The 282,253-nt window shown below is 50.5% G+C and overlaps 8 protein-coding genes, 1 long non-coding RNA gene and 2 pseudogenes across 13 annotated transcripts; 5 read left to right on the forward strand and 6 right to left on the reverse strand.

Annotated features, from left to right (window-relative positions):
- Window positions 1–14,531: 14,531 nt before the first annotated feature.
- On the forward strand, window positions 14,532–80,369 carry MYH16 (myosin heavy chain 16). The gene is given in 61 exon segments (XM_071211459.1): window positions 14,532–14,578; window positions 14,580–14,739; window positions 19,965–20,118; window positions 22,130–22,156; window positions 22,475–22,572; window positions 23,229–23,288; window positions 24,776–24,839; window positions 25,200–25,298; window positions 27,125–27,169; window positions 27,172–27,231; window positions 27,234–27,324; window positions 27,682–27,750; window positions 27,752–27,867; window positions 27,870–27,916; window positions 30,755–30,922; window positions 32,549–32,610; window positions 32,612–32,670; window positions 32,673–32,716; window positions 33,799–33,868; window positions 33,871–33,921; window positions 35,022–35,080; window positions 36,386–36,473; window positions 36,772–36,889; window positions 38,683–38,798; window positions 41,680–41,821; window positions 44,753–44,833; window positions 48,084–48,178; window positions 48,181–48,245; window positions 51,829–51,883; window positions 51,886–52,011; window positions 52,014–52,039; window positions 52,892–52,996; window positions 53,157–53,243; window positions 53,451–53,520; window positions 53,523–53,595; window positions 54,499–54,589; window positions 55,056–55,112; window positions 55,799–55,863; window positions 57,149–57,300; window positions 57,303–57,380; window positions 57,383–57,408; window positions 58,150–58,255; window positions 59,516–59,566; window positions 59,569–59,613; window positions 59,616–59,650; window positions 59,980–60,176; window positions 62,769–62,901; window positions 63,841–64,004; window positions 64,006–64,064; window positions 65,574–65,603; window positions 65,606–65,709; window positions 65,803–65,906; window positions 72,050–72,252; window positions 73,500–73,678; window positions 75,329–75,389; window positions 75,392–75,451; window positions 76,327–76,496; window positions 77,103–77,303; window positions 78,342–78,560; window positions 78,825–78,900; window positions 80,335–80,369. Coding segments are annotated over 61 exon segments (5,598 nt in total).
- A 19,862-nt stretch (window positions 80,370–100,231) lies between these two features.
- On the forward strand, window positions 100,232–134,530 carry ARPC1A (actin related protein 2/3 complex subunit 1A). The gene is made up of 10 exons (XM_004462659.4): window positions 100,232–100,370; window positions 104,826–104,918; window positions 109,182–109,286; window positions 114,707–114,929; window positions 118,158–118,265; window positions 122,075–122,287; window positions 129,194–129,269; window positions 129,492–129,685; window positions 132,264–132,354; window positions 134,146–134,530. Exons 2-10 carry the CDS (start codon window positions 104,855–104,857, stop codon window positions 134,182–134,184), a joined length of 1,113 nt encoding a protein of 370 aa, XP_004462716.1. The 5' UTR covers window positions 100,232–100,370; window positions 104,826–104,854; the 3' UTR covers window positions 134,185–134,530.
- Window positions 134,531–136,077: 1,547 nt separating this feature from the next.
- Window positions 136,078–139,403, reverse strand: LOC131275508 (uncharacterized). The gene is made up of 2 exons (XR_011647169.1): window positions 139,280–139,403; window positions 136,078–136,398 (listed from the first exon to the last, which is right to left on the reverse strand). It is a non-coding gene; the product is annotated as an uncharacterized lncRNA (long non-coding RNA).
- ARPC1B (actin related protein 2/3 complex subunit 1B) lies at window positions 139,327–153,941 on the forward strand. Its single transcript, XM_058285815.2, is given in 11 exon segments — window positions 139,327–139,589; window positions 146,958–147,034; window positions 147,659–147,763; window positions 148,115–148,128; window positions 148,130–148,338; window positions 148,822–148,929; window positions 151,318–151,524; window positions 151,616–151,691; window positions 152,376–152,581; window positions 153,232–153,322; window positions 153,644–153,941. Coding segments are annotated over 11 exon segments (1,395 nt in total). The 3' UTR covers window positions 153,683–153,941.
- A 3,379-nt stretch (window positions 153,942–157,320) lies between these two features.
- PDAP1 (PDGFA associated protein 1) lies at window positions 157,321–167,635 on the reverse strand. Its single transcript, XM_058285818.2, has 6 exons — window positions 167,492–167,635; window positions 164,493–164,584; window positions 163,026–163,133; window positions 161,319–161,440; window positions 159,267–159,418; window positions 157,321–158,055 (listed from the first exon to the last, which is right to left on the reverse strand). Exons 1-6 carry the CDS (start codon window positions 167,502–167,504, stop codon window positions 157,997–157,999), a joined length of 546 nt encoding a protein of 181 aa, XP_058141801.1. The 5' UTR covers window positions 167,505–167,635; the 3' UTR covers window positions 157,321–157,996.
- Window positions 167,636–167,728: 93 nt separating this feature from the next.
- Window positions 167,729–179,697, forward strand: BUD31 (BUD31 homolog). 2 transcript variants are annotated; one of them, XM_004462672.5, is made up of 5 exons: window positions 167,729–167,931; window positions 170,179–170,302; window positions 177,720–177,842; window positions 178,078–178,244; window positions 179,475–179,697. In XM_004462672.5, the coding sequence occupies exons 2-5, from the start codon at window positions 170,209–170,211 to the stop codon at window positions 179,523–179,525; spliced, it is 435 nt and encodes a 144-aa protein (XP_004462729.1). In that variant the 5' UTR covers window positions 167,729–167,931; window positions 170,179–170,208; the 3' UTR covers window positions 179,526–179,697. The 2 variants fall into 2 exon arrangements, with proteins under 2 accessions (XP_004462729.1, XP_023445773.1); XM_023590005.3 differs by lacking the exon at window positions 167,729–167,931 and adding an exon at window positions 168,022–168,041.
- A 230-nt stretch (window positions 179,698–179,927) lies between these two features.
- On the reverse strand, window positions 179,928–198,569 carry PTCD1 (pentatricopeptide repeat domain 1). 2 transcript variants are annotated; one of them, XM_058285816.1, is made up of 9 exons: window positions 198,338–198,569; window positions 196,097–196,585; window positions 194,006–194,146; window positions 191,381–191,599; window positions 188,662–188,763; window positions 186,558–187,259; window positions 185,222–185,338; window positions 184,230–184,412; window positions 179,928–180,219 (listed from the first exon to the last, which is right to left on the reverse strand). In XM_058285816.1, exons 2-9 carry the CDS (start codon window positions 196,571–196,573, stop codon window positions 180,037–180,039), a joined length of 2,124 nt encoding a protein of 707 aa, XP_058141799.1. In that variant the 5' UTR covers window positions 196,574–196,585; window positions 198,338–198,569; the 3' UTR covers window positions 179,928–180,036. The 2 variants fall into 2 exon arrangements, with proteins under 2 accessions (XP_058141799.1, XP_058141800.1); XM_058285817.1 differs by lacking the exon at window positions 185,222–185,338 and having other exon boundaries at window positions 198,338–198,510.
- A 106-nt stretch (window positions 198,570–198,675) lies between these two features.
- Window positions 198,676–212,380, forward strand: CPSF4 (cleavage and polyadenylation specific factor 4). 3 transcript variants are annotated; one of them, XM_004462669.5, is made up of 8 exons: window positions 198,676–198,891; window positions 201,746–201,796; window positions 203,650–203,802; window positions 205,779–205,874; window positions 206,178–206,271; window positions 207,251–207,323; window positions 208,861–209,031; window positions 211,433–212,380. In XM_004462669.5, exons 1-8 carry the CDS (start codon window positions 198,789–198,791, stop codon window positions 211,499–211,501), a joined length of 810 nt encoding a protein of 269 aa, XP_004462726.1. In that variant the 5' UTR covers window positions 198,676–198,788; the 3' UTR covers window positions 211,502–212,380. The 3 variants fall into 3 exon arrangements, with proteins under 3 accessions (XP_004462726.1, XP_004462727.1, XP_004462728.1); XM_004462670.5 differs by having other exon boundaries at window positions 208,936–209,031; XM_004462671.5 differs by having other exon boundaries at window positions 208,939–209,031; window positions 211,433–211,739.
- A 746-nt stretch (window positions 212,381–213,126) lies between these two features.
- ATP5MF (ATP synthase membrane subunit f) lies at window positions 213,127–217,675 on the reverse strand. Its single transcript, XM_004462663.4, has 4 exons — window positions 217,594–217,675; window positions 215,200–215,307; window positions 213,977–214,093; window positions 213,127–213,299 (listed from the first exon to the last, which is right to left on the reverse strand). Exons 1-4 carry the CDS (start codon window positions 217,604–217,606, stop codon window positions 213,271–213,273), a joined length of 267 nt encoding a protein of 88 aa, XP_004462720.1. The 5' UTR covers window positions 217,607–217,675; the 3' UTR covers window positions 213,127–213,270.
- Window positions 217,676–233,908: 16,233 nt separating this feature from the next.
- Window positions 233,909–235,359, reverse strand: LOC101411173 (UPF0688 protein C1orf174 pseudogene; annotated as a pseudogene).
- Window positions 235,360–248,396: 13,037 nt separating this feature from the next.
- Window positions 248,397–250,076, reverse strand: LOC101440593 (elongation factor 1-alpha 1 pseudogene; annotated as a pseudogene).
- Between the last annotated feature and the right edge of the window lie 32,177 nt (window positions 250,077–282,253).

The following is a 282,253-nucleotide window of genomic DNA, read 5'->3' on the forward strand; positions in this document are numbered from 1 at the left end:
GGGGAGATGAAGAAAAGGACGTGGATAAACGACGAGGTGAGAGAAAACCAGCAGCTGCTGATTTGTCAGGTCTGGGGGGTTTCTCCAGTAAAATCGCCGCGAAGTCCCGGAGTGTAGGAGTTATTTCCTAAAAACGAGCTCTTGCCCAGCTCCCAGGCCTCCCCTGGCTGCCCCTCCCTCACACCATCCCACCTGGGGAGCTTGGCCGTGGGCGGGGCTCCATCCCAGCAGGTACCCGGCAAGGTCAAGGTGAACCAGGCGCAGGGGCGAGCCAGGCTGCCGTGGAAGGCCCGAGAACCCTCGGCCGTCACTTCGTCAGGGCGTGGACTCTGCTGACCCGGGGGACTCTGCCCCCCCGCTGTGTAACAACCTGGGGAGAGAGAAGTTCTCCTCCTCCTGGAGAAGGAGGTGGCGCTCACGCAGGAGCTGTGACTGTCACGCCCCACCGGAGTAGCTAAGCCAGGTTTCTAGAACTCAGGGCTCTTGGCGACACCGAGCTGGTCATCCTTGGCCAGACACACCCCTCCGCCTGGGGGTGGCCCGCCTCTCCTTTCCCGGCCGTGAACTTTGCCTTCACCCCTCAAAGGATATCTTTCCTGGCTCCCCCCAAACCGCCGGCTCCTAATTTCTCGTCTTCCACGAGGGCATCCTCCGTGCCATTGGTGGCTTCCTTGTGTCCCAGATGCCGTGGCTGGTCCACGCCCGCACCACGCAGCCAGGCCCTGGGTAAGCCCCTGCGGGGGGCGGGGGGGGAGGCACTGAGCATCGCGGGGGTCCAGGAGAGCGTGAGAGGGCGGGAAGTGGGGCTGCGGGCCCTGGGGGGGGTGTCCATGGTCCCAGGGGGCAATGGACCAGGGTGGCCCGATGAAAGGAAAGCAGACAAAGAAGGGAGCACGCCTGAGGACCAGGGAGCCCTCCCTCTCGGCCAGGGTGGGAGGAGGCCTTGAACTTGAGCCTGAGCAGCCCCGGGCCCACCGCAGATGGCGGGGTGGGGGGAGCTGGAGGCGAACCTCGCACCTTGGGCAGCAGAGGCCGGGCCGCGCGGCCTTTCCTTCTCTCAGCTGCTCCCGCGCAGCCAAGCCCGCACGAGGGCCAAGTGTGGGGGGGTGAGGGCCAAGTGGGGGCGCAGCGCCACCTTCACGGAGCTTACGAGGCGTTGGGGTTCCCACCAGAAACCAGAGTGCCGTGGGGAGGGCCGCAGGGGCCCGGGGTCCCCAGAGCAGGGAGGGGACCGCCGCGGCAGAGGGAGGACAGGGATCGGGCCCCTCCCACGAAGCCCTCTAAGAAAGAGAAACGGGGGCGGGGAGGCCTTCCTGGGCCAGGTGACAGGGACAGGCCCTGGCTCGCGTCCCCTGGTACTGTCCCTATCCAGCTCCTCATCTGCGGAGGATGATGCATGAGCCCGAGAAGGCGGAGGGGGCGGAACTGACTTTCCGGTCCAAGCTGCTTTGTAGGCATCGCAGCAAAAGGCCCGGTACGACCCTGGCGGTCCTGGGGGCTTCTCGGCCTCCAAGAAGAACCTCATGCTTAGGGAGACCCTTCCAGGCTTGGGGACACCCTTCCAGGCTCCTGCTCTCCACCCCCGCGGCAGCCTACCTTGGGCGGGGGGAGGAGGGAAGGAGGAAAGGGGCACCCGGAAGATTGGTGGCCAGGCCTCACGTGACATCAGCGGGAGAGAGCACTTATTGAGCATTTGCTGTGTACCAGGTGAAGGCATTTCCTCGTTTAAAGCTCACACGGGAGATGGGAGAGTTTTTGGTTTTTTTTAAAGATTATTTATTTCTCTCCCCATCCCCATTGTCTGCTCTCTGTGTCCATTCGCTGTGTGTTCTTCTGTGTCTGCTTGGATTCTTGTCAGCGGCACCGGGACTCTGTGTCTCTTTTTGTTGCGTCATCTTGCTGCATCAGCTCTCCGTGTGTGCAGCGCCACTCCTGGTCGGGCTGCCTTTTTTTTTGCATGGGGTGGCTGTCCACGCGGGGCACACTCCTTGCGCGTGGGGCTCCCCTATGCGGGGGATACCCCTGCGTGGCATGGCACTTCTTGGGTGCATCAGCGCTATGCGTGGGCCAGCTCATCACACAGGTCAGGAGGCCCTTGTTTAGAACTCTGGACCTCTCATGTGGTAGGCCGATACTCTATCCAGTTGAGCCAAATCCGCTTCCTGGAGATGGGAGATTGTTGCGCCAGGTCAGCGATGGAGCTACCGAGGCCGAGGGAGGCCACGTGGCGACTCCGGGAGCTGCAGAGCTGGGGTCTGAGGACCCAGGCCTGGCCCTGACACCCATGCCACGTTGCTTCCCTGTTCTCCGGCCCCGTCTGTCTGGGGCAGCCATCGCTGGTGCCCTTTGCAACCCCTCCTGCGAAAGAGGAACTTAGAGGGAAACGGACTTTGGCCCAGTGGTTAGGGCGTCCGTCTACCATATGGGAGGTCCACGGTTCAAACCCCGGGCCTCCTCGACCTGTGTGGAGCTGGCCCATGCGCAGTGCTGATGCGCGCAAGGAGTGCCGTGCCATGCAGGGGTGTCCCCCGCGTGAGGGAGCCCCACGCGCAAGGAGTGCGCCCGTGAGGAAAGCCGCCCAGCGTGAAAAGAAAGAGCAGCCTGCCCAGGAATGGCGCCGCCCACACTTCCCGTGCCGCTGACGACAACAGAAGCGGACAAAAGAAACAAAAGCAGACAAAGAAACAAGACGCAACAAATAGACACCAAGAACAGACAACCAGGGGAGGGGGGGAAATTAAATAAATAAATAAATCTTTAAAAAAAAAAAAAAAAGAAAAAAAAAAGAAAGAGGAACTTAGAGGCTGCGCGTGTGCCCAGCACGCTGCTCCCACCCCAGAACAGTTCCATGGGGACTTGGGGTCCTCACCCAGTGTGGTCACCCGGTCCAGGCCCTGGCCCCAGAACGAGCGCCATAAACACGTGCTGGTTGGCTGGCTGGCTAGCCAGAGGGACAGATGAATGAATGAATGATGAATGGATGAATGAATGAGGTTACCTGGCCAAACTGGGGCTGGAATCCAACTGTGCTTCTCAGACACCAGATTTTCTTTGACCTTGGGGGATTTACAGAAAGTAAACAGACTTTCTTTGGAAAAATAAGAATAAATGCTTCCTGATGAGGACACTGGGAGGATGAAAAGTTGGAAGGATCTCTGAGATTTTTTTGAGATGAGAAAATGAAAATGACACTTGCATGCCAAATGTGATCGACTTGAGACGTGAGCCTAACTGAAAGGAGGAAAAGAAAGAAACGCAGCTGTACCGCTGGAGAAATCTGTCTCGGGCCGCCTTGACCACTATGTTTCTGGGACCCTATAAAATTCAAGATTAATTAGGACATCTCCAGTTGGCCTGAATCAGAGCATCTTCAAGCTGGCTTGACTCTGGAGACTCCTGTCCAGGCCCCTGGCCCGTCCTTGCCCCTGTTCAGGAGCATCGTGCTCAGGCCCCCTCTTCCACTCCAGAGCCGGCAAAGAAGGTTCTGGCAGTGGCCGGCTCAGGCTCGCCCCTGCCGGGATGACCCTGTGGAATTCCAAGGGTCTCTGGGACAAGGGGCTATTTCTGGGCCCAGCCTGTGTGTCCACGTCTGGTCTCCAAGGGGCACGCAGTGACCGTCCTCCATCTGCCAACGCTTCGTCCCACATCCTCCGGGAGGACATCGATCCCTCCCCCCCACGGTGGCCGACAACAGCTGGGAATGCGGCTTCCAGAACCAGCCAGGAAGGACCCTCGCTACAGCCTGCATCGGAAAACCAAAAGGGGCCTTTTGAGACACATGCTTCTGGCATTTGTTTCCTCGCCCCACTCCAAATAATTTCAGATTATTAAAATAGTCCTCATTGAAAAAAAATTTCAGGAAATCTGATAAATTTAGAGAAGGCTTAAAGAGAGAGCACCTGAAATCCCACCCTAGTGTTTTGCTGGGACTACCTGCTCCGCACCCTCCAGCTAGCTCTCTGTATATCTGTTCAGCCAAGAGGCCATTTTGCAAAAAATCAGGTCCAGCTGTTCTATAACCCTCCGCCCCGTGTTTGTTTGTTTTTAACCCAAAAGCATGTTTCAGGCCAGCAAATAGGAATTTACATCATCCGTTTCAAAATTATCCCATTGTATGGAGGTCCCACAATTTATTTACTTAATCCCCTAGTGATGGACACGTAGGTTGTTTCCAGCTTTTCATTCTTGTGTTGTGTGATTCGTCTTGGCCACCCCAGCAGGGGTTTCCGGCAGTTTCCCCTCTGGCGGCCCACTGCCTTCTACGGAAAACCGAGGGCTCTCCTGGCTCCTGCAGGGCGCCCCGGGAGGCAAGGATGCTCGAACCCGTGGTTGACAAGATCCCACCTGCCTGCTCTGCGGTCGAGCTGGGACTTGAACCCGCTGATTCGATTTCTAGAAACAGTGTTTTTCCCATCACAAGTGCCTCCAGACAGACAGATGGGCCGTGGCTCCTCGGGAAGAGAGCAGCAGGCCGGGAAGGCTTTTCTAATAATGATGATGCTAGGTGCCACTTACTGAGCACCACCCAGCCCCGCTCTCTAGAACTTAAACAAAGCAGATAACATCCCCTCACTGCAGGTGCCAAGGCTGAGGCGAGGCCATCGGGCATTTTGCAATGACTGCAGGAGCTCTGGGAACGTGCTAAACTGCAGATTCCTGGGCCCCCACCCCGGAAGAGTCTTAGTTGGCAGGTCTAGGGTGAGGCCTGGGAGTCTGCATTTTGACAAGCTCTGACAATGCCCAGACCACACACCCCAGGTGGAGAGCCCCTGCTCTCACGCAACCCTGACTGGAGTCTGGGGGTGACTTGCCACCTGCTGTCACACACACTAGACGTGTCTGCGGAGGATGTGGGGGAAAACTTGAGGTCAAAGGCCCCGGGGCGCTGGAATGAACTTTCTTAATTGAGGTGCCATCACGTGGGAGGATTTCTGACCGAGGCCCACGCTGGAAATAAGGAAGAGTTGGATGACACCACAGGATCTGTGGCCTTCTCACCGCCTCCCCCGGCTCCCTCAGCTGCAGGCACACCCAGCCACAGGGCCTTTGCACTGGCCACACAGCCAGCCGCAGGGCCTTTGCACTGGCCACGCAGCCAGCCGCAGGGCCTGTGCACTGGCCACGCAGCCAGCCTCAGGGCCTTTGCACTTGCCACGCAGCCAGCCGCAGGGCCTTTGCACCAGCCACTCCCTTGGCCTGCACTGCCTGTCCAGGTCCTCTCACGCCTCCCCCCGTGATTCCATTCCGTCTCTGTCCAAACGTCACCTTCCCCGAGAGCCCTGTTTCAAAGCACAGGCCTCTACCCGCACGCCCTGACCCACTTCCCTGCTTCGCTGCGCCCCAGCCCTCATCACCGTTAGACACGTTCCACATTTTGTTTATGGTCCATCTCCTTGTTCCAGAGTGGAAGCTCCTGAGGACAGGACTTCTGTCATCTCTGTTCAGCGCATAGAGTAGGCCCTTGTGGAAGTGGGGAAGGGGGAAAGGAAGCGGGGACATGAGGAGGGCAGACTCTGGGGGGCTGCTAAAGAGGTCTCCCAGAGAGCGCAGGCTTGAGCCAGGGGTGAGCAGTGACGGGACAGGGGCCGCGGCAGGCACAAGGCGGGGGGTGGAGCCGCAGCCCAGGCTGCCTCAGCCTGCCCTGAACGCCCCGAAGGCGTGGGTCCAGCTTGTCGGGGCCCCAGAAACCTAACAATAACCCTCACATCTAAACCCGGTGGAACGTGGGGCTGGGAGGGGAGGGAGGGTCTCAGGGGGCGTGGGGGAGGGGCCGCCTCGAGCCTCAGTGAGGCACAAGCCTGCAGACGCCACAGAAGCTGGCTGAGAACGCCCAGGGTGAGCAATGGGTTCCTGGCTTGGTCCCTGCCCCTCCCTCCGGCCTGGGGGAGAGTTCTGAGGACTCCCAGCAGCCACAGCACCAGCTCGTGAACCCGCCGCCCAGCAGAGGAGCGGACGTCACTGGAATGGGCATTTCTTGGGGTCTCCCTTCTGAGTCATTTGACGGGACCCTTAACACGCAGCAACACACTGCCGATTAAAAGGCATTTTCAAGGCAAACCACAGACCAGGAGAATATATTTACAAGTCACATAGCGTCAGCGAGCTTGTAACTACAATATATAAAAAACGTTCAAGACTCAATAATAAGGGAAGCGGACGTGGCTCAACTGATAGAGCATCCGTCTACCATATGGAGGGTCCAGGGTTCAATCCCCAGGGCCTCCTGACCCGTGTGGAGCTGGCCCACGTGCAGGGCTGCTACCGTGTGCAAGGAGTGCCGTGCCATGTAGGGGCATGCCCACGTAGGGGTGTCCCCGCATAGGGGTCCTCCCTGTGGAAGGAGTGCGCCCCGCAAAGGAGAGCTGCCCGTGTGAAAAAAGCGCAGCCCCCCACACACGGAGAACTGACGCAGCAAGATGACGCAGCAAAAAAGAGACACAGTTTCCCAGTGCTGCAGGACGATGCAAGTGGACGCAGAAGAACACACAGCGAATGGACACAGAGAGTGCACAACGGGAGTGAAGGGGAGAGGAATAAATAAAATAAATCTTCAAAAAAAAAAAGACTCAATAATAAGAAAATTAAAAAATGGGCAAAAGACTGAAACAGCCACTTCACCAAAGAAAATAGATGGGTTTCAAATGAAAAAAAATGAAAAGGGCGCTCAATATCATTAATCATCATGGAAATGAAAATTAAAAAGCATTCTCAAGTTCTTTCAAGTCCATAGCCCCACTTGATCATTTCATCAATTCTAGTGATTATTATTCTCCCCGTTTCTATTTTACAGTGAAGAAATAGAGGCTCACCCCTTAGGTGACTTGCTCAAGGTTAGACGCACAGCCAAGGAACAATTTCAACTTGAGAGGCTTTCAGGGCCTTGGAAGCTTCTAGAAGCCAACACTTAGCACCCAACAGGACAAGGACACCGCTGCCCATTTTAGGCAAGGAGAGAAGAGCACCGCCCCACACACCCTCCCCCATCGTCTGGAAGGACAGGCCACACTCGTGAGCAGCAGGATCCAGCTCAGGCCTCTGTGGGTACTCAGCAAACGTGTCGAGCAAATGACTTAAATGTCAAACCCCAGGGGCCCTGGCAGGCCACGGAGGGCCCAGCTGTGACCTCCCTCAGCTGGAGCTCGGCCTCACGCTCAGCGGGCCTGTCCCCGGGGCAGTGGGTGCCAGCCCAGGGCCCGGCACAGGGAACGAATCCTCCAGCGCCCACCTCTTGCTCTGCATCTGGGCAGGCGCCCACGTGTGTGGACAAACACTGCCGGCGAGCCCAGTTCCAGCTCAGGTTCCGGCCCTGGTCTTGGTGGGGGTGCGGTGGGCACTGGGTCCAGTGGCCCTCCCCCAACTCCCTCGTCCCCTCGCCCGTCCCCAGTTCCCCCCAGCCCCCTCTGCCGTGACAGTGCCCCCACCAGAGGCCAGGAGGCAGCCGCACAAACTCCTAGAAGGCAGTGCAAGTGCCTCTGCAGGGGCTGGGGCTCTGGGCACGGCTGCCAAGAGCAGTTCCCGTCTCCACCCATGGCGCAGGTCTGACGGTCATCCACTCGGTAAACCTGTACTGACCACCTCCTGTGTACTGGGCACTTTACATAGGTGGCCTTGTTTCATTCTCACAAGAACCCTTTTTGGTAAGTCCCACTGTGGTCCCCATTTTACAGACAAGAAGATGGAGGCCCAGAGAGGCCCCAGAGCTAGAAGGGGGAAAGCTGGGATTCAGACCAGGGACTCTGGTTTCAGAATCCAGGCTCTCGGCCACCCACCTCCACCGCCTCCCATCGAAGCGGCAGGGCCATACACCTGCCTCCAGTACGCTCACATTCCAGTGCGCAGAAGAGCCAAGAAGTCACCCCGCGGGTCGACAAAGCCTGGTTGGATATTGGTCAAGGTTGGAAAGAAAGCGAGTGCCAGGTCTTAGATGCTGACTCGCTGTGTGTCTTTGGGCAAATTGCTTCACTGCTCTGAGCCTCTGATTTCTCATCTGCTGAAAGGAGGTCAGAGCTCGCCTCGCCACCCACCTGCGCAGCTGCTGGAAGGATCAAAACGAGCTAATGGGCACAAGGAACCCTGGGCTTTTATTGTCTACCAAGACTGACCCATCACTCTGGGGAGATTTCCCCCTGGGATCTAAGCCCCCTTGCTTTCTATAAACTTTATTTTTTATTTTTATTTGTATTTTTTAAAGATTTATTTATTTATTACCCCCCCGCCCCCGCCGCCCCAGTTGTCTGTTCTCTGTGTCTATTCGCTGTGTCTTCTTCTTTGTCCGCTTCTGTTGTTGTCAGTGGCCGGGAATTTGTGTCTCTTTTTGTTGAGTCATCTTGTCATCTTGTGTCAGCTCTCCAAGTGTGTGGCGCCATTCCTGGGCAGGCTGCACTTTGTTTCGCGCTGGGCGGTTCTCCTTATGGGGTGCACTCCTTGTGCGTGGGGCTCCCCTACGCGGGGGACACCCCTACGTGGCACGGCACTCCTTGCGCGCATCAGCACTGCGCATGGGCCAGCTCCACACGGGTCAGGGAGGCCCGGGGTTTGAACCACGGACCGCCCATGTGGTAGACGGACGCCCTAACCACTGGGCCAAGTCTGCCACCCACTTACTGAGTTTTAAAGGGCAGAGAACGTCGCGTGCGCCCACATACACTTGGGAGCTAATAGTCATCTGACAATTACTCTGACAGCCTCTGACAGCAGGTCCCTAGGCCTTCCCCAGACCTCACCCAATCATTGGAATGGAACTTTCTAGAATGTTGACCATCAAAAGCCCTGGCTCCCCGCCACCATGAGAACCTCAAACCCCAGGAGATCAAGGAGCAGCTCTCGCCACCCCGGGCAGGCGGGGCGTGGAATGTCCCACATTGGTCCCACCACATCCATTTCCTGTCCTCTTTCCCCTCCTGTGCCCCCCAGCCCAGCCTCCAGTGGCTGCCTCCCCGGATCCTGCCCTCTGGTTTCCGGCTGTTTGGTCATAGCAGATGCCGGGGGAAGACAGGCCAGCAGGAGGGGAGGCAGCTCCTCCTCACCCTCTCCTGCTCCCGTTGGTCAGAGAGTGACAATCCTGCAGGGACAGGGTTTGGGTGGAGAGCCTGAGGACCGACTCCAGGCCCCAGCTGCTAGGGGAGGGGCCTGGGGACCCCATCCCAAAGGCCCCAGGGCAAGTGGGGCCGTGGGGAGGCCTCCTCCCCTGCCGTACTCAGAGCAGCTCCGCTCTTCTCCGTTTAGAAATCCGACTTCTGCAGCAGGCTCTGCCCACGACACAGTCCTGAGATCCCAGAGCCTAGAGCCTATGACAGTTGTGCTTGGGGGCCATCTCGTCTCACTTTACCTACGGGGAAACTGAGGCCCAGCAGGTGTGAAATTTTTAGAGTGGACAGAGCAGGTTCTCAGTGAAGGGTCCACGTCACAATTGCTTTTTTGGTTGGTTGGTTTGTTTTTAGGAGGTACTGGGGAACGAACCCGGGACCTCGTACATGGGAAGCAGGCGCTCAACCACTTGAGCTACATCCGCTCCCCACACAATCGCTGAGTAATATGGTTCTTCATTCCTGGATTCCAGTTGTCAGAACACAGTAACAGGCTTCGAAAGGATTTCTGGGAGTACCAGAGGATAACAGAAAACGTTGGAAAAGCAATTATGTGCACAGAAATAGTTTCTTTGGGTCTAAAGTAGCTGCTTCCTGGGTCCAAACACAGAGACAAGAAAAGAAATCAGTCCTGTGCTCTGAGATGTGATGTGGGGGTATTTTCGGGACTTGGAGTTGTCCTGAATGATATTGCAGGGACAGATGCTGGCCATTGTATAGCCTGCCATAACCCACTGCATGGACTAGGGGAGAACGTACACTACACTGTAAACTATCATCCATGCGGTGCAGCAGCGCTCCAAAATGTATTCACCAAATGAATGAATGGGCCACGACGATGAAAGAGGTTGTTGATGAGGGAGGAGTTGGGTGGGGTGGGAGGTGGAGTATATGAAAACCTCTTATATTTTTTAATGTAACACATTTTGTGATCTATGAATCTTCAAAAAAATACAATAAGGAAGGAAGGGAGGGAGGGAGAGAGGGAGGGAGGGAGGGAGGGAGGAAAGAAGGAAGGAAGGAAGGAAGGAAGGAAGGAAGGAAGGAAGGAAGGAAGGAAGGAAGGAAGGAAGGAAGGAAGGAAGGAAGGAAGGAAGGAAGGAAGGAAGGAAGGAAGGAAGGAAGGAAGGAAGGGAAGGAAGGAGGGAAGGAACTGGAGGGACTCAGACAGGCCCCAGTTCACTGATGCTCGCAGCCGCCCACAACAGCCAAAACGGGGAAGCAACCCGAGTGTCCGAGACAGACAATGAGCCGTGAGAAGGAATGGAGCTCTGATCCGCGCTACAACGTGGATGAGCCCCGAGACATGCTGTTGCAGGAAATAAGCCAGACCAAAGGACGGCTGTCGTAGGCCTCCGCTTACACGAGATACCTAGAACCTGCGACTTCAGAGGGACAGAGGGTAGGTGAGAGGTTTCCGGGGGGCTGGAGGCGGGGTGAGTGGGGAGTTAATGCTTAACGGGGACAGAGTTTGGCAGGGATGAAAATGTTTTGGTAAAGGGTGGTGGTGACAGGGGCACGACACTGCGAATGTAATTAATATCGCTGAATTTCAGACTTGGGACCGGTTCAGGCGGCAACTGCAGTTTATCTATGTTGCCATAATAAAAACTCTCTTTTTAAAAAAAGGGGTGAATTGGAGACCTGGGAGTGGAAATAGGGGTGAAGCATTCCACACCCCCCCCCCCAGGTTTCTCCCTCCAAAGCCAGGGGCCCTTCCCTGCTGGAGCCCAGCCCAGAGACCCCACAGGGCCACCCGTCCAGCCACCCCCTTTGGAGATGGACTTGCGAGGCGGGGAGGCGGACCCAGGGAGCTGCTGCGCCCTGACGGCGCTCGGCCTCCGCCGGCCAGGGTGGGCCAGAGGGGCCCGGCGGACCCAGGCTGAGCACGTGGCAGGGCAAAGCCATGCACCTGCCGGTCACCCGGGCCTCCTGGGCCCACGGCTTGGCGCGGTGGCCGGGACCTTCCTCCTCGCAAGCCAGCCGCCTCCAGGGGCGGTGGGAGCGGGAGGCGGAAGCGCCTTCGCCAGCTGTTCTGTTTCTGCCCACAGCCCGCACTGCTGGGAGGAAGGGGAATGCCCGCCCCGTGCCCTCCAGGGACCCGGGGACATCCAGCCAGGCCCTGGTGGGCCGGGCCAGCCAGGCCACCGCAGCCCCGAGGGACTCTCTGCTCTTCTAAGATTCGGCTGGCTCGGACCTGCCGGGCAGGTGTAAAAGAGCCGGCCAGGCTCTCCTGGGCCCCCAGGCTCTTCCGGAGTGGTCACAGGTAGGCACCGTGGGGGTACCAGGGGGTGGGCGAAGGGAGGGGGCTGCAGCTCGCTGCGGGGGACCCGGAGAGACTGGTGAGGGGAGTGAGGGCTGGCACGGGGGGCACCTGGCCCCTGCCTCCAAGGCCCCTGCGCCGTCCTGCCCACCTTCCAAGCGAGGAGGCGGGTCCAGAGAGCCGCAGGGGCCCAGCAGCTGGGGTGAGGGCCCAGCCCGGGCCCCTGGCGCCCCCCGCCTCTGCCCTCCAGATGGGGCGGTGGGGGCTGGATTCCCGGGGGGCTCAAATCCCAGCCCTGCCCTCCCCACTCGCCTCCTGAATCCCCGAGCTGGTCTCTGCCCCCTGAGGGTCCTTCGGGCTGTGCCACCTGCCGAACTGGCCGTATGCCTTAAATCACGAGTTTTGGCTCATGCTTTAAAAAGTGGGTCTTGCTTATCAGAGAGGCCTGGGAAGAGCTGTTCTTTGGGGGCACAGGCCTGGCGTGGAGGCAGAGGGGCCTGGGAGCCTTGGTAGGGGGGCACCCTGGCCTCGGGGGCAGCGCCCCGGGCCACCAGGCCAGGACAGCACCAAGACTCCTGAGCTGTCCCTGCAGAATCCCCATTACCAAAACGCAAACAGCCTCCCCGGAATAAGCAAGGAAGAATTTCTTGCCCACTCACTGCCATTAGAACAATTGGGAAAGGAGCCCGGCCCTCAGGCGTGGGCAGCGGTTTTCTTTCAAGCCTCAGGCATTGGAATGTGACTTTGCCGATACTTGCCGGGCCCTCTCGTGTGGATTGTGGTCTCAGCTCCCTGACCACTTCCACCGTGTTCGAGTGGGACAGCAAAACTAAACAGCAGCAAGATAATGGGGTGAGCCCTCAGGGGCAAGCAGGGATCCAAGGAAAGTTTATGTAGCTCAATCGTAGCTTCCAGAAGTGGGGGGCGGGGATGGGGGGGGGGGACTGAGCTGCCCCAGGTGACTCTTTTTTTTTATTATCTTTTTTTTTAAAGATACATAGATCACACAAAATGTTACATTAAAAAATATAGGAGGTTCCCATATGCCCCACTCCCCACCCCACTCCTTCCACGTCGACACCTCCCTTCGTTAGCGTGGTGCACTCACTGCATCTGGTGAGTACATTTTGGAGCGCTGCCGCACAGCAGGGATTACGGTTGATGTTGTAGTTTACACCGTCTCCCAAGGTGACTCTTGATAGCTGAGCAGGACAGAATCTCCGATTCGCAGGGCGAAGGTGACCCCCCGCGCTGGCAGAGGCTGAGGCTCCCAGCCCAGGGCTCCTTGATGGGCTGCCGGGCCGGGGAGGGCCCTTCACCTGGGGCTGAGGGACCTTGACGGGGACAGCAACTCCATGATCTTCGCTGCCTTTAGCTGAAGACTGTCGTTTCCTCCCCCTTTTAATGCAGGCAACAAGTCACCGTTGTTTCAGCTCTGTCGGCCGCTTTGTCGGCAGTGGAGATCGCTGCTGTTCTCTCATCGTGTTACACTGTGGCAGGCATCGCCAAACTGCCCGTTCTCATGGTCGCCTCCCAGCTACAGCCGTTGTTAGACCTGCTGCACGGTCCTGTTATTTAACGTGTTAGCACGGAAGCACATGTATTATCATCTCATGCATATTTAATATTTTGATCATTACATTTTAATGTCATTTGTTTCCTTGGTAATCCTGTGTATTTTAGGGCCTGAATTTAAAACATTTTTCCCCACGGGGACCGCAGGCATCAGCGGACTGCCGAAGGGGTCCCTGGTCCTCAGAGGCGCAGATGCCCTGCCCCGCATCTCCTCCTCTCATTCTTGCTTTGGGGCCGGGGAACCCCGTTTCCAACCAGAACTCTCAAAGCTGGACCCAGAGGGAGAGGGCAGCTGGAGGAGGGAGAGAAGGCTTTGCTTCCACCGCTTGTTGTGCAGGCTCGGCCTCTTTGGACAACACCAGGGGCCTTTGCAGCAGAGGCCGGAGCCCTCTGAGGGCTAGCACACGGGTGGGAGGGCAAGTCCTGCACCCCCACCAACCGGAAGGGTCCCCTCTCTCTTTGCTCCCTGGAGCCTTGGGTTCCTCTCCTTCTGGATGGTTCCGTGAAACTGTCTGGTTTGGGAGCCGCAGGTCTTGACCCCAGACCGGCCTCGTTGCATAAGAGGTATTCCTTTAACCCAAGCAGTCCTCCTCTACCAGGACGTTGTCGGGGTGGAAGGAAGCCTATGGACCCCCACTCAGATTGGTGTTTCTAAGTGCAGACATAAACTCCAGAGGGTTCCAGAGGAAACCAGCGGCACTGAAATAGCCGTCGACATATTGAAAAAGACCAGTTAGTGATATAGTAAGTTTACTTCTTCACGAAAACATTTCCATACCAAGAGCTGAGAGTCGAACAAGATCAGAACTTCAAAGTCGAGACGACGGTAAACAGTCCACTGAGACGTCTGGGACCTCCCTGAAGCCACCGAGCAGCGTGACTTCCGCTGGTACTCGTGGTTTGACACCTGCCGGCCAACCAAGTCTCCTGGACCCTGCCTTAAAGATTTTTATTTTTTATTTATTTCTCTCCCTTCCCCGCCCCCCCTCCCCCATTGTCTGCTCTCTCTGTCCATTCACTGTGTGTTCTTCTGTGTCCGCTTGCATTCTCATCAGCGGCACCGGGAATCTGTGTCTCTTTGTTGCATCATCTTGCTGCATCAGCTCTCCATGTGTGCGGCACGAATCCTGGGCAGGCAGCGTTTTTCTCGTGCAGGGCGGCTCTCCTTGCGGGGTGCACTCCTTGCACGTGGGGCTCCCCTATGCGGGGGACACCCCTGCGTGGCAGGGCACTCCTTGCGCACATCAGCACTGTGGGTGGGCCAGCTCACCCGGATCTGCCTTAAAACTCTTGCAGGGATCTCTCCTGGCCCTCGTGTTCGCCGCCGTACGTGGGCTTGGCATCCCTCCCTCCCAGCCTGGGGTGAGGAGCACATGGGGCGTCAGAGGCCAGAGCATGCTGTGACCGGCGTGGGGGGGCACCCGGGGGAGGAGTTCCTCGGTCGTCTCTCATTCCATCCAGCGTGACCCTGGTGGCCCCGGGACCCCCAGTCTCTTGCAGGGCACCGGCTCCCGCCTCTCCCCCTGCCGGGCAGCCTTTCCTTGCCTCTCCCCGCGACACCAAGGGAAGCCCTGGTCCCTTCCTTCTCCTCCCTTGGCCACGCCACCATGCCCGGTGGGTACAAAGGGGAATGTGGGGACGGGGTGGACCTGATGTCTCCCAGCATCTCCTGAGAAGGAGCTGATCGAGGCCATGAACAAGCCCTGCGACATCAACAGGTCCTGCTGGGTCAGAGACGAGAAGGAGGGCTTCGTGGCTGGGGAGATGCAGTCTCAACAGGGCGACCGAGTCACCGTGAGGACGGCCACCGACCAGGCAAGCGGGGAGTGAGCTCCAGGATGAAGCGGGGGACGGGCGAGGCACCCAGGCCTTGGTGGCTCGAGAGGCAGGCTGGCAAAAAGAGCAGGTGTTTCTGGGTCAGGTCCAGGCTCAGCTACACTCCAGCTGTGTGGCCCTGGGCAAGATGCTTCCCCTCTCTGAACTTAGGCTCCATCATAATAGAGATTGCAGCCAGAGAGGGCCCCTGGAAGCACTTTGCACACACAAAACCAGTACAAAACCAGTGTATGGGATTGTCTTAAATCCCAAACAGCTATCATGCGGAATCTAGTTCCTTCCTTTTGTGGTTTTTTAAGAAGATTTATTTATTTATTTATTTCTCTCCCCCCACCCCCAGTTATCTGCTCTGTGTGTCCATTTGCTGTGTGTTCTTCTGTGACCACTTCTATTCTTGTCAGTGGCACTGGGAATCTGTGTTTCTTTTTATTGTGTCATCTTGCTGTGTCAGCTCTCCGTGTGGGCGGCGCCATTCCTGGGCAGGCTGCGCTTTCTTTTGCGCTGGGCGGCTCTCCTTACGGGGCGCACTCCTTGTGCGTGGGGCTTCCCAACGCGGGGGACACCCCTGCGTGGCAGGGCACTCCTTGCGCGCATCAGCACTGCGCATGGGCCAGCTGCACACGGGTCAAGGAGGCCCGGGGTTTGAACCGCGGACCTCCCATGTGGTAGACGGACGCCCTAACCACTGGGCCAAGTCCGTTTCCCCATTCTTTTTTTAGTTTAAAAAATCCTTGTGGTGGCGTATCTATAACATAAATTTCTCCATTTTAACCATTTTTGAGTCAACAATTCGGTGGCATTAATTACATTCACCATGTCGTGCTGCCGTCACCACCCATCACCAAGACTTTTCCGTCACCCCGACAGAAGCTCTGCCCTCCTTAGCAACAGCTTCCCCTTCCCCACCCCGGGGAACCTCCGGTCTACTTTGTGTCTCTATGAATCGGCTTATTCTAGACAGTTCATATGCACGGAATCACGCGATATCTCTCCTCTCGTGTGTGTCTCTTCCACGCAGCATGATGTTTTCCAGGTTCATCGTGTTGTAGCGTGGATCAGCCCCTCCTTCCCTCTCGTGGCTAAGGAACGTTCCGTGGCAAGGAGAGACCACGTTTTGTGGATCCATTTGTCTGTTGATGGACACTTGGGTTGCTTCAGTTATCTCTTTTCTAAGAGTGAGTGTGAGCAACCCACTCCTTAGCAGACAGCCCGTGAAGGCATGAGGAATGTGAGAAGGTGGGGCCCCCTGGCCCCCCTGGGCAGGTTACTCAGCTGCAGGAGCCACAGACGGTGCCCCCTGAGCCCCCACGGGCAAGGCAGGGGGGAGCTGGAGCTGCCTTACCTTGGCTCACAAGAGCCCAAAAGAAATACTCAGGGGCTTTGCAGCCAGTTGTTAAGCTTTGGTAGCTTGACATCAACCACGCTGTGGGAACTGGCAAGTGCTGCAAACCCGAGTGGTTTACCAACACGCCGCTCTCTTTGCCGGTCTACACTGTGTCCAGCTGTGAGGTCTGACTTGATAAAGTGGGTAGAATTTTTTATTTATTAAGCCCCTGCCCTATGACAGACCCCTGATATTTTGTTTAATCCTTTCAACAACCTTAGGGAGTAGGATTTATTGACCCCGTTTACCAGAGGAGGGAAAATGAGGATCAAGGAGACGTTAGCTCACAAAGGTAACAAATGATGGACGGTCTTGGACTCAAACCCAGCTGTGTCTGGCTCCGACGCCCAAGCCCGCCCCACGTCACCACGCACCTCTTCCTGGAGGGCTGCCAAGGGGGAGTGAGAGCAAGTCATTGGTCAATTTCACTAGCCAGAAAAGCCATGACCTTCTAATGTTAGAACCTGCAGCAGCTCTGCTTTCCTTCTAGGGCAGGGGCAGGAGAGAGGAGGCTGTAGCTGGGTGAGAGTGAGTTTGCACATGAAAGTCAAGCTTCCTTCCCAGGAGAAACCCACTTTGAGAAGGGCAGAGCGCTGCAAGGAATGACGGGTGCTGGGAGCAAAGCTCCACAAGCCCCAGCTTGGTTGCAGGTTTCAGGCAGACGCTTAACTTCTTTGAGCGTCCATAGTGGACAAGCCAACCTGTTGGGTCTGAGAGAGAAGAGATTGAGTCTGAGGATCGGACTCACCTGGCACCTGAGAGAAAGTCAAAGGCTTCCCTTCCTCTACTCAAGCCGAGGGAGAAGTGTTTTCAGGCGGGAGAGGCCCAGAGAGCTGGAAACTCCTCGGAATCAAGCCCAGCTTGATTTAATCGGGGTGTGGCATCTACTGCTGGGTGGATTTTCCAGAACTGTCAAGATTCCAAACTATTTGCTTATTGTACTCATACATTATTAAAAGTCCCAGAAATCGCAGTATGTGTCCAAGCCTCACAATCTCAGGCTGCAGGGTTGCCCCAGGATATTGGTTTCCCGGATCCCACGTTCTCAGATGCGGACACTTGAAAGCTGGCACTGGTTTTTATTGACGGCTAAAGAGAAGGGGTGCGGGGAGAGGAAGCCCCTCGCCTTGCCCGGGACTGGAGCTCTGGGCTCTTCGTGCAGCACTGTTTTCACTCTAATGCATCTCCTGCTGAACACGCGTTTTGTTTTGTTGTTGTTGTTTTCTTTCTTGTTTGCCTGCTTGCTCTTTCAATTTTATCCTTCAAGATGGCTTGGAGGGAGCAGGGGAATGTCTTTTTAAAAATGGAGGAGTGCATTGCTGTTTAGAGACCGCCTGTGTTAGTTTTCTAGGGCTGTTTAACAAAGCACCACAAACTTGGTGATGAAAAACGACAGAGAGTTATTCTCTCCCAGTTTGGGAGGCTCAAGCCTGAAATAAAAGTGTCGACATGCCGGGCCCCGGCTCCTCAAGTCTTTAGGGTTCTGGCAGTGACTTGCTGGCGATCGGGGGCATTGTTTGGTTATGGCATAAATCAGTCTCTGCCCCTGTGGTCACCCGGTCATCCTCGCTCTGTCTCCTGGGTCCAATCGTCCCTTTATAGGGACATCAATCGTGTTGGATTAGGTCCCACCCTATCTCAGTCTGGCGCATCCGTGTTTTCGACAAGTTAGAACTTCCACCCAAAAGCGTTCAGCATCTCAATGCTGACACCATCCCTGGGCAGCGGAGCCGCCTTCCGTGGAGGCTGTCTCTAGAAGTCTTCTTATCCACCCCACCCCCCAAATTCTCGCATCAAAACATCACGTCCCCCTAATGACTTCATACGGCCTTAGAAGTCCCTCCCTGTTCACCCACCCACCCACCCATCCATCCATCCATCCACCCATCTACCCACCCATCCATCCATCCATTCAACAAACATTAGCACTGGGCTCGGCGTGGATGTCAAGTAATTGAGGCCCAACCATGAGGAAATGGGATTGAAATGCAGCGCGAGGGACTCAGGTTGGATGATAGGCTGCAGTCTTTAAGAAGTTCAGTTTCTGTTTGTTGGAGGTGATGAGAGAAGCTGGTACAAACCAGTCCCCTGACTGTCTTGGAAACCCTAAGTCGTAAGGACAGTTTCCTGAAGGTGCTGATGGTTAAACTCCAAAATGGGTTGTATAAGGAAGTTTTGGTGTTTGCATCTTTAGATGCTTTTATTAAAAAAGGTTAAGTGTCTCATTTGGCAGGAATAGGTGAGATGGAACCTGAGGTCAAGGTCAGGGACCACTGGGGAATTTGCCTTCCCTGTGTTTATGGTTAGAACTTGATGGTAGGCTTCCTGCCCTCATCCTACTTTAATGCTAGTATAGTTCTGGATTCAAGTGCACAGCTGAGCCATGGGCCTGGGCAGTGCTGGAAAGTCTCTAGAAAGCTTCTGGGGACATTTGCTAGACCCAGAAGCCTCACCGGACCTTGGGTTGGCCGAGAGCCATATCCATTACCACTGTCCTGGCGCCTGGGCTAAGAACGTGTGTGTGAACTTGATGGCCAAGCTGGGGCTTGCCTTGGCCACCCTGCACCAAGCCCTCATTCCCCGCAGGTGGGCTGAGAAGGGACTTCTGGGCTCTGTGGAGTTTGGCCTGAGGGACCAGGCAGCGGGGTCACTTCTTAAATTGAAGCACCTTTGGATGAACCACCGGTTGAACACCTCTGGCAGGTGGAGGCTGCTCCCTGGCCCCAACTTCTTCCCGTCAAAGCAGGGACTCAGCTGGCTTCCAGGATGCTGGCTGGCCTGCCCCACCCTCCTGCCGAGACAGGGCTGGAGGGGAAGAGTGAGTGGGAGCCGGAGTCCCGGGATGAGGCACCGTGTATCATACTCTCAACCCTCTGAGTGGGTTGTCTTGATCTTCTCTTTGTTTCTCTTTCTTTGGATTGCCTCATATTTAATGAGGCTCCCTTTGAAAACTCAACCTATTGTATCTTTGCTAAAGAAAAGCTGGTGTGTGTGTTCATTCCCACTTGGACCAAAGAGGAAGGTGTAAAGTTGCACTGAAGAGAGGCGTATGGTGGGAGCCTAAGGGGCGGGGAGTTGGACACCCATGCACTGGGCCCCACTGGTTCGGCCATTTCTTGTCCTCCCTTTTTCATGCCTCTCAGATCATTTATTTACCACGCATGAGTTTTTCTGACCGTTTTAAATTTTTTTTCATTTTGATGATTTCCTTTGAAAATTGCCTTGGGGTGAAAAGAGAAACTGGTTCTTTTTTTTAGTGGATCAAACCCAGCTACCACCCATAGGGGTCCGTGGTCTGTCCCCACAGCTGTTAAAACACCGTGGTGTCTCTCTGTGAACTCTTACGGGAAAATTCCCAGACAGCCAATGAAAATGCACAGCCTGGAACGCTATTGTGGAACATTATCTTTTGTTTTCAAAATGGAGGGGGGGTGTGTGACAATGCATCTCTGGATTTGCCTGTACCTGCTTCACAAAAGCATAGAAAAGTGTATAAGAAACTAACCACCGTGTTTACCTGGGGGAGGAGGGTTTGGGGACTGAGAGCAGGTGGGGAGACTTTTAACTGCGTATTCCCATATCTATGACTCTTATTACCTATTTAACTAGGTAAGGGGAAAGAAAATGAAACAAATGTATGCTAAAGAGAAAGTTAATTTTGCTTAATTCATAGAGACTCGGTCATCGGTTTTGCCCTCAAATGAACAAAGCTGTATCTTTCTGGGCTGCGCCGCGATAACACGCTGGGACCCCGAGGGGGCGGAGGGAAGAGGGCACCATGAGGAAGAGCCAGCTGGGCAGCTTCCTCCCCTCCCACCAGATCCACTCGGGCTTGTTCTGTGTGACCGTCAACCCCTACAGGTGGCTGCCCATCTACGGGGCCCACGGGGCCAACATGGACAAAGGCAGGAAGCGCACGGAGATGCTGCCCCACCTCTTCTCCATCTCCAACGCCTACCATGACATGCTCATGGGTGCATGGAGTTGGGGTCCATGGGCTTTGGTGACAGCATGCCTTCCTTTGCCCCGGTGACTCCAAACACACTAGGACCACGTGCTCCCCGATCCCAGCCCTGCCCCTGCCCCACCGACTAATGTTCTTTCCTAAAGGTTGGGCAGGAGCAGCAGGACGGAGTGTTAATTCCAGGAACCAGGGCTCGGTAAATGTACTGAACACTTGCTACGTGCCCGCCCTACCTCACACCGTTTCTAATTAAGCCTCGCAAAAACAGGCGATGCAGAGTTGAGGACCGAAATCTCTATTGGTTCTCGAGGGCTGTTGTGACAAAGCACCACAAACTGCGTGCCTCAAAACAACAGAAATCTTTTCTCTCCCAGTTCTGGAGGCTGCAGGTCTGAAACCGAGGTGTCAGCAGCTGGTTCCTTCGGGAACCGTGAGGGAGGGTCTGTTTGGGGGCTCTCTCCTTGCTTCTGGGGCTTGCTGGCATTCCTTGGCATTCCTTGGCTGGCAGAAGCATCCTTCCAAGTCCTGCCTCTGTCTTCATGTGCCTTTCTCCTCTGTGTGTGTATCTGTCCAAATTTCCTTCTTCTGATAAGAATGCCAGTCAGATTGGATATGCAGCCCTCTGTAGTCCAGCACGACCCTATCTCAACGTGAGGCATGTGCAAAAATCCTGTTTCCAAATAAGGCATGTTCGCAGGTTCTGGGTGGACATGGATTTTACGGGGGACAATATTTGACTGATCCCCGCCCCCCCAAAAAAATTCACATTCTTCCCATATGCAAAATATATATACCCTATCCTAACATCTCCCAAAGTTCTAACTCACTACAGCATTAACTCTAACTCCAAAATCTCATCTACAGATAGTCAATTCACTAAGTTCCAAATCTCAGACCCTACATCAGGTAGGGGGCGAGCCTCTAGGTATGGTCCATCCTGGGGCAAACTTCTTCTCCATCCCCAGACTTGTGAAATGAGAAAACAAATTATCTGCTTCCAAAATGCAATGGCTGGACAGGTGTAAGGTAGATATTCCCATTCTGAAAGGGAGAAAATGGAACGCAAAAGAAGGTTACTGGTCTAGAGAAAGTTTGTAACCAAGGTGGGAGAATTTCATTAGGTTTCAAGGCTTGAGAACCATCCTCTGGGGCTCAAATGAGCTTCAGAAAACATGTAATGCAGAGTTAAGTAACATGTCCAGACCGGAAAGCAGCCCCCTTAGCCGTTACCTATATCCTCCCGGCCGCACAGTATAGTGGTCCCATTATATAACTTTGATCACAATTATCTTTACGTTGTTTCTGACTGGCCAAAGGGGCCAGGCTGATAGAAATGGTGTGGCTGGCAATTCTTGGCCCTTCCTGCAAGGTTGTACCCCGTAGCACTGGGCACATGGCTGCTGATCCTACGGTGTATCAGTCAGCCAAAGGGGTGCTGGTGCAAAATACCAGAAACTGGTTGGTTACTATAAAGGGTATTTATTTGGGGTAGGAGCTTACAGATACCAGGCCATAAAGCATAAGTTACTTCCCTCACCAAAGTCTATTTGGAGCAAGATGGCTGCCGACATCTGCGAGGGTTCAGGTTTCCTGGGTTCCTACGTTCCCGGGGCTGGCGTTACTCTGGCTTCAAGGTTCCTTCCTTCCTGGGGCTGGCTTCTCTTCCCTCTGGATGCTGACTTCCTGGGTCTTCAGCATCAAACTTTAACATCAGAAATCCCCAACTCTGTCCTTTGCCATGCCTTTTATCTGTGAGTCCCCACCCAATAAGCGGTAGAGACTCAACGCCCTAATCATAACTCAGTCATGCCCAGGTACAGATCAGATCACAAGCATAATCCAATATTACTTTTTCAAAATCAAATCGCTACATCCGGGATCCTGGGTTTTCAGCCTCGGTGTGCGCCGCCAGCCAGTGGGAGGCAGGGGAGTGCTCGCGCGGTTGGGGCGGGCGCTGACAAATGCGTGTTTTCTAAGTGGTCCCTAATTACGGCTTCCTCTTGCTCTCTCCTTTCCTTCAGACCGTGAAAGTCAGTCTGTGCTAATCACGTAAGCATCTCTTGTCTCTCAGGCGGTATTCACATAATTAGCTAGTGTCTCCCACCTATAATTAAGCCTTCTCCTAACAAATTGGCGGTACTTCCCACGGAATTTTGCAGGCCCAGAGTGGGCTTGGCAGGACTCAGTCTGCACCTGCTAAATGGATGCAGAGGGCTTCATGCCCCCAAGTCGTGCCCCTGCCTGTCTGTCCAGGCTGGGAGGAGAAAGGTGGCCTCCTCTGGCTTGGGCCTCTCCCTCGCCTTGCTTCTCTGCGGCCAGCCTGCCTCTTCCTGCTTCGCACATCTGCCCCCATTGTTCCACCTGCGCTGGAGAATGCGGTGCTGGCGAGACTGAGAACACCAAGGAGCTCGTCCAGGACTTTGCCACTATCAGAGGAACTGGCCAACAGTCCTCCGATGGGAAGGTAGGGCAGCAGAGTAGGCTGGGGGTCTGTGACCCCAGCCTCTCGATGCCCAGGCCACGTCCCACTGCAGGCTTCTCGTGGCACATGCTGCAGAGTTCGATTTGTCCTCAACCGTTCCGGGTGTTAGGGCCGTTTTCAGGATGGTGCAACTGAGGCTTGGAGAGACATGACCCTTTTGGGGGTACAGGGGGAGAGGGTGGCCATGGAGGCCTGGGCTGTGGCTACAGAGTCTGCGACCCGGGCTATATCTGCTTCCGGAAGGTCAGGCCATAGAACTGCGTGTGCTTGGGCCAAGGAGATGCGGGACGGCGGTACCAGAGCAACGAGCATTAGCTGGGGCCTGCTGCAGTTGTGAGAAACCAACGAGGAGGAAAGGAGAGCTTGGAGGAGGGCCAAGGATGCACAGGGAAGGGTTTTTAGCCTGGCTCAGGGGTCTCTGAACCCATAACCATGTAAGAAAACAGTAGCTAAGAATTGGGGCCGAGGGTCCGCCAGCGTCCCTGGCTACCTCCTGTTGTTGCAGTTACAAGGGGCGGGCCCTCCTCCCAGGCCGCCGCCCGGGCCCCTCCAGCCCTGGCTCCTGGCGCACGAGCCACCGCTGTTTGGAATCCCCACCCAGCGAGCGCTCTCCCACCTGCCGTTTCCTCCTGGGCCAGGGGTCCTTGGAGGACCAGATCACCCAGGCCAGCCCCGTGCTCGAGGCCTTCGGGAACGCCAAGACCACTGGAACAAGGACTCCTTGTGCTTCGTAAGTGGGGGCGGCCCCTGGAAGTAGCACTCCACTTCCAGGTAGGGAAATTGAGGCTGATTCGACATCTCCCTCCCAGAGCTTTTTAAAGAGTATGGGCCAAACAACAGCCTCTTCCGTATTTAGACCAAGGGGCCTGAACACAGGCTCGGCAGCCCCGGGGCTGTGAGCCAGCCGAGTCAGCCCAGCAAGAAGCTGCGCCCACACCCGGGCTGGGGCACAGGAGGTGCCGGCCCGGGGCCCTGGTGGATTCTGAAGCCAGTGTGGACGGTCTGGGGGGAGCTGGCGTCAGCACCATCTCCTACCGGGGCCTCCCCTTGGCTGAGCCCAGATGGCTGACATGGGAGCCGGGAAAACAGAGCTGGAGATGGTGGGTCAGGAGGAGGCAGGGCAGGTGAGAAACAGGGGTCCAGGGCTGGCCTGGATAGAAACATAGTCCATAATCACGCGCGGTAGTTATAAAGTCCACTTGCACACAGAATCAGGGAAGACTGAACCACTGCACCCAGGGGAAATACAGGGCCAGCTTCCGTGAGCCTCTGGTCACACCATTTTCATCAACCAATCAATATGTAATCTTATTTTATGTGCGTTCCCATTTAAAGATGCCTTATTGAATATATATTGTCGATTCATCAACATGGAACTCACAGCCAACAACGCCATAACTCATGCCTGGACAAAGCTTATCTAACACATGGATTTTCTCTATAAGGTCCATCCCAGCCTTCTTGCTCTTAGGAATGCTAGACCGCACCTCGGCACTACACTTGGGGCCATTTTAAACAGCAGACTCACCCACGAAAAGCAAAAAGTGCGGAAAACATGGCACTCAATAGCCTGGGATAAGGACCCCTGTTTGGACTTGTTCAAGAAGGCAGAGTGATACCGCATTCCACCTCAGCCACTCCGCCCGTGTCCGCAAATGACCACAAAAGTGCCGGAGGCGTTGATTTGGGGGCCACAAAGAAATTTTAGCGAGTAGGTGAATTCTCAGCTAAGAATAATGAGGCTTGGCTGTGTAGGGATTCCTGTTTCCAGGAGAGTTTATTCGTGATTCTGCCAAAAAGTCCAGGAGAGGAACAAGATGTCTCTTGATAAGGAGACTTGGTAGGGTACCTACCCCCACCCCCCTACCCCACGCTAGCTGACCCAATTCCCAAAACACCTGGATGTGATGTGGAATTCCAGAGGGTCCCAGCCCCCCATGCTGAGCACTCCTCTCCCCTACAAATGCCCCAAACCTGTAGGCTACTCCGAACACCCTATGTTTAGCTCCGACACCGAGCAGTCCCCTTCTCTGCCGTCTGCATGGGAAATCCACAGCTCCACTATAGTCAAATATGCCTTAGAATTCAGGGGGCCTGGGAGTGAGCTGCAGCCAAATCTGGGGCATCTACTGCCCTAAAGGGACGTGCACCCTCCCTCACCACCTCCCCTCTCCCTGCTGCTCAGGGAAATTTCATCTGAATCCACTTCAGAACAAGAGGCAAACTGGCGGGAGCCGACATCGAGAGCTGTAAGTCAAGTCCCTCTCGAAGGATTCTCCATCACCTGGGGGGCCCAGCACAAAGTAAAAAAGCAGGACCCCTTGTTCAAAAAGACTTAAACAGGGAGCAGGTGTAGCTCAGTGGTTGAACTCCTGCTTCGCACGTACAAGGGCCTGGGCAAAAAGTCTTAAGCTCTTCAAAACGGCGGCGGCCAGACATTCGACCGAGCCCGGGGTCCTCGGGGGTCCTGAGCATGTCCCTCTGTGGACATCCCTGTGAGGCTGTGGCCTGGGCCCCCCGGTGCTGCACTGGGCTGACTAGAGAGGGGAGGCCCCCTCTGCATGGAGCGCAGCTGCAACACGTCGGCACCTTGGCCAGTTCCTTTTCAGATCTCTTGGCAAAATCCTGTGTCATCTCGCAGCAAGCCACCGAGAGGGGATGCCACATTTTCTACCAGATTCTCTCTAATGAGAAACCCGAACTTGCTGGTCAAGATCTCGATGCCCCTCTGCTGCCCCTTAACCGTCTTTGCCTCTCTTTTCAATGATGCCTCCAGAGTTCTCTGTCATTGTGCACAGATCCCTTTGGCCTAGAGGGATGGGGGCAGATGAGGGAACTTTCTCAGGCAGCCGTGAGGCTTACCGCTGTCGTTGGCCCATTTCACAGATGGGGCTTTGGGAGGGGTCGCTGGGTGCCTGAGATTCACGTCTGAGCCAGGGACCTGGGATATGGAGCTTTAAACCCCCTGTGCTGGGAAGTGGACTTGGCTCAGCTGATAGAGCATCCGCCTCCCACATGGGAGGTCCAGGGTTCAAGCCCCGGGCCTCCTGACCCATGTGCAGCTGGCCCACGTGCAGTGCTGATGCGTGCAAGGAGTGCCGTGCCACGCAGGGGAGTCCCCCGTGTAGGGGAGCCTCACGTGCAAGGAATGCACCCCACAAGGAGAGCCGCCCCATGGGAAAAAAGCGCAGCCCGCCCAGGAGTGGCACCGCACCCACGGAGAGATGACACAGCAAGATGATGCAACAAAAAAGAGATGCAGTTTCCCAGATAATGCAAGCAGACGCAGAAGAACATACAGTGACTGGACATAGAGCAGACAGTGGGGAGAAGGGGAGAGGGGGAAAAAAGCTTAAAAAAGATGGCTTAAATAATAAAAAATAAAAAAATAACGCCCCTGTGCCCTGGACCTGCTGCCTTGGACCCCTCGCTCAGACCACAGCGGGTTCTGCCCAGGCCCGGGTAGCTCTGCCGGTGCTCAGGTGGCAGGGCAATCTCACCCGCTCTGCTGGGGCCCTCATGTAGGATCCAACATGCTCGACTGTCCACGGCAGACCTGCTCAGGGCATGATCTGGGAGGAGGAGGGGTGAGGAACCAATCTTCCACACACACCCCTGCTGGCCCAGAGACGAGGACCTCGGTCACCAGCCCCCAGCCCCCAGGCGGGCGGGCTTTATTGTGTTGGGCACTGAGTATTTTTTTAATTAATGGATGACATTTGATAGGAGGTTTAAGATGCTTTGGAAGCATAAGATGCTTCACGTAAACATCCAATCTCCTGGTTTCTCTTAGAAGAAGAGAGCTGGGCTGACCCTCCCATGGGGGCACTAGTCCAGGCGGCTGAGTGGTGGCAGCCCCTTTGGATGGAGCTCAGGTGCCCCTGCTCACACACTCCCCACCCAGCTCTATTGCCTCCCTGACTCTGGAACAGAGTGGCAGCTGCCTTTTGTCTTCCTTCTCATGCCGTGGTTTTTCTCTATAGCAGAGATGGAATCAAAGGAAAAATATTTCTTGGATCCACCTCTTTCAAAAGTGAAGAAAAAACAAAGGTGGACCAAGAGGGGGCACCCATTTCAAGAAAAATAAGAGGGAATATATTTCTTTTTAGAAGTGACAATGTTCCCATGTGTATTGTAGGCAAGTGACTTCAATTGTAAGCAATTGCTTACAGTTGAAGTCACTGTGTTACTTTGTGTCCGGGAGTGTGACCCACTCTTTGTGGGAGAGAGGAAAGAGAGATAAGAATTCAGTTATTCCAAAAACATCCATGGGGTGCCTAGGAGGGCCAGGTACTGAGCCGAGTGACAGGGGACGTGGCTAAGTTCCTGTGACCCCCTTGCCACTCCCCCGCTCCTGGGGTGACCCCGTTTGAGTGCTTCCATGGCGGGCAGGGACCGCGTCTCATCCGGCTCTGTAGCCCCCATGGCGTGGGCCGGAGGGCCTCATGGGAAGCACTTAGAGACGTGGATGAAAAATGAAAGAGAAGGAGGCGCCTGTGGCCAAGCGGCTGACCTGCTGTCCTTCTCATGGCAGAGAGCTTGCTGCTGGTTCCCAACCCCAAGACATACCCCTGGGTGAGCCAGGTGTCACCGTGGTGGACAACGCCGACGACGGCGAGGAGCTGCAGATCACAGACGCGAGTGGGCGGGCGGGGCATCGTGCACTTTGGGAAACGTGAAGTTCAAGCAGAAGCCCCGAGAGGAGCAGGCCGAGGTGGACACCACCGGGGGTAGGTGTTTGGCTGGGGCTGTCCTGAGAGGGGACAGCAGGTGGCAGGGGCTCCCTGCCCTCTGGGGCTCCGTGGACGTTCAGAGACGGGCCAGGTGCGCCCAGGCTAACCCAGGGACGCTCAGACGCCGCCTTTCCCAGGGAGGCCCGACACAGCGTTGGAGACACGACCTCGGGGTCTGCGTCCTGCTTTGCCGCCTGACCTTGAGCCAGCGTGGAAATCCCTGAGATCCCCGTCCTCTCATTGGCAAGACGGGGGCTCCTCCACCCTGCCCCTTGCCCTCTCCCCCACCACCGTGGGTTTGCCCCGGGCACGGTGCCGTCCTGCTTCCACTCACCTGCTTCTTCCAGCCCTCCCCAAGGGCCGACAGAGTAGCCCCTCTCATGGGTCTCAGCTCCGGGGAGCTCCAGAGGGGCGTTGCCAGGCCCCGGGTTTGTGCAAAAGGCCCAGGGCACGGGGTAGCGCAACAACTCCATCAGCACCCCGGGCATCCCCGACGAGACGGTCAAGTGGCTGGAGGTCAGGAGCCCCAGAACCCCGGATCCCAAGACCCCATCTTCATCGGGGTGCTGGGCATCGCCGACTTTGAGATCGAGGTGCGCCTGGCTTCGGTGTGGTCTCTGCTTTGGGCCGGCCGGTCTCCGTTTGGCAGCTGCTTTCCCCGGGGCTCTGGTGTGTCCCACCGGGCACCCGATGCAGGCTGCTCCCAGCTCCCCAGGGGGCCCCTGACTTTCGGGTTCCGGGAAGATCCAGCTCTCGTTTCTGTGACGTCAAGTCATGAAGAATGGTGTGGCCTTTGTGGGCAGAACCAGGGGCGAGAGGGAGTGAGCCTGTTCTGGTTCACGAGGGCCAGTTGTGGCATTTACAGGACCTTTGGGAATTTCGGGAGCCAGTTGATGTCACGTTGATAGCTTCAAATTGCCATGGTGGGGAAGCGGACTTGGCCCAGTGGTTAGGGCGTCCGTCTATCACGTGGGAGGTCCGCGGTTCAAACCCTGGGCCTCCTGACCCGTGTGGAGCTGGCCCATGCACAGTGCTGATGCGCGCGGGGAGTGCCGTGCCACGCAGGGGTGTCCCCCGCGTAGGGGAGCCCCACGCGCAAGGAGTGCGCCCCGTAAGGAGAGCCGCCCAGCACAAAAGAAAGTGCAGCCTGCCCAGGAATGGTGCTGCACACACGGAGAGCTGACACAACGAGATGATGCAACAAAAAGAAACACAGATTCCCGTGCCGCTGACAACAACAGAAGCGGACAAAGAAGAAGAGGCAGCAAATAAGACACAGAGAACAGACAACTGGGGCAGGGGGGGAGGGGAGAGAAATAAATAAATAAATCTTAAAAAAAAAATTGCCATGGCGTGGGTATGGACACCATGGAAATGGGCAAGCTCTGCAAATTAGAGCTGTTTGGTTTTTGTTTTGTTTTTATCACCCCCCGCTTGTGGCTTTTTGCGTGCTGTCTGCTCTCTGTGTCCATTCACTGGGTGCTCTTCTGTGTTTTTGTTTGTCTCCCTTTTTCTGTTGTTGTTGCATTACCTTGCTGAGTCGGTACTCAGCGGCGCTTGCAGGTCAGCACTCTGTGGTGCCCGGGCTAGCTGTTCTCCGCAGTATGCGGGTGAGCCTGCCTCCACCAGGAGACCTGGGACGCGAACCCAGGGCCTCCCCTATGGTAGGCAGGAGCCCAACGGATTGAGCCACAGCTGCTTCCCTGCTTGGTTTTCTTTTCAAGAGAGAGAGAGCTGATTGGCCTCTCACTTCTTGCCCACAAAAATGAGACTCGGGGAGAAGGTGTAGCTCAGTGGTTGAGCATCTGCTTTGCATGTACAAGGTCCTGGGTTCAATCCCTAGTACCTCCTTTTAAGAAAAAAAATGAGACTCAGGTCTCATCACAAGACTAGCAATGTGGGTCATGAGGATTTTACCTTTGTAATTGGAGGCAGCAATGATGAGGAGTCAGTAGACCTGGTTCTGAACTCAGATTGGCTGCCAACAAGCTGTGTGACCTTGGGAAAGTGGCTGCCCCTTTCTGAGCCTCATTTTTCTCCAGTGTAAAATGAGCAGGTTATAAGAGAAGATCTCCAAGCCCCATTGCAGCTCTGCTGTCTTATTCTTCTAAGATTTCTACTAGCTCTGATCAACAGTTTCTTAAAAGACAGCCTAGCCTAATTTCTTTCAGGCTCTAAAAGGCTAATTTGGATGCTGTGCTGCACACAACAGAATCTTTAAATTTCATAGGTGGGAGAAGCCTTAGGGAGCATTTCCAAAATGTATTCCCCGGAGCCCATGGCCTTGGTCATTGAGAGCTAGCAAGAAGGGGGATAGGGAAGGAGTGATGCTTTGAGCCATCAGCAGAGCGAAGTAGAATAGAATACCAGGGTTCGAATCCCAGCTCAGCCACTTCCAAGCCACATGGCTCCATTTCCCTGTCATTCCTGCCTTTAGGGTTTTGAGTCGATTCAGGTCCATGCTTGGCCTAACCCACAGTGGGTGCTCAGCGAACGTTGCTGCTGTGATGACAGGGACAGCTCCACCTTGACCTGTTTTTCATAGGAGGCTCCAGCCTGGGATTTCACTCGGGGAAAGCATTCTCTGACTTAAAAAGAAAAACGCTTGTATGTCCTTCAGACACCTTCGTCCTACTAGAGGGTGTCTTAGTCTGCCAGGGCTGCTATGACAAACACCCCACAAGGGACTGGCTGCAACAACAGGAACGTGGATTCTCACGGTTGTGGAGGCTCGAGGTCCAGCATCGGGGTCTCGACAGGACGTGCCTTCTCCCGGAGCCTGCAGCGATCCAGCGGCAGCTTGCCAGCGGCTCAGCGCTCCCTGGCCTGTGAATGCGTCTCCCCGCCAGCTTCTCCGTCTCCTGCTCAGCCGTCTGTGCCCCTGCCTCCGTCTCCTCTCCGTAGGTGGATGAAGGCCCACCCGCATTCAACTTGGCCTCACCCAGGCAGGATCTTTGTAGATCCTGTTTACAAACAGACTCCCACCCACCGGACCGGGAAACACGTGTTCTGGGGGAGCGGGGCATGATCCCATCCCCAGGGGAAGAACTGCAGGCAGAGAGAGAAAATACTTACCCAACCTCAAGTGACTTACCTCCCGGGAGAGAAAACGGTTCTTTGCGCAAGGAATTTGGTTGGCTCACCCGGCAGGGCTGGAGTCCGGCTGCCTGGGTGGGGGGCCCAGCGCGGCACGGTGTTGCCAGAGGCATGGGGTGGCCGAAGGGGCCGGCGCCACCTCTTCTAGGACCGACGGGGCGGGCGCTGGTGAAGCGGTCCCCGCGCGGGCACTCGGGGCAGCGTCTGGCCCCGCTTGGCCCTCGGCTGGTCTCAGCGAGGCCCACGGCCCACTCCCCCCATCCCGGGAGCTCCTGGGTGGGGGTCTGGGTTGAGCCTTGCCTGCACACACCCCTTTTTCTCCCCCCCGGCCGCAGTTCCACAGCTTGGAGCAGCTGTGCCTCAACGTCACCGAGGAGAAGCCGCGGCAGTTAGTCCACCACCGCAGGCTGGCACTGGAGCAGGAGGGGTGCAAGAGGGAGGGCACCGAGGGGGTCTTCCTCGACTTTGGCCTTGACCTTCAGGCCTGCATCGACCTCCTGGAGGAGGGGAGCCGCTCGGGCAAATCCCCAGGAACAGCGACTGGGCCTGAGGTCCCCAGGGTCGGGGGCCGGCGGGGAGGGGACGCGGGGAGCCAGGGCTTCATGGGGACAGAGCTTCTGTGGGTCGTGGCTAAGTGTCGGCCGTGGACAGGGGTGAGGGTAGCACAGCCCTGCGTGTAATTAATGTCACCGAATGGGACACACGGAAGGGGTTCAAACGGGAAATTTTCTGCTGTTGCAATAAAGAAAAAAAGAAAGAAAAGTAACCTGATTCTCCAAAAAGGGACATGGAGAGAAGCCGGGGCCCTGACAGGCAGGGATTTCACTGAGGCCTGTGGGGAGGCAGCACCTGGCTTCCACGGCAGCGGGCGGCTCAGTGGGTGACCTTCACTGAGCTGACCTCTAACTCACTTTCTGCAAAATGGGTGCAACTGCAGGGCCCACTGTTTGTCAGGCGACTGTCTTAGCTTGTTAGACCATCACAGCCGACCTTCTGGGGGACGCGATGCTTTCATTACACTCATTTTGCAGATGTGCGCACAGAGGCACAGAGAAGGAAAGCCGCATGGCCGAGGTCACACAGCCAGGCGGGGGCAGAGCCAGGGTGTGGGCCGGGCAGTCCGCTGGTCTCACCTGTAATCACCCCATGGAGATTGTCCTGGCACATGGCTCTGTTCGAGAATATACATTGTCCAATAACTGCATAAAAAGAACTTTAACGGGGCAATGGACACAGTTTGAACAAAGTCTGTTCACAATATAGTATCAAGGTTATTTCCCTGGCTTTCACAATTGTGCAGTGGCTCTGCCAGACGTTAACGTGGGAGAAGCTGGGTAGAGCGTATAAAGCAGGGGCCTTTACTTTTTTTGTTCCACGGACCCCTTCTTAAGTCCACACTGTCCTGTGTCTTATTTAATAAATACATCACACCCACACCCACACGTCCCCACAAGAATACTGTTGTTTTTTTTAACTTAAATTCAAGCTCATTGCCCTCTTGTTAAGAACCCCCGGTATAAGGAAAATTTTTTGTACTGTTTTTGTAACGTTTTTGCAAACCTGAAACATTTTCAAAATGGAAAGTTAAAAACATCGAAGAAAGAAAGCGGCTCTGTTGTGCCTGAAGCCCACCCTCGGGCCGGCCACCGAGGACCCCCAGGAAAGCAGCGCCCCCTCCGCCCTCCGCGCCCGTCCCACCGCCGGGAGCCTCCTCTCGCCTGAGCTGCCCGTTCGGCACTGCCTCTGCCAGAGGTTTTCTTTTAAACCCCAGACCCCTCACGGGTCTGTTAAGTCCCTGGCGTCGTTTATGAGCACCCACCCCCCTTTGCGTGCGAGAAGAGACCTAGAACAGCGCCAGGGCCCCGGGCGAGGGGTGCGGGTGGGGAGAAGGAGCAGAAAACCAGAGAATCAAGGGCGGAAGGACAGAGGTCTTGGGCCGGCCGGGGCCCCTGTGGGTGGGATTGGCGGGGGGGCCGGCTTCTTGGCCCCTCAGCCTCAGTCTTCCCTGCTGAGAATCGGCGGGGCCTGCTGGACCCCCTGGGCCTGCCCCTCCTTCCCGTGTCCGTGGCCTCGGGCCCCCCCCCCCCCCCCCCCGCCGCCAGCGCCTCCTCCTCCTCTTTCCCCCACGCCAGCCCACGGGCAGCTTCAGCCTGGAGGAACAGTGCGTCTTCCCCAAGGCCACGGCCGCCACGGGCCGCCCTGCACGACCACCCCCTGGGCAAGTCCAGCCACCTCCTCGAGCCCAAGGGAGGCGGGGGCCCGACGCCCGCTTCGAGCGCGTCCACTGCGCAGGCGCGGTGAGCACCGGCGACGGGCCCTCCTCGGGCACCTGTGGGCCCCCGGCCGCTTCTGCTGGGGGGGGGGGCGGTGCTGCAGGGAGAAAGCAGCCTGAGGACAGGGCACTCAGGGCGCTGCCCATGCACCGGGCGTCGGCGCCAAGATTCTAGGACATTATCAACCGAAACAATACCAATCACTCACCGCAGGGACTGTGCTGCCTCCTGGGCCAACAACAAGCTCGCAGGCCAAGGCCAAATGCAGTGCTCCACCCCCACCCCCGCCCCACCCTGGAACGAGAAGAGCCCTGTATTGATAGCAACGGGATACTCAACATCGAATGGGACCTGCGCTTCCAAAAAGGTTCTGAAATGAGGCACAGAGATGACAATTGTCGCTATGCTGCAGAGGAGATGGAAAGCCCCACGGCGCTCTGTGCTCGGTTAGAAGGATCCGAAAGGCTCCTTCCTCTCGCCCCTCCAGCTGGGGCCATGTGGCAAAATGAAACAGGCATCAGTGGATGTCCAATTACCTGGGCCCCTGTAGACCCCGGTTCTGCGTGGATGGAGCCCCCCCTTCTACCAGGCAATGGTCCTATGGTGTGTAAGAGAGGCTGCATGCTCCTCCCCAAAGAGGCACAAGGCACCCCTTTAGGGAGTTCTTTTTACAGCTCAGGATTTCACAGACAACAAGGGCTGGGCCTGGAATAAGATTGGCCCAGCAGGGTAGAAGAAGATCCAGGGGTCAGGGAGGCTCCGTGTGGCCCATAAAGAAAGGTATCTAAGAGGTAACAAAGAGAAGGTCACAGCTCGGGAGAGAGTCGCCAGGGAGTCCTGGTTATGAGCAAAGCTCAGAGACGGGGGTCCTAGACAGGCAACCTGCAGGAAGAGTCTCAGAGCTCAGTCCCAAGCTGGGGTTCAAGGACCTCCAGGGCACCAGGCAGGTCATCATCAGGACAAGAACTGAAGCCTCAAGGGATGGAGCTGGGGGTTGGTCCTGGCAGCGCAGAGCAGGGGACAGCTGTCGGTGGAGGTTTGAGCTACGGGACCAGAAAGGGGGAGGCTGGGCCTGAAGCTCACCACCGTCGTTTGCCCCCCTGCAGGTGGGTGACATCACGGGCTGCCTGGAGAAGAGCGAAGACCCCTGGAATGAAACAGTAGTGGGCTTGTTCCAGCATCCACCGTGGGGCTCCTGGCCCTTCTCTTCAAAGAAGAGGAGGCTCCAGGCATAGCGGACGCCTTGTTGCATCCATTCGCCTTCTGCTGATGGCCCTTTAGGGCCAAGATGGAAAGAAGGAAACGAAACTCTCTCAGCCTTGAGAGAGGGCATTCCTTGTGCCTTGCTCTCTGCAGATGCTGCCCAAAGTTTATGTCTAAAACTGAACTCACTTCCCTTCCACCTCAATTCAACAAACGTCTATGACTTGAGTGTCCAAGAAAAATGTTGGGGGAAAGCAAGAAGTTTCCAGTTTGGCTGGAGAAACGTAGAGTATTTGATGAATAAATCGATACATATACCGAACCTGGTTCCAAAAATAAGTAAGATAACTTGAGATGACACCGATTAAGTCACCCCCAATGAGACCCCTAAGAGTTGAAGAAGAAATCAATTTCTGGCTGTTGGAGTAGCTGGATGGCTGGCCCTCAGTGAACTGAACAAAGTCTTGCCTAACAGAGGAATGAATGGATGAGTGAAGGAATGAATGGACGGCCAGTGGGCCATGGAGGATTTGAGCTAGAGGGGAGTCAGGGCACCCTGGGAGCGCCACCCTCTGCATGGATCTCTGGCCCACGTCACCGCCGAGTGGAGGATTCTGCTTTGGAAAAGTTGACGCCAACGTGCCCTGTGCTTATTTTCTGGCCCCCGCTCTCCTCTGAGGCAAACGCTAAGGCCAGCCCTGCCCGCTGCCCCGTGGGGGCCCACAGGGGAATGCCCAGGGTGGGAGCTGCCCAGGGGGAGCGGCTCGGCAGGGCAGGAACGGCCAGGCTCCCCGGGCTTAGGGCCTTTCCCCCCACTGACATGCACTTCCTACAGCTGCTCTGTGGCTCTCCCCCAGCCCAGGCAATGGAGCAGCTTATCACCAAGGGAGAGCCTTGCGCCAGCTCTAAGTCCCAAAAGGCTCCACGCTCTCTAGGGAGCACGGCACCCCCTTGACCACCATGTCCCAGTCGACCCATCTGCCCCCTCCGTGGCCAGGTCTCATTTTCCTGGGTGAGGGTCCTGCCTCATCTCATCCCAAGAAAGCCTCTTAAACCGGGGAACCCTGTCCCTTGGCGGGGCGCACTCACTGGGGCTGCCTGAGCCCTGCTTGGCTCTCTCCCTCAGCTGGAAGTAAGAAGCAGAAGAGAGGGTCCTCCTTCACGACGGTCCCCAACTTCTACAGGGTGAACCTGGCTGTCCCGGAGGCCACCTCGGGGCCAGCGGCGTGCGTGGGGTCTGGCTGCTGGGCTGGCCGGGGCAGGATGGTTCCCTCTCTCCTCCCTTGCTTGACCGCCTCTTCAGTCCGAGGAGGCTGCTTCCCTCTGAAGGGGCTGCAGAAGAACAGGCCTCTGGGGCAGGAGAGGACCTTCAACCCACCCCGTGGTTCCTCAGACCAAAACCCAGGGAGCGGAGGAACTTGGCCAACGTGACGAATGACTGACGCAGAAGGTCCTGTGCCCCAGGGCTGCCTGGCAGGTCTTCTGGGCTTGTCGAAACGTCCCCAAAGTTTGGTCACTACTGGGAATGCATTCCGAAGTGCAGACGTGCAGCCAGCGGGAAGGCGTTGCAAGAAGAAAGACTCCAAAGCATCCCAAGGGTCAGGCTGTCCCAAGGCAGAGCAAAGCCCCCTCGCTGGAGGTTTCCAAGCTGAGCAGGACCCGTCTCTTAGGGAGGTTAACAATAGGTGGGGGATGCAGACTTGGCCCAGTGGTTAGGGCGTCCGTCTACCACATGGGAGGTCCGCGGTTCAAACCCCGGGCCTCCTTGACCCGTGTGGAGCTGGCCCATGCGCAGTGCTGATGCGCTCAAGGAGTGCCGTGCCATGCAGGGGTGTCCCCCGCATAGGGGAGCCCCACATACAAGGAGGGCCTTCCTTAAGGAGAGCCGCCCAGTGTGAAAGAAAGTGCAGCCTGCCCAGGAGTGGCGCCGCACACATGGAGAGCTGACACAGCAAGATGATGCAACAAAAAGAAACACAGATTCTTGGTGCCGCTGACAAGAATAGAAGCGGACACAGAAGAACACACAGCGACTGGACCCAGAGACACAGAGAGCAGACAACCGGGGGGGGGGGGGGGGAAGGGGGAAGGAAGGGGAGAGAAATAAATAAAATAAATCTTTAAAAAAACAAAAACAAACAATAGGTGGGATGGTCCACTCAGAAATTCCTTCCAGGACTGAGAGTCCACGAGCAGCCCTAAGTCTGAAGGGGCCCCACTTCCACCACGGGCAAGTCACTGGACCGTGGGAGCGGCGCTGGCCAATAGAACTTTCCACTAGGATGGAATTGCTCTGTTCTGCACTGTCCAATATGGCACCACCAGCCACGTGCGGCAACTGGGCAGCAGAAAAGTGGCCGGTATAACTGAAGAACTGAGTTTTTCATTGTACTTAATGAGGTAAACTTGAAATAAGTCTCCCCTGAGTGTGGGGGTCCTGAAGGGCCGAGGCCGAGCTTTACGCCCTCTTTCTTTTTCCTCCACGCCCAGGAGCAGCTGAACAAGCTGGTGACCTCTCTCCACAGCACCGCCCCCCGTTTTGTCCGCTGTATCGTCCCCAACGAGATCAAGCAGTCAGGCCAGCGTGGGGACAGGAGCCCCTGCCGGAAGTCCCTGGGGGCCTGTGGAGTTCGTGTTTGCCCCAGGTGAAGTCTGCCTTTAATTGCCAGGGCTGACGGGGGCAAAAGAGGACACCATGAGAGTCCCCAGCCGTGGCATGTCCCCCGTGTGTAAAGCACAGTGGCGCCCGCCCAGCCAGAAGTCACGTTCCACAGAGCCTTTGGGTGGGCGCCCCGGGACCCCACTGGGCAGTGATGGGGGGAGCCTGGGGTCGACGAGGTGGACGTGGTGGGGACCTGGGCCCTCATCCTTGGCAGGCGCTGGGGACGCCCGCCTGATCACGTGACGGCTGGCTCGCAACGGCGCCCTCGAAGGCATCCGGATCTGTAGGCAGGGCTTCCCGGAAAGGCTGCAGTACCCGAAGTTCAAACAGAGGCGAGCCCCGTCTTCCTGGCGCCCCGAGTGCCTGGGATCGACTCGTTGATAAACAGACGCTTCTGGGCACCGTGGCACCCTCTCGGTACTGCCTCGCCCGTGCTTGTTTAGCACACGTCAGCCCCGGCGTGCCTTTGCTGGAGGGCTTTCTCCAGCCCTGGAGCCTGCTTTGCCCCCACCTGGCAGGCCGAAAGCGCCAGGAGTGAGTGTGTCCCCAGAACAGGAGAGCGACGTGGAAATCCTTCACTCGCTCGCCTCCTCGCCTGCTGACTCAGCACGTTCCATCCCGGCTCTCAGGTAGCCGCGCGCAGGTCAACGTTGAACAAGAGGCAACTCCAGTCAAAAAGGAGAAAAGGCCTGCATTTGTAGCATCTGCCACCCTCCCTTGGCTGACTTCAAGCCACCAAGGTGATGTCAACAGGGAGCTCCGGCACACCGCTGCTCCCCGTGCCCCCGGCAGGTGACGCTCCCACTGCCCTTCGTGACAACCGGTTGACAGCACACCTGGCAGGCTTCCCTGCCCCACTGTCCCACTCGGCCACCGACCAAACAAACTGCTTGCACTTGAACCCTTGTCTCAGGGTCCACTTCTGCAGGGACCCAAACAAGACCCCCACACGGGGACTGCCTTGCTTCTGCCCCTGGCTCCTGCCTGGGACTGACGAGCAGAGACTGTGCATCAGGGAGCTCAAGGGGGCGGTCCAAGGGCGCTGCCAGCAGGTTCTCCTGATCGTCGTACCTAACGTGGGTACCAGAGTGAATATCCTTGTGTTTAGGAAATGCACGTAGAACTGTTCAAGGGTAAAGGAGCGTGATTAAGCAACCTACTCTCAAAGGTTTGGAAGAGAAAGATGATGATGACGATGATGATGATAGGAAGATGCATAGGTAGATAGGTAGATAGAAGGCAGGTAGGTAGGTAGATAAAGATAGGTAGGTGGATGGATGGATGATAGATTTAGAAGATATAGCTATAGATGATGGATATAGAGAGATGCGATGAATAGATTAGATAGAACGATAGAACGATAGATAGGTAGATAAAAGACAGGTAGATGGATGGATGGATGGATGGATGGACAGATGATAGATTTAGAAGATATAGCTATAGATGATGGATATAGAGAGATGAGATGAATAGATTAGATAGAATGATAGAAAGATAGAAAGATAGAATGATAGATAAGTAGGTAGATAAAAGATAGGTAGATGGATGGATGGACGAATGGATGGATGGACGGACAGATGGATGGGTGATAAATTTAGACGATCTAGCTGTAGATGATGGATATAGATAGATGAGATGACTAGATTAGATAGGTAGGTAGGTAGTTGTGATAGACATAAACAGGATGATACAACAAATGGGGCAAAGCGTTAAAAGTTGGTAAATCTGGGTATCTGGGTGGGGGATATTGGAGTTCTCTGTATTATTTTTGTATTAGGTTGCATTTTTTTCCTGTAAGTTTTAAATTACTTCTAAATAAAATGTTTTCAAACACCAAAGATAAAAATAGAAGCAATTCTCCTGCCTGGCCAGTGCCCTTTCCTCCACCCCCACCCCACTGGGAAGGAAAGGAGCTGGTTTCTTCCTTTCGAGGAACACCCCCACCTCGAAGCCCCCAACCCCACCAACCTCCTCTCCCAGCTGCAGCCCCTGCCCCAGAGCCGCCTGCCGGCCCCTCCCTCTGCCTGCCTCCAGCCTCTGGGAGGTAAGTTAATTCCTGCCTGAAGGTCGTGAAGGCCGACAGGCAGCTGTACCAATGGGCTCCACCCGAGGTCTCCCCAGTCAGGTACCGGGTGCTGCTCCCCACCATCATTCCCCAGGGACTCGTGGGCAACAAGGAGGCCTCGGAGTTGCAACGCAGGGCAATCAACCTTGACGTGAACAGATACAAAATCAGACACATTGGGAAGCGGATGTGGCTCAACAGAGCGTCTGCCTACCATATCGAAGGTCCAGGTTCAAACCCAGGGCCTCCTGACCCATGTGGTGAGCTGGCCCATGCGCAGTGCTGATGCGCGCCAGGAGTGCCCTGCCACGCAGGGGTGTCCCCACATAAGGGTGCCTCCCGCACAAGGAGAGACCCCTGCACAAGGAGAGCCGCCCAGTGTGAAACTGCAGCCCACCCAGGAGCAGTGCTAAACACATGAGAGCTGACACAGCAAGACGACACAACAAAAAAGACAGAGATCCCCAGTGCTGCCTGATTAGAATGCAAGGGGACACAAGAACACCTCAAATGGACACAGAGAGCAGACAACGGGGGGAGGGGGAAAGGAGGAATAAAATAAATCTTAAAAAAAAAAATCGGACACACCAAGGCAGGGTCTTTTGGTGGGTGCTCCCTCTCTGCACCCAGGCAGGCAGGCTCCCCGAGGGGGGTGTTCCAACTTGGTCCCTGAGCGGGGGCCTGCCTTGGGTGGGTCGCTCAGCTGCTGAGTGCCTCGGTTTCCACCTCTGAAAAACTGGGAGTGAGACAGCTCATCCGATGGGACTTGGGGGTGATGCGCAGCAGCGCGCGCGAGGACCCCGCTCAGGACAGAGCGGGGGGACGAGAGGAGGTAGAACAGCTCCCAGGGCGGCAGGGGAGCCCCAGGTTTCTAAGAACAAAGAGACCAGATGGGAGTGAGGGTCCCTGATCTGGCCCCGGCACGGCGGGCTGGTGGGGGAAGGGCCCGCGGGGTCAAGCCTCCGGGACCCCGGCTCCCGGGCAGTGAGCCCCAAGCCTGAGCTGCAGGTGCGGCGGCGCTGACTCAGGCTCAGGACGGCCGGGCTGATTCACCATGCCGGGGCCACTCTGTGTCTGGCCCATTTCCTGACAGACCCAGCCCTGCTGGGGTGTCAGGGCCGGTCAGGTGGAGGGTGCACGTGTCCAGCCGCCCCCCGAGCAGCCTGCACCCCAACATGCCCAGAGCGTGGGAGGGGTTCTGGCCTCGCAGGGGGAGCGTGGGCTCCAAACCTGCCTCGGGGTGGGGGGCCCCAGACGGTCGCTGCCCTCTCCCAGGCTCGGGTGTGACCAGGCAGCCGCACCTCCTGCCCAAGCCTGCCGGAAGCTTCCTCGCACGCTCCGCGTCGTAGCTCATCACTCAGCAAACGCTTCGTGGGCGCCCACTGGGGGCCAGGCAGGGCCCTGGGCTCTGGGGGCACCGCAGGGGACAGAATGAGCCCCCAGTTCCCCGGAGCTTGCTTTGTGTGAGCAGGAATGGAACCTGCTGGAACTGTGCGCTGTGGTCTCCTATGCGACTGAGACGCGCTGTGCGTGGCTGGATTGCCTTTGGGGACCACCTCGGGGCCTGTCCCAGAATCACTGAATAGCGGAGCCGGGAAGAGGCCTGGAGACCAGCCAACCCCTCCTTTTGCCCCCCCCCGGAGAGGCAGCGGTGGTGACATGGCCAGTTTCTCAGAATGAGGCAGGACAGAGTGGGTGTGAGGCCCCACTGCCCGCTGGCCACGTGGCCTGGGCCGATGGGGCTCATGTCACCTGAATCTGTCACAGCTACTGCCTGGGGCAGACGAGCTGCGCCCTGCTATTGTCCAAGTTTGGGCACTGCGGGTCCAAGGCAAGGTCTAGGGCTGCCGGGGACAGCTTTGCCCACCGAGGACCAGGCGGGCTCTGGCTACAGGGGCAGAACAGACAACTGGACGGTTCTACCTGCAAACCCCTATCCCCAGGGCAGGCACATGTGCCCCCCACCCATGAGCCCACCTCCCTGCTCTTTCCCGGCCAAACCTAGACCCTGATTAATTTTGAAACATCAAGAAACATTTAATGAGATCGAGCCCAATCGCTGACTCCTGGGGCGGCTAGCTCCTTGCTGTTATGTTTTCTGGAAGGCACGTTCTTTTCCAGCCTCTGCCCATCGGTATCTGTAGCATGCCCGCCCCACTGAGGGACACAGTGGGGGGTTCTTCTCCCAGCCCCACAGGTGGACACAGACTCAGAGCAGGAGGATGCAGGTGTCCTCCAGTCTGCAGCTGGACACAAGGGGAAACTGAGGCCCCCCACAAAGAAGAGAGACTTGCTCAAGATCACACAGCTTGTGGGAGGCAGGCTGAGGCCTCCCAGCTCCTTCCAATCATCTATAAGCGTCTACCATGTATTACTGAAACATACAAAAGCATGTTACATTATGAAAGACAAAACTAGAGCTCACGCACCCACTTAAAAGTAGCCGCTGTGGCCGAGCGTACGCGCCGCTGTGGTAGGTGTCCAGGCCGAGACCGGCTGCTTCCGAGGAGCCGACTTTCAAGGCCCCCCCGGCCCTCTGCTTCTTTTATTTAAAATCCGCCCGGCCGGGAAGCAGACTTGGCCCAATAGTTAGGGCGTCCGTCTACCACATGGGAGGTCCGCGGTTCAAACCCCGGGCCTCCTTGACCCGTGTGGAGCTGGCCCATGCGCAGTGCTGATGCGCGCAAGGAGTGCCCTGCCACGCAGGGGTGTCCCCGCGTAGGGGAGCCCCACGCACAAGGAGTGCGCCCCGTAAGGAGAGCCGCCCAGCGCGAAAGAAAGTGCAGCCTGCCCAGGAGAGGTGCCACACACACGGAGAGCTGACACAAGATGACGCAACAAAAAGAAACACAGATTCACGTGCCGTTGACAACAACAGAAGCGGACAAAGAAGAACACACAGCAAATAGACACAGAAAACAGACAACCGGGGTGAGGGGGGAAGGGGAGAGAAATAAATAAAATGAATAAATCTTAAAAATAAAATAAAATAAATAAAATCCGCCAGGCAGTCACCCCTGGGTGAAGGTTGAACTTCCTTCAACGTGCGTCTCTTTCCCCAGGTGTTCTTCCCAGAGGGCGTCCTGCCCAAGCTGGAGGACATGCAGGACAAACGTCTGGCCAAGATCATGATGATGCTGCAGTGTGGGCTCTGAGGTTTCCTCACGAAAGTTGAGTTCAAGAAGAAGCTGGAAAGAAGGTATCTCTCGCAGACCCCAACAGGACCGGACCGGGAAGCCCCTGGGCCCACAGTGACCAGGGACACCCCTCCCCCTCGCGCAGGATGGCCACAGGATGAGGGCTGGACGTCAGCGTCTTTGGTAGCCCACGGGACTCGGCTTGGGAACCAACAATGACCCCTGCTCTTGACTGCTTACGAGCCACATTTCCAGCCTTCCTCTTACGTGAGCCGTGAGCTGTAGGATGATGGCGTGAGAGGATCATGGTGGGGCCAGCACTTCCATTTTACAGATGGGGAAACTGAGGTCAGGGGGGTGAAGGGGTGCCGGTTCCAGCAGCATGAGTCAGGATTAGAGCCCAGAGTCTGCACTCCAAATCCCCCCTTGGAATCACGCCTTTCAGCCATCTCCCTAACACGGCGCTCCAAGAGCCCTCGTCCGCCCCTGCGGGCGTGGGCAGGCTAGGTGTGGCGGTCAGCCACGGGTGCCTTGGCCCCAGCTCTAGAACGTTGGCCCCAGAAGGAGACTTAGAAAACATTAGCTCAAAACTCTCTCAAGTCAACTCAGCTTCCCTTCACTGAGTGGCTGTGAAGTGGCCCTGGATGTGGCATGGACGGAGTTCTCAGCCCAGGAGGGCCACCAGCTCTGGCCCGTGTGTAGCAGCTGCTACAACAGGGGCACAGGGGGTCTTGGGAAAATGGGAGGAAGGCAAGAGACTCCTTCTTAGAGCATCTGAGAACAGTCTTGGGGACGTGATGTTGACAGCAGAGGCGGGGCACGGGGAGGGACGTTCCAGGCAGAGGAAGCAGCTTGAGCCAAGGCTGCAGGTGGGAAAAGGCAAGGCTGTGACCATGCTGGGAGAGGACGCTTCGCTTCATAGCTCAGAGGGCAGTTCCCTGGAAAGGGCAGAAGGGGCCACGCCATGGACACTTCGACTGGCCAGTTTGGACACCGATGACCCTACGAGCCGCGGGGGCCTCTGGAAGCAGCTTCTGGAGCCGGGCAGGGAAGGCCGTGACAAGCAGGATGCAGGTTTCCTCCAGGGCAGGGGTACTCGGTGGGGGCGAGTGTGCCACCCAGGAGACACTTGACAATGTCTGGGGGCATCCTGGGCTGTCTCCACGAGGCAGGGGTGCTACCGGCATCTGGTGGCTAGAGCCGGGGCTGCTGCTCAACTTCCCACAGCACACGGGACAGCACCCACCACCACAAAGCACGAGCCAGCCCGGAGCGGGCAGTGCCACCCCTGAGAGACCTGCTCTGGGGACACCCTTGGTGGCAACAGGCTCCTGCGCCTTGCATCCTGCTGGCCAGCTCGGACCTGTCCCCTTGTTCTTGGTGTCAGAAGGGATTGCCTTAAGCATGACCTGACTTCCAGTTATAAGTTAAAAAGGCCAATCGGGGCGGCGGACTTGGCCCAGTGGTTAGGGCATCCGTCTACCACATGGGAGGTCTGCGGTTCAAACCCCGGGCCTCCCTGACCCATGTGGAGCTGGCCCATGCACAGTGCTGATGCGCACAAGGAGTGCCCTGCCACGCAGGGGTGCCCCCCGCCTGGGGGAGCCTCACGTGCAAGGAGTGTGCCCCTTAAGGAGAGCTGCCCAGGGTGAAAGAAAGTGCAGCCTGCCCAGGAATGGCGCCCCACACGTGGAGAGCTGACACAACAAGATGACACAACAAAAAGAAACATAGATTCCCGTGCTGCTGACAACAACAGAAGCGGACAAAGAAGACACAGCAAATAGACACAGAGAACAGACAACCGGGGTGGGGGCGGGGGAAGGGGAGAGAAAAAATAAATAAATATTTTAAAAAATAAAAAATAATAAAAAGGCCAATCACTCACAAGCTGGGAACTGAGGAGACGGCAGGGAGTTTCCTGTGTGCTGGGCACAGGGCACTAAGGCATTGGTTCCGCAAAGCAAGGCTCACAGATGGGGCTATAACGTGTACAGGGGGGAAACTGAGGCACGGGCTTTGTGGAGCTCCCCGAGCTCCCGCAGGCAGCAGGGGGCTGAGCAGGATCGGGCCAGGTGGCCCCTGTCTCCGTTTTTAAGCCTTCCCAGGGCTGACGTGTGGCCGGCTAGGACCCTCTGTGGTTGGCACATGAGGAGCGAAGTCCTTGTCACCTGCCAGCAGCAAGGGAGGGCCAGCCATTGGGGGCCGGGCGGAGGGGCTGGTGGCCCGGACTCCCCGGGGCCTCGGCACATGGGAGGCCCCCGGGAGACGACGAAGCGCAGGGTCGGGGCGCAGATTCCAGGGACTCGTGGATTAGAGAGTTAGGGACTGGTGGGGATTCCGGAGAGATTGGTCTTAGCTCCCTGGGGTTCCTGTGACAAAGCCCCACAAACGGGGTGACTCAAAACAACAGAGAAGGACTGTCTCCCAGGTCCGGGGGCCAGAAGGCTGGACGCAAGGTGTGGGCAGGGCCGCGCCCCCTCTGCGGCCGGGGGTTTCTGCCCCAGACCTGTCTCCTGGCCTGTCGAGGGGGCTTGCCGCCCACCCAGGACCCCCGCGGTCTCACGGGCCCCTCCCCTCTGGGTGTGGGGATCAGGTCCACCTGCTCCAGTTTGGCCTCATCTTTGCTAACCCGGTCTTCAAAGATCCTATTTCCAAGTAGGGCCCATGCCCAGGACTGGTGGTCAGGACTTGAGCACGTCTTCTTTATTTTGAAGGGGAGGGAGGAAGGCACAAGTCAGTATCCCCAAAGAGGGAAAGGCAGGTTCCACTAGGGGCCCTTAACGTGCCACCAGCAGCTCGGCGCCAACCCCAGGCTGGTCTCTGCCCAGACAACGTGGCCACGCTGGGTCTCAAGCAGGCACCTTTGTGTCTGGACAGAGTGGACCCGCTGGCTCCCATGCACGGCCAGCGGCCCACCACCAGGCCCCCTTCCCTGGGTGAGCCAGGGCTCAACTCCTTCTAATCCATGTCACCCCGGGTTCTTTCTGCAGAATTGGCCTGAAAGTCATTCAGCGGCACGTGCGCAAGTTCCTGCAGCTGCGTTTCTGGGGCTGGTGGAAGCGCTACAGTAGGGTGAGGGGCAGAGGGGACAGGGCACGGGGGCTGGGAAGTGCCGGAGGCCGCAGAGAAATTTGAGCATGACCTCCCAGACGGGGCTAATTCCTCCCTCAGAAAAGTTACGGTGCATCTTCCGGCCTTCCATCTCATCCTCAAATGGAATCCACTGAGATGTGGTCCAGCCACACAATGGAATATTATTCAGCCATGAAAAGGGATGGAATTCAGATGTAAGCTATGACATGGACAAACCTGGAAAACACACTGGGTGAAAGAAGCCAAACACCAAAGGACAAATACTGTACGATTGCATATACACAAAACATCCGGAATAGACAAAACCACAGAGACGGAAAGTAGAGTAGAAGTCACGGGGGGCTGGGGGGAGGGCAGGGAGAAGGGGGGCTGTTGATTGATGGTATGGAGTTTCTGATGAAAAAGTCTTGGAAATAGATAGTGGTGCTGGTTGCACAATATTGTGAATGGAATGAATTCCCCTGAATGGTACTCTTAAAGATGGTTGAAATGGCAAATTTTACGTAAGATATGTGAACCCAATAAAACCAAGTGAACTCACGTAGACGAGAGAGGGCTTGGCCCTGGCCGTGTGGAAGGGTTTTCAGCTCCTTCTGTGAGTCATCAGCCTCCAGGAATCACGGGACGTGGCCTCTCATCGCCCGGGTTCTCCCCAGACCCAGGAGTGAGGTCGATGTGAGTCACCCGGGCGGGGCCGCGGGCTCCCCGAGCACCTGGCTGGCGGGGGGGGGGGGGGGGCAGCGGCACCCGGCTCTGGGCCACCATCAAGAGGGGGTGCACCCTGGGCACGCAGAGGAGGGGGGCGGGGGGCAGTGCTGTGGCCAGGGGCCGGTGGTCTGGGAGAGCCACGGGAAAGTGGGGACAGGCATGGAGACCCCTCCAGTGCCCCTGAGCCCCCCACGGCTCCGGAGGCAGCTCCTTCCCACTCCCTGCAGGAAAGAACTTTCTAACCATCGGAGCTGATCAGAAGCGCAAAGCGAGGGCCCGTGAGTTCCGCTTCCCCTGTCGAAACCCAGGCCCGAGACTGAGCGCCACCCGGGTCAGCGTTTCTCAAATTTCTCTCCTTTGACCACCTGTTCCGGTACTAACCTTTCTTCTTCCCATCAGCTCAGTTTTGATTTTTTTAATTTAAAATTTTTTCACTTTTTAAAAGCTTTCATTGGGTTAACATACAGATAGCATAACATCTCCTGTTTCAACCACTTCTCAGCGGTGTTAAGTACAGTCACGATGTCGCGCTGCCATCACCACCGTCCTGTCGAGACGTTTCCATCATCCCGAACAGAAACTCCGTCCCCATTAAGCACCAGTTCCCCACTCCCCACCCTGAGACATGCCCCTGGTAAGCTGCAGTCTTCTGGCTCTACAGTTTGTCTCTTCTAGTTATTTCATACAAGTGAGATCATACAATATTTGTCCTTTTGTGTCTGGCTTGTTTCAATCAACGTGATGTGCTCGAGTGTCATCCAGGTTGGAGCACGCTTTACTTTATTCTTCTGAAAGTCTTGTTTTAAAGGGAAACTTTGTATCTTTAGCTACTTTGAACTCATTCTAAGCAAACACTATCCACAAAATTTCTGAGTTTGATGGGTTCCTTTTCCCTTTTTCAATGGCCCATTAAAGTAACTCTAGCAACTCTGGTGAGAAGGTTTCCATGAATGGACCTCACCTGCCCCCTTGGCGTACGCATTCCCTTCTGGGAAGCCCCAGACAATAGGCTTTTTAAATTCCTGCTGATTGAGGGCGGTACTTGCCCAGGAGAGTGACAACAGATGACAAAAGGGAGGTCCAGGTTCAAACCCCGGGCCTCCTTGACCCATGTGGAGCTGGCCCATGCGCAGTGCTGATGCACGCAAGGAGTGCCCTGCCACGCAGGGGTGTCCCCACGTAGGGGAACCCCACGCACAAGGAGTGCGCCCCCGTAAGGAGAGCCGCCCAGTGCGAAAGAAAGTGCAGCCTGCCCAGGAATGGCACCGCACACACTTCCAGTGCTGCTGACGACAACAGAAGCGGGCAAAAGAAACAAGGTGCAGCAAATAGACACAGAGAACAGACAACGGTGGTGGTGGGGGGATAAATAAATAAATAAATCTTAAAAAAAACAGATGACAACTTCCCTGCTCTTCACTGTAAAGTAAAATGTCACTAATTAAACATGCCACAGTAATGCCCTATTACAACTAGTTTTTTTAAAAAAAGGATTTTACTAGTAGGTGTGATAACTAAGTTCTGATCTTATTTAACTAAGCCAGATGGGGAAGTCCATGTAAAGAAAATGCACCCTGCGGTAGGCTTCCCCCCACTAAAAGTGTTCATCGTAAGTCAGGGTGTTTTCATAAAATTTTCATGCCAGCTCTGCGACTGAGTTATCCCAGATCCCAAAGACCAGTCTGACAGTGAATGAGGTTTGGCTGTCATCTTCAAGGAGAGGTGATCCTGCCTCCCCAATCCATTTCCACGGCGTCTGCCCTCCTGCAAAACACATCCATGGACTCAGGAGATATCCAGAGTCCGTCCCACCTGCTCGCTCGGTGCTGGAGGGACACAGGGGGCAGGAGGCAGAGCTTCGGGGCCTTGTGGCTAGCAAGGCAGAGGAGTCCAGGCTATGGGCCCTGATGGGCCCAGGTGCTTCCAAGCAGGGCGAGAAGTGCCAGGTGCATTGAGAGGTCCAGGTAGACACTGGGTGCAGCCCAGGCGACGGCTCCCGGCCAAGGTCAAGAAGGGCCCATTTCATGGAAAGGAGCTTCAGGACAAGGGCAGGGCTTGGGAAGGGGCCACACCATGGGAGGCCAGGCTGAGAGGACTTGGTGGTGCCGAAAAGATGAAAGAAGTAAAAGGGACAGCAAGAGGAGAAGGAACTGGTCAGGGAGAAGGGGGAGGCAAGGCGGGAGCTGGGCCAGGCTCCTCGCCTGTGCTCATCTTATGGAAGGGCGGGGAGCACGGGGTGCATGCAGACGCTCAGCTCCATCTAGGGGTCAAGGGCATCCTAAAAACTGGTCCTAAGGATGGGCCTTCTCTGTCGAGGCTGGGGAGGGTTTACAGAAAGGAGCTCGGCCTGAGAGCATCTGAGGAAAGGGGTGCCCCCTGCCCAGCGGCTGGAAGAGCTGCTCTGCACGGCATGCGGGGCCTGAAGTGGAGACCCAGGGGAGCCCAGGGGCTCACACCCCACCACCCGGCTCCCCAGAGAGCCCAGCCGCCCGACCCCTCCGCGCTGTTCCTCGCCACCCCGGTCAAGCCGCACCTGAATGTGGCTCGGCGAGAGGAGGAGACGAAGGGCAAGGAGGAGGAGCTGAGGAGTGCCGTGTCCAAGACGCAGGAGCTGATGGGCTGGACGAGAAAACGGCCACGCTCAGCCAGGAGAGGCATGACCTCAGCATCCAGCTGCAGGCGGTACAACGGGGTCCGCCGGGGCGGGCGGGCGCAGGCCAGGGGTGTTGGCAACAGCCCAGACCCCCACGATCACTTCCAGGCAGCCCGAGGGAGGAAGGGAGGGGCAGGCTCTGCTGAGAAGCCACGTCCTCCGGATCCGGGAGAAATCCCCAACCTCCTCTTTCCACTTCATTGCTGGGTGACCCTTGGCCCACCCACCAAAACAACCCCCCCTACCCCCGAATTCTTATTTGCCCGCGGCAGCAGGCCGGGCACCTGCCAGGGGATTGTCCATGGATGGCAGCTGGAAGAGCGCCCCCTGGAGCCGGGGCCCCGCTCTGCCAGCGACCTCAGCAACTTACTGCCCTGAACCCCTTTTCCTCACCCATCAGGTGGAAAAACAGGGGGGAGAAGAAACGAAACCGTTCCCACCCCCGTGCTCCAAGCTGGTGAATTGCTCTAGTTATAAAGGACTTTCTATGATTTCACCCCCCCATAAGACACTTGATGGTCACTAAACCTTGCAGAGTAGAAAACTCAGTTTGACAGGCATTTAGAGACTTGATCGAGGTCCCAAAACTGGCAGGTTTGTTGTTGTTGTTGTTTCTAAGATTATTTATTCTCCCCACCCCCCTCGTTGTTTGCATTTGCTGCGTCCATTCGTTGTCTGCTCATCTTCCTTTTAGGAGGCACCGGGGAACTGAACCCGGGACCTCCCACGTGGGAGGGAGGTACCCAGTCACGTGTACCACCTCCATTCTCTCTTTTTGTGTCTCTCATTATGTTTTACTTCTTGTGTCTCTTGTTGCATCAGCTTGCTGTGCCAGCCTGTTGCATCAGCCCGCTGTCTTGCTCGTCTTCTCCAGGAGGTACTGAAAGTTGAACCCAGGACCTCCCATGTGGTAGGCAGGAGCTCAATTGCTTGAGCCACATCCACTTCCTTAGCAGGGTTTTTTTGGTTTTGTTTTCATTTTTATTTATTTATCCGCCCCGCCCTGCCCCCATTGTCTGCTCTCTCTGTCCATTTGCTGTGTGTTCTGTTTACTTGTATTCTCACTAGGCACTAGGGATCTGAGTCTCTTTTCGTTGCGTCTTCTTGCTGGGTGAGCTCTCTGTGTGTGTGGCACTATTCCTGGGTGGGCTGCAGTTTTATGCAGGGGCAGCTCAGGGGCTACTTCTTGTGCGGGGGACACCTTTCCGCAGGACATCCCTGCGTGGGCCAGCACTCCTTGCGCGCTGCAACACTGCCCGTGGGCCAGCTCCCCACACAAGCCAGGAGGCCCGGGTATGAACCCTTGGACCTCCTATATGGTAGGCGGATGCTTTATTTGTTGAGCCACATCCGCTGCCCCTGGCAGGGGTTTCGATGCACCTTCAGTCCTTTCCACTCAGCAGTGGCCATCGTCCAGCACGTCTCACTTCCGTTTTCCCCAGTTCTCTCTCTTAGTTCTCTGTATCCTCTCGATACTTCTGAAATGTGGCTCGAGCTAATATCCCTACTTTCTATTTGGGGAGACTGAGGCCCAGCGAGACAACAGTAATCAAAGCATCTTCCCTTCACGGAAGCACCTGCATGTGTCCCGTCCCTCCCCCACCTCGCCATTATTTCCCTTATTTTTAAAAAAACACTGAGGGAAGCAGATTTGGCCTCCTTGACCCGTGCGCAGCTGGCCCATGCGCAGTGCTGATGTGCGCAAGGAGTACCCTGCCACGCAGGGGTGTCCCCCGCGTAGGGAGCCCCACGCGCAAAAGAGTGCGCCCCGTAAGGAGAGCCACCCATCGCGAAAGAAAGTGCAGCCTGCCCAGGAATGGCACCACACACACGGAGAGCTGACACAGCAAGATGACGCAACAAAAAGACACACAGATTCCCTATGCCACTGACAAGAATCCAAGTGGACACAGAACACACAGAGAATGGACACAGAGAGCAGACAACTGGTGGGGGGGGAGGTGGAGAAGGGGAGAGAAATAAAAAATAAATCTAAAAAAAAAACCCACTGAATTTCAGTAAAGGTATGCCATTTTCATGTCTGTCTCCTAACTCTGTGGTCAGTGTTTTTTGGTCTGGGGCTTTTTTAGGGGCCAGTGTTTTTTTACACCACTGACCCCCATCTTGGGGAGACCCCAGTGGACACCCCGCTGCAGAGAGGGTCAGATTCATAGCTGCAAGACCCAAATTGTCCCTCCCACTGCTTACTGCCCATGACCTTGGACGGGTCCCCACCTCCCTCTGGGTTTCGGTTCCCCTGTCCCTAACCTGTCACTTACAATAACCCCCACCTTGCTTGCTTCCCAGAGGTGCTGGGAGGCGGCACCGTGGAGCTGAAATGATGTGTTAACTCCAAAGTGCTGGGACAGGGCCGGGTGTCATCCAGGTGGGTCTGCGGTGACAGGTGGTGGCACGAGGCACACCTCGGGCTGGCGCACGAGAGGGCCGAGACCAAACTGACAGTGCGTCCTGGCCGAGGGCCCTGGTTTCTGGACCATGGCGGCTGGGGTCCGGCTCAAACACACATTTGGGTGCAGCAGGTCCGGGGCGGGGGCTGACGTCCTGGCTGACTCCCCGGAGGCTGCAGCTGCAGGTCCAGGGCAGCCTGAGTGGCGAGCCACGCGGCGTCGCACTCGCCACCGCAGGAGCTCGGGGAGGACGGCCGAGTCTCAAACAGAACAGGGAGGCCTGCGAGGATGGGCTCGGAGCCACCCGCATCCCAGATGCTACAGGACTTGGCGTCCCAGCGTATCCCGTGGAGCTGACCAAGCGGCTGGGACGTGCCTGTGGCCCACTGGCCCCGCCCGCAGCCCCTGGTCCTCTGTTACTAATGCATAGGCTGAGGAGGACTTAAGGGGGCTCGGGAGGGAGCGGAGGTGGCTTAAGCGATCAGGCGCCCCCCTCCCACATCAGAGGTCCTGGGTTCGGTTCCCGGCGCCTCCTAAAAAGAAGACGAGGGGAAGTGGACATGGCTCAATGGATAGAGTGCCCATCCATTATGTGGAGGGTTCAGGGTTCAAACCCAGGGCCCCCTGACTTGTGTGATGAGCTGGCCCATGCGCAGTGCTGATGTGCACAAGGAGTGCTATGCCACGCAGGGGTGTTCCCCACGTAGGGGAGCCCCACAGGCAAGGAGTGCACCCCGCATTGAGCCACCCAGCATGAAAAAAGCACAGCCCACCCAGGAGCGGCACCGCATACCCAGAGACCTGACACAGCAAGATGACACAACAAAGAGACACAGATTCCCAGTGCTGCTGGATAATGCAAACAGATGCAGAAGAACACACAGCGAGTGGACACAGAGAGCAGACAACAGGGGGGTGGTGGGTAGGGGAGAAAAACAAATGAAAAAGAAATCTTTTAAAAAAAGAGACGACCACACAGTAAACAAGGCACTGCAAATGCAAACAACGAGGGAGTGGGAGAAATAAATTCATCTTTAAAAAATAAAAAGGAAGTTCAGGGAAAAAGAGGGACCTCTCGTCCAGCCCCAGGGCACACTTGTTTGGGTATGAGCCCAAGCCGTGCCCACCGTCTCGGGGACGGTCACCGGGTTCCTTGCAGGGGCCTGGAGTCGGGGCTTGATGAACCGCCGCCTTCTTCCCACAGGAGCAAGAGAACCTGCTGGACGCGGAGGAGCGCCTGGCCCGGATGATGGAGACCAAGAGGAGCCGGAGAGCCCGAGCTCGCGCCTGCGGGAGCAGCTGGAGGAGGAGGGCCCCGCGGCCTCGCCCAGCGCTGCCCGGAGCAAGGTGGAGGGGACGCCGAGCGACCTGGCGGGCCTGGAGACCAGCAGGCCAAGAGGGAGAAGGGGAAGCAGGTGGGGGGGCGCCCTCCGGCCGCTCTGCCCGCGCACGCCGCCCCCAGAGCCCCCCAGCGCGGCCCTGGCCTGCACGGCAGCCCCTGGCCCCCCGGGGCCCTGATAACGCCATCGAAAGGGCAGCGCCGGCGTCCCACCAGCCACGTTCCAAGAACCCAGGGGCCACGCGTGGCTGGAGCTACAGTGGCCAGCGCGGACCGAGACTTGGTGGTCAATGCAGAAAGAGCTGTCAAGGGGAGCTGGGGGCTCTTCCCGTCTTGGGGACATCTGGACAAACCCGTGATGCCAGCCCTGGGCTCAGGCCCACTCCCGGCAGCCAGCACCCTCCCGCTGGCGGGCCCCTGCTGCCCGCTCAGCCTCGCACAGGACGTTCTGCCCTCGGCACCCTTCCCCCTTCTCCCAAGAGGCCCCCCTAGCAAGATGGTGGGTGCTCCTTAGATGTGGGGTTCTGCCCCAGCAAGTTGCTGCCCCTCGGAGCAGCTTCCGGGGTGCCCCTGGCTCCCGGGGCCCCCGCCCCCTTCCTGCCCACCCGGAGGCTGGAGTCACCCACAGGGTAAGGTAGACTCTGCTTCTCAAGGTCGAGCCTGCTTCTCCGACTTGGGCCGGGATCCTGCTAAGATGCAGCCTCTGGGAAGCTCCCAGCCGGGGGCCCCCGCTTCGAGGGGCAGAGCCTGGAGCGGGAGCTCTCGCTGCTCCCTGCCCCCAAGATGCCCACTCAGCTGGTCTGGGGCGCGGCCTGGGCATTGGGGTGTCCCCAGTGCGGCCATGTCAAAGGGCAAGTGCCCCCTCTCCTCCTCCCCGTGGGGGGTCTTTCCGGCCGTAAAGGACCCTGCCCCCCCACCCGGTCTCCAGGCCCTGGATCGCAGGGTCCGCGCCCTGACAGCGGACCTCTCCCTCCGGGAAGACCCCATCGCCAAGCTCCAGAGAGAGAAGAGGGCCCCGGAGGAGCCGAACCAGGTAGACGTGGCGCCCCTCGGTGGCGCGGGTGGAGCTGAGCACCACGGGGGTCTCAGGGGGAGCCCAAGTGCACCCCACGGCTCTGCGGCAGCACAGAGCAGGAGTGGCATCAACAGGCAGGCCCGTTCAGCTGGGACCCGCGGTGTCTCTGCCCCTCCAGAAAACCCTGGACGACCTGCCAGCCGAGGAGGACACAGCGAAGCCCCCCGCCCAGAACAACAGCAGGCTCAGCAGCCCGCCCCACGAGGCACGCCAGGTGCCGGGGTCGCTGCTCGCACTTGGGGCCCAGCTGAGCCGTGGGCACAGGGTGGTGGGGAGTGGGTCGACCCAGCCCCCAGAGCGCAAGGGCCTCTCTGACGTCACAGCAGAGGAACTGGGCTCCATCTGGCTCATCGCTGCCTTCTGGCCTCAGTTTCCCCTCCTCTACCTTCTCTTGCTTTTCCGGCCTCCATAGCCAAAGGATAACTGGGAGCAAAGAAAGGAAATCCAGGCAGAGGTGGAAACGGCGCGTCGGAAAGCTGAGAGCACCTGGAAATGACCATCGGCGACCTCAGCGAGATGGAGACGTCCAGGCTAGGCCGAGAGGAGGTGGTGAAAAGGTACGGCCAGGGCAGCGGACTTGGCCCAGTGGTGAGAGCGTCCGCCTACCACATGGGAGATCCACGGTTCAAACCCCGGGCCTCCTTGACCCGTGTGGAGCTGGCCCATGCGCAGTGCTGATGCGCGCAAGGAGTGCCGTTCCACGCAGGGGTGTCCCCGCGTAGAGGAATCCCACGTGCAAGGAATACACCCCGCGAGGATAGCTGCCCAGCGTGAAAGAAAGTGCAGCCTGCCCAGGAACGGCACCGCACACACGGAGAGCTGACACAGCAAGATGACGCAGCAAAAAGAAACACAGATTCCTGTGTCGCTGACAACAACAGAAGCGGACAAAGAAGATGCAGCAAATAGACACGAAGAACAGACAACCAGGGGCAGGGCAGGGAGGGGAGAGAAATAAATAAATAAATCTTTTTTTAAAAAAAAAGTCCGACCAAGGAGTCCTCCATTTCTTCCTTACCAGGAGCAAGGAACACGAGTGTTGCCTGGGTGTCATCAGGCGCCGGCGCCGTGCTGAGTGCTTCACGTACGTTCACGCCTGTCCCGAGCTCCTGCTGGGCACCAGGTGTGGTGCCTGGCTCTGGGGACACGGGGGGGGGGGGGGGAGAGTAGATGTTGTCCTGTTGCAAGATGCTCCCAACCTCACGCAGTGCGTTGTGGATGCTGGGATGGGACCTCATCCTGATGCTCTGGGAATGCGGAGGACCAAGCAGTGCACCTGCTCCAGGGGCCAGGAGGCTTCTAGAAGCCTGTGAGCTGGGGTCTCAGGGAAAACGTTGAGTCAAGAGGGTAGTTTATCAATATCACTCTGACAATGCCTCTTCTGAGACCGTCAGTTCCTACTCTGGCTTGCTGGTCTACCCTGCGAGCCTGTCCCCAGGAGATGGAACCTTCTCTTGCAGGTGAGATATGGAAACCAATTCTGCCAACTCTAAATACGAGGCCGCGCAGTCTCTTAACGCCACCCTGCAGTGGAAACCTAAGGAACACCAGGTATGTCTGGGCAAGAGGAGCCCACGCGCCTTTTGAAAAGCACCGCCCTGCACCCTCTGTTCACATCGGCAGACCAGCTGCTGTGGTTTCCTGAGGAGCAAGGCCAGGTGGGAAGTCGCAGAGGGTCAGAGCTGGCTGGGGCCTTGGAGATGGTCCCATGCTCACCTTCACAGGGTCAAATCCGAACTCCTTACAATGACCACAAGGCCCCTGCATGATCTACCCCTCCCTGACCTGGTCACCCACTGTGCCCCCTCCACTCTGGTTCCTTGCTGGGTCTCAGGTGTGCCAGGCTCCCTCCTGCCCCAGGGCCTTTGCACATGATCTCTGTGCCCTCTCCACTCTGCTCGTGACAGTGACCGTCATAGGCTTAGCTCCTTTCTCTCCTTTCCATTCTAAAAGGCCCAGTGGGTCCTTTCTACCTTCGCGCTGGAGATGCATCTCCCTTGGCTCATGTATTTGCTAGGCTGGAATCGAGGAGTTGGAGGAAGAACTGGAGGCAGAGAGGGCAATGAGAGCCGAGGTAAACAGAACGCTTATCCTGCTTGAGTCCAATACCCAGCGCCAGCCACGAATCCCGCCAGAAGCCACAAATCCAGCCTTAAGTTCTGCTTAGAAAATCAGGAGAACGAGTTTCCAGTTGGAAAGGTCTAGTTGTTTCGTGAGCACCTACTACGTGCCAGGTACACTGTGTCCCACAGCGCACGCCAATTATGATGTGGGACGTGAAGACGCTGTGAGCCCAGAGGAGGCAAGAGGTGCTCGGCCTGGGGCAGGCAAAGGGGCGGCACCCAGTGCGAACCTGACGATCGAAGTGAAACAGTCTGACAAGGGGGAGGAATTTCTAGACCAAGGGAATGACCTGGCACCTGCCCATCCAGGTACGAAGGTGTGCAAGTGAAGAGCGTGTTTTAGGAAGAGCAGAGAGGGGAGCGAGGCTGGAGGGTGGAGAGCCTGGAGAGGGGTGAGATCAGCAAGGCGGCAGGAGACAAACCCCAACGGCCTGAACTCCGCAGGCCGCTGCCCCGGCACGCGCTTGTGGGGCCCCAAATTCAGCCAAACTGGGCCGGGGCATCCTTCCCTGAGCACGTGGGGCATCAGAACTACCCACAGGTGGGCCCCGACCTGGCAGCCTTGCCTGGAGAAAGAGGGGTTCCTGGCTGGCCTAAGGCAATACGATTTTCTCTCCGCATCTCCCCCCCGGTGGAGAAACAACGCAGTGACCTTCCCCGGGACCTCGAAGCCCTGGGCAACAGGCTGGAAGAAACCAGGGGGCCACATCTGCTCAGGTACCCACCTTGGGGGGGCCGGGCACCCCAAGCCTGGCCTGTAAGGAGGAAAGATGCTGGATGACGAGCAGTGGGATAAAGGCCAGTTCTTTCTCACTGAATCCCTCCGAGGTCCCACGCGGGGAGAAACCAGGTAAAGGACGAGAGCCTCTCGTCCTGGGGCTCCTTGGATCCGTGGGGTTGGTGGAGGCAGGACAGTGTGTGGATGCAGAGGGTGGGGTGCTCCAGGCCTGCCAAGGGCACCCAGTGGAGAGGCGAGTGGGGCTGGCATCCCAGCCAAGAAGACGTCTTCCCTAATTCACACGAAGGGGCCACGGAGTCCCGCAGAAGCCCCTTCAGACTCACCCTCTGGGCTGGTGGCCGCGCTCCTACAAGCGCAGGTCTGTGGCCAGAGCAGGAAGCAGGGCCGGGGGTTTCGGAACTGATACAAGGCTGAGCATCCTTGGGCCTCCTGCCTCATGGGGGGCAGGCCCGGGTCAGGGTGCTGGCAGGAGACAGCCCCCCCACGTGGTCTGAAGAAGCATGAAAGCCGGGTGGGGGGGTTACGAGAGCCACAGGGTGTGCCAGGTGCTGAGGGACTAGCCACAGCTGGTGCCATGCCCACCCCCGAGCCGGAGGATGGGAGGAGCAGGCTTAGGGCCGGGGTGCTGGAGCCATGGGTGGGGGGGCTGCCCGATGGGAGCCAGAGTCATGCAGATGTCGAAGCAGGATGGAGCTGGCAGGAAAGGCCCCGGCCACCTCGTCTCCACCCCGTGACCACCTCCTCATGCCTCCCTTTGGCCAAGCCCAAGAGGGGACCAGAAAGCGGGGGGCCCGGAAGAGGTGGCCCCAGGGTCAGCCTCGCGGGGCACTGGGCGGGCAGGGACGGGAGACGGGGTGGGTCACGAGGCAGGTGGAGAGCAAGCAGTGTGCGCGATGGCAGGAACTCAGGGCCTCTGGGGCCTCCCCAACTCTGGGGTGCATGGACCGTCGGGATCTCCTTAGAAGGCAGATTCTAACTCGACGGGGCCTGGGGTGAGGACCGAAACCCCGCGAGGACCGAGACCAGCTCCTGGGGCTGCAGGCGGGCTGGCCCTCGGGACCCTCTGAGTGGAGGGGACCTCAAAGCCACCTTAAGGGGGCCGGCGGGTCCTATGGGCAGCCCATCGGGTTTAGGATTGATATTCCAATGGGGACGTTCTTTCAGCGGGGCGCGGGAACATCGGGGACCCCTGAGGGGTGGGCAGGGGTCACCCCACGGAGGCGGGGGCCACCCAGTGCCGCTGTGCGCTGCTTCCCCTGCCCAGATGGAGCAGAACCGCAGGCGCGGGGCGGAGCCGCTGGCGCTGCGGCGGGAGCTGGAGGAGGCGGCCCTGCAGGGCGAGGCCACGGCCGCGGCGCCGCGCAAGAAGCACAGGGACCCCACGGCCGAGCTGACGGAGCACGGGAGCACCCGCAGAGGGTCAAGTCCAAGCTGGAGAAGGACGAGCGGGTCACGAAGGCTGAGATCGGCGACCTCAACGCCCCACGGAAACCGTGCGGAAGTCCAAGGTGAGGGGGCCCCCGGGGAGCCAGAGGGCACCCGTCGCAGACCCGTGCTACCTTGTCCTGGTTGCAGAAGCCATCTGTGCCTCAGTTTCCTTGTCTGTAAAGGAGGGAGAATATCGAGTCCCCGGCGCATAAGAAGAGCGTAATAAATGTTCGCTCTTACCCATGTCGATACATTATTACGACTGTGTCCTCAAGGAGTTGGAGACAGCAGGAGAGAGAAGACAAAAGCATAAATTGCCACAATTCAAAGAAAAAGTGATACAGGACAAGGAGGAAAACCAGCCCACATCGACTGAGCACGTGCTAGGTGAAGAGCCCTCTCAGGACACACGGGGGGCTCCAGAGGGGAGCAGGGCACCCAAAGCCTCCCGGTCCCAGCCAACATGAGTCTCCCAACCTCCGACACCAGGAGGCACCTTGGCGGCCCCTGCTGGCTCCGCAGACCCCTGCGCTAGCGTCAGTGCCTTCCCCCAGGTGGGCCGCCACTGGTTCCCACGGGCCATGGCCCGCAGGGCGTGGAGTCCCCACGAAAGGGCCAGCCGGGGAGGGGCGGTGCCAAGCCAGGGGCTCGGGCTCTGGGGAGAGGTGGGCTTTGCCTTCCAGAGGGACCAGGCGCTGTGGACTGGGGAGGGGGTTGCGCCCTGGGAGGAGGGAAGTGAGGCAGGGCGAGGGCCCAGGCGGGAAGGGGGTGCTCGGCCTGGGCCTGCCCGTCTCCCCGCTGGCCTCCTCCTTCCCGCGCAGCTGAACGCCGAGGCCCAGGTTCAAAAGCTGGAGGAGAGCCCAGCGGAAGGCCGCGCCAAGGTGGCCGAGCTGGAGCGAAACCAGGCGGAAATCGACGCCCTCGGGACCCCACCCACCCACCCACAGAGCTGTGCACGGAAAGGAGAGAGGGGAAAGCGCCCAGGGCCCCCTCCCAGAGTTTTGTTGGCCTTGAGAAATTCGTATCCAATCCCCTTGCCAGGAGGCAAGGAGACTATTGCCCCCCGCTGAGGATTCAAAGTAAAATAGAGCCGGGAACTAATCAAAGCGTTTTCACATCTGCTCTCGGGCTCCCTGCGAAATCAGCGGGAGGCGCGTCAATACTGCCAAAATGCCATTTTCAAACATTTTAAGACATGACGTGCATAGGAATATAAAGTGAGTGTGGGCCAGAGATTTATTGAAGTCATGAATGAAGGAGCCTGGAGAACGGGAAAGCTGCCTTCCAAGAGCATTCGCGGGAAGCCCCTGGCGCAGGCAGGAGAGAAGCGGCTGGCGCAGGCAGGAGAGGAAGGCTAAGGGGACTTCCCTGAGTGAGATGGGGACCTGGTCACCGTCCTGCGGATGAGACGGAAACCTCTGGAGCTGGTGTTTCTGTTTTTGTTTTTGTCTTTTTCCCTACCAGAAGTCCTTTGCATCTCTAGGACAAAAATAATTTTCACTTATCCCTGTACCAGTGTATCGATTTATCAATAATTATCAATATACAAAGTTGACATCTAGCTTTGCAGGCAGGCAGACGGAGGGGCGTTCCCTTAGAGAAGCAGCTGCCCCTCGGATGGGCCTGTTGGACAATGACCGCCCCCGTGTGGCGTCCAGGGGAATTGCAGGCCTCGTTTTCCAAATTGAGGATCCTTTTGAAAAATCATGCCCCCATTTGGTGGATAGGAAAAGCAAGGCCCTAGGAAATGCAGGGACTGGCCAGAGGCTCACAGCTCACGACTTCAGAGTGGAGTTGGCACCCCTCGCTCTCCTCTCTGGCTCCTGGACTTCTCCCCGGCCTCCGGCTCCTGCAACCTTCCCTCAAATGAGAGTTTGGGGGCGTCACAAATGCCTTCTACAAGCAACCGGTCTCTTCCCGTTCTTCCTCCAAGCCCACTTGCTCTGTCTAGGATGGATCTGGGTAGAGGGCTTCGTTCCCTGAGGGTCCCTCCTCACGGCCGTGCTGGGTGCCAGCCACCCTGTGCTTGCTCCCCTCGGGGGCGTCCGGTTCGGCGGTTCGCTGTGCTGCCCCGTCCGGCTCCATGGGCCCGGCCGCCATGTTTATGGGGAACTTTGGGGGCGGTGGCCTGGGGGCCTGAGATCTGGCCAGGGAGCCCATTCTCCACCCAACCATCTTCCGCTCCTTCTCGCCTGTCTGAAAATGGTGAACTGGGCCAGGAGCGTGAAGAGTCCCGAGCTGGCTCCACCAGGTGCTGCGGATCAAGTTGTCCCCGACATCGCAAACGGTGACTGCAAGAGGCGGCTGGATGAAGAGTGGAAGGTTTTTCTGGGGAGGGCGGTGTGGCAGAGCTGCCTCCTTAAAGAAAGCGGTCGGCCGGGAAGATGACAGAGGATGGAGAAAAAGATTACTGTAACAGCAAGTAAAGAAAGTTAACTATGAAACCACAGCGTGCCGTGCATGCGGCCACATGGAATGACCTATCCTGTGGACACTTATCAGAACAAGGACAATGAGACCCCGGCGGCCTGGAGGTCAGAGCACAGGCCTCTCTCATGCCATCGGAGTTGCTGAAATGTTACTCGGGTCTCGGGACTGGCCCCGGGGCCCGTGGAGAGACCCCGGGACCCCTGACGGGCCCGTCCCCCCAGCCCCCCAGCACAGCCGTGGTGAGTCTCGCCAACACCAGGCACGACCTAGACTTGGTGAAGGAGCGGCTGGAGGAGGAGCAGGGAGGCAAGACGGAGCAGCAGCACCTGGTGTCCAAGCTCAACACCGAGGTGTCCACCTGGAGGGCCAAGGACGAGACCGATGCCATCCAGAGGACCGAGGAGCTGGGGGAGATCCAGTGAGCGTCCCCCTCGTGCTGGGAGGGCCGGGCGGGCCTCGCTGCCACCGTGAGAGCCGCTGCTGGGGCTGGAGAAGGAAGCTCCTGGGCTCCTCTTCAGTCTGGAAAAGGGAGCCCCTCTGTGGCCTCAGGGGGAACCCCCATGCGGTCCCACCGGCCTTAGAGCTCCTCCTTTAAGGACCCGTACCTGCCTCTGCCACCTTGATGTCTCAGGACACCTGCGGGAAGTCAGGAGCCAGGGCTCCGGGGCCAGGCAGGGCTGGGCTGACCCCCTGGTGCTCGGGAAGCCCCTCCAGGCTGAAAGGCAGGTCCCTGCAGGTGGGGCTGGGGCGGGCCTCCCCACGAGGCTGGGAGGACGGGGGCCGCTCTTGGGGCAAGAGGCCCGGCCCTGCCCGCTTACCAGCTCCGCCGACAGTGCCCATGGCTCCTCTGAGCTTTCTTCCTCATCCGCACACTAGAGGTGGGGACACCCCGTGGGCCCGAGGGGACAAGCCCGAGCACGTGCGCCCGGGGCTCTGAGCTGCTCTGGTGTAAAAGGAGGCTGGCTCGGGGGCTCAGGGACCCACGGGCCAGCGCCTCCACGACAGCCTGTGGTGAGCCACCCTGTGCCCAGACAGGGAGGGAACCCAGCTCGCCTGCCTGGCCCTTCTGTCTCCTGGTACTTTGGGTGACGAGATAACAATAAGCCTTCCAGCCGGTGCAGCTCCTTGATCTAAAGTTCTTTCTGGGAAGTGGATGTGACTCAACAGATAGGGCATCCACCCACCACACGGGAGGTCCAGGGTTCAGTGAGCAGTGCTAATGCGCGCAAGGAGTGCCGTGCCATTCAGAGGTGTCCACTGCGTAGGGGAGCCCCACGCACAGAAGTATGCCCTGTAAGGAGAGCTGCCCCGTGCCATCCTGCCCAGGAGTGGTGCTGCACACATGGAGAGCCAGTGCAGCAAGATGACGCAACAAAACAAGACACAGATTCCAGGTGCCGCTGATAAGAATACAAGCGGGCACAGAAGAACACACAGCAAATGGACACAGAGAGCAGACAACTGGGGGGGGGGGCGGGGGGAAGGGGAGAGAAATTTAAAAAAAATCTTTAAAAAAATTTAAAGCTCTTTATTACATTAGGCCTCGCTCTACCTTCTGGTAGCTTCCACCTCCTGCCCTCCAGCTCTTTCCTATGGAGGGTGGCTGGGGCAGCCTGGCCCTCAGCAAAGGCTCCCCTCCTCGGGGTAACCCCAGACCTCGGGCGCCTCTGCCTGGAAGGAGCTTCCCCTACACCCCAGGGCGCTTGCCCTCTCCCCACTCAGGTCTTTGCTCGAGTGTCACCTTCTCCAAAGCCTACTCGACCCCCACTTAAAACTGCAGTCCTCCCTCCCCCCTGACTCTCCATGCCCTTCCTTGTTTTTTTTTTTAATGGAAATCTCTCTCCTTACTTTTTTTTTAAGATTTATTTTATTTATTGTCTGCTCTCTTTGTCCATTGCTTTATGTTCTTCTGTGTCCACTTGCATTCTTGTCAGTAGCACCGGAATCTGTCTTTTTTTTTTTTATTGTTTAAATTTTTTAAAAAATTTATTTCTTTCCCCATCCCCATCCCTCTCCCCAGTTGTCTGTGCTCTGTTTCCATTCGCTGTGTGTTCTTCTGTGTCCACTTGTATTCTTGTCAGTGGCACCGGGAATCTGTGTCTCATTTTGTTGCATCGTCTTGCTATGTCATCTCTCCGTGTGTGCGGCCCCACTCCTGGGTAGGCTGCACATTTTTTGCACTGGGTGGCTCTCCTTACAGGGCGCACTCCTTGCATATGGGGCTCCCCTATGCAGGGGATACCCCTGCGTGGCAGAGTACTCCTTGCGTGCATCAGCACTGTGCGTGGGCCAGCTCCACACAGGTCAGGAGGCCCTGGGTTTGAACCCTGGACCTCCCATGTGGTAGGCGGACACCCTATCCGTTGGGCCAAATCCACTTCCCTGTATCTCTTTTTGTTGCGTCATCTTACTGCATCAGCTCTCCATGTGTGCAGCGCCACTCCTGGGCAGGCTGTGCTTTTTTTCATGCAGGGTGGCTTTCCTTATGGGGCACACTCCTTGCGCATGGGGCTCCCCAAGTGGGGGAAACCCCTGTGTGGCACGGCACTCCTTGTGCGCATCAGCACTGCTCGTGGGCCAGCTCACCACACAGGTCAGGAGGCCTGGGGTTTGAACCCTGGACCTTCCATATGGTAGGCAGATGCTCTATCAGTTGAGCCACAATCCCTTCCCCACTTTGTTTTTTTTCCTAGCATGTGCCACTATCTGACAGCCTCTAGGTTGGGTACACCTCCCACTAGAACGTGTCTCATGAGGACGGGGATGTGGTCTGTTTCACTCACTGCTGCATCCCCAGTGCCTGGAACAGAGTAGAAACACTATTCGTTGAATGAATGAATGAATGAATGAATGGACCTGCTCCTTTTTGTCCGAATCTTTTCAGCGCGACAACGGAGCTCTGGGCCTAGCCCGTGGCACCCTCCGTTCTGTGCAGAGGGCCCCCTGCTTGGTAACGTGGAGCCGTGATGGGGCCCCTACCTTGCCTCGACGGCCCCTCTGCCCTGTGCAGGAGGAAGCTGGCGGCCAGGCTCCAGGAAGCCGAAGAGCCCGCCAAGGCGGCCCCAGCCCGGGCCGCCTCCCTCAAGATGGACAAGCAGAGGCTCTAGGCCGAAGTCGAGGACCTCACGATTGACCTGGAGAAGGTCGGTGGTCCCCAGGCGCCAAGGCTGCTTCTTTCCTGGGGTCCGGGTGGGAGACGGCAGGGGCTGGGGGTCCTGGAAAGAAGCAGGTGGTCCCAGAAGGGTGAGCGCAGGGCTTCAATGGGAACTTGAGTTCATCAGCCCTCCTGAGACCTCCACGTGCAACAAGCTATTTTTTTATTGTAGTTTTAGTATATACATATGACATAAAAATGGCCATTTTAACCCTTTTAAATTGTATCATTCAGTACCAATCACATTTCCAATGTTATGCCACTACCACCATCCATTTGCCAAATGTTTTCATCGCCCCAAACAGCAACTCTGCACCGATGAAGCAGTAACTCCCCACTCCCCTAGCCCCTAGTTTGTCTAATCCACGTTTGTCTCTATGAATTCGCCTATTCTTGTTATTCATATCAGTGGGATCAGGCGATGTTTGTTCTTTGGTGTGTGGCTTCTTCCGCTCAGCATTGTTTGCAGGGTCCATCCACATGTGGCGTGTAACAGAACGTCATTCCTTCTTTTGGCCGAATAATAGGACTTCGTGGAGATAGTCCCCGTTTTGTTCACCCGTCCATCCACTGATGGACACTTGGGAACGAGCTGCTATTTAAGCAGGCCCGGGATAGAGATAAAACTGGCCCTGAGCAAATACGTCTACAACGCATCTTCCCTTTCCTTCTTCTCTTACACAAACCATGTGTCACTTTACGTGGCTAAGCACCCCCCTCTGTTCCCTGATTTGTCAGCCTCTAGCAGAATTAAATTAGATTTCTACCTGCACACACCTGCCTGGTCTTGGTCTAGTGAGCCATTGCTTCGTAAGGGGCCGGAGAGCAGCGGCACCCAGAGGCCCCACAGGCCAGGGGGTGGGGGCTACACCTGCCTGAGGATGGGAGGGCGGCTGCAGGGCAGGGCGGCAGAGCCGGGACGCCGCAGGCCCGTGCTGCAGCCGCCGCCCTGGACAAGCAGCAGCGGGTCCTGGACAAGCTGCTGGCCGAGGGGCAGCGGAAGTGCGTGGAGCTGCAGGTGGAGGTGGGCAACTCTCAGAAGGAGCGCCGCACGTACACGGCTGAGAGCTTCAAGATCAAGACGGCCTACGAGGTCCCGGGAGCACCTGGAGTCGGTGAAGAAGAACAAGACGCTGCAGGGGGAGTCTGCGGGCGGGAGGGCAAGGTGGGTCTGCCCCCGACCCCTGCAGACATCACTGCTTGAGCACCTGGTGTGTAGTAGGCGCTCAAGTAAACTGACTAGCAAGCACTTTGCAGAGGGTACTTCAGGGGAGTTTCTAACTTCTCTGTGCCTCAGTTTCCTCGTCTGTAAAAGGGGAAAATAACACTCCCTTCCTGGTGAGGCTGTTGCAACAAAGTAGGATAAAATGTGTGAAGTCTTCACTCAGTAGAGTCATTGGCACATAAGGGCTCAATAGATGTTCTATATTGAGCTCTTCAATATATTATATGCAAATAAGATACCTATACACATGGATTTGTTAAATATGGGGCTGAGGTTGGAAGTTCACGCTGTTCTTGAGAAATGCTGGCTACCAGCTGAAGGTCGTTTTGCCATCATTTGCTCTTGTGGTAGGCACAGCCTCCTAACCACACACTCGGCTGTGCCGGGAACGTCACTTTTTATCCGCGGCCCCCATTCTGCCGAGTGGCAGGCGAAATGGCAGTCAAGGCAGGGTTTCCGCGTTCAGCTCTGGGTCACCGCACCCAGTTTTCTCCCTCCAGTCTGTCTCAGTCCCAGGGGAGCTGATTTAGGGTCACTGCACTGGAGGCTGGAGGCAGATGGTCCCCAACGGTCCCCAAACCCACCTGAGCTCTTAGGACTCCCTCCAAGGGGAGCTGCCTGCTGAGAGAGGGCAATCGAGAGCCAAGGGCTTGAAGGATGAGCACTCGGCTTTCTCACTCTAAAAAGCACGTGCAATGAAGGATTTGAGCAAAAGAGTGGCGTGACTTAAAGACTGGAGAGGAAGAGCAGAGTCATGTAAAGAGCACCCAGATCGGGATGACGGAAAATAGGAGGGGGTGATCGGGCACTGGCGAGGGGCCCTGCCAAAGGGTCTGGGCCCTGCCTGCTTCCCACTGCCCTCCGCCCCACAAGTGCAGGTAAAGAAACTCCAGGTAACCAGGTTGTTAAGAGCAGAGTGGAACAACAGAGAATGTTCCGGACACAGCCACCGTGTCCATGGACAGATGTTGGGACGCCGAGTGGGCCATGGGCATGCCAGTAATGCCAGCCAGGTGGACAGGAACAGGCGAGGCCCAGATGGCTCTCCAATGCCCTCTGAGGACCCCCTGGAACTTGGAGCCCCTGGCAGGAGGACCCTGGACTCCATGAGATTTCTCTGACCTTGCCTACAGTAAGTCGCCAGCACTCTGTGGGACGTAGATTTGACCTAGAAATCGACTTTGGATTTGGTCATGGACAAACGAAAACAGTTGTATTTCTTGGTTGCCCATCATGGTGGCCTGAGATTTGCATCTGCTGTGAGGTGCTGCAGATGTCTGGAAGCTCCTCTGAGTGATCAGCAGAGGAGCTGGAATTCATTGTTCTCCAGTGTCCAAGTCCTGGTATTCCATGTCTATGTGAGGAATGTCTGTGCCATGGCCCTGGAGGGAGGGAGGTCCTCAGGGGCCTTATTGATAAGAATGTTCCTTTCTCAGAGGAGATAAAGGACCTGATAGATCAGCTGGGCGAGGGGGACGCTGTGTACAAGAGCTGCAGAAGTTGAAGAAGAAGCTGGAGATTGAGAAGAAAGAACTCCAGGTGGCTCTGGAAGAAGCTGAGTCTTCCCTGGAGGTAACTGCAAGGCCTCCATCTTGCGGGTTGGATGCCTGGCCAAGGACCTTTGACCTTCTTGGCCAGAAAGACTGATGTTGATGTTCCTGGCAGGTTGAAGAAAGCAAGGTGGTTTGAATGCAGCTGGAACTGGCGCAGGCGAAAGCTGATACAGACCGGAGAATCCAAGCGAAAGAAGAGAACTTTGAAGCTACCAGGTATGGGGCTGGTGGGATGGGAGGCGGACTTTTAGGCAGCGTGTTGGAGGAGAGTCAGAAAACCTGGGACCCTGCCCACCTACTAGTTATGAGACTTTGGGCAGTTAAGGTGAACCCCTCTGAACCTCAGTTTCCCTATCTGTAAAATGGTAATAATGATGGCACCTTATGCTGAAGTGACACTTGATGGTTTGTAAACACTTCAATTTTGCCAAGTTGTCATAAAACCATATGAGACAGGTGCCATTATCCCATAGGAACTATGACAACTTCCTCACCACCTGTCCCGGATGGAGTGATTAAATGAGACTGTCGAGATGAAAGGTTGCTCGACCCGGCAATGCAATTTAGATATAAGTTGCCACTGATATTAACGAGCTCTAGGAAAACATATGCACACGCCATGGAAAAGAAGTAATTTGCCAAGGATGGCTGGATGTGGAGCTTTCTCTTTAGTTCAGTCACCAGCGATGCTGGTTTTCAAGTTTCAAGGAAATTTTGGCCTCGTTCCTTGGTTTTAGTGTACAGAAATATGATTTGTTGTGATTCTGACGGGACTGACACATTTGGAAATGTCCACATTGGCGCCGTGCCTCAGCTGTCTGCCTGGCAGCCGAGGACCCTCCGGAAATCCTCCCACACTGTTGCTTCTTTGATTTTATAACATCCCCACCAAGCCTTCTTCTAAGTGGGCGATAGGCAGAGCCCCTGGGAAGAGGCTCCTCTGATCGCAGGCAGCGGGCTAAACCTGACCCCCCCCCCCAAATGTCTAACTATGGCAATACGCGGTGTGTGGGAGGTGTGTGTGTCTGTAATTCACATCCCACACCAATCACCTACTTTAAGGGTCCAATTATGCGGTTTTCAGTCTATTCACAGAGTTGTGCAATCATCACCACAATTTTAGAACATTTTAGAACACCCAGGCTCTTTAGCCGTCACTCCCCTGACCCATCATTTCCCCCCTAAGCAGCCATCAGCCATCTTTCGGTCTCTATGGACTTGCCTCTTCTGGACATTTCGTAGACACAGAATCACAGGACGTGTGGTCGTTAATGTCTGCCTTCTTTCACTCAGCATAATGTTTCCAAGGTCCATCCATGTTGTCGCATGGATCAGAATGCCATTCCTTCTCACTGGTGAGAACTCTGTCATTGTATGGTTATGCCACATTTTGGTTATCCATTCATCGGCTGAGGGACATTTAGGTTATTTCCACTTTTTTGGCTTTTATGAATAATGCTGCTATGAACATTCATGTACAAGTTTTAGCACAGACATGTATTTTCATTTGTCTTGGATACATACCTAGGAGTAAAATTCCTGGGTCATATGATAACACTCTTTTTGACTGAGGAACTGCTAAACTATTTTCCACAGCTGCTCTGTTTTACATTCCCACCAACAGCATATCAGGATTCCAAACTGCCCACATCCTTGCCAACATTTGTATTTGTCCATCTTTTTTCATTATAGCCATCCTAGTGGATGTGAGGTTGTTTTGATTTGCATTTCCCTGATGGCTAATGATGCTGAGCACCTTTTATGTCTTATTGGCCTCTTCTATGTCTATTCAAGTCCTTTGTTCATTTATAAATTGGCTTTTTTTGTCTTTTTGTTGTTGAGTTGTAAGAGATTTTTTTTTTCTGTTCTGCATATGTGACCCTTATCATGCATATTATCTGCAAATATTTTCTCCCATTTTGTGGATTGTCTTTTCCCTTTTTTTAAAAAAAAGATTTATTTTTCATTTCTTTATCTCCTCTTCCCCCGCCCCCCAGTTGTCTGCTCTCTGTGTCCATTCACTGTGTGTTCTTCTGTGACCACGTCTATCCTTATCAGTGGCACCGGGAATCTGTGTTTCTTTTTGTTGTTGTTGTTGTGTCATCTTGTTATGTCAACTCTCCGTGTGTGTGGCGCCATTCTTGGACAGGCTGCACTTTCTTTCGCACTGGGCGACTATCCTTACGGGGCGCACTCCTTGTGCGTGGGGCTCCTCTACGCAGGAGACACCCCTGCATGGCACGGCACTCCTTGCGCGCATCAGCACTGCGCATGGGCCAGCTCCACACGGGTCAAGGAGGCCCTGTGTTTGAACCGCGGACCTCCCATGTGGTAGGCAGACGCCCTATCCATTGGGCCAAGTCTGCTTCCCTTTTCCCTTTTTTAAAAGATTTATTTTTATTTATTTCTCTCCCCTTACCCCGCCCCATCCCAGTTGTCTGCACTCTCTGTCCATTCACTGTGTGTTCTTCTGTGTCCACTTGTATTCTTGTCAGTGACACTGGGAATCTGTGTCTCTTTTTGTTGCATCATCTTGCCGCATCAGCTCTCTACGTGTGTAGCCGCAACTCCTGCGCAGGCTGGACTTTCTTTTGTGCTAGGCGGCTTGCGCGTGGGCCTCCCCTATGCGAGGGACACCCCTGTGTGGCACGGCACTCCTTGCACACATCAGCACTATGCTTGGGCCAGCTCCACATGGGTCAAGGAGGCCCGAGGTTTGAACCCTGGACCTCCAATATGGTAGGCGGATGCTCTATTAGTTGAGCCAAGTCCACTTCCTTCTTTTCTCTTTCTTGATGGTGTCCTTCGGTGCACAAAACGTTTTAATTTTGATGAAGTCCACTTTACATTTTCTTTGTTTGCTTGTGCATTAGGTGTCCTGTCTAAGAAACCAATGCCAAATCCAAGATTACAAAGATGTTTGCCTGTGTCTCGTTCTATGAGTTTCATAGTTTTAGGTCTTACATTTAGATTTTTTATCTATTGGGGGTTAATTTTTTTATATGGTGTGAAGGAGAGGGTCCAACTTCGTTCTCATCCTTATGGGTATTCAGTTGTTTAAGCACCATTTGTTAGGAAAACTCTTCTTTCCCCTACTGAATTGTCTTGGCACCCTTGTTGAAAATCAATTGATTGTCACTGTAAAGGTTTACTTCTGGATCTCAGTTCTATTCCATTGACCCGTATGTCTGTCCCAATGCCAGGACCATGCTGTCTTGATTATTGTAGCTTTGTACTAAGCTTTAAAATCGAGAAGTGAGTCCTCCAACTTTGTTCTTCTTTTTCAAGGTTGTTTGGGTTATTCTGGGCTTCTTACATTTCTATAAGAATTTTAGGATCCACTTGTCTATTTCTGTGAAGAAGCTGGCTAAGATTTTGATAGAGAGCACCCTGAATCTGTAGATAAATTTGGAGAGTATTACCTTCTTTACAGTACCAAGTCTTCCAGTTCATGAGCATGAGATGTCTTTCCATTTATTTAGAGCCTCTTTAATTTCTTTCAACAACGTTTTGTAGCTTTTGTTTGCATTTATTCTTTAAATCAAAGTGAATCATGATTTTATTCATTTTTAAGGATGCTGTGACACCTCCCGTGTCTGGAGGTTGGACCCATCGCAAGGTCCTGCAAACCCAGCTAAGTGCCTGCAGGAGGTGGGCCTTCAGTGGGTGAGCTGAGGTGACGCCGCTGTGGAGTTGGGGGTTTCTGAAAGAGCAGGTGACAGGATCCTTACAATGCTAAACATTTATTTGCCTTGGTTCAACAAACATTTGTCAACACCAAAATTAACTCCTCGGGTTGCCTATGAAAGAAAGTTAATATAGCTGGGGATGTTTTAGTCAGCCAAAGGGGTGCTGATGCTAAGTACCAGAACTCTATTGGCTTTTATAAAGGGTATTTATTTGGGATAGAAGCTTACAGTCACCAGGCCCTAAAGAGTCCAACTCAAGGTACCACAAGAGGTACTTTCTCACCCAAAGTCATTGGTCACATGTTGAAGCAAGATGACTGGTGATTTCTGTGAAGGTTCTTCCTCTTAAGGCTCCACGGTCCCAGCTTCTTCTGATCTCAGCTGTGGGCTGGCATAAGGCGTATTTCTCTCCCTGGGGCTCGTTTCCTTCCAGGCTCAGCAGCTCTGGTCTCTTCACAAGGTCAGCTCTAGACTCTCAGGCTCACCTCTCTTTCCTCTGTGTTCTTCTACGTCTTTCTCCTTCATGTGAGAGTTTGTTTTATCAGCCCACCAAGTGGGAGGGGACTCAACCCTGCGTTCCCTAATGACCTCGTCAAATCAAAGCCCTAATCTTGATTTAATGAAGTAAATGCAAAGCCTTTGGATTTAAATCAAAGGGGATCGTGTCCAGAAGAACAGACCAGTTTACAAATGCGATCAATATCTCTTTTTGGAGTTCATAAACAATATCAAACTGCTACAGGGAATTTATGGGAATATTTATTTATTTTAAGGTGGTGCCGGGGATTCAATCCAGGACTTCACGCCCGGGAAGCAGGCATTCAACCACTGACCTCCACCTGCTCCCCTATGGAAATATGTATTATGCTGATTACAATATAATTATTAGATATTAAATGCACTCAGTTAATAAGGGTTGTTTTGAAGAGAGATACAAACCCAACTTATATGGCCTAAGCCTACATGGAAGAAACGGGACCTAGTGAATCCTGGCTCCCCTGTGGGCTAAATGGGTGGATTCTGGCATGGGTTTTTTTTTCGTTGTTTTTTTTTAAGTGAAGCAAATATTTCATTTAAATTGTTTGTCAAATCATAGTTTATCCAAATGAACATAATGCAACATTGTTCGTAAAAGAAGTGGGCATAATATGGCGCAGACACAATCCAGCATCTATCAAAATTCTATCTTATAAAGAACCTGCCTCGTTTCATGCTGTGTTTGTGAATGTGAGCCAGATTTCAGAGTGAACCGAAAAACTTACAACAGTCAGTTCTCTTCTCCAGAACATGAAAAACATCTCTGCTTCAAGATTAAGCCCTGCCGTCTGCCCAAACCACCGTGACAATCAGGAGGCGAAGGCTTAAGTTTGCCTGCTACTGAAAAAACTTCCTTTCAACCTCCATTGGGCTGAAAAGAAAAACTTAACTAACACCCAGACCTTCTGTACGTTTCAAAAATGCTTGATTTTAGCGCACTGTGCGTATTAGGAAAGTGACCAATTTCAGAGTAACGCTAAGTTGACCTGATCATTAGTGGATTTTAAAGGTGGCATGGTAGCTTCTGATCAGGAACGTCATTTCTTGGAAGCTCTGTGTTCTCAGGCTCTAGCTGAGGAGTGACGCTTCCTTGAGCTACCCCCATGGCTGTGTGCCCCATGATCAGCTGTGTAGTAAAAAGGCACGGACTGCACTGCACAATTCCTTACACATTAGGAAAAATAGACCGTCAGAGAAGAGGAGGCAGTAGCGCTCACCACGGCGGGCCAAACCCACGCTGGCATTTGCACAGGCGGGAGGGAGGCTTCTAAAAAAACGACGACTGCTGATGGAGAGCACGCCGGTGACCAGGTCAGCGATGAGCAGCCTGAACGGCCCGCCCCCCGCAGAGGAAAACGGAGATGCAGTTGGACCAGAGTCTGTGCCAGAAGATGGTGTGAGTACCACGGTAGGAGAAAGAAAAGAGGAGGCAGCCCTTGAACCCAAAGACGGTGAGCAAGGGGATCCCACTGATGAGCCTGAGCACCAACACTCAGCCCTGGAAGGTACTGAGGCCTCAGGAGCCTTCACCCAAGAGGCCCCAGATACCGGCGGACTGTGAGAGAAGGAAGACGTCCAGGCCGTGGAATTCCAGGAAGGAACCGTGCGTAGCAGTGAGTCCGAACCAGGAATTCAAATGCCCACACATGAGGAGATACCGAAACAAGAGGGAGGAGCAGCAAGAGCAGAGCTTACCGAATCCTAAAGCATCGTTTAAACTCCTTGTCCCTTTGTGAGACCAGAATGTGAAGACAAGTGGTAGAAGACGACAGATGCTGCTGATGAGACTCAAGCCCGAAGTTTCAGAACTTTGAGAACGAAGAGCAGGCCCACCTCTGACCTGTTTTTTTAACATCTCAGAGCCTCCGTTTCATGGCAGGGCTGTTCTGCATGCTAAGTTAATTGAGACCACATAAGACACGTGGTAGAAATTCAATAAATAGGAGTTTCCCTCTGTTTTGCCCAAGTGTGGTTGATGCTCACCCACTCAGATGCTTTAAGGAAAGATGCAGTGTGTTGAATTTCAGGGTGGCTGTGCCATGCTGATGCGCAGAGGCCTCTTACCCAGAGAGGGTTAGCGCAGACTGAACAGCATGCCCAGGGGCCTGGGGTCTTCTTTGCTTGAACTGGCAGGAAGAACCACCAGCAGGCCCTAGAGTCCTTGTAGGCCAGACTGGAGGTGGAGGCCAAGGGCCGGGCAGAGGTGCTTTGGCTCAAGAAGAAGATGGAGACAGACCTGAATGAGATGGAAATCCAACTGGACCATGCCAACCAGAACAACAGTGAACTCGTGAAGGCACTGCAGAGGCTGCAGCAGCAAGTCAAGGTAGCAGTCTGCAGGGGAGGAGGACCTAATCCCCAAGCCGGCTGTCCCCACAGGCTTAGGGGGCTGACTTCCCCCGTGTCTTCAGCCAGGATGAAGGAATGAGCACATGAACCTGCTGGCCGACTGTCCCAGGGAGCCGGCGACGTTGGATGGTATAAATGAGAGGCCCCTCTGCCAAAGTCCATATCCTGGACAACTGGAAACGGAAGAAAGGAGGAAAATAGGAAGTTGGACCTGCCTTGACTTTTCAAATCATTTTTTTTTTCACTCTCCTTCTCCCCCCCGCCCCAGTTGTCTCTTCTCTGTGTCTATTTGCTGCGTGTTCTTTGTCCGCTTCTGTTGTTGTCAGCAGCACGGGAATCTGTGTTTCTTTTTGTTGCGTCATCTTGCTGTGTCAGCTCTCCGTGTGTGCGGCACCATTCCTGGGCAGGCTGCACTTTCTTTCGCGCTGGGCGGCTCTCCTTATGGGGCGCACTCTTTGTGCGTGGAGCTCCCCTACGCAGGGACACCCCTGCGTGGCAGGGCACTCCTTGTGCACATCAGCACTGCGCGTGGGCCAGCTCCACACGGGTCAAGGAGGCCCGGGGTTTGAACCATGGACCTCCCATGTGGTAGACGGACGCCCTAACCACTGGGCCAAGTCCGCGTCCCTTAAATCATTTTTAATGTTTTATCAACTATTTCAGACATAGAAAAATAAGGAACATAACAAACATCCGTGTACCCGCCACTCACCTGAAGAAGTAAGTGCAAATGGAGCTGACGCCCCCTTTATAGCCCTCCGTCCTGGAGCTGGCCTTGAAGCACACACAGCTGGGCACGTGCCTTCGCCACATGCCCACTTACAGCCTGCCCCACCCAGGCACGGTTTTAGGTGCCAGGGGAACAAGAGTGGCCAAAACAGGCCCAGGGGCCGCAGAGAGACAGCAGGCCACACTGCATTGTTAAGAATGGTGATGCATGCTCTGGAGAACTAGAATACGGAAGGGGGACGGGGACTAGCCAGCGGGGAGCGCAGGCCTCCCTGAGAGGCTCTGCCGGAAGCAGCTCTGCCATTGCGAGGACCCCATGCTGACCGCCTGCTGGACAAGCCCTTGGGACACCCAGGTCCCGGCCCAGCTAGGCTACAGCCAGACTGGGAACTGCCCGGGAGCAAGTCTGCGCCTCACTCTGTCCCCTGTGGCCCCCGCCTCCCCGTCACACCCCCAGCTCCCTGCCGAGCCTGGTCTGCGGTGGTCACGGGGCTTGGGCTGCGAGCTCTCGCCCCCGAAGACCTGCAGGTGCAGCACGAGACGCTGCACGAGCAGCACAACCTGCAGGAGCGGTGCCTGAGCCTGCAGCAGACGGAGCTGGAGGAGGGCAGCGAGCACTCCCGCAAGCTGCTGGAGCAGGAGGGGGTAGAGATCAGTGAGCGGCACCATGAGGTCCACATCCAGGTAGGACAATGTCCAGGAAAAGTGACATCTGGGAGGGCTAACACCCGGGAAGGGTGATGTCCAGGAAAGGCAACAGCAGGCAGCACAGTGGCAGCTCCCTGGGGCCCGTGCCGCGTGGCCTTATGCTGGGGGTGGGGAGAGGCTGGCACAGTCCCCACACCACGTGGGCTTCCCTCAGACTCAGGGCCAGGCAGTGCCTGCCTTGTGGCAGATCCTCAGAGCTTACCTGCAGGTGTGGTTTTTTTAATGAAACATTTTTATTCTTTTTTTTAAAAAGATACATAGATCACACAAAATGTTATATTTAAAAATATAAGAGGGAAGCAGCTGTGGCCCAATCAGCTGGGCTCCCGTCTACCATATGGGAGGCCCTGGGTTCGCGTCCTGGGGCCTCCTTGTGAAGGCAGGCTCGCCCGCGCACTGCAGAGAGCCACCGGCCCACAAGCGCCACAGAGAGCCAACTCAGCAAGGTGACAAGTTATAAAAGGGAGACAAGTAAAAACACAGAAGCGCACATAACAAATGGACACAGAGAGCAGACAATAAGCAAGCTGCAAGGGAGGGGGAATAAATAAAAATAAATATAGACAGAAGAACACAAAGCAAATGGACACAGAAAACAGCAAGCAAGCTGCAAGGGGAAGGGATAAAATTTTTTCAAAAGAGGAAGGGAGTGAATTTAAAAACAAAAAAATATAAGAGGTTCCCATATACCCCACTCCCCACCCACCCCACTCCTTCCATTTCAACAACCTCTTTCATCATTGTGGCACATTCATTGCATCTGGTGAATACATTTCAGAGCACTGCTGCATCGCATGGATGATAGTTTACACTGTAGTTTTACACTCTTCCCCCAGTCCACTTGGGGGGTTATGGCAGGGTATATAATGTCCTGCATCTGTCCCATCTACAGGCTTTTCAAAGATAGTTACTCAAAACCTTCCCCTAGAGATTCTGATCCAATGGGGCTATGGGGTGGACGTCTGGGAATCTATATTTTTAGAAGCCTCAGGAGGTTTGATGATGTATCCCCAGTGTAGCCGACGATATAGAACTTTAGAAATGAAAGGGAACTAGAATATTCCATAGTCTGACATTCATCTTACACATAAAATCCTGGCTTGAGAGCTGATCCACGGTCACGAGCTGGGACCCACGTCGGCCGTGCACACCAGAGCTGTTTACGGCTCCCAGGGCGTGCCTTTACCACGTGCTCTCCCAGAGCCTTTCCCACGTATCCTCATGTGGGAACGCACCAAAAGAGAAAATGGGAAGGGCGGTGGAAGCATTCCAACCCATTTTATAGATTAGACCAAAGCTCAGACAGGTGAGGAATTTGTCCAAGGAGGTGGAAGCGCTGGGGCTTGAGGCTGGGGTATCCCAGCTCCAGATCGCCCCACAGCTGCCATTCCCCCCAGGCCTTTGTGATGCTCTTCCTGGGCTACCCAAGAGGCAAGCAAGCGCTGCTGTAAAACCCGGGGCGGGAATGCAGGAGAGAGACCCTCACCCCAGCAAAGGGCCCCGGGCCATCCACTCCCTGTTGGGGGCGGGGTCTGGGAAGCCTGTCTGGGGCGGGTCCTTTTCTTTACTACAGGAAGGTTCGTGCAGACTCCTGGCTCAGAGAGCTGTCTGGGTTCTCTCCCCCAGAACCAAAGCCTCCTGGTGGGCAAGCGCCAGCTGGAGTCCGACCTCCAGGGCATCTCCAACGAGATGGGGGGCTCATCAGTGAGGGCCACGCGGCCAACGAGAGGGCCAAGAACGCCGCGACGGGCCTAAGCGGGTGTCATGCCGCTGTGGGTGGGAAGCTCCTGGGCACGATGGGTGTGCCCAGGGCCAGGCCAGCAGAGGCAGGGAGGGCCACCCCCCCTCCCCCAAGCAAGACACTGAGGAGTCGCGGCACCCTGCCCCGGCTGGTGGGATGCGGTCCCTGCTCCAGAGAAGCCAAACACGTGCAGGAAGGGAGTGACCACGTGAGCATGTGAAAGACTAGGGCAGGCGGCCAGGGACCCGGTCCAGGAGCCACCGAGATGCTTTCTGGCAAGGGCAGCCTCCACCCAGCCTTGTGGAAAGGGGAGCAAAGGAATGATGGGAGCCAGGCAGAATGAGTGCGGCCCTCTGGGGCCTCCCCTGGAGCAGTGGATACGGTTTCTCCTGCGTTGGACCCCAGGGCATACAGGTTTTTATTGTCAGGCACCTCCCACTTGATTGAAATTCCCAAGGACAGGAACGTTGTTTGGGCTGATTTGGTGCAACGTCATGAGAGCGGAGACTGGGCCGGTTACTAGCAGCCCCTCCGTGAATATTTGTTGCAGAGGCCGCACGGTGGCTGGAGGTGGCCCGGGGTCTTTCAACTCCACGTTCTGGGCATTTCTCTGCCATGTGCCCTTTACAGAGGGAGCAGCAAAGAATTAGGCTTGAGTGGAACAGGCTGGTGGGGGTCCCTGGAAGAGGGAGGCCAGTTCGTGCGTGTGTGAGCTGCCCCCCCGCCTGTCCATCCGAGGACACCCTCCAGCCCCAGCAGCGCAGCGAGGGTCCCCTCCTCAACCCCTGGTTCCCAGAAACCGCCTCCAAGGGTCCTCCTCTCCCAAAGGCCGTAGGAGCCTGGGTGGGCGTCCGGCTCCGCCCCTGCTCTCCTCCCCTCCGCCAGGCCGCCCGCATGGCGGGAGAGCTCCGGCAAGAGCAGCACCACTGCATGCACCTGGAGAAAATCAGGAACTACAAGGTCACCATCAAAGACCTGCGGGCCAAGGTGGAGGAGGCCGCGCGGCTGGCTCTCAAGGGGCGCAAGCACGCGATCGTGAAGCTGGAGGCCAGGGTGAGGGCACAGTTGAAAGAGGCCACAGGTGAGCCAAGGAGATCTGGCTGGGGCTGTGAGTTTTCCAGGAAAAACACGCCCTGCATTTGATGAGGATTGGGTCACGCCGATGCCAGGAAAGAAAAGAAGACGGAGGCAACAGCTCTGACTTATTTCTCCAAAGGGCTCTTCTCTCCTCCTCCCCTCCTCTCCCACCAGAATATTTTGGGCCCCGAAGCAGAGCAGTTCCTCCCTCAGTAATTCTGCCCAATATGTCTTCCTCCCCAGCCTGACTTCTCTCTCTCACTATTTGCACGAAGAAAACAAGCCTTAGTCTTTATTTCATGGAATGTCAGAGCTGGAAGGAACCTGAAGGTTCTGTCACCTTGCCTGACTCACTGCCTCCCCCAGTTCTGAGAGGAGGGATCTTGGGGCTCCGGGAAAGGGAACTGCCTGGCACCCACCACACAGCCACAGAAGGTGGAGCTGGCCCAAGTGCCCTGTCCAGGCTTCTGCTCACTCATGCCTGGGCAGGAAGCGGACACCAGGGCCCCAACGCCCCTGCCCAAGGCCAGTGCACTTCAAAAGCACGCGGTCATGCAGGTGTATTCCTCTCTTCCACCTCAGATCAAGGAATTAGAGATGGAACGGGATGGCGAGCAGAAACATCATGTAGAGACGGTGAAGACGTTGTGCAAGAATGAGCGCCGGCTCCAAGAGCTGGTCTTCCAGACAGAGGAGGACCACAAGACCAAGCAGCGCGGGCAGGAGCTGGCGGAGAAGCTGCAGAACAAGCTGAAGGTGTGCAAGCAGCAGGTTAAGGAGGCGGTGGGCGCGGGCCGCGTGGCCCCTCCTGCCCCCTCCCTCTTGCTTCCCAGTCCAGGGGGTCGGCTGCGGTTGGAATTAACCACAGGGAAGGAAAGCCTTGGCCAGAAGCTGATGCCTGCCAGCCTTGTATCCGCCGCACCTTGTCCTTGCTATCGTGAAGGGGACCCAACATTTCACAAAGAAAATGACAGGGAACAATGAGACTCTCTCCCGAGACCACCCACCTTAACTAATGTAACTGCAGCGGGGTGCAAGCCAAACCCCAGGAAAGTTCTGGTTGCCTCTGCTCTGCTTTCACCGGCCCTGGCCTGCAGCAGGGATAGCTGCTCCTTGTGGGTGGCACTGTTGGCCAAGAACCTTCCCTTAGTTCATCTTCTCACACTGAGGCAGGAGGGCAGAGGTTATTACTCCATCTTGTAGGTGAAGAAACATCCAGACCGGGGTTCTGCTGTGTTAGGTTAGCAAACGTCAAAGCCAAGGTTAGATTGTTGGGAGACGGTGGTTTCAAGCCTCATCCTGGGACCTCAGGTCCACCTGGTCCCCAGGAAATAGATACCTGACTCTGCCATCGTTTGCTCCCAGCTCTGGGCCACCACAATGTGTCCATAAGCCACGCAATCACCCAACGCCCTTCCCGAAAGGCTTGATAAAAGCCAGGATTACAGTAAATATTGTTCTAGTCAAAATTACACTCTAACTATTTTGGGGAGATGAGTGGATGGGGAATGGTGGCAGGGGGTGGGGAAAGCACTAGGTCCTCATCTTCCATAGCCGGGCACCCATACATACCACCCAAATCCAGAAATTACAGAAACAGCGATAGGAGCACGTTCTGTTCAGCGATGTGGGCATAAGGCCAAGGAGAATCGGCTGAAAGGGTTGAAGGCGGTTGTTGGTGGGAGCAGAAGACGGTGCCCCGGGACTGCTGTGTTTTGGGCAAGCCTCGTGGAATGGCTGGACCCTTCGCACACCCGTGTGTAAGTGGTGAAAAGCGCGAGCCAGGCTGAGGGCCCGTTTCCCGCCATGCCTTTCTGGCAGGAGGAACAGGTCAACCAGACCTGGGCTTGATACAGGAAGACGGTACCCGAGCTGGATGGCGCTGCGGGGCGGGCGGGCGGGGCGGAGACCACCGTGGACAAGCTGTGCACCAGGCACCGCGGGGCCGGCAAGGGCCTGGCCTCGGTGGAGGTCATCCAGGCGGCCAAGACGGGCTCCTCCAAAGCCCTTTCCGAGGAGGCCCTCAGCCGCAGCTGGCAGGCGTGGGCGCCCACGCGCCAAGCTCTCCTGCCCTGCACCTGCTTCGCTCCTTCCTCCTTCTGGGCTCCCCAGCGCCCCGGTTCTGCCGTGCCTTGGACTCGTGCCATGGGAACCCCGGGCCCTGCCCCTCGGGGTCCTTGCAGTCCTCGGGCACGACGCTGTGCACCCACATCGCGAGGGCTGGTGCTTGGGGTCTGTGTCGCACCGGACGCCCTCCGAGGGCAGGCTCCCTGTCGGTGCTGCCTGGCGCTCCCACGGCCCCAGCGCCAGGCTCGGCCCACGGGTGCTCGGTTGCGGGTGTTGTCGCTGGAGAACCGCGCGGGCTTCCGCGAGCCTGGCAGTGAGCTCCTCAGTCACAGTCCCCACAATCTCGTGATTCTGTCGATACTGAGTATCCCACCAATACTGGGTGGATTCAGGGTTCTAACATTAATAATGAGGAGGGGGAGGAGGATAATTGCAGCTGCCATTTATCGAGCACTAAGTGCAGATGGGAATTTTAGAGGGGTGACTTAAAATAGTCCCTTTTTTGTTCTTCTGAATTCAAAACCAAGTGAGAAAAAAATACAGGAGACAAAAAAAGTCAGAATACAGGTTTGATTATGCTATAAGTCTAGATCAAGGATGTGGCTTTAATGGGTATCCACCATGGACATCCTGACACTGTACCCCAGAATTAAATGTACGCACAGAACTGAACAACTGCAGGTCAGCTTTCTGGGGAGCAGCCCCTTCTCCAAGGAAAGGAAGGACCGGGACTCATCTGTGGGTAGATACAAAAGGAGAGCTCCAAAAAGAAAAAGAAAAAAAAAGTAAAGAAAAAACAAAAAACAAGAGGAGAAAAAATATATAAAATAAAAAAAATTAAAAAAATAAAAAAATAAAAAAAATAAAAAAAACAAAAACAAGAGGAGAGACCAGAGGGGGCTCAGCCCCACCTTCTGGTTCCTTCTTCCAAACACAGGCTCAGCCACTCCTCTTCCCATGGAGAGGAGCCAGGGAAAGGTAAGGAGAACGGCAGAAGAGATCATTCTAGAGCATGGTTCCCCAAATGTGGTCCCCTGAATAAACAACACAGCGCCACCTGGCCACTGGTTAGGAATGAGACTCCTTAGGCCTCGCCTGGGACCTGCTGAACCAGGAGCTGGGGGGGGGGGGGGGCCCGAACAGGAGGTCCAGCGGCGCCTCCGGGTACGTCAGCTGCAGGCCGAGTGTGAGAAGCATGAGCGGAAACCTCCTCTTACAGAAGCCGGGGGGGCAGAGGTTCCGCCTATGTGCAGAGCCGGGCCTGCAGACAGGGTTTTCATGTCTTATTTCCCTGTGAGGTAGTGGAAAGAGCCCTGTCAGGGAAGGGCAATAAGCTCGGGAAGTCCAGGGACATGCCCAAGGTCACAAGCCCTGGGCTAGAGAAAAGCGACTCCAGCTTGTCATGGCTGCAAAGACTGATAGGGCTGCCCCATTGGGGACTAACCAGCACAGCTCAAAATCGAGGATTCACTCAGGCCGGGGCTCCTGGAGTCCAAGGCAGGTGCAGGCAGTTGTTTAGGGTCTCCCGAGCCAGTGCTCAGCCAGGGTGCGCTTCCGCCGCTCACTTCCTGCTCTGCTTCCCGAGGCTGCCCGCCAGCCTGGGTTTTACCAACTGTGATAACCCGCTGACCTCGGAATTCAAGCCGAGCCTTTCCTTACGTTTTCCTAGGGAGAAAACAAAAAAGCACCCAGGCTCTGGAGGGAACCGGGGCCGCTGCACCTGCTGAGTCTTCGCCTCCGGGACTAGAGGCCTTTGAGAGCGGTCCAGGCCGGGACTGCTAGACGCCCGTTTATTCCTGGGCCCCCGGCCCTGGTCCAGCCGCTCCGCCACACTGTGGCTCGGCTCCACGCCGCTGGTCCTGCTGCTCTCCGTGCCCGCTCCACCTTCACTCTTTCATCCTGTTTCCACTGTCGGTCACAGGGTAGATATGCCATCGGGGCCAAGGGATGCTTTCAGGAAACAACTGCATGGGTCACATCTGAGCCAGGGCCCTGACTTCTTGCTCACTAGCCACAGAGTTCAGCTCTCCCACGAGAAATATTACGTAGTCCTGCAAATATTTACTGAGTTCTGAATATGGGCTGGGCCAGCCCTTGCTCTGGGGTACAGAGATGGATAAGAAAGGTCCTCCCTCACGGAGCTCAGGACCTGGGGGGTGGGTGGGGGGTAGATGTGCCCACGGCTGTGGGCAAGCGTTCCAGGTCATGGTGATTGCATCTCAGGGGATGGGAGCACAGAGGAGAAGCGACGGGTTCAGCCCGAGGGGGCGGGGGGGAGCAGCTCCACAGAGGACACGACCTGTACGTGCTCCCCCGCAGCGCTGCATAAGGTGGGGTCCCGTTTGTTACCTGTCCCTGCCAGCATAAGCCCAGGAATGGAGAGGAAGTTTTTAGGAATGTTTACAGTGGCTGACGCTGCCAGGACATCCCAGTGGACGATCGGTGTCTTTTCCAAAAGCATCCATCTCCTTCAGATTGGCAACCAAAAGGAATGAATAAAATGGATCCTTCACCAGACAGAGGAGAGAAGGGAATTGCAGGGATAAGCAAAAGTGCAGAGGAGGGATTCGCACAAGGGTGCAGCATGATTGGAGCAGAGGGGCCCAGGACGAGGCGGGAGAGTTGGACAGTAGAGGAAGAGGAAGCTAGCAGGGTCTGCAGGGGTGAGGCTGGAGAGGGCCCTAGTGGGGGCAAGGGTTCCAGAAGCTCCAGTGAAATACTGCTCATCCTCACAATCCATCTGTGGGATGTGCCAGGCAGCAGCTTTTCCTTCTTGGGAAGACGCTCAGGTCACACCAGCTAAGCCAGCCTCCTTGCCCTGCACAAGGCGCCGTGGGCGAGGCTCACCTGGGCACAGCATCCCAGAGGCCTGCACCTGACTCTCTGGATGGCTGCATAGCTTTCAGGCCCAGGTAGGCAGGTCAAGCCCAAAGAAGGCATCATCTCAAAACTCTGACAACGTCATGCAGAACGAGCCAGGGATGACTCGAAGGCGACATCATGAGGAAGCAGCCCGGGCCTCTGGGGTGCTGTCTTCCTAGAAAGAAGGGGGCAACGATGTCAGAAATCCCCGCTTGAGCCCATGTGGACTTTCTCAACTTCTCTCCTTTCTTCCAGGGTGACACAGAGCTCAGCAGCAGCCCACAGAGGAAGAAGATATGAAAATGGAAAACTGGATCTATTCTGAGAATGTTCACCATGTGAAGGAAAGTGTGAGACAGAGAGACAGGCACCGAAGAGCGAGGAGCGCTCTGGGGAGGACGGCTTGAGGGCGTAAGTGCCAGCGTGGGAGGGCTCAGAGGCGGATGGCAGTAGCTTGGGGTCTGTTTTAGCTGAGATCCTACATGCTTATGTCAAGGACAGAACGTGTCATGTGTGTGACCTGGCTGTCCTCTAGAAACAATTCTCCTCCTGGACAGGCTTAACTTGTCCTCATATAGCTTAAATAAAAGAAACATGAAAAATAGACCTGGCTGGACTGAGTGTGTTCTCAACTGAAGAGTTTGATTTTTCTAAGGCTTCCAGCTCCAAAGTCAATGTTTTCTGGTTGTTTTTGTTTTAAAGATTTATTTTATTTATTTCTCTCCCCTCCCCCATTGTCTGTTCTCTGTGTCCATTCGCTGTGTGTTCTTCTGTGTCCACTTGTACTCTTGTCAGCTGCACTGGGAAACTGTGTCTCTTTTTTGTTGCATCATTTTGCTGCATCAGCTTTCCATGTATGAGGTACTACTCCTGGGTGGGCTGCACTTTTTTCACGTGGGATGGCTCTCCTTACGGGGCATACTCCTTGTGTGTGAGACTCCCCTACGTGGGAGACACCCCTGCGTGGCACGGCACTCTTTGCATGCATCAGCACTGCTCATGGGCCAGCTCCACACGGGTCAAGGAGGTCCAGGGTTCAAGTAGGCATACACTCTATCAGGTGAGCCACATCCACTTCCCAAAGGCAATGTTTATCATTACAGTATCTCAGAGTTTGGTCGTGTCCCTAGATCCTAATTCACGGCGCTTGTTTCTATTGGGAACCGGAAAACGGTGCAACCTTGGTGAGGTTCTTTCCAAATTTTGAGAGGGTCTATCAGAAAAATGAAGACAGAAGGGAATTGTGGAACCCGAGGCTGTCAGGTCAGAAGGGACGTTAAGATCCAGCCAGAATGACCACCCACATGGCCCCTGCAGCCTCCGCTTCAGCACCTCCCAGCAGGTTCGGACGTGGCAGGTCAGCTGCGGGAGGGCAGGCAGTTTGGTGTGCTTTGTTCACTGCTGTGTCCGCAGCTCCTCGGTGGAGCCAGGCCTGAAGTGGGCGGGTGAACCTTTATGGAGTGAACCAGTGATGGAGAACTCACTGCCTCCCAAGGAGGTCTCCCGCCTTTGACAGACCAAGCTGACACCTGGCCCCTGCTTTTGATGCCCAGGGCCCTCCAGAACAACCTTCCTGGAAAACAGGTCTCAGGTCCCTCCAAGTTTTCTCTCCTCCAGGCTGAACGGTTCTGGGTCCTTCAACCTTCCCCCAGTCTTAGGACCGTCAGGGCAGGGCAGTGCCCTGCGCGAGGGCTCCGTGCCAGTTCACGGCCCTCAGGGCCCACGCTGCCCTGGCTCTCTGGAAATGGCATGTCTCCCTTTGGCCAGCAACACTTTACCTGCTCTCCAATCCACTTGGAGACAAAATCCAAGTAGAGTCTGTTATTCGGGGTCATGGGAGGAGGGCTGCTAGTATTTCTTTGGTGGATCCACCTTCACACGGGGTCACATCTCCCTTGTGATGGTTCCAGACTTGGCGCTCTCCTGGCAGCTCCTAAGGGGACCTTGTTTTGTTCCTCCCTTGCGACTGGACCAGATGTGAAAACACTGCCCTCTGGTGGCAGGGTCTCCAACTGCAGCATGTGTGGATTTCTGGGGAGACTAAACCACAGAATCAAAGGATTATACAGTATTCAAATTTTAGGGCTGGAAGGGGCATTCAGAGAGCATCTCATCCAGCTCTCAACCAGTTAGGGATTCCTCTCCATCACATTCCTGAAAAAAACTGGCCAACCACCTTTCACTTGAACCCTTCCCTTGATGGGAACCGTACTACCTCAAAAAAAGGCAACCCATTCATTTTTAAGTTCCACCTAATTGAAGGGGCTTTGGTGGTGGATGGTGGCAGAGGTAGCGCAACATACTGAATGTGAATTGTGCACATGAAAATGAATTGTGTTTCCATGACTTCAAAATCTTCTAATAATATGAACACTTATTCCCAATTTCATTCTATTTTTACAAAAAAATGAATTATGCACTTAAAAATGGCTGAAGTAGAAACTTAGTGTTGCACATATGTTCCTGCAATGAAAAAAAAAAATTCCACCTATTACTGAACCAGAATCTCTCTCCAATATTGTTTCCCTTATTTTGTTCTGTATTAACATAAAATAAGACTAATCCTTACAGTCTGAAATCAGAGAGGAATTCACTTTCCCAGTGGTGTGATCTTGGGCAACGCAACCGTCTCACCTGTTTCCTCATCTATTAACTGAGGAATAACAACAGCATCTGCCTCAAAGGGATGAGAAGCTTAAACAAGACAAGGCACTGAGCCCACGAGCAGGACAGCTAGTTCCCTGCCAGTCTCTTCCACCATCCCCGGGCTTCAGCCCTCTGTGCTCCCAGAGAGGCTTGGCCAGGCCCGTCAGTCTACTAAAGAAGTGTGAGTGCGCTCCATCAGGTGTTATGACCTCATCATTGTCTCCTGGAGGACTGCAGCCCCCTCGCCATGGTCTCTCCACACTTGTAGAATTCCAGAGCAGCCCCTCTCTCTGCAGGGGGGGCACAGGGATGTAGACAAGTGTGATGCGTTGCACAACATTGTCAGTCAATGGCAGAGCTAGACATTTCTTGTGTGCGATGTGGTGAAGTTTCTGCGCCAGCATTTATAAGAAAGGGGACTTCACTTAGCCACATATGTTCTTTGTGTTCAAGGCCATGTAATTCCAGAGTGGATTGAAGGCCTCAAAGGATATACACACAGCCTTGCACAATAGCATTAGTTGGTGTCCATGATGATTAGAATCAGAGCACTGGCACCATGTTCTGCTGAGTAAATAGACGGAAAGCTGTTTGAATGCTTTTGCTAAATGTTTTGAGCTAGTTTTAAGGCTTTTGAATCTTGCATCATCAATTATTTTCAAGCTCCACATATATGTAAACCAATCCGGGTCTTTGTAGGGAACTCAGTAGGTTCTGGACCTTTCCCATGAAATACACATGTGGGCATTTCCAGGACTCAGGAAATCATCACAATGCTCCCTGACCTTTCTACCCACAAGCCTCAGTGAGGCGGGAGATGTGTTGTGAAAGACCATCCTTGAGTTTATGGTAAAGCCACAGGCTGGAAGAGAACCTTTTGGCTATTATAAGGGATTAGTCTTTCTATTCCTTCCTGAACCCTGGTTTAGGCCAATGGAAAATGTATTCTATGACTTTGCAAGCAGAGTCTCTATAAAACTTTTCTCTAAAATTTCTAAAAGTTGGACATTCTAAAAGTCAACTTTTAAATACAGGCAATAAAATAACCAGACATTTAGAGCAGGGGGAAAACTGTATTATGAAAATTAGGCTTGGCAATTAGGAAGGGGAGGTACAATTGCGGGGAGAGGTACAGGATGCTACAGGAGTGGCCCCCACCCCAGTCTCCGAAGGTAAAGGAAGCTGTCCTGGAGGAAATTATGTTTCTGCTGAAGACTAAGGATTAGCAAGAGCTAGTCATTAGGGGAGGGAAAGCAAGAGGGATCAGAAAGCAGGAGTGGGGAGGAGGCAGTCAAGGTGTATTAGGCAGCAACATATTGCGCCAACAGCGGCACAAGCAAAAAAAGACATTTACTAATCTCACACATCAACCTGCAGTTGCTGACGGTTTCAGGATGAGCGCAGTGTGAAGGACTGGGGTCTCCACCTTTACGATCACCACTGTGACTCTACACTCTTGGGCCCATCAAAGACAGTGGCCACAGCTCTAAGCACCATACCTTCCTACTGCCGTGTTCAAGACAGAAGAAAGATAGAGGCTTTCTCACCATCCTTCTCATCAAGGATCAATTTTTCCAGAAACCTCTCTGGAGATTTCTGAGTAATGATTGGTAGAAATGGGTCACATGCCCACCCCTAAACCAGTTAGCACTGGGACTGCCACTTTACCCATGGACCAATCGTGGTTCCTCCCCTGGGCTGGGAGATGGCACAGCTTTCCAGGGCCGCTTGAACCAAATCAGGGACGCAAAGGAGAAAAGGTGTTGTGTGGATAAACTGATGTCACTGACAGAGATTGTGGTGAAAGATGAAGATGACAAGCTGGGTGGAGAACAAATCATGAGAGAACTTGTAGACTCATTATGGAGCACGGACTTTATTCTGACGGTGAGGGAGATCTGTCTGATGGATTCCTGGTGATTCGATTCAGGTCCTGCATATCCGGTGGGAATATGTCATAAAGGAAGTTGTGTATCAGAAGACATGTGATGCCAAGTTTCCCATTACTTGTGATGTTAACTTTGAAAACTTGATTAAGACAGTGTTCACCCAAACTGAAGAACATTCTGTAAGATAACTGATGGACTCTTTAAGATTGTCAGCGTAATAAAAGGAAAATAAGGCTAAGGAACTGTTCTAGATTACTACAGACTAAAGAAACAAGACAACTAAATGTAGCAAAGTGATCTGGGATTAGCTTTTGGATTGAAAAAAAAAACTGTTAAGGAAACTGGAGGGAAGCAGATGTGGCTCAAGTGATTGGGCTCCCATCTTCCATACAGGAGGTCCAGGGTTCGATTCCCTGGGCCTTTTGGTGAAGGCAAGCTGGCCTGGTGGAGAGCTGGCTCGAGTGGAGAGCTGGCCTGAGCAGAGAGCTGGCACAAGCAGAGAGCTGGCCTGCGCAGGAGAGCTGGCATAGCAAGATGATGCAACAAAAAGAGACACAGAGGAGAGACAATAAGATATGCAGCAGACCAGGGAGCTGAGGTGGCACAAGACATTGAGTGCCTCTCTCCCACTCTGGAAGGTCCCAGGATCGGTTCCCAGTATAGCAAGTGTAAAAGACAAGGAAGGGGTGAAAAATAAATAAACCTTAAAAAAGGACACTGGAACAACTAGTGAAATTTGAATATGACTCTATATAATTAACTTGCATAAGTTACATAATTAACTTATGTTAATTCTTATTAGAGTAAATGATAATACTGAATTCATGATAAATGTCCTGAATCTGACCATTGTATCACTGTTATATGCTTGTTCTTCAGAGACACAAACCAAAGTATATAGGTGTGAAGAGTCATGATGTCTATAACTTACAAATGGTTCAACAAATATTAACTACTTTTAGTATTACTATTATGTATGAGAGGTAAAGCAAATATGACCAGGTTAACAATGAGTGAATCTAGGTAAATATTCATTGTATGATTCTTACAACTTTTCTGTAGGTTTGAGAGCTTTTCAGGAAGGTAGTGCGTGCTATGACCTGGTGACTATCTGCCTGAGAGTCAGTAATCAGCATGCGGTAGATGCTAATATCTTGAACTGAAAGGGAGAGAGAGAAGTGCAAGCCTAGGGTAGGAAGCAATGCGAAATGCTGACTGTAGGCACCATATGCATTGCCTTGAGGTAACAGCTGAAGAGGCACGGGGTGGAGAAACTCAGTAGTAGTCAGAACTATCAAGTCAGGAATGAGGTGGGCTAGCAGAGGGGAGGGCCAGGGGCTTGTGATAACTGAAACCAAGAGCAGGTGAGACCCCTGAGGAGTGGGAGCCAGAATCTGGGAGGCAGAATCTGGGCTTGACCAGCAGAAAAAGGAAAAAAAAAAGAACAGTCATACTCATGAGCAAACCAGCTATTTCACTCAGTGTTTTTACAGAAATCATCAGTAGACTTGCAATTATTTCCTTTCACTTTACATTTGTTCTTGGAGAGATACTCCTTGCAGTGGTTAACTTTGCTCTGGGTATAGGCTTACTCGATTTTTGCCACCATCTTCATTTAGGAGTGAGATATGGCTAGGAAGCCCACAAAGCTATCTGTGATATAAATACACAAACCAAAGGTATGCTACATGCTGCAATTAGAACTGCGGGCATCCCAGGTTAATCCATTCCTGAAAACACGTTGCATAGCAAAGTTTCAGATCACAGGTGCCTATATTACATTTTTTTAAATGAGAAGATAAGAATGTGTTGGGAGCAGATGTAGCTCAAGCTACACATATGTCTGCTTCCCACATATGAGGTCCTGTGTTTGATCCCCAATACCTGCTAAAAACAAAACAAACAGCTCACAAAAGAAAAAACCTACTCAGGGGAGCTAATGTAGCTCAGTGGTTGAGTGTCAGCTTCCCACATACAAGGTCCTGGGTTCAATCCCCTGCCCTGGTACTTCAAAAAGAAATAAACAGGCAAGTGGATGTGGCTCAGCTGATAGAGTGTCCGTCTACCATATGGAGGGTCCAGGGTTCAATCCCCAGGGCCCCCTGACCCATGTGGTAAGCTGTTCCATGCTCAGTGCTATGGCATCCAAGGAGTGCTGTGCCATGCAGGGGCGCCCCCGCGTAGGGGTGCCCCATGCGCAAGGTGTGCGCCCCACATGAAAAAAGCACCGCCCACCCAGGAGTGGCACCGCACACACGGAGAGCTGATGCAGGAAGAAGACGCAACAAAAAAGAGACGCAGATTCCCAGTGCCGCCTCATCATACAGGCAGACACAGAAGAACACACAGCGAATGGACACAGAGAGCAAACAACAAGGGGAAGGGGAGAGAAATAGATAAAATAAATCTTTTTAAAAAACCCAAAAAATCAAAAAAATGTGTTCCTAGCTGTCCAAAAATTCCAACCAAGTTCTCCAAATACCACTAAAAGCCTCTTAAACACCTATAAAACAATTTTTCAAACACTTCTGCATAATATAAACATGTGAAACACTAATTAATTAATTATTTAACATTTAATGAACTCCACATTGATTATGTTTGTATGCAGTACACAATGATATGCACTACAGTGGAAGAGAATTAAGTATTTCCTCTACAACACAACAAATATACTATAAGGTAAATAAACAATTTAATAATGTGTTAAAATGTATAATTAATGCAATAGGATTTAGCAAAATAAAATAGGGTAATTTTTTATAATGGTTCCTTAACCAAATAATTCTGGCAATGGAGGACGAGGATGATGGAAACCCTCCTACCTAGAAAAGTGGACAAAATATTAAAAACCTCTACTTAAAGATAATAATAAAGCAATAAATATCACCAGGTCAATATCCCAGAGGAAAGTGAAAATCAGAGAACGAGCTCAGCGTTTGGACTGCTCTTCCCCAAGAGCGCTTTGCTGATTCTAGAACAGGTGGCTGAGAGCCTAAGCAGCTCTTTTGACAGCCTTTTGTCTCTACAGAGACAAAAGTTGGAATCCAGGACCCTTCAAAGATGGGGACCTGGTGAATCCTTGTGCTTTGGGTTGGGACTCCAAATTGTTACCCTCTGTGAGTAAGGCTGAATTAGAAGATGAATGGCTTTCCCAAGGCCTGGAGGCCAGCTTTGAGTCATCTGGATGGACCAGAAAATCTCAAATGCTAAAATGAGATTAAGGAGATTGGAGATTGCCAACATCTTTGATCATCTGGCAAAATGAGAATGAAAATATTTTACCTGGGCAAAGAGAAAAGCATCTTAGTTCTCAAATTAGTCCTATGCAATTTTAAAAATAAAATGTCAGATACCACATTGATAACCAAGTACATGAGAAGACAGGACCACATAAAGGAGAACCAGTTGAAGCACCATGAAGCTTACATAGGAGCTTCAAAAAATAGCAAAGACACAATAGTTACTACAGAATTAAAATGCACAAGAATAGCATGTCAACTTGGGAGAAGGATAAGAATTCTAAGACCTGCAAAGTATCCAGGAAGGGAGAGAAAGTACTAATTATTGGTGTGCAGATAAATGTTTAACAACCAGCTCTCTGGAGGACAAAAGCTCTTATGTGTAACCTTTATGGCATAAATGCTTTCTATGGCATAAATGCTTCCAACGTAGTGGATTTCAAGCTACCTAGCTAAAATCTTTGAACATGGAATTGAGAACTCCTGAGCCAGTGTGAGGACTCCAGCAGGCCTCTGAATTTGACCTTGAGATGGGAAAATAAAAAATACTCAATCCAAAAGAAGACAAGAAAGGAGAAGAAAAGAAACCCACAACAAGCAAGACAAAAAGAAACCATATGGTAAGCTGGCAGAGTTAAACTCAAATATATTAGGAATTAATGCAAATAGACTGAATATTACAGTTAAAAGAAAAATAAACTATGACAATAAAATGCAACTATATGTTGTTTACAAGCAACATAGCTAAAAACAAAGGGTCACAGAAAAGTTGAAAGTAAAAGGAAAGAAAAAGATATACTAGGCAAGCACTAACCAAAAGAAAGCTGGCATAGCTATTTTAATATCAGAGAAGGAGATGCTAAAACAAAAAGTACTATTAAAAAGGAACACTTTGGGAAGCAGATGTGGTTCAAGTAGTTGGCCTTCCACCTACCAAATTGGGGGTCCCAGGTTCAGTTCCTGGTGCTTCCTACAGAAGATAAGCAAGACAGCAAGTAGACATGATGGCCTGGCACAACAAAATGACACAACAAAGAGACATAAGGAAACACAATGAGAGACCCAAGAAGTGGGGAATGGAGGTGGCTCAAGCCTCCCTCTCACATGGGAGGTCCTGGGTCCAGTTTCCAGTGACTTCTAAAAAGAAGATGAGCACACAACAAATGGACGCAAAGAGCAGACAGTAAGTGCAACAACAAAGGGTGGAGAAATAAATAAAATAAATCTTTAAAAAAAGAACAGTTCATTTTTTGTGGTGATGAATGCACAGCTCAGTGATTATACTCAAAGCCACTGATTGCACACTTTGGATGGATTGCATGGTATGTGGATATATTTCAGTAAAACTGCTTTAAAAAAAGGGGGGTAGCAGATGTGGCTCAAGTAGTTGAGTACCTACTTCCCATATGGGACGCCCCAGGTTTGGTCCCTGGTGCCTACAAAAAAAACAAACAAGCAAATAAACAAAAAAAAAACAACTTGGGGGGTCAATGTGGCTCAGTGGTTGTGTACCAGCTTCCCATATATGAGGTCCAGGGTTCAATCCCCAGCCTGGTAAAAAAAAAAAAAACACAACACTTCATAATGCCCAAATGTCTAATTCATCAGAAAATGTAACAATTCTATAACACAGAGAAACCTATAATATAGTCTCAAAATACATTTTAAAATGTCAGAATTATAGGAGAAATAGACAAATCCATAATTATTTGGGAAATACTAACAAACCTTTCTTAGTAACTGAGAGAATAAGTGAACAAAAACAAATCATTAATTAAACTATAAATTATGTGGTTAAATTAAAAGTCAATAAAAATATATGTAACTAAAAAAGTTCCATGTTTGAAAATTAAGAATACAGTGAATAAACAAGTCATCCAATAAAAACACACACTCACACAGAAAATAGAAATGAGTAAATATTTTTAACTGAATGTTAAGAATATTACATATCAAAACTCGAGGGTGGGGAAGCAGACTTGACCCAATGGATAGGGCGTCTGCCTACCACATGGGAGGTCCGCAGTTCAAACCCTGGGCCTCCTTGACCCATGTGGAGCTGGCCATGTGCCGTGCCACACGGGGGTGTCCTCCGTGAAGGGAGTGCCACGCACAAGGAGTGCGCCCTGTAAGGAGAGCCGCCCAGTGTGAATGAAATTGCAACCTGCCCAAGATTGGTGCCACATCACACAGAGAGCTGACACAGCAAGATGAAGCAACAAGAAGAAACACAGATTCCCCGTGCTGCTGATAAGGATAGAAGCAGTCACAGAAGAACACACAGCGAATGGACACAGAGAGCAGACAACTGGGCAGGGGGAAGGGGAGAAAAATATAAAAAATAAATCTTTAAAAAAAAAACTTGAGGGGGAACCGATGTGACTCAAGCAGTTAGGTACCTACTTCCCACATGGGAGGTCCTGGATTTGGTTCCCAGTGCCTTCTAAAGAAGATAAGCAGACGCAACAAGCTGATGCAACTAGCAGATGAATGAAAAAACACAACTAGCAGATGAATGAAAAAACACAAGCAGGGAGCGGATATGGTTCAAGCGGTTGGACACCTGCCTCCCACACGGGCGGTCCAAGGTTCACTTCCTGGTGCTTCCTAAAGACAAGCAAGACAATGAGTGGAAACAATGAGCAGACAACAAGCGGACACAGTGAGCAGACAATGAGCAGAAACATCAGACGAGGGAGCCATCTCGGGGGGTGGATAAAAATAAATAAATAAACAAACAAATAAATAAATAAATAAAAATTTGAGATTTACAGTTAAACCAGAGCTTACAGGGAAATTTATTGCCTAAATGCACACATTACAAAAGAAAAAAAAAGACAAAATTAATATAAAGTAAGCAGTGATATAAAAAAGATAGAAAACTAACAGCAAAATAAACCCAAGAAAGGAGTAATGACATATTAAAGACAAGGTGATAAATTAATGAAATAGAAAACAAACATGCTATAGAGGGGGTCACAAAGCCAAAAATTAGCTAGTGGAAATGATGACTGAAATGGACAAACCTCTGAAGGTGAGAAAGTGGGCAGATCCAAGAAGTCGTGAAACACCTAATGCCTGAGGTTTTGTTTTCCATATCTGCAGAAAGTGTCCACTTCCTTCACAGGTTTTTCCAATTTCTTAGAAAATATCCTCATTTAAAATGTGAGGAAGATAACAGCGATGTTTTAACAAGAGAAGGAGATGTGATTCTGTTGGGAGAACAACTGAAACAGGACAACAAAGGCTACATGTTCTCACTCAGGCTCCTGTAAAACAAATGTTTATATTGGTGAGTGAATATGCATTTGTTACACCAGGTTTTCATTTCAAATAGTGAATTTTAGGTAAAAAAAAAATTGTTTTTAGGTTGTAATAATGAATATTCAGATAGTGAGAGTTCAGATAGTGAGTAATGTATAAAACTATATATCTGCTTATGGACAAAAACTGGAAAAGACTATATTAATAATCAAAGTCATTACCATGTCAGGGAATAGGAACCATAGATTATCTTAAAGTTTTTTTAAACTTTTCTTTAAAAATCTCTTCTGAGGAGCAGATATAGCTCAGTGGTTGAGTGCCTACTTCCCATATACCAGGTCCTGGGTTCAATTCCTGGTACTCCCCGGAAAAAAAAGTACCTCTCCTTTTTACAATAAAAAGAAATTGTTAAAAAAAGTACTTATCAACTCAAATTATATGATCTCTTGAACTTTAATTTTTAAAATTTTAATCAGTTTTAATCTATTCTTGACATGGAAAATTTTTCATGACATTTTGTTGAGTTTAAAATGTGACTACAAAATATTTATATATATAAATATATTTTTAAAAAATTTAAAGGTTATTACAGAGGGGACTTCAGCTTCCAGCAAAGACACATATAACAGAATCTGGAATTATCTTCTTGACTTAACTAAAAAAACAGACAAAACATATGAAACAATGATTCTCAGACATTAGACAGCAAGCACAGGACATTGATCTCCGAGAGTAGGAAAACAAACAATGTGGGCCCTACGATTGCCCTGGATTATGGCTTGGAGACAGTTTCCAGTTACAATGGGGAGGAGGCACCCAAACAACAAAGCCCAGTGGTCTTCTTGAGTTGAAGATATTAAGAATTCAGGGAGGGAACAAGTGTGGCTCAAGCAGTTGAGTGCCCACCTCCCACATAGGAGGTCCTGGGTTCCCGGTGCCTCCTAAAGAAAACAAACAAATAAACAAAAAATAAACAATGAGTAAAACAAGAGCAAAAACAATGAGCAAACACCAAGCAAATACCGAGCAAACAGATGAGGAAGCCAACACAGGCGAGCTCATGTGGCTCAGTGTTTGAGCACCCACCCCCTCCTGCATATGAGGTCTTGTACCTCAAAAAAAAAAAATTTTTTTTTTCAGAAGGAAAATGTGGCTAGAATTCATAGGGAAGAGTATCCAAGAAAGAAGAGCGCACAAAGAGAAAGCTCCAGAGATACGTAGAGGGTTCCTCAACTCTTCAGCTAAATACTGATCAGCCCATGAATGTCAGGAAATTACCCAAGGCCAGGAAAAGAACCACCAGAAAGGAGCAGACAACAATTGCTGAAGGTCATGAAGGGCCAGGAATAGTTCCTGTTCTCACCAGCCAGAGTGGGAGAAAACTTTTCATATATGGGCAAGGAGGAAAGTATTCAGAAGCCTCAGCAGTGGAGAAAAATTAGCCCTAAGTTTCAAACTGTTACCAAGTAATTTAACCACATCCCAGACCAAAGTCTAAGAACACCTAAAGGGATACTGAATTTATAGCAACATCATAGATATTTACATTATCTGGCATCCAATCAAAAATCATCAGCCAGGGAAGCGGCTGTGGCTCAATCAGTTGGGCTCCCGTCTACCATATGGGAGGCCCTGGGTTCGCGTCCTGGGGCCTCCTTGTGAAGGCAGGCTCCCCTGAATGCTGCAGAGCACTGCCCAGCCCACAAGTGCCATGGAGAGCAGATTCAACAAGGTGACGCAACAAAAAAAAAGGGAGACAAGCAAAAACACAGAAAAGCGCACAGCGAGTGGACACAGAGAGCAGACAGCAAGTAAGCCGCAAGGGGAGAGGGTAAGTAAAAATAAATACAGACACAGAAGAATGCACAGTGAATGGACACAGAGCAGACAGCAGACAAAAAGCCACAAGGGGTGGGGCTAAAAATTTTAAAAAATCACCAGTCATGCATAGCAGGAAAACATGACCCATAGTGAGGAGTAAAATCAATGTACAGAAACAGATCCAGAAATAATATAGGTGATAGAACTATGACACGAAAGCGTTTATTATAAACATAGTCCATATGGTCAAGGAGGTAGAGAAAGTATAAGCATGTTAAAGAGAGACATGGAAGATATTTTCAAAGACTCAACTCAAACTTTTAAAGAAAAAATTAATAGTGTATTATTGTAGAAGATTAGTGAATCTGAAGATACACATAAACCAAAACGAAACTCTCTCTGGGTTACAGAGTGGTTACAAAATGGGTTACAGAACATTTAACAGTATGATGCCAATTATATAATGCTTCACATATATACATGTGTGTATTATTTAAGTATGTGTATATATATGTATGTGTGTATATATGCATAAAAATGTCTAGAAAGAGGTACACCAAAATGTTAGAGTAATTATACTAGATGATAGGATTTCTATTTTCTTTATGAATTCTTCCCCTTAAAATACAACATTTTTACAGAATCATTAAAGCAATTCTCAAATAAACTGAGGAATTTACCAACTAATTCCACTCCTGGGAATTCATCTTGTGGAAATAACTCAAAAGAAGAAAGAGAAAGGAACACCTACAAATACAACTACAACTGCAGTTGTCGAAGATGTCCGTCATTCCTGGCTTCCCTAACACTTTTCAATACCTTCTCTACATGTTGTTAGTTACCCACAGTGAAAGTCCCATGTTCCAATCTAGAATTCTAAAACCTATACATCTCAGCCTCTCTTGCTGCTAGAGTACGGATGTGTAATTAAAGTTATGTCAATCAAGGTAACTGCATGAGTTTTTTATTTGTAAGTGATTAACATGCAAAAAAAGAGACAAGGTCTAGGGCACCCATCTTGCTGATGAGGATATCAGTTAAAGAGTCCGAGGCTGTGGAACCAACTTTGTGGTTTAACAGCTTCCTGGTTGTGACTTAGGAAGCTGCTCCTCTGGGAGGCCAATTCTGTTCGTGGGTCTAGGAGTCACTTATGGAAAATGAGCCTAAAACCTGTTTCTTCAGCCCTCCCAACAAGTCTTTGAGCGAAAAAGACTTTAATAAACTTCTTTCTGCTTATATTATTTGAAGAGAATTCTGTTATTAGCATCTAGGGACAATGACCAATGCAACACTAATAAATTGCAGCATTGATTAAAATAACAAAAAAAAGGAAACATCCAAAAGTAGAACAGGTGACAGTTCCATTAAGAGTGAAGTAGTTTGTACTGAACTAACCCTCCCACAGATAATAATTATAAACTCTGGACAAAATGTAAAGCAACTGTTTGGAGGCACTTGAAAGAAACCAAATGCAGACAGAAACAGGAGGGACTCAACCTTTGCAATAAGGAAAGGGTAGTATTCTTATTTATATGGCTTTTTCCTTGAAGGCATGTCCCAGTCCAGAGGCAAGACAACTAGACCTCAAGCAGAAGCCACAGTCTCACCAGTTTGAGGGGGTCAGAGCATGGAGTTTCAAAGTATCTGGGAAGTGAGATGAGAAATCCCAGAAAGGAGGAAGCTAATTTCCAGAAAGCCTGCAAACCTGTACATAAACTCCCCTCAAATCCTGGTCTGACCACTAAACTGTGATGATGAGGGAGACTACAAGGAGCCACCTAGTAATAAAATAGCCAAAAGTCTAGAAGGACCAACCAGAGATTTAAGCTGCTGGTCACCACAAGGGTAATAGAGTTTGTAGTTTGGGTCCTTCCAAATTAGAAGGGTTTGGTAAACACATGAGGCTTTCAACAGACCAACCCAAACAAAGTATAAAACCAGATGTGGTAGACTGAATTATACACCCCAATTTAGACATTAATCTTCATATGCATTCCTGTGGGTGTGAGCCCAATGTAAATATGATCTCTTGAAGGTGTTGTTTTTATTCAAGGTGTGGCCCAACTGAATGAGGGTGGGTCTTAATCCAGTTTCCTGGAGGCCTTATAACAAGAAGAAGCCAGAAGCCGAAGAAGGCCACACAGAAAGAAGCCAGAAGTCAGAGGAATCTGGAAGTATAGAAATGAGGTGAGAGAAATATTACTATGTGTGTGGAGGCAGACTTACAAGCCAAGGAACCACTAGAATTGCCAGCAACTGGCACCAGAACACTATAGATTTCAGGGAGAAAGCAAGCCTTGCCAATATCTTTATTTTGGACTTCTTGCCTCAAAACCATGAGCCAATAAATTGTGTGGTATTTTTTATAGCGGCTCTTGCAAACTAAGGCACCAAGCCTTCACAGATTAAAGGTGATCATCTAGTAATGTAGCTTCCTGCCAGAGCAAAAGTCAACACTCTTCAGAGGAAGATAACAGAATTCAGGGCCTCAACAACCAATGATCCACTACTGCGGTCACCCCTCGGGCTGAAGTGTGGTTTGCTGGCCTGGCGGGGGAGCAGCCGCGGCAGGCCAAGCCGCTGCCCCCATAATAGGGTGGCTGGTCGGACTCACCGCCACCCGTGAAGGGAGCTCGGCATGGGCGCAGAGTGCCCTCGGGTCTCCCCTTCTCGGCAGCCATGCTTCCGCGGCCGCCCCTCCTCCCGGATGGCGCCACACGATGCCTGTAGGGTGGCACCCTTCTTCTTCTTTCTCCCTGCGCAGGTGCAGGGCGGAAAAATCCAGTCTGCCCTTTTCCCCTCCCCCGACAGCAGCAACAGCCAGGCGTGGGCGGAGAAATCCAGTCTACCCTTTTTCCCTCCCACGACAGCAGCAACAGCCAGGCGTGGGCGGAAAAATCCAGTCTGCCCTTTTCCCCTCCCCCAACAGTAGCAACAGCCAGGCGTGGGTGGAAAAATCCAGTCTGCCCTCCACCCCAGCAACAGCAGCCACCAATCCCTAAACCCTGCCCCTTCCCCCAGCAACAGCGACAGCCAATCCCTAACCACCACCCCTCCCCCGTCCAGTACCGCCCACTGACCTTTTGCCGGCAACCAATCAGAACAGGGCATGGCTTCGACCAATCAGCCTTCCCCAGCCCCTATAAAACTGTTGCCTCTCCCTCAGTAAAGTGGACTTGCGTGTTTACCTTGTCTCCGCGGTAGTTCTTCTGCCGTGCGCCCTCCAGTCCTGAGAGCCCCCGACAAGGGCCTGGCCTCCCTTGTCCCCAGTTCGTCGCCGGCTTCTCCGGGCGACCCCGTCAGCCGAACCGCGCAACCCCTTGTGAGACCGATCCCTCGTCTGCTGCCGGACCAACCCCTCGTCCCAAGTGGGACCGACCCCTCGTCCCAAGCGGGACCGACCCCTCGTCCGCAGCCAGACCCCACCTCTACCGACTGAGCAAGCCGCCGCACACTACGTCCAATACACACATTAAAAAGTTATTAGACTTACAAAGAGGCGGGGAAGAAAAGCAGCCAATAAATAAAAAGCTTCTGAGATAACTCAGAAAAGTCCATTTAAAGACAAAACTTTAAAGTAGCTATTATAAATCTGTTAAGGACTTAAAAGAAAATGGTCTGTAAGTAGTATCTTCCAAGTTTGAGGCACTGAGCAAAATTATTTGTATTTAAAATTATTTGTGAACTGGTCTTATCTTTTTTTAAATTTATTTCTCTCCCCTTCCTCTTCCCCCCAGTTGTCTGCTCTCTGTGTCCATTCGCTGTGTGTTCTTCTGTGACTGCTTCTATCCTTATCAGCGGCACCAGGAATCTGTGTTTCTTTTTCGTTTTATCATCTTGTGTCAGCTCAGTGTTTGTGGTGCCATTCCTGGGCAAGCTGCATTTCCTTTCAAGCTGGGCGGCTCTCCTTACGGGGCGTACTCCTTGTGCGTGGGGCTCCCCGACGCAGGGGCAGCCCTGCGTGGCACAGCACTCCTTGTGCGCATCAGCACTGCGCATGGGCCAGCTCCACACGGGTCAAGGAGACCCGGGGTTTGAACCGTGGACCTCCCATGTAGTCCGCTTCCCTGATCTTATCTTTGTCTCTAAATTCTTTAAGGACAGAGGGATTTTAGTCAACTCTTCAGTACACTGCATTAAATGTTTAGCACAATACTTGGCACTTAGTGAGTACTCATTAACTATTTGATGAATTGAATCTTAACCAAATTCCAATTCAACCCAATACCAATACAATCAATAAAACAAACAAAATGATCCCACAGCATGTCCAATTCTTCTCTTCCTCCTTTTTATTGCCTTTCCTGGTACTAATTTAAAAGGCAGAGGCTTCCTTTCAGATACTAAATCAGTGCTATTACAAATTGTACATGTTGGGAAAAAAACATTAAAAATAAATCACTCTCCTGGAAACGCCAACAGCCTCTATACCAGGGCATGACTGGGTTATTGAGAAATACTCTGGACTATGCATCAGGAGGCCAGCCCAACCACTGACTTGTATTAAAACCTTAGTCAAGTCTGAAAATCCTGTCCCATTTCCTCAATTAAAGATAAGTTGGTTTAACTTACAAAATCCCTTCCAGGGTTACTATCCACTGAAATGCATCAAATGGTAAACTTTGTTTTGGCTAAAATCAAAATGCTGGTTTAAAAGATAGAACCAAAGATTAATATTACATGTGTCTTACTGTCATTTTTCTAGGCCTATCATTTCTTTTCTTGTCATTTATCATTAAGAGTCTGGTATTAAGTTATATGTTATTCTTCTCTCCCCAGATGATAATCTTCTTAAAAGAAGAGTCTGTCCTTTGTAAGGAGATGAAATCTAGAAAGGTATTTTTCCTCCAGGAACCAACTCTACCTAATTGGGGCTTGGCTTGTGTAGCTTGTAAGCCACATGAGGAATCCTGGCTTCCCATGGATGTCCTTCCTCGCTAATATGTTGTCTCTTGGACGGGTCATTAATTTAAAATAATCTTTCCACTCTCTCTATCTGTCTTCGACTACTACGACCAAAGATTTTTTAGCCATGGGATAAGGTAAAACCAATTACTTCCAGTTCATTAGTGCTACATGAGCAGCTGGACTAATCTCAGTTGTGGTGTGGCTCTGAAATCGGAAGTTAAAAATTCACTTTTGTAAAGGTCACCTTGCAATCAAGAGTTGGGGTCAAACATGAAAGTCATCAGAGGGAACACAATAAGCACTTAGCAACCTGTAGCGGCACAAAGGACAGGAGAGCTACTCCAGAACTGCTACCGCTTCAAGGGCGGCATCTATTTGCAGGTGAGGTCCAAGGTATTTCTTGGAAGCTGCACAGCAAGCACACAGCAACAGCAAGCACACAGTCTTCCCGTGTTTTGTTTTAGGGGGGAGGGGTGATAAATTCCTCCAACTTTTCCTTCCTTCAGCGCCATCTTGGGAGTAAGGAGCCAGTGATTCTGACGGAGGAAAGGTCGGGAAGGCTCCTGGGAGAGGGCCCCTGAGACTTTCAAGAGGGAGCAAGACCGAGGCAGGGACCGGTGCTGCCACAGGGGCCTGAGACTGGCAAAGCGCTGCAGGAGGCCAAGCACTGGTCCAACTGGCTCTGAGGTGGGGGTTCTCTCAAGGGGGAAAAACTGAATTCGTCCGTCAGGTCCACGGTAATTCTTAATTCCTCTGTGTGACAAGGGCACTTGGGAAGCCGTCAAAGTTCCTGACATCGACTTGCGAGTCTGAGGAACTCTTTCGAGGGAAGGAGGGAGAGGTCCATGCCGTCCCGCCACCGCCTTCCGGACGTCTCATGGGGCGACTCCTAACCTGCCAACGATCCCAACGCCAGACCCTCCCCAGCCGCCGGCGGCCGCGACCCCGGACCGCGCGCTCGAGTCGTGCGCGTGCGCGGACCGCCCGCGCGGCCGCGCTGCGCAGGCGCCCTGGCCATTTCCGGGATCTGTCAGCCGCTCCCTCCCTCCCGGCCTCGGTCTCCGCCCGAGCCCGCCGGAGCCTGTTCGCGTAGACTGACCAGAGTCCGCGAATTCTGCGCTCCGGGACCCTCCGGACTGCCCCGACCCAAGGTAAAGGGCAGCGGGGGCCGAGCTTCTGGCGCTGTCGGCCTTTGCTCGGGTTTCGCCCCGGGCTTCAGCTCTGGGGGCGGCGAGGCGGGGACTTAGGCCGCGGGGCCTGGAGGCTGAGGGGCGGGCCCGGTCCCCATTCCCGGGCCCCCTGAGGGGGCGGGGAATTCCCGTTCTCCGTGGGGTCCTCTTCTCCCAAGATTTTCGAGCTCCAAGCCGCCTCCGACGCCAGAGTTAACAGCGCTTTTTCCTGCGCCCCCGTAGCCCTATTTGCTCCTCTGTTGTGGGCATTTATCAGTCTGTGTGAAACTGATGAGCTCTCCCTAATTGAGCGCCATCTCTCTCTCTAGCGTCTAGAATAGGTCCGTACAGTGGCGCCTTTGGACTGTTTGGCCCCCGTCGAGGACAGACCTCATTCTTTCCGTTTTAGGGGAACTCTTACGAACTCGAGAAAAATCTTCCCCTGAGTTCTTTAAGATTCTCAAGTCAAAAGTGCCCCCTCCTGTAGAATCTTGAATCAGGCAGCGTTTTTCGTGGTCCAACCGTTGACTCGAACCTTTAAAGTTCCGATCCTGACACCACCGCTGGTTTGGGGGTGACCCTGGGATGATTGCTTTTTTGTGTCTGTCTTTGCTCATCCGCAACGGGAAAGTAATTAGGGTCACAGTTTCTTAGGGTTTTTCTGAGATTCGAACGAGTTTATTTGCATAAATTGCCTCGAATAGACAGGTCATCTAGTTATCTAATCTCGTGAGGACTCAAGTTCTGCATCAAGAATTTATGATGGTCTGCTGGGAAGGCTGGAGTCTAGAGTTGGAGCCTGTCACTGTGAGTGCCGGAAGGGTGTGGTGACCCTGGAGTACCTGGTGTTGCTGGGTTGGGCAAGAAGCAGGATGACTCACAGCCTGGAAAACTGACCCCCCCCCCCAAAAAAAAAAAGTCAACCGAAATTCCCAGTTGTGTGAATATATTCAGGCTCCAGAGGAGCCAAGAATTTAATGCATACTTAAACTATTCCAGTTTAACAGATGCTAACCAGCACAGGCCGCTAAGGATGGTTCAGAGTCAAGGGAAAGCAGGGAGCTAACTTACAGAGCATCTATTTTGGGCAAAGCTTAAAATATGTGCTTTCACATATGTTATCTTATTTAATCCTCCTACCAACAGCTTCATTATCAGCGATATCTTCATTTTACACGTGAAAAAACTGAGATTTAGAGATACTGGATGACTTGCCCAGGGTCTCGCAGCTATTATGTGTCAAAGCCAGGATTCTACCCCATGGTCCTTTGACTTCAGAGCCCATGGGTAACCCTATTATCAGAATGCCTCTGTACTCAAAGTATGAGTAAAGAAAGGGGTTGGAGGGGAGGGGAGGGATGCCTGGAATCCTACTATGCAATAGTTTTTATCCCCCTCAGTGTTGGACAATGAAAGATAGTCAGTAAAAAAACAAAAACAAAAAAACTTGTTACATTTAATGGTACCACTTTTTGTCTGTCCCCTTTTCTCCTGTCTAGCCCCACTAGGACATAGGTTTGTGGATTTCACTTAAATAGTAATTCCAGTTTAGAAATTATAATTATCATCTTTCAACAGATGGTATCTTTTACTTGGTACAAAATTCAGGCTGTTATTAAAACTGGATTTCTTCTGCATTCACTGAGTTTGGTAGAATCCAAGCTGTTTTACTGGGTACTTTATAAATTTGACAAACATTAGTATTATCTTCACTTACAGAATTAAAATAGCCATATGACTGTAAAAGAAGTACAGGTCTGAGTGTATGTCCTAATATGGAACCTGAATAATAAAACAAAATTAGAAATGCAGTTTTGGAAGTAATTATGCCATTCTGTGAATGTTTGCCTCTTTGGAAGCCTTTGCTACATTGCTTATTGAGCTAATCTGAAGAATGAGAAAGCCTTTGTCCACTGCTGCTCTTTTTTAACTCTGTGAATGTTTTTATTACATGTAGATATTTGTATTAAATTATTAATTTACAGGGAAGCAGATGTGGCTCAACTGATAGAGCGTCCACCTACCATATGGGAGGCCCAGAGTTCAAACCCAGGGCCTCCTGGCCCACGTGGTGGGCTAGCCCACGTGTGGCACTACCATGTGCAAGAAGTGCTGTGCCTTGCAGGGGTGTACCCACACAGGTGTCCCCTGCGTAGGGGAGCTTCACGTGCAAGGAGTGTGCCCCGCATTGATCCACCCAGGAGTGGTGCTGCACACATGCAGAGCTGACGCAGCAAGATGATCCAACAAAATGACACACAGATTCCAGGTGCTGCTGACAAGAATACAAGTGGGCACAGAAGAACACACAGCGAATGGACACAAAGAGCAGACAACTGGGAGGGGGGCGGGGAAGGAGAGAGAAATAAATAAAAAATAAATCTTTAAAAAAAAGAGAGACACAGATTCCTGTTGCTGCCAAGAATGCAAGCAGATGCAGAAGAACACACAATGAATGGACACAGAGAGCAGACAATATGTGGGGGGGTGGGGAAATAAATAATAAAATCTTAAAAAAATTATTAATTTACAGACCAATTTTGTTTCAGTTAACAAATGAACCTATAAAATGTGGCTTTTGAACTAAACTGGTTTTAATTAAGGAGATATTTGTGACAGCTTGTATTTTGAATAGTCATGAGTTGTGTTGTGACCTACCATTTGAGGTAAGCATCTCGTTTCAGACATAAAGAGAGAATCATTAGAGCATCTGGAAGTCCTTTTTTTAAAAAAATGACTCTCATTTGAATTCATTTAGTTGTTTGTTTTTTTTTTTAATTTCCAGTTAGGTCTTGTTCTTTGTAAGATGCAATTTGCTTTCTAGACCATGTAAGAGAAAAAAATACTAGTGACCTAAACTTCTTTATTCTTGGAATAGAATGTGTAACACTGACATCACTTTCCAGTTCAAGGTATCAGATATCCTGTTAAATAAGGATGCACTTACCTTCCTGACCTTTGGGTTCCTTTACAACAATTATCTGAGGAAGTTCTGTTTTCCACCAGTATTGAATTCTGCTTTGTCAGCTGAACTTTCATTGTTCACTTCACTACTATCTGGTGGCCTTTCCATTCATTTCCTATTTGCATCAGAATTCCTATCTCACATTTCAGTCTCCATCCTAAGGTAACATAAATTGTACTTAAGGGTATCCAAACTAAAGAATGTAGTGACAATGCTTCTTGGAAGTGATATTATTGGTGGTAGGATGGGGGGATTCTTTTCTAAAACCCAAAACTCTTTCCCCATTTCAAGTAATGGTTGTTTCTTTTCATTTATTTATTACAATTAGAAGTTTAAAAATTAATATAGTACGCCTGTATACTCTGCATCTAGATTCACAAGTTGTTAACATTTTGCCAGATTTGTTCTCTAAATATGTACTTTTTGTCCTGAAGTATTGAAAATGTTCCAGAAGACATAGTGACACCCCTAAATACTTGATCATCTTTATCTCCTAAGAACTAGGATAATCTCTTACCTAACTGCACTACCATTATCATACCTAAGAAAATTAATTTCATATTGTCATATAATAGTCCAAAATCGAGTTTCTTATTGTACAAAAAATCTTTTATGACTATTTTGTAAAATATAGATCAAAATCAAGCTTCATGCATCAAATTTGATTTTCCCAGCTCTTTTAATCTAGAACAGTCTGCCCTTTCCCCCTCATATTGCCCGTTTTGTTTTTTTTTAAATACTCCACATCAGTTGTTTTATACACTGCCCAGATTCTGGCTTCATCTGTTGTTTCCTCCTTGTATTGTTCAATGTGTTCCTCTCCCCTTTTTTGTTATAAATAGGAAATCAGGTCTGGAACTTGATTGGATTCAGAGTGAATATGTTTGACATGAATACTTCATAGTAGGTTGACAGCATGCCCAGGTTTTTCACAATTGTCATGGCTTACACCTGTTTTCTCAGCATGATTATTAATGGTGTCCTCTTTTGCTCACAGAAGTATTCTGGTCTGGATGATGAATTAAATAGTTACTATTTATTTGTAAGTGACGTGTCCTTCATGTTGCCTCCCAATGGGGGCCCATTGTGTTAGGTTCTTCCACTATTAATGATATTAAGTTTGATCACTTAGGATGGTGACTGCCAGATTTCTTCCATTGCAAAGATATATTTTCACCTTAGTAATCAGTAAGTAAGCTGTGGGATAATACTTTGAGATTGTGTGAATAACCCATACCCCAACGATCTTTAACCAGTGGTTTTAGAATTAGATAGCCCTTGCCAGAATAAATAATACATTGGTGGTTACAGTGCTAGTTGTATTTAAATGATTAAGTTTAGATATTGAGATTGATTCTTTCCTAATGGGAGAATAATGTTTCATTTATCTCCAAACATTTCAAGTTCCTCATACCTATTACATATTGGTTACCTGTCATTTTTAATGATTTTTTTTCTTTTGCTCATTGCAGCTTTCTACCTTTTGAAAACACTGCGAGTAATGTCTCTGCATCAGTTTTTACTAGAGCCAATCACCTGTCATGCTTGGAACAGGGATCGTACACGTAAGTGTGCTCATAATTTTGTTCCTCTTTATTTTTTTAGCACCTTTTGATGCTTTTCAGAATGAGGTACTTTTGGGAATCATGTATTTCGTTGTCATGTGTCAAAAGGAACTAAATGTATTGATAACGATTAAGAAAGGAACTAAGTCAGTTCTTAAATTTACCTATAGAGAACTGAGGCCTAGAGTGATGGAAGGACTTTCCTTTGGTTACCCACACAGTTATTGTCAGAGCCAGGGCCAGTACCCAAGTTTTCTGGCTCCTTGTCCAATTCTTTTTCTACAGTACCACTTGGAGGACCATTTATTTCAGAGATATCTTTCATTGCTCTGAGACACAATGTCTTGAAGGGTTGTGTATAGTAATACCCTATTCCTCCAGAGTTCAGTCAGAATACTGGGCCTAGAAATAAGCTGACACAGAGACCTATGGATTACTCCTGAAGTGCTCAGAGCAGTATTAACTAATATTTATTATGTTATTAATAAAACTCTTGAATTGCTATTTTCCTAGCTTAAGCAAACCAAAAAGGAATGGAGAAGATTTTTAAAAGTAGGTACAATACAACAAGTAAAATGACAAATGATATGACAAGATGTTCTAAGTATAGTGAGGAGCTGTATAAAACGACAGCTTCCTACCGAACTGAGGGATGTATCAAAATAATGACTCGGACAAGTCCAGCTTGGCGAGTAAATGATCATTTTTTTCGGGGGTTTAATGTTGAATCCTTGTCCTGAGCAGCAGGAGGAGAGAGAACAGTTCCGAGCTCGATTGCTCTCAGTGCAAAATGAAAGGGGTCTTTTTTAATGCATGTTTACATGCAGATGGGGAAGGCATTTGAGGGGCAGCAAAACTTCTAAAGTAAGAAGAGATACTCTTACAGGTTTCTGGGAGAAGAGGTCAAGCATTTACGGTACAAGGCGTACTGATCAGTCATGAGTTAGCAAACAATCATTTCCAAAGGCCAAAAATCTAAAAAAGAGGGACAGACGTGTATTATTATGCCCATGAGTTATTTTTTTAAAATATTGAATTATATTCACTATCTTTTTTATGTATAATAGCTTTATTGAGAGATAAATCACATACCATAAAACTGACCCTTCTAAAGTATACAAATCACTGGTTTTTAGTATATATTGTACAACCATTACTGCTATCTAATTTCAGAACATTTTCATCACCACAGAAGAACTCACTTCAGTTTATTGTTGAGTGAAGTGAAGATCTACATATAACCATCTGTATTGGGGATTTGAAAATATGTAACATGGCAGGACTGTGAATTTAGAGCTTCTGTTTTGTGATCATCTCACATTACTTAGTTTCTTATATATTCTATTTCCACTTTCCCATTTAAAAATTGGTTATTGGAGTATTTCTGTTTTGATTATATTTTTGTTTTTTGCGGGGGAGGTACGAGGGATTGAACCCAGGACCTCATACATGTGAAGCAGACACTCAGCCACTGAACTACACCCACTCTTCCCTGACTTTTTTTTTTTTTTTTTAGATTTATTTGTTTATTTCCCCCCTTCTCTCAACCCCCCCCCCCCAACTGTTTTTGCTGTCTCTATTGTCTTCTCTTCTCATTTTTCTGTCCTCTAGGATTCACTGGGATTTGATTCTGGCCTCTGATAGGGAAAGAGGTTCCTTACGAATTGCACCACCTCAGTTCCTGGTTTCTGCTGTGCTTCACCTTGACTCTCCCCTTGTCTTTCTTGATGTGCCATCATCTTGCTGTGTGACTCATTTGCACAGGGCACTGGCTCACATGGGCACTTGCGTGGGCACTCATGTGGGCACTGGCTAACCATGTGGGCACTGGTTTACCACGCGGGCATGCTTTCTCATCTTTTTCACCAGGAAGCCCCAGGGATCAATCCCAGTTCCTCCCATGTGGTTGGTGGAAGTTCTATCACCTTGAGCCATATCTGCTCCCTGATTGTTTTTCTTTTTCCTTCCCTGATTGTTTTTAAAAGATGTACAAGTTATTGTCATCATTTGAACTACCTGATAAAAAAAGTATTAAGTCAGAATTTTTATGCTACATTATAATTTGAAATTTATAACATTTTCCAGGTTTAAATTTGGATTTGGCTTTTGAAATCTCAATACGCATCTTAGAAATTTAAAGAAATAGTTTCTAAAAAGCACTTAAAGTCTTAGGATTTTGGAACTAGTTATTTATCTAATTCTACAGTTTAACCTGATGTGGCTTTCCTAAGTAGGGAAATGATTGACATAAGGTTTGGATCATAGATCTTAATTTTCATTTTATGAAATCAGTGTTTAAAAAAAAAGAAAGAAAAGGAAGAACTAATGAACTAGAATGGGTAAAAAAAAAGATATTAATGAGTTTTTTTTTTAAGTCCTCTCATATGTATGAATTTTGAGTGTTTTTTATTGGTTCAGGAGATTTCTCTCTTGAAAACAGAATTTTGTTGTCTTTTTTTTTTTTAATTAATTTATTTCAAACCCCCCCCATCGTTTTGCGTTTGCTGTATTTTTTTTTAAGATTTATTTATTTGTTTGTTTGTTTGTTTATTCATTCCCCCCCTTGTGGCTTGTTCCATTCTTTGCTGTCTCTTCTCTGTGTTTATTCTCTGCGTGTGTTTTCTGTATCTGCTCGTCTCCCTTTGTTGCATCATCTTGCTGCATCAGCTCTCCACAGCTCACGGGCCAGCTTGCCTTCACAAGGACACTCTGGCACGAACCCAGAGCCTCCCATATGGTAGACGGGAGCCCAGCTGATTGAGCCACAACCGCTTCCTACTGTCTGCTTTTTGTGTCCATCCACTGTGTGTTCTTCTGTGTCTGCTTGTCTTTCTTTAGGCAGCATTGGGACTGGGACCTTCCGGAGTGGGAGAGAGGTGCTCAATCTCTTGCGACACTTCAGCTTCCTGGTCTGCTGTGTCTCTTATTGTCTCTCCTCTGTGTCTCTTCGTTGCATCATCTGGCTGCACCAGCTGTCCACTTAGGCCAGCACTCCATGCAGGGCAGCACTCTGTGTGGGCCAGCTTGCCACGTGGGTCAGCTTGCCTTCACTGGGAGGCCGCGGGAATCGAACCCTGGTCCTCCTGTATGGTAGGCAGGAGCCCAATCGCTTGAGCCACATCTGCTTCCCCAGAATTTGTTTTGTGATCTATATTGGCTTTACTGCAAAGGAGAACTTTGATATATTTTATCAGCAGAATCCAGTTTTTCTGATAAACTACTAGTTCATAACCTATTTCCATGGGGAGGTTATCAGTTATTTTCAACATTTCAGAAAGTATAGCAAATTAAATATATTTAATAATGTTGCACAGGCAAACTAAAATGCTAGCTATCTTTACTCTGGATTAAAATTATATTAGCTAAGTATATAGTAACATTGTTTATTTCTTGCCTTCACTGTGAGTTTTATGTGCCTCTGGAAAAGTGCATTTTTTAAGTTTAGTTTGCACATACAGCATTTTTAGAATGTTGGGTCCAGGGAGTAGATGTGGCAAGAGCAGTTGAGCACCTCCTTCCCACATGGGAGGTCCCAGGTTCGATCCCTAGTGCCTCCTAAAAACAAGAGAAAAGGCAAAGTAACAAGCAAAACAAATGAAAAAACCAACTCAGGAGTTAATGTGGCTCAGGGGTTGAGTGCCAGGTTCCCATATTTGTCCTGGGGTCAATCCCTGGACCCAATACCTTAAAAAAAAAAATTGGGTCCAAATAATGGTAAAAATAATAAAAAATTCTCCGGGGGTGAATAGTGGGAACCACTTTGTCATAGCTTTCCTGTTTGTTCCTTCAATGTCTTTTTTTTTTTTTTTTAAAGATTTATTTTTATTTATTTAATTCCCCTCCCCTCCCCCGGTTGTCTGTTTTCTGTGTCTTTTTGCTGCGTCTTGTTTCTTTGTCCGCTTCTGTTGTCGTCAGAGGCACGGGAAGTGTGGGCGGCGCCATTCCTTGGCAGGCTGCTCCCTCCTTCGCGCTGGGCGGCTCTCCTTATGGGTGCACTCCTTGCGCGTGGGGTTCCCCTACGCGGGGGACACCCCTGCGTGGCACGGCACTCCTTGCGCGCATCAGCACTGCGCATGGGCCAGCTCCACACGGGTCAAGGAGGCCCGGGGCTTGAACCGCGGACCTCCCATGTGGTAGACGGACGCCCTAACCACTGGGCCAAAGTCCGTTTTCCCTTCAATCTCTTTTTAAAACTGTAACATATCCCCCTTTTTGGTGACAGTTTCAAGTTCATGTATTCATTGTGTTGACTTTTTCCTCCAGAGATTGCCCTTAGCCCCAATAACCATGAAGTTCACATCTATAAGAAGAACGGGAGCCAGTGGGTAAAAACGCACGAACTCAAGGAGCACAATGGACACATCACAGGTAAAGAAAGACAGCTGTGAATTTAGCACTCTTTTTTTTTTTTTTAAAGATTTATTTATTTATTTAATTCCCCCCCCTCCCCTGGTTGTCCGTTCTTGGTGTCTATTTGCTGCGTCTTGTTTCTTTGTCCACTTCTGTTGTCGTCAGCGGCACGGGAAGTGTGGGCGGCGCCATTCCTGGGCAGGCTGCTCTTTCTTTTCACGCTGGGCGGCTTTCCTCACGGGCGCACTCCTTGCGCGTGGGGCTCCCCCACGCGGGGGACACCCTTGCGTGGCACGGCACTCCTTGCGTGCATCAGCGCTGCGCATGGCCAGCTCCACACGGGTCAAGGAGGCCCGGGGTTTGAACCGCGGACCTCCCATATGGTAGACGGACGCCCTAACCACTGGGCCAAAGTCCGTTTCCCAGCACTCTTGTTTAAATAAAGAATATCTACCATAAATTTAAAGTAGTCCAGCATTTCTGGGTTTTCTTTGGAAACTTTGAGAAAATATCGGAATAATGATCTCAGTTTTAAGCACTTCTTTTAGCCCAGCTGATACTATGCACTCTACTTTGTTATGGAAAACACTGTACCTGCTCACCAGGACCAAAGAATCGATTAGATGATAAGACATGAAAGCAAAACTAGACAGGACAGCTGTAATTAACTACTGTTACAATCTCTCTTTCATTACCCCCAGGCCTGTGTGGGAGTGCCTGTTTTCCCATATCCCATATTTACTTCATATGATCAGATTGTGATCAGTTTTTGTCTGACTGATGAGTGAAAGAAGGTGTCTCTCTACGTTACATTGTCCTGAATAATAGAAAAGTTAAGCATGTTATTAGCCATTTGGATTCTTTTATGACTTTCCTGTACATAATTCTTTTGACCTTTTTTTCCATTGAATTTTTGCCTTTTTCTTGTTGGTTTGTGGAAGACTAGATCCTAAAGCTTATGGCTTTAAGGCAGATACCTGAGTGTACCATAACTTTTGTCTTTACAAAAACTGTTAATGAACAGATAGAGATGGCAAGCAGAGCAGTGCTAAGTTTTATTAAGCAACTGTCAAATAAAGGAGTAGGAGGAATAAGAGTTAAAAATGTAAAACTTTTTACAACAATTTTCAGAAGTTAGTGAACTGAATCCTGAAAGCAAATTTCAAGAAAATTTATTGCTGTTAAGTATTGTCTTCCTTTTTTTAAAAACCTATTTTCATATATAGAACTATTTAGAACTTTAGTTCTTTGATCTTTACAACTAGAGTTTCCTTTTTGTGTGTGTGTGTGTGTGTGTGTCTTTTTTTTTTTTTTCATTTTTAGAGTTTCCTTTTTATCCTGTTTTCTGGCAGTTAACCAACCACTTGCTTTGAACAATTTGAGCACATCAAAACTATTCAACTATTCTCCATAACTTTTCAAACCTAAATTTCTCAGTATAGTGAAAAAGTTTGCCCTTTCCTCACAATGACATTTGCATTGAAGTAGGCAGCAAAGAGACTTCTTTTTTTTTATTTTTTAAAGATTTATTTCTCTCCCCTCCCCCCCCAGTTGTCTGTTCTCTGTGTCTGTTTGCTGTCAGCGGCACAGGAATCTGTGTCTCTTTTTGTTGCTTCATCTTGCTGCGTCAGTTCTCTGTGTGTGCGGCACCATTCTTGGGCAGGCTGAATTTTCTTTTATGCTGGGCAGCTCTCCTTATGGAGTGCACTCCTTGCGCGTGGAGCTCCCCTACGCGGGGGACACCCCTGCGTGGCACGGCACTCCTTGCGCGCATCAGCACTGCACATGGGCCAGCTGCACACGGGTCAAGGAGGCCCGGGGTTTGAACCGCGGACCTCCCATGTGGTAGACGGACGCCCTATCCATTGGGCCAAGTCCGCTTCCCTAAAAGAGACTTCTGTTATGGTCTTTTTGTTGTTGCTCAGGATCCTGAAATTTTGCCTCTAATCTCTTAAAATACTCATTAACTTAAAGCTGTCATCTTCCCCCAAATCAGAGAGACACCTATATACTTTGACCTTCTGCACCCTTTACAGAAGTTGTCCTTGCATTCTCCAAAAATAACTTGTCACCAGCCCTCCTTGCTTTTACCAGGGATTTGTATGTGATGCCAGTGAGCACAGGGAACAGGTCTGTGACTGGACCAGCACCAAAGACACAATTTCTATTTTTGTTGCTATTGCTTTTCCACAACCTTATTTCTGTTAGATTTGGCCTGTTTTCTTTAAGTCCACTTACCAATGGACCTTATGGCCTAAGAATAAGAACATTGATATTTTAAATTGGAGTATCTACTTACTTTTTTTTCAGGGGTCCTTTGAATTTGGACCTGTTTTCTGTCTAGATGCTCAGATAACATTTGTTTTAGACATGGAAAAACTGCTGTTGGAAAAATCTAAATATAATTGTGGCAGGAGACCAGGGATCAGACATACTTTCTCAGAAAGATAGTAACTACAGAAAAGAAAATCATATTGTGAAGTCTTCTAGAGGAAAAGACATTGTTACTACAGAGGAAAGGAGTATGGCAAATACCAAAAGGATGACAGGGTTCCCTTTTTATCCCCCCTGTGTGTTTATTCTTTTGTGCTAAGCACTTGATTGTTCCTCTCCTTTAAAAAAAATCCTGTTACAGAAATTTTTATTCAGGTAACAAAAGTGGACAGAATAACATACCAAACCCCTATATGCCCAATACCTACAATGCAACAATATTCAACTCAGAGCCAGTCTTGTTCTTCTCAATTCACTTCTCCCTTTCCTGTACCATTTTGAAGCACATTCCAGGCATCATATCATTTACTATTTCAGTTTTTTTTCCTAAAAGATAAGGGCTGTTCTCTTTAATAATTCAACAGTTTGTTTTCATTGGGATCCAAAGAAGGTCTATACATTGTGATTAGTTGATGTGTCTCTTAAGTCATTTTTGACTTACAGAATTTCTTTTTTTTCCTCTAATTTATTTGTTACTAAAATTAAGAAATTGGATTGTTTGTCCTGTAGTGTTTCCCAGAGCCGGTATTTTACTGAGTATAAATCCTCTGTATTTCCTGTAAATTGTCCATTGGATTTAGGAGGCAATAGGTTCTTTCATCAAGGAAGCATGTAATGTTTAGTTGTCTTTTTTGTGTGTGATGTTATCAACTGTTGATAATCATTGCCTTGGTCCATTAATTCAGTAGGAGTTGCAAAATGGTGATATTCTAAATCTGAATTATTTCTTCCCTCTTAGCTGGAATACTTTTTATAAAAGAGATGCATACCTTTATCTGCTATCAGGTTACCCTGAGAGACAGTTAATACAGAAAAGATGCGATAAATGTTTGATTCCTCTCCTTTTTCTTCATAGCTCTCTAATGACAAGAGAACAGATTAAAAATGCAAAGCTAAATTAGTAAGAGATGACAATTTGCTTTTTACTGAATATTTGCTCTTCCCATCTCTCTTTTTAACAAGTAAATGTTTAGAAAGAGTTAAAAGTTAATGTGATCTACAATAGTTGAAACTATGACTATGGTTTTACAGCTTCCATTTTCTAACGAAAGGTGTAGATACAGAAATAGACTAAGAACCAGAACACCAAGCAGAAGGCAGTTCCTTATATTTTTCTTAGAGAGTAAGGGCCTATTGATTTAATTCTTTTTTTTTTTTAACACCTTATGCAGTGCTCAGGAATTCTTATTAAATGTGCTTAATTAGAGCAGTGGTTATATGTGATATGGGCTGAAATTTGATAATGTCAAAATCATTTTTAAAAAATCACTGAGCTCTTTCTTATTCCAAGGCAATGTTCTAGATGTAGGAAGGTGTATTGGCTTTCTGTTGCTGTGTAACAAATACCACAAACTTAGCATCTTAGACCAAGACATTTATTTGTCTTGGTTTATTTCCTTGGCCCAGAGACTGGGCACAGCTTCACTGGGTACCCTGATTAGGATCTCATAAGCTGTTTTCAAGGTATCAGCCAGGGATGGGATCTCATCTTAGGCTCCATTAAGGAAGGATCTGCTTCCATACACCCTCAGGTTGTTGGCAGAATTTATTTCCTTGTGGCCATAAGATTTATGGCAGATTGTTTATCAAAACCAACAACCAATTGAGAGAGGAAGTATATATAACAAGACAGGCACTATACTCTTAGGTAATCATTTAGTTGGAGCCACTTATATCCTATCACTTTTCCAGCATTCCAGTGGATAGTAGTGAGTCATAGGCCCTGCCCACATGCAATAAGACGCAATCAGCAGTACTGATGCGCGCAAGGAGTGCTGTGCCACGCAGGGGTGTCCCCCACATAGGGGAGCCCCACACACAAGGGGTGTCCCCCATGTAGGGGAGCCCCACGCGCAAGGAGTGCGCCCCATAAGGAGAGCCGCCCAGCGTGAAAGAAAGCGCAGCCTGCCCAGGAATGGCGACATTGCACACACAGAGAGCTGACACAACAAGATGATGCAACGAAAAGAGACATGGATTCCGGGTGCCGCTGATAAGGATAGAAGCGGTCACAGAAGAACACACAGCGAATGGACACAGAGAGCAGACAACTGGGGGAGGGCGGAGAGAAATAATAAAAAAAAAAAATTAGGCACAATCACACAAAGGTGTAAACATCTGGAGGCTGGATCATAGGACCACCCCTGGGTCCTTCTACCAGGGTGGTTTCAAAGACTTGCTTCCCCTTGTCAAGTGTTTTGTAATCAAGTTAGTAAAATAAGACATTGATAAGAATAACATTTTGCATCCCATTTCTGAGAATTTGTCATAGGGAAATAATTTTTTTTTAACAGAGCAGAAAGGTATATGACTATTCATTCCAATATTATGTTATCATTAAATGCCTGGAAACTAACAAAATGTTCAACAATATAGAGTATGATTTAGGAAATTAGAAGACCAGTATTCTGAAATGTATAACCCCTACTAATTTAGAAAAAGCAGGGGGAACTATTTGCCATGATTTTAATATCATTTGGGAAGGGGGGGGTGATCTATGTGGACATAAAGGAAAGGGCAGGGCTTCATTGACTTTACTGCATGTCCCTTTGTGATGTCTTATAGCCATGAATGGTTATTGCTTTTGTACTTAGTCTTTTATAAAGAGAAAAGAAAAAAACTAATAAATTTTCAAATCATATCTTTAAAGACCTGTGAATGAATGGAAGGAACATCCCTGCTTAATTTTATAACCTTTGCAGTTATAAAACCATTCTGTTCTACCTACCTTTGTAGAAAATCCTGAGTCCCAGGAGCTCTACAAAGAAGCACCCATGCTTTTGTGTGAGGTGTCGATCAGTACCATAGACATAGGTGGGGAGGAGGATGTGCTGGGTAGAAAGGTAACTGCCCTCCATCTGGTCCCTCAGTGCCAGTGCCCACCTGCCTGTGCCACAGACAGTTTTGACTGGGACAAAGCAGATAATACCACATCTTACTTGCAGGTATTGACTGGGCTCCCAAGAGTGACCGCATTGTCACTTGCGGGGCAGATCGCAATGCTTATGTCTGGAGTCAGAAAGATGGTATCTGGAAGCCGACCCTGGTGATCCTGAGAATTAATCGTGCAGCCACTTTTGTGAAGTGGTCCCCTCTAGAGAACAAATTTGCTGTGGGAAGTGGAGCACGGCTCATTTCTGTTTGTTACTTCGAGTCTGAAAATGACTGGTAAGCCACATCTGAACTTTTTTTTTTTTTTAAGATTTATTTATTTATTTAATTTCCCCCCCTCCCCTGGTTGTCTGTTCTTGGTGTCTATTTGCTGCGTCTTGTTTCTTTATCCGCTTCTGTTGTCGTCAGCAGCACGGGAAGTGTGGGTGGCGCCATTCCTGGGCAGGCTGCTCTTTCTTTTCACGCTGGGCGGCTTTCCTCACGGCGCACTCCTTGTGCGTGGGGCTCCCCCACGCGGGGGACACCCTTGCGTGGCACGACACTCCTTGCGCACATCAGCACTGCGCATGGCCAGCTCCACACGGGTCAAGAAGGCCCGGGGTTTGAACCGCAGACCTCCCATATGGTAGACGGATGCCCTAACCACTGGGCCAAAGTCCGTTTCCCTGAACATTTTTTATTTCTGTGGAATTACGTTTGGACTGCTGCGTTCTTGATGAGGTGCTGGGTGAATGAAGGCTTTGCCTACTTCAGTTTTTCCTAATTTGGAGATTTTTTTTTTCCCTCTGAAATTCTTCTCTGGTTGAACATTTTTCCTTCTAATGTGCCCATTGAGTCAAGTCTTACATCTTTCTCATTTTAATATAGAGCTATTGTTTCCATGATTTGACCTTTTATTTGTTTTATAAGATGGCACTACTGCTCTCACTCTATACTGACTAAATTATTGTTTTACAATGGTTAAACTTGGAAGAACCTGAGAAATAACTTTTTCTCACTAAATCTACCCATTTAAAATATCTAGGATTTTTACAGATAGCAGTGTTCTTTCTTTAAAATGTATGTGCTAACTAAATTTGTGTCTTGGTAAGCTATTTTGCATATTTAAACAACCAATGAAATAAAAATTCTTCAGAATCTTGGAAGAATAATCAGGCTGCTATACTTTTTTATAAATCACTTACCGCTGAATCAGTCAAAAATAGAGATTTATATCCCAATAACTTATTTTAACCATTCCTTCCTATTTACTGCCATGAGAAAACAACTTTGTTCTTCCTGCCATTCATGCAGAGCAGATAGCAAATATCCTTTAGCAGGAAGTTGTCATTTAGTACAGAATTGAGAGTATTCATATTTCCATACACACAAAAATAGCAGAGTACATTTTACTCTTTGCATTAAACTTATCGGAGGAGATTATGTTACCTTTTGTAATTTAGTAAAATCTTAGAAATTTTTTTAAAGTTTTTTTAATTTTTTAATTTTTTTATTTGTTTCTCTCCCCTTCCCCCCATTGCCTGCTTTCTCTGTCCATTCACTGTGTGTTCTTCTGCATCTGCTTGCATTGTCAGGCAGCACTGGGAAACTGCATCTCTTTTTTGTTGTGTCATCTTGATGCATCAGCTCTCTGTGTGTACGGTGCCACTCTTGAGCAGACTGCGCTGTTTTCATGCAAGGCAGCTGTCCTTCCAGGGTGCACTCTTTGCACATGGTGCACTCCTGTGTGGTACAGCACTTGAGCATAGCAGCACTGCGCGTGGGTGAGCTTACCACACAGGCAGGAGACCCTGGGTATTGAACTGTGGACCCTCCATATGGCAGGCAGATGCTCTATCAGTTGAGCCACATCTGCATCCCTAGAAATTTTTATTATTTGGAAAGAAAGTCTGTGAATTTGCAACAAGATTGAATTATGAATTCAAGACATATTTTTCTTTCAAGTATGTACAAAAGAAGGCTAATAACATGCTGTCTGCTAGAAATCGTTTGGAAAGCTCACTATAACAAATAGAAAAAAAACTTCATGAATAGGATATTCTTAGGGAAACAGATGTGGCTAAGTCAGTTGGGCTACCATCTACCATATAGGAGGTCCAGGGGTTGATACCAAGGGCCTCCTGGTGAAGGCAAGCTGGCCAGTGCAGAAGCTGGCCCACATGGAGTGCCACCCCATGCGGGAATGCCACCCGTGGCGCAGCAAGATGACGCAAGGAGAGCCAGTAAGAGATGTAGCAGAACAGGGAGCTGAGGTGGCACAAGAGAATGATTGCTTCTCTCCCACTCCGGAAGGTGTCAGGATGGTTCCCAGAGCTGCCTAATGAGAATACAAGCAGACACAGATGAACATCTGGCAAATGGACACAGAGAGCAGACAACGGGGGGGATAAATAAATAAATCTTATTTACTTATTTATTCCTATAGGGCTAAACTTTATGTTGGCTGGTAATCCCTGTAGTCTTACTCAGTTATATGAGAAACTTTTCCTAGATAAACTTCAACCCCTGTGGTTGTTTGCATTTTTATTCATTGGGGAAAAAAAAAAGTCTCAAATATTGGTAGATTGGGTTTCACTGGATTGTAATTTGGACATGCTGTATGTTCCAGGAAGTTTCTAAACTATAGAGCAGTAGTTCATTGGTCTGATGTGAGTACTTTAAAGCAAGCTTTTAGGAATCTATAATTTAATCATCTTGAACTGTATATTACTTTGCTTGTCACTCTTTCCTTAATTTAAAATAACTTTTATAAAACAATTCAGAATATTGTTTTTCAGAATGAACTTTTCAGAAAGGTTTCTAAGAAAAAGATTATACAGAAAAGTAATTTAGCATTCAGGGAAAGGTATTTGGCTCGATAATAAGTCTCAACTCTTGAACACCCAAAATGATTGGATTTTCAACAGCAGATAAGTCAAAATAATGACTGATCTTAGACATAAATAATCTTTTTGAGTGGAAGTAGAGAATTAGAGGCTGATTTTCCACAAGAGTTTCTGCTAATCTATTGGTTGTGATTTCTCTGAGGGGAAAGAGAAGAATTTACAACTTCATGAGACTTGTAAAGGAGATTAAGGAGTCTTACAAACCAAATAACCCAAAAAGAAATAACAAATCACTGAATAGTTAGAATGAAAATTCAGGTAATTTCCAAACTCTGATTTTATCTCAAAGGTTAAAGTCGCATGTAAATCTTCAACTCCATGGGGCAGGGCCAGAGTTCATTCCTAAGTCTGCTTATTAATGAGTATCCCCTGGGAGCTGGAAAAGTTCAGAACCAGTTGATCTGGTGAGATGGTCAAAGCCTAAAAGACAAGGCACAGAAGGGCCTGTTTATGGCTCTTCTTCTCTGTCCTTCAGAAATGCATCTTCTCCTTGGCAGGAGACCTGGTGACCAGCAGAAGAGCCATGCTTAAGTGTTTTCATCTGACACCCATCTGTAGGTCATTGGGGGACTGCCACTTGATGTGTGGGTAAACTAAAATTGCTTTTTTTCTCTTGTAGGTGGGTAAGCAAGCACATTAAAAAGCCTATTCGTTCCACGGTCCTCAGCTTGGATTGGCATCCCAACAATGTTTTGCTGGCAGCAGGATCCTGTGACTTCAAATGCAGGTGGGTACAAATGAGAATTGGTAGACACACTTGAGCTACTCATTGTTCTTCTTTCAACAAATATTGAAAAGGTTCTTTTTCTTTGCAAGGCACTATGAAGGACTAAAAAATAAAATGAGCTTGTGATCTAGAAAAGGAAGTAATGCAAGTGTATAAATAACTACAGTGGGAAGAAGTGGACTGGGAAATGCAGTAGAAGGATTTCTAAGTGCTGGAACAGAAGCGTTTTCCTTAGACTATTGATAGTTTAGACTGGAGGATTAGTGTATACATTCTCATCTACAGTGTTCTTTTTTTTTCCTGTTTTAAAGATTTTATTTATTTCTCTTCCCTTCCCCCCTCCCATCCATTGTCTGCTCTCTGTGTCCATTTGCTGTGTGTTCTTCTGTGTCCACTTGCATTATGAGGCGGCACTGGAAAACTGCATCTCTTTTTTGTTGTGTCATCTTGCTGTGTCAGCTCTCCGTGTGTGCAGTGCCACTTCTGGGCAGGCTGTGCTTTTTTCACACAGGGTGGCTCTCCTTGTGGGGCGCGCCCCTGCTTGGCACAGCACTCCTTGAGCGCATCAGCACTGAGCGTGGGCCAGCATACCACGGAAGTCCTGGGGATCAAATCCTGGATCCTTCATATGGTATGCAGACGCTCTATCAGTTGACCCATGTCTGCTTCCCTACAGTATTACTTCTCATTTAATATCCCAGGTAGCAGAATCTCCAAATTCCAGAGTGAAACTAAGCTTAACAAAACATAGTTGAACCATGCACTGCTGAGCTATTATCATGCTGCTCCTTTGCATTTAAAGCTTTTTATTAGCCATTGAATGAGGCTAGAAGCACTTTGCTAAGAGTTTTAAGAATCATACCATGTTGGAAGCAAACTTGGCCCAGTGGCTAGGGCATCTGTCTACCACATGGGAGGTCCGCGGTTCAAACCCCGGGCCTCCTTGACCCATGTGGAGCTGACCCATGTGCAGTGCTGATGCTCACAAGGAGTTTTGTGCCACGCAGGGGTGCCCCCTGTGTAGGGGAGCCCCACGCACGAGGAGTGCGCCCCTTAAGGAGAGCCGCTCAGCGTGAAAGAAAGTGCAGCCTGCCCAGGAATAGTGCCGCACATACGGAGAGCTGACACAACAAGATGACGCAACAAAAAGAAACAGATTCCTGTGCCACTGACAACAACAGAAGTGAACAAAGAAGAACACACAGCAAATAGACACAGAGAACAGACAATGGGGGGAGGGGAGAGAAATAAAATAAAATAAAATCATACCATGTAATTACTTTTTAAAAAATAATCCCAGATCTACAAGACAAAATATTATAAACCCCACATAAGGAACTGGAACTCCAGCAGAACCTAATCACCCAGATCTACCAACCTCCACAGCTTGACACCTTTGCCACATCATTCATCCATCCATCCATTAAATATTCATTCGTCCATTTATCTATCTATAATCTATCCATCTTCTGAGCATTTGAAAGCAAATTGCAGACATCAGGCTCTCAGAACGCACAAGACTTCCATGTACATTTCCTACGAACTAGGACATTCACCCATATAATCACCTTAAGTGCAGCTATCAAGCCCCAAAACTCTAACATTGATATAAACCTTCCATTTAATACTTTAATCCTTTCTTAATTCCAATTATATCCTTTTGATCCTCTTCCCTCCCATTCTTAGATCCCATTTAGTATCAGGTATTGCATTTGTCATCTTTTTAGTTTCTTTTTTATTTTTATTAAATTGTAGAACCATATACCACACAAATCCTCCAATCCCAACCCCTCCCAAGTGTACCATTCAGTGGGATCAACCACACTCACATCATTGCAGTACCCTCACCACCATCCACCGCCAGAACGCTACTTCCACCCCAAACAGAAACCCCACAGCCATCATGCTCCAGCTCTTTATTGCTTCTGCCCCCCACCCCCAGCAAACTGTACTCTTTCTGTTTTCAGTCTGCCATTCCTGGGCAGGCTACACTTTTTTCACATGGGGTGACTCTCCTTACGGGGCACAATTCCTTGGGCGTGGGGCTCCCCTACACGGGGGACATGCCTGCGTGCACAGCACTCCTTGTGTATATAAGCACCTGCACGTGGGCCAGCTCATTACACAGGTCAGGAGGCCCTGGGTTTGAACCTTGGACCTCCCATGTGGTAGGCGGACGCCCTATCTGTTGGGCCAAATCCGCTTCCCTGTGTCACTTTTTTGTTGCATCATCTTGCTGCATCAGCTCTCGGTGTGTGTGGTGCCACTCCTGGGTAGGCTGCGCTTTTTTCACTTGGGGCAGCTGTCCTTGTGGGGCACACACTGTGTGTGGGGGGCTCCCCTACACGGGGGACACCCCTGCGTGGCACAGCACTCCTTGTGCGCGGCAGCGCTGCACGTGGGCCAGTTGACCACACAGGTCAGAAGGCCCTGGGTATGGAACCCTGGACCCTCCATATGGTAGGCGGACACTCTATAAATTGAGCCACAGCTGCTTCCCTCTTTAGTTCTTTTTCCATGTTTTCCTATAGCCTGTAAAGCATATTTAAGACCATTTTTTGAAAATCTTTGTCTGGAATGTCCCAGGTCTGATCTTCCTCTTTGATGGTTTCTAATGCTTTAATCTTCTCCTTTTTTCTGGGCTGTTTATCCCTTTGAATATTTTGTAATCTTTTGTTAAAATCTGGCCATTCTAATATTTTAATGTGTTATCGTTGGAATTTTGACTCTTCCCGGAGGGGTCTGCTCCTTAAGCTTGTATCTAGCTGGTCTTATGACGTGCTTTCCTTGAATGCCAGGAGCTAACGAAAGAATAAAAAAGGGAAGGAGGGACGAAACACCAGTCTTTGTAGATTGACCTGTGCAGACCTTACACTCTTCCTTCAGAGCTTATCCATACAGTGAGTTGAGAAAATAGCTCCAGGCCAAAGTGTAAGGGCCTCCCTGGTCCTTTCTGTGCATGCATCTTGTCTTGGGCATGTGCAATTGGCCCTGAGAAATCCCTCATTTACATGATATGGTCCCATGGCCAAGACTTCCTTGCCCCAGGCAGCACTCCTTGACAGTTCTCCCTCAGTGTTTTATAGGAAAGCTCTGTGAGCTGCCTTCTACACACAGGCAAGTTCTGAGTCAGTGAGTCTCTTAGGCCTCCACCAGAGAGAGTGAACTTGCCACGGAGACTGGACTGTGGGTCTGAGGGTTGGGTAAACCCAGCCCTACTGCATGACATCACCAAGGAGAGCCTGCCCACTCTTTCTCACTGGTGCATCCCTGTCCTTTCTCTTTGGATCTCTCATTCTTTTTTAAAATGGGTTAATACCATTGGTTTATTGCAGGGTGGCAAATGTCTTCCACTTTCCTACCATTTGATTGCACTTGCTTCCTGGAGTACAATGAGGTAGACAGGAAAGAATGCTATAACCATTTAGCTAGGTCTGATTTGGACAAAGGAGGGGTGTGACAGCAAGGACCCCCAACCTCCAGATTGTTGACTCCATGAGGGAAGGAAGGGCTTTTTTCTTCATTACCTCCAGAGCTACACACCTACAGCAGTGCCGGCACATTGTTGGAGCTCCATGAATATTGATTGATTGAATGTGGAATTTCCAAGTTCATATTGGCCTTCAGGCAGCCTTAGAACCATTTGGTGCCCTGAGGTTTGTGTGTCTGAATTTGTCCAGCACATTACTTTTTTTATGAGTCAGTCTCTTTGTGCTCTGGGATACCTTGTGGTCACTGCCTGTGGACTATTTCTGCATACAGATACTTTCATTTGCATTTTTCTTCTCTCTCTCTGCACTTAACTGTAGAGTGTTTTCTGCCTACATTAAAGAAGTGGATGAAAAGCCAGCCAGTACACCATGGGGCAGCAAAATGCCTTTTGGCCAGCTGATGTCAGAATTTGGTGGCAGTGGCACCGGTGGTTGGGTCCACGGGGTCAGCTTTTCTGCCAGTGGGAGCCGCCTGGCCTGGGTCAGCCATGACAGCACTGTGTCTGTAGCTGATGCCTCAAAAAGTGTGCAGTGAGTATTTATCTTTTGTTTGGAGTGGGGAGGGAGAGGGCATCTCACCAAGTGGAATACGTCTTGCTGGGTATAAGTATTGGACGTGAGCATAAAAATCTGAACCAGAACGCCATAGACAGTCATTAAAGTTACAGAAGCACCTTTAAATTGTCCACTTTGGGATATTTTAAACCTTTCTTAATGGAAGTACTGATACTAAGTCCTTTGAAGAACTCTTCTGGTTTGCTACTGTTAAAGGGCCCTTCACATGAGCTAATTTAGTCTGAATTCCCTAAAGCATGTAAATGTCACTCACCACCTTCAGCCAAACAGGAGATGTGTTCTTACTCTGTCTAGTCAGTAAACAATGACTCCATTAATTTGGGACTTCACTGGTAATGCTTGAACAGCCTTGACACTAGTTCCTCTGGAGTGGCCTGGAACACCTTGACTTGAAATGACTCACTTCTGGGCGGAGCCTGTACAACCTGAGAGAAAGTACGTGAGGGATCTTATCAGACATCAGAATTAATATTTGTTTGTGTATGTGTTGGAGAAAGAGAAGATTTTCCTCTTAAACAGTACTCCCAATTATAAATGATATAGTCTTGCAGGTTTTGATACATATATAGGCACATATATCTTATAATTTTTAACTCAAATGGGATTTTGCTATACATTTTGTACAATAATCTGTCTTTTGTATTTTAATATTTTGATGATGTTTTGATGCCATAGTTATTTGATTTTAATGCAGTTTATTTTAACACATAGTAAGCTCTTAGAATATGGTTATCGTAAGTCCTTGTATTGATTATGATTTGACTTTTCCAATTTTGCCAGTTGGATTACATCCTCCACCTTTCTCCTTCTCAAACATATATATTTCATGTAGTAAAAGCCAAGGCAGACCACAGTAAGGGCTGAGGCTGAGGAATAAGTCCTTCAGTCCAATACCATCCTTATAAAGGATTTCCAGAGACATGCAGAGTTAGCTCTCAAAATGTACCATATTTTGACTTTTGGGAAATGGAGGGCTAGAGAGGCAAAGGGCTCACTTTTGTCCCAGAAAAATAGCTAGAGGACAGGTAGAAACTGTCGGGAAAACTGTTCTAGGGCTTAAGACACCAAGTGAAGGCTAGACACTACCCAGAAGAGAGGAACAAAGAAAAGGAGTCCCAGATGGCTGGGAAAATTCCATGAGTAAAGCTGCAGTAGCAGCTGCTGGGCCCTTCCCCCACCTTCAGAGCAAACCAGGCTGGGTCCCCCCGGCCCCTGGCAGGCGGGTACAGACTGAAGGGCCTGAAAGGGCCCTCTTCCCCAAGAAAAGGGAGAGGGAGGGACTCAGCCTATGGCAAAATCAGATTTTGGCCTGTGAACTGGTGTGCTCCATTGGAGGGGTGCACACTTCCACGCTGGGGGGAGCCAGGACATTCTTTGCCCTGAGAGCCCTTGGAGAGCTAAAGATAATTTGCCTATTTAAACAAGGTACCTACTGCCTTGGGCTGGTTGCTTGGGAGGGTGCCACTGGCCAAGGGAGGAGAACAGCTTCTAAGAATGTTTGTAAGGTTTGGCCTGCCCTGAGGATATTGCTTCTGCACTGCCCACCCAGACAGGTTTACAGTGAATGCCTTCCTCCCTTGCATCTGGGACCTGAGCTGAGATGTCTGTTGAAGAGCGCCATCTGCTGGCAGACCAGGAAAATACACACAAAGGGAAAAATAGTAAGAAATGACTGAGTCTGATACCTATACTGCCTACCTCTCCAAGGCCCTGGGAAACTGGTCTACACCCCATTACTGGTCCTTAGCCCTGGTTTGAGCAGTTAATTAGGGGCAGTCATAAATATCTAGAAAAGTTGATCCAAGCACCGAAGAACAGCGGTAGCACACGGCTACTTAATAGTCAATCCCCAGGCAAGAGGGAGAAACTGAATGTCACACGCCTACACCTCAGCAGAAAATTACAAGCCATACTAAGGAAAATGAAGATATAACTCAGGCAAAGGGAAAAATCAAAGCTCTAGATGAGACACAGGACTTGAAACAACTCATCAGTGATGTTCATACAAATCTCCTAAATCAGATCATGGAATTGAAGGACAACATAGCTAAAGAAAGAAAAGACATTAAGAAGACACTGGGGAAGCAGCTGTGGCTCAAGTGATAGGGTCTGTGCCAACCATATGGGAGGACCCAGGTTTGATCCCTGGGGCCTCCTGGTGAAAAAGAGAAGAAAGCATGACTGCGTGGTGAGCCAGTGCCCACATAATGAGCCAGTGCCCACGCAAGTGAGTTATGCAGCAAGATGATGACTCAACAGGAGAGCCAAAGGGGAGAGTCAAGGTGAAGTGCAGCAGAGACCAGGAACTGAGGTGGCACAATTGACAGGGAACCTCTCTCTACATCACAGATCCCCAGGATCAAATTCCAGTGAATCCTAGAGGAGAAAGACAAGAAGAGAAGACAAAAAGAAATAGATAAAGAAGATCACACAGCAAATGGACACAAATAAAAGGCATGGCAAAGAACAGATTTGGAGGGTTTTTAATGTTAGAGTCTTGATGTTGGAGTTGGATGCTGAAGTCTTAAGCTGGAGCCCTGGGAAGCAAGCACACAGAGGAAGGAGAAGCAAGCCCTAGGAAGAGAGGAACCCTGAGCCCAGAGAGAAGCAAGACCTGGGAAGAGAGGAACCCAGGAAGCCTGAACCCTCGCAGATGTTGGAAGCCATCTTGCTCTAACACTTGGAAGTAGACTTTGGTGAGGGAAGTAACTTGTGCTTTATGGCCTGACATTTGTAAGCTCCTACCCCAAATAAATACCCTTTATAAAAGCCAACAGATTCTTGGTATTTTGCATCAGCACCCCCTTGGCAGACTAATACAGCATGTATAAAAATCCTACAGCCAGCATATTCACTGGGGAAAAGTTGAACGCTTTCCCTCGAAGATCAGGAACAAGACAAGGATGTCTACTCTCACCACTGTTATTCAACATTGTGCTAGAAGTTCTAGCTAGATCAATTAGGCAAGAAAAAGAAATAAAAGGTATCCAGACAGGAAAAGAGAAAGTAAAACTCTCACTGTTTGCAGGTGACATGATCCTATATTTGGAAAATTCTGAAATATTTATATAACAAAACTACTTGAGCTAATAAATGGTTCAGCAAAGTGGCAGGATACAAGTTCAACATGCAAAAATCAGTAATACTGTGTTGTGGAGCGAATGTAACTCAAGTGGTTGAGTGCCTGCTTCCTATGTATAAGGTCCTGGGTTCAATCCCCAGTACCTTCTAAAAACAAACAAACAAAAACCATCTCTTATTGGGGAGCGGATGTAGCTCAGTGGTTGAGCACCTGCTTCCCATGTATGAGCTCCTGGGTTCGATCCTTAGTACATCCTAAAAATAAATAAAATAAAAACCAGGAGTGTTTATATACACTAGTAATGAGCAAGGGAAAAATTCCATTCATAACAGCAACAAAAAGACTCAGATATCTTAGAATTAACTTAACCAGGAATCTAAAGGATCTGGATTTGTAAAACTACAAAATACTGCTAAAAGAAATCAGAGAAGACCTAAAACAAACGGAGGGAAATTCCGTGTTCACACATTGGAAGACTAAACATCATGAAGATGTCAGATGTCAATTCTACCCAGACTGTTATAGATTGAATATAATACCAATCCAAATTCCAGCAGCCTACTGTACAAAAATAGAAAAGTCAGTTACCAGATTTATGGAAGGGAAAGGGGTCCTGAATAGCTGAAAACATCCTAAAAAAGAAAAGCGAGATCAGAGCACTCACACTTCCTGATTTTGAAAATAAAGTACAGTGGTCAGAAGATCATGGTATTGGCATAAAGATACACACGTTGATCAATGAAATCAAATTTAGAGTTCAGAAATAGACCCTTTCCTCTATGGTCAACTAATTTTTTTTTTTTAGATTCATTTTATCTATCTCTCCCCATCCCCTCGTTGTTTGCACTTGCTGTGTCTGTTCATCTTCTTTGTTTCTTTAGGAGGCATGAGGAACTGAACCCAGGACCTCCAATGTGGGAGGGAGGCACATAATCGCTCACCTCTGTTCCCTGCTTTGTTGTATCTCTTGTTAGTTTTTCCTCTTGTGTCTCTTGTTGTATTGTTTTGCCGCGTCTGCTTGCCTTGCCTGCCCTTTGTGCCAGCTCACCATCATGCTTGTCCTCTTCAAGGGCCACCAGGAACCTCTGCTCCCTGCTTTGTTGTGACTCTCATTATGTTTTTCTTCTTGTACCTCTTGTTGCATCATCTTGTGTCAGTTTGCCACACCTGCCTGTCCCACCAGCTTGCTGTCTTCTTTAGGAGACACCAGGAACCAAACCCCATGGACCTCCCATGTGGTAGGCAGGAGCCCAGTCACTTGAGCCACATCTGCTTCCCTCAACTGATTTTTGACAAATTTACCAAGTTCACTTCTCTGGGACAGAACAGTCTCTTCAACAAATATGCTTTTAGAACTAGATATAGAGAAATGGACTGGGCTTAATGAATCCACACACACAGAGAGCTGACGCAGCAAGACGCAACAAAAAGAGACACAGATTCCCGGTGCCGCTGACAAGAATAGAAGCAGACACAGAAAAACACACAGCAAATGGACACAGAAAACAGACAACTGGGGTGGGGGGGAGGGAAGGAGAGAGAAATAAATAAAAATTAAAAATAAATAAAAAAGAACTAGATATTCATCAACAAAAAAATGAAAGAGGACCCCCTGTCTCACTCCCTATACAAAGATCAACTCAAAATGGATCAAAGATCTAAACATAAAAGTCAGGACCATAAAACTCGAAGATAACAGGGAAACATCTACAAGATCTTTTAGTAGGAGGGGGTCTCTCTAACCTCATACCCAAAGCACAAGCAACAAAAGAAAAAATCGATAAATGGAACCTCCTCAAAATTAAACATTGCTGCCACCTCAGAGGACTTTGTCAAGAGGGTAAAAAGGCAGCCTACTCAATGGGAGAAAATTTTTGGAAACCATGCATCTAACAAGGATCTAATATCCATGATATATAAAGAGATCCTACTACTCAACAATGAAAAGATAAATGACCCAATTAAAAAATGGACAAAAGACCATTTTTCTAAAGAAGAAATACAAATGGCAAAAAAACACATGAAAAAAAATGTTCAACATCATTGGCTATTAGGGAAATGCAAATCAAAGCTACAATGAGATATCATTTCACACCTACTAGAATGGTCACTGTTAACAAAACAAAACTGCAGGTGTTGGAGAGGATGTAGAGAAATAGGAATTCTTTTTCACTGTTGGTGAGAATGTAGTATGGTACAGCCACTGTTCAAGTCTGTTTGGCATTTCCTAAGGAAGTTAGATATAGATATGCCATGTGACCCAGCAGCACCACTAGTGGGTAGATACCCAGAAGAACTGAGAGACCAGTGACAAATCATCAGCATACAGACATTCATTGCAGCTTTATTCACAATTACTGAAAGATGGAAACAATCCAGGTGTCCATCAATTCACAAGTCGATAAACAAACTGTGGTGTATACCCACAATGGAATATTATTCAGCTGTAAGAAGAAATGAAGTTGTGAGGCATAGGACAACTTGGATAAACCTGGAGGACAATATGTTGAGTGGAGCAAGCCAGGCACAAAAGGACAAATATTGTATGATTTCACTATTATGAACAAAATATAATGAGTAAACTCATGGAGTTAATAGCTAAAATATAAGTCACCAGAGAATAGAATGTGGTTAGGGAATGGTAAGTAAAATTGGTAAAAAGTTGTTTGGAAATATTTGGAAAAGAATACAAACGGTAAAAGCACATGATAGGATATGTAATCAGTAGTGTTAATATATGGATATGAGAGATTTGTTTTTTGGTTTTTGGTTTTTTTTTTGGAGTCATGTAAACGCTCTGATATTGATTAAATTGCTGAATGCACAACTCTGATTATACCAAATACCATTGATTTTGCACTTTAGATAAGTTTATAGTTTATGAACAAAAAAATAGTAATAGAGAGGGTTGGAAAAATACACCAAATGGCATATAGTTAGTAGTAATACTTTGATGATGCTCTTTCATAATTTGTAACAAATGTTTCAGAACAATGCAAAGTATTGGTGGTAGCATGCTGTATAGGAGCCCTGTATGATGTTATGCATCTTTGTTTTATAAGTTCACAACTTTTACTGTACACTTACTGTTGATTTATGTGTATATATAAAACATCCGTTTGTTTGTACACACACATGGATATGTCTGTCTACACACACACATAGCTCACTGAGTGTGAGCTCCTGGCTGAGTAAGATGGTGTCCTTTTCATCTCACTAGCCCTAGAACCTGACACGGTGCTTGGAAGAGGAAAGAGAATAGGCTCTCAGTCAGGCAGTCACTCGTGAGGGAATGACAGTAAGACCTCTAGGAGGTTTTCCTCAGAGAGGAAAAGCCATCTTAGGCTGAAGTGGTCCAGGAAAGGTTCGTGGTGGTGTTCCAGTTAGAGCTGAGCTTCAAAGATGGGCGACTCGAGCTAAGCAAGGGGAGCAGAGACCCCACTGTGGGTTGAGGGGCATGGGTGCAGAGTCTGAGAGACAGGAAACGACTTGTTGGGGACCCAGCTGTAGACGAGTTTGTCATGAGTAGGAGGGACCTCAGGAGGATTTCTTAACAGGCTAAAGAGAAAGTGGAAGGCCTCAGTTTCTGAAGGTTCCTTCAGGGGCCATCTCATACTTGAGATGACTAAAAGAATGGGTCATGGGGCTCCTTTTAAATGTAAGTGTTCATTTACAGTGCAGAAGGCTCTATGAGAATGGATCCTTTGTCATCTACTACATCTATAAAGTTGCTGCGTGGTCTGTTTCAACTCTGGTTTAACAAGTGCTCTTGTGTTCAGGGTTTCAACTCTGAAAACGGAGTTCCTGCCACTCCTGAGTGTATCATTTATCTCCGAGAATAGTGTTGTAGCTGCTGTAAGTATTTCTCTTCATTTTTCCTTGTAGAACACTGCTCTGTAATTCTCCAGAACAGGAACAATGCATGCTTTTGTGACATTAGCACAAAGTCAAACAGCCATTTGGAAGAAACAAAACTAGCTTTTAAGAGAAAAAGATGCCTGCAGTGTTGAGCATTGTGCTGAGGAGTCTGTAGGCGGGCGGAGAGCACTCCAGGGGCTGACTGATATCTTGTTTCAGGGCCACGACTGCTGCCCAATGCTCTTTAATTACGATGACCGTGGCTGCTTGACCTTCGTCTCCAAACTAGACCTTCCAAAACAGAGCATCCAGCGCAACATGTCGGCTATGGAACGCTTCCGCAACATGGACAAGAGGGCCACAACCGAGGACCGCAATACAGCCTTGGAGACACTGCACCAGAACAGCATCACGTAGGTACCACCTGCCATGGGCCCCAGGGGCTTACTGGACCAGAACATGAGTCCTTGGATGCCACCTATAGCCAGGACCATTGACCACCTAGAGAGAAGTGGTTGGGTGACCACAATACCCTGCTTCCCTTCTTTGTTTCCCGAGAAGTGTACTGCAGGCCCAGGTCAATGCAGAGAGTGAGCCACACGCAGTCATTCTGTGCTTCCAGGTGTGGTAGTACATTGCGTCCCAGATGAGGAGGGCAAGTCCTCTTGGGAGGTGCAGCCTCTTCTAGGGTTTACTTCCTCAGAACCTTAATTGAGTACCAAAGGGAACCTTCCTAAATGTCTTGTTTGTTCCTCTGGTAGTGAACCCTCAATAGGAAGTATAGTATGTCCTATTTGAAAAGGCAATTCTAGTTATTTCAATGATGGATTTCAAGAAATGTATACAACTCAGAAGATGGTTTAATTAGAGAAACAGAATTCCTTAGCATTATGAAACATCCTAAAAAAGCTAAGAGTCTCTTGACTGATTTTTTTTTTTAACAAATTTTTTTTAAGATTTAAAAAAAATTTTAATTTATTTCTCTCCTTTCTCCCCCACCCCAGTTGTCTGCTCTCTGTGTCCATTCATTGTGTGTTCTTCTGTGACTGCTTCTATCCTTATCAGTGGCACCAGGAATCTGCATTTCTTTTTGTTGCGTCATCTTGCTGTGTCAGTTCTCTTGTGTGTGCAGCGCCATTCCTGGGCAGGCTGCACTTTTCTTTCATGCCGGGCAGCTCTCCTTACGGGGCGCACTCCTTGCGCGTGGGCCTCCCCTATGCGGGGGACACCCCTGCGTGGCACGGCACTCCTTGTGCGCATCAGCACTGCGCGTGGGCCAGCTCCACACGGGTCAAGGAGGCCCGGGGTTTGAACTGCAGACCTCCCGTGTGGTAGACGGACGCCCTAACCATTGGGCCAAGTCCGCTTCCTTTGACTGATTTTCTTCACCAGGATAATGTGATTATACAAGACTATAGAATTGTGCTTTGTTCAGAAAGTTGAATTTTTCTTCATGTTCAGCAGAAAGGGCAGCTGGACTTAAAATAGGCTGAAAATGTATTTATTCTATTGAAGTAAGAACTCGAAGGCATAGCAGCAGTTAGGTTTTTCCTGTACTCTTTATGACTTTCAAAGTTATTTCTTCTGAATTTCTCTTAAGCTTCTATGCAGACTGTGTATCAAAAAGGAAACAACACTCATTGCCTCTGAGACTTTTAGGTTAAAAATTAAAAAACAAAAGACAAACTCTGCAGATTGGAATGTCGACCATTTTTTGTTCTTTTGTCCCTTTTGCTCTAGAACAGGGTCAGCCTGTTCTACAAGAGGCCAGACAGTAAATATCGTAGGCTCTGAAGGGTCACACTTAGTCTCTGCCTCCACAGCTCAGCTCAGCCGTGGGCAATACCTGAGTGAGTGAGCACGTCAGTGTGCCAAAAACCTTCATGGGCACTGAAGTTTCACATCATTTTCACATCTCATGTAATAATATTCTTTGGATTTTCCCCTAACCATTTAAAAATGTAAAAACCATTCATAGACAGGATCTAGCGAGGAAGAGGGAAAGGCTCAAAGGACATTATTGCAGCATATGAAAAATTGGAATATAAACTGTAAGCTTTATATCAGTGTTAAATTTCTTGGACTTGATAACTGTTCTCGAGTTGACTACATAAGTGAATACCCTTGTTCTTAGGAAATATACATGGCAGTATTAAGTGCTCAAGGAGCACGATGTCTATAACCTACACTTACGTGTTCAGAAAATGGATAGGTAGAATGATAGGGCAAATGTGGCAAAATCTCAAAATTGGTACATCTGGGCTCTTGGGGGTATGTTGGAGTTCTCTGTAGGGGTTTGTGTTATTTTTGTAACTGTTTTGTGAGTTTGAAAGTATTTCAAAATAAAAAGTTAAGAAAAATACAAAACCCTTTGTAAGCTCACAGGCTGTATAGAACCAGGCAGCGTGGGCCATGGTTTGTCACCCTCTCCCCTGGAGGGATAAAGCTTTAGACATTTCAGTGGAGAAAGAAAAATAGTCTCTGAGCTATAGAGTTGATTTTCTTGAAAGTTCTTTGGATAATTAGTCTAAGATGAGTTGTTGCTCTGTGGTGCTTGATTGGATCTTGTGGCATATATGTCAAACTGCTGCTAACATTTGTAACAATTGGTTTCCAACACGAGGAGGGCTCTTGCTTATGTGTCCTGTGTGCCCTGGCTGTCTTAGAGGGTGATCTGGGAGCTTCTGGTGGGAGCCAGCTGGATTTCGGTGATGTTTCACTGGGCCTCTAGTTCAGTGCTGTGCCCCTGCGCCTGGCACTTTGCATGCTGTGTGGTCCAACCATCCTGGTTCTCCAAGTCTCCCCTTCTTCAGTCGTTCCTTTTCTGGACAGCTGGTAATGTTTTCTGAGTCACATTGCTGCATCCTAATATTGATGGAAAACAATATTCAGGAGTCAAGAAAGAATTTATTTTTTTAAGCTGCCAGAGGCAGGAAGGTCATAGCTCACTTAGAGATACCTTATAATTGCTCTTGTTTTTGATTTCTTCAGTCAAGTGTCGATTTATGAGGTGGACAAGCAAGACTGTCGCAAATTTTGCACTACTGGCATCGATGGAGCCATGACAATTTGGGATTTCAAGGTATTTTTTTACACAGATCTTGTTTGTGTTAAAACTCTTCCTGTGACAAGAATGTTTCTTATTTCTTGGAACAAAATATCAAATCCAATACATGCCAGAAATATGGGATATTAGACTGAAGTTCTCTTTAAAACCTAAAAATCATTAGCAGGAAGAAACTACATTTTCCCAATGAGACAGATATTTGCTTCTAGATTGCATTTATTCACTGAAGAAAAACTGAATTTTCCCCCCAAAGCAGGCCCTGTGGTGGGCCTACATTTAACCATGTAGATATATTTTTATGATTATACAAATTAATAACATTCCGTAAGTTCTGGCCGGGTGCCAGGCACTGAGGCCCGTGAGGTGAAGGAGCCTGAATTCTTACCTTAGAGAGGCTATAGAAGAGATAGGTGGGCACTGAGTCGGGGATTAGGTGGAGCCCCAGAAGAGAAGGCAGTGCCTTCATTCTGACGTGGAGGAATACGGGGGATGCATGGACTGCCGGCGCAGCAGGGAGGAGTTTGCTCCTGAGCTGCAAGTGGAGTTTGCTGGGTGGAGGGACGTGGGAGAGGAGAAGGCAGAGGTGAGCGTTCTAAGCTACAAGAGTAGGCCGCCCAGGGCCACCACAGAGTACAGCGTGCCCACTGCACTTGCGGTTTTGGCTGGGGTATGGGTCCTGTGAGACTAGAAAAAAGCCGTGGCATGGCCAGGGAGAGGATGCTGGGCTCTGTCTGCAGACAGGAGCTTTCGCAGACCTCCAGTGGGAAGGCACCAGGTTGTAGGTGTGGAGGCCTGGACGGGGCAGTCACAGGGTCCGGGTAAAGGCCTTTGAGACCAGGGCACAGGGGATAAGGTTGTGAGCGAGGGCATGGCCAGGAGGTTCGGGAGTGGGGAAAGGTGTAGGCCAAGTGGAAGGGCATAGTGACCCTGAGGGACAGATCCCGGACTCTGCTCTCTTTAGCTTGGAGACTGGGCAGGTGGTGGGGCCTTTCACTGAAGTGGAACTGGGCAGAGGAGCAGAAGTAAAAGGGATGGTTCCTACATGTAGCTCTGTGACTTGAATTTCCCTTTGTGGTTAATGTCCAAAACAGGTAAACATGTATACAGTTTGCCACTATCTGTGCATTTCCATGATTTTTGATTCTTTCCCCCCACCCCAGGTTAAATACATAGTATGAAAAAGCCTTCAAATGCTCTTTGGAAAAACAGACCGTCTGCTAATAAAGTTTCTCCCCTCCTTTTTACCAGTACATGCTTTCATGTTCCAGGCACCTCAGCTCCTGTGTAATTATCACCATCTGGGCAATGTGTGTGACAGAAAACCTTTCTTACACATCAGCAATTCAGCCCTTTATTTCTTTGATTCCTCAGGCCAACTCCTGTTTTTGCACGTGTAGAAGCTAGGAAGTCCCAGTGTATTTTTCTCTGTAATCAATACACCTGAGCCCTTGCTCAGTGGAGTACATACACCAGGTTGGCTATTGTGTGCCCTATAGAAACAGGAGAGCCTGTCATTAGGGCGTTCAGAGTGAGGTGGGGCATACAGTGAAGAGACAGGCCAGGGACACAGATGGCAAGTGCAAGCCCTAGCAATGCAAGGGAGCGTTCCAGGGGCCCTGCCGCCTGGGGCAGTGCGACCACGGGAGCGCACAGGCCCAAGGGGCCAGCAGGGGCAGCCCAGCTCAGGAGTCTCTCCAGGGCTGAGAGTGGGTGCTGGTCAGTGGGCAGGGTCAGATGGGGGTGGCATAGTGCTGTGGGGAAAACACTTGACTCATTTCAGTGTTCTTTCTGCCTTTTTTTTTTAAGACTTTAGAGTCTTCCATCCAGGGTCTTCGAATAATGTGAAGCTGAGTGAACCTCCGAGATCTAGCATGACAAACTGCGACTGACCGCAGCTCTGCCATTTGCATGATGGGGAGGAAAGCCAGCCGCCAGGAAACACTGAGCACATAGTGTGCAGATATTGTTTGTGTGGTTTTGTCTGAATATAATTGGTGAACGTGTTGTTTTTTTTAAAGCAGCAGTATTTTTTTTTTCTGTTTCATTCCATTCTTGACCAAAGCTTCTCTTTAAGTAGTTTATTATGGAAAATTATCACACTAACTTAAAAGAAAGGGTGGGGAGGTATGTAAGTTCTCTGCTAGAAAATTAAATAAAAATACCAAATGTGTTTTTGGTTTTTGTTTCCTTATACTATTTCCATTTTTCATAGAAAAAATGTATATAGGTAAATGATCTGTAAACTTAATTATTAGGGAAGCAAACTACAATTGATGCTCACTATTTGTGAATTCCATATTTGAAAATTCACCTACTTGCTAAGATTTATCTGTAACCCCCCCCACCCCCCCACCCCCAAATCAATTATGCGGCATTTATGAGGTGATTCATGGACATTCACAGAGAGCAAAATTTTTAGTCACCCAATATGCACATTCCCAGCTGAGGTCGAACAAGGCGACCTTGTTTCAACTCTCATAGTATGTTAACAAGTATTCTCTTCATGATATATTTGATGCCACATATATCACGTTTTTGTGCTTTTTGTAGGTGCTTTCCCTTTTTAAAATGGTCCCCAGGCACATTGCTGAAGTGCTCCCTAGTGTTCCTAAGCTCAGGAAGGCTGTGACGTGTCCTCGGGAGAAAACAGGTGTATTAGATAAGCGCCATTCAGGCATGAGGTGTAGTGCTGTTGGCCTTGAGTTCAATGTTGATGAATCAACAATATATGTTAAGGTGTCTTATTTAACACATAGAAACACATAAACATATTTAGAGTAAGGTTATATACTGACCTACCCTGTATTTCTCTAGGAAAGTGGTTCAGTATTTGCTAATTCAGTGTTTGCAGTAACTTTATAGAACATAACTACTGCAAATAACAAGAATCAACTGTATGTATTTTCTGTAGAGTAGCAGGACTGCTTAAGATTCTTGGTTTCATAAATTGCAATGTCCTACACAACCTTTAACCAAAGGAACCCTTTATTGAGAAAAGAACCATTGATTGAATGCTATCTTCTGCAGAGTAGGTCTGCTGTTCCCATTTGGCATCCAACGGAACAGGGAATGCCACTGTTCTGTAGACCTGGTAGTCTCTGCCTTGTGCCCTCAGTAGGGACAGCCCTCTGTGTCGGTGCCTCCATAAAGAGCCTGCTGCGAGGGAGTGTGCGTTAGAACAGAAAAGGGAGAGGGTGGCCTTGTCGTTTAGAGATTGTTATGCCCAAGCCCAGTTGCTTTCATTACTAGACAGGAAGTTTGACATCCCAAGGTTGAGAATCTTGAGGGGATAAACAAGTGTAACTGAACAGCAAAATAAAGCAACCCCAGGTAGCTGCAGGAAGGTGAATCCCACACACAGCCTTGGTTTTAGGATCCTGGCAGCAATACTTCCAAAGGATGCCATGATCTCAAAAAAAGATTAGTTTTACCTTTTTGGTGGTTCATGGAAAACCTGCCTTCCCTCCAGGAGAGAAACCCATCCCCTGGGAGGCTGGCCTGGTGGGCCCAGCTTTCCCTGTTTGCTGTTGCACTCTCTGAACACTCGACAGCAGTGGCTGTGTCCACGCATCAGAGCACTGGTGAGGCCGTCGCCATGGAGAAGAGCAGGCCGTCAAAAATGAGTTAGCCACGAATTTCATTTCAGTGTCATTAAATCACATTGTTTATAAGCCCAGATACTGTTTTAAAGAAACAATAGATTCCATGGAAGAAAAAACAACAGCAACACCAAAAAAATCGACTTAACTTTGCTTCTAATAATTTAATAATCACATTTTTTTTTTGAAGGGCGAGGTCCATTTCTTAATTATGGAAGAAGGCCCACCCCAGTCACAGCAGCCAGAAACCTCAGTGCTGAGATCTGTGAGATTCTGGAAGCTTCTACCTTTGAGGCTCAGATCAAGTCTGAATTCACAGGATGCCAGTCTGGGAGGGTTCTAGGTGGCTGCTGACTGCCAGGACACATTGGCCAACCCTGACTTGAGGCTGTGGTGTCATGTTACGATTCTGCCAAGCTGTGTGACCTTGAGCAACTTCTCTGAGCCTCTGTCCTCATCTCTGAAAAGGGAATAATACAAAATTAGTATTACATATCAGGTTCTCAGTAGAACGGTTTGCTCTCTGGCTTCGTCCTGGCTCTATAGCAGACCCTGGAGACCTTTTATAAGAGTAGGATGGGGTGCGGTAGGGAGGGAAGGGGTGTGTAAAGGATTTTGCTAACTGAAAACATCTAGCAGTTCTTTCCAGAATATTATGCTGAGAAAACGGGCCTGCCTTAGAACCCAGGTCAGTAGTTTAGGCATGACTGCAGTTTGATGCAACAATCCCCGCACAAGTCAGTTAATGTGTGTCCAACTTGAGGCAGAGCCGTGGAGGCCCAGGGCTTCCCCGCGGTGCCTGCCGAGAGCCGAGGAGATAAAACCACCCCGTATGTAATAATAGGACAGAGCAGTAGATAATCTACTTGTATGTATACTGGGTTAAATGTTAAAGTGTGTGTGTGTATATTTTAAATACAAAGTGTGGCAGGCAGGATAATGGCCCCTCATTGCCCTAATCCCTAATCCCTAATCCCCGGAACCTGGGTCTAGGTTACCTCACATGGCAAAAGGGACTTTGCAGCTGTGATTAAATTAAGGATCTTGGGATGGAGAGATCAGCCTGGATTATCGAGGTGAGCCCAGTATAACCACCATGACCCCATCCTGGCCAGGGAGACAAACAGGGCGGGGTGTGCTCCTGAGGAAGGCTTTCCTCCTCGGGCTCCGCTGCCTTGGCCAGCCCGCGGCTTGCCTGCAGCCGCCATGCCTGCTGCTTGGCAGCCATCTTGTGACCAGGAGGCGACACTGCCAACACCCGGAGGAGGAAGGAACAGACAGCAAGAACCCAGGTGCCCTGGAGCCACCGCCCCGGCCCTGCACTGCCTTCCTCCAAGTCAGCCAGCCCCGAGGAGGCCCGGGCAGCCTGCCTGTGTGACTGCACTTCTTGGAAACCTGAGAAGGTGGGAAAGAAAGGGGAGCGCAGCACCTTCATCCCAGGGCACCGTGTGAAGCGGACTCCAGGAAGGAACAGAAAGCTTTCCAAGTCCTTCCCGAACTGCAGATGAAATTCTTCCATGCCCAAGCTCCCCTCACCCAAGGAGTTGCTTCTTTTAAAGTTTAGAAAACTTTGTCTCCTGAGGGAGCCATTTCAAATAATGCCTCCATCACCCCGCCCCGCCCCCCCCATCTGAGATTTGCTTTGCCGTCCTTTGGGTCTTCCCACCGTAACTTCGGGCTTGTCAGGTAGGCGGGCAGTGCTTATTATGAGTTAGCTGCACTGTCCAGATGTGGAAATCGAGGCACTGCAGGAGGAGTGACTTGCCTGAGAGGTTACACTACTAGTTAAGTGCAGAGCCAGAGCTGGATTCCGTTTCCAGCACCGCTCACGCCTCAGATGCTATGGGTGCCTCCCACGCACCAGGCCCTGTCTCGGCTCTGACGTTAGAAGACTGAAAAAACAAACATGGTCTCCGCTCTCAGCGAGCTTGAGTCTTCTTTTCGTCCGATCAGGCCACCTCGCTTCAGTTTTCACGATTAGGAGCGGAGGGTTCTCTGGTGTGTGCCATTGTCAGGCTGCTTTTGGCAGTGGGTAACAGAAAAACTCAAAAACCAGCTTAAAAGCAAAGTAGCTTCCTTGGCACAAGTATCTGAAGCCTCCGGGCGCAGCCTGGGCTTCAGGGTCGGGTTGACCAGGGCTCCGCTCCGTGCTCCCCCTGGGTCAGCTCCATTCCTGGTCTGGCTTCTTCTACGGCTCTTCCACTTTCATGTTCAGATTCACACAAACAAAGGGGCATCTCTTCCCTGGATCATCCATCAAAAGTCCCGGGCTTTGCTTTGATTGGGCCATCTTAGGTCACTGATCCAGGGCAGGATACCCCGAGCTGATGGAGTTAGTTTCCTCACGGCCCACTGCCAGGAAGGGGGTCAGTCCGCCCTGGGGTCATTCCTGGGGGTCTATGACGCAGGAGCAATGACGCCACCTGTGTTAACTGCACTTGTCCCCACGGGAGGGGCTGCCGAGGGAAACCCTGTTCTGGTTACACTTAAGGCATCACCTGGATTTGCCAAGGTCGCGGGGAGCTGCCGGAGGAAACCTACAGAAAGAGTGAGGCGGTTCCCCGACTGCAGCCGCTCAGCGTCCCACAGGGCTCAGGCCGTGAACCTGAGCAGCCGTGTGCTCACTGGGCAAGGGCTCCAGGCCATGACACATCCCACCTCCCAGCCCACGGGGCGGGGCCTGGTTAGAACCCAGGGGATCGGAGCAGGGTTTGGGAGCGCAGGGCCCAGCCCGGAGTCCAGCAGGGGCAGGGAAGGCATCGCTCAGCCGCGGCTTGCGGGACAGGCCCAAGCTGGCCAGGCCGGGACAGGGCGGGAAAAAAGGCTTGTGCCAAAGCCATGAGGCCGGGCTGGGTGGGCGCAGGGCTGGGTGGGCGCCGGCTCCGTGGGCTCGTGGGTGAGCCGAATCCTAGCGACAGAGGCCAGGCCATGTGAGAGGGGGCAGGCTGTCCTCCACCGGCCCAGCACTGTGAGGCGCAAGGCCCCTAGGGACCCCCGGGCCCCAGACCCACTCTCGGGTGCCCCGGCCTGGGCTCTGCGGTGGAATACTGGGGGGTCCAGAAGCTGCCGTCGAGTTGGTGCGGCGGGCGGGGGCGGCCCCAGGGTTTGGACGCTGAGGACCGGGGGTGGGGGGAGGGGGGTTGTGCCCACCCCCGCACAGGTGGCGCCCGGCGGGCGTCCGCGCGCGCAGGAGGGCCAGGTCCCAGGGCGCGGCTGGTGGCTCGTCCCGGGCCTGGGAGCGCACAGCCCGCTGCCCGCGCCGTGCGCCCTCGGAGCGGGGACGCGCCCGGCCCAGGCTCCCCGGTTCCCGCCCCACTGCGGTCCGGCCCGGCCCCCCTCACCGAGCCTCAGTTTCCCTATCCAGAAGGTGGAGGGGCGGTCGCGGGCGATGAGTTCTGGGCGCTTCAGGCCCCGACGTCCCAGGCCCGGGCGCGTAGCGACAAACCCGCTCCCCGAGGGCCGGGCGCGCCCTCGAAGCTCGCAGCCGCCGCCCCGGGTCCCGCCCCGGGTCCCCGCCCCGGGTCCCCGCCCCGGGTCCCCGCCGGCCGGAGGCCCCACCTCCCGCCCACGAGGAAGTGGCTGCGGCGCCGCGCGGGGCAGAGCCGGCTCGGCGCGTCGACTGCCCAGAGTCCGCGGCCGGGGCGCCCCGAGGTGAGGGGGTGCGGGCAAGAACGGGGGGCTTCCCGGAGGTGAGGGGCGCGGGGGGCACGAGCGTCCGCCCCGAGGTGAGCGGGGAGCGAGGGGACTTCCGGGAGGCCGGCGCGTCGGGGGCGTCGGGGGCCGCCTAGGGGGGGGCTGTCTGCAGGGGAAGGGGCGCGGGAGTGAGGGGCCCCTCGGAGGTGAGGGGGCGCGGGGCCGCCGGGAGGGGAGGGGGCTGCTGGGGTGACCGCCCGAGGGGAGTGCGGGGCCGGGCGGGGGGTGGCCGCCGCCTCGACCGCGGGAAACGCGGGGACCCCTCCCCGTACCCGGGCCCCCTGCCCTGGCCCCTCATCCCCCCGACTCTGCCCCGCCGTCCGCCTCCCCCGTTATTTGGGGTCGGGAGGGCCCCACGCCCTGCCACTTCCCCTCCATCCTCCGAGCCTTCCGGGTTGCTCCGACCGGGAAATGAGCTGGCACCCCCCCCCCGCACCCTCCCCGCACCACCACCCCCGCAGACCTCTAGTCCGCGCAGCCCGGTCCCGGCGGGCCCCGCCGGCGGGGTCGGGCGCCGGGGGTCTCGGAACCGGCCCTCCCGAGCAGATCCGGCGGCGCCTGCCTCCCTTCTCCGCGCGGGGAGCGAGGCCGCTGCGGGCAGGGGCAGGGGCGAGGCTGGGCCCGGAGGGTGAGAGTTAACACACCTCCTGGCACTGGCTGTCCCCAGCCCCTCCTGCCCCGCGGGCAGCCAGCCAGGGGCCAGGAGCACCCTTTCAAGTCTCGGGGGACCTTGGAAAGAGTGCCAGCTCCTCCCCACGCTGGCCCGGCCCTGGCCAGCGCCTCACCTGGCTCATCATTCCTTATCTGGAAAATGGGCATCTTGCAAGTTGTGAGGTTTAGATGGCACGAGGTGTGTAAAACGCTTGGCAGTGTGCCACACACACAAAGTGTATGTGTGTGCAATGACCGTTGCCTTTTTACAAGGCCTGCCCCCATTTAGTCACAGGGTCTGTGCGGGTGTACCTGGCCTCCGGGATCTGGGGCTAGAGTCCCAGCTGTGCCATTTAGGAGTTGTGTGACCTTGAGCAAATCCTTGCATTTGTCTGAGCCTCAGTTTCCTCCTGTACAAAATGAAGTTCAAACATAAAACTTCTTAGACTTGCTGGCTGGGGGGATGGGGGGGGAGAACGGATGTGAAAGTCTTGGGTAAACTCTGAAGTCCTTGGCAAATGCCAGTGAAGTTAGTGTATTAACAGTTAAGTAGCATCTCAGCATGTCACTATCACAATTTACTTTTTCCATATTTATAATCATCCGGACTTTTCTGTTTTGTCCTCATTGTAAAGAACATTGTTGGGAACATGTCTGCTTTTAAAATACACATAAAATCATCTTAGCAGTTGTTTTCTTTGTATCAAAATGGATTTCTGCAGCCAGAGAATACTAACAGGTTTTAGGTTACTGTTTATGAGATTCCACTCTGTCTGTATTACCCACTTATTGAATTGATTGAATGTTATCACACTGCTTTTCGGAACGTTTCAACCAATTAGCAACCAATGAGAATTTCTCCACAGCCCTGCCAGCACTGAGTTTTACGTGTTTTTTATTTTGGGGGTCTTGTTGGGATTACTTTAACCGTTGCTTTACGGTATATGATGATTGTTTTCATTTGTCTGTCTTGATGTGACTGTGCCTGTTTTTAGGGCTTCGAGCCGGGGGAGGGGCTGGCTGGCGGAGGTGGCCGGGGCTGCTCCCGGGCTCCTGCCCACAACAGGAAGCCATGCAAAATGGCTTGCTGGCGGCTCGGGCGCCTTGCAGCTGGGCGGGGACTTCGCGGAGAGCCGGGATCCTGCTGCAGGCAGCGCGGCTTGCTGTAGCCTCCCCCAGCCCGAGGCTGGAGCGGGCGGCGCCCCGCGCTCCGAGCGCCTCTGCCGAGTACCAGGCCCCGGTCAGTGCCGAGCGGGACCCCCTATAAAGAAGTCCAGAGGTTTAGCTTCTGGGCTCAGAGAAACCCGGCAAAGCCAGAAGGACCTGGAGCCCGTCCTCGCCCTCCCCAGCCGCTTCTGGGTAAAGACGTGGGGAAGCAATGGCTGGGGCACCCAGCCAGTAGGGAGGGGGGGACATCGACCCCGGTGCCATAAGGGCGGGGGGCACCAAGACCCGAGACCCCGAACGCAGCCTCCCAGCTGCGCAGCGGAGCCTCTGCCAGGCTTGCCCTGCGCTCCCTCTCGGTGTCGGGGCCCTAGGTTTCCTGCCCTGGGGCCCCTAACTGGAAAAAGTTGGAGCACGTATGGATGGCACACGTACATGTGCCACGGTGGACGCCAGCGTGCTCCTTATGGAACACCCCCAGTTCAGATGCGGCGAAAAGGACGGGACTGACTCCTTCCCCCACATCCAGCAGTTACCAGGCGCCTGGCGCGCTCACCCAGGGGTTCTTAACTTTCTTCCATGGACCCCTTTGCCAGTCAGGTGAAACCCACGGACCCCTTCCTAAGCCCACACTACACTGCCTATTAGTCAATGAATATATCACACCCGCACCAACACGGCCCCGCAAGACTGTTTTTTCGTATTTGCTTTTTTTCTTAAAGATTTATTTTTTATTTCTCTCCCCTTCTCTGCCCCCCCCCCCCGCTGTCTGCTCTCTGTGTCTTTTCACTGTTTGTTCCTCTGTGTCCACTTGCATTCTTGTCAGCGGCACCGAATCTGTGTCTCTTTTTGTTGCATCCTCTTGCTGTGTCAGCTCTCACGTGTGCGCGGCGCCATTCCTGGGCAGGCTGCTCTTTCTTTTCACGCTGGGCGGCTTTCCTCACGGGTGCACTCCTTACGCGTGGGGCTCCCCCACACGGGGGACACCCCTGCGTGGCACGGCACTCCTTGCGCGCATCAGCACTGCGCATGGCCAGCTGCACACGGGTCAAGGAGGCCCGGGGTTTGAACCGCGGACCTCCCATGTGGTAGGCGGACGCTTCATCAGTTAAGCCAAATCCTCTTCCCTTTCGTAGTTTCAGTTCAAGCTCACTGACCCCTTGGGGGCCCACACACCCCTGGTTAAGAACCCCCGTGCCGGGGATATGACAGTGAACAAAACAGAGAAATATCCCCGTGCTTGTAGGGCTTATCTTCTACTATATATATATATAAATATATACATATATTATTTTTTTAAAGGTATTTTAAATTTTTCCCACACCCTGGGGCATGACCCTGGACACCCCCTGAGCAGATGCTGCACCCCACTTTGGAGAACACGGAAACAGAGAAGCAAAGCCCCGTCAGCTCCCCTGCTGGGAGTTGGGGAGGATCTTGACTTTTCTTAAGGAGCCCGTCTCGGGGCCCCTGCCCCCACCCCCTACCCCCAGACCATCTATCACTCCAGACGTCCCCACTCAGGCCTGGGTGACCCCATCCCGTTGGCACTGAGCACCCACTGTGCTGGACGCGGGGGACAGGGAGACCCCAGCCCCAGGCTCTGGGAGCCGGCAAGGGGCGTGGTCTGCACCCTCGCGGCCCCGCTCTGATTCTGGGGTGCAGGGAGGGGGCGCGAGCAGTAGGCTCCTGGCGTCGGCGCCGTCCCCGAGCCCCTCTTCTCTTTTCCTCAAGAGGCCACGGGGCCTGGAGGGCTGCGGGGACGGCAAGGTGGGTGTCCCCGGGCCCGCGGCCCCCGCCTGCCTTGGTCCCCACCGGGAAGCGTGGCCGTGAAGGCAGGCTCGTCAGCGCCCTCGGGCGAAGCAGCCCCAGCCCCGTGGTCCTCGCGGCGCGCCCTGCAGCAGGCGGGAGCCCGTCCCCGAGGTCCCCAGGCAGGTGGAGAGAAGACGAAGGCTCCTTCCCCAGTCCGACCGCCTGAAAAGATCTGATGATGCCTCAGCCAGGAGGCTGGAGCCCTGGCCTCTCCCGGTCCCCCCCGGAGCTGCAGTGGCCCGGAGAGGCCGCCCCCTCTCTGCCCCCCACCCCTCTGTGCCCCCCGCACCCCAGCTTCCTCACTGTAGGATGTGGGCGGGGGGGGGGGGGGGGACGGTGGTGGAGGCCCTGCTTTGCAGAAGTTGCTTTGCACAAGTCCTGAAAAAAGGGAAGTGAGTCCTCTCCCCGCCCCTTCGCCTCTCCCCATCTCCTCTGAGGCGTTGTTTCAGTGGGCCTGGAAGTAGTTCTGTCGGAATTCAGGCTAAAGTGTGATTGGCTGATAGGTGTGGGTCGAACCCCTCACCTGCCTGTCACACGGTGCCCCCTCCTCACCAGCCCTTTGGGGCCTGGGAAGTGCCTCTCGGTCTTCACGGTCCAGACAGGCTTTTACGTCCCCATGTCCGGCTGCTCAAGACCCCACGAGGGGCAGGGACGCGCTGGGGCCGCCTGAGACGGGTGGTGCTGGGAAGTCACGTTCTGCTGCCCAGACAGAAGCAGGGCTGCTTCTGGGCTGCCTGGCCCTCGGGGTGCGGCTAGTCGGCCTGGCTGGAGGCCGGGGACAGGGACACCCGGGGGTAGGCAGGCTGGAAGCGGCCTGGCCTGCGCCCTGCCGGCTGGTGGCCCTGCCGTGGGGACGGGGCAGCCGAGCACCGGTTGGCGCACTGCTTCCCGCTCCTCCCTGGGTCTCCTCGTCTGCCCGGAGGCCGTGATGACCCCACGGGACGCCGGCACCGCTCCCGGGCACGGCGGCGCTCCTGGCGGGCTGAGGGCGCAGTGGGGGGCGCTCCTGGGGCCTGTGCCTCGCTCAGCAGGGCCCTGCCGGGACAGAGGCTCAGGGAGGCCCCCGGGGGAGCCGCGTGCTCGCGTGTGCACTGCTGGACGCGTGTGTGTGGGAGCAGCGTGCTCACGGCTGGACGCGCGTGTGCGTGGGAGCAGCGTGCCCACGGCTGGACGCGCGTGTGTGGGGGGGAGCAGCGTGCCCATGGCTGGACACGCATGTGTGTGGGGGCAACGTGCCCACGGCTGGACGCGTGTGCGTGGGAGCAGCGTGCTCACGGCTGGACACGCGTGTGCGTGGGAGCAGCGTGCTCACGGCTGGACACGCGTGTGTGTGGGAGCAGCGTGTTCACGGCTGGACACACGTGTGTGTGGGAGCAGCGTGCCCATGGCTGGACACCCGTGTTTGTGGGAGCAATGTGTTCACGGCTGGACACGTGTGTTTGTGGGAGCAGCGTGCCCATGGCTGGACACGTGTGTGGGGGGGGAGCAGCGTGCTCACAGCTGGACACGCGTGTGTGGGGGCAGCGTGCCCACGGCTGGACACCCATGTGCGTGGGAGCAGCGTGTTCACGGCTGGACACATGTGTGTGCGTGGGAGCAGCGTGCTCACGGCTGGACATGCGTGCAGAAGGCTGAGCAGGGCCCACGCGTGTGTTTGCTGTCTCTTTCTCAGCCGCTGCCATCCGGGGCCCCACTTGGTGCGTGCTCAAGGCAGCCGGACGAGGACGCAGGCCTCGCCTGTGCACGCGCGCGTGCGGGGTGGGGTGGCCTGTGCCGCCCTGGGTCCGTCTAGGACTTCCTGCCGTCCCTCCAGGCAGGCCGTCTGCATCTGGGGGAGCGGCCACTTCAATCGGCTTTGAGCAGAGGGCAAGGGCGGCGGCCGAGAGAGCTGCGTGGAGCCTGCGGCAGAGCCCTGCCGGCTGCCGGGCCGAGGAGGAGCCGGCCTGCGTGTCACGCTGGCGAGGCCACAGCTGGTGCTGCGACAGGCAGGAATGGGTGCTGCCGCCTTCTGCACACCCGCGGCGGGCCAGGCACCGTGTGCCAGCACCCGTGTACCTGTCTGCCTGGTCCTCTCAATGACCCGGGGGGCAAGATCCCTGCCCCCATTGTGCAGATGGGGAAACTGAGGCTCAGGGAAGGGGAAGGCCATGCCTGGGGTCACGCAGCTGGTGGGCAATGCTGCTGGCTCAGGCCCAGGTCTGGGCGGCTCAGAAGCCTGGAGCTTGTCGCCGTGTCGGGGAGGTGGCGATTGCGCCGGGTCTGTTTGGGGAGGAGGGGGCACTCGGGAGGCAGAACAGGGAGCAAAAAACCTGGAAGGTGAAACGTGGACAGACGGGACTGGAGGAGAGCCAGGAGACCTGCGGAGGCCGGGAGGCCGGGTAGCAGCTCCCCTCCTGGAGACGCAGGCCACTGCAGGGCCTTTTTATTTTATTTTATTTATTTTATTTATTCCCCCTCCCCCCCAGTTGTCTGCCCTCTGTGTCCATTCGCTGTGTGTTCTGTGACCGCTTCTCTCCTTATCAGAGGCACCAGGAATCTGTGTTTCTTTTTGTTGTGTCATCTTGTTGTGTCAGCTCTCCGTGCATGCCGAGCCATTCCTGGGCAGGCTGCACTTTCTTTCGCGCTGGGCGGCTCTCCTTACGGGGCGCACTCCTTGTGCGTGGGGCTCCCCTACGCGGGGACACCCCTGTGTGGCAGGGCACTCCTTGCACGCATCAGCACTGCACATGGGCCAGCTCCACACGGGTCAAGGAGGCCCAGGGTTTGAACTGCGGACCTCCCATGTGGTAGACAGACGCCCTAACCACTGGGCCACGTCCACTTCCCTCCGCAGGGCCTTACCCACCTTGGTAGCCAGGGAGGGAAGGGTGAGCTGAGGCGGCACGAGCTGGGAGGAGCTGGGAGGAGCTGGCCCAAGCAGCCCAGAGGGCCCGGAAGGAGCGGAGCTGGGTGTAGAGGCTGGAGGCTGCCCAGGCCCCGCGGGGTGTCCCTTCTCAGCGGGGGTGCGTGTGGGAGCTGGGCCAGCTGGGCCCGGCTGGAGGGGGGAGGTTCCCAGGGGCGGCGGGGGGGGGGGGGGGGGGTGGTGAGGGGGTGGGGGTGGGGGTGGAGGCTGTGGCACCGCTCGCCACCAGGGGGCGGCCTCCATCGCTGGGCTTCTGTACTGGGGGCTGTGGGCGCAGCCTCCCTCCTCCAGGCCCCCCGGGGACGCCCCGAGGACCCCACCTGCCCCCAGGCTGGGCCTGTCCCCTGGTCCCCAGTGCAGTGCCCTCACCCACAGGCCCCTGCACGCCAGCCTTCCCCCCGCATCTCAGCAGGGCGGGGTGAGCAGGGAAGTGCAGGGCCCTGCGCTGAGGGAGCAGCTCCCCGGGTCGTTTCAGTTCCTCTTTCTCTCCCTTGGTGAGGGGGGCGGGGAGGAGTGGGAGGGCTGACCCAGGGCCCACACCCCACTCTCAGTGGCCTCTTGGCCGGCAGCACTCCCGCCCACTCCATGGCTCCCGGGAGCCTCAGGGACCCCCTGGGAGACTGGGAGACTGGCCATTTTTCAAGGAGGGAAACTGAGGCCTCAGAAGCACCAGGCCAGAGCCGGGAGGTCAGGCCGGCCCTTCTTGGAAAAGCTGAGGGGGCTTGGGGGGGCGGGCTGGGCAGGGCCCTGGAGGGTTCAGGGCAGACCTGGTGTCCCCCTCCCTGTCTTGGGTGCAGGCAGCGCGTGACCATGGCCTACCACAGCTTCCTGGTGGAGCCCATCAGCTGCCACGCCTGGAACAAGGACCGCTCGCGTGAGTGACGGTGGCCGGCCCCTGCTGGGGGGGCGGGCCCGGACCCCCGGGCAGCCGTGACTGCGCCCCGCTGCGTGGCGGACCCCTCGCCGCCCCCGTGCTCTCGAGCTGGGCGAGACGCCGGCCCGAGCAGGAGCTGCCAGGAGGGGCGGCCGGGAGAGCTGCGTCAGCGCCCTGCAGGGCCGGCCGCGGGAGCGGGCACCGCGCGGGCTGGACCGGCACGGCACGTGGGAGCCGGGACCCCAGGTGGCCCCGACCCCGGACTTGCTGGCAGGGCCAGTGGGGGTTGGGTGGGGGTGGCAGGAAATGAAGAAAAGGTTGCGGGGAGCGACGGGGGAGAGGGGCCGCTTCAGAGAGGAGCCTGGAGGAGGCCTTTTGGAGGAGGTGACTCGAGAGCCGAGCCGTGGGGGGCAGCACGGGGGCCCTGAGATGGGGGGCAAGGAGGGGGACCCGGCAGGGTCCGAGGGGCTTTGGGGGGCCCCTTCGAAGCAGAGGAGGAGGACCCAGGGTGTGCGGGCCCAGGAGTTGCCCAGGTGGGCCGCAGGAGGGTGTTCCTGCTATGGGGGGGGGGAGGCAGGCACCTGGGCTCACACCCCTCCTCCCACCCTCTCCCTCTCCCTGCAGAGATCGCCATCTGCCCCAACAACCATGAGGTGCACATCTATGAGAAGAGCGGGGCCAAGTGGGTCAAGGTGCACGAGCTCAAGGAGCACAATGGGCAGGTGACAGGTGGGTCAAGGAACAGGCGGGTTCATGTTACTGAAAAACTCAGCGGTCTGTGACCTTCAGGAAAGGCTCGATCCAGCAGCTCAGTCTTAGCAAGAACCCCGTTCTTTTCTGTCTCTCGGCTTAGCCTTCCAGCATGTCTGGTGATTGGTTAGTAGAGCTTTGACACCCCTGCTAAGTTCCAGTAGCACCCCTAGAATGACCCCCAATGTACGTCTGATCTAAGCAAAAAGTGTCCCTGCTGGGCAGGTGCAGCTCCCCCCAGATGGTGGCCTCCGAGCGCCTCGTACCTGGCTAAGGTGGAGCCGCCGCTGCCTGGGGGGCTTCAGCCTAGTGTCCCCCCGACCCGCGCAGGCATCGACTGGGCCCCCCGAGAGCAACCGCATCGTGACCTGCGGCACGGACCGCAACGCCTACGTGTGGACGCTGAAGGGCCACGTGTGGAAGCCGACACTCGTGATCCTGCGGATCAACCGGGCCGCCCGCTGCGTGCGCTGGGCGCCCCACGAGAACAAGTTCGCGGTGGGCAGCGGCTCCCGCGTCATCTCCATCTGCTACTTTGAGCAGGAGAATGACTGGTGGGTGCCCGGGAGGGACCCAGGGCCGCACCCCGAGGCGGGGAGCTGGGGGAGTGGCCCCAGACGGGGCATCGGGACCCCCACTTCTCCGAGCCCGGGACGGCTGTCCTCTCTGGGCGCCTGGCATCCCCACTTTACAGATGAGCACAGTGAGGCCCGAGCGGCAGTCCCTGACCCAAGCTGCGCCCCCAAGGCCAGAGGCCAGGCGAGGGCGCGGGCTCGGGTCTGAGAGTCCCGAGTTCGAATCCCAGCATAGCCAGGCAGCTGGCGTGTGACCACAGCGGTGACTGTGCCTCGCTGAGCCCACCCTGAGAGTTGCATGAATTGAAAGGGAGATGAGGGGCAGAGTTCCCGCCCCCGAGGGGCACGCCGCCCCTCGCCGGCCTCCTGGGTCTCGGGCGGTGTACTGGGCCCACCGGGGTGGTGAGGCCTGTGGGTGCCAGCTGCCTGCCCCCCTCCCTGCCCGCTGACCGCCGTCTCTAGGTGGGTGTGCAAGCACATCAAGAAGCCCATCCGCTCCACCGTGCTCAGCCTGGACTGGCACCCCAACAACGTGCTCCTGGCCGCCGGCTCCTGCGACTTCAAGTGTCGGTGAGGCAGGGTGGCCACGGGGGCGCGGGGTGGAGAGGGCGAGGCGGGCCCTGTCCTCACGCCAGGCCGGCTGGCGATTGGAGGGTGGAGGGACAGCCCCGTCCTGAGAGTCCCAAGCCTTCTCCTCTGCTACCAGTGGGGTGACCAGGGCCTCAGCTGAGCACCCAGTGAGGTTCTGTTATGTGAAGGAGCATCGCAATTCGAATCTGCAGCCCCTGGGGTAGGGTCTCAGGGGGAGACACCCCTTCCCACATCTTAGCATCAGGTAGGATTCTTTCCTGGACCACCCTCTCCTGCCCTGTTAGGAACCCTCCTCCATGTCTTCAGTTTCCTGGCTTCTGTGTGAAGGCAAATTAATGGATGTGCTTGTTCATACTAAGGTGTCAATGACTGACACTCTGGGACAGGCCCTGCCTCTTATTTTTTTTGGAGGTGCCAGGGCTGGGGATCGAACCCAAGACCTCATATGGGGGAAGGAGCCAGTACTCAAACACTGAGCCGGTGTGCTCCCCGAAGTTGGTTTTTTTGTTTTTGTTTTTAGGAGGTACTGGGGACCAAACCTGGCACCTCATATGTGGGAAGCAGGCACTCAGTCGCTTAAGCTTCATCTAGTCCCCTTTTTTTTAATCCCCCCCCCTTGGGGCTTTTTGCTTGCTGTCTGCGCTCTGTGTCCACCTGCTGTGCGTTCTTCTGTGTGTCTGTATTTTATTTGTATTTCTTTTTCCCTTCCCCCCTTGTGGCTTGCTTGTTGTTTTGCTCCCTGTGTCTATTCGCCGCGCGCCCTTCTTTGTTTTTACTTGTCTCCCTTTCTGTGGCATCACCTTGCCGAGTCAGTACTCTGTGGCGCTTGCAGGCTAGGCGGCACTCCGTGGCATGCGGACGAGCCTGCCGTCACAAGGAGGCGCCGGGACGCGAACCCAGGGCCCCCCATGTGGTAGACAGGAGCCCAGTCGGTTGAGCCACAGCCACTTCCCAGTCCCCTATTTTTTTTTTTATCCCCCCCTTTGCAACTTTTTGCGTGCTGTCTGCTCGCTGTGTCCATTCGCTGTGCGTTCTTCTGTGTCTGTATTTATTTATTTTCCCCTCTCCCCTTGAGACTTGCTTGCTGCCTGCTCTCTCTGTTCATTCACTGCTGGCTGTTCTGTGTTCTTGCTGTCTTCCTTTTTTTGTTGCGTCACCTTGCTGAGTCGGCCCTCTGTGGTGCCTGCGGGCCGGGCAGTGCTCCGCAGCAGGCCGGTGAGCCTGCCTTCATGAGGAGGCCCCGGGACACGAACCCAGGGCCTCCCATATGGTAGGCGGGAGCTCATCTGATTGAGCCACAGTTGCTTCCCCAATCCCCTATTTTTAAGGCCTGGAATGTAGCATCTCCAGCTGCCATGAACTGAGAATGCACGTCTGGGCTCAACACCCCTGAGTCTCTCTCAGTCACTCTTAGTTTTCCAACAGTTAGAACAAATACCGGAAAATGAGTTGGCTTAGGCAATGAGGATTTATTACTCACGGTGTGGAGACTAGAAGCCCACCATCCCGGCGTCAGCGTGGCGCTGTTTTCTCCCTGATGACCATGACTTTCCAGGCTGACTGTTGGCGATCCTTGGTCTTCGCCTTCCTTTCTCGCGCAGGGCACGTCTTCTTTCTCCTCTGGGTTCCGTTGACCTCCCGCTCTGGCTGCCCCCAGCTTCTCTCTCTGGCCTTCTCCATGAGGCACCAGGAACAAGAGTGTGGCCCGTCCTGCGTCAGGTGAAACACACCTAACTGTGTGTTTCATCCAAGGGACCTCCTTACAATGGAGTCACACTCAGAAGAATAGATGTAGATTAAAAACGTGTTTTGGGGGGGTCCCTGGCTCCACACCACCAAAGGCACCAAAGCCACGGCCTCGGGCCCCCCCTGGATCTCTGACTCCTCATCCAGGATGGGGGGCTGCAGCAAGCACCTGGGCATAGGGCAGGGGCCCTCTGGTCACCTTGGGGCTCTGCTGGTGGGTGGGAGTGGGTGCACTGGTCCCTCCTCTATCTCAAGGGGCCCGTGCTGGCCATGGGCATGGAGAGGAGGTGAATGTGAGAGCGAGCAGTGCCGGGGCAGAGCTGGCAGGGTGGGCAGGAACTGGGCCCTAAGGGAGTGTGGGAGCTGTGGGGTGCGGTGGCAGCAGGATGGGGCCGGGATGCCCGCCAGGGGCCATGCTGGCAGCGGCTGGTGCGCCCTCCAGTTTCTGGAGGCCTGGTAGCCCAACCCCATTGCCCAAAGGGGACACTGAGGCCACCCCGCATCCAAGCACTGAGACGCAGGTCACGACACAGCCAGGAATGGACCCCGCCAGGCTGGTTTGGGAGAGTGAGCCCCTTCTCAGGGCCCCTCCCAGACCCCCGGCCACCCCTCTTCCGGCAGAATCTTCTCAGCCTACATCAAGGAAGTGGAGGAACGGCCGGCGCCCACGCCATGGGGCTCCAAGATGCCCTTTGGGGAGCTGATGTTCGAGTCCAGCAGTAGCTGCGGCTGGGTGCACGGTGTCTGCTTCTCTGCTGGAGGGAGCCGCATGGCCTGGGTCAGCCACGACAGCACCGTGTGCCTGGCTGACGCCGACAAGAAGATGGCGTGAGTGGTGGCTGCTGGGGAGCAGGGAGCTACCAAGGCACGGGGGGGGGGGGGGGGAGAAGAGCGGGGCTGATGTCTCTCTCCCGATCAGTGTCGCCACCCTGGCATCTGAAACGCTGCCGCTGCTGGCCCTCACCTTCATCACAGAAAACAGTCTGGTGGCAGCGGTAAGGATGGGGTGGGGGCTGTGTGTGGGCGGAGGCGGGTCAGAACAGACCTCCCAGCCAGCCCAGCAGACGGCCATGCAGGGCTCCATGTGTCCCTCCCTCCTCCTTCCACCCTCCTGCCTGCCTTCCATCCTTCCATCCATTCATGTATCTATAACTAGTCAGGATAGACTGGGCTATCCTGCAGTAACAAAAAAAATCTCCAACGTCAGGGGCTTAACCGAGTAAATTACTTGGAGCTCACTCACTGGTGGCGGGCACTGCTCCACGCAGGGGGCGTTTGTCTCCACGTGCATCCCCGGCTGCCATGGGGAGGAGAGGGGGGCGTGGACAGCCCCTCACTGCATCCGTCCATTTCCGCTTACGTGTTATGGGCTACGCCAGTGACATGGCCGCACCTAACTCCAAGGGTGGCTGCGGGGGTGTCGGGGGGCAGTGCAGCTCCCCCAGTGCCTGGAAAGGGGACCTGGAACTAGGTGGTGAGCGTCACCCACGCCCCTCTGCAGCCCTCCCTGCTGCCCTGTTCACCTGCCAGCCTACATAAGGGCGCAGGAGGGGGAGGCGGGGGGGGGGGGGGCGGCGGTGAGGGCTCCCGGGCTGCGCCCTGAGCGCCACCGGCCTCCTGGGAACCCCGCGGGCGGCACCCGCCCTCGGGGCGCTCCAATGGCCCCCGCGCCGCCGCAGGGCCACGACTGCTTCCCGGTGCTGTTCACCTACGACGGCGCTGCGGGGACGCTGAGCTTCGGCGGGCGGCTGGACGTGCCCAAGCAGAGCTCGCAGCGCGGCCTCACGGCCCGCGAGCGCTTCCAGAACCTCGACAAGAAGGCGAGCTCCGAGGGCGGCCCCGCGGCGGGCTCGGGCCTCGACTCCCTGCACAAGAACAGCGTCAGGTGAGGGCGGGGCCGGCGGGGGCGGGGCCAGACGGCTGGGGGCGGGGCAGCGTTGTGGGCGGACCCTGGGGTGGGACTGGCCAAGAAGGCGGGGCCCGAGCAGCTATGGGCGGGGCCGGCCGAGGGAGTGGGGTCAAAACAGCTCTGGGCGGGGCTGGCTGAGGAGGCGGGGCCAGAACGGCTATGGGCGGTGTCTGGGGCGGGGCTGGCCGAGGGGGGCGATATCAAAAACAGCTGTAGGCGGGCCCTGGGGATGGGGGCCCCTGAGGGGGCGGGGCCAGAATAGCCGGGGCGGGGCCAGAACAGCTGTGGGTGGCACCGAGCCCGTTCCAATTCCTTCTTCCCGCCCAAGTTCAGACACCTCTGTCCAGCGTTCAAGGCCTTTGAACTAGCCGACGCACACTTCAGTCCTATCTCTTGCTTCTGTTTTCCCCATCCCGCCCCGCTGTCACCTTGTCCATTCCCTAGGCACTAGTGGAGGCCTTTTTGTGTGCTGTCGCATTTGTCCGGGCTGCCCTTTGCACCCCATACGCGACTCCTGGGCCCTTAGCCCCAGTCCAGGCCTAGTAGGTGACTGGGAGGGCACCCAGGCGGAGTCAGCTCACCCAGCAGTCTGGGATCCCCGCCTGAAGCCCTCATCATCCTCGCAGCCAGATCTCGGTGCTGAGCGGTGGGAAGGCCAAGTGCGCGCAGTTCTGCACCACCGGCATGGATGGCGGCATGGGCATCTGGGACGTGAAGGTGAGGCTTGCCCCACCCCGGGCTCCCCGCCAGCCCTGGGGTGACTTCCTCCCCTCTGGATCCTGGCTTTCTCTCCCGCAGGAGAAGGGGCACTGCATGGCAACTCTGGGTCGGGTTTGAGTCCTGGCTTTGCTGTGGACTTGTGGGGTGGCCTTGGGCAGCCCCTTAACGTCAGGGCCCTAGCACCCTCGCCGCACCTCTGGAGGGCTGGGATGCAAACGCAGGTCTGCTTGGCTTCATAGACCAGGGTCTGTCTCCTGCCAGGGTGGGACTGGGGGCAGGACAGCTGAGAAGCAAGTCTGATTGGCTTTCTCCTTCCAGAGCTTGGAGTCAGCCTTGAAGGACCTCAAGATCAAGTGACCTGCAAGGGACATGTTGCCTTCATCCCAGCTGCAGAGGGAATGAGGCAACGAAGGGGGTCAGGAGCTAAGGGGTGCTTTGCTGCATGTTCCTGGGCTGCCCCTCAGGAGTGGGGGTGGGGAGCTGAGCTTACCTAGTGAAGAAACACATGCCTTTTTCCCAAAGAAATGTTTTCATTGTTGAAAAAAAAAATGCCCCAAAACTCTCTGCTGGTCACGAACTGCTTCAAAACTGGAGACAATAAAAACGCATTCGCGGACACGTTTACCAATGAGTTTGGAAGGAGGTGGGTTTTAGTGTGGACAGAAGGAGCTTTATTGTCTTTTTTTTTTTGCCACTCACCCACAAAATTGATCCTTAAACCCAAGGGGTCTTTTCCCAAGGGAGGTCCCTTACCCCTGGGGTCCAGCCAGGGACCTGCCACTCACAAAGAGCCAGGACAGCAGGGTCTTTCCTGTCATTCATTCAGTGCTTAGATTCCGAAACAAAACAGCTTCTGACCTTTAATGGGAATTCCTATTTCTCCATTTGATGTTTGCAACTGGTTTCTGATAAACGTTCATCATTTTTAATGATTCCCCCCCATTTCTATTTTATTCAGGATTTTATTTTTTTATTGCATGTTCTCTAGTTCTCTCTTCATAAAATCATGATTTGTCTTTCAGCTAGGTAATGAACTTGGTCAGTAGTGCTCTTAAGGGTGCAACGATGCTTCCACTTGTAAGCCAAGGTGCCTGAGCCCTCTAGCTTCTTGGGCCTGTCCTCAGGGTAGCCTCCCGTCAGACAAGTGCCCATCGATTCTTTTATCACAAGACAGAAATTGCAAGATCCCCAGAGACAAAGCTGGGCCGCACAGGTTTCACTGTCCCTTATTCTTTATTTTTTTTAAAGATTTACTTTTAAAAATTTCTCTCCCCTTCCCCGCCGCCCCCCCCCCCCCCCCCCCCCCCCCCCCCCGTTGCTGCATCAGCTCTCATGTATGCAGTGCCACTCTGTGCAGGCTGCACTTCCTTTCACGCTGGGTGGCTCTCCTTACGGGGCGCACTCCTTGCACGTGGGGCTCCCCTACGCGGGGGACACCCCTGCGTGACAGGGCACTCCTTGCATGCATCAGCACTGCGCATGGGCCAGCTCCACACGGGTCAGGAGGTCCGGGGTTTGAACCTTGGACCTCCCATGTGGTAGGTGGACGCGCTGTCCATTGGGCCACATCTGCTTCCCTCTCCATTATTCTTTGTTATGCGCAATGCCAAGGCCATTCTGGCAAGCACAGGCCTCGGCAAAGTGGGGTTCTGGGAATGAGCTGATGGGACTGTAGCTCAGGCCTGGACTGATGGGCAGGGAGGTGTCTACATGCCTTTCCTAGCTTCCCTCAGAGCAGAAAATACAGGCCCAGAGCAGTAGCCAACCAGTGTTTTCCCTTATTCAAGACCATGAGGGGCAAGCTGCTTCCTACTGGCACAGAAATATTTAAGTCAAGCATGTTCTCATGTGGCCTCAAGGAGGGGCTTCGTAGATGCCATCTGTTCTCCCTTGTCCCCTCTCTGAGAGGGAGACCAGTCTTGGCTTAAAAATACCAGTCATGGGAAGCGGATTTGGCTTGACTGATAGGGCGTCTGCCTACCACATGGGAGGTCCAGGGTTCAAACCCAGGGCTCCTTGACCCGTGTGGAGCTGGCCCATGCGCAGTGCTGATGTGCGCAAGGAGTGCCGTGCCACGCAGGGGTGTCCCCTGCATAGGGGAGCCCCACACACAAGGAGCGCGCCCTGCAAGGAGAGCCGCCCACATGAGAAAAGCATAGCCTGCCCAGGAGTGGCGCCGCCCACATGGAGAGCTGACACAGCAAGATGACGCAACAAAAGAGACACAGGTTCCCAATGCCGCTGAAAAGAATACAAGCGGACACAGAAGAACACAGGAATTGACACAGAGAGCAGACAGTGGGGGAGGGGGAGGGGGAGGGAGAGAGAAAAAATCTTAAAAAAAAACCAAAACAAGTCATGCGCCTCCCATAAGAAGGAAGTCATTGCAAGGCACCTTCGAGGTGGGCTTGGTTTCAAGAGGGGCTGGAAGGAGACCCTGCCCCGGGCCACTCGTGTGCTTGGCAATGGCCAGGGCTTGCTGGCCTTCCTCTGCTGGACAGTGAGGGGACAGACAAGGGGACATGGTTACTGTCCTCAAGAAACTCACAGTCTGATAGGGGATGTGGGTGGCAACAACCTAGCATGACCAGAGAAGGCCAGGGGGTCCCAGCATAGGGAGGGGTGGGGTCCCAGACAGGGCACGGCATGCCCAGACTGGGCAAGAGCTGAAGAACAGGATGAAGTGGAGGAGAGGCTTGGCACCCGGGAGCCAGGCCTGCAGGCCCACACTCAGTTACGCTGACTGCAGGCCCTGGAGGTGGCGGGGAGGCCCGCAGCTTCCTGCAGTTGTGCTGCTGCCAGATGATGGACCAGGGCAGTGGGGTGGAAACAGGAAGGAGTAACAGGGGCACTGGTGACCTCAGGGATGGGCTGGGAGGGCAGCATGCCATCAGGCCTGGGTGACAAGGGCGGATGGTGGGGGGCGCAGCTGGAGGAGTGCTAGTCACTGTGTCCCTACCTCAGGAAGGGGGCCTTGTTACCCCCATTTCAAGAGGAAACGTCAGAGGAGGAAGATAATTCCCCAAAGTCCTAGAGCCAGGAAGTGGCAGGGCTAGGATGCCAACTTGGGTGTTTGAGCCCCACTGGGGGGCTTTGGCTGAACTGCCAGAGAAGCGCTTGCAGCCCTTAGGAACACTGTCGGCACTTCACCCAGGGCGACGAGGGAGACCTGCAGGGCCCCCCGCCAGGCCTGCAGACATCAAGGAAGTTGTCCTCGCTTCTGGACTCACCCCAAGGAAGACGGAGACAAAGATGCTCCTGGGCACCCGCGGACTGCCGGCTTCTAGCAGCTACAGCATCTTGCTGCTCCCTGCGGCTGCAGTCCTGCTGGCTGGCGGCCCAGAGGGCTGCGACAGGGTGCTTTGTCAGCGAACCTTGCCAGACCCAAGACCTTCTGGCACCTTCATCTTATCAGACCTTCATTTTCATGGCCACTGAGGTGAGCCTGGGCAGCAGCGGTGTGACCCCAGGGAAGGGGGAGGTGACCTGGCACAATGCCGTGAGTTAATTCCTGCTCCTCAGACCAGGACCAGAGAGGCTTTCCAGGCCAGGTGAAGGCTTGGGGGTGGTCGGGCCAAGCCCCCTCTGTTGTTCCTGGGGCCACGGACTCCAGCGTGGCCACGTCCAGGGTGGCGTGGTAGACAACGCTAGGAATCAGGGGCTCAGTTCCACCTCCCCCACTGGACACTTTAACTCGGGCCAACCTGCCCTGGCCCCCGGTGACTCATCTGTCAGGTGGACCGACACCTCACGACGGTTCATGAAGGGCTTGCCCCCTCCTTGGTAAGGATTTAAAATGGGGTGATGCCTCTCAGGCCCCTGGACAGGGCCTGGTGGGCAGTGTTGGGTACTGGCCACGGGGCTGCTTCCTCTCAGCACTGAAGGCTGCTTCTGGCCTCCAGGCCCCACCCAGCAGTGACATCTGGGGTCCTGGCCCTGTTCTCTCTGGGTGAAAACTGCCCAGTGGGGGCCAAAAGACAGTCACAAGGCAAAGATTATGATAATGTCAAGTTTAATCTGCCAAATATACAAGTTGGATTTGTGGAGCAGGTTTTGCCTGGGTGCCGCACAGTAAAGAGGTTTCTTGAAATGGCCGATGGGTAGGGTTAAAAATGGGCCCTGGCCCTGGCCAGGAGGGTGTGAAGGCGCAGGAAAGGGTGGAGGCGGCTCCAGTCAGAGAAAACTGGCCAGGGCTGAGCATCCCCCTCAGGGATCCGGGAGCGCAGGCCTCCGGAGGCAGCCCTCTCCTGAGTGAGCACCCAGGCCACACAGGCTGGGACTGGTTATCACAAACTGGTTGGCGGCACCCCTGGCACAACCGCCCACTAACGTGCAATCTACCGACAAATGGAAGCCCTCCTTACCCCACCTCCCAGGCACCCCCCACAAGGGCTCTGAATTCTAAAAACAGCAAAAACATTCAAATGGTTACATATGAAATGCTTTCCTGCATCTTTCTGTCTCAAAGATAGCAGCTGCCCTCCCCCCAGACCCCCCCACCATTCCCCAAACGATTTCTGTGCCAAGATGAAGACAAGGCCCCAGGCCGTGTGGGTTCCCAGCCTGAGGGGCTGCTGCAGTGGCGCCAGGGCACGGGGTGGGGTGAGAGCTGGCAGAAGTCCTCGCAGCTCGGCCCAGGGCCCCGGAATCTCCTCTCCCCCAGGCCCGTGTCTACTTGTTCAGGGACAGCGACTGCATTCGTTTTCCTGATAAAGTCGCATCGTCTTTTGCTGAGGGGCAGAAGGGAAGGTAGGAGGGCTTAGAACAGAACAGAACCACTCCTCCACCACCACACTGCCGATTCGGAGCGCTTTCCTTCTGAAAGGCCCTAGAAGACTCTGTACCTGGCTCAGCTGCATCATCCCCAAGGGAGAGGAAGTGTGCTGACGCCACGCGACTGGATGCCCAGGAGTTCATGACGTGTGGGGGTGGCCACACCTCCGTGAAGGCCCAACACGCCGTCCACCAGATGAACGGACACTCTTCTTAGCCTACCTCCCAGGCAGGTCCCATAATCCCACTTCTCCCCATGGCGACCAAAGTCTTTAAGTCCACACAAACCATCACATGGCTCCAGGTGAGGCAGGGCCGTCCCTGTGTGGGGGTGGTGACCCAGACCTGCTGAGTGGGGAGTGACAACCACGGGATCCCTGGGGTGGGTGACCACAGCCTCAGTTTCCTCACGATCCAGGGAGGCAGCAGGTTGGTGTGATTTAAGGGTGTTCACTGCCCCCCACACAGGGAGGTGTCCGTGAGGCCAGGAGATGAGCTGACCATTCCTATAAATCCCCACAGCCGGCCTGGGCCTGGAGGAACCTCCCGCCACCTCTGGCCCACCTGGAGGGAAGACGGGAGGCAAGAGGGACGCCTGGGCTGGAATTCACCTGCACCTTGTACTGCTGTACAGTACGCCACACCACCCCAGCCTCTCACGCCCCATGGGTGGACAGTGCCGAGGCAGCCAGCTCTCCCAGCCTCGCCAGTCACCAAAGACCTTCGTGGGGCCTTCTAGCCTCAGGCCTACACCAGGTGCCTGGATCCAAGGCCTCACTGCGCTGGGGCTGGGGGGGGACGACTCCAGGAATCATGGCTTTCCTGAAACCTTGGACAGTGCACTGCTGAGGGTCCCCAACCACAGACTCCATCACACTACGGGGCCCTCCGTGCAGCCCAGGAGGTGGTGGGGAGGTGAGGAGGTGAGGAAGCGAGGAAGCGAGGAAGCCAAAGGAAGGGGCACACGAGGGCTGGGCTCTACTGAGCAATGTCACTCCTCGCACCCACCCCTATTTTACAGACAAGGACACTGAAGCGCAGGTCCTGGTGGCCCAGAAGCAGCCAGCCAGCAATCCCCAACTGTGCCCCCTGCACCCAGAGCCTAAGCGGGCAGCCAGGCTGCCCACCCCCCCCAGTTGCTGCCTGCCGCCTGCGGCCCAGGACTCACCTTTCCTTTCCTCCTCTTTCTTCCTGGCAGCCTCCTCCCGCTGTTTCCGGATGATAGCCAGTCGGGCGAGGTCGGCCTTGGCCTGCTCTGTCTTTCCAGCTAAGTGCATCTTCATATAACGCTCTTTTGCCTTCTGCTTCTCGATTTCTTCTCTGTTTGGATAAAACGGTGTCACAGGGATATTTTCCCCTCTACTGTTAGCTGAGCTGGACGTGGGAGTTGGAATAAAGGCTGAGCACTCAAGCTTAGGGCCAAAGGGGAGGAAGGGGCCACTGTGGGAGAGGGCCTGGCTCTGCTGCCCTTACCAAACAAGCAGGAGTCGTCCTGGGCCGTGTGCTGATGTGCTGGAGGGCTCAGGTGGCAGGCCCGGGACAGGGAGGGGGCCCCACACCCAGGACCTTCACAAAGCCTTAGCATCTGGGTGGACAATGGCTGCATGGGGCTGCGGGGAGCGAGAGGGAGGCAGCCTGAGGGCTTCCACATGAGAAAGAGGAACCCTAAGTGAACTGGATGTCCAGAGAAGACGACCAGGAGGAGGAAGGCACTAGAAGCCACACTCTGTAAGGAATGGAGAAAGGAGCAGCCCCAGTGATCCCAGGGCATGGAATACGGAACAAGAATGGGAAAGAGACACACCCACTCTCCAATCAACCCAATACAGCCCATTCTCAGAGGAGCTCAGAAGTGCCAGGGGCTGCCTTCCCAGGGCTGTGGGATAAAAGCCAGACTCCCAGCAGGCAAACCACTTGGCAGAGGACATGGTGAGGAGCTTCCTTCCAAGCCTGAGATCTGGAACGACTGTGGGTGTCTTTCCGGGTATGAGACAGGAGGGTCTGACCTGGACAGGGTTCCCAAAGATCTAAGTGCGTGTGTGGGGGCTACCTGGCAGGAAGTTGGGGAATGGCTTTTGCCTCACAGCGGCCTTCCCAGTACACAGGCTGGGGAGCAGGAGAAAGCGGCCACGTGGGCCTGGCTGGGAGAGGGAGCAACCATGGCCAGCAGCGAGTCAGATGAGCAGAAGTCCTGCCCTGGGGACTCTGGATTAACACCCGTCAGCCCAGCAGATCCAGAGCGGGGCTCCAAACCCAGGAGGCCCTGGAGGCATGAGCAAGGCCCCCTTGGTGAAGACTGAGTGCCAGGCACGGGGCTGTTACTACCTCGGCAGCCCAAAGGGCTGGGGTATCAGTGGGATCCCCACTTTACTGAGGAGGACAGTGAAGTCCAGAAGGGGCAATGACTTTTCCAAATGGCCTAGCTGCTAAGCAGCAGAGCCAGGGCAGGCCCAAGAGCCCTCCTGCTTGGGGAAGGCAGCAGCGCCCAGGCTGTGGGGCTTCTGGGGGTCGATCCTGAGGATGCTCCTGGAGGAGTAAAAGGAGTCCCCCTCCCTCACACCCCAAGCTCGGGGGGCTGCTCCCATGGGGTTTTCAGAGCCTTTGGCCATCGCGGGCAGCTGCTAAGCACAGCTGGTAAGTGATTTAAGTCCTAGCAGTCTAGGCAGAAAAGCCAGGGTGGCTTCCCCCAGCACCCTCCCCTTGCAAGGCCCCTGATGTCAGCTGGTGGCCATCAGAAGTGGGGGCACTTCTTGTCGAGGACAGACTGAGTGGGAGGCGCTTTGGTGCTTGCTCTCACCTTCTCGCAGCCTACAGGAAGGACCTGAGAGGGCTGGGGCTGGGTAGGGAGCCCCCTGCACAGCCTGGGTTGCCTTAAGCACGCCACAGACCCCAAATCGCCCCAAACCCTCTGGCCAGGCGATTACAGATGGAGGCATGTCAGGGATGGTCAGCTCAGGCTGGGTAAGGGGTGTCCCTGGAGCAGGAGTGCTCTGGAGAGGACTTCAGGGTAACCCGCCAGATCCCCAGGCCACCCACTGACTCCAAGTGCAAGGTCTTCATCCTGATCTCATGTTTTTTTGTTTCTACTGGTGAAAAAATGTTTTTGTTTTTGTTTTTTTGAGAAACTGTGGGGAATGAGATGAAACAAATCAATACCCTAGCTGGACCCCCCACCCTCCACTGGGGACCTGAGCCACAAGGCCCACCCGGCAGACGTTACCGTTCTCTCCTGGAAAGCTCCTTCGGCCCATCCAGATCCAGCTGAGTGACCTTTTTGGTTGTCTGTGCTACCCGGTTGGGGTTTTCGATGTCGATGAGCCCTTCCACACCTTTGCGCTTTTGCTAGGATTGGGCAAGAGCTGGTCGTTGGAGAAGTTTAGGTCCCGCAGGGCCCCTGAAAGCTATACCCACCAGCCCCCAGCAGTCCTCCTGGAAGGGAACAAACTCCCACTGCATCCCAGCCGACATGCAGCTCGGCCAAGTCTCCCAGTGGGGACAGCTCTCAGGAGTGCCTCTGCTAGCCTGGGAGGTGCAGGGTATGTGAGTATGCTGGGTGGAATGACAGCCTGGCCTATGCTGTGTCCCAGCAGTTTCAGAGGCAACAGGTGGAGGTTCCGGGCTAAACAACTTGTCCGAGGTCAACCAAGAACAACAAGGGAGATGGGATGGGAATTCAAGTCCAACTCACAAGCTGCCAGTCCAAAGCACTACTTCCCCACTCTCAAGCTCAGCCTCCCAAAGCAGTTTTCCATAGAATCCCAGGCTGGTTTTTCCTGCAGAGCTGGATCCCCAGGGTAGTTTGGGCCAAGGATGTGTGTTCTCGTGACCACTTCCAATTCCTACCCATCTCAGTTGACGGGCGGCAAATATTCCACCTATGGGTTTTCAAGGTGACCCAAGAATCTGGAGCCTGCCCGTCCCACCTCTCTGGGAAAAGTTCAGAAAGAAACAACACAGGCTCTTGATGTAGCAGGTGTGGTCAAAATTCCAGACCCTGCCGAACCTGGCTTTCCCAGTGACCAAGCAGCTTTCAAATGCCAATCAAGCTGTCCTTCCTACAGAGCCCCAGATGCCCATATCCAACCCACTATATCCTCATGCCTCCACCAGAATGCCTAATGAACACCACAGACATTTAAATAGGTCTAAAACAGAACTCAAGACCCACCCCTCACTTAACCTGCCCTGCCCCACATACTAGGCATCCCTTTGATTCCTCTCTTTCTCTTAGGCCCCAGGTGCAGCTCTCAACAAACTCCAAGTCTATCCCTAAAATCTGGCTTGAATCCATCCACTCTTCTCTATTGCCACTGCCACCACCCCAGCCCAAGCCACCAATTCTGACCTGCAAAACTGCTACCACTCCCCAGCTTCTACCCTCAACACCTACCATCAACTCACCACACAGAAGTCCAAATAATCTTTTCAAAACAAACCTGCCATCTCTCTCTCCTGCTTCAAGGTCTCCAGAGTTGCCCACTACATGCTACAATAAAACCCAAATCTCTTCCACAGCTCTATAGGAGCCATCCCTGCCAATCTTCCTCCTCTTCCTCACCCACGCAGCCACAGCCCACCACCCCCTGCCTGTTCCTCATCCAAGCATGTTCCCACCCGGGCCTTTGCACTAGCTAACCTGGCTGCCTCCATTGCTTTGCACACCCATTTTCACTTTTCACACAGCTGGCTCATATCTTTCAGATCTTTGCTTAAAAGCCACTTCCTCAATGTCGCGCTCTTCCAATTCCAAGTATCCTTTATGGCAATCCATTTTATTCATAATCTTACCACTACTTGAAATCACCATTTTGTTTCTTTATTGTCTCTATTTTCTCACTAGAATGTAAACCCACAGAGCAATGACCTCTGCATCTACCACTGGGACTGGTAATAATAGGCTCGCAAGAGACTCCGCCAGACTCTCTACCTGGTAGTCATCTTCATCCTCCTCACTTTCGTCAGAGTCTAGAGATTTCTTCTCCTTTTTGGGGTCACCTGCAGCCCCATCTCCACCTTCTTCTTGTTCCTCTTCTTCCTGTTTCAGAAATGGATAACCTGCAGAATCAAAAATGGAAAACAAGCCCCCAAGACTGTGACCCCCACCCACTACCCCCAGAGTTATGGACCTTGAGAAATCAAGCCCCTAGAAGGCTCGGACCAGGTCCGACCAGGGTTCTACCCTGTGACCCTGGGCCCGAGGCAGCCCACCCACTCAGCTCCAGGGCCTGGAGTCCCTCACATAGCCACCAACAGCCCTGCTCCCCTTCCCTGCCTGGGCATCTTGCGCAGCCTGAGTGAGAAGTTCCTCTCCTAGAGGCAGCAGGACCCAGCTGTGGGGCTGAAAACCAGAGGCCTGCTCTGCTCCTCTCCCGCTCCCCCATCCCTCATGTGCAGCTGTCAACGTGTACTCCTGGGCAGGGCCAGGGGCAGGCTGGCCACCTCAACTTTCCCACCCAGAAGTCCTGCTGCACCCAGGATGACTTCCCAGCACTGCCCCCTCCCACAAACATCTATGTCTTTTCCGTCTTACTGCCTCTGCTCATTTCTCCCTTCTCCCTCTCATTCCACCTTGTCCCTAAGGTCTGCTCAGCTGCTACCTCCGCAAGGTCCTCCCAGCCCCCCAGGTAGATGTGGCCTCTCCGGTCTCTGGGTTCTAGAGCACTTCATAGCTGTGCCACTCATCTGGCCCCAACTGTGCCACCTTGTGCCCTCATTCGAGCATGGACCTGAGGGTGTGGGAGGTGATGTGAACACCAACCATCATGCAAACATGCTAGGTCCTAACAATGGGCTGGACAAAGTGCTGCAGGGACAGAGTGGAGAGGACTAAATCAGCCTGGGCCGGTGGGGAAAGGGGGACAGCACCAGTGAAAGTCACAGAGGAGGTGATGCTGAGTAAGGCTGGAGGAACCCCGGTAAGTGTTGCCTGTAGGGCATGCGGGAAGGCAGGCCAACGAGTCATGCTGGGGTCTGGCAAGTAGTCCTGAATGGCTGGAATAGACAAGTGTGGGTGTGGGTAGGTGGCGTGCTGGGAGCTCAAGCTGTAGCTGGGCAGACCCTGGCAGAGGGTGAGCTGCCAGAAGGCAGGGAATGTGCTCTGTCCTCTGTCTCTCCAGCCAGAGCCCAGGAACAAGAACAGAGACCTGCTGAGGCAACCTCTGCCAAGTGATGTCTTTCTAACTGATTCAGTCAAGAATGCCCCTGCCCCCACCCCCTACCCCGAATGGCCTTGGTTCTTCTGGTACTCCTGCCTGCTTCCTGCGGCCCAGCTGCTCTATGCCAAGGTGCTGGTTCACTTCTGAGGTCAGGAGGCCCTTGCGTGGCTTCTCTGGGAGCCGCAGAGGCAGGGTGCCACCCTGGCCCGCCGGCCTGGCCTGGCCAGGCATGTACTCACCCTGGCCTTCTGTTTTTCAGCCTGGAGCTGTGCGTCAATCTCCTCGGGGCTTGTGTACTGCCTGGCCCGGCCTTTGTGGCCTCCCTTTCTCCCTGCACAAGGATCAGCAGTTTAAGAAGGTGAGAGGGAAGCAGCGTCCTTGACTGCCTGACCCCTGGGGGGCCATGTCCTGCTTGTGGTACTCTCATCACAGGCTGCAGAAACCTCACCTGCCCCTCACCAAGTGTCACCCTTTCACAAGAGGTAGTGCGTGGCCATCTGGATGTCCCACCAAACTGTGTGCTGGATTTAGGTTCCCACTAATAAGACTGAAGGGAAAACATGGAGAAGGGGGTGACACACAGTCACTGGCTAAATCCTCTGCTCCCTTAGAATCCCAAAGTAGGGAACTAAGAAGTAATCAGGAGACCGTGTGATATTTACACCCCTAAAACTACTACAGTGCTTTTTATATGCAACGTTCTGTCACAACTACGGGCTCATTTGATCCTTGGCACAAACAAGAGTACAGGGGTTATGGCTGGTCCTGTTTTATGTGTGAGACTTCAGAGCACAAATTTTGGACTCAGACCCCTGGGTTCAAATCTCAGCTCTGCCGCACACTAGCTGTTACCTTGAGTAAGTCACTAAACCTTTCAGAGTCTCCATCTGTGTCTCTACCTCATAGGTTTACCATGAAGATAGATAAGTTAACAGTGCTTGGGACTGGCTATGCACTATAAAAGTATTTACTAATATTTTTACTTTTCTCTATAATATCTTATTCGGCAAGAGGAAAAAACCCAACAACACTGACCAATTTATTATAGTTAGGGAATATAATAAAATACTTTATGTTCACTTAAATGTGTATAGAAGAAAGAGAATACTTAGATAAAAATAAACAAATCTTATAGGAGAAAACTTTCCTGTGCTTTGGATAAGAAACATGTCTGGCAATTAAAGTTAAAGGTGAAAATAGACCCAATTACAGTCTAGGAGCTAAAAACACAACTAGAAATCTAAGTTCATCTAAGAGTAGCAGATCTACAGACTCTTTTGTGCTAAGACACCAGAATGACCCCTGCTAAGGCAACCAGTGAGTTTTAGAGCAGGGTGGCAGGGGCCTCAATCCCCCACAGAAGACTCCTCCTGAAACTGAGGGCCACCTGATTTCCAGAGTCCCTAGCCCTGAGCAGAGCATCTGTAATTAGACTGCCCGAGCTGCTCAGGGCTCCAGGGGCAGCAGCAGTGGTACTGGCCTCCCCTGACTTCCTAGACAGCAGCTGCAGAGCTGTAATTGGACTGCTACAGCCACCACCACCCATTTTTAATGACTACCCAGGCTCCCAGGAGTGTCACAGTCTATGCTCATGAAAGTCCTATTGTGAGAGAGCAAGCTCACCATGAAAGAAAACCACTACCCTCTCTTGCCTTTAGTCCAGGCAATAGTAACAACTCAAAACTGGTTACTATGGTCTCTCATTGTACACTTGGATATGTGATACTGACCAAAGCTTGCTCTACAGTAAATTTTACCAGAGGCTCTTCAAGCCTTTAAAAATGCTTGGCAGCATCCTGGAAACAAGAGTTGGTTCTTTGTTCTTGGGGAATTTTACAGTTTTTTTTTTCCTTTTAAAAAAACATCTTCACGTTTTCTTGTGCTGTTCACACAAATTAATAAATCAAAGAAATGTAAACCTTAAATCTGCTCACAAAGTTTTCTACAAGCAAAAGACCAAGTCATTTAGCCCTGTATTCATATCTAAGATTTTCTCACTATAGCCTCCATCCTTGGCCCAGTACCCATTAAGTAGGACCCTGGAGTCAGAATTCTAAAGCCAGAAGGGCTCAATGAGCACCTCTCTTTTACAGACAAGGAGACTGAGAAATATAGAGGAGACCTGGGTCCTCAAGTAGAGGAAATCAGTGAAGAGCTAGGTTTAAAAGGTCTCAGGTCTTCCACTATCTGGAAGGAGACAGTCAGGAAGTCACTTCAGTTTGAAAAAGCTCCAGGTAAAATTTCTTGTGGGCTGTGTAAGTTTAAACCAACATGACACATGAGCTCCCACTATTAACTGGGCATCCATTCATGTCAGGAGCAAGCCAGACACTTGAGGGTGTTCTATTATTTTAAGATTTCCATTCCGGAACTACCAGAGCTAATAATTATCACCACAGTGTTCCAGATGAGGAAAACAGCTTGGTCAAGGCCACAGAATTAGACAGTGACATCGCTGGGATTCAAACCTGGGTCAAGTAACTTTAAGGAAAAAGAGTCTGGGAGACAGCCTCCAATGTACTGGGAAGCCATGAACCCTTACCTTCCTGGCCAAAGGGTTGGAAAAGCCTTACAAATAACAATAGTTAAGCTTACTGGGCACTAAACGACGGCCACGCACTGTTGTGCGCACTCCACGTGGTTCCCCAAGTATAAGCCTCCTAAGAGGGCTAACAAATAGATACAACTATCACCATATGCATATGTGAAAACTGAGACACCGGGAGATTACACGACTGGCTCAAAGACACACATCGAGCCAATACTGAACACGGGAGTCAGAGTCAGATCTGTCGGGCCCAAGAGCATCATGTAGTTTCACTAGGCGAAGGTCGGAGCCCGAGAGGGCCCACGTTTTACCCGCGAGGCAGCCGGGCCCGGCCGCAAGCGCGGGACGCGGTGACTCAGTCACCGGCTAGTCTCGAGGGAGGAAGGCACTCCAAACCCCAGGCCCGGAGAAGCGTGCCCCGACCCGGCTTCCCGCACCGACGAGGACTCACGGCCTCTGGGACCCTTTAGATGGGTCCCCCTCCCCCACCCAGGGAGTGGCTCTGGGCCACCGCGGTCCTCAGTTTCCCCGTGGAGACAATTGGGCGACGAGGCCCACGCCTGGCCCTCAGCCGGCGCGGATGTCCTCCCTTTGCGCCACTCTCCGAGACACCTGCGGGCTGAAGGGACAGCGGGAGCAGGACCGGGGTCGCCACTCGAGGCCCGCGGACCACACGCGTCCGCCCCTCACCTCCTTTAGGCATCGCGGCTCCGGCGGCTGCTGCGGCGGCGCCTCGAACTGACACGGGAACCGGAAATGCCGCGGGCTCGACTACTTCCGCCCGGCCCAGTCCTCTCCGCAAGCCGCCGCCGCGAGGACCGGGGACCTGAATGAGGCCGGCGCCCGAAGCCGGACTGCCCCGCGCGCCGCCTGAGTCCAGGTTCGCCCGCGCGCTGCCGGGCAACAGCGCCCCCAGTCGCCCCGCCCGGGGAGACGCGGCCACCGCCACGGAAGGGAGAGGACAGAGCAACAGAGTCTGCGGAATTTTCTAAAGGCAGTATAGCGGACACCTAAAATGACGCAATGCTCGCGCGTAGCGGGGCGGGGCTCAGCGTAGACCCCATCCTGAATTGATTGAGGGGCGGAAGCCGTCAGTCGAGAAGCGGCGGCAATAGGAGACGCATATTCTGGTGAGTTTTCTCCTCAATGCTCAGGTGCCTTGGCAACGGCCTCGCCCAGGAGTTGGAGGTCTGAGCGACTGGATTAGGACCGTGTCGGACCACTGGACCGGGAGGTCGGAGTGAGTTCCCGGGAGGCGGCGGCGTCTTTGTTGGTTCGGCTGACTGGACGACAGATTTGGGGGCTTTCTTGATACTAGGCTTCTTTTCGTTTCGTTTTCTCCGCCAGGGATGCTTTCTGTCTACATATTGCTTGTTCTTTTAAGCCCGGTTGCGATGCCAGCCTCGCCAGGAACCTTCCCTAGAGCCCGGGGTGTAACGTTTTCCCTTCCTTCTTGTGAGTGCACTCCTACTCCCGTCCGCCCCCGAACGCTCCTACCTGTCTTAAGCCGCCTGGACATCTCTTGATCTGGTTACCTCATTTCTGATACCTCCCCGGAGACGCCTCTCCTGACTCCCAGGGCTCCCGAATTTCTCTAGGTCTTAGGAAAGTGATCATTCTCTTCTCACTGGGGTAGGGACCAGATTCCATCCACCTCTAGCTTCAGCGCAGGGGAGACCCGTGCATAGAGCACTGATTTGGGCATCAGGAGCCCCCAGTCAGAGTCAGATTCCGCTAGATGCGACCCCGATTATTCCTTGGAGCTTGATTCTTCATCTGTAAAGGAGGAGTAAGGCCTCACCGGATTGTTTCGGAGAGTTCAGGAGAAGAGGCTGTGGGGGTGGGAGGGGTGGGGCAGACAGGACTTTGTAAACTGTCAGGTACCTTACAAAAGGGAGAGATTAATTTGTGGGGAGAGTCTGCTGTGCTTAAAATGTAAACACTCATTGGCTGAGTTCTCTTTGCCAGGTAGGAAATACTGTGGTTTGAAAGACACTTTGCATTTCAGATTTGCACTGATCTATTTTATGGGTTTAACCTGAGTTGCTTTTATGTAGCATATTTGTGGTCTAAAAGGGATTTTGGCAATTGGCTAATCCACTGCCCACATGGATTAGTGTGCTCAGATGAGGAGACTGAGGGCGAGAGTGAAAAAATGATCCCCCCAGAGTCACAGAGTGAGTAAATTATTGGGCTGGACAAGAACCCTAGCGTGAAACCAGAGATCTTTTCTATCACACTCTTGTGATGAAGACCTGAAGGGGCTTTGGAGCCTTTTCCTTTTAAACGCTCATTCTCTCAGCTCCCTTAATCATTGTCCTCCTCACACTATATGCTAATTGTCTTTTCACTTGTTTGTCTCCACTGCTTGAATGTCACCTTAGGTGCAGAGGCAGTGTCTTATGCATTGTCCTGTGTCCCGAACACCCAGTATAGGATCAGACTCCCAGTTAATGATAACAGCAGACATCTGTTAAGGACATGTATACAAGACACTTTACATACAATTTTAATGGTCTGCACAGTGAGCCCTATATGTTTTTTCTTTAAGATTTTTATTTATTTCTCTACCCCCCAATCCTTGTCTGCTCTGTGTCTGTTTGCTCTGTATTCTTCTGTGTCTGCTTGTATTCTTGTCAGCGGCACCATGAATCAGTGTCTTTTTTTTTTTTCAAGTTTTTTTGTTTATTTATTTACATCCCCCCCCCATTTGTCTGCTCTCTGTGTCGATTCGCTGTGTTCTTCTGTGACCACTTCTAGCCTTAGCAGCAGCATCAGGAATCTGTGTTTCTTTTTGTTGCATCATCTTGTTGTGTCAGCTCTCCGTGTGTGTGGCGCCATTCCTGGGCAGGCTGCACTTGTTCTTTCACGCTGGGCAGCTCTCCTTACGGGGCGCACTCCTTGCGCATGTCCCCTATGTGGGGGACACCCCTGCGTGGCAGGGCACTCCTTGCACACATCAGCACTATGCATAGGCCAGCTCCACACGGGTCAAGGAGGCCTGGGGTTTGAACCATGGACCTCCCGTGTGGTAGACGGATGCCCTAACCACTGGGCCAAGTCCGCCGCCCACCACACTGGGTTTGAACCCTGGACCTCCCATGTGGTAGGCGGACACTCTGTTAAGCCAAATCTGCTTCCCCTTATATGGTTTTATTATCCCCATTTTACAGTTGGGGAGAGTGAGATTTGGGGCATCAAATAGTTTTCTAAAGGTCACACAACGGGTAAGTGGCAGAACCAGGATTTGAATCTAAACATTCTGAATGTTGAGCCCTTTCTTGTAGCTTTGCTACTCTATACTGCCGTTAGGAATGTGTGCCCAAGTAGTGGATGACAAAGGCCATTGGGAAATTTGAGCTTATTTGTTTCTCCAGATCTCTGCCAGTTAATCGTGTGAAAAGAAAATGCCTAAAGTCAAAAGAAGCCGGAAAGCTCCTCCAGATGGGTGGGAGCTGATTGAGCCAACTCTGGATGAATTAGATCAAAAGATGCGAGAAGGTGAGTGCAGGGGTCCCTGTCTGTGCTTGGTGGGGTGCAGAGGTCATAGGCTTAGGTGTCACCAAGCATAAATGCCAGTATAAAGGGAAGAGGTGGCACCACTGTGGCCCTCTGTCACTGACTTGTTTGCATTGCTTATTAACTCATGGAATACTCTTAAGTGCTCTCATGTAAGATAGCATTAAAGAAAAGGTCCTCAAAAAATTTTGTTTTTTTTCTCCAAATTGAATATAAAACCATATAGATTGAATAGTCACATAGTCTACCTGTAATTATTTACTATTTTGGTTAGAAGTGTATTTAAAATCATATACAATGTATTTACTAGGAAATGCTCTTTTTCATTTTCACATTAATTTTTTTATTGTGGTAACATATTACACAAAATTTTCCATTTTAACCATTTTTAAGTGTATAATTCAGAGATATCAATTGCATTTACAGCATGCTGCCATTACCCCCACCTGTTAGCAAAATACCATCCCAAACAGAACTCTGTCCAATAAGCAGTAACTCCTCATTACTCCCTACACTTGGCCCTTAGCAACCTTTAAGCTACTCTCTGTTTCTGTGACTTTGCTTATTTTAGATATTTCATGTGTGGAATCATACAATATTTGTCCTTTTGTGTGTGTCTTATTTTACCCAGCATAATGCTTTCCAGGTTCATACATGCTGTACCAAGTATCAGAACTTCATTTCTTTTTATGGCCAAATAATATTTCATTGTATATACATGCCACATTTTGTGTTGGATCTGTGGCATCTACCGATGGCCACTTGGGTTTTTTCCACCTTTTGGATATTGTGGATAATGCTGTGTACACTGGTGTACAAATATCTCTTTGAGTGCCTATGTTCAATTCTTTGTGATAAAGAGTATATTTAATGGGTCATATGGTAATTCTTGGTTTAACTTTCTCAAGAACTGCCAAGCTGTTTTCCACAGTAGCTGCACCATTTTACATTCCTACCAATAGTGTTAAAGGGTCCAATTTCTCTGCTTACTTGCCAACACTTATAACAGCCATTCTTGGCAGGTATGAAATAGTATCTCAGTGTGGTTTGATTTGCATTTTCCTGATGGCTAATGATGAGCATCTTCTGCCAATTTTTAAATTGGATTCTTTTTGTTGTTGAGTTGAAGTGTTTCTTTATATATTCTGGACAATAAATTCTTATTGGATATGTGATTTCAAAATATTTCCCCCATTGTGTAGGTTGTCATTTTATTTTCATGGTAAAATCCTTTGATGTACAAAAGTTTTGAATTTTGATGAGGTCTCATTTATTTATCTACTTTTTTCTTTTGTTGCTTGTGCTTTGAGTGTAAAGTCTAAAAGACTGTTGCCTAACACAAGGTTCTGAAATGCTTCCCTACGTTTTCTTTAAGTTGTTTGATAGTTCTGGCTCTTATGTTTAGATCTTTGATCCATTTGAGTTGATTTTTGTTTAGTGTGAGGTAGGGGTTTTCTTTTCTTCTTTTGCAAATGGAGATGCAGTTTTCCCAACACCATTTGTTGTTGAAGAGACTGTTCTCTCCCAATTGAGTGGTCTTTGCCCCTTTGTCAGAAATCATTGGCCATAAATGTGAGGGTTGATTTCTGAGTCTCAATACCAATAATCGTTATATCTGTTCTTGTGTTTTGATTATTGTGGTTCTGGAATAAGTTTTTAAGATTGGGAGTGTGAGTCCTCCAATTTCCTTCTTTTTCAAGACGTCTTTAGCTATTCGGGGATCCCCTACTCTTCCATATAAATTTGATGGTTGGATTTTCTATTTTTGCAAAGAAGGTTGTTGGAATTTTTAAATTTAGGTCTTTGATTTCTTTTAGCCATGTTTGTAGTTTTCTCTACACACCTTCTTTATATCCTTGGTTAGATTTATTTTGGAAGAGGATTGGTATTAATTTTTCTTGGTATGTTTGGTAAAATTCTTCAGTGAAGCTATCTAGTCCTGGGCTTTTCTTTGATGGGTTGTTTTTTATTGATTCAATCTCTTGTTACTGGTCTGTTGGGATCTTCTGTTTCTTTTTGAGTCAGAGTAGATAGTCTGTTTTTAGGAATTAGTGCATTTCACTGAGGTTATCCAATTAGTTGGTGTTCTGTTCATAATATCTTCTTAGAATCCTTTTTATTTCTGTGGTGTTGGTAGTAATGGGACCCCTTTCGTTTCTGATTTTAGTTATTTGCACCCTTTTTTTCTTTGTCAGTCCAGCTAAAGGTTTGTCAATTTCATTGAACTTTTCAAAGAGTAAACTTTTGATTTTGTTGATCTCCATTGTTTTTTTCACCCTCTATTTCATTTATCTCCACTCTCATCTTTATTTCCTTCCTTTTGCTTTCTTTGGGTTTTAAAAGTTTGCTCTTCCTTTTCTAAATCTTACAGTTACAAGGTTAGGTCTCTAAGTTTCAGGTCTTTCTTCTTAATGTAAGCACTTAGAGCTATAAATTTCCCTCTCAGTATTGCATTTGCCTATATCTCATAAGCTTTGGTATGCATGTTTTCATTTTCACTTGCCTTGAGATAGTTGCTAATTTCCCTTGTGATTTCTTCTTGGACCCATTGGTTATTTAAGAGTGTGTTAATTGCCACATATTTGTAAATTTTCCAGTTATGCCTATTTTTTTTTTTTTAAGATTTTTATTTATCCCCCTCTCCATGTTGTCTCTGTTTGCTCTCTCCTCTCTGTTCATTTTCTTTTTAGGAGGCACTGGGAACCAAACCCAGGACCTCCCATGTGGGGATGGAGGTACCCAATCACTTGAGCCACCTCTGCTCCCTGTCCTTTGTGTGTCCCATTGTGTTTCCTCGCTGTGTCTCTTCATTGCATCAGTCGCTGTGCCAGCCCATCGCATCAGCTTGCTGTCTTGCTGGTCTTCCTCAGGAGGCACCAGTAACCGAACCCAGGACCTCCCATGTGGTAGGCCCAGCTGCTTGAGCCACATCCATTTCCTTATTACTGATTTACTGATTTCTTGCTTCAGTCCATTGTGGTCAGAGAAGGTACAATGTATGATTTCAATATTTTTAAATTTATTCAGACTTGTCTTGTGAAGTAACATGTCTATTCTGTAGAATGATCCAGAGTGGGAGTTGGGGAATCAAAAGCCTCTGCACTGGTCCCGCAGGACCATCAGACAGGTCAAAATGCATCACCACAGTATTTATTTTTAATTAGAGAAGTTGTGAGTTTACAAAACAATCAGGCGGAACATACAGGATTCCCAGACATCAGTCCACCACCACCATCTTGCACTGTTGTGGAATATTTGTTAAAATTGATAAAAGAACATCAAAATATTACTGCTAACATAGTCCACAGCTTACGTTGGGTGTATTTTCCCCTAAACCCTATTGTTAACGCCATGTATTGGTATCGTACATCTGTTATAGTTTATGAAAGAACACTCTCATATTTGTACTGTTGACTACAGGAGTCTAAAAACAAGGTCCATATTAGCCCCCTGGCACTGGGGATGCATCCACTGTGCCCACAGCTGCTGCTGTGCTGAGGATTGGAGGATGAGGGGTGGGCAAAATTGCCACAACACTCTCTTACCAAAATTCAGCTGCCCTTCATTAAGCAGTCCCTGGTTGCTGTACATTGAGTTAGATTCCGGAGTTCCCTATTGGCCCCCACCAGTGTGTGGTTTCAGTGGAGGAACTGATTCATTAAGCACCTGCTCCATTTTCTGCGATGTGGCTCACGTCGTCGTGTTTTCATTGCCTTTCATGCTTGTGACGTGCAGGCAGGGTTGAGTGCTTTGCTCTTCACCGCTTGACTTTTCTCCTTCCAGGGCCTTGCCCTCCTCCATCCCTCAGCCCCCATAATCTCTGTTTCAAGTTCCCACTCTGATCATTTCTCCAAAATCCCCACTGATGCTGCTGATTCTTCCCTCCCAGAGCCTACAAGCCATTGGCCCCCAAGACGTCTTCACTGCCCACCACCCCCTCCTGTCCTCACTCCTTCCTTACCCAGCGCAGATGCTGTGGTTCATCTTAATCACGCCCTTCAGATACTCCTAGCTCCTTTGCTCTGTCACCTGGCAAAACCCCAACCCTAATAAAATCTGAGTCACCTTATTCCCATCTGCATCCAGGTGGTTGACCTTGGCTGGAGAAAAACACAGGCCCTCTGTGCACAGGGCTCACTTTAAATGCATTTCTCCTAATCTCAGGTGGGCCCTTGGGCTGCCCAGCGTTCTCCACTGCCTCCTTGGTGCCTTTTCCTCACCTCCTCTTCCTCTCCACTGCTGCCCTTCCTCTTTCACTGGGAAAACAAAAGCCTCAGAAGGGAAGCACCCTTACTCCCACCTCTGCCCACCCACCTGCATCCCAGGAAGGCTCAGAGTCTGCCTTCTCATGCTAATGGGAACAAACCACCCTGCTCCAGCAATGTGTTCCCATTTCCAGCAAGACTTCAGCAGAAGTTGTGTCCCTCTCTCTTCTCCTAAGCATTCCAGCCAGGCAGCTGAGCACCTGCCTTCACCCTGCCCAGCACAGCCCAGCGTCTTGTCCTGGCCTCCTTTATGTGGCCCATCACCAGCATTTAGCCCACTTGCCCACCTGCTTCTCGGAACACTGCCCTCCCTCCCTCTCGATCCCTCTAGCCTCACCACTCCCCTCTTCATCTCCTCCACTGGCTCCTCCCCATTTTCTTGACAGCTGATTGGTCAGTGAACAGCCTTCAGGCCTGAAGTCTGCCCTCTCCCCTCAGTGGTCCTATCGAGTCACGTAGCTTTCCATATTCTCCACACATACATGGCCCCACCTGCCTCCAGTGGTCTCCTTGGGCCTTGACTCAACTCCAGGCTCATTTACCAATGCCTGTTGGTGTCTCCTTGAATATCTAAACATATGCCAAACTCACCTGGTCCAGAACTGAACTCATTTACCCACCCCAAAACTGCTTCCCGGGAGCAGATGTGGCTCAAGTGGTTAAGCGCCTGCTTCCCACCTCAGGCCATAAACCACTCTTGACCCCCCATCTCTTTCATACTTCATATCCAAGCATCCAAATTACCCACAGTCCTCAAAAAGGGGGTAGAATGGAGTGGGACTATTTCACACATCAGTAAGACTTGAGACATATCAAATATAACCAAATTCATGTCTGCATGCTACTTGGGTCTTGATTCAAACACACCACTTGTCCAGAGGCATTTTTGAGGCAGACATTGAAAACTGAACCTGCACTGTGTGAGGTGCTAAGTAATATGCAACCTTATTGGATGGGTATTCGTGGCATGGATATTTTTAAAGCCCTTAATGTGATAGAGACACATGCTTAAGTATTTATAAATGAGATGTGATGCCTGGCATTTGTATTAAAATATTCCAGTCCTTCAAAGTAGGGGAAACTAGATAAAAATGGCTTGAATTGTTGAAGCTGGATGATAGTTCTTGGAGGTTCATTGTACTGTTTTCTATACTTTTGTGTACGTTTGAAGTTTACCATAATAAAATGTTAGAAAACCTTATGTATCTCAAATCTGACTGTTCTTCAAGCATTGACTCCCCACCTCTCTTCTGGATTACTGTGCTAGTCTCCTGCTTCTTTTCCTGCAGCAGCCTGGGGGGGGAGAGTTTTAAACCCTAAATCAGGTTATATCACTGTCTACACAGAATCTCCAGTGGCTTCCCATCAGAGCAAAACCCAGAGTCCTTCCATAGTCTTCTCGGTCCACGCCCTGCCTCCCCCTTGAGCTCTGCCCCCCACATGTACTCTCCCTTACTCTGTACCCAGTCACATTACTGTTCCTCTATCCCAGGTACAGTCCTGCCTCAGGGCCTTTGCATTTGCTGTTTATTCTTGCTGGTAAGCATAGACAGCCCTCCTTTTCTTTTCTTTTTTTAATTATTATTTTTAAAAATTACATTAAAAAAATATGAGATCCCATTCAACCCCACCGCCCCCACCCCCCCTCCCCCCACAGCAACACACTCTCCCATCATTGTGACACATCCATTGCACCTGGTAGCCCTCCTTTTCTTAAGCTCTCAGATGCCTCCTGCCTCCTTACCACAGTGGCCTCCTCACCACCGCCTTCCGTGTTTTCTTTTTCTCTGCGCGGGTTAGCAGCTCCACCAGGGGCTGACCTGCTGCGTTCCCCTGGGATGCGGTGCCCTGTGGGAGTGCTCCTGGGTCTCCTGAACTGCTGTGCTCTTAAGAGTGAGCTTGTGCACCTAGAGCAGGGCCCCCCAACAGCGCACAGTAGCCCCTGCTGTGGAGCTCATGTCCTTACCCCCTGCGGGTCAGAGTCCTGTTTGCTGACCCGAGTTCTAAGCCTGAGTAACAGAAAGGCTTGGAAGTTGGAGAAATGGAGGTGTAGTTTGCCTGATCACTCCTCACCTTTCTCTGCCCTAAAAACTGAGAGGTGGTAAAAAGAAACTGCTAAAAGAAAAAGAAACGCCGTGTGGCAGCTGTGAACTGCTATCTTACCTGTAATACGTGTTGAAAGGACAGTAGTTCATGCAGACCCACTGTGCTAACATCTTTCAGACGTTTCAAATTTTTATTTTTTTTTTCTTTTCCTTTTCCTAAAAGGGCTTTTGTTTGGAAATGATATTAGATGTAACAAAAATGATTATTAGGAGGTGAGCCTGGAATTACCTTTGAAATTATGTTGTACAAATAGGTCTGGAAGGATAAAGAACAGGGTGTTAATAGGTTATTTTGTATGATTTTTAATAATAACGATAGGAACCATATGCTGCAAAATTCACCCTTTTAAAGTTGCCACTTATAGTTTTCAGTATATTCAGGGTTGTGCAACCATTACCAGTCAACCCCAAAAAGAAATCCCATACCAATAGCAGTCACTCCCCCCTGCCCCTTCCCTTGGCAAGCACTGATTCTTTTCTGACACTCTGGATATTTCCTAGAAATGGAATCCTGTAATATGTGGCCTTGTGTGTCTGACTGCTTTCACCCAGCTTAATGTTCTCAAGGTCCATGCATGTCGCTGCACAGATCAGTTCTTATTCCTGAATAACATTCCACTGTGTAGACTTTTTACTGCATTTCATGTGTGTTCATCAGCTGATGGGCAGCTGGGTTGTTTCTGCTTTGGGTTATTGTGAGCAGTGCTGCTGTGAACCTTCATGTACAGGTTTGTGTGTGGACATGTGCTTTCAGTTCTCTTGGGTCTGTACCGAGCCGTGGACTTCCTGGGCCATTGGGTAATTCTGTGTTTAACTTTTCTAAGAAACGCCCACCTGTTACCCACAGGTGCTGCACCACTAGCAGTGTTTGAGGGTTCCAGTTTCCCCATCCTCACTACTGCTGGTTATGGTCTGTTTTTACTATCACAGAAGTATTTATTCTTTATTCCTAGTTATTAAGAAATAGCACCATATTCTACATAGACTAACCCTAACCCCCAAAACATACACATGCCTTTTTCTCCCCAGCTGAGACAGAACCTCACGAAGGAAAGAGGAAAGTGGAATCTCTGTGGCCCATCTTCAGGATCCACCACCAGAAGACGCGCTACATCTTTGACCTCTTCTACAAGCGGAAAGCCATAAGCAGAGGTAATGCACCAAGTTCTCTCTCCACATCTGGAACTTGAGTAGCTTTCAGATTTAAGTAATGCTCTTTTTCCTTTCAACCTTAGCAAGCGTCATGACTTCTTAGCACTGAAATAGTAGGGTGGGGGCGGGGGTGCACAGCGTTGGACATTGTTTTTAATGAAGGGTGGTGCCAGGCCCAGGGAAGGGGAAGGCTTGCTCCACGGTGGTCTGATGCCCTCTCCCTGCCTTCTGACAGAGCTCTATGAATACTGCATTAGAGAAGGCTATGCAGATAAAAACCTGATTGCAAAATGGAAGAAGCAGGGCTATGAGAACCTGTGCTGCCTGCGCTGCATCCAGACTCGGGACACCAACTTTGGAACCAACTGCATCTGCCGGGTTCCCAAAAGCAAGCTGGAAGTGGTACGTGTTCCCTCCTGAATGGCCGGTGATTGAGTGTGATGGTATTTCCAGTTCTGAGGTCTGCCCTCACTGACTCTCAGGGATTTTATGTTGTCCTCTTGTGCTGCAATGGAGTTTTGTCACTGTCCTGCCGGGCAGCCCTCCTGTGAGCAAGTCACTAGGGCAGGGACAGTGTTTGTAGTGAGGGGCCAGCCACCACACCACCCCCAAGCGAGTTAGTGACCTCCCTTTGAACTTGATTCCTCCCCTATAAGATGGAGACCCACAGAGACCCACCTCAGTGGTAAGCAGGGTCAGTCAGAAACAGGTAGACTGCCCCTGCCCTGCCCTTCCCAAGGCCTTCTGCTTGCCACGCTGACACTTGAGTGTAGTTACCACTCACCCTATCAGAAGTTTCTGTTCCAGAACCAGACTGGGGCACCTCAGGAGTGGTGCTGGGTCCACAGCAGCAGCATTCAGGGCACCAGTCTCAGAAACGGGGCAGGAGTGGCTGGGGTGCTGCCTCCAGTGGCCAACAGTGCAGCCCCCTGGCTGGCAGTGGTACCACCTGGGAGGCCAGCTTGCCCCTCTCCTGCCAGGCCTTCCGGCACTCACAGGTGCCTCATTGCTGGGCACTAGATGGGAGTGATTACAGATGGGGAACGGGGGCTCCCACCAGCTGCTCGCTCTCAGATCCCAGATGAACCCCACAGCAGTGGCCCCTCACTGCAGTCTGGGAAGCTTGTGGGCAGGGGCTGCCTCCGAGGGACAGTTAATGGTATTGGCTCTCTGGCAGGGGCAGGAAGGGGACAGCAGAGCAGCAGAAGTCCCACTCTGAATGCCCCAGAAGCCAAAATAGAGCTTGGCTTCGAATTAGTTGGGTTTCATCACAGGACCTTGTTTGCTTAGAGGAGGGTCTTGTACCTCCAAAAGCTACTGCTGTGTGCCAGTCCCCCTTCCGTCCTGCCCCTGAGCAGCAGCAACAGACCCAGCTCCTTCGAGGGCATGTCATGCTCACTCACTGAGCCCAACTGTGAGACTTAGTCACAATTTGGGGGGTGACAGGGCAAGTGTGCATAGTCGAGTTTGCATAAGTTTAAATGCACACATAGATGTGACTTCAGTTTTCACAGGGAACTGACTTTTCCCCACCCAGATTGGTCCTGGCACTGAGGGGTTTCCCGGATGTCCTGGAGAGGGCGGGGTGTGCTTGTGGGGGTGTGCCCTGCCTCACCAGGTCCACTGTTGCAGGGCCGGATCATCGAGTGCACGCACTGTGGCTGCAGGGGCTGCTCTGGCTGAGGCCCAGACTCAACTTCACAGACGCGGGCCTTCTGTGTGCCCATTTTCTGGGAGCCACTTTCCTCGGCAGGTGGGCCTGCCCTGGCCACAATTGGACCGTGGGTTCTACAGATGAAAGTTTTGGGGTTTATCAGCTATGATTTGTAAAAAATAAAACCGTTAGCTTTCCTGGGCCCTGTATTCATTCTTTCACAGAGCAGGAGCAGGAGCAGCAGCATCTGGCAGAGTGCCAGGCCCTGGAGACAAATGTCCCCCTGTGTAGGTGCTGTGTGACTGAGCCAGCTCATGGGCTTCCCTTTAATGACTCGTGAAGGAGCTGGAGCTCCGGACCTGCCATGAGCTAGCTGGCCGGCTACCCTGGACCCCACCTTTCCCTTACACACACCTCTGGAATGGCCTGGGCAAGGTCATCTTTCTTTAATACAAAAGGAACTCCTATGGCCTTCACAAAGTGCATTGAAGTCCATGTACTTGGTTTGAGCTATGCTAGAGACCTTGGGTGCCTCCGCTGTCACCTGTCCCCAAGGCCTCTGTCACCATCAGTCTCTGTCACAGTGCCCTGGTCCCCCTTGGGCCTGGTCCTGAACTTCTGCCAGGGATGGGGGGTTTCTTCTGCTGGCATCACTTCCAGCCATTGCTTATAGTAAGCCCGGAAGCCATCAATCTTCTCCAAGTAGGTGTTTTTCCCTTTGTACTGTAATCAGAAGACATGGGGTTTAGGTGGGCCAGAGGAACTGTGATGTGATCATGTCGTCTACTGCTAATTCCACCCCAGCTGGTGCCTGCTGTTCTCGCTTCCAGGTGGTTGCAGGGAGGAGGACAGGCAGAAGAGCTGTCACCTTTTGGGAGTGGCTTGCTGTACCCCAGGGAGGCCCCATCAGCTTAGTCATCTTCCTAAACATGCATGGCTGTGCTCCTGGACCCATGGGTGTTACCCCCATCACCCAGTCACCATGTGTCCCTCCACAACCACCGCCGCCTCCTGAGCCATCACCTCGGCTCTGTGCTACTAGACCATTGTATCTGGAAGGTGCTTGCCACAAGAAAGGTGGTAGAGGATGTACCAGGAAAAAAAAACAAAAAAGCCTTAACAGAGAGAGACTCTTACTACCTGATGGTAAAAAGCTAAAGATTCAAAAGAAGAGTTACTTTTAAACCTGCATGGACCCAATATGGCCTCAAAATACACAAGGCAATCTTAGTATCAGAAACTCCTGGAAGAAAACACAGGGAAGCATCTTCAGGACACTGTGTTAGACAGTGGTTTCTTAGACGTCACACCAAAAGCAAAAGCTACAAAAGAAAAAAACAAATGAGACCTCACCAAAATTTAAAACTTTTATATGTACATAAAAAAGAATATCTATAGAAAGAGAGAGAAGATTTGGAAACCATATATCTGATAAGAGTTTACTACCCAGAATACATAAAAATCTTCTGTATCTCAACCACAAAAAGATGGGCAACCCAATTAAAAATGGGCAAAAGACTTGAATAGATGTTTCTCCAAAGAAAATATACAAATGGCCAATAAAAATATGAAAAGATGCTCAACGTCATTAGCTATCAGGGAAATGCAAATCAAAACCACAAGGAGATGCCATCTCACATCCACTACTATTAAAAAAAAAACCCACAGAAAGTAAGTGTAAAGGATCTGGAGAAATAAGAACCCTCGTATGTTGTTGGTGGGAATGTAAAAGGCACAGCTGCTGTGCTGTGGAAGACAGTCTGGCAGTTCCTTAGAAAGTTAAGTATAGAATTATCCTATGACCTGGCAAGCCTACTCCTAGGGACACCCAAAAGAAATGAAAGCAGGGACTTGAACAGATGTTTGCACACAGATGTTCACAGAGCATTATTCACAACTGCCAAAAGGTGAAAGCAACCCAAGTGTTCATCAACAAAGAATGGAAAAACAAAAGGTGCCATGTATATGCAATGGATATCATTGAGCCGTAAAAAGGAATGAAGTTCTGATATATGCAACAACATGGAAGACATCATGGTAAGTGATACAAGTCAGACACGAACAAATACTGTATGGTCTCAGATAAGCACAATGTTCTTTCTCACTCATAAGGTGAGAAAGATACAGATTACCAGGGGTCAGGGTAGGGAATGGGAAGTTAATGTTTATTGGTATGGAGTTTCTCTTTGGAGTGATGGAAAATTTTTGGCAATGGATGACTACAAATATAGATTAACACCAATGAAATGTATTGCAAAAGAATAAAAAGGGAAATTCTAGGTTGTGTGTAAATTAACACAACCATCAGTAGTACTCTACAACACAAGGAGTGAACCCTAATATAAACAGTGAGTTAATAATGTAATTATAATATTTCATCATCTATACCAAAAGTATCATACATGCAAAATGTTAATAGGGAAACTATGTGAGGGGGGTATATGGGAATTCTGTATGTTCTGCATGGTATTTCTGTAAACCTACAACTGCTCTAGTAAAAATAAAACTAAAGAGTATGGGAAGTAAATGTTGCTCAAGCGATTGAGCTCCCGCCTACCACATGGGAGGTCCCTGGTTTGGTTCCTGGTGCCTCCTAAAGAAGACAACTAGCTGGCGCAACAGGCAGTGTGGCATGCTGGCACAATAAGAGACACGACAAAGCAGGGAATAGAGGTTCCTGGTGCTTCCTAAAGAAGACAAGACCAGGCTGATGCAACAGGCAAGCATGGCAAGCTGACACAATAAGATGATACATGACACAAGAACAAAAACATAATAAAAGACAGAGCAAAATAGGGAACGGAGGTGGCTCAAGCGATTAGGTGCCTCCCTCACTTCCGAGGTCCCAGGTTCAGTTCTCAGTACCTCAAGGAAGACAGACACAGCAAGTGCAAACAATGGGAGGCGGGAGGATGTGGAATAAATAAAAAATAAATCTTAAAAATACATCAAACTTATATTTAGGGGATTTGAATCTCTGGACTGACAATATGATAGCCAGGCCCTGAGCGTCAACAGACTCCAGCTCCTACAATCTGATTTATTGGACTCACCTCACTCAGCTAAGATGGAGTTGAAGGACAACCACCACACCATGGAGCCTAGAGTGCCTACAACTGAAAGCAGGAGGATTGCATCCAGTATCCATGTGGAATCTGAGCCTCCTCCACAGAGGTGCAACGGACACAACCAATCCAAGGCCCACAAAGAAAAGGTGGCATTGGAGTGGGAAAAGTAGACATGGTGGCTGATGGATATGGGGAGTGGCAGGAAGAGATGAGATGTGGAGGCACCTTTGGGACTTGGAGTTGCCCTGGATGGTGCTTCAGGGGCAATCACTGGACGTTGTAAATCCTCCCAGGGCCCACTGGATGGAATGTGGGAGAGTAAGGGCCATGATGTGGACCATTGACCATAAGGTGCAGAGATGCCCAGAGATGTACTTGCCAGGTGCAATGGATGTGTCATGATGAGGGGAGTGAGTGTTGCTGAGGGGGGGAGTGGGGGGGGGGGGTGGGGTTGAATGGGACCTCATATATATATATATATTTTTTAATGTAATATTTTTACAAAATCAATAAAAAAAAAAATACATCAAACTTGTCACAACCAGAAACAGAACTAAGTCCACCATTGTAATGGGAGTACACCTGTATGATTTGAATACAGTAAGCTTTAGGCCTGTTTCAAGTTGAACCTGAGACCCCAGAGTAGGCCCTGTTGCACCACAGAGTAAAGAGAATCCACTAACTAGAAGATATTTCCAACAAATACACACACAGAAATTTCTAGTTTCCCGCATATATAAAGAACTCTTAAGAATTTTTAAAAAAGAACAAAAAAACCCCAAAACATAAAAAGAAACAACCAAAAAGAAAAAACAAAACCCAAAACAAAAAAAAACCTCTGAGAACTCGCTAAGAATAGACCAATAACCAACCTTTCAAGGATGCCCAGCTCTGGCGCCTCTGCTGCCTTCTCCTAGCTACTTCCTGTCCAGCCTTCACAGTGGCACTCGAGTGTCACCTGAACAGCGGTCCCTGACCAGGCCCACCTGTCTCCTGGCGCCCGCCTGGGTGTGGGCTCCCCCCCCGCCCGGACCCAGGGCTCTGGATCTATGGGCACTCAGCCACGCTCTGACTTGGGAGACCGCAGGCAGAATCACGAGACCCTGATCAACTCTTAACGGCAAAGAGGACGGGCTGTTACAGAACAGATTCTACCACACTTGGCCCTGCTGCTGCCCCTAAATGCTCAACGAACTGCAGTCTGCATGGAGCACCAGGCAAGGCACAGGCACAGGGACCCGGGGGAGCAAGGCAGAAGTGGCTGCCCCCTGCCTTGACGCATACGATCAGTGGAGAAGATCTGCCCAAGTGAACATGCAATCCCAGGCATAAAGTGTGGTGCCGCGTGGCACGTGGTGGGGAGGTGGGCAGCAGGACACTGCTGAGACAGACACCTGCAGGACCAGAGGAGCCCGCTGTGTCTGGAAGGTGGTGGAAAGCCAGTGACAGTGAACCACAGGAAGAGAGGCCTGAGAGGAAACGAGCAGCGTGAATGGGGACTGGCAGACTGTCCTTTAAAGGAGTTTGGCTTTTCTCCCAAGGGAAGCCTCGGACAGCTGTATGCCTGGGAATGCCAATCCTAACACACCAGAAGTGGCAGTGTGTGTGTAGGTGGTGAGGGACGGAGGAGGGGCCCAGGACCATTCCTGAGTCTGATGCACTCACCCGATCAAAGGTGGGGGGATACTGGGCAGCAAACTCCAGCTGGCGGATGACCACCTCGTTCACTGGGACCCGGTTCTGCCGCATGTCCTTGAGGATGCTGATGAGGTAGGCATAGTCCAGCTTCTTGAGGGCTGCGTTGATGAGGGTGCTGTAGATGTGGGTGTTGGGAGTCATCTGGGATTTCTGCAATATCAGAGGCACAGGTCACTGCAAGTGTGGCGGTGTCGGGACATGGCAGCTCCCTGTGGCATGTCTGGCTTGGGAGCTGGCCCTCTGGTTAGGTCCGCTCTGAACACCAGTGACCAGGGTCGAGAAGAGCAGAACCTTGTGGTGATGATGGACTGTGCTCCATCCTCCCACAGGAGAGCGTGGGGACTGCTCTGAGGGTGGCCCACCCAGACCTGCCCTCAGCCCTGAGGGGCAAGCTGCTCTGAGTTCAGCTTCGCTCAGCTGATGTGTGGGGACCCTACCTCCCCTGAGCTTGGCTGAGGGTCTTCCCAGCACTGACCAGGTGTGTCGAGTAGCATCCAGACGGAACAGAGAGAGAAACTGACGTGGGGACACGAGCAACCAGAGCCCAGGAAGTACCCTCTGCTGAGGTCAATGGAATCCATTCAATAAAGTCTCAGTGGACAGAGTGGGATGAGGGTCAGAACTCCCAGGGGCTTTGAACACTCGACTCCCCCAGCCCTGCAAGAATTCTAACAATCCCCCACTGGCTCCAAGTCCGTGCTCTGGGCACAGCTTCTGCTCTGTGGAGTGCTGGGGTAGAGCCTAGCCCGGCCTCCATCTCCCCCCACAGCTCTTAAATGCCCACCCCTGCAGCGGCTCGGCAGATTCTCCTTATTCCCAAGTAGAAATGGGAACCCTCCCACTCTCCCTGCTCCCTACCCCCATCCATCCTGTGGGCAGAGGCCTGGGGCTCAAGGGCCCTCGCATGGCCCACCCAGTGCTCCCCTCAGCACACAGGTGTCCCGCCCAGGCTCGCTCACCTTCATGTCTGCAAGCAGCTGTAGCCCGTCCCTGGGCCTGCAGCAGCCACTTGCCAGGCTGCAGAAAGTGTGCAGGTCAGGGATGAGTCCCCTCTTTGCCAGGACTGGCAACAGCGCCTGCAAGAACAGACACAGGGAGGGCCTTCTCTGACCAAGCCACGGCGGGACGCTGGAGAGCCCTGCTCCAGGGCCTCACAGCCTCTCCGCCACCCGCGCTGCACCCCAGGCCTCAGTTCAGCCTTCAAGACCCCGCATCCTGCCTATGCTGCCTGCCCACCTGCGTCCATGTCCCTGTGAACGCCCCCTTGCTGTCTTTGCTCTTTCCTTGCCGTCACATCTCCTGCTGCTCTCCAGCTGCCTCCCATGCCCCCTGCAAGCTCCTGACAGCCACCCTTCAGCATTTACCAGGCGCCAGCCCAGGGCAGGAGGCACAGGTCACCCGTTCTGCCTAGTGGGGTCAGGGAGGACCCTGGGGAGGGGCTTCTCTAGAAGAGGGAGGGCTCCGCATGGTGGGCTTGAAGGCAGGGACTGTCTGATCTTGGAAGCTTATGAAGTGCCCAGGTCAGTACTTCTGACAAAAACAGCATCACATGAAAGCTTTTGTCATTTGACTGGACAAAACCCTGCAGGGGCCCCAACTCTCTGTCCCAGGTCAGTCCTGCCTGGAGCTGACCTCAACACCACATCTAGTCAACAGTCTAGTCAGAGTGACTAGAGTGACCGGGCCAGCCTTGGGGCTGGCTGAGCTTCCACCACCAAACTAGGGAAGAGCTAAGGAATGGACAGGCCCGACAAAGGAGGACTTGGGTTCCAACGCGGGCTCCTCCACTTCCAAGCTGGATCCTGGGCACATGGGGGGTTCTCTAGTGATCAACAAACGTGGGGCAGTGTGGCGCCCCAGGCACACAGGCCGGCTCCCTCCCTCCCTAGCACGGGACCAAGGATGTGGGACGTGACCACTGTACCACCACATCCCTGTCTATGAAATGGGGAAAACCACACACCACCAGCACCCCCAGGTGTGATCAGCACAGAAACCAACAGCCGTGAAGCACTTAGAACTAAGCCCAGCACAGAGCGAGGTGACAGTGGGGTTCCGAGGGGGAGGCCCCTCTGAGCACTGTCACAGGTCACCAGACCCCAGAAGCTGCCTCCTCAGGACCGCCTGGGAGTGGTCCTGACACGCAGCGCGCTTCCCACCCAGCGCCAGTGGTGTGCCTAATGCCCACCTGCCCCCCACACCTACCAGCCCCCAAGGTCATTGTTGGGCACCTGGCACCTCACTCGGCCAGCTCCAAGTGCGAGTACCAGCAGTGCCTGCCGCCGAGGCCCTTACCTTTGCCCCCGCCAGGTCCCCCCGTTTGCTCTTCCTCCTCATCAGCGTGTTGAAGAAGGTCACGTCCACCTCCACACGCTGTGTGTCCAGCAGGGCCAGCAGGGAGTTCTCTGCAGGGCTCCCGGGCTCCACGACCTCAGCCAGCAGCGTGAGGGTCTTGATGTCGGGCTGGAGCCCGTGCTCTGCCATCTTGCCCAGGAACCCCTCCAGGCCACCCATCAAGGCCAGCCTGTCCGTGGGGGTGGCCGCTGCTCCAAAGGAGACCACGGCTGGGGGGACTGTGCCGAGGGCCAGCAGGTTAACCTCCGGCCCTGGGGGACGGGGCTCCAGGGGCATGGGGGTGAGGGCCCTCGAGGGTTCAGGCTCTGCCTTGGTTTCCACCTCAGCCTGGGCCTGGCTGGGGGTTCTGGCTTCCTGGGACTCTGGAGGCCCCCCAAGTGTCTGGGAGGTTTCCAGAAATAGCTGCCTCTCCATGGTGCCCACGTGCAGCCTGACCGATGCGCCGTCACCGGTCTGGGCTCTCCTCCTAGCCTGCCGCCTGCCTGCCGGGGGCTGGAGCAGGACCGTCTCCTCCCTGGGCCTCAGGAGCAGCTCTGAGGCCACCTCTGGGTCCCCCAGGCCACAGTCCCGAGCTGCCGCCAACAGCAGGTTGTAGCCGTGCCGGCTCGGCTTGAGCCCCAGGCCCAGCATCTGCCGCCACACCTGGTCAGGAGAGACAAAGCTGCAGCAGGGACGGGCCCTGGCAGTCAGCAGCCAGCCTAGCCGTGAAGGGACGAGGAGTTGGGGGCGTCGAGCCCACCACCAGGCTCTGCAGAACCTAAGACTCTTGGTTCTGAAATCTTCTGGGGACTTCAAAGGGGTGGAGTCACTCCTGCTCAATCCCGTTCCTTCCCCTAGCTCACCCCAAACTTGTTCTCACAGCTTCAGCCCTCTGCCCTCTCTCCAGGGCCCCTGCACTGAGCACAGGCTCTGCCCCGAGTCTCTCCATGTAAGAAGGATGGCCAAAGGCAGCTTCTGGATCTGCCTGGGCTGCCGGTGAGGGCTTGTTTCCTGAGTGCCTACTGTGCGTGCTCCTTGGGGGCTGCCTGACAGATGCCAACACAGATGTCCAGACAGGTAGCGGCTCTTACTTGAGAGCACGGAGCTGGAGTCAGAGCCAGGCAGGCTGCGGCCACACCCTGCTCCTGCTCCACTAGCCGGGGCCCCAGGGAGCCTCTGTTCCTTTGTGCGATGAGATGATTTTCATCTCTGAAGCACAGAGTCTAGCACTCAGTGCACCTCCACACTTGGCAGCTCTGGCCACTTCTAGGCTGGTCTGACATCAAGACCAGCGCCGTCTAATCCACACCAGGGTCCCTTTCTCTGGCTGCAGGCTCAACAAGAGCCCACACAGCCGTAGGCGCCAAGGCCACACGCCTGTCTTCCTGCCTGATCAGAGGCGAAACAGAGCAGGGGCTGGTCAGACCCAGATGGGTGAGCCTTAGAGGGGGAAGCTGCCACCTAGAGCAGGGGTCAAGGAGCTAGGGTTTGACAACCACAGCCATGGCGGAAGGCGGACAGGACTGAGGTTTAGCAGGGACAGGGACATACTCACTAGCACGTCAGCAGAATGTGGCGACCAGGGCTCAGGCTCCAGAGCCTGACAGACCTCATCCAAATGCCCGCTCTGTGCTCAGCTGTGGCCCTGAGCAACTGCTCCGCTTCTAAGTCTCCAGTCTCCTCAACATGACAAGCCTGCTAAGCCTTTGACATAAACTGGCTGTCAGTTATTCTGGATTGCTCCTAACCACAGTGGACCAAAGTTAAGGAGTGGGAGGAAGCAGATCACAGCTGCCTCTCAACAAAAAAGAGAAAGCTGCTGTGAGGCGCAGCCTCTAGCAATGGACCCGGTGCTGCCTGGGCCTGGAGCATGGACAGCGGCTCGTTAGGCCGACAGGGGGAGCATGGCTGGCTGCGCTCTCACTCGCTGGGCCTGCCCTGTCCCCTGGGCCTCCAGCCCTGCTGCCTGAAAAGCAGGGCGAGCACCATGCCCTGCCCGGGGATGTGAGGAGGGCAATGGCAGCAATGGGGACACCCGACCAGGAGTGGGGGCGCCGGGACAGACCTGCAGGGCGAGGCGGAAGCCTGTCGTCTTATCCTGGATGCAGCCCATGAGCAGGAGGTTGAAGGTTTCCTCTGTGACCGCGTGACCTTTGTGCACGATTTCCTGGTGGAGGGAACAAGGAAGCCCGTTGGGCATCGGAGACGGTTCAAGCCTGGGCACACACTGAACACTGGGAGGGGAGTTGCGGCATCGTGCTGTGGCTGTGTGGAGTTTCGTGACACATCTGCCTAAAGCTCATCATTTCATGGGGAGGCTCAGACGATCTCAGGGCTGCTTTGTTTTCCTAGTCTCACGCATGGGCATGCTCGCTGGAACACTAACTTTGTTAATGGGAAAAAAAAGACTCAGTGCCCAGGGCCCCGATGCAGTGGTGCTGGACTTGGAAGATGGGCTGGCCAGAACCAGGTGTGCACCTCGAGGAGGTAGGTACCCGAATCCAGCACCCAGGCTGGCGTAGAAGCATGCTCCGAATAGAGCAGCCTGATGCTGCCTCCTCTTGGCCCATCCCCATCCTCTCTTCCAGGATCTGCTCCTACACTCCTGAGGAACATCTCTGCAGCCCCCACCCCCAGCCACTTGTCACCCCCATCCTCAAGGCTCTGAACTGCAGGCTGGCTGAGGAGTGGGCGGGCATCAAGCTCCCAGACCTCAGTTTCCATGTCTGTGGCCTGGGGCCACGGTTAGGACTTGCCATATGGGATCTACGAGCATTTCCACAAGGTAGCGTGGGACCTACACACAGCAAGTGCTCGGGGTGCTGGTCACCACGGCCTCCTTCCAGGATGTCAGCAGACATGCCCTCCTGGGTCCCCTGCCACCTCCTCTCCTCGAGCCTCTGTCTTGCCAGCATGGGTGTTCCCTGCCACTTCCCCCCCATCCCCAGGGCCTCCTCTGCCTTGGTGGGGTGTTGGCTCATGTGTTCCTGGACAGTTACAGCCACTGCTCAATGGGCCCATTTCCCTCTAGTCCAGGAGTTTTCTTTTTCTTTTTTTTGAGGTACCAGGGCCAGGGATTGAACCCGGGACCTCCCACGTGGGAAGATGGTTCTCAACCACTGAGCCTCATTGGCTCCCCTAACCTAGTTGAGCGCCAGCTTCCCTTATGGGAGGTCCCAGGTTCAATTCCCGGCCCTGGTACCTCAAAAAAAAAAATTTATAATCCAGGGGTTCTTAACGTTTTTTGTTCCACAGACCCGTTTGACAGTCAGGTGAAAACCACAGACCCCTTCCTAAGTCCACACTATACTACATATTATTTAATAACTATATTACACCAGCATCAACACATCCCCACAGGAATAATCTATTTCTTCTTGGGAAGCGGATGTGGCTCAGGTGACTGGGCTCCTGCCTACCACACGGAAGATTGCTGGTTTGGATCCAGTGCCTCCTAAAGAAGACAGCAAGCTGGCAGCGCAACAAGCTGATAGAAGAGATGCAAGAAAGAGGGAACATAATGAAAGACACAACAAAGTGAGGAGGAGAGGTTCCCAGAGCCTTCTAAAGAAGACAGCGAGCTGATATGATGGGCAGGTGTGGTGAGCTAATGCAACAAAATGAGGCAAAAAGATATGTGGGGAGGAAAAACAATGAGAGACACAACAAAAGTGGCTCAAGCGATTAAGTACATCCCTCCCTGGGTCCTGGGTTCGACTCCTGGTGCCTCCTAAAGAAACAAGGAAGATGAACAGATTTAGCAAGTGAAATACAACAAGGAGAAAAAAAATAACTCTTTAAAAGAAAAGAATAATTTGTTTTTGAATATTCAATTCAAGCTCAAAGACCCCCTGAACTCTTTGGTCTGTGGATCCCTGGTTAAGAACCCCTGCTCTAATCCATCCCCCGCTAGCCAGAGTGACATGCTGAAATGCCATCTGACATCTCTGGACAGGCCAGTAGCCTGCCTGCTTCACTGTCCCTTCCAGAAGCTTTAGCAGCCTGCCTTGCCCACAATCCCTTTGGAGGGATTTGTCATTTGCAGGGCATCTCCAGGTTCAAGACCCTGTAACCCTGCCCCCCTAAGATGGGGGAACTGGCCTGAGGGGAAACATGATGAAAAGGCTGCCAAGGACGTACTGCACCTGGTCTTGGCTCCAGACCTCCTTCCTTGCATCCCAGGAACCCTTACAATAAACCCCCTTTATGGGTTAACTCCAATCTGTCTCTTGCCACCTGAAAAAGCAGAACCAACTTCCTACTTAGTTCCCCCTGCTCGAAGCCCTTCAGGGTCTCCTCTGTGAACTGGGAATAAAAAAACCTGCCTGGCAGGGCTGCTGCGGAGTTGATCCAGGCTAATGCCACAAGGCAGCCTGGAGCCTCAGGCCCTTCCAGCACTGGGTGCCGTCACTCACCTGCTCCCCTCACGTCCACACTCACTTTACGAAACCCTGCAGCTCCCAGACACCAGGGCTTCTGCCCCTCCCCCTCCTCCTAAGCAGGAGGCTCCTCCACTGAGCACCCACCCCGGCCAGGAAGCCCTCCTTCCCCGTGGCACCACCGAGTCTAGCACAGGCTCCTCCTGAGCACACTCACTGCCCTGCGTGTAGAGGCCTCCGCCCACCAGGTAGAGGTCCCATAAGCAGGGGCTTGTCAGATCTGTCTGTGCACCATCCCCCAGCCTCACAGACCCCTGAACCTTCCTGTGTGAGAGGAGTCAGGCAGCCATGGCCTGCCAGCCGCCAGAGCACCGTGTGGGAGAGAGGAAGGAAGGAGTGCCTCACCTTGACCACATCAAGGCACATCCTGAGGTCAGCACACAGGGCAGCCATCTTTAGCATGGCATGGTACGTCTTCAGGTTGAGCTGCACGCTTCTGGCCTGGAGCTGCTGCCGTAGCTTCAGGGCGCTCTGCAGAGCAGAGTCCTTCCAGGGAGACTCGGCACAGGCGTTGAACAGGGCTGTGTACGTGGCGTCCGAGGGCTCCAGGTCCCGCTTTTTCATCTGTTGAAATGGGGAGAAGTTAAGAGGCCACTCTGGGGTCAGCTGGCAGCACAGGGTGCCCGCAGCCCATCCCCCAAGGAAGGGGAGTTGATCGCCGCAGCCCAGGAGCCGGGTGTGAGCTCAGACAGTGGCTCTCCAGACCCTGACACAGTCGGAGTGACTCCAGAAACTGACCTGCTCCCCAAAATGTACCAAACAAGAAGCTAGTTTCCCCCCCCCCCCCCCAAAGAACCCAGTGGACAGCTCCGGACCTGGTCGTCTTCCAGCAGGGCTTGCCCATGTTCCCACCATCAGGCAGGACCTGCCTTTCAGGGCCCTGGGATGGAGCTGGTCTGGGGAAGGGCAGGCAGGAGAGGCCAGACCCCAGCTCCCACCACTTGCTACCTGAGTGGCGCAGGGAAACGGAGCTGACCACCATCCCAAAAGGCTTTGCACGGGCCAGGCAGAGAGTGTCAGAGGTCTCGGGGTGGTTCCAGGGCCAGCAGCCGCACACATGCTCAGGACCCTTCCTGGCCTGTGGAGGTAAGAACCCTGGGCGGGGGCTGACACTGTCCGAGTTGAGGACCTCCTAGTAAAGGTAAAGCCAAGGTCTCACGACTCCCAGGGCAGGACCACCTGGCTAAGGGCCCAAATCCCAGCTCCCACCTCTCCAGTGGGGTCGCCTTACCTCCTGGGCCTCATTTTTTATCTGAGAAGCATAGGTGATGACACCTGCTTTGAAGATGATGATGCACCCTCAATAGGTGCTTGTTTCCTACATACCAGGCACCATCACTGCCCTGAGCTTACTTGCTAGAGGGGGTGACACACACCAGACAAGGAAATCCTCACAAATGGCAGGAAGTGCTACAAAGGAATCCCAGGGAAGAGTGATCCCCAGGGGAGAAGCCCAGCAGGCACCACCAGTGCCAAGTCCTGGCCAAGCTGTGCACCTCTGACAAGAGAAAGGTGCCTCACCTCTGGGCTCCCCCAAGCCTAGAGCCTGTCTCATCCTAAGAAAACATTGGATTAACCCAAATTAAAGGGCAATCCACAAAATACCTGAACAGGATTCCTCAGTACTGTCAAGGCCATGAATAACAAGGAAAGACTCAGAAACGGTCCCAGATTAGGGGAGCCTAAGGAGACACAAAAACTAAATGCAGTGTGGGACCCTGGATTGGATGCCAGAATAGGAAAACGATATTAGTGGAAAAACTGGTGAAAGCTGAATAAAGCCTGGAGTTTAGTGAACAGTGACCCAACAACATGGGTTTCCTAATTGTGACAAATGTACCACGTAATATAAGATGCTAACAACAGGGAAACTGGGTAGGAAGGAAATGGGAACTCTACGCCATCTTTGTAACTTGTTCATAAATTCAAAAGTATTCTAAAATAAAGTTTATCAAAAAAGAGCAAAATGATCGAGAACAACAAAGATGAAAGACAGTGGTCTGGCTTCTCTGAGGAGGTTACGTGTGGGAAAGTCCGTTAAGGAGCCTCCAAATGCAGGGAAGTGCTGACCAGGGGCCCCAATAGGCAGACACCCCCTCCCGCCCAACTCAGCACCTGAGCACTTTCCTGTTAGCCAGCTGGACTGGGCAACCCCTGCAGAATGGCCTTTCCAGTCTCGGACGGAGATCTTTTAAAGCATATAATGTTACTTGGTCATTTGTTTTTCTTTTTTCTTTTTAGGACTGGGGGCCGGGACTGAACCTGGGACCTTGTATGTGTGAAGTCAGCACCACAGTGGCTTCCCTGGATTGGCTTTCTCGTTTGTTTTGCCTATTGTTTGTTTCTGTATTTCCAGAACATGCCGGGAACCGAACCCGGGACCCTCCACATGGAAAGGGGCAATCAACTGCTTGAGCCACATCTGCTCCCACTTGGTCATTTCTAACAGCAACTTCCCCTTGCTTCCAGCCAGAGATGATCCAGCCCAGAGCAGGACTATCCCAGGTGACAAGGACCCAGGGCTTCCAAGAGCCCTTGTGGGAGTAAAAAATGTTCCCAGCTTTGAGCTGCAGAAAGAGAAGACCGCATGTCTGCTACTATCTACAGTCCTTGTAGGCAAGGCTCTTTCCTATTCCCAAATAAAGTTCCCGGCTTCAAGAATGGCAAATGTGACACACCCAAGAGGTGGCCTTGGAAAGGGCAATGTTCTTCCAAACGGAATTAATTCCCTTTTCCAAGGACCAGCTTTGGAAGAAAGGTGCATGCATGGGGGGCGGAGAGGAGGAAGAGGGAGAGAGAGAAGGAACTCAGACCTGGGAGCGGCGGGGGAACCGGAAGGGACACCTGGGGCTGCCAGGTTCCCAGTAGGGATCATCTCATCTGGGTCTCCACAAGATCATACCCAGGGCTGTGTGCCAGGAACGCCCCAGGCCTACGACCTGCCCTTGCCACCCTGTGCCCCACACTCACGTCATTGTACAGCCTGAAGGCCTTCTTGAGGTAGCCGGCCCGCCCGCAGCCCCCGATCAGCACTGAGTAGTTGCACTCGAGGGGCTGGAGTCGCTCTTCCTTGAGCATCTGCCTCTCAAACAGGTCCAAAGCCTCGGCCAGCTGTGGGCAGAGACGGGGGAAGGGGCTCAGGACCAAGACCAGGCCTACCCCGCAGCCAAAGCCCCACACTGGGCTTCCACGGCAGCCGCTGGTCCCTCTGGCTCTACCACAATGGAGCCTTTCAGTGCCTGGCAATGAGGACGGGAAGCCCACTTGGCCTCCCACCACCGGCAGGGGCTCCCACTGTCATCATGTCCTTCCCTGGTTTCCCTCCAGCCAGACTGTGAACATTTTGGCATTAGGAACCATGTCCTTTCCCCCTATGTCCCCAGAGTGGAGACAGGCACTAGAAAATGTTATTCAGTGACCCTTGGGGCCTGCCTGGCCCTTGCAGCCCAGTCCTTCCCTGCCACCCTCGGTGACCCTTTGTGTCAGCCTCCAGGGGTCACGCTGGACAGGCGGCCTGCTCAAAGCCACGGTGCTGCATGACTCCAGGCTGTTCCCAGTGAGAGCCTCATGGAAGGTGGTAGAACAGCAGCCCTGGGTCAACCAGCAACCTCAGACTGCAAAAGTCCCTTGGCCCCTAGCACCAACCCCCCACTTCTGTCTCTCCCCCAAACCCTCAGTTCATGCTTTATCCTGTAATTTTTTTATTTACAGCCATTTGTTCACCCTTAAGTTATTAAGCCCTACTCCTGGGCAGGCCTGGCTATTTGCCAGCAACCTAGTTGTGAACAAGAGGGTGCTCCCTCATGGAGCTCATGGTCTAGTGTGGGAAGACAGACACCAAACAGCTAATTAAGAAAAACACAGCGGGTCCAATGGTGACAGGTGCTTTGGATAAAATAAAGCAGGGAGTGCCAGAAGGAGGATCTGGGGTTCAGTTTTAGACACAATGGCAAGTAGGGCCTTGCTTGGCCTTGGCTAGAAGGTGACATGTGAACAAATACCTGAAGGAAGACAGGAAGAGCAGTGCAAAGGCCCTGAGGCAGGAGTGTTTGGGGGTGGAGGGGCAGAGGGGAGGCAAGTGGCTGCAGCAGATAAGTGGAGGGAGGAGGTGGCAAGGTAACAAGGGCATCCCATTGGCTTAATGAGTCAAGGTGAGGACTCTGGCGTCACTGTTTACCTCTTTCCATTACAGAACATTTCAAATATACAAAAAAGTAGAGAAAGAGTATAACCAATCCCCAAACTCAACCACAATGATATCCATGTCCATCCAATGCGTTTTCATCAGCACCCCGTTCTCTCCCTCCAAACTGGGTTTTTAAAGGCAAATCCCAGACATCCTATCATTTCATCCATACATTCTTCAAGGTGTATCCCTCAGAGATTCTCAAACGTAAACACAACACCCCAACACCTAGGAGGACAGAAGGCCTTATTGCCACTGATACACCACAGGTTTTGGAGAGAGGAGGGTCATGCTCTGCTTTATTTTCTCATGGGATGGTTCCGTGCTATGGGCAGGCTGAGGGGCAGGAGGTGGCGGGGGGCGGTGGGGGGCCCAGGGACAGGGGCTGTGACAGCTCAGGTGCCATGTGGAGAAGGCTAAGCCTGGGCACTTGAGGTAGGGTTCTGAGAAGGGAGTCAGTCTGGCATGATTCAGAAGCAGAGCTGGCGAGAGAGAAGGGAAAAGGGTGACGTGCAGGTGATGGCCTGGCGGGTGGAACAGCAGAGCTGCTGTTAGTGGTGGACAGCAAGGTGCAGAACAATTTTGGGTTTGGATTTAAGCTGCCTATTTGGTTGAGGGTAAGGGAGACAGCAGTGGCTGAACCCACAGTCCATGGAAAGGCTGGGGCTGGAGACACAAATCTGAGAATGACAACTTGGGGGGCACTTAATGTTATGAGGCTGGCGGGTCATGTGTGCATCACTCAGGGTGAGTGAAGGCCCGCAGGCCAAGCCCTGAGGACCCCCACCATTAGACACTGGAAGGTGGGTGGCCCCTCATGAAACACGGAGCCAGCAGGGACACAGAAACCAGCAGAGAGCCCAAAGGTTCCTCACCTTTCCCTCCTTGATCAGGCGTTTGCACTGGAAAAAGTACCAATAAGGGGTGTTTCTAGGGCCCCGCCACGGTTTTGGTTCCAGCTCCCTCCCCTCGTCTTCCTCAATGCTCTGTTCCAGGACCCGTAGATTATACAACTGGGCTGTCGATTTGCGGAACATTTTCCGGGAAGAGTATTTGTCAGAAAGGGTCCCAAAGCTCTCCTCATCCTCTTCCTCCTGAGGGGCCGAGGGGCTGGGCAGGCTAGGGGCAGAGCTGAGGCTGCCCTTGTCCTGGTTTCTCTGGCCGAGGTGTGGCGGAGACAGGGAGCTGCTGAAGGTCACTGCAGCCAGCTGACCAGGCCACACGGCCTGGGGCCAGGCAGGCCCCTCCCGGCCTCCTGCCCACTTGGCTCTGTGAGGGTGAAGGTGTTGCAAGACAGACAGCCCCAGAGGGCGGGGGCCAGAGAAGAGCCGGGCAAGTCTTAGGAGGTCCATATTCTCCAATACCTGGAAGAGATCAGAAAAATAAAGTCTAGTCAGGTTCCTAGTTAGAAAAGGTGGAAAGAAGAGAGAGAGGTGCTTACAAAGGAGGGCTCTGAGGTTAGAAATCCTAGGTTCAAATTTCAGCTCTATCAAAAGACGACCCACCTGAACCTGGGCACTTGCCACTCTGGCCTCAGTCTCCTTGCACGTAACCTGGGGTCAAATCACAGGACTGTAACAATAATCGAATAAGGTCTCACTCGTACAGCAGCACAGGCATAGTAAGCACGTGACAGTGATGAGCTATTATATTTTCAAATCATGACCTAGTGCACAGGCGCTGAAGTCAGAGGTGAGCCTGCATCCAAGTTCAGCCGAGCTGCATGACAGGCCAATTACCTGACATTCCTGTGCCCTGAATTCTTCAGCTGTCAGGAGACAGCCTAACGCCTGGCGTTCCACACATGTTCAAAAAATAGTAGCTACTATAATTTATTATAGGTCAGCATTCTGGGCCCTCAGCTCAGGGAAGCTAACTCAAGCATCTCCTTTCTTCAAAAATCATGGATATATGAGCTAGAGCTGTGCTGTCCAATACAGCAGCCTCCTATGTGGGAGGTGGATGCTCAACTGCTTGAGCCACATCTGCTCCCTACTTGTTTTGTTTTTGCTCATTGTCTGCTCATCGACTGCTTGTTGTCTTGCTTGGTTTTTTGCTCACTGTCTGCTCACTGTTGTCTTCTTTAGGAAGCCCCGGAAACCGAACCCAGAACCTCCATTTATGAGGTTGGTGCTCAATTGCTTGAGCCGCATCTGCTCCTGCAAATAATTTTTTATGTGTCAAAATGATAACGTTCTGGATATGTTAGGTTGAACAAAATACGTTAACTTCACAGTTTCCTTTCCTTTCACTTAATATGGCGGCCTGAATAAGTTAAAATAACAAGTAGCTCTATCCAACAGTGCTGGGCTGGAGATTCCAGTCTGCGTATTTTAAAAAACCCTTTAATAAAAAAATATCAGAACAAGCATGAACATATTTTAAAGTCTGGTTATATTAGAAGATCCAAAGACCTCCTAGGAGATGGCACATTAAAAAATTAAGAACCGAGGCCCAGAGACAAGAGTGAGTGCCTGGGGTTGCACAGCTGTGCAAGAGGCCAGTTGGCCCCATCCTGGGCTGGCTCTGAGCCCAGGAACATATTAAGGTATTTGACTCTCTCTTAACCTTAAGTTCGCCATCTGGTGAGGCCTGAGAGGCCTTCTTAGAAGCAGGTGTTTTCATGTGTTAATTAAAATACACATTTTCCCAAAAAACCCCAATGATAGCAAAATAGTTTCAAAACGCTTTAAGAAACGAACTTAATGTTACACCAAAGTATGTGCTTTTTAAATGCACTAAATAACTAGATCTACTGTTATTTCAAAGTAGAGCGGGATGTAAATGCTAGCTGGAGATATCTGCATCAAGTGTAAGGTTGCAGGAAAATACCTGGACTTTCTAATTTTGATCACGTCTCGGGCACTGCTCAGAGCACCGAGAGTTGCTGCCTTCAACGTGGAAGGAAATGCTAAACGTCACATGGAGAAAATAACAGCGTAACATCCTTCCTAGTCAAGTTCAGAGTCACCAAGTGAATAACCCCGCAGTAGAGACGCCGCCGCTGCCCCGCCCCGCCCCTCAGGTGAGTCACGACCCTTCCCACACAGGCTGTGAGGTCTCCACATCGGCGACCCCGGCTGCGCCGCGACCCCCGGCCTGGTTCCCACACTCACCGCCCCCCTCCGCCCCTGCTCCGGTGACGTTCAAATAGGAGTTCACAAGAACTGCGCGAAGGGGGCAGCCACATGCCCCCTCTCCTTCCGCGTCCCCGCTCGCGTCCGGGTCTCGGTCTCCTGTGAGAGCGCCTCAGCCCGGCCTCGCGCAGGCGCAGTCCGCGTTGCGAACTGCCAGCTCGCGCGAGGTTTCGGGTTCCCTGCGGCCGCGCGGGGAGGTGGGCGCTCGGCTGGCGGCTAGCCGGGCCTCCAAAGCTGCCGGGACTCCGCGCTCGATTGGCCGGGTCTGGGCTAGGCGAAAGGGCCGGCGCGGGCTCCGGGTGCTCCCGGCATCCCCCGGGCGGCGGCGGCGGCGCGGAGGAGGAGCGTGTGCGGCGGGGCCGGCGGCGGGTAGAGGGGCGAGGGGCTGAGAGACTTGAGGGGGGCCCGGGCCGGGAGGGCCGCCGCCGCCATGCAGGAGATCATCGCCAGCGTGGACCACATCAAGTTCGACCTGGAGATCGCGGTGGAGCAGCAGCTCGGGGCGCAGCCGCTGCCCTTCCCCGGCATGGACAGTGAGTGCGAAGCCGCGGCCGGCGGGCGAGCGCGACGGGGCCCTTGGGGCCCCGTCTCCGCGGGCCTGGGACTCTTCCCCTCCCTGGGTCGCGGGACCTCCCTCTCCCCCACTCGGACCCAGGGAGTCCCCCTTCCTCGAACCTTCCATGCCCGTCTGTTCAAATAATTCTTGAATGAAGGCGGTTTGCCTTGCCTTGGAAATCTCGCCAACGTTCCCTCAACTACACGGAGGTCCTGCCTCTTCCCTGGGACCCCCACCTCCCGTCCCTCGCGTCTAGCGCCCTCTTCTTGCTTTCATCAAGGCTCAGGGCGGTTGGTGAGGGAAGGACCATCGCTCCCTCTCCTCGACACGCCCCCCACCCCTACCCAGACTCAAGACGCCTCTTCTCCTAGGACTGGAGCTCCTGGGAACCCATCCCTAGTTCTTCTGGGCCTGCCTCCTGTCTTTCCTCTGGACCCCAACTCTGGGTCATTCATCCCACCCAGGCCCCCGGTATGGCCCCTCTGCCTGATTAGTCTGAGCTCCCTGCAGCCTCTCCTTCATGGGTGGTTCCTGGCCCTCCCGAGTGCTCCCACCCCCTCAGGTGGGATACCTTGTACTTTAATAGAAACTGAAAGTTTTTTTCTTGTCTTTTCTCCTTTCTGGGCTTACTTGAAATCTAATGTTAGGGCTCTCAGAGGGCATTGAGCTCGTTCCACAGATGGGAAAACTGAGGCCCAGGTCGGGGAAGAGACTTGCCCAGGACCCCCTCAGTGTGTGGCAGAGCCGCGGGACAGGGGAGCACTCCAGTGTTCTTGACTCATTCTCTCTGCGGTAGCGGAAGCTGTCTCCTTAACTGCCAGAGGACTGCAGCCTTTGTTCTCCCACTTGTCCTGGGGCTGGTAGGGGTCCCTGCAGCTCACTCCCTTCAGGCAGCCATACTTCATGCACACTCAGAACAGGTGACCTCTGAGTCAGAGACCCCCGTGCCGATATTTCTGTGCAAGGTCGTGTTTCTACCCAAGACACTTATGTCATTTTATACATGCACAAATGCTGTCACTGCTGTACATCTCTTATAAGCAGCCACTCAAATGCAGACATACACTCTTACCTGCTCTTTGACCCTTTGCACATGTACGTTCCCTCTTGTACACACAGCCTTTTCTTGTCTTGATGGCACTAGCATGAGGCCCTGGAACCACCCATGAGGGGCAACTCTTTCTCTCCCACTCTTCTCTGGCCTGGCGTCAGAGATCCACAAGCCCACGAGAATAGCACAGTGGCAAGGGACCCCACAGATCTTTTTTATTTATTTATCCATGTGTGCCCCCCCCCCCCGTAGTTTTGCACTTGTCTGCTCTGTGTCTGTTCCTTGTGTGCTCTGTCTCCTTGTCTTCCTTTAGGAGGTACCAGTGAGGAGTCTTCCTTTAGGAGGAACCCAGGGTCCCCCTCTGTGGGAGGGAGGCGCCCAATCGCTTGATTCACATCCATTCCCTGCTTGTTGCATCTCTCGTTGTGTGTCCTCCTGTGTCTCCTTGTTGTGTCATCTTGTTACTTCAGCTCACTGTCTTGCTCATCTTCTTTAGTAGGCACTGGAAACCAAACCCAGGACCTCTCATGTGGTAGGTGGGTGCCCAGCTGCTGGAGCCACATCTGCTCCCCCATAGTTCTTAGGTGCTGCCCCAGTCCAGGGTCTCGCATGTGGTGGGCACCCCTAGCCCTCACAGCTTTTACTGGATCTAGCTCAGTGTTCAAGCACCGACTAGATGCCCAGAGAGGCTGCAGCCCTTCCTAACTCCACCCCTGCATAATATTCCCATCTCAGTTTTGAAAAAGAATAGTCAGTTCTACCCTTAAGGCATCCTCTGTTATCCTGCCACCTGAGACCCAAGCCCCAGGGCTGTGATTTCTGGGTTTCAGAACCCAACCAACCTTAACCTCTGAAAAGAACAAAGGCCCAAAAATACTTTTATATGATACATTTTAAAATGCCATACTTTTTTTGGAAATGCAAATAGAGTGAATCCCCTTATGCCTCTCAGTTTCTAGAACCTTAAGTCTGTCCTAGCAAATGAGCTTCCAGAGAAGCCAAAGGATCTCTTGCAAGTTAGCAAGGAAAGGCACGGAAATGTCTTTCAGAGATGCCGTGCGGATGTGGGGGGTTTCAGCAATTCTGGAATGCCTGCTGATAGGGAGAGCTGTGGAGGAAGCCTAGGAGTTTATTCTGGTAGCCATGGCTGGCAAACTCCTGAGCTCATGAGGGGCTTGAGCCCTGGAGTTCACTGACTTCCATCCCACTCTGCCTTGTTCTCTGCTGCCCTCACCTGAGCCAGCTGCGTCTGTGGAAATGAAAGCCTTGCTTCTTTCATAATCATGTCTGTGGTGCATATTAAAAGCCATCCTGTGTGCCTCACTTATACTCTTCCCCTGGAATACCATCCCAGAGGCCCCAGTCACTTTCCTTCCTGTGAGGTCATTCTGTCCCTCCATCTCCCGTTCTGTCCCTTGATCTCCCATTGAAGTGCCTGTGAATAGCCCTCCTGGAAGGGGTAATCAGTTTCTCTCATCTTGTTCTCTGTCCTTCCTTCCCCCATCCACTCTTAGCTCCTTGAAAGCATCTTGCTCATAGCACTCAGCACCAGGTACATGCCTGGACTCAATACATCCATCTCGTTTTGGGGGGAATGTCTGAAATAAGCAGACTTTTCCTTACTGCATGGGCTTTGGGGTTTTTTGCCACTCTTGCTCCTGTACCCTGAACCCTTCACGAGTTCAAAGCCTGGAGGGTCCCCTTCCACTGTCCTCAGACAAACCAGTAGCTCTTGCATCTAACTTTGTCTGACGTCTTTCCTTTTCTTTCCTTTCTCCAGAGTCGGGGGCTGCTGTCTGCGAGTTCTTCTTGAAAGCTGCCTGTGGCAAAGGTAAAGAGATCCCCTGGTTCCTTGACATTCCCTCCCACCGCCCTGCTCCCCAGCAGACTCGTGGGCTGTGCAGTTTTCGCTCTCGTTGCTTTCTGCAGACTGACAGCGTGCCTAGGTGAAGCTGAGGTTTGGATAGGCTGGGGACATGGTGGTATGTTCTGTGCGAAACCTTGAATACAGGACCAGGCCCAGCTCCAAGACTGACGTCTCTCCTCCCCCTCCCCATGGCCACGGGCAGCCCTCCCTGATGGGTACAGAGGCCCCCAGCAGTGAGGCAGCCAGTAACGTCCGCAGGATCACAAAGTAGTGAGCGGCTGAGCCCAGCCCGATTTCGGAAGCTACACAGAATCACTTTACCACAAGGTCTCTGATCAGAAACCCCCACGATGTGCTCTCTTTTGGGGCCTTGTTCACACTAACCAGGTCAATGCTAACTCCTAAGGGGAAGGATGGCTTACACCATGTACAGGTTGGGTGCTTTCCTCTCTGTGGGCAAATTTATTTGGAAAACTAACTTTTAATCAGGAGCTTGAATAGGGAGCCCAGAGTTAGAGCAAGGAGGCAGGTGGTTTTAACGGCTGGTTTGGGTGAGTTTTGGTTCTATGATGTAGTCATGTCCCACTGAAGTCGCAGACCTGCCAGGGGGTGGGCCAGGTTGCCATCCAGCTGTCTGACTCCTGCTGTCATTCCCACGACCCTGCTCTGCCACTGCCCGCTGACTAGCCCATCTGTTAGCACAGCTGTCCTTAACATGGGTGCTACGACCAGCTCCATGTTAACTAACATGGCAGCCACTTGCCACATATAGCTACTCAAGTTTAAATTACTTAAAAGTAAATATAATTTAAAATCCAGGTCCTTAGCCACACTAGCCCCGTTTCAGGAGCTCAGTAGCCACATGTGGCTGGTGGCTCCCATATTGGATGGCACACAATAGACCAGTTCCTCCGGCATGGAAAGTTCTCCTGGGGAGGGCTGGTCTAGACCTTCCATCACTTTATCCTGGCCAGGCCTTCCCAGCAGGCCCACCAAGCCGCCCCAGTTAGGAATTGGAAATTCCGAGCATGGCTCTTTCCCCTCGGTGGGCAATCATGCAGGCCCTGCCACGGAAGGCAACCCCGCCCCAGGTCATTTACCTTGCATTTCTTCAATTCTGAAGTTGATCTCTTTCCTTAATTCTTCGAGGCTGAGTGGGCATTTTTGACTGGAGTCAGCCAGCCTGGGCCAGGCTTCTGCCAGTGGCCCTCTCTTCCTGCATCCTTTAGGTTGTACATCCCAAACCCCAGGCATTCTTTCAGCACCCCTGTAGGTTGAACCCAGGACCTCGTATGTGGGAGGCTGGCGCTCAACCACAGAGCCACATTGGCTCCCCTGAGTTGGTTGGTTTCTTTTTTTTAAATACTTGTTTTGCTTGTTGTTTATTTTTGATTTTTTTTTTTTCCGTTTAGGAGACACCAGGAACTGAACCCAGGACTTCCCATGTGGGAAGCAGGTGCTCATCCACTTGAGCCACATCCACTCCCCAAACATTCTTTCATTAAATTTAAAAATGAACTTTTCCTCCCTCCCCTATTTAGGCTTGTTATGCCTCCATCTTGCCTAAATATCTGTGAAGCCATGAGTTAATATTTTAGTGAGGTTGTCCCAAAACACTGCAATACAGAACTACTAAAATTACCAGTGCTTGCCTGAGGCCTGCCTCACTTCTCATTGACCCCGACTGACACCTGTACCGCCTCCTGGGACACAGTGCTCCGAGGGTGCGCCAGGAACCCTGTGGGGGATGCCCTTGGCTCCCCCAGCCCAGCCCTCCTCTTCCCAGCTGCCTCTCCTCACCCTGTCTTCCCTGGCAGGTGGCATGTGCCCGTTCCGCCATATCAGCGGCGAGAAGACAGTTGTGTGCAAACACTGGCTGCGGGGACTGTGCAAGAAGGGTGACCAGTGCGAGTTCCTGCACGAGTATGACATGACCAAGATGCCCGAATGCTACTTCTACTCCAAATTCGGTAAAGGCCCGGGCCAGGCCCCTCCCTCCCGGCAGACCCTGCGGGGTCTCCTGCCGCCGCCGTCCTTCAGCTACACACAGGAAGCCTGGGCAGTGCCCCCACCTCACTTGCCTCTTTAGTTACGGGAAATTATCATTCCCCTAATCATCCCGTATGCCTTTGTAGTGCTTTAGTTTTAGAGCATTTTCAAGTCCTTTGGGAAGTCTGACCTGAGGAGGGTCACACGGTGAGTGAGTGGGCAGTGGTGCTGGTTAGAAACCTTGTTTTTGTTCTGTCTTCGTCTTTAAGTCGGTATATTCCAGCACAGTGTCTCATTGACCCACAGCTTTAATTCTGGAGTTGATCTTTCTTAGCTCTAGAAGACTTGGTGGTAAGTGATAGAGCGGGACCCCAGGAAATAGCACAGCAGTCCTAACTAGGCCCTTAGAAGAGCTAGTTAGGGGCTGCAAGCCCCAGGCTTAGGGCGCACGTGACCCCAGAGTCCCAGGTGACCCCTTGGACCAGGCACAGAGCCCGGCAGAGCTGTTCTGCTCCCTTCTGGAGTCAAATCCCCCGTTCTCTGCCCTGGGGCGGGTTCCCAGGAGGGGCCCTGTTGATCAGCATGTGCACGGGGGCTGGCACTGGGGGTGTCCGAGGAACAGCCATGATCCCACCCTGGCCCCAGGCCCAGTGCGCAGGGCAGGGGAGTCGACACTTGCTGTCGTCTTCATGGTGAGCTGGGGCCTGCTGGGTGTGCCTAATGCTTTCAGGGCCCCGTTGTCCAAGGAAATGCTGATGCTCGCAGTATCCCAACAGGCGTGGCCTGCCGGCTTCTTAGGATAGCTGCGGTCTTTGTGTTGCCCCTTGCTTCTTCTCCAGCGTTTGATCTGCCATAGTCAGTCCTTTCCCCTCCTCTGGTGGCTGGAGCTAGACGGGCAGTGTTCCCCATCAGGTTCCCAGTGTGGGAGCCAGCCCTTTGAGCGAGGGCACCCCCAGACCACTGCCCCAGGTTCCCCTGCGTGCAGATGGCCCCAGGCCCCCTGCCTCCCACGCCTCTGCACCGGCCCCATCTCCCCTGGTGCAGGTGCACTGTCTATAGCCTTGTCACTTGTGCCACAAACAAGTGGGCACTGGAGGGACAGCAACGGAGAACAGAACCAGGCCTGGCCCTGGGGAGCTTTTGCTCCAGTGTCCGGGGAAGGCAGCAGTTGCTAAACAAGCGGAACCCAGAGAGGAGGGGAGTGTCCATGGTCAGTGCCAAGGAGATGAGCCGTGGGGAGACGGTGCAGACATTCTGCTTAGGAGGACGCCCGGGGAGCTCTTGAGGAGCTGCTAGCTGAGCTGAGACAAAGGCTAAGAAGGGGCCATCGTGGGGAGGGCAGCTGGGGGGGTAGTGGGGTCTGTTCTTGGAACAGCAGGGTGCCCGTGTGCCTGGGGTGGGGTGAGGTTGGGGAGGGAGCAGGCTAGACTGCATAGGGGCGTGTGGGGCTGCCTCAGGCGCCGGCAGGGGCCTCTCAACGGGGTTGACATGACCCAGTTTAGGTTGCTGGTGCTAAAGGTGTGCGGTGGGCGGTTCCTGGGTTGGGTGGGGGTGGCCCTGGGCCCACAGTGCTGTCTTCCTAAAGGACCCAGCCTGGAGCTCGTGGTGGTCCCTGCTTTTGTCCCAAAGGCAGGGAGTCAGGTGGTGGGAGCCCCGCGGGATGAGCAGCCGTGTAGCTGCGTGTCTGAGGCCACGTGGAGCAGGGAAGGGCATGAGGGGGTTAAAGAGCAACACGGATGCGGGAAGGAGGGGCTGTTATGCGCCCCCAGGCAGGTCAGGAAAGGGACACCCAAGACCCTGCTGCGTGGGTGTCAGGGTTGCCAGGCCAGGAGCAGATGCTAGAGTTGCCTGGTTCTCCTGTGCTGGGCCCTGGCCTGGCCGTGGCAGAGGCTGAGATGGGCCCGGAGCCCAGGCCTCCTAGATGCCCCTGGAGGACCCCGTCTGCATGTCCCTGCAGGGGAGTGCAGCAACAAGGAGTGCCCCTTCCTCCACATCGACCCCGAGTCCAAGATCAAGGACTGCCCCTGGTACGACCGTGGCTTCTGCAAGCACGGTAGGTGTGGGGTCCTGGGCCCTCCCCCTCCTCTGCCCACATGACCCCCAGGGGCCGGGTGGTCCCCGCAGGCCATCAGCCCTTCCTGGTCCCATCTGTTCTAGCAAAATCTGGCCTTGTGGGGGGTCTTCACACCCCTCCTCTCACTCAAGCTACCCCGAGGCGGCCCAGAGGCAGCTGTCTGGCTGCCTCTGTGACAGGGAGACTGATTTGGAGAGGCTCAGTGCCCTGCGGGCTGCCCCGTGAGGGAGGGGAGGGCTGTGCGGGAAGCCACGCCCTGGTGACCCACGCTTGGCCCTGCAGGCCCCCTGTGCAGGCACCGGCACACGCGGAGAGTCATCTGTGTGAATTACCTCGTGGGATTCTGCCCGGAGGGGCCCTCCTGTAAATTCATGCAGTGAGTAGCCAGCGCCTGCCAGCCCAGCCCCTCGGCTCCTCCAGGTCCCATACTGTCCTCTGCGTCTGGGTGGATCGGCACGGAGCCAGCTCGGCCCAGACCAGCTCTTCACCTCATGGGGTGGTGGGCTGCCTGGGAACATCACAGACCTTGGGCCTGTGACCCTCGCTCGACAGGAAGGCAGCCCAGGGCGAGGGCCGCCTCCAGCCGGGCAGTGTAACGGCTTTCACATATCAGGTTGCATCACCCTTGTAGGTGTGAGCGTACGTGAGCACATGAGGCTCAGCTCACGGAGGGCCGCCAGGGGGCGAGGGTCGTCTGGCTCTGACTGCAGGTTGGAGGGTCTGGAGCTGGGTTCTCCTCCCACCCCCCAGAGTCTAGCACTCCTCTCGTGCCCACTGCCTCTCTCTCGGGACTTGGTGCCTGTTTGGCGGTGGTGGGGCCCGGGTTTTCCAAGGGTGGTCCTGGGGTGCAGACCAGGGCCTGCCTCCTGCATGGCGTCGGCCCCTGCTGCCAGCACCTGCAATGGACCTTAGCTTGGGGGGCTACCTGCTCTCTCCCCTGGGACCTTAGGGGGCCTGTCACTCAGTAAGTCTGAGAGGAGGCAGAGGCAAGGCAGACCCTGAAGGGACAGGTGTGTGGCCAGGAGCCCCCCCCCCGGGGCCCCCGGTTGCCCCCCAGGGTTCTGGGACTGCCAGGGCATTCCCTTCCTTTCTCTGGGCCCCACTTGCCCCAAGTCTCAACAATGGGCAGAGCTGGGTTTGCACCAGGCACATCTGTCCTGCTCGTCCCACGGGTCCCACGGGCAGCAGAGGCATAGCTGAGGGCAGCCCCAGCCCACGCCTATGTGGCTTGTCAGCCTGGTGCTAGGGTAGAGGCCGGGTGTGGTTTTTCTCAGGTGGTAAGTTTAGAAGACCTCACGGCCTCTCACCCCTCTTCTCCTGTTCTCACTCCCACCCCCTGCCCACCTGTTGACCAGCCCTCGATTTGAACTGCCAATGGGAACCACCGAGCAGCCCCCACTGCCGCAGCAGACACAGCCACCGACAAAGGTACCGTGGTCTGGCCCTGCGCGAGGGTCTGTGGGGTGGCCGTGCCAGAGTGCCCATCTGGCAGGAAGACTTCAGGGCCACCTCAGGTCTACCTGAGCCTGGCTAGAGCCCCCACAGGCAGGGGTGCAAGGGGGATTCTCCTGAGTTCAGCAACAAATCAGGGAGCAAAGTTCCCACCTGGTTGTGTCCTCTTGCCTGCAGAGTGTAGAACTGGAGCACAGCAGGGCCCTGGCAGGGTGGAAGGCCAGAAGGCAGTATTGGATGGGGTGGGAGCATCCTGTGCCCCTGGGCTGCCTGGCCTGGAGGCAGGATGGTGCTGGGTGGCTCAGCAGTGCCCCACAGCCAGAAGGGGATGGCATGGGCACTGCATGTCTGCCACCCCTGGCTCTGGTTCAGATCCTCCCCTTTACAAATGGGGAAACTGAGCTCTAAGAGGGAGGGACTTGGCTGAGGGGGCTCAGCTCAGCAGCAGCACGGAGGCCCCCTGGTTCTCGGGCACCGCAGTTAGGACTCGTGGAGGTTTCTGGCGGCAGGGAAGGGAGGCTGAGCAAGGGGCTGGGATTGGGGGCTAAAGGCTGCCTGGCATTCCACACCCAAGCCCAAGGAGAGGGCCACACCACAGACAAGGGGGAGTCTGCAGCACACCTCCCTACCCCCGAGTCAAGGGCACCCTGGTTTTGGCTACAGGAGGCTGGGGGCAGAGAGGGAGGGCTGGCCAGGGTGCATGAGGGAGGGTCTCCAGCAGTCTGAACAAACGTACCCACCGCTCATGAAGCCTCAGTGGGTTGGCTCGGAGCCAGAGGCCAAAGCCTTGGAGGCCTCAGCGCTGCAGCCTTAGCAGCCAGGAGGGTGTGGCGCTACACTGGCTGCTCCCCTGATCCCACCCCCGGAGATCGTAGCGGAAATCAAGCAGAGCTCCTCGCAGGTCCTGCTGGGAGTCCCTGGGCATGGGTGTAGCTGAGGCGACCCAGAAGATTGTGAGCTTGGGTGCCTTCGTGTACGGGGGCCAGAGCCTGGGACCCGCTTAGCTGGGAGGTGGCCTTGCTGTTGAGCCCCCACCAGGAGCCTCGCGCCCTCTTGCTCGCGTGACTCCCTAGCAGAGGCCCTCTCAGCCCGTAGCTGTGGGGCCGCGTGTCAGGCTCCAACTGTTCTCCTGTGACTGTTGCTCGCCGTGTAGGCTGCTAAGCATCTGGCTGAACCAAGCGTTCATCCTGACCTGAAGCTAGAACCTCAGAAACAAAAGTAAGGCCTGCCATTGCCCTCATCCCACCGCCCCGGAGACCTCCTCTCGTCTCTTTGGTGTTTCCTTTCTCCTTTTAGTTTTCGTTTCTGTGTGTCTGCATGGAGTTTTTCGGGCAGCGGCTCCTGCCATCATCAGCTGTTTCTTTTCCACCTGCTCTCTGGAGCAGTGCCACCGAGGAAGCCCTTCTTCCTGCGGGTCAGGCGGGAGAAGTCCCGCCCTCTTTTTCCTGTCCCCATTGGTGGTCTGCGTGCACGTGTTTTCTGCAGTAAAACCGTGTTGTGTAACTCTTTCCAGCAAAGTAACAATCCGCCATTACAAAGGTCGTCCTCCTTGATCCAGTTAACGAGTCAGAACTCTTCTCCCAATCAGCAGAGAACCCCACAGGTCATCGGGGTCATGCAGAGTCAAAACAGCAGTGCAGGCAACCGGGGACCCCGGCCGCTGGAGCAGGTCACCTGCTACAAGGTGAGTCCCAGGGTTGGGGGTGGGTGGGCACTGCTCTCCACGGTCAGCGGGCGTCCCTCCTTCCCCATACATTTAACTGTGAAAACTGAAAACATTTTTGCTTTGGTTGTCGTGGTGGGCTGGAGACCTCCACACACCTCGGCCAGCTCAGTGATTACAAACAGGCTGTTAGGTGAGTGGATTGAGCGGCACAAGAGCGAAGGGAATCTTCAAGAGGCAGGAACCAAGTGGAAGCAAGAATCCAGGGCAGGGAGTGCTCCCCCCCCCCCCCGGCATCAGCAGGCCCCAGGAGCTCACCCAAAGCCACAGCACAAAGCGGGGGGCCCACACAGGGAAGGGAGGAACTGGATTACAATCCCTACCCCCTAAAAGGCAGCACTTAGGGAAAAGGGTGAACTTGAAAAATCCTGCTAGGAAACGCGTGTCTCGCATTTCCTGGCTTTGGGTAGAAGGGAGAAAGGCAGTCCCTTGAGAACCTGCAGTGCCTGGCTGGCCCTGACAGGAGTGTGGGTCTGTATTTGTGCCCTTGATCAAGGCTAAAAGGCTACAAACTGAGACTTCTAATCTCACAGGGCCCCAGGCAGGAGTGGCCCTGGCAGGAGCCAACACAGATGCTCTTAGAAAAATACATTCTCAACCGAGGCCACAAAGAATTCTCACAGCTCGGGTTTCAAAGGATGGGTTCATAACGAGGAATCACAGAGCAGATAAAAGATATGAAATGCGAAATGAAATACAAAAATTAGTACATGAGCTCTGTAAAAACTTGGGATAGAAGAGTGTTTAGGGTACAGAGTGCTATCCTCTTATTCCCACCTTTCCTAAAACAGCCCCTTTATTCAGTGTCTGGTTCTCATAGTTTCTGGTTTCAGTACCCCTAACAGGGTCCCTAGCCCACACTTAGAGACCTGCTTTTCTAAACTTTTCTTCCTGGAAGCCCAAGTATATTTCACTATAAATAGGGTCCTAGGTGATGTATTTACACTGTACTGTGGATCTTTCCATGTCAGTATATGTAAATCTATATTATTTTTTTCAGTGGCCGCATGATAATAACCATCATCTATTCGATCAGTTCTCTTTTGGTAGACACTTAGTTATTTATAGTTTTCCTGCTAAAAGCAGTGCTGGGCCTGACACTTAGAAGCTCGTGTGCTCCTGTGTGATACTGGGGCAGCGAGGCAGGTGCTCTGCATGTGCTCCAGGGCTGGCTGAGCCCTAAGCAGCGAGGAGAGTGGAGAGGAGCTCCAGTCTGGAGAAGGGGAGGCAAGCTGGGCAGCGGGACCCACGCAGAGGAGACAGCAGGCAAGGGACGGGCTGTCTAGACCAGTCCGTTTCCAAGTACAGTGAGGCCATGGAGGCAGCTCAGCCGTCCTCTCACCCGCTCCAGAGCTGTTCATCAGGACCTGCACATGAGGCAAGCCCTGCTGGGTCAGAAACCTTGCCAGGGCAGGGCTGGGGGCACCTGGCAACCTCTTATCAAGGGTGTCCTGTTCACATGAAAGACACCTCATGGGACCAGCCAGTGACCGAAGGGCCGACTGGCAGCTACACAGGAGACTTGTCCATGCCAAAGTCACACGTGCAGATTAGAAAACATACTTGAAAACCTGGGGCCCACGAGGCAGGGACTGATGGAGTAGTGCTCCCTCCCCACTGAGGGGCAGGGACCAGGTGGGCCCTGGTGGGTGAGCACCGACACCCCCACCCATCTCCCAGCCCCTGCTGGCCTTAAAGCTTAACTCTGCTTTTTTTCATTCTCTTCTGTATTATGAGGAGTAACAAGAAGGAAGTAAGAAAGGGCCTGGGTGACGTGAGTCAGGGTCCAGACTGGTTTTGAGAGGCAATTCTGCTGGGTCCACCTCCTGATCCTTTGGTCAACCGTTTCCAGGGATAGCATGGGCAGGAGTGCCCAAGCCAGGGGGATTCTGGCGCAGTCTGGCCCCAGAGGCCTCAGTGGTAGACCCTGATTTCACGGAGGAGCCTGCTGGCTTCTCTTGCCTTGGTCCCTCCCCCCCCATCCTGCCAAGGACCCCAGAATGTTGCCATGGAGGTAAGTGACTGGCCTGCCCTGCCACAGGCTTGGTCTCTGGCAGGTGGGTGCCTTGGGCTTCCTCTCCAACCGCCAGCGGGCAGCCAGCACCTGGTGCGGGTGAGGTTCAGAATGGTCAAGGTGGGGTCCTGGCCCAAAGGGGCTCCCTGGTGGTGGGGTCCCTCGCTTCCATTTGCAGTTTCTGTATCCCCTTACCTTCCTCTCTGAGCGCCTTCCCCTCGTGTTTGAAGGAAAATCTCTGCACTGCTAAGGGCTTCAGGGCCCCGCCCCGGCCTGCCTGTGGCTGTTGAAAGTTCCCTTTGAAAATGCTATTTTTTTTTGTCTCTTCTCCCCTCCTGCCCTTCCCAGTGTGGTGAGAAAGGACACTACGCCAACAGATGCACCAAGGGGCACTTGGCCTTTCTCAGTGGACAGTGACAGCAGTTGGAGCCAGCTCAGAGCAGCTTGAGGGGTGTTGATGGGGACAACTCGGGGGCCATCCTTGGACACGTGCATTTGACCACTTGATGCCTGTGTTGGAGCAACTCTGGCCAGGGCTGCAGGCAGGCACGCTGCGGTTATTATCCTGGGGAGGCTACGTCTGCTAGTTTTCCCTCATTTGCTATAATCTTTTTTTAAAAAGGGACCTGAGCTCCAGCTGGGCCCCTCGAGTCGGCATCGTGTTTGTCCAGACATCACTGCTCCTCTCTGGGACTCCCCATTTCCAGGACCACAGGACTCCCCCGACACCTGCCCTTTGGGGAGGGGAGGGAGTTGCTGGGGAAGAGTTGTGCTGTGCAGCTCTACAGAGAAGATGGCCACTCCCAAGGGCCTCCTCACACACCAGTTCTTGGTGCCCCCAGGGGCTGGTGGGTCATTCAAAGCTGTGGCCAGGCTGTGCCTGCTTCCTCTCTGTCCTGCTGAACCCAAAAGCTGTGCCTCAGTGAGATATGGACAAGGCAGCTCTCTATGGCAAACAGCTGGGTCTTGGTCCAAGGAGGAGGCAGCAGTGGAGAGGAGGGCTGCAGGGCTCTCAAGCCGAAGGTTCTTTTCCTCCCCTGGGTTTCATTTCTCTCAGCCTCCTGCCTTAAGTTGGAGCTGCAGACCCTCTTAAATCCAAGCCCATCTGTGTGCCCACCTCAGGCCCCAACAAGCGTTCTGTACTGTCACTTGGGCACCAATGATGTGTGAAGGTGGCCACTCTACCCCTGAGCCTGGAAAATGTGAAATTCAACTGCACCCTGCTGGGCAAGTGGGCCTATCCAAGTTCAACTGCAGAAACAATTTTTACGAGGTTGATTAAAGCTTGTTTTTTAAGCTGTGTTTCTTTACTTGTGGGGCCCCCTGCCCAGGAGAGGACTCTGGCTCTAGCCTGTTACCTCCCCACAGAAAGCTCTGATGTTGGCGCCCTGGTCCCCTCTAACAAAGGCAGGTCTCATGAAGGGGAAGTGACGCTGTCACGAGAGGCCTTGGGCCTCGCTGGTCAGGAGCCTGGGCTTTGGAGTTGCCACTGGTGACATTAGCACAGCACCCCCCACCCCAGGCTCCACGTAGTGTGTTTGTGCTTACCACAGGCACCCTCAACGGGAAACTGGGTCTGGCCCTCCTGCCACAGTACTTTACTGCACTCCTCTGATAGAAGGGCACCAAAAAAGGGGTGCTGATATGGGGGTTCAGCCCTTTTCCTCATCCCCTGGATCCTCCCACTGAGCTTCCTGCTAGTGAGGCTTCCTAAGCAGGAGGCCCTGCCTGGGACACCACTCCAGAGAATGCTCTGTCACTGTACCATTCTGCCCTGTACGGTAAAAGGCCAGAATTGCCTTCAGATGCCTCCAACTCTCCTGATGAGGGGAAGCCCCTGGCCGTCCTGCCTCAGGAAGCCCTTGAGCAGCTGCTGCAGTGAGCTAGGACAGCGTCCATCGTGGCAATGTGGGAAAACAAGCCAGGACTCATGGTTCCAGGCTGTGGGTGGTCTGTTGGCCCACCTTGGGGGGCAGTCACCTCTGGGAACTTCATCCCCTATTTGGCAGGGGCGCTTCGGGGTGCAGGAAAAGGCTAGCTCAAACAGTACATGTACTGGTCATTTTTATTGGACATTCATTCTCAATTAGCATAGGAAAGGATTCTCCAAGGATTGTGTTTGTCAAGGAGGGGCCAGGGCAGAGGTGGCCAGAGTTGGGAATGTGGAATGCGTCCACACTGCTTCCTCAGTGGTACTTGCGCAACCGTTCATGTTCTAAGTTTAAGAAGATAAAAACTTGGATAGTAACAATTTGACACAGGAGGGGCACAGGATACAATCATGTAAAACCACCTGAGAGCTACTTTCAAGAGGTCACCCAGCAGCCAGATGCCAGCGTTTCAGTGGGATCCGCAGACCCAGCCACCTGCAGCCCTTTCCCCTCAGAAAACCACCCTGAGAGCCAGTCCTTCAGAGGCACTGCCACCCAGATCCAGCAGGCCAGCTGGGGGCTGGCCATGGTTAGACACAGCCTGCGAAGCCCAGCGGGGGATGCTGTCAACACGGTTCCTGGCACCTCCCACCAGACACACTCCTCTCAGGTCTCAGAAATCAGAAAAAAGCTGGTGCTTTTCCAGAGCACCGTAGACACTGGCTCGTACCACTCGACCTATTTTGCTCTTCGCACTGGCTGCTAGGAAGTCAAAGTCAAATTTTCTACCAACCTTAGAGTCTGCAGGATCTTACAGAATGTTATCCTTAGTTTCTCTGTGCCACAGTTCCCTAACGTTCAACATCCTATATGCTGTACTGTATTGTGGCAAGTGTCCCCAGTCCTTGTAGATGAGAGGGTAAGGAACACACTAGTAGCTGACAGTGGAGTGGGGGACTGCTAAGTCAGCAAAGTGAACCCGTACCACCCCTTGTGGCAAGACAACCCAAAAGGCACTCACTGAGTTCCTTGTATGAAAGGCAGTAGCTGAAAACCACGTACGCTGTCAGCACCATAGAAAGCCCAGCAATGCCGCCTTTCTTCACATCGATGTACTTGTTGTAATACCGGTAGTAACCTGCAAACAGAGGAGGTCACTGCCATGCTGTGAGGAAGCTTCTCCCAGTGCCCAGTCAAATTCAGATCCAAGGCTCCAGTCCTGCTCTGGCTCTTTAAGCTGTGCATCCTAATTCACAGGTTGGTAAAGGAAATGCACAAATGTAGAGAAGGGCCTACCATCCTCGATAGCCCAGGACCACTCCAGAGCCAGGCCACCTTGATTCTGCCCAACCCTTTGACCTGGATATTATATTATGGACTTGGCTGAGTTTGTTGGCCTCTATCCTGCTAAATCCACCTCCAGCCCTGGGCAGCCTGGCTCCTCTGGGAGGAGAAAGGCTTCTGTGTGTTCTGCACCCACTAATGAGAAATAAACAGTCCCTGCCCTCTTGGAGCTCAGAGCTAAGTCGAAGAAAAAACTATGATCCTAAAAGTCCATAGTTTAAAACAGTGAAGGAGCAGCACAGGGAGCTGTGAGCATGTACCTCCACTGAGGAGGCAGGGACTGTTGTAAGCAGGTTTGCGGGCAGGGAAGAATATTCTAGAGTATTTTAATCTGAGAGCAAAGCTTTCTTAGGGCAGGAGGGAATATGGCACACGCAAGGCTGAAGGAGAGCCAGGAAGGCTGGAATGAAAGAAATAGAAAACAGGAAAAAGAAAACATGGAGGCTGGAGGGCACATAGGCCCCTGTGGGTGGCTTGAATCCTTATCAATGATGAGAGATCACACAGGAATGACCTGACCTGAAGGACAGGCCAGTGTAAATATTAATCTTGGAAGTCTGGCTGGTGAGGAATTCAGCATTATAACCCAATGGCCACTATGCTCCAAACTCTCTTTCCTCTTAAATTTTATGTGGTAAAATGTTCATAATAATTTCTTTAAAATGGAGGTAGCCGTACTGATTCCAAGTAATAGAAATGTCTTGGCTGAAACACCGTGGAGCCATCCTTTGACAGGACCAATCAGATGTGGAAGTTAAAGGCTAAAAACCTCTCCTTGTGGATCTTAAAAGGAGTCGAGCACCATCCTCTCTTCCTAACAAAGAGGCCTTCCTGCCCACAGCAAAGAGGTGGGTTGGTCCAGGGAATGACACCCGACCTCAAGTTCCCTAAGGCTCTGACCTCTCTGAAAGGCTCCAGCAATGCCTCTAGGGGTGAAATCCCGCATCAGTATCCAGCTTGGCAGCTCCCCTAATTTGACATCCATCAGTTTCTTCTCCTTCAACGGTACTGAAAAGGAAAAGTAGAAAAACACAAGCACTAAAAAATCTCCCAACACAAATAACTCCTTTTATGTCACTATTTCGGCCACTCAATAAAAGCACGGAATGCCACCAGAGTACCAGGCATGTACCTGGCACTATGAATAACAGGTCACAGCAATGCCAGCATTTTAAGCTTGAGTCTCTAGAAGGGCACAAGTGCTGTGCAACAGCTTTGTTAATGAACAGGATGGGTATGAACAACAGCTTGCTGGGAAGAACTGTAAGGACCCTGAAGAGGAATGCAATAAAGTGGAGGGTGGAACAGAGATCACTACAAAACTGCTATTTACTCTACATACGTTACTAGCTCATTTCATCCCAACAAGTACTTGAATTCTTTATTTTACTAGGGTGGGAGGTGGAGGAACTGACTCAGAGAGGTTGGGCAGTTTGGCCAAGATCACAGGTATAGTAGTGGAGGCAGCACTGACTTCAGGCCTGGGCTCCACCACCCCTGCAGCTGTATGGAGAGTGGACATGTCCAATCCCTGGGGTCATTGCTGGACAAGGGGAATGTGGAGAGAGGGAGAGCAGCTGTGATGCACTTATTCACTGGGGAAGAGTTTTACAAAGCACCTGTATTGATAAGAGTATCTCCCAGTATGCCAGCCAGGGTCAGTTCAATAAGAGGAACCACAGGAATTTCCACCTCAAGTATCCTACCTGAGACCACAGAGGTCAAGACTTTCCAGAGGTACAAATAAAATTAAGAAACAAAATATTCCAAGTCAAATGACTTAGTAAAAACCACACCAAATGATCCAACAGGCCCCAGACCATATTCCAATGAAAAGGGCTGCTGGTTGAGGCCATGTTGTTTCCTAGGTGCTAAATCCAATCTTGAAGTTGGCCAGGGAGTAAATATCTTGGGCTCTGCTGACCACATGAAGTCTCTATAGCATACAAAAACAGGCTGCAGGAAATCCAGCCCACTGGCCATAGCCTGCAGACCCCTGGTCTATTCTGTTGCTGTAAATTCATGTTTCCATCACTTTGACAATGAACTAGTAGCTTTGTGCTCTGGTGACAGGCACCATCTAAAAGTTTATCAGTGCTTATTGGGTACTTATTCCTTCACTTGGGGATGCTTAACCAGCCAGCTGTGACAAGTCCTTTCCTAAGGTCAGAGAGCGAAAGCTGAGAAAACCAGCTCTCACCTACTGAGTGCTCAAATGGGAGCCAAGAAGCATTCCAAATGTCTTACATGTGCAGTTGTTTAGTCCTCAGAGCTCTTTACTATAACCCTCCACTTAAATATGACGTCAAGCTTCACTGCTGTCTGCTTTAAACAACAAGCCTCCGTGGAGGATAAATATTCTTAAGTCTTTTTGACGATGGAAAACTGCTTCCCTCTTGTCTTTGCTGAACCCCTTTTCTTTTCTCCAGTCTGACATTAAGAATATAGGAACTGAGGTAAAACACAGATGGGTTCCTCACAACCCTGCCATTGTCTTGCGTGATCTTAGACAAACCACAAATCTCTGACCATTATTTCCTCATCTTTAAAATGGGATCAACATCAACGGTCCCACTTCCTCCCCTACTGTGAAATCAAGGACTAAAACATGGTTTCCGTAACAACAAAAATAAGTGTGCACAGTTCCAAAGGGTAGAGATTTGCAGTGGCATGTCACCGAAAAGCTAGCATAAAAGGCACCCTTGTGAATGGAGCTGTTTAGCACGAGGCTCGAGACTGCTAGGTGTGAATTCCAGTTCAGTCCTCTCACTACTTGTGACCTTGAACGGGACATTTCATCTCTCTAAGAGCATTCACTGCTTATTCAACAAATATGCGTCGCTCCTTACGTGGTGTCAGGCACGTCCTAGGGATTAAGCGCCCCCTGCTTAAATTGAGCTTTGGGTTTGGGAAAAGGGATGGACGCTGCCGGGGTCGCGACGGGGAGGAGAGCAGACAGTCCTAAGGGGAAAAGAGGAAAGGAGGCCCGTGACGGCGCATTCCCAACCCCGAGGCGCCGGCTGCCAACCCGCAGGACGCCCGGGTGCCCTCTGCCTCCACGCCGCAGGCGGGCGACGCGGGTCTGCGCAGCAGGAAGGCGCGACTGGGTCAGAGGAGAAGGGTCTGTCATTCAGGTCCCTGGGCCAAGGCTGAGGCGCGCCTAAGGCCGCAGCGAAGACCCCAAGCGCAGGGCAGCGGGTGCAGCAGAACGCTCCCCTCCCAGGGCGGTTCTGGGCCCCGGCTCCAGCCCCGAAAGCTGCGGCCAAACATCCCCACACCGGGGCGGGCACTCACCGACAGACGCCATCTTGGAGTCCTGGGTGTCCGCTGTGTGGGGCCCCGCGAGGGCTGCTGGGTCGGAATCACGAACATCCTTCTTGGCAGGCGCGGAGAGCAAAGGCTCACGGGAAGCAGGTCGCCACTGAAGCGCGACTGCGGCTGCGGAGCGCCATGGAATGAAGGGCGAGATCCCTGGTGGGAACCGCTCCTCAGAATTAGGTGGGCTTCAGCCTGGTCTGATGCCAAGAGGGCAGAAAAGGGGAGGCGGGATGGGACCGGAGAAAAGGGGCAAAGGGGCAGAAAGCGCATCCTGGTATTACCCTCTCTCCTTAAATTTGGTGTGAAGGATGAACGGGGCATAGCAAAACCCTTCCTCCCAGCTGATGGGAGATTCGTTCCAACTCTCGAGGAATTCCCGGGCACCAGGAAAAGCAGGCTTAGGTTTCAAATACTTTTGATTTAAGTGCATTTATATGTGTTCAGGCTCTGGACTGGATTCTTAGGACAGAAATAAGACCCTGGTGGTGTTAGAGGTCAGGGCGAGACAATTGGGACGCAGAGATCAGCGATTGCAGGCAAGGATTTATTGAGAAAATCCAACAGGAAGGGGACTGAAGATAGAAACTTCAGCCTGTCCCTGGCAGAGGCAGTTGTCAATTTATGCAGTACTTCTATAGGTGGGAGCAGGCTTAGTTAGTGGGAGTGGCTTTGGGTTTAGGTAAGACCCGAGGGCCTACGGGGATGGCTAGGGGGTGGTTGGCTAGGGGCGGTGAATTCTAGGGGTGTGGGGTGGGGTGGCTTCTTTGTCTAAATTCTTGTGAGGAAATGAGCTATGTCTGGACATGTAGGCCCAGGACAGGGGCTGTTATATGTCACGGGATTCCATTTCTTCTGAGTAAACCATTGGTCCCGCTTTCACTGTGGGGTAGGTTTAATAATAAACTCGCGGCTTCTGCGGGTTGTGGCTGTTATGGGGGCTAGGGATAGGGCCTAGTCCTGTCAGGTGGTACAGAACTCGAGGACTTTTTCCACTTCTCCAAGTACAATCATGCTTCACCATCATCATGATTTTTCTGGAAAGAGCAAGATCTGTTGTAGATAACCAAGGACCAGAATAACTGGGCTCCATTCTTGGTTCAGCAATTCTTTTTTTTTTTTTTTTTCATTTTTACACTCTCTTCTCCCATCTCCACATTTTCCTGTAAGCTCTAATCTACTTTATAATCGGTGAATTTTTTATTTCTAGTCATCTAAATGTTATCACTGAGCATAATGTTGTCAATGCTTATTTCACTGAGCATAATGTTGTTAATATTTTATGGTGCAGCATGTCTCAGAACTTCATTCTTTGTAATGGCTGAGTAATATTCCATTGTGTGTATGTACCACATTTTGTATGTGCCACTGCATAAGTATCATTCATTTGTTGATGGGACACTTGAGTTATTTCCAGCTTTTGGCTATTATGAATAATGTTACCATAAACATTTTATATTCAAAGACCTCTTTGAGAACCTGTTTTTATTTTCTTTGGGTATGTATTAGCCAAAGGGGTGCTGATGCAAGGTACCAGAAAGCTGTTGGCTTTTATAAAGGATATTTATTGGGGGTAGAAGCTTACAGTCACAAGGCCATAAAGAATAAATTACTGAGACAACCAGCAAGATGGCAATAGAGTAAGAAGCTCCTAGTCAGCTAGTACTACAGGGCAGATAGTAATCACCCAGAGCTGTCTAAAGCACCTGTTTGAGGGCTCCAGGAGACCAGAAGAGCACCCTGCAACAACCTTGAAAGAATGGAAGGAGGAGACTGCCCATCTGCAGAGAAGATTCGTGAGTAGAGCCCTCCATGCTCCAGAGGCCAATGCCCATCCTCCACTGGCAGTGAAAGCCGCCTCAGGAACTGTTCCATGGCTGGAATTGGAAGCTCCACTTCCCAAAAATGGGGGAGGAAGAGCGTTTGGGCACCAACTTCAGCTACTGATGTGTAAATTCAGTGGGCTAGTGTAATCCTACAATCAGCTAATGTTTGAACCTGTCCAAGTCAGAAAGAGGCTGGTAGCTGCCATTTTAACTCTACCCCTGGCACGAGGGGAATCAGGATAGACTGAAAATCACATTGCTGGTGGAGACCTGCTTCTTTCCATCTAGATCAGATTTCAACTCTAGCCTAAGCCCCAGCCCTACCTCCAACAGGGAGGAAGTTGGCAGGCCCTGCACCAGCCTCTCCGGTACATTCAACAAGTACATTCAACTGGCACAGACCAACTAGTTGGAAGTCTACCGGGGCAACTGTGGTCATTTTGGACCCATACCTGCAGCTCCATTCCTGGCCCAGGCAAGGGAGGAAGGGGCATGAAGCTTCATCAGTCTCTCTGGCCAACTACAGTCTAGGCCTGCGTGACTTAGATTATTACACATGGCTGTGACTCTGTCCCTAACCCTGGCAAAGGAGAAAGCTGGGAGAAGCTTCATTGGTCCCTGGGGCAATGAGGGCATCTTGAGCCTCCACAGTTTATAGCACCAACTACATCCTTGGCTCCTCCCACACAACCAGCGAGGGAGAAAGGAAAAGAAAACCCTAAACTAAAGAGAAAAACTGCACCCAAAATAAATACTCGAGTAAGCCAGATGCTAAGACAGCAAGAAAAAAATTAGAATCCACACCAAGAAACAGAAAGATATGGCCCACTTAACGGAACAAGATAAGCCTCCAGATGACATAAAGGAGTCGAGACAACTAGTCATAGATGTTCAAACAAATCTCCTTAAGTTCAGTGAGATGGCTAAAGAGATTAAGGATATTAAGGGAAGCGGACTTGGCCCAGTGGTTAGGGCGTCCATCTACCACATGGGAGGTCCGCGCTTCAAACCCCAGGCCTCCTTGACCCGTGTGCAGCTGGCCCACAAGCAGTGCTGATGCATGCAAGGACTGCCATGCCATGCAGAGTGTCCCCCACATAGGGGAGCCCCACGTGCAAGGAGTGTGCCCCATAAGGAGAGCGGCCCAGTGCAAAAGAAAGTGCAGCCTGCCCAGGAATGGCGCCGCACACACGGAGAGCTGATACAAGATGACACAACAAAAAGAAACACAGATTCCCATGCTGCTGACAACAACAAAAGTGGACAAAGAAGAAGATGCAGCAAATAGACACAGAGAACAGACAACCGGGGTGGGAGGGGGGAAAGAGAAATAAATAAATAAATCTTTTTTAAAAAATTGGGGTACTAAAAAATGAAAAATATTTTTAAAAAAGGATATTAAGACACTGGATGAGCACAGAAGAATTTGAAAGCATACATAGAAAAATAGCAGATCTTATGGGAATGAAAGGTGCAATAAATGAAATTTTAAAAACATTGGAATCATATAATAGCAGATTTGAGGAGGCAGAAGAAAGCATTGGTGAGCTTTAAGAAATGGCCTCTGAAAGTGAACATACAAAAGAAGAGATGAAAAAAGAATGGAAAAATTGAACAAGGTCTCAGGGAACTAAATGATAGCAAGAGATGTGTAAATATATGTGTCATGGGTGTCCCAGAAGGAGAAGAGAAGGGAAAAGGAGCAGAAGGAATATTTGAAGAAATAATGGTAGAAAATTTCCCAACCCTATTGAAAGACATAAATATTCATGTCCAAGAAGCACAACGTACTCCCATCTGAATAAATTCAAATAGACCAACTCTGAAACACATACTAATCAGAATGCCAAATGCCAAAGACAAAGATAATTCTGAGAGCAGCAAGAGAAAAATGATACATAACATATAAGGGATACCCAATAAGATCAAGCAGTAATTTCTCATCAGAAACCATGGAGACAAGAAGGCAGTGGTATGATATATTTAAAATACTACAAGAGAAAAACTTCCAGCCAAGAATCTTATATCCAGCAAGATTGTCTTTCAAAAATGAGAGCAAGTTTAGATAAACAGAAACTGAGAGAATTTCTAAGCAAGAGCCCAGATTTTCAGGAAATACTAAAGGGTGTGCTAGAGCCTGAAAAGAAAAGACAGGAGAAAGAGGCCTGGAAGAGAGTCCAGAAATGAAGATTATATCAATAAAAGTAACTAAAAGTGTCAAAAGAGTGGTAAAAATAAAATATGACAGATAAAACCTAAATATTCAGGAACAAACTTAACCAATGATATAAAGCACTTGTATTCAGAAAACTACAACTCACTATTACAAGAAATCAAAAAAGACCTGAATAATAAGAAGAACATTCCATGCTCACAGATTGGAAGACTAAATATCATTAAGATGTCAATTCTACTCAAATTGATATACAGATTCAATGCAATCCTGATAAAAATTCCAGCAGCATTTTAAAAATAAATGGAAAATAAAATCATCACATTTGTTTGGAAGGGTAAGGGATCCTGAATAGCCAGAAACATCTTGACAAGGAAAAGCGAAGTTGGAGGACTCTCATTTCCGGACTTTAAATCATATTACCTAGCTGTAGTGGTAAAAGTAGCATGGTACTGGTGTAAAGACACACATAGACCAACGGAATCGAAGTGATGGTTCAGAAACAGACCCTCACATGTATGGTCAAGTGATTTTTGAGTAGCCTGTCAAACCCACACAGCTCAGGTAGAACAGTCCATTCAACAAATAGTGCTGAGAGAACTGGCTATTCATAGCCAAAAGAAGGAAGGAGGACCCCTATCTCACACCTTATCCAAAAATTAACTCAAAATGGATCAAAAACCTAAAAATAAAACCAAGAACCATAAAGCTTCTAGAATAAAATGTAGGAAAATATCTTCAAAACCTGGTGGTAGGTGGTGGATTCTTAAAGGAGATAAGAGGAGGACTGCAATGGACTACTAATGTTTAATGTATGTAGAGGTTTTAATTAGCTTTACTCTAAAAGTGTGGAAATGTATAGAGTGGATGGTAACACATTATAGTGAGTAACAGCTGGTTTATAAATGGGAGTGTATTAGTTAGCTAAAGGGGTGCTGATGCAAAATACCAGAAATCAGTTGGTTTTTATAAAGGGTATTTTTTGGGGTAGGAGCTTACAGATACCAGGCCATAAAGCATATGTTAGTTACTTCCCTCACCAAAGTCTATTTTCACATGTTGGAGCAAGATGGCTGTCAACATCTGTGAGGGTTCAGGTTTCCTGAGTTCCTCTGGGTTCAGTGCCTCTCTTTTCTCCATAAGTTCAGCTGTAGACTATCAGGTGAAAGGCTCTGTCTCTTTCCCTGGGGTTTCTGCCGTGTCTAAGGAACCGTCTCTATTCCTCTGTGTTCTTCTCCTGGCTCAGGTCCTCTCTTTTCGGGGCTTACTTCTCCTTCCTCTGTGTGCTGACTTCCTGGGACTCCAGCTTAAGACTTCAGCATCAAACTGCAACATCAGAAACCCCTCAATTGTGTCCTTTACCATGCCTTTTATCTGTGAGTCCCTATCCACCAATGGATGGGGACTTAATGCCCCAATGATGTGGCCTAATCAAAGCCCTAATCATAACTTGATCATGCCCAGGTTCAGACCAGTTTACAAACATAATCCAATATCTATTTTTGGAATTCATAACCATATCAAACTGTTACAGGAAGTGTGACTGAAAATGGTAGTTAAGGGATGTCAATGCCAATTGACAGAAAGCTAGAGAATAATGTAGGGACTGAAGAGCAGAGTAAACCCATAGGTGGTTGAGCATTGTGGTTGATGGTACAGATGCAAGAGTGTCCTTTGTGAGCTAGAGCAGATGTACGTCACTATTGCAGGGTAGTGGGAACGTGGAGAAGCATGGGAAAAATACAACTGGAGTGACCAATGAACTGTGGTTCACAGCAATACTGTAATATTCATGCATCTATGTCAAAGATGTACTGTGCTGATAATGGGGGAGTAAAGAAAATGTGTGCCAAAGGTATGCTATGGACCTGTTAATAATCTGCGATATTATCTCATAATCTGTAACAAATGTTCCACCACAGTGTGGTGTGTTGATAGAGGGATGTTGTTTGGGAATCCTGCACATGTGTTTCGTAAGTTTACAAATTCGGTTATAAAAATATATTTAAAGGGAGGCGGATGTGGCTCAAACAGTTGGGCTCCTGTTTGCCATGGGGGGAGGGATTCAGGGTTTGATGTTCAGGGCCTCCCCTCCGGGTGCAGGCAGGCTGGCCTGTGCGGCAAGCTGGCCCACACAGAGTGCCAGCCCACTCAGGAGTGCTGCCCTGTGTGGGAATGCCACCAGCCACATGGGATTGCCAGCCAGCACAGAGAGCTGGTGCAGCAAGATGATGCAACGAGACATAGTGGAGAGACGATGAGAGGCATGGCAGGGTAGGAAGCTGAAGTGGCTCAGCAGAGTGATTGCCTCTCTCCCACTGCAGAAGTTCCCAGGATCGGTTCCTGGTGAGAGTATACGCAGACACGGAAGAGCACATAATGGGTGGATGCAGAGAGCAGACAACAGGGTGGGGGGGAGAAATATATCTTAAAAAAATAAATATATATGTGTATATATTTTAAAAATAATAATATGGTGGGTTGGGGGAAAAATAAAACAAGTGTAAGGTAGAATGATAGTTAGTAGTAAGATTTTGACAATCTTCTTTCATAATTTGTAACAAATGGCTCACAACAATGCAAGGTGTTGGTGGTGGGTTGATTATGGGACCCCTGTATGATGTTCTGCATATTTGCTTTGTAAGTTCACAACCTTTACTATACACTTATTGTTTAGGTAATTTCGTGTGTAAATGATATTAAAATAATAATAATAGTAGGCTGGGTTGAGGGAAAAATACTTTGGTTAGTAGTAATATTTTGAGGATGCTCTTTAAACATTAAAAATGTTTCACAACAATGCAAGGTATTGGTGGTAGGATGAGGTGTGTCTTCCCCATATGATGTTATGTATGTTTGTTTTAGAAGTTCACAACTATTACTATACACTTATTATTTATGTATATGTATGAGTGATATACTTCTCAATTTTTTTAAAAAGCAAAAACAACCAGACTTCCTCACCAAAGTCTGTTGCCACACGATGGAGTAAGATGGCTGCCACTCTCTGCAAGGGTTTAGTTGTCTTCTTTTTTTTTTTTAAGATTTATTTATTTACTTACTTCTCTCCCTTCCCTCCCTCCCCCCCCCCCCCCCGCCCCGGTTGTCTGTTCTTTGTGTCTATTTGCTGCGTCTTGTTTCTTTGTCCGCTTCTATTGTTGTCAGCAGCACGGGAAACTGTGTCTCTTTTTATTGCGTCATCTTGTGTCAGCTCTCTGTGTGGGTGGCACCATTCCTGGGCAGGCTGCACTTTCTTTTGCACTGGGCCGCTCTCCTTATGGGGCGCACTCCTTGCACATGGGGCTCCCTTATGCGGGGGACACCCCTGTGTGGCAGGACACTCCTTGCGCGCATCAGCACTGCACATGGGCCAGTTTCACACGGGTCAAGGAGGCCCGGGGTTTGAACCGCGGACCTCCCATATGGTAGATGGACGCCCTAACCACTGGGCCAAGTCCATTTCCCTAGCCTTCCTCTTAAGGCTCTGTGGTCCCAGCTTCTTCTGATCTCAGCTGTAGGCTGGCATAAGACTCATCTCTCTCCACAGGGCTCATTTCTCTCCAGGATCAGCAGCAGCTGTAGGCTATCAGACTCATCTCTCTTCCTGGGGCCTCCACCATGTCTAATGAGCTGTCTCTCTTCCTCTGTCCTCTTCTCTGTGAATCTACTACTGTGTGAGAGTCTTTTATCAATGCCAAGTCATACTCTAATGACATGGTTGAATAAAAGCCCTAATCTTAATATAATTTAGTCAGACTTCTCAGCTGAATCTAATACAATCAAAAGGTTAACATGCCCAGAGGAACAGATCAGTTTACAAACATAATCTCTCTTTTTGGAATTCATAAATAATGTCAAACTGCCACAGAGTATATACCTAGAAGTAGAATTGCCAGGTCATGTGGTAGGTAATTCTATATTTCACTTTTTGAGGCTGGTTCAGCAATACAGACTTTGGCAAGAAGCTTCAATTCTCTGAACCCCAGTTTCCTCCTCTATAAAATAGGGATGTAACACTTACCCCACATCCTTGTTGTGAGAATTAAATGAAACCATGTAAGTAAACCACTGAGAACTGAATGGGTGTTAGGAATTGGGCCAGCAAATTGATGGGAACTTAATTATCAAATTCATCTTTTATCAGGCATTTATTTACTCACCAGACAGACAGTGCTCTGGACTGGGTGCTTGGGACATATAAATTAATTATACATGGGTTCTGTTCTCTAGGATCCCCCGGCACATTGCGGGAGACAGGTATGCGGACAGGTGAACGCACAGCAGCAGAGGTATATACAGGTACATAGCAGGTAGCCACAGACTCCTTCAGTCTGGGAGGGCTTCAGAGAAGAAGTGCTTACCTGTGCTGCATTTTTTAAAAACTTTTTTTAGCATTAAAAAATTTGTAAAATATGCATAACATAAACTTACCTTTTTAACCATGTTTAAGCTTACAATTCATTATCATTAAGTACATTCACAATGTTGTATAATCACAATCACTATAATTCTAAAGCATTTTCACATAACTGTCTCCAATAAGCAATAAACCCCCATTTCCCCTCACCCCAGCTCTTGGCAACCTCAAATCTACATTCTGTCTTTATGAATTTGCCTTTTCTATAAGTGGAGCCATAAAATATTTGTCCTTTTGTGCCTGGCTTCTTTCACTTAGCATAATGTTTTCAAGGTTCATCTATGTTTAAGTATGTATCAGAAAAGTCATTGTTTTGGCTGAATAATATTCCATTGTATGGATATTTATGTGTTGATGGACGCTTGGGTTGTTTCCACCTTTCGGCTACTGTGAATAGTGCTGTGAGGAGTCTTGGTGTACAAAAATCTGTCTGAGTCCCTGCTTTCAATTCTTTTGAGTGTATACATTGGAGTAGACTTGTGGGTCATATGGTAATTCTTTTTTTTAATTTTTAAAATTTATTCCCCTCCTCTCATCATGGTTTGCACTTACTATCTGCTCTGTGTCCATTTGCTGTGTGCTTTCTGTGTCTGCTCATCTGCTCATCTTCTCTCTCTCTCTTTTTTCTTACAGATTTATTTATTTATTCCCCCCCCCCCTCCTCCTCCTGCTCTGCCGTTTTTGCTGTCTGTGTTGTCTTCTCTTCTCATTTTCTCTCCTCTAGGATTCACCGGGATTCGATCCTGGAGACCTCTGATGTGGAGAGAGGCTCCCTGTCAATTGTGCCACCTCAGTTCCTGGTTTCTACTGCGCTTCATCTTGACTCTCCCCTTGTTTCTCTTTTGATGCGTCATCATCTTGCTGTGTGACTCACTCGTGTGCGGCACTGGCTCACCACATGGGCACTCACATGGGCACTGGCTTGCCGTGTGGGCAAACTGCTTTCTCTTCTTTTTAACCAGGAGGCCCCAGGGATTGAACCCAGGTCCTCCCATATGGTAGGCGGAAGCTCTAGCACTTGAGCCACATCTACTTCCCTCATCTCTTTAGGAGGCCCTGGGAACCAAACCTGGACCTCCCATGTGGGAGAGAGGTCCTCAATTGCTTGAGCCATCTCTGCTGCATTGCATCAACTCACTGTCTTCTTCATCTTCTCCAGGAGGTGTGGGGAACCAACCCCGGGACCTCCAGTGTGATAGGTGGGAGCTCAATTGCTTGAGCCACATCTGCTTCCCCTTTTGGTAATTCCGTTTAACTTTTTAAGGATCTGAGTTGGCTTCTGAAAAACGAAGAGGCAACTGCTAAGTGGACAAAGCAAGGAAGAGCTTTCTAGGCACTGGAAACTGTGTGCACCAAGGAGTGGAGGGCAGGGTGGTGTGGTGGGTTTGGTCAGAACAGCAGCACGGATGTCAGAGGTAAGAGATGAGTCTGGAGAGGCAGGTAGGGTTGAGAACCTAAAAGGCTGCCCCTGCTAGGCAAAGAGCAGAGCTTCTCCCAAGGGCACTGGAGAGCTAGTGAAGGCTTAAGAAAGGGACTGACACGATGGGAACTGCTTATTAAAACAATGCCCTGGCTGCTGGGGGTGGGGGTAGGTAGGAGCAGATGCCTACAGTCTAGTTATGTAGGAGTCGCAGGTAGCCCTGCAGGCTGCTTCTGGGTTCACTCAGTCAATGTGGATTGAGTGCTATTCTGTGCCACACACCATTCCAGTCAGTGGAGATCTGGGAGAAAGAAAACAGATGGAAATCACTGCCTTCATGGAGCATCATTCCAGAGGAGAAAGAGATAGCCAACAAACAAGTGAAGTCTAGACTGAATCAGTCCAGATGGGCTAGGTTAGGCTACAGTAAATCTCAGCGGCTTCAGACAGAAAGCAACAACAACGATAATTTTTCACGGACCCTCCATGCCCATCACAAGTAGTCAAGGAGCCTTGGTCATTGCATACACTCCAGGTTTCAAGCTGTCCAGCAGCCACCATCTCAAAAGAGTTGGTTGTCAAGCCAGAGGGACTGCAACCTCCCTGGAGAGTCTCACTTGCTCTGCAGAACCCAGTTCATACTCATGTGGCCTCATCCACTGGTGGGGCCAGCAAGTGCAGGTGAGAGATGTGGAAAATGGTGATGACCCCCATGTGTAGGACTAGAGAAACCCAATACAGCTTAAATATTGAGGCATTGGACCGAGCCTTTGAACCAAGGGTTAAGAATTATATAGATGCCTTTGTAGTATGAAAAATAGCAAAGGGTTAGTATCTGAAATGGCTGAAACTAGCTGGATTTAGCCTAGACCTGCTATGATGATGGTCCTTCTAAACAGGTGTCATCCCTGTGAATGGCCACTCAAAACCTAGCCTCTCCCTTGTGTGTAACCACTCCACCCTCCTGTTTGGTCTCCATATGGACCACCTCGTGACTGACCTCTACTCTGTGCTTTCCTATCCCAGAATCTCGATCTCTGATAATGATTCTGCCCTTGTAACTCACCCTGGTTTGGTACCTGCCCCACCATGTTCAACCCCTCAATGTTTATCAATGAAGGAACCTGTGTGCAGTTTCACCCAATTATCATTAGCACCACGATGTTATAAAATATCAGAACTTCTGCAGTTCCAGGAGGCTGGTTTGAGATTGTACATCTCAGGTCTCTCACCAGCAAATAAATCCTCTTTTCCTTCCTAGCCTAGTTGGTGTATCTGTCTGTTCTGCCGCAGATGGAACAAACCCAGCCGAGAACCACCCCAGCCCCTCTTCACCAGGATGTCTGATGGCAATGAGTAGGGGAAATAGTGCTGGGAAGGAGGATAGGGAAAGCCAGAGTGGGAATATGGTTTTAAAAGGGGCCCTTGAGAGGTGAGGTGGCAAAGTCCTCCAGGGTGCGGAGAGCGCCCACGAGGCCTGGTCAGGAGCTGCCGGCAGGGGCGCATTGGTCTGTGCAGAGGGGGCGGGGGTGACCACATATGGGACCGTCCACTGGGTGGGCAGGTCCCGGGGCCTGGCGGGCGATTGCTGCCGGGTGGTGGGAAGGCGTCAAGGAGGCCCCGCCTTTTCCGCCCTAGGAGAAGGCGGGCAGGTAGAACCACCTGAGAGGGCGGCCCCGGGGCCAGCACAGCCGGCTCTTCGTGCAACTTTCTGCGGTGATGAAAGCCGTCTTGGTCCACTTCGGGAGCCTCCAGCCGCATCTGTCTACTGAGTCCTCAGAATGTGGCCGGTGGGTGCGAGGGACTGAAATTTTTTTTTTTTTTTTGCATTTCTTTAATTTTAATTCTGAAAGGACTAGGCCCCATCCCTAGCCCCCAGCCCGAATAACAGCCACAACTTGTGCAAGTTGCAAGTTTATTATTAACGTGCCCCACAGAGGAAGGGCGACCAGCTGTTTATTTAGAAGGAGCCACATCCCATGACGTAGAACAGCCCCCACCCAGAGCCTACGTGTCCAGATACAGTTCCTTTCCTCACAAGAATAGACAGAGAAGCCACATGACCCCACCAACTCCTCCCGCATCCCTAGAATTCACTGCCCCTAGCCCACCGTCCCCAGCCATCCTAATAAGCCCTCGGGTCTTACCCAAGCCCCACCCCACTCCCACCAACTAAGTCTGTTCTCGCCTCTAGACGTACTGTGTACATTCACGACTGCCTCTGCCGGGGCGGGCTGAAGTTTCTATCTTCAGTCCCCTTCCTGTTGGATTTTCTCAATAAATCCTTGCCTGCAATCACTAGTCTCCACATCCCAATTGTCTCTCTCTGGCATCTAACATTTGGTGCTGGAAACCTGGGATCTGGGAAGAGGAGACCCCTGCCACCATATGTTGCAACCTGGGAAGCAGTGAGCAGTGGCAGCTTGCTCGGGCTTACTCCCAGATCCTGGCTGGTGAGCTCGTTGCCTGATCTTGGAAAGAGGAAGCAATTGGCAGTGGCAGCTCTTCCAGGCTTACTCCTCACTCCTGATCATGCAACTCTGGGTCCTATTCTCCTTTCACCCTCTCCCAGAATTCCCCAGAGACTCTCGGGATTGCACTGAGACCGGCAGATTGGTGAGAGACCTACCCTTGTTGTGGCTGTAGCTCCATCCAACACCAGACACCGATGACCAGCTGGGTGAGGTAAGGGAATTCTCTGGAGGATCCTGTTCTTTCTCCTGTTGTTTCTGATAGCTCCACAAATCTTAGCTAGGTCAGTGATCTTCTCCATTTTCGGGGGCCATGGCAGGTGCCCGACTTGCGTCCCAGAAGGAATCAGAGACGTTTGATCCTGGGTGTGGATTTCCTGCTGATGAGGTTCTAACTCGGGGACACCTGAGTTAACTTGCTCAGTTAACCTTTGAGAGTCCCTGACCTCATCCCAGCTTCCGAAAATGGGAAACCCTCCTTCAGCTCCTCCAAAAACGACACCATTGGGCTGCCTCCTTCAGAACCTTAGAGCCTTATATCCTGAAGGAGATACCAGACCCAAGAAATTATCTGTTACTCCACTACAATTTGGCCTCAGTACAAATTGGAACATGAAAGTCAATGGCCAGAACACGGTACCTTTGACATACAGATCCTTAGAGATCTGGAAAACTTCATCCAACACAACGGCAAGTGGTGAGAGGTCCCTCACGTTCAGGCCTTCCTATTTCTCCAAAACTATCCTTCTCTCTGTCAGTCATGTTCCTCTTACCAAATCCTATTGCTCAGTCAGAAACCTTCTCATAAGACACCCCCGCCTAAAGACTCTTCCGATTTTGATCCATCTGAACACTCTCCCCCTCCTCCATGTCATCCATCGGCATCCGATTCCGAGCCTTTGACCTCACCTGCTCTGGCTCTCTGCCTCCGTCCCCTCCCTCTGCTTCTACCTCCTTTTCTCCCCCTCGTACTCATTCCCGAGGAATGCCTCCCTCCACCCCACAAGCTGAGCCACTCTCCACCCCCTGCTTCCTCTGAGGGAAGTGGCAGGAGTTGAAGGAATCATCGGAGCACATGTTCCTTTCTCACTCTCAGATCTTAGCCATGAAGAACGATTAGGCTCCTCAGAAAACTCTGCTACGTACATTAAAAAATTCCAACACCTCACTCGCTCCTATGATCTCACATATCAGGATGTCTACACCATAGTAACTTCTACCACCCTCAAGGAAAAAAGTCGCATTTGGGCTGCGGCCACTGCCTTTGCCAATTCCCTGCACACACAGGACCCCCACCGACCTGCCCCTGGCACTGATCCAGTTCCTGCAGCCTCCCCTCCTGGGCATATCGGGCAGGCTCTAGAGATTTAGATCGCATGGTGCACTTTCTAAGCTGCATAATAGAAGGCGTGAAAAAGGCAACCCTCAAAGCAGTGAATTATGACAAAATCAGAGAAATTTCCCAAAAATCAGATGAAAATCCTGCTGCCTTTATGAAAAGATTAACTGAATCACTCCTCAAATATACTAATTTAGACCCGGATTCTGAATCCAAATGACTATACTTACATACCCACTTTATCACTCAGCCATACCCAGATATCAGAAATAAACTGCAGAAATTAGAGGAGGGCCCTCGGACCCTTCAGAATGACCTAATTAAAGCAGCCTTCAAGGTCTTTAACAATAGAGAGGAGGAAGCCAAATTGGAAAAGCACAAACAAGATCAAGCTAAACCCTGCCTCCTTGATGCTGCCCTCAGTGCTGATTTTCGAAAACCCATCCCTCTTCTCTGTGACCGCCACCTGGACCCTGCTTTAAATGTGGGAAGGAAGGACACCGGGCACGCGCATGCCCTAATTCAAGACCCCGCCAGGGCCTTGTCTGGTGTGCGTAAAGGCCATTGGAAGCCAGACTGTCTCAAAAACCCAGTTTCTGAAAAAGTTCCTCCAAACCGCCTTACCGGCCTAGAACTTAAGTCTTTTCCCCCACTGACCTACTCGGAATAACAACAGAAAACTGATGGGTCCCGGGTTCGAAGAGGCCCACATCTCCACCAGTGAGACGGAACCGAGGCTTATCATTAAAGTTGGAGGTTGAAGCCAGCACCTCCCCTGCCAGATTCCTCCACCCTCAGCCCCGGTGTCGCAAGCCAGACCGACCCGCCGAACTCTTCAGATAAGTATTTCTGTGAACCCCTAGAGGTCCTGCGAGTAAAAATCCTTAAAGAACCCAAAACTCATGTCACACGACGCTGAAACCTTCTGTAGAATTTTGTTAGAATATTTTACTCGCTTGGAGGCGGCACAGATCGTTACCGTTGACCAATATTTAGATATTATCTGAGATCTCTGACTGCAGGGAGGTTTTTCTGACTTCGAGCTTGAAGAAATCCTGCTCTTCTCTTTTGTCACTACTACTCTCCTTTTCTCTGAATCATGAATCTTTTATACTTCTTCCTCATACACTGCCTCACCATATCCACTTTACAAACCACTCCATACCATCCCTTAGCATGTACTATCCAATCTATAACCTCAGTCACTAACCACTCCAATTGCTGGATTTGTCCCACACATGGTCATGCTGAAACCTTCTCCCTATTAGCATTCCCTTTAGTCCTGAAACCCTAGCACGTGTCCTCCCTCAATAGACTGGTTTCGGAGGCGAGCCCCCACCCCCCATCCTTACCTGGATATGAAGATATCCTCATTCTCTGACAGGCTTTAAACTATTCGCAAAAGGAAGACAGTTCCCCTTCTGTTGGAATAATCACTCCCTCATGGATAAGCCCTTCTTGTGCTTTAAGCACATCTCATCCCGACCCTGTGCAACTAACTCGGGACACACCTCTTCTCACTTTTATAATCACACTATAATTCTCAATATGACCTCCTTAACTTGGCAGACCAACTCAAAAATCACTAGAAAACACCTCTATTCTACACTAATATGGAATGACAGTGGTGTTAATCGAACAATACTACCTAAGTTTAGCAAAAAAACCTATAGCGAGGACATCTTGTGTTTCAATAGCTCATACCAAAAGAAAGAACTATTTGGAATTAGCATTCAACCCGCACAACTATATATTCTGTCCAGTCAAAAGCTAAAAAGAACCAAAAAAACTTCTTTATCCTCCTATTCAGAAACCTTTTATGCCAAACCATTCTCACAATCCATCCAAGTCATACTAGTCTCCACTGTGTGTCGATGTGGTATATGGTGGTAGCCAGATGTTCCAAGTTCCTAGTCATCCCAAAGCTTACTTTATCCCTTCTGGTCCTTCCACTGCTTTAACCCTGGCCGGAACAGGATTTTATGTTCTTTGTGATAACTCAGCATACTTAGTTCGGCCAGAGGCCTGGACAGGAGCCTGTACCATTGCATCTATAACCCCTAACGCTACAATCCTCCAACCACAAGACATGGCCACCTCCAGCTTAATCCCCTATCTTGGCTCCTTCCTTGAAACCTCACTTTCCCCAAAACATGAATGCAGAAAAAGACACTTTTCAGGTGATTTAGTTACCATGCCCACAATAACCCAGTCTTAGAAAAAACCAGAATAGGGCTTACTATCTTCTGGAGCATTTTCTGGTTCGCTGGACTTCCTCTCCCAGAACAAGCTATTTTATTTTATTTTTTTAATATTTTTATTTTTAAAATATATTTTATTTCTTCCCTATATATATTCTACAAATTTTCCAAGGTAAACATTAGCATCATATAGAGAAAGTAAAGTTCTTTAAGAACTGGCATTGGGTTAATCACAAGAATGATCAACATCTGATGTTGATGGAAAATAAATTTGCATGTTATCAAAGCTAAATCCTCACTTAAAACTTATTTAAGTGAAGATTTTCCTTTACAGAGGTATCCACTATTTAATCCCAACCACCCTCAGCTGACTCAGACCTTTATATATATATATATATATATACGCATACAAATATAAGAAATTACAGCAACATGGAGACAGCAACTTGACAATCTCAGATATTGTTACAGCAGTTCAAGATCAATAAATCTTCCATAGGTATATGGTGGTTTGCATTATTTGTTGACTTCTATGAGTTCAGAAGTTTAAGAACAAGTTCTCTTGGAGACAAATTTTATACATTCCGGCAATTTTCTAAATTGTGATCTAAATATGCAAAGAGTTTTTTATCATCAACATTTCTGCATCATCGTCGTCATCATCATCTTTGGCTCTGAAATGCATTTTTCTGAATTCTCGTCTACTCATTGAAGGACAAGATAAAGACACTGGTGGAAGGTCCTGCATGAGCTCAACATTTCCAAAGAATCGACTCACTGGCATTGGCTGATTGCTGTCATCGTCTAAAAAGATGCTGTTGTCCATCTGAAATAATGGCTTCTGGACGTGCTCTGCCTCCAGTGCTAACTTATCCTGCCCTGTGGAGCTGCTCTCACATGCTTCTGCTTCTGCACTGGCTCTGAGTTCTGGGAGGGACAGGCCATCTCCAGTCTTTGTCGGGCTACTGTTACTCACAATTCCACGGTGACTGAGGGGAAGGCTTTCACCCTCCTGTGTCATGGGGGCACCAACTTCATTTCCCGGACACAACACACTGTTTCCAGCAAACTCCAGAGGCTCATTTACACAGGAGGCCTCAGGTGTAATTTTTGGCAAGGAAACACTATCACTTTTAGTTACTAGTTTCTGTAACTCTGATTTCACAAGATTATCTTTATCATACTTGAACTCCTTGGATGTTCGCCTGTCCGTAGCTTTGTGTGATGAGGAAGTCAGACACACTGTCTTGGCAGTTTGGGTGACGTCCACGTCCTGTGCAGAGGCCAAGGTGGGCGCTGAACAACTTCTGCCTCTCAGGCGTGCTGCAGCGCGCACACCCCCTGCGAGCTGCCGGCTCCTCCTGAGTGTGAACTGCGCCCCCGCCGCGCCGTGCAAGGTCGCCTGGCCTAGCGCTTCTCAGCGGAGAAGCAACCCGGCCCGCAGCCCGGCCAGGACAAGCTATTTTATACATCTCCTTACAACTACAACTGTCCCGGAATGCCACAGGACAAGCTAGCAATCATCAACAAATGGAAATCAATGGCCCAGCCTCAGGACTCATTCTTGGCGTTCTCACTGCTGTAGCCGGAGGCACATGTGCTATTACTAATGAAACCTATTACTCCTACATAAATAAGACTGGACAAGTGGAAGGAAACCTAAAAGGCCTAAAGGAAAACACAGAATTATTCAGAGAGAAAGAGATGAAAATTACGGAAGCCAATCCTGGCTCTCCTCTTTCCTCTCATATTTTTCTTCACCTTTAAAACCTATACTAATACCCCTAATAACCCCACTACTCATTATTTTTCTCCTTCTCATGTGTGGCCCAATTCTCCTACAGCTCCTCACCCGATTCATCCACCGAGTTGTTCAAACTGTAAGGGTAAGGTCGCATTGGGAAAATAGGAATAGGACTACATTAGAAAATAGGAATTGCAAGTGCCTTCAGATAAATAAATAACTTAGGGCGGCCTCCAAGGAGAGTGCCAATAAATAACTTAGGGCAGCCTCCAAATGTTACAGACCAGCGATATTGACCAGATTCAGACTTTGAATAAAGTTCCAATTGAGAGCTTTATTAGTCGCGTGGCAACTGCCTTGTCCTACGCAGAGGAGAGAGCAGCCCTGAGTTTAAGGGAAGAGGTATTTTTATATTTTTATAGCCTTTCAGGAGGGGGGGGGCGGTTACTAGCAAGCAAGCAGGCACAGAAGCGGAACACTATGGTTAGCTGAAGGTAGCTTATCTATTTTTTTCCTTGTAGAAAAGCCCCTTCTTGTGAGCAGCCCCATGTCATTTATTGATACTCTCCTTGGAGGCCGCCCTAAGTTATTTATTGGCACTCTCCTTGGAGGTCGCCCTAAGTTATTTATCTGAAGGCACTTGCAATTCCTATTTTCTAATGTAGTCCTATTCCTATTTTCCCAATGTGGCCTTACCCTTACGAAACAACCACCCAAGAATATGTAAAGGGGGCCTTCCTGTTACCAGAACAACGGTCAATAACCACCTCAGAACACAAAACCGCACCAGCCGAGCCGCAGGAGAAGGTAGCCCCCTTTGCCCCTAAGAGCGGGAAGCAGCCAGAATGAGCGGACGCGCCCTTGCCTCCACCCTTCACGTGCGAGCCTGGCGGTCCACTCTTAGACCTACCTTAGTTTTCATTATTATAATCAAAACCCGAGAATGACAGGACTAGGCCCCATCCCTAGCCCCCAGCACAGCCCCGCCTTGCAGAGGCTGCAAGTTTACTTAACCTGCCCCAGTGTGGAGGGGCGACCAGCTGTTTACTCAGAAGGAGCCACGTCCCATAACTAGAACAGCCCCACCCAGAGCTGACGTGTCCAGATACAGTTCCTTTCCTCACAAGAATAGACAGAGAAGCCACATGACCCCACCAACCCCTCCCGTACCCCTAGATTCACTGCCCCTAGCCCACCGTCCCCAGCCATCCCAATAGGCCCTCGGTCTTACCCAAGCCCCACCCCACTCCCACCAACTAAGCCTGTTCCCGCCTATAGGCGTGCTGTGTACATTCACGACTGCTTCTGCCGGGGCGGGCTGAAGTTTCTATCTTCAGTCCCCTTTCTGTTGGATTTTCGCAATAAATCCTTGCCTGCAATAGCTAGTCTCAGGGTCCCAATTGTCTCACTCTGACATCTAACAAATTCATTTAAATTTAAATAGTCACGTGTAGCTCCTAACTACCGCAGTAGACAGCACAGCATCTAGAAGCTTCGACAACGGAAAGAGATGGAGGAGGAGGCGGCGAAGCCCTGCCCGGGAGAGGTGTCAGCCTTTGGATTTTGCTGGCGGAGACAAACGCTGGCCCCTGCAAGGCCACAGCGCAGCAGTCACAGCCGCGGGCGTCGTCAGCAGGCGGCAGGCTCGGCTGGAGCTGGGTTTCCTAACCCCTTCCAGAGCCCAAAGGTGGTGGGAATGCCAAGGCCAAGTCCAGAGGAAGTCGGGGACACTGCCTGTGGGTCCACAAAAGACACCTGATTTCCAAGCTCAGCTGTTCCTCTTCAGAGGGAAGCTGAGTCAAGGAAGGGGGCACCCCAAGTCCCTGCTAACCCCCTGCCTTGAGGCTCAGCTCGAGTCCACGCCCTGGAGGGGGGCTGCAATGTGCTCCCTTCCCGCCTCTGTTAGGAGAAGGGATTCCTCCCTGGGGAGGTGCTCCAATTTCTTTTTTTTTTTCTTTTTTTCTTTTTTCTTTTTGCTGTTGGAAATTTTATTGGGATTTCATTGAATCTACAAATCAGTTTGTGTAGAATTGGCATTTAATGATATTCAGTCTTCCTATGCACGAACCTGGAATGCTCTTCCATTTATTTCGGTATTCTTTGATTACTTTCAGTGATACTGTGTAATTTTCTGTGTGCATGTTCTTTACACCCTTATTAATTTATTCCTAATATTGGATTCTTTTAGTTGCCATTGTAAATGGAATTTTTTGAATTGTTTTCCTCATCAGACTGCTCATTCCAAACGTAGAGAAACACTACTGATTTTTGCATATTTTTTTTTTTAAAGATTTATTTATTTATTTGATTTCCTCCCCCTCCCCTGGTTGTCTGTTCTTGGTGTCTATTTGCTGCGTCGTTTCTTTGTCCGCTTCTGTTGTCGTCAGCGGCACGGGAAGTGTGGGCGGCGCCATTCCTGGGCAGGCTGCTCCTCACGGGCGCACTCCTTGCGCGTGGGGCTCCCCCACGCGGGGGACACCCCTGCGTGGCACGGCACTCCTTGCGCGCATCAGCGCTGCGCATGGCCAGCTGCACACGGGTCAAGGAGGCCCGGGGTTTGAACCGCGGACCTCCCATATGGTAGACGGACGCCCTAACCACTGGGCCAAAGTCCGTTTCCCGATTTTTGCATATTGATCTTCTATCCAAACCCTTTGCTGAGCCCATTTATTAGCTCTAGTGGCTTTGTTTCACGTATTTTCAGGGCATTCTCTATCCAGTTCCTTGACATTCATATCCTTGTAGAAGTTCAGTTCATTTGGAATGCTCTTTCCTTTCTCTTCAAAAACAAAAGCAGGGTAGCATTTATGGCTCAAGCAGTTGGGTGCCCACCTACCACATGGGAGGTCCCCAGTAGGTTCCTAAAAAAGACAAGCAAGACAGTGAGATGGCACAATGAAGAGAAACAAGGAGGAAACACATTGAGAGACACAACAAGCAGGGAGCAGAGGTGGTTCAAGTGATTAGGTACCTCGCTTCCACATGGGAGGTCCCTGGTTCAGTTCCTGGTGCCTCCTTTAAAAAAAAAAAAAGACCAGCACAAAGAGGGCAGACAGCGAGCGGAAACAATGAGGGGTTGTGTGTGGAGAAATAAATAAATTAAATAAATTAAAAAAAAAAAAAGCAAAACACTCTTTGAAGAGGCTCTGGATGGCATGTTACCTGAAGTTTCCTGAAGAATTCATTCCCAGGTCCTGACAAGTTCACGGAGTTGTCACCAGCAGTGTGTACTGAGTCTGTGGGGGAGCTGGGACAGGAGGCGTGGTTCTGGTAAGACTTGCTCTAAATGAGTTTGTGTTGCAAGGGGTGACCGGCTGGGTCTGGGTTTCTAGAGGGTACCAAGCAGCTCTCTGTTAGATGAAAGCTGTGGCCGTCCCAAGCTTGGTGACATTGGAGGGCATTTCTCCTCACTGCAGAGATAATGGGGGTGTCCCCTCCTGGGCGGACAACCCTACCTCAGGGAACTCATTACACTTACAGCTTTTTGTGTCCACTGTCTCCTCCAAACAAAATTCTGAAAGACAGGAATCATTATTTTTACTTGACAGATGGAGAAACTGAGGCCCAGAGATGGAAAGTAATTAGTCCAAGAGAACAACATACAGGGACTCCTATCAGGATGAAGCAGGCTAGGTAGGAAATCAATAGATGGATCTGGAACCTGGCAAGAAGTCCACGCATCCTTCAGTACCCCCAGATGGTTGCTGGAACACCCGCATGAGAAATCCCATTCAGAACGAGACTTCCTCCAGAAGTCAGGAGAAGCCCCAGATATTCTCCAGGGACCTTATCATTTGGCCCACCTGGGGGATTGATGGGTGGGGTAATCAATCAAAACAGCAAGCAGCTGGGACTCCTCCTGTGCAATTAGCAAAGGGGCAGGAAAATTGATGGTGTAAAAAGCAAGTGCAGGGAAGTGGACTTGACCCAGTGGTTAGGGCGTCTGTCTACCACATGGGAGGTCCATGGTTCAAACCCCGGGCCTCCTTGACCTGTGTGGAGCTGGCCCATGCGCAGTGCTGATGGGTGCAAGGAGTGCCGTGCCAAACAGGGGTGTCCCTTGCATAGGGGAGCCCCACGCACAAGGAGAGCACCCCATAAGGAGAGCCGCCCAGTGAGAAAGAAAGTGCAGCCTGCCTAAGAATGGCGCTGCCCACATGGAGAGCTGACACAACAAGATGACGCAACAAAAAGAAACACAGATTCCCATGCCGCTGACAACAACAGAAGCGGACAAAGAAGACACAGCAAATAGACACAGAGAACAGACAATCGGGGTGGGGATAGAAATAAATAAATAAATAAATCTTTTTTTTTTTTAAAAAGCAAGTGCAAAGGCCTTTTGCTCTCTCTTGGCTTCTCCTGTCCCAGGGCCAGCCCCTGTGCCTGTTGGTGCCCTCTTCTGCCTTCCTTCACCCCTCCCTGGATCAAAACACAAGTAAACCTGGGGATTTATGATCTGTAATGGGGGACTGTAGTCTGCAAACCAGCCCTCTTTGTCCCTCTCCAACCCCTACCTGGGACCCCTGATCTGTTCTTTTCTCCCCTTTCTCTTCCCTCCCTACCTTAGGAAATTACTGGCCTAAGCAACATGACGTGCTCTTGAAATTCATTTCTTGCAGTTTAGTCAAGAAATTAGACAAAATCCAGTACCAAGGATTTGAACCCAGGTCTGTTTGAGGCTGGTCGAGATGGTAGCCCCCCCTGCAGGTTCTCTGTCCTTCCTCTCGCACTCCTCTCCCTGCCTTCCTTACTTTCCTTCTTGCCTTCTTCTGTGTCCCTCACTCACTCTGCCTTCCAACTTTGTATGTTTCGCAGTCCATGAAGACCTTAAGAAAAAAAGCCAGAAGATCCCGTGGAAGCTGACAGGGATGGGTGAGGGGACTTGTATGTGATGATCAGCTTCTGGGATTCCAAATGATTTTTTTTCCTCTTTAGTCATGTTTCATGCTCTAGTCAAAGAACCTCTCCCCCCAGCTCCTGGGAGCTGGGTTGGATTTTGTCTCATTTAGTGCTGCAGGGTAACCTAGGCCAGGGTCAGGGTCAGGGTCAGGGTCAGGGGCGCTCTTGCCTGGCCAGTGGTCCAGGTTCCAGGGAGAGGCTCCTGCAGGTCGAGTGGTCCGATGAACACCCAGAGCCCCCCTTGCCACATCCTCTCCCTGCACCTGCCCTCCTGGCTGGTGGCACAAACTCCTCTCGAGCTAGAGTACAGAAAGCACAAGGCAGGGACAGAACAAGGGCTGGAAAAGCAGCTGTTGGCCTCAGGACACTCTCCATCAGGCGGGGGGGCGGGGGGGGAGTGCCTTCTGGAGGTGGCTGGAATGGGGGCCTGGAGGCCGATCAGGAGGCCACCACATTCTAAAGAAAGATGTCAAGAGCTCGCTGGTAAACAGGCAGTGACGATAGAGACAGGATGAATCCTGAGATTCTCCAACTATGGCAAGGATCAGCTTTTTTCTTTTTCTTTTTTTTGTCTGGTTGTGTCATTGTCTTTTTGGTGTGTCACTTCCTCACGCGGGGGCCTGCACATCATCACGCAGGTCTGGGATGCCATTTTTCTTTTCTTTTTTTTAAAGATTCATTTTTTATTTATTTTTCTCCCCTTCTCTCCATTGTCTGCTCTCTGTGTCCATTCGCTGTGTGTTCTTCTGCGTCCGCATGCATTATCCAGCGGCGCTGGGACACTGCGTCTCTTTTTTGTTGTGTCATTTTGTTGCATCAGCTCTCCGTGCATATGGTGCCACTCCTGGGCGGGCTGCACTTTTTTCACACTGGGCGGCTCTCCTTGCGGGGTGCACTCCTTGCACATGGGGCTCCCCTGTGTGGGGGCGCTCCTGCTGCGTGGCATGGCATTCCTTGCACACAGCAGCACCGCACGTGGGCCAGCTTACCACACAGGTGAGGAGGCCCCGGGGATGGAACCCTGGACCCTCCATATGGTAGACGGACACTCTATCAGTTGAGCCACGCTTGCTTCCCGTGCCTTTTTTCTTTTTGTACCAGAAGGTCCCAGGGATCGAACTCGGGTCCTCCATATGGTAAACGGGAGCTCAGTTGCTTGAGCCACAGCCACTTTCCAGGACCAGCTTTTTAATTTCCAATCTATTGTAGGCTGATGTTTTTGTATAGAAATGTCATTTAAATTTTTTTTTAAAAGACATACAAAATACTAGCCCAACTATATTGTTGTCACGTTGAACAGATGTAAAACAACTGTCACCGTGCTCTCATCTCTGGAGGCTGATTCTCAAGGTCGACATTCATTTCACCGCAGTTCATGGACAGGAGAAGCAGCTGTAAGGTCCACCACGGTTCCTGAGGGTAGACAGGCCACGCTGCGGGGCCGCGGCTCTTGCCCCTGTGCCCTTGGACTTCCCGCGCACACCAGCCCGGTCGCCCGCTGCCAGCGCTGCTTTTCCCAGAGGGCTTTCCCCTTGCCTCGTGCTCTGCGGTCTTCACCCAGTGACCCCCAGGAGGCTCAGGACCGATGCCCCAGGGAGATGACTCGGATTCCCACTGCCTCCCACCAGGAGGGGTGACCCGGGCTGCACCCCTCCCCATCCCACTTCTCCACCCCTGTCCTAGCTTCCCGGGGCTGCCCCAAGGAGGCACCGCAGACTGGATGGCTTTAAGTCACAGAAATTCATTCGTGGTTCTGGAGGCCAGAGGTCTGTCAAGTCCTCAGGGCTGTGCGCCCCGGAACCCTAGGGGAGGCTCTCTCCTGGCCTCTTCCTGGCTTCTGGCGGCTTCTCGGAAATCCTCGGCATTCCTCGGCTGGTGGCGGCATTGCTCCACTCTCTGCCTGTCTTCCCACGCTGTCTTCCTCTGTGTCTGTGTCCAGATTTCCTTTTTCTTATGAGGACAACAGTTACATTGGGTCAGGGAGCACAGTCAAGTGGACACCTTGATTTTGGACTCCTGGCTTCTAGAATTGTGGTTTTCTTTACCAGGACCTCGTTCAAGAGAAGTAGGTGCTCAACCACTGAGCTGCATCCTCTCCCCGTGTGTTGCTTTAAATCTCCAAGTTCATGACAAGTTATTACAGCAGTCATAGTAGACTAACAGACCTCTCAAATTAACTACTTGTGCTTGAATTTTTGATTTAGGGGCAGCTTCTGGGGTACTCCAAACCAAGATGTATATGGTTATAAATATACTGAAGGTACCTGGCAAATTCCACTAACAATGGGGAGAATTCTGGATAGAAAGGGTAGGGGCACAGGAATGGGATGTGAAGATTACTTTTCATCTTTTTTTTTAGGAGGTTCCAGGCATGGAACCCAGGACCTTGTACATGGGAGACAGGTACTCAACCACTGAGCTATACCCACTCCCTTCATCTTTATTTTTTTCAAGATTTATTTAGTTCTCCTGCCCTCCTCCCCATCATCTCCTCTCTGTGTTCACTCACTGTGTGTTCTTCTGTGTCTGCTCATCTTTTATTTAGGCAGCACTGGGAACTGACCCTGGGACCTTCTGGAGTGGGGGAGATTGTTGCTCAATCTCGTGCGCCACCCCAGCTCCCTGGTCTGCTGCATCTCCCATTGTCTCTCTGTGTCTCTTTTTGCTGTGCCATCCTGCTGTGCCAGCTCTCTGCTTGGGCCATCTCACTGCTTGGGCCAGCCCACTACTGAGACCAGCTCAACAATAGGTTCCCACGAAGGGAAGGTGACCCAGAACTGAAGAAATAAAAGGACAGAAAGAAGACACAAGAGAGAAAATAAAGTTGGGACCAGGGAACTCAACAGCTTCTGGAACTGAGAGCCTGGACCCTAGTTTCCACATCGTATTTATTAGAGATTACAAAGCAGTGGTTATCTATGTTTACTTTCAAGGCCACTTGTTACTAAAGCTGTAGCCCCTGCAATGCTAGGGAGCAGGCCATAGCAAAGTTCAAACGTCTCCACACGCAAACAGTTTTCGTGCTGACCAGACAGCGTTCCGTCTAGTCAAGGCCGCTGTTCCTGAGCCCACACTTCTTATCTGCATTATGGAAACGTTTCAACTTCAAGCCAGGTTCCCACAATTCAAATTCAAGCTATTTTCCCACAATACACCTCTATTATTTATTTTTTAATAAAATGTTGTTGAAGTATATCATTCATACATGAACAATAAATATATAGTAAAAGTTGTGAATTTACGAAACATGCATATCATCGTATAAGGCTCCCATACTTCTCCCACCACCGACACCTTGCATTGTTGTAAAACATTTGTTACAAACTTTGAAAGAGCATCGTCAAAATATTTATACTTACAATAATATTTAGCCCATATCTTACATTTGGTGTATTTTCCCCCAAACCACCCAATTATTAACAGTCTAGTTAGTATTACATATTTAGTATCGTTCAGGAGAGAACATTCTCATATTTGTCCTGTTAACCACAGTCCATCAGCCACCACTGGATTCCCTGTTATTCAGTCCCACACTTTGAACAATCCATTCAATGTGTATACTCAGTGGCTGTATTAGTCTGTTAAAGGGGTGCTGATGCAAAAATACCAGAAATGGGTTGGTTTCTATAAAGGGTATTTATTTGGGGTAGGAGCTTAGTTACCAGACCATAAAGCATATATTACTTCCCTTATCAAAGTCTCCTGCCACATGTTGGAGCCAGATGGCTGCCGACATCTGCCAGGGTTCAGTCTTCCTGGATTCCTCTCTTCCCCAGGTTCATTTCTCTCTGGACTCAGCTCCTCTGTTTTCTCTACAAGGTCAGCTGTAGACTATGAAGCTCTCTAGGCTTTGCCTCTCTCCACAAGGCCTGCTGTAGACTATCAGGTCAACAGCTCTGTCTCTCTCCCCCGGGCTTCTGCTGTGTCTAAGGAGCCATCTCCATTCCTCTGTGTTCTTCTCCTGTGTGTTCACTTCCCAGGCTCCAGCATCAAAGCTCCAACATCAAAACTCCAACATCAAAATCTTCAACTCTGTCCTTTGCCATGTCTTTTACCATCAAGGGGTGGGAACTCAACACCCTACTGACGTGGCCCAATCAAAGCCCTAATCATAATTTAATCATGCCCAGGTACAGACCAGTTTACAAGCATAATTCAATATCTATTTTTGGAATTCATAACTCTATCAAACTGCTACAGTGGCTTTCATTTTTATCAAAGTTGTGCTGTTATCACCTCAGTCAATTTTAGGGCATTTTCATTACTCCAACAGGAAAAATCCCATACCCTCTTATTCTCTGCTATTGTTGTCCTTTAGTATTGAAAAAGTATTTTCTTGCCATTGATGCAAAATATTACACTATTACTGTTAACTATGGTCCATAACTTATATTCACTGTAGTTTTCCTATGTATCAACATATTCTTAGCACTTTGTAAAAGAGCATTCTTATATTTATACTATGAAATACAATCTTCATCTACCACCAAAATCACTATGTTATACATACTCTAGATTATTCTCTAGTTTCCTTTCAATTGACATTTACTTCCACATACTACCACTTTCAGCCACAATCACATTTATATATCAGCAGTGTTAGTTATACTCATTATAATGTGGTACTCTCAGCTCTACTCGTTTCCACACTTTTACAGATAAACTTTTTAATAATGTTTCATACTTTAAGCATCATCTCCCATTCTCAACCCACCTTCTATTTCCTACTAATTTACACTCCAGAGTTTACCTCTGTGAATTTTCTCATTGTATTTAGTTCATAATAGTGAGACCATACATTATTTGTGCTTCTGTGTCTGGCTTATTTCACTCAACATATTATCCTCTAGGTTCATCCCAATTTCACTTCTTACAAATGAACAGTATTCCATTGTACGTATATATCACATCTGGTTTACCCATTCATTGATTGATGGACACTTGGGCTCTTTCCATATTCTAGCAATTGTGAATAATGCTCCTATGAACACTGGTGTGCAAATGTCAGTTTGTGTCCTTGCTTTCAGTTCTGCTGAATATATCCCTAATAACAGGATTGCTGGATCATATAACAGTTCTATATTCAGTGTCTTGAGGTACTGCCAAACTGTCTTCCACAGAGGCTGCACCATTCTGCATCCCCACCAACAGTGAGTGTTCCTCTTTCTCCACATCCTTTCCAGTACTTGCAGTTTTCTGTTTTGTGTGTGTGCATGTGTTTTACAATACTGGACATTCCATAAGGTGTGAAATGGTATCTCGTAGTTTTGATCTGCATTTCCTTAACAGCTAGTGATGTTGAACATTTTTTCATGTGCTGTTTGGCCATTTGTATTTCCCTCTTTGGAGAAATGTCTATTCAAGTCTTTTGCCAATTTTTAAAATTGGATTGCTTGTCTTTTTATTGTTGAGTTGTATGATCTCTTTAAGTAACATGGATATAAAACCTTTATCAGATATGTGGTTTCCAATTATTATCTGCCATTGAGTAGGCTGCCTTTTTACTTTCTTGACAAAGTCTTCTGAAGAAAAGAAGTGTTTAATTTTGAGATGGTCCCATTTATCTTTTTTTTTCTTTCATTACTTGTGCTTTGGGTTTAAGGTTTAAGAAACTACCACCTACCACGAGATCTTGAAGATGTTTTCCTACATTTCTTCTAGGAGTTTTATGGTTTAGCTTTTATATTAAGGTCCTTGATCCATTTTGAGTTAATTTTTGTATAAGGTGTGAGGTAGGGGTCCTCTTTCTTTCTTTTGGATATAGATATCTAGTTCTCCCAGCACCATTTGTTGAATACACTGTTCTGGCCCAGCTGGGTGGGCTTAAGAGCCTTGTTAAAAATCACTTGGCCATAGATGTGAGGGTTTATTTCTGAGTTCTTGATTCAGTTCCGTTTGTCAATATGTCTATCTTTGTGCCAGTTCCATGCTGTTTTTACCACTTTGTTAAGTACTATGTTTTAAAATCAGGAAGTGAGGGTCCTCCAACTTCTTTCTTCTTTTTAAAAACATTTTTGGGTAGTCAGGGCCCCTTACCCTTCCAAATAAATTCGTAATTGGCTTTTCCATTTCTCAAAAAAAGCTTTTGGGATTTTTATTTGGATTGCACTGAATCAGTAAATCAGTTTGGATAGAATTGACATCTTTAACGTTATTTAGTCTTCCAGTCCGTGAACACAGAATGTCCTTCCATTTATTTAAGCTTTTTTTGGTTTCTTTTAGCAATGTTTTGAAGTTTTCTGACTACAGGTCCTTTATATCCTTGGCTAAGTTTATTCCTAAATATTTGATTCTTTTAGTCACTATTATAAATAGATTTTTTTTCTGATTTCCTCCTCAGATTGCTCATCAGTATTATATAGAAACACTATGATTTTTGCATATTAATCTTGTGTCCCACACTTTGCTGAACTGGTATATTAGTTCTAGTAGCTTTCCTGTGGATTTTTCAGGATTTTCTAGATATAGGATCACATCATCAGTGAATAGAGAAAATTTTACTTCTTTCTTTCCTATTTGGGTGCCTTTTATTTCTTTATTATCTAGCTTAATTGCTCTAGCTAGAATTTCTAGTATAATATTGAATAGCAGTGGTGACAGTTGGCATCCTTGTCTTGTGCCTGAGCTTAGCAGGAAAGCTTTCAGTCTTTCACCACTGAGTACAGTGCTAGCTGTAGGTTTTTCATATACACATTTTACCTTATTGAAAAAGCTTTCTCCTATTCCTATCTTTTGGAATGTTTTTCTTAAGAAAAAGATGCTGCATTTTGTCAAATGCCTCTTCTGCATCAATGGAGAGAATAATGTGATTTTCCTTCTTCAATTTATTAATGGGGTTTATTACAGTAATTGATTTTCTTGTATTGAAAAACCCTTGCATACCTGGGATAAAACCCACTTGATCATGGTGTATCATTCTTTTAATGTGCTTTTGGATTCAGTTTGCAAGTATTTTGTTGAGGATTTTTGCATCCATATTAATTAGAGATATTGGTCTGTAATTTTCTTTTTCCATAGTATCTTTATCTGGTTTTAATATTAGGGTGATGTTAGCATCATAAAATGAGTATGGTAGTATTCTTTCAATTTTTTGGAAGAGCTTGAGCAAGACTGGTATTAGATCATCTTTGAATGATTGGTAGAATTCACCTGTGAAGCCATCTTGTCCTGGGCTTTTCATCTTTGGGAGGGTTTTTTATTTTATATTATTTTAAAAGAAGCTTTAGATTATGTAAATGATACATCCAAAGTGTAGGTGATTCCCATATACCCCATCCTTCTGCCTCCCCCACTTTCCTCCAGTAGCAACATCTTTCATCAGTGCAGACATTAATTATAACTGATGAACACATATTCAAGCATTGCTACTAAACATGGTCAATAGATTACACTGTAGTTTACACTTTGCACCACACATTTTTATAGGTTTTGGCAAAACCTTTAAAATGGTTTTGTCATTTGTATAATGGCCTGTATCTGTCATTGCAATGTCATTCAGAACAATTCCAATGTCCCAAAAATGCCCTATGTTATACCCATTCTTCCCTCTCTCTCACCTCAGAACCTCTGGTGACCACTGCCTTTATATTAATGTTACAAGATCTTCTATTGCTAGAATAATAAGTCTACTTTAGTCCATAGTTGCATTCTCCCCTTATGTTTGTTCATTCCTTAATCTTGAGGATTTTAGGATGGTGATGCCCACTCTGTTTCTGGTTGGGAGGGGTCTTAGATCCTATAGGGCAGATGGATGGAACTGTCTTGCTTGCAGTTGTAGATACATTTTGTTTTTGGTGATGGGCTTTGTCCATCATCATCATTTTGTTAGTTGTCCTGGGCGAGTCTAACGAACTGGAGAATAGGTATTGCAATGCAACTGAGATTCAGGCTCAACTGGCATATGAACAGACTGAGGATTTAAGTCTCTGGTCATATATTTAACAAATGTAGTGCTAATTATAGGTTCAAATGAAAAGGGGCAGAAGACCCATGAATAGGGAAATTAAAAATGAGTTTAACTCTGTTACATTGGGGAATATATATTCCAAAGTAAGGCCCACTGACAGGGTGCTGAATTCCTGAGATTGTCTGCCCTGCCTATAGTGTCTAGATGTCTCTAGAATCCTTAGGAGTACCCCTGCTTGAGGCACTGTTTACTGTGGCAGTCAATGAAATCCTCCTGAGATGTGCATAAGTGTAACATCTAGAATGACCTCCCAACTCACTTTGAAATATCTTAGGCATAAAAACTCAGCTGTATTTAATATTGCCCCCCTTTTTTTTTTTCTCATTAAACTTTGTTTTAATGGATCTCAAAATTCTGAGACAGATTTTTGGTCAAGCTGTTTCCATTTAAAAAGTACTGATTTTAAAAACTAATAACTTAAAACTGCCACACGAAAACAATTGGTCCACAAAACATTCCTTTCCTTCTGAAGGTTTTACGATGCATTGTTATCATTAACCAGTCTTTTACTATTAAACTTAAATGGCCAATTAAGACAAACAGTTCTGAGACCGTTCTTCCACCACTGAGTAAGACTGGGGTGGCAGGTGTTGGGGATAATATTCATTTAGCCTTCTGAGCTTTCTGGGCAGACTTGGTGACCTTGCCAGCTCCAGCAGCCTTCTTGTCTACTGTCTTGATGACACCCACAGCAACCTTCTGTCTCATATCACAAACAGCAAAACGACCCAGAAGAGGATAGTCGGAGAAGCTCTCAACACACATGGGTTTTCCAGGAACCATGTCAATGATGGCAGCATCACCGGACTTCAGGAATTTGGGGCCATCTTCCAGCTTCTTACCAGAACGGCGATCAATCTTCTCCTTCAGCTCAGCAAACTTGCAAGCAATGTGTGCTGTGTGACAATCCAGCACAGGTGCATAGCCAGCACTGACTTGGCCTGGATAATTCAGGATAATCACCTGAGCAGTGAAGTCAGCTGCTTCCATTGGTGGGTCATTTTTGCTGTCACCAGCCACATTGCCACGATGAACATCTTTATAGAAACGTTCTTGACATTGAAGCCCACGTTGTCCCCAGGAAGAGCTTCACTCAAAACTTCATGATGCATTTCAACAGACTTTACTTCAGTTGTAACATTAACTGGAGTGAAGGTGACCACCATGCCCGGTTTGAGAACACCAGTCTCCACTCGGCCCACAGGTACAGTACCAATACCATCAATTTTGTAGACATCCTGAAGAAGCAGACGCAAGGGTTTGTCAGTTGGACGAGTAGGTGGCAGGATGCAATCCAGAGCTTCAAGCAGCGTAGTTCCACTGGCATTGCCATCCTTACAGGTGACTTTCCATCCTTTGAACCAAGGCATTTTAGCACTTGGCTCCAGCATGTTGTCACCATTCCAACCAGAAATTGGCACAAATGCTACTGTGTCAGGGTTGTAGCCAATTTTCTTAATGTACGTGCTGACTTCCTTAACAATTTCCTCATATCTCTTCTGGCTGTAGGGTGGCTCAGTAGAATCCATTTTGTTAACGCCAACAATTAGTTGTTTCACACCCAGTGTGTAGGCCAGAAGGGCATGCTCACGGATCTGCCCATTCTTGGAGATGCCAGCTTCAAACTCACCAACACCAGCAGCAACAATCAGGACCGCATAGTTAGTCTGAGATGTGCCTGTAATCATGTTTTTAATGAAGTCTCTGTGTCCTGGGGCATCAATGATGGTCACATAGTATTTGCTGGTCTCAAACTTCCACAGGGAGATATCAGTGGTGATACCACGCTCACGTTCAGCTTTCAGTTTATCCAAAACCCAAGCATACTTAAAGGATCCCTTTCCCATCTCAGCAGCCTCCTTCTCGAATTTTTTGATCATTCTTTTGTCGATTCCACCACATTTGTAGATCAGGTGGCCAGTAGTAGTGGCCTTGCCCAAATCTACGTACCCAATGATGACAATGTTGATATGAGTCTTTTCCTTTCCCATTTTAGCCTTAAGATATAGCAATGGTTTTCATGATACTTGTGTTCTGGCAGCAAACCTGTTGCAAAAAAAAGCTATTTCCCTTTTTTGGTTAAGGTCTTTTTCCAGATGCATTGCTAGTTGGCACTTAGTAATAATCCCTTGATGCCAAGGAGGCTCATCCCTGGGAGTCATGTCCCATTCCAGGAGGAAGGTAGTGAGTTTACATGCTGAGTTAGGCTTAGAGAGGCCACATTTGAGCAATAAGAAGGCTTTCAGAAGTAACTCTTAGACTTTTGATGACTGTTTCAATCTCTTCACTTGAGATTGGTTTTTTGAAGTCTATTTCTTCTAGGGTCAGTGTAGGTTTTTCGTGCGTTTCTAGGAGTTTGTCCATCTCATCTACATTGTCTAGTTTTTTGTGGCATACAGTTGTCCATAGTATTCTCTTATGATCTCTCATTTCTGGAGGGTCAGTGGTAATGTCCCCCATGTCTCATTTATGATTTTATTTATTTGATTTTTTCTCTTTTTTTCTTTGTTACTCTACTAGGGGTTTGTCAATTTTGTTAATCTTCTTGAAGAGCCAACTTTTAGTTTTGTTGATTCTATTGTGAGTTTTTGTTGTTGTTGTTGTTCTCAATTTCATTTATTTCTTCCCTGATCTTTATTATTTCTTTACTTTGGCTTGGTTTGGGAATAGTTTGCTTTTATTTTTCTAGTTCCTCCAGGTGTGCAATTAGGTCTTCAATTTTAGCTCTTTCTTCTTTTTTAATGTAAGCATTGAGGGCTATACATTGCCCTCTCAGCACTGCCTTTGTGATGTCCCATAGATTTTTATATGTTGTATTCTCATTTTGATTCATCTCAAGATATTTACTGAATTCTCTTGCAACTACATCTTTGACCCACTGATTATTTAAAAGTGTGCTGTTTAATCTGCACATATTTTTGAATTTTCCCTTTTTCCATCCATTACTGATTTCCAGGTTCATTCTGTTATGCTCAGAGAAAGTGTTTTGTATAATTTATTTTTTTAAAAGATTTATTTTTATTTATATCTCTTCCTCTCTCCTCCCCAGTTGTCTGTTCTCTGTGTCCATTTGCTGTGTGTTCTTCTGTGTCCACTTCTATTCTTGTCAGTGGCACCAGGAATCTGTGTCTCTTTTTGTTGCATCATCAGCTCTCTGTGTGTGTGACCGCCACTCCTGGGCAGGCTGAATTTTCTTTCACACTGGGCGTCTCTCCTTATGGGGCGCGCTCCTTGTGTGTGGGACTCCCCTACCAGGGGACACCCCTGTGTGGCAGGGCACTCCTTGCACGCATCAGCACTGTGTGTGGGCCAGCTCCACACGAGTCAAGGAGGCTCTGGGTTTGAACCGTGGACCTCCCATGTGGTAAGTGGACACTCTATCCATTGAGCCAAGTCCACTTCCCTGTTTTGTATAATTTAAAACTTTTTAAATTTACTGAGACCTGTCTTGTGACCCAACATATGGTCTATCCTGGAGTAGGATACATGAGCACTTGAAAAGAATGTATATCCCGCTGTTTTGGGGTATAATGCTCTATAAATGTGTTAGGTTCAGTTCAATTGCCATATTATTCTATTTCTTTATTTTCTGTCCAGATGTTCTATTCAATGCTGAAAGTAGTGTTTTGAAGTCTCCAACTACTATTGTAGAGACATCAATTTCTTCCTTCGGCTTTGCCAGTGTGTGCCTCATGTATCTTGGGGCACCCAGGTTAGGTGCCTAAATATTTATTATAGCTAGTTCTCCTTGGTGATTTGCCCCTTTTATTAATATATAATGAACGTCTTCATCCCTTATTACAGTTTTGCATTTAAAATCTATTTTGGGGAAGCAGGTGTGGCTCCAGTTATATGGTTTCTGCCTACCATATGGGAGGACCCAGGTTCAATCCCTGGGGACTCCTGGTGAAAAAGAAGAAGAGAAAGCATGCCTGCGTGGTGAGCCAGTGCCTGAGCAGCAAGCTGAGTGCCTATGCAGCGAGCTGAGTGTCCACATGGTGAGCCAGTGCCCGTGCAAATGAGTCATGCAGCAAGATGAAGATGTAACAAAAGAGAGACGAAGGGGAGAGTCAAGGTGAAGCACAGCAGAAACCAGGAACCATGGTGGTGCAGGTGACAGGGAAACTCTCTCCATATCAGAGGTCCCCAGGATTGAATTCTGGTGAATCCTAAAGAAGAAACGAAGACAAAAAAGAGAAATAGATACAGAAGATCACACAGCGAAGGTACACAGACAGCAAAAAACAGCAGAGTGTGGGGAGTGGGAAGGGGAAAAATCTATTTTGCCCAATATTAGTATCACTACTCCAGATCTTTTTGGTTACTATTTCTGTGGAATATCTTTTTCCACTCTTTCACTATCAACGTGGTTGTGTCCTTATGTCTGAGGTAAGCCTCTTGTAGACAGTGTATAGATGTCTCATATTTTGTTATCTATTCTATCAATCTATATCTTTTGATTGGGGAGTTCAAGCCATTAACATTCAATGTTATATAGGCATTATTATAAAGGCACTATTTACTTCATTCATTTTATCCCTTGGTTTTCTGTTGTCATATCTTATTATTGTCTTTTTACCTTTAAATTTATCCTTCGTAATTTTCATTTTTACACTCTCCTCCAAGTTTCCCACCCTTGTTTTTTCCTTTCAGACTTCCTTTAGTATCTCTTGTAATTCTGTTCTTTTGGTAACATATTCTCTCAGTTTTGTCTGTGAAGACTTTTCACTCATCCTCAGGTTTGATGGACAGTTTTTCCAGATACAGAATGCTTGGTTGGCAGTTTTTCTCTTTCAGTACCTTAAGTACATCATACCACTGTCTTTTTTTTTTCAAGATTTATTCCGCCCCCCGCGCCCCTCCCCCACATTGTCTGCTCTCGGTGTCCATTCACTGTGTGTTCTTCTGTGTCCACTTGTATTCTCATCAGGCGGCACTGGAGATCTGTGTCTCTTTTTGTTGCGTCATCTTGCTGTGTCAGCTCTCTGTGTGTGTGCCATCACTCCTGGGTGGGCTGCAGTTTCGCACAGGGTGGCTCTCCTTGCACAGGGGCTGCTCCTTGCATGGGGGACACCCTTACACGGGGGCATCCCTGCATAGGCTGACACTCCTTGCACGCAGCAGCACTGCACAGGGCCAGCTCACCACACAAGCCAGGAGGCCCTGGGTATCGAACCTTTGGACCTCCTATATGGTAGGCAGACACTCTATCTGTTGAGTCACATCCACTTCCCAATACCACTGTCTTCTTACCTCAATGGTGTCTGATGAGTAGTTGACACTTAATCTTATTGAGGTTCCCTTGTATGTGATGCTTTGCTTTACTCTTGCTGCTTTCAGAATCCTTTATCTCTGGTATTTATTAATTTTGAATAGTAGGTGTCTTGGAGTAGGTATATTCAGATTTATTATTTGAGGTGCATTGTCTTTGGATATTGATATATAAGTCTTTCATAGGAGTCTAGAAATTTTTTGTCATTATTCAAATATTCTGTCCCTTTTCTGTTCTCAGCACCTTCTGGGACACTGATAACATATGTTTGTACATTTTTACTTTATCATTCAGTTCCCTGAGACCTTGTACCATTTTTCCCATTCTTTTCTCTTTTTTTCCTTCTGTCTTTTCAAGTTCAGATATTCTGTACTCAATTTCACTAATTCTGTCCACCATCAATTCAAATCTGTTGTTTTATGCCTCTAGAACATTTTTTCCCTATCTGGTTGCATCATCGTCTTTTTGGTGTGTTGCTTTGCCGCATGAGGGCTCCATACCACACAGGGACCTGTGCCTCACTGCACAGGTCTGAGACTACTTTTTTCTTTTTTTTTACCAGGAGGTCCTGGAGATCAAACCCAGGTCCTCCACATGGTAAATAGGAGCTCAATTGCTTGAGCCACAGCCACTTCATCTCTAATGTACTTTTAATCTCATCCATTGAGTCTTTCATTCCCATAAGCTCTGTTACTTTTCTTTGCAGGCTTTCAAATTGTTCTTTTTAAAAAAAAGATTTATTTATTTACCCCCTCCCCATTGTTTGTGCTTACTGTCTGCTCTGTTTCCATTTGTTGTGTGCTCTCTGTGTCTGCTCATCTTCTCTTTAGAAGACACCAGAAACTGAACCTGGGACCTTCCATGTGGGAAGGAGACACTCAATTACTTGAGCCTGCTCAGCTCCCTGGTTTGTTGTGTCTCTCATTGTCTTTCCTCTTGATGTCTTTTTCCTGTGTCATCTTGTTGCATCAGCTTACCTCACCTGCCCATTGCACCTGCTCACTGTCTTGCATGTCTTCTCCAGGAGGCACCGGAAACTGAACCCAGGACCTCCCATGTGGTAGGAGGAAGCCCAATTGCTTGAGCCACATCAGCTTCCCTCAAATTTTTCTTTTTGTTCACTCAGTATCTTTTTTTCCTTTTTTTTTTTTTTTTGTTCTCTTACACTCAGTATGTTAATATCCTTTATCTCTTTTGTCATATTTTCTTCCAACTCCTTGAATTGATTTAGGAGATTTGTATGATTATCACTGACTAGTAGTCTTAAATCCTGTATTACATCAGGATTTTTGATTTGCTCCTTTGGCTGGACCATCTCTTCTTGTTTCTTAGTATGGCTTGTAATTTTTTGATTTCTAAGCATCTGAGTATTTTGTTGAATTTATTCTGATGGTCAATTTCTCTCTCTTGCCTAGTGATTTTGTTTCATAGCTCTTCTTTGATTTTTGGCTCAACTCATTCTAAGTCTTTAAAACTGCCCAGCTTAAGTTATCAAAATAGGGCCAGGCACTCACTTACAGGGTGCAGAACTGCTCCCAGAGGCTTGGGACCAGAGATACCTAAAAGTAGTTTTCCTCCTTACGATTTCCTGGCCAGCCAGCAGATGGCACTTGTCAGCAACTCTTTCCACAGAGGTGACTCATCCTTCACTTGTGGGTGATTCTGGTCTGGCCAGAGCTGAGATTTAAAGCCGGCTCTGCTGGCCAAATTCACTGAAGAGAAACCACTGTCTTCCCTCCACCATGCCCTTCCTCTTCCTACAGAGGAAGATGTCTATTCCCCTCTCAGCTGGTTACAGTCAGCCACAAGTTTTATCCAGGCTGTTCACCTTGAGGGTAGGGGATGGGTGCCATTCCCAGCCTTGGGAGTTAGTAACTCATGGTTTTAACTTTGGCTTTGTCTCTGTCCCTCACCCTCCTGTGGAGTGTGCAGCACTCTCCTGGTCTCCAGATACCCAAAGCAGTCCCCTTGGACAACTTTTTGCCTTTCCTCCATTTTTTTTTGTGGGAGAGTTGAGCCCTGATAACCAATTCCAGCACCATCTTTCTGGAAGTCTGTAGTAGTCTTTTTTTTTTTAATAAAAAGAAATAGGTGAAACTGACTTTTAAAATATATTTTATTGAACCCATTATATCCAAAAGCAACATAATCAGTATAAATTTTTCTTGCAATATTTTACATTTTTTGTACTAAGTTTTTGAAATGTGACATGTATTTTACACTTACTGCATACTTTGTTTTGTACTAGTCTCATTTTTACATGCCCAATATCCACAAGTAGATAGTGGTTATCATATAGGATAGCACAAGTCCAAATCTTCAGAAGAAAGTTACGCTGGTCCATTACGTTGATTACATCAATTAGTAACACTAGATGTCCAAGATGTGACAAGTACTCTGATACCTTGATAAATTATATTCTTGCCAATACATAGAACATTGTGGAACACAGAATTTTAAGATGGCCCCCAAGATCCCCACCCCAAGGTGTGCCCACAGTTTCTGTCAGTTATTCAAACAAGTATGAATCTAGGTATGCTATGAAGGGATGTACAGGTGGAGATAGGATCCCAAATCACTTGACTTTAAGAAAAGGGAAATATCCCTGGGATAACCAGACATAATCAGGTGATTCCTTAAAATAAATTGGGCTCTTACTGGCGAGAGGGATTTGAAACCCTGAAAGGAATTCAGCGTAAGGAAGATTTTCTGTTGCTACCTTTGAAAATGGAGGGCACTATTTGGAGGGACACAAATGCCATCTCTAAGAGTTGAGAGTGGCTCCTGGCTGACAGCCAGCAAGAAAATTTGGTCTTCAGTCCTACAACTGCAAGGAAATGAATTGTCAAAAATCGGAATAAGCTTGGAAGCAGATTCTTCCCCAGAGCCCCCGAATGAGAACTCAACTCAGCCAACACCTTGAATGTGACAACTGGAGCAGAGAACCCAGAAAAACCAAACCAGAATTCTGACCTGGAGAACTGCTAAGTGTAATGTGTTATGCAGTAAAAGAAAATAAATGCATAGTTTGATACATGGAAGTGTGTTTCTGTTGTAACAATTCCTAAAAATGCAGGAGTGGCTTTTGGAAATGGGCAGTGGGTAGAAGCTGGAGAAATTCTGAGGGGTATGTTAGAGAAAGCCTCAGTTGCCTCAAACGGACTGTTAGTAAACATATAACCATTGAAGAAACTGCCAAGAAGGGTCCAGAAGGAAGTGAGAAGTATATTATTGGAAACTGAAAGAAGGAGAATCCTTGTAATATAATGTAGTGTCAGGAAGATTAGCAAAACTCTCTCCTGCAGTTTTATGGAGAGCAGAACTGGCAAGGGACAAACTTAGATAAATAACTATGTGTGAGAGTTGATGGACCCGAGGGTATCGGGAATGAAAGATAAAGAAAGATTGGGTTCAGGGGATCTGTGAGCATTGAAGCCTCAAGCTCATCAGACAAGTTTATTAATCTCAGGGGCTTCTTTATATACCCCAAGCAATTGTGAGAACCAGCAACTATTCTAGCTAACTATTCCCATTACCTCATTCTAAATAACACAGTGCACAGTGGATAAGATAGTTACCAAAACTCATAATGTTCTATTATATTATTGAAGCAAGTATACTCATTAATCTTGTTGCCCAGGTTACTTGAATTATCAAGTCTGGGTTCTGCTGGAATGTTATGTTTCCCAGAGAGATTAGCCACCTGCACGTATATCTCTAGGGACAGCATGACCCAGTGGTCAGAAAGTAACTTGCTTCCATGGAAACAACATGCCTTTGTTTCCCACAACTATGGAAATTTCCAAGCTATGGCAAGTGCTTCCTGGTTTTCTTCTTAATATAAGTAAAAACTGAGCAAAGAGAGATAAACATGCTCCAGAGAAAACCTGGTGTCTTCACATAAAATGCAGGAAAATGACAGCCTATCAAGACAGAACATTTAGATACTAAGTGCTCTACTCCAGCCAACCACCACAGAAACAACTGAAGCCCCACTCCCACTTGTGCCAACAAAAGCTGCACTAGGAGACTAGACTTCCACCCTTGCCAAGTATAATCAGTCACTACAACCCCCTTGCTGGGGTGGTACCAGAGGAGGCCTAGTGAACACCCAAGACTTTTCACCACTGCCTAGGGCAGTGAGACCATCCACATCCATTGCATCAGTGGAGGCACATGGGGGAACATTAATGAGGAACTCTTGTCCTACCAGGCAGGGAGGTATCACTGGAGGCCTAGTTGGGAACCAGAACTCCCATTCCCACCCAAAAAAGAACCAGAAGATGTAAAGAAGAACCAAGTGGAAATGGTAGAACTGAAAAACAAAATCCTAAAGAAAAAAAACAGTGGATGGACTGACTGCAGGGGACAAAGGAAATTTTCAGTCCTCATGAAGATCGAACAATAAAGATTAGCAATAGGAACAATAGAGAGAAATTAAACTGAAAAAAAAAAAGCAGAGTCTCAGGGTCTGTGGGACTTTATAAAGAGAGATAACATTTGTGAAACCTGTGTCCTGGGAAGAAAGGAGAAAGAGGGTAGAGCTGAAAAGTATTGGGGGAAATAATGGTTGAAATTTTCCCAAATGTGGCAAAAGACATAATCCTACAGATTTAAGAAGCTTGGTGAACACCAAACAGCATAAACTCAAAGAAATACATGCTTAAACACATTATATTCAGATTTCTGAAAACTAAAGACAAAGCAAAAATCTTGAATGCAGACAAAGAGAAACACCACCTTATCTAGAGCTGAAAGCAAATCATTCATCAGAAACCATGGAGGATGAAAGAAGGTTGCACAACTTTTTTGAAGTGCTGAAAAGGAAAAAAAATGCAAAAAACTGTCAACCCAGAATTCTATATCCAATGAAAATATTCTTCAGGAATGGAGGAGAAATTAAGATAATCTCATGAAAGTGGATGTGGCTCAGGCAATTGGGTTCCCATCCACCATATAGGAGGTCCAGGGTTCAATGCCCAGGGCCTCCTGGTGAAGGCAAGCTGGCCCATGTGGTGAGCCGGCCCATGCAGAGTGCTGGCTCACATGGAGTGCTGGCTGTGCAGAGAGCTGGCACAGCAAGATGACACAACTAAAAGAGACACAGAGGAGTGATAATAAGAGATGCAGCAAACCAGGGAGCTGAGGTGGTACAAGAGAATGATCACCTCTTTCCCACTCCAGAAGGTCCCAGGATTGATCCCAGAGCTGCCTAATAAGAATACAAGCAGACACAGAAGAACACACAGGGAATGGACACAGAGAGCAGACAATGGAGGAAGGAGGGATAAATAAATAATTTTTTTAAAAAAGATAATCTCCTATGAAGTAGAACTTTAAAAAAAAGTTACTGGGAAGCGGACTTGGCCCAGTGGTTAGGGCATCTGTCTACCACATGGGAGGCCCGCGGTTCAAACCCTGGGCCTCCTTGACCCATGTGGAGCTGGCCCATGTGCAGTGCTGAAGCACACAAAGAGTGCCCCCCCACACAGGGGTATCCCCGCGTAGGGGAGCCCTACGCACAAGGAGTGCGCCCCATAAGGAGAGCCGCCCAGTGAGAAAGAAAGTGCAGCCTGCCTAAGAATGGCACCGCCCACATGGAGAGCTGACGCAACAAAAAGAAACACAGATTCCTGTGCCACTGACAACAACAGAAGCAGACAAAGAAGAAGACACAGCAAATAGACACAGAAAACAGACAACTGGGGCGGGGTGGGGGGAAGGGGAGATAAATAAATAAATAAATAAATCTTTTTAAAAAATAAAATAAATAAATAAATAAGTTACCAGCAGACATACCTTAAAGGAATGTCTAAATTAAGTTCTCTAAACAGAATGGAAATGATAAAAAAAAAAAAAAAGGCCCGGAACAAAAGAAGAAAGAATAAACAATTGAAAGGCTAAAACTATGGGTAAATCTACTACATTCTCCATCTCAATTGTCTTCTAAATTATGTTAGTTGGTTGAAGCAAATCTATTAAATAGTTGAATGTAAACAGAGGAAATATTTAATACCATTATAAGTGGGGAGGGAAAAGAGATATATATGTAGGGAAGTAAAATTTTTTATACTACACTTGAACTAGTAATATGTCAATACGAATAGATTGTTGTAAGTTCTATAAATATAATATAATACCTAAAGCAACTATGACAAAAGCTATACTAAGTGAAAGATTTGAAATGGAATTCTAAAATATGTCTATGTAATTAACAGGATGACAGGATAAAGATAACAGATAAATGAAAAACAGAATAAACAAAACAATAAACAATAAATAAAATGACTTAAGCCCTAACATATCAATAATTGCACTACATATAAATGGTCTAAACACATCAATTAAAAGAGAGATTGACAGAGTGGATTAAGAAACATGACACAGCAATATACTGTCTACAAGAAACACACTTCAAGTATAATGATATAGGTAGGTTGAAAGTAAGATGATGGGAAAAGATATACCATGATCTAGAATATATAAAGAACTCTCAAATATGAACAAAACTCAAATAATCTGATTAGAAAGCAGTCAAAAGAAATGAACAGACATTTCACCAACACCGGTATATAGATGACAAATATGCACAGGAAGAGATGTTCATTATTAGCTAGTAGATAAAGGACGTATCAAAATACACCTATTAGAATAGCTAAAATTTTAAAAAAATTACTACATGGAATGAAGAAAATGCCATGAAAGTAGATAAGTCACACATTACTGGTGGAACATAAATTCATACAACCACTCTGGAAAACAATATGGTAGTTTCTAAGAAAACTAAACGTGCAATTACCAAATGTACCAATTGCACACTTGGGATTTACCTAAGAATTAAAACTTGCTTGACACCAAAACCCACATACCAATGTTCATAGCAGCTTTGTTAGCAATAGCCAATAACTGGTGAATGGTTAAACTCAGTATATCCATTCCATGGACTACTACTCAGCAATAAAAAGCAAGTATTAATACATGTAGCAACTTGGATGACTCTAGAGAGAATTTTGCTAATCCCAAATGTATGTACTATATGATTCTGTTTTAATCACCTGAGCCACCTCTGCTCCCTTATATGATTCCATTTTATACAACATTATTGAAATAACAAAATTATAGAAATGGAGAATAGAATAGTGGCTACCAGAGGGTAGAAAGGAGTTTGGTGATTATGACTGGTATGTGGGTGCAGCCGTAACAGTGCAGCATGAAGGATCCTTGTGGTGATGGAAATATTCTGTATGTTGACTGTATCAATTTCAAAATCTTGGTTGTGATTCTATAGTATAATTTTACAAGATATCATCATGGAACAAAACTGGGCAACGGGTATATGGAATCTTTCTGCAATAATTTTTATAGCTGCATGTTAACCCACAATTTTCTCTAAATAAAAATTTTAATTAAAAAAAATCCACTCTGGGCATGCTACTGTGCCCTGTCAGACACTGAACCTCTGACCATGCTTCATTAGTTGACAAAATGTTGAGCGCTGCTCATCATGACTTGTCACACTCGACTCATTCATCTGAGCCCAGCAACCGTCCAAGGTGGTTCATGGATGGCTCAGCAAAGTATATTGAGGCCAGCCGAAATGGACTGTGACCTCACAGTGACCCACTCAGGGTGGTCTTGAAAGGCTTGGTGAAGAGAATCCTCCCAGGAGGCAGAGTTTGAGTGATGCTCTGGCCATCCACATTAAGATGTTGGACAACTGCCTTGGAAAGTGTGAAGTAAGAGTTTCAATGGGCCATAGGATGTCCCTGCAAGCAGGAGGACTCGATGGCTGTCTGCCCTTTCCAAGGCTAACCCGACAGTGAAGAGCACAGGGAACCTGGAGCCAGATCTCCAGAGTTAATAATCCCAGATGGAGAGTGTCTCCAGGGTGAAACATCCGTTGGCACAATTGTTCCATAGCCAAGAGAAAGAGCATCACTTCCCTCAGTGCCATGACTCTCCGGGATGATTCATCAGCTCCCTTTAGGGCTTTGTGACTCTCTGAGTTGTTCTTGCCCATCATGGAGAAAGGGACTGGCACTGGGATTCTGAGCAACTCAGATCACAACTGTCGGGAACAGACTGGGTCAGTCACACATGAGGCTCCTGTGGTGTCACGGATGCTGGGGAGCCTTAGTGATAATTCTGGCACTAAACAGGCCCATTGGATTTAGCCATGGAATCTGTGTGGAGGGTCCAAAGACAGTGTTTCAAGGCAGAGGAGAGCTGCATCCTGCCTGACTACAATTCCATTCTATCTTTGGAGGCCAGTGGGATAACGGGTCATTCAGGTATCCTTATTCCCAGCCTGGTATGCTGATGCTGCACAGACGTCTCTCCGTCTCTCCCACCATCCCAGCCCTTTGTCACAGCCACCCTCCCCTTATTCTGGCATGTTCCACCACTGGGTTTCCTCCTCCTTACCTGACAGCTCTTCCATAATCTCATGTTGGATGCTCCTGCTTTGCAGGGTTTCTAAATGGTGGAGAGTCCCAGGGACCCAGTCTTTGGCTGACTTCTCTGCTATCCTAACTTCACTCGCTTATGGCCCATCACATTTATAGCTGCAGCTGTTATGTCTCCTCTGAGCCCCAGACCCTTAAATCTTCCTGAGTCCTTGGCATTTTAACTCAGCTGTTTAAGGGGCCTCTGAAACCAAACTTGCTGGTGGCTCTCATCTTAGATGTCCCTTACCACATCCCAGCTCTTCTAGCCTCCCCATTCCTCAAACCCCCCCCACTTTAGGGCTGTTACCTGTTCTTTCCTCGCATCCTTCTATGCTTTCCCCCTGCACTGCTCAGATGTCATGTCATCAGGGAGGCCTTTCCTGATCACTCATATCGAGAGAGACCCCTTGCCCGTACCCATTACTTCCCTTCCCTTCCTTACATATCCTTCTCCAGAAACCTTATCGTGACATGCTATGTATGCTGTTTCATCTTCTTGTTCATTTTCTGCATTTCTTCCCTAAAATGTCAACTCCATGAGGACAGAGACTTTCTTTCTCGTTTTGTTTACTACAATATACAGTTTTGAGAGCAAATCTAATAATGCCCTCTAATGACGCCTTGTCCATCATTTTTCTCATTTGGGTCCCCTCAGCTGCTTGAGCGGAGGGAGGTAACAGCTCTGTTTCTTAAGTCTCAGGGCCACTCCTTGGGGAGGGGCCATCAAAGTGTGGCTGTTGTCCACGTGCTGGGTTTAAAGAGCTCCTTTTGGTGTGTTGATTCTCATGACCCCTTAAAGGGACTCAAGTGTTCTTACCACCTTCCCCATCACCTCTCCTTGTTTTGAGCATTTGGATCTCTTTTCCTTCAGTTGTTGAACCAGGGAAATTAATTCTTCCATTAGCATTGCATTGGTTCTCTTGGCTTTTCTGTAGGCATCTACAGGGCTTGGCATGTTTAAAACACTCTTTCTCCCACCAGGTATTCTCTACAGATGATTCAATCAGCATACTCTCTAAGCTTTTACAGTGCTAAGCCTTTAAGGAGTTGACATTCCTCCTCAATCAGTGCAACCAGTGTTTCTGCAAATGGCTCCCATGTCTTACACAAAGTCGGCTTCTAACAGATGGCACAAGTCTGAACCAAAAGAAGAAATCCACCAAAGAGGCGATGACAGGTGGACATGCCACTGTCTCCCACTGGAGGTTGTGTGAAGAAAGTCCTGGACTCTAGTTATCGGGTAGCAGCTCCACCACCACCTCTCAGAGCTTCTCAAGGCTCAGCCCAAAGCCAAGCTCCAGAGAGGGTTGTGGCCCCTCCATGGCACTGAAACCCCTTGATGGGAAAGATTTGGAGCCTCATCTCACTAAGCCACATGACCAGTTTTCTACGGTAGTCAGCATTTCTCATTATAGGCAGATTGACATCCTAATCCTGTCTCATTTGTGAGGAGCACAACTGTTAATGAGTCTCATGGCTTGACCAGTCAGGTTCTCTGAAGAACTCTGCACCTGTAGGGAGTGAAGGAGATGCAGTGAGAATAAGCCTGGGGCTGTGGTACAGATAGTGTCCTCCTAGCCTTGGCGGGTAGCCCCAAGCCCAGCCTTTCTCCATCCTGACTCCCCACCCTCCTTTTGCTCTTGCTAACTCATCAATATCCTTCAAAGAATCCTTTCCTGCCTACCTCAACCAAAGTCAGTTTTGTCTTTTGCAGCCCTAAATCCTGCATGGTCTTCTCAAGGGAGCACACTGCAGAGCTTGGCCAGAAGAAATCAAAATGCAGCATTATGACAGCTGAGGTGAGGTGGCGACCGCAGTTTCTTCTGGTCGAGGAGAAACCAGCCCAAATTAGACCGCAGGGAAGCTGTAATGACGGCTTCTGAGAGGAATCATTTTTATAAACAGCCCATGTTGGACTACCTTGAAACACTTCTCAAGCTATCTTCGAATACTTTCTTCCAAAGAAGTTTCTAGATTCTTTACAGTCTCTCAGTGAAATTGCATTTCTTTGGAGATATCTCTTTCAAAAGTATTGTTGTCACACAATAGCCATCCCAGATTCATTCATGTGGGGTGTGTTTTCAGTGTTTAGACACTGAAAAAAGCGTTGCTTGGTTGTTTTTGGTTTTCTTTTCCTCACATATAAGTATTTTTTTCAACTGATAATTTTCAAAATGGGAATGATGACTTGAGTCACTGAAAAAAGTTAGGGAGCCATTTTAATTATGATTTTTTAATGGTTTAATTATAACAGCTCCTCTGAAATATTTTTCATAGAACCTATTGCATATGCTTAAAAAATGCCTTTTTTTCCTCATGAGATTAGACAAGATTAAAGAGCAAGTTAAGGAAACGGACTTGGCCCAGTGGTTAGGGCATCCGTCTACCACATGGGAGGTCCGCGGTTCAAATGCCGGGCCTCCTTGACCCATGTGCAGCTTGACCCGTGTGCAGCTGGCCCATGTGCAGTGCTGGTGTGTGCGAGGAGTGCCCTGCCATGCAGGGGTGTCCCCCGCACAGGGGAGCCCCACGCGCAAGGAGTGTGCCCCGCAAGGAGAGCCGCCCAGCGCGAAAGAGAGTGCAGCCTGCCCAGGAATGGCGCCACACACACTTCCCGTGCCGCTGATGATAACAGAAGCGGACAAAGAAACAAGACACAGCAAACAGACAGAGAACAGACAACGGGGGAGGGGCGGGGGGGGGATGAGATTAAATAAATAAATAAATCTTTAAAAAAAAAAAGAGCAAGTTAATTCAGTTTGGGAACAGCCGCGAGTCGCTGGTACAAGTGTTTGGTGTCACCACTTGTGTTTGCTGGTCACGTACAGTGATGGCTGTGGCTCCATCCAGCTGTGGGAACGAGCCCTGGCCTGGGCTGGGAAGAGCAGCGGCCACTGGGGAAGAGCGGGGGTCTCTAGAGGCATGAGAGCACAGCATGCTGCAGAGAGGGTGAGATATCTCAGAAGAGGAAAGACACGCCCACAAACGAACGGATCTGTGTGCAGTGGGCGTTGACTCAGGAGGTTCCACGGAGCAGACGTGGAACATGCTGGCCACACTCAGCAGCAGAGTCCAGGGACCTGCCCCAGACCTCACGGTGCTGTGCTTCAGGACACGGCTTCAGGGTCAGTCCACACTCTCGGTCAGCCGCCAGCTGGTGGGAGCCCTTGTCCCTCATTTCCACATCCATGAAATGGGTGTAATGGAAGATCTGACACCCTGGGTTGTAGAGTAGATATAAAATGAGTACGGGGCACAAGGCAAGCTTTCAAGAAGAAAGTCCCTAAGAGCCGAGAGTGGCGCCTGACCGTAGGAGGTCTCAATTATTATTATCCACAATAATCCCTAATTATCACTGTAATGGGATGGATCTCAGACCACAAACACAAGGCTGTAAGAAATGTACATTTTTTAACGTTTCTAGTAACTGAATATACGTTCTGTGTTTAGCATATATTCTACTAAGTACTAGTGATAGAAACGTCGTCTCAGTGATGGTGGCAATCCCTCCTTCCCCCGATTGAGTCTGCATCTAAATTCTGGGGGTGGACTGACACGCACAGAGCCGAGGGGTCAGGGGCTGAGTGGGCTCCAGTCCTGGGGCCTGCCTCTCTCCACGTGGGTTTGGACAAGTCGCCCTTGACCCCACCTGGTCTCCAGCCCGTGGCCCTCACTTCTTTATCCTCTTTGAACTGCAAGGTCACAGGAGGGCTCCCAGGAAACACCCTCTGTCCTGCACATTGGACCGTTTCAGGCCTCTCTGCCAAGACGGTCCTGCCAATGCTTCGAGGTTCTGCCCCTGGCCCGTGCGGGACGAGGGGCTCAGGCTGCCTCGGGAGCGTTCCCTGAGATGGACACGCGCTGAGACTCCCGGCTCTGAGTCCCCACACGCAGGGGGTTGCTCCTTCCCTTTCCCTGCCCGGCTCAGCCCAGGAGGAAGGACCAGGGTGCTTCTTGGGGCCCAGCCCCTTCCAGTCTCTTCCTGCATCTTCCCCTGCACCTGCACTAACCATTTGGGGATGGGAAGAAAAGTGATTCTAACCAACTCTTCTGCTGGATCCTTCTTTATGTGCCAGGCAGGTTGAAATTTAGATCACCTGAAAGTCAAAGCAAAGAACTTTGCTCCTTTGTCACCTGCGTTCTCTCTGACAAGCCTCCCTTGGGGTCGTGGATGTTTCTTCTAGTTCCCCCAACCTGGGAGGGTCCCAGAATGACAGCGAGTATTGGGGGGTGGGTCATCAGTTAAAGTACCGCAAGGCTACCTCAGCGCACTGTGCTCATGAAAGGACGGGGCCGTCCACACTAAGGCCAGCGAGAAGCATGGGATCCTTGACCCAGACCGCCCCAGCTGCCTGTGGCCTCGCTGCAGCCTTTCCTCCTCTGAGGCTCGGGCTCCCGCGGGATGCCCACAGCTGACGCGCAGGTGTGTCGTGCAAAGCCATCAAGTGAAGCGTGAGAAAAGGCTTTACAGGCTGTACGGGTCTTAACTGATATTTATGCATTACTGTATGTTTTGTTTATTTTTTAAAAGATTGATTGATTGATTTCTCTCCCCTTCCCCACCCCCCCCGCCCAGTTGTCTGTTCTCTGTGTCTATTTTCTCTGTCTTCTTCTTTGTCTGCTTCCGTTGTTGTCAGCAGCACAGGAATCTGTGTCTCTTTTTGTTGCGTCATCTTGTGTCAGCTCTCCGTGTGTGCGGTGCCATTCCTGGGCAGGCTGCACTTTCTTTTGCACTGGGCGGCTCTCCTTACAGGTGCGCACTCCTTGTGCGTGGGGCTCCCCTGCATGGGGACACCCCTGCGTGGTAGGGCACTTCTTGTGTGCATCAGCACTGAGCATGGGCCAGCTCCACACGGGTCAAGGATGCCCGGGGTTTGAACTGCGGATCTCCCATGTGGTAGACGGACGCCCTAACCACTGGGCCAAGTCCACTTCCCACTATATGTTTTAAGCAGCCCCCTAAGCCCATAAGTTAGGTCTTAAAGTGTATATTTGAAAGTTAAGATATAATGTAAGTATAGGCTTGAGAAACAAGCCTCAGGAACTGGGTTCAAATCCTGACTCTTATTTACTGTGTGTTGTTGCCTACAGTCCTGCCTCGGTTTCCCCATATGGGTAATGGGAACAGCAAGAACAACAATAATAATAAATCTACCTGACAGAGTTCTTGTGAAGAATGAATGATTTGCATATATCCAACACTTTGAATAGAGCCTGGAATATATCAAATGTTTCAAATATACTGATTATTATTATTGTTATTATAGTTATTATTTCCATTTTGTAGAAGGACTAATTTTGTTGTTTTTTTTTAAATAAAAACATACATTTCTCAATTAAATGTACTGGCTACGTATAATTTTTTTAAAATAATACAATGTGTTACACAACATATTTGGTTCATAGTAATGCAATCATACAATATTTGTCCTTTTGTGTCTGACTTGCTTTGCTGAACATAAGGTCCTCCAGGTTCATTTGTGTTGTCATACGCTTTACGATTTCATTTATTCTTTTATTTTTTAAAAAAAGGCCATTGGGAGAGGAAGGTGGAGATATGCCTTTTTTTTTTAAGATTTGTTTATTTTACTTCATTTTATTTGTCACCCCCCTCCCCCCACGTTGTTATTTGTGCTCTCTGTCTGCCGTCAGCTCTCTGCAGTGGCATGGGCCAGTTTGCCTTCACCAGGAGGCCCCGGAAATCGATCATGGGTCCTGCAATATGGTAGATGGGAGCCCAATCACCTGGACCACATTCACCTCCCTCATTTCTTCTTACAGTTGCATATTATTCCATCATGCGAATAGACCAGTTTGTTTATCCATTCATCTCTTGATGGACACCTGGGTGTTCCAACTTTTGGCAAAGGTGAATAATGTCGCTATGAACATCGGTGTGCAGATGTCTGTTCGTGTCTCTGCTCTCAGGTCTTCTGGGTATATACCCAGCAGTGGTATTGCAGGGTCACATGGCAACTCTATATTCAGCTTCTTTAGGAATTGCTAAACAGTCCTCCACAGTGGCCGTACTATTCTGCATTCCCACCAACAGTGAAGAAGTGTTCCTATCTTTCCATATCCTCTCCAACACTTGTAGTTCTCTGTCTTTTTAATAGTGGCTATTCTGATATGTGTGAAATGATAACTTATCATAGTTTTGATTTGCATTTCCCTAATCATTAGTGATGTTGAACATTTCTTCATGTGTTCTTTTGCCATTTGTATTTCTTCTTTGGACAACTGTCTATTCAAGTCTTTTGCCCATTTCTTTATTGCATCATTTGTCTTTTTTTGGTTGAGTTGTAACATCTCTTTATAAATCTTGGATATTAAATCCTTATCGGATATGTGATTTCCAAATATTTTCTCCCATTGAGTTGGCCGCCTTTTCACCCTTCTGACAAAATCCTGTGAGGTGCAAAAGTGCTTAATTTTGAGGAGGTCCCATTTATGATTTTTCTTTTGTTGCATGTGCTTTGGGTGTAAGGTCCAAGAAACCACCACCTACTCCAAGGTCTTGAAGATGTTTCCCTACATTTTCTTCTAGTAGTTTGATGGTTCTGGCTTTTATTATTTAGGTCTTTGATCCATTTTGAGTTGATTCTTGTGTAGGGAGTGAGATAGGGGTCCTCTTTCATTCTTTTGGTTATAAAGACCCAGTTGTCCCAGCAGCATTTGTTGAAGAGATTGTTTTGTCCTGTTAACATTAACTTGGTAGGTTTGTCAAAAACCAGTTGACTAGATGAGTGAGGGTTTACTTCTGTGTTCTCAATTCTATTGCACTGATCGATGTGTCTATCTTTATGCCAGTACCATGCTCTTTTGACCACTGTAGCTTTGTAATATGTTTTAAAGTAAGGCAGTGAAATTCCTCCCAGGTCGCTCTTCTTTTTTAGAAAGCTTTTGGCTATTCGGGTGCACTTTCCCTTCCAAATGAATTTAGTAATTGCTTTTTCTAATTCTGTAAAGTAAGCTCCTGGGATTTTGATTGGTATTGCATTGAATCTATAAATCAGTTTGGGTAAGATTGACATCTTCACGATATTTATTCTTCCAATTTGTGAACACAGAATGTCTTTCCATTTGTTTAGGAGTTTTTTAATTTCTTGTAGCATTGTTTTGTAGTTTTCTGCATATAGGTCCTTTACTTCTTCGGTTAAATTAATTCCTAGGTATTTGATCTTTTTGTTGCTATTGAAAGTGGAATTTTCCCGATTTCCTCCTGAGATTGTTTAGTACTGGTGTACAAAAACATTACTGATTTTTGCATGTTGATCTTTTTAAAACTTGTTTTTTAAGCAGTTTTATTGAGATAATTCACATACCATATAACCTATCCAAAGTGTATAAACAATGGTTTTTAGTATAATCACAATATTGTACATTTCATCATCTCAAAAACTTTAGAACAATTTCCTTACTCCAAAAAGAAAGACTCCATGGCTGTTAGCATTCTTTCCTCCACTCTACATAAACACTAATCTACTTTCATCTTTATAAATTGATTTATATTTACATTTCATATAAATGGAATCATACTCTCTGTAGTGTTCTGTGTGTGGTCTCCTTCACTTAGTATAGTTTTTTTGGTGATATTAATATTTTGTAATATTAACCTACATTTGTTCAGCTTTGAAGAAAAATGTTCTTATATATGCAATTTTAACCATATTCATATTTCACATAATATATTTAGTTCATAATAGAACAATCATACAGTATGTGTTCTTTTGCGTCTGGCTTGCTTCATAATGTCCTCAAGGTTCATCCATGTTGTCATGTTTCACAATGTCATTTCTTCTTACTGCTGCTTAATATTCCATCATGTGTATATGCCACAATTTGTTTATCCATTCATCAGTTGATGGACACCTGGGTTGTTGATCTTGTATCCTGCCACTATGCTGAACTCATTTATTAGCTCAGGTAACTTTGTTGTGGATACTTTAGGGTTTTCTAAGTACAGGATCATGTCATTTGCAAACAGTGAGAGTTTTATTTCCTCTTTTCTATTTGGATGACTTTAATTACTTTTCTTGTCTAATTGCCCTAGCTAGAACTTCTAATACAATATTGAATAACAGTGATGACAGTGGGCATGCTTGTCTTGTTCTCAAGCTTAGAGGGAAAGCTTTCAACCTTTCTCCATTGAGTATGATGTTGGCTGCAAGTTTCTCATATATGCTTTTTACCATATTGAGGAATTTTCCTTCTATTCCTATCCTTTGAAGTGTTTTTATCATAAAGGATGCTGGATTTTGTTGAATGCCTTTTCTGTGTCAATTGAGATGATCATGTGTTTTTTTTCTCTTCAATTTGTTAATATGGTGTATGACATTGGTTGGTTTTCATATGTTGAACCAGCCTTGTATACCAGGAATAAGTAGTGATGTATACTTGGTATACATTTGGTAGTGATATATAAGTCTTTTGATATGCTGTTGGATTCGATTTGCAAGTACTTTGTTGAGAATTTTTGCATCTATGTTCATTAGAGAGATTGGTCTGTAATTTTCTTTTCTTGTAGTATTTTTATCTGACTGGTATTAGGGTGATGTTAGCTTCATAAAATGTGTTGGGTAATTTTCCCTGCTTTTCAATTTTTTGGATGAGTTTAAACAGGGTTGGTGCTAATTCTTTTAAAAATGCCTGGTAGAATTCACCTGTGAAGCCACCTGGTCCCGGACTTATCTTTGGTGGGAGATTTTGATGATGGATTCAATCTCCTTAAATGTGATTGGTTTGTTAAGTTCTTGTATTTCTTGTAGCATTAGTATAGCTTGTTGTACATTTCTAGGAATTTGTCCATTTCATCTAGGTTGTCTAGTTTGTTGGCATACAGTTTCTCACAATATCCTCTTATGATTCTTTTTATTTCTGTAGGGTCAGTTGTAATGTCCCCCCTTTCAATTCTGATTATATTTATTTGCACCTTCTCTCTTTTTTTCTTTGTTAGTCTAGCTGGGGATTGTCAATTTTATTGATCTTCTCAAAGAACTGACTTTTGCTTTTCTTGATTTTCTCTATTTTTGTTGTTGTTGTTCTCAATTTCATTTAGTTCTGCCGTAATCTTTATTATTTCTTTCCTTCTCCTTGCTTTGGGATTTGTTTGCTGTTCTTTTTCTAGTTTCTCTAGTTGTTCAGTTAAATCTTTGAGTTTAGCTCTTTCTTCTTTTTTATTATAGTCCTTTAGGGCTATATATTTCCCTCTCAAGACTGCCTTTGCTGTATCCCATAAGTTATGATACATTGTGTTCTCCTTTTCATTTGTCTCTATATATTTACTGATTTCACTTGCAATTCCTTCTTTGACCCACTGATTATTTAGGGGTGCATTGTTCAGCCTCCACACATTTGTGAATTTACATACATTTTCCTGTCTATTACTGATTTCCAGTTTCATTCCATTATGATATGAGAAGGTGCTTTGTATAATTTCAATCTTTTTATATTTATTGAGAGCTTTATCATGCCCTAACATGTGGTCTATCCTGGAGAAAGATCCATGGGCACTTGAGAAGAATATATAACCTGCTGAGTTTAGATGCAGTGTTCTGTATATGTCTGTTAGGTCTAACTTGTTTATCATATTGCTCAATTTCTCTGTTTCCTTGTTGATCTTCTGTTTAGTTATTCTATCTGATGATGTGATTGGGGTGTTGAAGTCTCCAATGATTATTGTGGAGACATCTATTTCTCCCTTTATTTTTCCCTTCATTTTTCTCATGTATTTTGGGGCACCCTTGTTAGGTGGATAGATATTTATGACTGTTATGTCTTCCTGGTGGATTGTCCCTTTTATTAATATATAATGACCTTCTGTATCTATTATAACTTTTTTTTGCATTTAAAGTCTGTTCTGTCTGATATTAGTACACCTATCCCTGTTTTTTTCAGTTTACTATTCATGTGGAGTATCTTTTTCCAACCTTTCACTTTCAGCTGGTTTGTATCCCTGGGTCTAAGGTGAGTTTCTTGTAAGCAGCATATGGATGGTTCATGGTTTTTTATCCATTCTGTCATCCTGTATCTTTTGATTGGGGAGTTTAATCCATTCATATTCAATGACATTACTGTAAAAGCACTATTTACTTCCACTATTTTATTCTTTGGTTTCCATGTCGTATCTTATTTTTGTCTGTCTTTTTACTCTTTTGTTTATCTTTTTTGCTATTCTTTCTTCTATCCTCTTCTCCAAGCCTGTCTCTCCTGTTTTCTCTTTCAGGTTCTTAGGCTTCCTTTAATGTTTCCTGCAAAGCAGATTCTTTTTTGCAAACTTTCTTAGTTTATGTTTGTTTGTGAATATTTTATACTCACCTTCATATCTGAAGGACAATTTTACTGGATAAAGAATTCTCGGCTGGCAGTTTTTCTTTCAGTATCCGAATTGTATCATACCACTGTCTCCTCACCTCCATGGTTTCTGAAGTGAAATCTGCACTAAGTCTTACTGGACGTCTCTTGTACGTGATGATTTACTTCTTCCTTGCTGCCTGAGAATTTTCTTTTTATCTTTGACATTTTTTCAATCCCCCTTCCCTTGCAGCTTGCTTGGTGTCTGCTCTCTGTGTCCATTTGCTGTGCATTCTTCTGTGTGTCTGTATTTATTTATTTTTATTTATTCCCCCCTGTCATTTGCAGCTTACTTATTGTTTGCTCTCTGTGTCCATTTGCTGCATGCTCTCCTGTGTTTTTACTTGTCTCCCTTTTTGTTGCATCACCTTGCTGAGTCAGCTCTCCCCAGCACTTGTGGGCCAGGTGGCACTCCATAGCACTTGCATGCCAGCAGCTCTCCGCAGCATGTGTGCAAGCCTGCCTTCACAAGGAGGCTCTGGGACGTGAACCCATGGCCTCCCATATGGCAGACGAGAGCCCAACTGATTGAGCCACAGCCACTTCCCTATCTTTGACATTCTGCGTAGTATGTGTCTTGGAGTAGTTCTATTCGGATTTATTCTGATTGGGGTATGGTGTGCTTCTTGGACATGTAAGTTCACTGGTTTCGTGAGGATTGGGAAATTTTCAGCTATGATTTCCTCAAATACTTTCTGTCCCATTTCCCTTCTCTTCTCCTTTTGGAACTCCCATGACATATATGTTGTTGCATTTTGTGTTGTCATTCAACTCTCTGAGGACTTGCTCAATTTTTCCCATTCTTTTTTCTCTCTGTTCTTTTCAATTTTAGTTGTTCAGTCCTCAGTATTACTTATTCTTTCTTCTATCATTTTGAGTCTGCTGTTGTATTTTTAAATCTGTGATGTCCAATATAGAAGTCATTCTTTACCATCATAGACCATTAGAATGTAAAACTAATTTAAAACAATTAAAAATTGTAGTTCTTCATTTGCACTACACACCTTTCAATGGAAAGTATAAAAATTATAACTACAGTATAAACAAAGTACAGTAATAGGACAAATGTAGGTAATGAAAAAAATCCCTGTGATGGATAATGCAATAATAAAATCTTGAATGAATGTTTTGTATGTCTTCATGTGACACAGAATTGGTTTCACGCCGTAGGTGTTTTTCTGGGGCCTTGGATTTCTTAGGTCAAGATTAGAGCTGCTTTGTCACTTATGAATCCTTTCTCTACTTCTATTAATACTAATCCTCACAACCATACTTCCTTTCTACTACTACATTCCTAGTTCACATGGTTCTATCACCACCCTATTTTTCCAACCCCTATAAGACATGGGCATCTGTACCCCAGGCTCTATAAAATTGACATATAGTGCTAAACAGCTAGGTGGGAAACACCAGTGATGGTGGCCCACCTCCACTTTCTTACTTCTTTTCTGTAATATGGCCCATGGGAAGACCCTTGATGGGTTTGGGTAGGCAGTGGAGACTGGATGCTTCTGCAAAGCTGACTTCTCAAAAGGGTTGGGTGGAAAGGGGCTAGAGATTGGGTTCCACAGGGAAACACAAGTCAGGAACCCTAAGAATCATTTCTCTCTGAGGTTCATTGGCCCCTGGAGAGAATATTCCCAGATTTTCTTCCGAGTTCCAGTCCCCAAACTACCTTGTTCCCCCGGCCCCTATAAACAAAAGCCAAGGAAAGCCCTTTGGGAACGCTTGCCTCAGGCGTCAGCGCAGTCTAATTGGCACCTGGGGGGGTGGCCTCCAGAAGGGACCCGGCTGCGCCCTCTGGGCTGGAATCCCTGGTGCACATGAGTGTCCTCAAGTCCCCTCAGCTGGCCTTGTAGGTCCTCTGGGTTGCAGGGATGTTTCTTTTCCCACAGTCTGAAGGCGTTCCTCTTCCTTCACGATTGGCTCTTGTCAGGTCGTGTCTGTCCTGGATCCAGCCCCTGTGATGGCCACTGAGGAAACATTCACTGTCAGGAAGAGGCTTATTCTAAAAGCACCAGTGCTAGAGCCAAATTCACATCCCTTTAAGTGGGGAAGGAGGTGGAACGCTGAGAAGAGAGTACCTTGGGTGATCTAAACAGCAGAAAATTCAAAACAGATTTTCTTTGGACTCTGGGACACGTGGATGATTAAGCTGGTGGTAGATGTAGCTTCCTCATCAGGTGACACTAATGGACGCTGCTCTTGCGCAAGCTCTCGTGCTGTCTTGGGATGGAGAGGTGGCTCAGGCTTAGGTGTGGAGCCCAGGGAAGCAGAGGCATGATGCAAGAGCCCAAGTGCTAGGGTTAAAGAAGCTCCTCACCCACATGCCTGCTGACGGAGTCGGAAGTCTGAGTACAGAGCGCAGAGCCTTAGAGACCTGGACGCACTGCTGCCCCTGCTGCCGCTCCGTCCAGGGACAATGGGTGCAAACAAAGGATGGCCATGTCATGGAGAATGTCCTCTATGCCAGAGCACAGGAGATGGACGCCCAAGGACACCTCAGAAAAGCCTTGTTCTGACCCGCAGGGGCCAACGCGGGAGCCGGTGAAGACCCGTCCTCCCTCCCCACTCCACTGCTGTACCTGCTCTGCCCACAGACGTCTGCAGGGGAAGTTCCAGGTAAGGTCATATTGGGGCCGAGGTGCCCTGGAAACCTCTGCTGGACGCCAGGGCATCTCTCAGCTTCCTCCCCACCCCTCCAGTGGAGGTGAGAGTGCTCCGCCCGTGGGGAAGGCCTCCTGAGTAAGCAGAGACAGTCACTTGCAGGCCATCATCAGAACGGGACCCGTGGGGAGAGTTTCCTAAGGGGGCAGAGACTGAGAAAGGTGGACGATGACAGTGCACATCGTGGAGATCCTGAGAAAGGCGGCATTGATGAGGAAAGAAGTGGGAAATCGATGGAGACCTACGTCAAAGGGAGGTGAGCGGAGACCTCGCCTGGATCTGAGTGACCAGGGGAGAGTGGGGAAAGTTGGGCTCTTGGCCCACAAGAAGCTGCGTTTGAAATAACAGTGTGAGGTGACAGCCTGAAAGCTGAGCTCCTGGGCTGCGGTGGGAGAAAGAGAAGGATAGTGGGTGTGATTCTTCTGGCTGGTAAAATTATACTTCATAGAATGCATTCAGTTCTGAGTCCTTTGCTTTAAAAAGTAAATCAGTAATCTGGAATGCATGAAGATCTAGGAAGAGCTGTTAGAAGGGAAAATGTCTAGAGGGATAGGGCAGGTATTTGGGTATCAATATAGATGATTGCTTTTTTACTCATGCTCCACCATGAAGATCAAACTCTCAATCTGATTTGTATTCATGTGAGAATTTGATAAAGGGCGGGTTGGGATGTTTGGATGATGAAATGTTACAGTACTAGTTTTTTCAGCCTGATCCAAAATGTGAAGACTGTCAGATCTACCTAGGGCACGTCTCTTGTTTGTCTTCAGGTACATGCAGTGGTGGCTTTGTTATGTGCCATATGCATCTCTTTAAACCATATCTAATCTCCACATAAAGAAAATACCAAAGGCATCTTTCCACCTAACATAACTATCCCACGTACAACCAAAAACATGCTAACCTTCTCCCAAAAAAGAGGAGAAAAAACCACACTAACCTTTCCCCATGAAAAAAAAAAATCTTTTTTCTTTTTGTCCTCAAGGACATTCATTCTCCTCCTACCTGATTCATTCTCCCCCTTTTATATTCTGAACTTAAATACTGAAAGATGAAGTTAACTATTTTAACTATTATGAGTAGTGTTAGATTAGGGAATGATAGAGAGTAAGAAAACAAGGTATTTGTTTAATATAAATACAAAATATTTATATCAAAATAAGGAGAAAATATGCATAGGTGTTGCAGTCTTGTTTCTGCAAGTGCTCACGTGGCCCTGGCTGGTATTACAACCACCCAGTCTGTAATCCCTGTTTTCAACAAGCACCTCAGTTGGTCATGGTTCTTTGTCTGATGGGGTGATAGAGCCATTTGCAAACCCACTTGGATTAGGTTGTTGTGGATTTCCATTGACCTAATCACAGAACATGGAGTACAAAGGGGAGCTCTAGAGCATCTCCTGCATTCCAGACCTACTCCTCCGTATCCCCATTGTGTAGCAGCAGTTCAGTTTCCCCTGATAGTCAGGATCTCCCTCAACTAGGAAAGTAACCCCCTTCTTTGTCTGTCAATTGGTACGAGGAGCCCAAAGTGGCAAGGTGGCAGTCTCAACTTTCAGTAAAAAGGAGTCGTTGTTGTGTCTTCTGGCAGAAGCTTCCTCCCTTAGGAACTAAGATCTCTAAATCCAGCAGAGCCTTAAAGTGTGGAGATGGGAAGGAAAATTTTTGCTACTGCATCACCAGAGGTTATAGTGAGAGGATCCCATTTCTGTCCTTTGATTCCTGGTTCCACGGATCTTAGTTATGGGGGAAACAGCACCATAAATCAGGTGTAAAGTTAGAATATATACCACATCCTGGAAGACATTGCCCCAACCCTGCAAGGTATTGCCTCCTGTCTGGTGCTGTAATGTCTTTTCAAAGCTGTTGCACTATTTTATTGAGCCTGTTTAGGATGTTGGAGAACATGGTAAGTCCAATGGATTATATGAGCATGGGCCCATTTCCACACTTGATTTGCTGTGAAACGAGTTCCTGTGTCAGAAGCAACGCTGTGTGGAATACCATTATTGGGAATGAGGTATTGTGTAAGATTGTAGTTTTTTTTTAATCAAATTTTTTTGTCTTTATTTTTTTTAATGTTACCTTAAAAAAATGAGGTCCTCATATACTCCCCACCCTCCTCATCCCACTCTTCTCCCCTTAACAATAACCTCCTCCATCATCATGAGACATTCATTGCATTTGGTGACCACATCTCTGAGCACCGCTGCACCTCATGGTCAATGGTCCACATCATAGCCCACACTATCCCACAGTCCACCCAGTGGGCCATGGGAGGACATACAATGTCCAGTAACTGTCCCTGCAGCACCACCCAGGACTACTCCAAGTCCCAAAAATGCCCACACTTTACATCTCTTTCTCCCACTCCCTACCCCCAGCAGCCACCATGGCCACTTTCTCCACACCAATGCCACATTTTCTTCAATTACTAATCACAATAGTTCATGAATAGAATATCAGTAAGTCCACACTAATCCATACTCTATTCCTTCATCCTGTGGACCTTAGAATGGTTGTGTCCACTCCACATCTGTATCAAGAGGGGGCTTAGATTCCACATGGATGCTGGATGTAATTCTCCTGCTTTCAGTTGTAGGCACTCTTGGCTCCCTGGTGTGGTGGTTGACCTTTTTCACCTCCATGTTAGCTGAGTGGGGTAAGTCCAATAAACCAGAGTGTAGGGGTTGCAAGTCTGTTGAGGCTCAGGGCCTGGCTATCACATGATCAGTTCAGAGATTCAGGTCCCCTGGGTATACATTAAACCCCAGCACCAACTACAGTTCTGGTAAAAGTAACAGGAGAGACTTGTGGACAAAGATCACATCTGAGTCCAGCTCCATCACACAGAAACACAAACTCCAAAGTAGGGCCAACTGACATGGCACTGAACTCCATCTGCCATGACCATAGAACCTGTGGGTCTCTGTAGCCCTCAGAAGAACTAATACCTGGGGTTATATCTACTTTATCTGTCTCTGAGACTCTGATCAGGTTGCATAAGGGCAAACCCTCTGATAACGTCCTGGCTCTTTTTGGAGACTTATAGCCATATAAACTCATTTGTCCTTTCCATTTCCCCCTTTTATTCAGGTCAAAAAGCATTTTTAACTCCTGGTATTATATGTAGATTGAGATATTCTGCTGGTTGACCCTTTTATTCTAGGTCATTTTCTAGTTATATCATCAGCTGGTACTTGGTAGTAATCCCTCAGCAACAGGGAGGCTCATTCCCGGGAGTCATGTCCCACACTGGGAGAAAGGCAACACATTTACATGCTGAGTTTGGCTTCAAGACTGGCCACATTTAAGCAACATGGAGGCTCTCAGGAGGTAACTCTTAGGCACCCTGCAGCTCTAGGCCTTGTTCTTATTTCAGGTGCACAGGCTCACAAGCATAGTCATTAGTGTCAAGGGCTCATTGTTGGACCTTCCTTCTTTCTTGGTCTTTGCTGTTGCACTTGGGGGATTGTTGCTGTTCCTTTAGGGACTGTGATAGAGCTCCCCTGGCTAGCAACTCAATCCTTTCTCAGAAGTTCCCTTGATTGGTTCCCGGTTTCTCCTGTAAGTAGACATCAGGAATGCAATGATGCTCAAGAAGCCAGTCACAGTTCCTGTTTTCATGGTCCAAAGATGGTTGCCGATGCTGTGACAGTTCAGCCTTCCTTCTTCCTCTTAAGGCAACGTGGTCTCAGCTTCTTCCAATCTCAAGTGTAGGCTGGCATAAAGGCTCATCTTTCTTCCTGGGACCTCCAGATCCTCTTCCATGTCTATGGAGCTCTTCCGTTTCTCATGTATCATCAAAGATTCTGTCTCACCAAAGGTCAGCTGCAGACAATCCTGTACTTTCTTCATGTGGGGAGACACGTGGAGATATCTTCTTCTCTTCCACGTCATCAGCATCAGCTTCTGGCTGCCCCGTCTGTGACTTCCTTTCTCCCAGGTTCCTATCACCTCCTCGGTTCCTTCTGACCATCTCTGTGGCTTTTTATCTGTGTCAAGATAGTAGTTTTGACATCAGCACTGCAGGCAAGGAAGACAAATCCATAACCAAATAAGCATCTAGTCCAGTAAGAAAAGGGATATGTATGGGTCCCAAAGTGACAAGGAATAGACTGTAGTGGCTTTGTAATGCTGACAACTTTGGTAGGATGGACCACATTCCCCAGAATTCACCCCCCGTTTATATGTTCAAATGTTTCACTTTTTCAAAAATTGAGATGAAATTCATATAACAGAAAATTAACCATTTAAAGTATACATCAGTGCATTTATTACTTTCACAATGCTGTGTAATCATCGCTTTTTATCAAATTCTCAAACATTTTCATCACCCCAGAAGGAAACCTTGTACCCATTAATTAGTCAATCCTCACACCCTTTTACCACCAACCACTGGCAACCATTAATCTTTTTCTATCTCTATAGATTTAGGTATTCTGTATATTTCATATAAAGGGAATCATGCAATATGTGATATTTTGTGTCTGGCATCTTTCCCTTAGCATAACGTTTGCAAGGTTCATTGACATGTAGTAGCTATCAGTACTTCATTTATTTTTATGGCAGAATAATATTCCTTTTAAGTAGATACCACTTTTTGTTTATTCATTCATCTCTTGATGGACATTGGGTTATTTCCACCTTTTGGCTAGTGTCAATAGTGCTAATATGAACATTTGTAAAAGCATTTGTTCGAGTATCTTAATAATTTGTTTGGGTAGTATATACCCAGGAGTGGAATTGCTGGGTCCATATGGTAATTTTGTTTAACTTTTTAAGGGATCACTAAACGTTTTTGCAGTGGCTGCACCATTTTATATTCCCAAAGCCATGAATAAGGGTCCCAGTTTCTTGGGAAAACACTTGTTATCTTATGCTTTAAAAATTATTGTTGTTGTTTTTGCCATACTAGTGGGTGTGAAGTACTATCTCATTGTGGTTTTGATTTGCATTTCCCTAATGGCTAGTGATGTTGAACATCTTGTTAGCTCACTGCTTGTTGGCTATTTGTATATATTACATGGAAAAATATCTATTCAAATTCTTTGCCTATTTTTGATTGGGTTGTTTATCTTTTTGTTGTTGTATTGTGACAGTTCTTTATATATTCTGGATAATATACCTGTATAAGATGTAGGATTTGTGACTATTTTTTCCCATCCTGTAGGTTTTACTTTCTTAATAATGCTCATTGATGTACAAAACTTAATTTAAAAAATTGTTAATTTATGAAGTCCATTTTTTTTATTGTTGTTTATCCTTTTGGTGTCATATGTAAGAATCTATAGTCAAATTATAAGTTATGAAGATTTATCCCTATGTTTTCCTCTAAGAATTTCACATTTTTAGCTGTTATATTTAGGTCCTTGATTCATTTTTAGTTAATTTTTGTATATGGCAGGAAGTAGGACCCAACTTCATTCTTTTTTTTTTTTTTTTTAAAGATTTATTTAGTTATTTCTCTTCCCTTATCCCCACCCCCACCCCGGTTGTCTGTTCTCTGTGTCTATTTGCTGCATCTTCTTCTTTGTCTGCTTCTGTTGTTGTCAGCGGCACGGGTATCTATGTTTTCCTTTTTGCTGCATCATCTGGTTGTGACAGCTCTCCATGTGTGTGGCACCATTCCTGGGCAGGCTGCACTTTCTTTCGCACTGGGCAGCTCTCCTTACGGGGTGCACTCCTTGCACATGGGGCTCCCCTACACGGGGGACACCCCTGCATGGCACAGCACTCCTCGCGCGCATCAGCACTGCACATGGGCCAGCTCACCACATGGTTCAGTAGGCCCTGGGTTTGAACCCTGGACCTCCCATATGGTAGGCAGATACCCTAACCACTGGGCCAAGTCCACCACCCCCAACTTCGTTCTTTTGCAAGTGGATTTCCAGCACCATTGTTTTTTGTTTTTGCATTTTTTAAAGATTTATTTATTTCTCTCCCCTTCCCTCCCCCATCCCATTGTCTGCTCTCTTGTGTCCATTTGGTGTATGTTCTTCTTGTCTGCTTGTGTTCTCAGTTGCACTGGGAATTTTTGTTGCATCATCTTGCTGTGCCAGTCTCTGTGTGCGTAGTGCCACTCCTGGGTGGGCTGTGCTTTTGTCACATCAGGCAACTCCCCTTGTGGGGTGTACTCCTTGTGCAGGGGGCTCCCCTACATGGGGGACACTCCTGCGTGGCACAGCACTCCTTGTGCATGGCAGTTCTGCATGTGGGCCAGCTCACCACATGGGCCAGGAGGCCCTGGGTTCGAACACTGGACCTCCTATATGGTAGGTAGACACTGTATCACTTGAGCCACATCCACTTCCCAATCCAGCACCATCGTTAAAGATTCCTTCCCCATTGGTCTTGGAAACCTCATTGAAAATCAATTGACCATAGTTGTATGGACAATTTTGGGCCCTCAGTTCTATCCTATTGATCAATACTTCTACCCTTATGCCAGTACCACACTGTCTTGATTACTACAGCTTTGTAATAAGTTTTGTAGTAAGTTTTGAAACTAGAAAGTATAAATTCTGCAATTTTGTTCTACTTTTTCCATTTTTGGGGCTATTCCTGGCCGCTTGTAACTGCATATGAATTTAAGGATCAGGATTTAAAATCTGAAAACATGTTATAATTGTTATACCTTCTTGATGGGTATATCTTTGTCCAGCCTCTCAGATTTAAACTATTTGTTTTTGGATTTAAAGTGAGTCTCTTGTAGACAGCATATAGTTGGATCATTTTTTTTTTTTAAAGATTTATTTATTTATTTTAATTCTTCCCCTCCCCCACGGTTGTCTGTTCTCGGTGTCTATTTGCTGCGTCTTGTTTCTTTTGTCCGCTTCTGTTGTTGTCAGCGGCATGGAAAGTGTGGGTGGCGCCATTCCTGGGCAGGCTGCACTTTCTTTCGCGCTGGGCGGCTCTCCTTCTGGGGCGCACTCCTTGCGCGTGGGGCTCCCCTACGCGGGGAACACCCCTGCGTGGCATGGCACTCCTTGCACGCATCAGCACTGCGCATGGGCCAGCTCCACACGGGTAAAGGAGGCCCGGGGTTTGAACTGCAGACCTCCCATGTGGTAGATGGATGCCCTAACCACTGGGCCAAGTTAGTTGGATCATTTTTAAAAGTCCATTCTGCCAATCTCTGTTTTTAATTGGAGGGTTTAATCCATTTTCACTTCAAGTAATTACCAATAAGGAAAGATTTTTTTTGTCTTTCATCTTTTTTGGTCCTCAATTCCTCCATTAGTCCTTCTTTTGAGTTTGTTTTTTCATAGTGAACAATTTTGATTTCTTGCTTATTTTCTTTTCTTTATGTTTTAATTATTTTCTTAGTGGGTACCCTGACAATTACAGTTAATCTCTTAAACCTATAATAATTATTTTTAATTAATACCTTCTTGACTATAATAAATAATTCCTATATAGCTCCATTGCTCCTCTCTTAT

The sequence above is a fragment of the Dasypus novemcinctus genome, chromosome 23 (genome assembly GCF_030445035.2).
Source record: "Dasypus novemcinctus isolate mDasNov1 chromosome 23, mDasNov1.1.hap2, whole genome shotgun sequence".
NCBI lineage: Eukaryota > Metazoa > Chordata > Mammalia > Cingulata > Dasypodidae > Dasypus > Dasypus novemcinctus.

Bases quoted from the DNA above. Each gene is read 5' to 3' on its own strand.
- ARPC1A (XM_004462659.4), top strand. From the start codon at position 104,855: ATGTCTCTGCATCAGTTTTTACTAGAGCCAATCACCTGTCATGCTTGG. The intron at 122,288-129,193 runs GTGAGTATTTAT...TCTTGTGTTCAG, and splicing joins GATGCCTCAAAAAGTGTGCA to GGTTTCAACTCTGAAAACGG. The intron at 132,355-134,145 runs GTATTTTTTTAC...TTTTTTTTTAAG, and splicing joins TGACAATTTGGGATTTCAAG to ACTTTAGAGTCTTCCATCCA.
- CPSF4 (XM_004462669.5), top strand. From the start codon at position 198,789: ATGCAGGAGATCATCGCCAGCGTGGACCACATCAAGTTCGACCTGGAG. The intron at 198,892-201,745 runs GTGAGTGCGAAG...TCCTTTCTCCAG, and splicing joins GCCCTTCCCCGGCATGGACA to AGTCGGGGGCTGCTGTCTGC. The intron at 201,797-203,649 runs GTAAAGAGATCC...CTTCCCTGGCAG, and splicing joins GAAAGCTGCCTGTGGCAAAG to GTGGCATGTGCCCGTTCCGC.
- ATP5MF (XM_004462663.4), bottom strand. The intron at 214,094-215,199 runs GTCAGAGCCTTA...CTCTGTTTGCAG, and splicing joins TGCTGGAGCCTTTCAGAGAG to GTTACTACCGGTATTACAAC. The intron at 213,300-213,976 runs GTGAGTGCCTTT...TCTTAAACTTAG, and splicing joins CCTTTCATACAAGGAACTCA to AACATGAACGGTTGCGCAAG.
- PTCD1 (XM_058285816.1), bottom strand. From the start codon at position 196,573: ATGGACCTCCTAAGACTTGCCCGGCTCTTCTCTGGCCCCCGCCCTCTG. The intron at 194,147-196,096 runs GTGAGGAACCTT...CTCTGCCCACAG, and splicing joins GCCTGATCAAGGAGGGAAAG to CTGGCCGAGGCTTTGGACCT. The intron at 187,260-188,661 runs GTCTGTCCCGGC...TCTCCTGACCAG, and splicing joins GCTTCCGCCTCGCCCTGCAG to GTGTGGCGGCAGATGCTGGG.
- BUD31 (XM_004462672.5), top strand. From the start codon at position 170,209: ATGCCTAAAGTCAAAAGAAGCCGGAAAGCTCCTCCAGATGGGTGGGAG. The intron at 177,843-178,077 runs GTAATGCACCAA...GCCTTCTGACAG, and splicing joins GCGGAAAGCCATAAGCAGAG to AGCTCTATGAATACTGCATT. The intron at 178,245-179,474 runs GTACGTGTTCCC...CCACTGTTGCAG, and splicing joins CCAAAAGCAAGCTGGAAGTG to GGCCGGATCATCGAGTGCAC.
- PDAP1 (XM_058285818.2), bottom strand. The intron at 163,134-164,492 runs GTGAGTACATGC...TTTCTGAAACAG, and splicing joins CTGAAAAACAGAAGGCCAGG to GAAGAAGAGGAACAAGAAGA. The intron at 161,441-163,025 runs GTAGAGAGTCTG...GCCCAATCCTAG, and splicing joins AGGATGAAGATGACTACCAG to CAAAAGCGCAAAGGTGTGGA.